Raw genomic sequence first — 264,867 nt, 5'->3', positions numbered from 1 at the left:
TTCTGCCTAACGCCCAACCTCTTGTGATGCGCTAATTTCATATATGGGTTTGACTAGTCGTTTTATAGCACAGAGTTTAAAAATCAGATCTGGGCCAGAATCCTGCCTTCCCCCTTTCCCAAGGCAGTGTGACTGACCTTCCTAAATCAGGGACTAAAATGTCTATAAAGCTTTGGCACGGTGCTTGATTTGGATAGAATAAGTGCCTAGTCCCTGACTACTTGTGTCTCTGTTGTCGGGGAAACTACATGTTTATCCCCTCAGTGTACTGAGAAGAAATTTGTTACATTGGTGGAAAACTTACTGAGCTTGAAATGAAGGGGTCCCAAATACAGAGCTCCATTTTGAAACCCAAAGAAACTCGGTATTTGTATTAGTCTTTCGGAATAAAAATTATTTCGATTTTAAGATATTTATGATATGATTCCACTTAATATCTCCACAGGCATCTGTCCTTTTTAAAGCCTCTATTTTGCCTTGCATCCAACTTTTTTTGGGGGGGGTGGTCTGGCAACTGTAGATGTCTTCCTATCATCTTAGTAGTTTTTGTGCAAAGATACAAAAAATGTATGGCTTGAAAAATCACAGTAAGCTAAGGTTAAAGGTTCTGAAAACTAAGCAGGAGAAAAATGAGCAGAAACAAACTATAGACAAGTCATGCATTCTATTCCCGTTCTCACTTCACCCTTGTTCTCCATCTTCACTCTTAACTGCCTTCTTTTTTTTCCCCTTGAACTTGGCTACTTTTTTTTTTTAATCTGAGTATATTATCTCAAGGCTAAAAGGATTTCTGTTTAGAAAATATGAAGACTTCGTTCAATTAAATAAATACTTAACTGAGTTTTGACTTTTAGGAGAATACATGAAGATATACCTGGAAAGGTAAGTTAAGGTTAGCCTCTAGGAGGTTCTTTAGGTTAGTCTTAGAATAGGGCCTTGCCTTATCCTCTGACCACAGTAAAACCATTAAATATGTTTTGATGGGAATGTGTCATAATGATTACATTGGTTTTGGATACACAATCTGGAAGTTTTCCCAGGATTAGTTGAAAAAGAGACTGGAGGTAAGAAAAGCAGATGACTTTGGGAAGAACCTAGACACTAGGAAATGAAGATATATGTACTTTAGAGTGATGATAATGAAAAAAATGGAAATGGCCTGAGAGACATTACAAAAGAAGAACTGATGGGACTGGATTACTGATAGAGCCAAAGAAGAGGAAGGAGATAATGAACTGAAGTCCTTACTCCAGAACAGTAAAGAAAAGGAATTGAGCTAGACAGCCTCTAACAGTCTTCCTAGTTCTAAAGTCCCATTATTTTCTATCATTCTATTAGCTGAAGATGAAAGGAAGAAATATTTCAAATGAGAGAAGCAGTTACAAGAAGACAATAATGAATTTGATTTTAGGTCTAAAATCTAAAACCTTGAGAAATTATCTAGTTCAGTCTCTTTTTTTAAAATATTTTACTCATCCATTTGAGAGAGAGAGAGAGAGAGAGAGAATGAACAGGGAAGAAGGGCAGAGAGAGAGGGAGAAACAGACTCCCTGCTGAGCAGGGAGCCTGATGTGGGGTTTGATCCTAGGACCCTGGGATTGTGACCTGAGCCAAAGGCAGAAGCTTAACCAACTGAGCCACCCAGGTGCCCCTCAGTCTCATTTTTTGAAGGAATTGTCATCATCCTCTCCATCGGAGGTCCTGGAGATTCAGCAGTTGATCTAAGAACACCCAGCTAGTTGGTGCAAGAGATTGGAAATATAAGTGCTCACTCTCCTGTGAACTAACTGCTCCTGAAGGTATCAGCACATGTAAATAGAGATTTCTGATAGACACCTAGAAAGAAAACAGAAGCTCAAGAGAGAGAAAGAATAGAGCTAAAGATGAGATTGGAGATAGCTGTATGGAGTGGATAAGTTTTCCGAGAAGAGCAGGTTGTGGGGGGAAATTCTAGGAACAAAGTGTATACAGAGATGAAAAGACCTCATTAAAAAGTCATTCTTAGATAATTACTGGTGAATGCCATAAGAAAACCATTTAATTTCACTATCATATCTGCTAAACCAGGCTGTGAGAGGCTGATCTACATATATTATTAACTGAAAAAAGGGAAGAAAAACTAAAAGTTATTCAAACTTATGGAGAAAAACTGTATATTAATCTTAACTTCCACTTGTAAATAAACAGGACCTGTACCTTCATACACACTGATACCCTCATTTCCCTCAACTCCAGCTGGTCAAGATTGACAGGAGGAATAAACCAAATGGTCTGTATGATGGCAAGGGTCATGTAGGGTATATGCTGAGGCAGTGTGGTATGATGTAGATTCCCGGTGAATTGTATTTTTTTTCCAAAATGAAGTAGTTCTAATGTTTGGGTTTTTTCCTGATTATGAAAGTAATAATAATTATAAAATATTCACATAATAGAAAAAGGAATGAAGAAAGTGAAAGTCACACCTACAGATAACTGAGATAACTTCTGTTAACATTTTCCTATGTATGCATCTTTTTTCTATGCATATATAGATTATTTAAGAAAAATAGGATCATATAATACATGACTTTTTTTATATATGGTTTTTAATAACCTTTTAAGTTTTATTTTTTTTAAAGATTTTATTTATTTGTCAGAAAGAGAGCACACGCAGTGGGAGCGGCAGGCGGAGGGAAGAAGCAGACTCCCCACTGAGCAAGGAGCCAGATGTCAGACTCCATCCCAGGATCCTGGGATCATGACCTGAGCCAAAGGCAGATGCTTAACTGACTGAGCCACCCAGGAGTCCCTAACCTTTTAAATTTAATAATGTATAATTGACATTTTATCCATACATCTAGATCTATATAATTTTTAATACCTATTAAGTATTCCCTATTGAAATTCTGAGAATCATCTTCCTTGAAAAAGTAGCACTGTGGGCTATCCAGAGAGTCTAATTGATCAGCAAAGAGGAAGACATATATCTAACATGATTTCTTTAAAAATATTTAGTTTCTTTAAAACTCCCCATCACGTTTCCAACAGCACCAGTTTCTCTTTAGGGATACGTATGATTCCAGAGAAGCTGACATCATTCTGCCTTCAGAGGTAATGAAACCAACCTTGGCTATCCAATAAGTACATTCCATCCCTTTGGACTCAGTGATTGAGTCAGGGTGGGCATTGGCTCTAAGGTAGTTTGAAGCATGACTCTTAGGACTTTTGCTGAGAAAGTTCTCTTGCTTGCTGGACCCGGGAAGATGCTGGCAGCCATCTTGGGACCATGAGAGGAGCCAGTCTTAGAATGATGTAGACGCCAAGGAAGGCACAGCAGAGAGAAGGAAGTAAACTGGTCCTTGATGACATATTGAGTTAGAGAATCAAGCATCATCTGAAGCCATGACTGGCCTGAAGCCTGTAGACTTTTCATTCATGTGTGCCAATCAGTTTTCTTTATTGTTTAAACAAGGTTGAATTGGGTTTTCTGTTGCTTGAAATCAAATGTACAGAAAAAAATTCTAGAAGAAAATGCCAACAGTAAATACCACTGAGTAGTAAAAATACACATGGTTTTTTTTCTTTGTAGAATAGTTCCCAAAATTTCTACCTCCAAAAAGTACATTAATTTTATCAAGAAAAAGCATGAAATAAGTCATAAAGTATATATTTGGTTATGTGGAAATGGTGACTAATATCTAATAACAAGTATTTTTCTAAAACAAATTTGAAAGTCACTACTGAATATTAAACGAGGTAGGTATACAAAATTCACCCATAAAATAGAACAATTTAAGAGCATCAATATCATGAAATATATGAATTTATACAAGGCTAAGGCTAATTCTTTACAAGGTTGATCTTTGTATCCTTAGTTGTTCCATAAATGGTGTTTGAATGATTGGTTAAAACATAATTGCCTACTAGCTATCAGGATGTTTAAACATACTTTTATTCAATGGTAACTATTTGATATAAGCAACTGTGGGATAGCTTTTTTAGAATAGCTGGATTTCTTTTTTTTTTTTAAGATTTTATTTATTTATTTGAGAGACAGAGAGAATGAGAGATAGAGAGCACGAGAGGGAAGAGGGTCAGAGGGAGAAGCAGACTCCCTGCTGAGCAGGGAGCCCGATGTGGGACTCGATCCCCGTACTCCAGGATCATGACCTGAGCCGAAGGCAGTCGCTTAACCAACTGAGCCACCCAGGTGCCCAGAATAGCTGGATTTCTTATTTTTTCCAGCTTTTCACTTGGCCTGGGCTTATAGCCTTATTTAAATATTCTCCGAAATTGTGGGGTTTTTTTTTTTGGTTACTTTAAATGTTATAATTAAATAATTTAATTTCTGGTCTGTCAAGATAAAGCCCTGAAAATTACCTTTTAATATACACATAAAATATATGTGTGTATGTATCTACATATATATGGATGTGTGTTTGTGTTTTTGTAAATACGTAATTACTACCCCCCTTTCAATCCGCTATTAAAATATTCTTTTTTTTTTCACACTGCAATAGTTAATTTTATTTGTTCAAGGGCTCATATTGCAAGCATTAAACCAAGCATGGGCTTTGATTTTGTGAGCCCAGATTCACCTATTTAGGAAGATAAAAGCAAACTGTGATCCATGTATATGGATGAAAAGCTAAAGGCTCACAGTTAATCACATCATAGTTTTAAATGTCTACAGCCTAGAAGCCAGAAGTCACAGATCTTTCAGGTCTTTCTGGATGTCCCACAAGGTATCTGCACTTTTCTTGAGCTGGGCAACCTCCTCATCCTTCAGCTTCTGGTTGATCACACTGGTTAAGCCCCGAGCGTTCAGGATACATGGAAGGCTCAGGAAGACTTCGTTCTCAATGCCATACATCCCCTTCACCATTGTTGACACTGGATGAATCCTGGATAGATTTTTCAACATAGATTCAATGAGATCAGCCACACTTAATCCAATAGCCCAGTTGGTATATCCTTTTAGCTTGATGACTTCGTAGGCACTTTCCACAACCATTTTATGCACTTCCTTCCAATTTTCACTGTCGTTGTCTGTTCCCATTTCTGGATTCAGTTCCTGAAGAGAAACGCCTGCCACATTCACTCCACTCCACACAGCCACACTTGAATCGCCATGTTCTCCCAAAATCCATCCATGGCAGCTGCTGGGATGAATGCCAAGTTTTTCAGCCATGAGATAGCGAAATCTAGCAGAATCCAGATTACACCCACTTCCAATTACACGGTGCTTGGGTAGTCCACTTAGTTTCCAGGTAACATATGTGAGAATATCCACTGGGTTGGAAACCACAATTATGATACAATCAGGACTGTACTTGACTATCTGCAGAATAATGAATTTGAAGACATTAACATTCCTCTGCACCAGATTGAGCCGGCTCTCTCCTTCCTGCTGGCAGACTCCTGCAGTCACCACCACAATCTTAGAATTGGCAGTCACAGAGTAATCTTTATCTGCCACAATTTTAGGTGTTTGAAGAAATAAGCTCCCATGTTGCAGATCCATCATTTCTCCTTTGAGTTTATCTTCTAAAACATCCACAAGGGCAAGTTCATCAGCCAGAGACTTTCCCAGAATGCTGATGGCACACGCCATACCAACTTGTCCAACACCCACTACAGTGATCTTATTGTTTGGGATGGTTGCCTCTTCTTCTGCAACTGGTGCAATCAGTTTTTCCTTAAGAGTTGCCATTGTGCCCAGAGAGAACCCGCGGGGAGAGTCGCGCGAAGAAGACAATGTTAGCTGCGTGTCCGCTATTAAAATATTCTTACAGAGCTTCCAGGTTGGTGAACCCGTGGAGGTGCTACAAGAGCGGTACTCCCAGAGAGGATATGGCAGCTGGGCACCCCTTCCCACATACCTTGTCCTATGCATCTCTTCCATCTGGATGTTCATCTGTATCCTTTATCATATCCTTTTATAATAAACTGGTAAATGTCAAAAAATATACATATGTATATTTTTACAAAAGCAGTGGGGGAAAGTGGAATCTAAACATCTCACCTTGTCATTGATCTTATTGGGTAAGGCTCAAATGTGGTTAAATAGGCAGAGGCTTTTATCTGGGCAAGCATTTAAGAAGTTAAGCAGAAAGCTAAGCAGAAAGCAGAAAGTTCAGCGTTATTTGATTAGGAAACTGAAAGTTAAATGACTTAGGTAAGATAGGGTACAGAAATCACACAGTAGAAGCATGATGGCTTTGGGGGCCCATCCAATTGCTTCAGGACTTAGCTTCTTGATATCTGTGGTTTTGTTTCGACCACATCTTTTTTTTGAAAGGGGTTAAAGATCAGAAACATGAAAATGAAAAACAAAAAAATACTCCTGGTTTTACTGCTAGTTTGCTCACTTAAAATTGTGCTCACAGACAAAATTTATTTTATAGGCTATTATTAAAGAAAGACTCATAAATGTGTAAGCATTTTGTAATTTAAGTAACTTCTAAGATGAAAAACTATAAAACTAGCCAATGCTGTAAAGTTATATAAAGAGGAAGTAGAGAGAACTTCAGATTTAACTTTGACTTTAGAGTAAGAAGTTCTTTGGCTGACTCTAGTTAATACATGAGTAGAACTTTTGAGGAAATAGCCAGCTCAAAAGAAGTCTAACACATCCTCAGCAAACAAGTAAGTACAGACCACAGAAGCATTCTTCCAGTAGAGTATGTATGTCAGGGGTTCTAGTTCCCTTCCCTCTTTGGATGGGCAGGTGCTCTATCTGTGTTGATTTCCATAGTATCCTCAGGGCCTGGAACAGGCCTATGTTTGGCACATAGTAGACACTTGATAAATATTTGTTGACCTACTAACTCTTGAAATGCCAGCTAAGCAAGTTTGTAAAGTCTCTGTATTTAGAGAAGTACTTAGAATGGAAATACCTGCTCTTATAGTACTTCCTTCAACTATCAACCAAAATAACTGACAAAGAGAAGAATCAGAGCTCAAGTCTGTGTGGCAGCAGAAGAGCCAGATCATTTGTGTGGCTGAAACACAATCAGTCATGGGAATATCATCTTTGGTTGTGATATAGACAAAGTATGATAGTGTCCCAGTAGTTAATTCTACAAATCTTTAAATGTCCCCAGAATTCCAGAACTTATTTAGGAACCAAGTTAGAAAGAGGCCTGGGCACTAAATTTGGAGAGGGTTGTTCTTAGAGGATAAGTTGGTAAAAGTAAGCTTCTCAGTGCAGTGTTATTTGCCATCCAGACTTCTATAGCTAATAGCATAATTAACTATATCCTCAAGCCTGGCTTATTTGTTTTAATGGCCTAACTCAAACCCACTTACATGGGTTTATTATGCTCAAATATTTTGGAGACAAGATGTTTATAATAATGTTAAAATTTGATAAAATTCCTAGAAGGTTCTTAGAAATTTCATTTTATATGTTGCCTTAGTAGCTGGTCAAGGACTTTTTTTTCTTTAAACATAATGGTCTTTGTCAAACCAAGAACTAATATTAAGAGTTCAAGCCCAATATTTGCCATAGTGAATGGAATTATTTATTTTAGAGGCAAAAGAAGATTATCCCTTCAATTGATACAGGGCAATTGAAACAGTTTTTAGAAATCTTCAAACCAGAGCAGTGATCCCAGTGAAGAAGCATCTCCCTGAATATCTCTTTTTGACTGCTGTAATCTTGCTTATCCAACCATCTGTGTCAAAAATTAGAGTACAGGGGCGCCTGGGTGGCTCAGTCGTTAAGCGTCTGCCTTCGGCTCAGGTCATGATCCCAGGGTCCTGGGATCGAGCCCCACATCGGGCTCCCTGCTTTGCAGGAAGCCTGCTTCTCGCTCTCCCATTCCCCCTGCTTGTGTTCCCTCTCTCGCTGTCTCTCTCTGTCAAATAAATAAATAAAATCTTTAAAAAAAAATTAGAGTACAATATGTCCAAAATTCCTGTGCTAACTTCAGAAGGTGGTAAGCAGGAAAGGAATGACCTGTTACAGGGTGTTTAGCCTGTGTGGGGAGGTTGAAGAAGAAAAAGCCTTCATGAGAGTAGCTAGACATTTTTTAAAAATGTAGTGCATTAGTGGAAGTAATTACAAAGTAACCTGAGGAAGAGAAATTTGTCCCCTTCACTCCTAGAAAGAGAAATAAGAGAACCTTTGTATCAGTCCCACTGAGATTAAACAACCAATAGGGAAGCTGTTGGGAAGGAGACAGCTGGTGCAGAGATTATGCTATAGGTAATAGTCTATAAAAGGAGAAAGGGAAGAGGGCTAGCCTTTAGACACTTCCTCCCATCCTCTTTTAGGCCTCAATCTTGATGTGCTTTCAAGCACTCTGTCATTTTTTCTCTTTCTCAGCATTTTCTCATCTCAGTCTTCCCATTTCATTATTATAAGCCAGCGAGTTGGTGTTAACAAGCTACCTGCTTGCTGTGTGCATGATTTGTTAATATGATTTGCATGTAAGTATGGGTTACTGATCAAGGACATGGAGAGTCAAGTGAGCAAATAGCTGGAAGAACATAAGGGCGGGGATCAGTCATAAGGATTGAGGTACAGAGTAGTACAAAACAAAATGCTTAGTCATAGTCAGGAGTCCAGAGGTCTGTAGGAGTAGGTCTCCATCAGGACTTCACACCAGAATCACTTGGGGAATATAGATTTTAAAAATGTAGATGCCAGGCCCGCAGCCAGACTTACTAAATCAACGTCACTGCGATCAGGTCCAAGATGTGAATTTTTTTTTCTAGATTCTGCAGATGATTCTAATGCCAATTACTGTTTAAGAGCTACTCATTTAGGGAATAAACTAGAAGCTCTACGTCTGTTTCAAGGGCAGGCAAGAATATTTGTCTTAGAGGAAAACAAAAAATTTTTCTAGAGTCTCAGTGCTCTATCGGGAGAAGTGTGTTCTCATGATAGGAAAAAGGGCACATTGAGTATGGTAGCTTCCTTCAGAAATCCATTTCAATAGCTGTTTTCCTATCAGGATGTCGTTCCTCATGTGAAACCCATTTTTTTTTTGTTTGTCCTTTGCAGAGAAAAGCAAAACAAAGCAAAACTGATCACTGTCTTCGTGTCTTGTGTATACACACTATTTCTTCACTATTGTGCCTTTATCAAATCCCAGTCAGAAAGTCGCTGGTGAAAATGGATGAAGTAATTTCATGGCACGCTCAATAATGAAGCCAGTACATTTACCGTGTTGTGGATTGTGTAGCAACCCCAGTGCAGTCATTTTAGTCTCTGAAAACTTCAGTTTTTGAGAAACAATCATAATTTCTCTTACCTTTCTGCAGAGCTGTTATTTTCTAAAAAATGGCTTTTTACTAATCTTTTCCTTTATAATTTGCACATTTGGTGTCTTATTTAAAAAACCCTCGCTTGCATCAAGGTCATAATATTCACCTACATTTTCTTCTAAAAGTTAAAAGTCTTAAAGTTGTTATTCTTTGTACCATTTTTCTTTTTCTTTTTTTTTTTTTTAAAGATTTTACTTATTTATTAGAGAGAGAGAGTGTGTGAGTGCACACAAGTGGGGGAGGGGCAGATGGAGAGGGAGAAGCAGACTGCCCACTGAGGGCAGAGCCAGATGTGGGCACTGCAGACCCTATGCAGGGCAATGGTGGGGAGGAGAACGATGCAGGGCCCACGCAGGACTCAGGGCCAACACCAGGCAGAGCCCAGGACCCTGTGATCATGACCTGAGCCAAAGTCAGATGCTTAACCCACTGCCACCTAGGCACCCCCTTTGTACCATTTTTCAAATTCTCATGTATTATTAAAGCCCCACTCTAGATTCAAAGTGAAGAAAGTTCCTGCCCAATACAGAGAAGAATACTTCTGTAGCTCCTGCTATAGGGTCTAGATCAAAAAACCCTCAAGGGAGAATAAAATGAAATAGGATGTACAAAGAGATAAAAATCTGTAGATAGAGCAGTATCAGCTCATGGAAATACAAACGATCTTAAGAGTCAATGTATATTTCTCCTAGAGATACAGAAGAGATGAGGCCTTAAGGCTTGAGAAGAGTAAGCATATGCAGGACGTGTGAACTAATGGCTGCTAATCATGCTGTGGATATGCTTACTATATGTTTGTCAAATGTCTAGCAGTGATATACTTATCATCTGTTTGATTTGTCTGGCAGGGCCTTTAGGGTGCCCTTGAGCAAAAGTAACTTTATAGCTCCATGTCGGCTCTGTTTAAAGACCAACTATCTAGAAGAAAGTAATCTTTTGATTAAATTCCTGGAAGGTGTTCCACATCTGAACCCTGCTCTGGTCTCCCATACCCACATACTTCCCCAGGCCCTTGGCTCAACCTCAGAACTGGTTGTTGGAATTTGGGCTCCAACTCTTGTAGTCCTCTATGAACGTCTATTACGTACTGTCTTTTGCAAGATTGCATCAGACACCCAGTTGTGCCCACCTGTGATTGATTTGGCTCACTTGTACACTCTGCTCTTTCTAATTAAAATCATAGGGCTTTCATAGAGGATCCTTAATACCATTTCAACCTGATGAGAATAAGCTTCCAACCATAACTTTCCAACTGTTACCTGTTGGAGACTATTACTTGCACTGGCAAATCCAAACCTTTTGGATACGTTCCATATTCCCAAAGGGTTTAATTGGCAATCTTCCCAGCAAAGGAGGCATTTCTATCAATATAAAATACAGTTGATCCTGGAGCAACATGGATTTGAACTACGGGGGTCCACTTACATGCGGATTTTTTTGGTAAATAGAGTACAGTACTGTAAATGTATTTTATGATTTTCTTAATAACATTTAATTTTCTCTAGCTTACTTTATTATAAGAATACAGTTTATAATACATGTAACGTACAAAATATGCATTATTGACTGTTTCTATTATCAGTCAGGCCTCCAGTCAGCAGTAGGCTACTAATAGTTAACCTTTGAGGGAGTCAAAAGTTATGCACAGATTTTCAACTGTGTGAGGGTTGGCACCCCTAAACACCATGTTATTCAAGAGTCAACTGTAATCTGTTTTCAAAGGTGTGACCTGTGTGTTAGGCTACTGTGGGTTGAAGAGCACCACCCTTTATGAGAACCTGTTTTCCACTCACCAAGTGAATCGGATACTTGGGTGGACTGAAGGATGATTCCACTTCTCACCAGTAGCGGCTTTCCCTACCATCTCTGAGAAGTGTTACTGCTGTCACTGTAACCTTGGCCAGGATAAGATGGACCTATGCATGGGAGGGAGAACATACAGGTTAGGTTCAGCTGCCTTGGCTGGCTAAGCAGATGGCTCTTTACTTTCTCACTACTTTGCGGACCTTTCCCCAACTCTGCCTTCTCAGTAAAAAGGCACAGCCTGACAATTCTTTAATTTCTGCCACTTTCAAATTCTCTCTGCCTGGGTAGCCCCCAAATCTGAGGCCTTGCCATCTGGGATCCCCCCAAGTACCCTTCTCTCCTAAAATCACTGCTTATGGGCTCTCATCTGTGCCATGCCACAGAGCCCCCAGGTGTTAGCATTCTACACAAAAGCAGGGTTTGTGCCTGGGGAGCTCGTAGGCCACAGAGATCTCATCTGTCACCAAAGTCCCTACAGAAGCCAGTTAGCTTAACTTCAAGAATTGTATGCCTGGAGTTCATTTCCACTTTCTCCACAGTCCCAGCTTAGCTATCACCACTCCTCGTGTTCTCTCTCTGCCGGTAAACCTCAACCTGACCAACCCTTGAGTTACAGTTTCTCTGTGAGCCCCCAAAAGTATTATAGTCGCTTAGAGTTTGCAGTTCTGTCCTGGGCGTACAGACCAGATCTCTTAGTAGTGGTACCACCATACCATCGGGACATCCTCAGTAGCTCTCCCCATCCTATGCCAGAAGTCAGGATGTGCCCATGACCCAGGTAAGTCTTAGTGTGAGTGAAACTTCTGCCTCCCCAGAAATTCCCCAGATCTAGGAGAGAGGCATTCATCGAGGCTCCCTAGATGCTGTTCTTCTTGCAAGGAAATTCACCTAGGTGGACTTTTTGGGTCCTGCACTATCAGGGACAATATGCATGTTATTTTAGTTTTCTATTGTTGCTGTAACAAGTCACCACACATTCAGTGGCTTAAAATGATACAGACTTAATTATCTTACAGTACTGGAGATCTGAAGTCCAAAATCCTTCTCCTTTGGCTAAAGTCAAGGTGTCAGCAGGGCCGGTTTCTTCTGGAGGCTCTAGGGCAGAATCTCTCCTTGCCTTTCCAGCTTCTAGAGGCTGCCCACATTCCTTAACTTATGACCCCCTTCCTCCACTTCAAAATCAGCAATGTTGCATCTCCCTGACCTTTCTTCTGTAGTCACATTCTCCTTCTGACCACAGTTTGGGAGGGTTCTTCACTCTTAAGGATTCATATGAGTAGATTGGATCCACCCCTGGGTAATCCGGACTAACCTCCCCATCTCAATATCCTTCACTTAATCACACATTTGCTTTGTGTACTTTTTTCCAAGTTTCTTTGGTCATGTAAGGTAACGTGTTCACAGGTTCTGGGAATAGAGAAAGGACATTTTAGGAAGGTCATTATTTAGTCTACCATACATTTTTTTGTAGGAACACCGACAAACAGATTATTCACAAACTGAATTAATACCATCCTGTAAGAGCATAATTACTCCTAATGTTCTAATCCCAACTAGATTATAAACTCCTATTTTTGGTCCTTAGCATTTAGCTCAGTGCCCTGTATACAATCAGTGTTCAACAGAAGTGTGTTTATAAGAAACCTAGAGAGAGAGAGGGATATATACACAGACACAGAAAGTGTACGTAAAACAACCTACTGTGGGGTGCCTGGGTGGCTCAGTCAGTTAAGCGTCTGCCTTCAGCTCAGGTCATGATCCCAGAGTCCTAGGATCGAGTCCTGCATCAGGCTCCTGGCTCAGCGGGGAGCCTGCTTCTCCCTTTGCCCGCCGTTCCCCCTGCTTGTACTCTCTCTCTCTGACAAATAAATAAATAAAATCTTAAAAAAACACACAAAACAACCTATTGTTTTATTTAGAGAGATTATTTCTGTTTACCTTACTGGTTACTTTTTGTGCCCATAGGGGCCAACCATTTACCAGGGATCACTAGGGTGGGCCTGTCATCTGAGTCTGCAGGGGCTGATCTAGAACTGGGATGGACCAGGAACCTGATTTCATGGAGCCAGACTAGAGGCTGGGGCCACAAGGGCCAGCCTGGTACTAGGGTTGCAGGAGTCATCCTGTCACCTGGGGTCTTGGGGACCAGCCTGGAGGTTAGGTCTACAGGTCCAGACAGGTGCTGGTATGGATCATGAGCCTGGGTCTTTAGAGCCAGCCTTAAGGCTAGGACCCTGGAGGCTAGCCTGGTGATGTGGTGAGCTAGGAGCCTGGGTCTGTGGCAGGCTGTCTAGAGTCTAGATCCACAGGGGCCAGCATGACACTGGGGTTGTCAAGGGGCCTGGGGCCAGAGGAGCTGGCCTGGTGCTGGGGTGGGCTGAAAGCCTGGGACTGTGGTAGTCAGCCTGGTACTGGGCCCAGCCAAGAGTCTGGGTTTCTGGGTGCCCACCTAGAGCCTGTGTTTGTGGGAACTATTGGGGCGCTAGGGGCCATAGGAACTACCTAGGGCCATGGGCAGTGGCTAGTACTGGAATGTGCCAAGAGTCTGTGTTCTCTGTATCCTTCTAGTAGCCTAGGGCCATAGAAGCCCTCTGGGGCCACTGGAGCTGGGTAGCACCCAGATGAGCCAGGGGCCTGGGTTTATAGGATCCCCCCTGGGAGTCTAGAGCCAAGGGAGTCCCCTGGGGCCGCTGGAGCATAAAGGTGCTGGAGTGATCTGGGGACTTGGGTTTGTGGGAGCCTGTAGAGAGCCACCTAAGGCTGCAGGGGTTTGCTGGGCCTGGGCCTAGGTGTCTCTGGGATCCAGAGTGAAATCATGTAGTCATTTCACTCACCTTTTGCTATGGGGAGGGTCTGTCTCTTGGCCTAGGCTGTCCAGGCTTAGAGCATGGGTGATGGGAATAATGTAAATCTATTTTCTGTCATCCTCAATGCATCTTTTCCTACGTCTATGCTTCACCCAGATTCTGTTTTCTATCACCTGGAATCCTCAGCTCTTGCAAAGGTATTTTCATACATGAGTAACTGTCCAGATTGATGCTTTTGGGAGGAAATGAGTGCTGGAAATTCCTATACTGCCATTTTGCTGCCATCACTCCCCTCCTGGGTCATGTTTTTTGATCCACTCTGACAATCTCTGTCTTTTAATTGGTGCATCAGACTGTTGACATTCAAAGTGATTATTGATATAGTTGGATTAATAGCTACCACATTTGTTACTATTTTCTATTTGTTACCCCTTTTCTGCATTTTGTAGCTTTAGCTGTTTTATGATTCCCTTTTCACTCCTTTCTTAGCATATCAGTTATACTTCTATTTTGCTTTCTTTTTCGGTGTTTGCCTTAGAATTTGCAGTATACATTTACAACTAATCCAGGTCTACTTTCAGATAATACTCTACCTTTTCATGGGTAGTGCAATACTTTATCATAACAAAATAATCCTAATTTCTTCCTCCTGTCCCTTGTATCATTCTTGCCATTCATTTTACTTATATATAAGTATACATATATACATATGTATATAAGCATATATAGTCAAATCCAGTGTTGTTATTATTTTTAAAGTATTTATTTATTTGAGAGAGAGAGAGAGAGGACACAAGCAATGGGGAAAGGCAGAGGGAGAAGCAGATACCCCACTGAGCAGGGAGCCCTGTACAGGGCTCAATCCCAGGATCTTGGGATCATGACCTGAGCCAAAGGCAGACACTTAACTGACTGAGCCACCCAGGCGCCCCTCCAGTGTTGTTATTATTGTGAACAAACTGTTATCTGTTACATCAGTAAGAAGAAGAATAAAAAATTTTATTTTGCCTTCACTTCTCCAGTGCTCTTCCTTTCTTTATATAGATAAAGTGTCTGACATATATCATTTTCCTTCTCTCTAAAAAAACCTCTTTTAAATTTTCTTGCAAGGCAGGTCTACTGGCAATGAATTCCTTTAATTTTTGTTTGTCTGAGAAAGTATTTCTTCGTTTGTGAAGGATAATTTTGTAGGCTACGGAATTTTAAGATGGTGGGTTTTTCTGTCAATGCTTTAAACATTTCACTCCATTCTCTTCTTACTTGCATGGTTTCTGAAGAGAAGTCAGATGTCATTCTTATCTTTGCTCCTCTGTAGGTAACATATTTTTATCCTCTGGCTTTTCAGGATTTTCTGTAGTTTGAAAATGATATAACTAGGTGTAGTGTTTGGGGGGAATTTATCCTGTTTGGTAATCTCTGATCATCCTGGATCTGTGAATTGGTATCTGACATTAATTTGGGGCAAATTCTTAGTCATTATGGTTTCAAATATTTCTTCTGTTCATTTCTTCTAGTGTTCCCATTATGCATGTTACATCTTTTGTGCCCAGTTCTTGGATATTTTGTTCTTTTTATTTTTTTTTTCAGTCTTTTTTCCCTTTGCTTTTCAGTTTTGGAGGTTTCTATTGAAATATCTTTAAACTCAGACATTCTCTTTTCAGCTGTGCCCAGGCTACTAATAAGTCCAACAAAGGCATTATTCATTTTTGTTACAATATTTCTTATCTCTAGCATTTCTTTTTGGTGCTTTTCTAGAATTTCCATCTCTCTGATTACATTGCCCATCTGTTCTTGCATGCTCTCTACTTATCAGAGCCCTTAGCATATTAATGATAGCTATTTTAAATTCCTGATCTGATAATTCCAACATCCCTTCTGTATCTGAGCCTGGTTCTGAGACTCTTTCTGTCTCTTCCACTTACGTTTTTTTACTTTTTAGTGTACCTTGTAATTTTTTCTTGGTAGCTGGGGCATGATGTACAAGGTAAAAGGAACTGCTATAAATATTTGTAGACCTTTAGTAATGTGATGATAAGGTGGAGGGGAAGGGAAGTGTTTTATAATCCTGTGATCTGGTCTCTTTTAGTTCGTTTAGTGTCCCTGTGCCTTTGGACTGTGAACTCAAATGTGCTTCTCAGTCCTCCTTCCTCTATACCCTTAAGTGAAACAGGATGGCTAGAGGGGGCTGGAGGTGGGTCTTTCCCTTCCTCCAGGCTATTTAGGCTCTGATAAAACCCCAGCAGGTGAGGCTGTGATTAAATAGTACCTTCTAAAGACAGACCTTGTTAAGAACAGAATGCTCTGGTATATTTTTAAGTGGTTCCTTTTCCCCTTCCTCTGCCAAAAACATGGTGGAGAAGGAGGGGTATTGATTTTTCTCTGATATTCACTGTGAGAATGTGATAGAGATCCAGGAGTTAAAACTCACAAATGTGTGGGAGCCTCCAATGACTGGGTCCCCCTGGAATTTTTAACTCTCAGAGTTATCCACACTGAGTGCCCACCAATTCATAAATTATAGTTCAGGTTTCCCTTTCCTGTTACTGGTTTCCACAGAGTTTGTTGCTCCGGTAAGTTGTGATTCTCTGTATTTGCTGTTGGTCTCTCCAATTTGGGAAGCAACATTTTGCCCTGCGACCTCAGTTCTCTTTTGGATCTGAGAAGAATTGTTGATTTTTCAGTTTGTTCATTTTTTTATTTGTTGTTAACTGGGAGTGACAACTTTCAGCTTCTTTTTTTTAAAGATTTTATTTATTTATTTGAGAAAGAGAGAGTATGGGTGAGCATGGGGGAGAGGCAAACAGAGAGAGAGAAGCAGGCTCCTTGCTGAGCAGGGAGCCAGATGTGGGACTTGATCCCAGAACCCTGAGATCTGACCTGAGCCAAAGGCAGATGCTTAACCAACTGAGCCACCCAGGTGCCCCAACTTTCAACCTCTTACAAGCTGTACTGGAAACCCAGAAGTGTTTTATTTATCTTTTCACTACTAAAATATGAAGATTCAGTGATTCTGTGTGAATTGTTGCTGAGCCTCTTTCTTCCAGCGGTTCTCATCTATTTGCCTTGTTTACTCTATTGGGACTTACAGGAGTTACATGTCAATGCATGTTCTATTGACAGAATGTGCCCTACTATGTATGAAAGGTATGAAAATATGAATAAGTGGAATGGCTTGATCAGTCCTACCCCTTGTAATGAGAGTTTCCAATCTGTCATTCAGTCACCCTATCCTTCTTGCCTTTGGTTCTTAATCTGACCCCTCTTCCATTCCAAGATAGAACCCAAAAGTTCCCATTAATTTATCCTATTTTGCAGATTTTTTTTTCTTTTCACCATACTTATAGTTTTACACACTGTTTTATAGACCCTGATTGTAACTTTTGTGGTGAACACTTTATAGGTTTTAAATACTTGTTGCTTTACATCTTCTGTTTTTAGGATGATACCGTCTTTTGGACTGTGGTTAGGCTGAGGATTCAAATAAATGTCTCTTTAACCTTTAACCTTATCTTTTACATGTCTTTTCTGTGGGTGGGCTCAAACTCCTCACTTCCTATATTCCTCAATTTTTTGCCCTTAGCCTTTTATTCTATATGGGAATTCTGGTCAAATCAATATAGATTAGCCTCACATTTTTTTTTCCACATAAGGAAGCATTTATTTGAGGCTTAACATGAAATCATGTTATACAAATAAATAGTATTTGTCATAACACATTTAGCAAAAGACAAAGTAAAAAAAAAGAAAACTAATTGGTGGCTATATACAGTTGGACACAGTTGTGTCTTGTACACTAGAAAGTCTTTTACAAAATAATCATCTTAGATCAACAAAAGACCAGTCTTCAATGTCATCTTGCAAGATGGCTTACTTTACAATCTCCTCCACAGGACAGCATTTTCTGGTGTATGCCTTGCGCTCTGCCTGCAATGTGCAACCCCCAAACATAGATGTGGTCAAGGTGACACACAGCCTGCAATAAAGTTCCCACTGTTTTCTCCAGCGTCCTCCTATGGCTGGTAATTATTTTGGTGACTGCTACCCCCTCTAGATGCCTTGCCATAAGTGCTCTGTTGGCCACTGTAGTCTGCATATCCCTGTCCACATCCATAGTTCCCATAGTTATACCTACTATAATCATAGCCGCGATAGCCACTATAGTTTTGATCACCACAATAGGCACTATTGCAATTTCCATATCCTTGATCATAATAGTTATTGAATCCTTTGTTCCAGTTTTGGCCCTGATCTCATCCACAACCCCTACTACCACCTGGTCCACCAGCTGCAGAACCTCTTCCTCCTTTTTGTTGTTGCTGTTGCTGCCTGTATACCACTTTGGGTTGTGCAACTTTGGTTTCACACTTCCCAGAACCAATTTGTTGACAATCTGCTCTCTAACAATGTCTTTACTGGCTCTTCGTTTGTTTATGTGATGAAACAAAATCCTCTTCTTTCATTTGTTTTTGTATCCATGGGAAGTTCAATATTTTCAATCTCCCCAAAAGGCTCCCAAATATTCTTTAATTTGTTCTTCAGAAGTATTTGGGCTCAGTCCACCCACAAAAACCTGTTTGGGGGTTCTTTCCCTTTTAAAGCTTTGACCCTTTTGGGGGTCTATCAATTTGCCATCCAGTTTGTGTTCTTTCAGTTCCAAAACCCATCATCCTGCTGATTTTCGCTCACATTGATCTTGGATCCCTCTGCGAATTCCTCTATGTTGCTATACTTGTTTGTGTCCTCCATGGTGGTGGAGTTGTAGGTGGGAGGGTGGGGGTAGGGGGTGGGGGGTGGGGGGCTGCTGGAGTGCAGTCCAGTCCTGGCAGTAGTGGTGGTAGAGCATTGTGTGGATCTGGATTTAAAATGTAAGCAGATGAGCTAGCCTCACATATTAATTCTCTTTTTTCAATGACCTTTTTCTCACTGCCACCTTGTACCTTACCACTTCCTGCTTAGTCTTCCATCTAATCTAACTCCTTTAAGTATCTTCCCATCCCATATTATTTTTCTGTGACAGTGGAATACCTTTTAGGCTCCATGCTGGGCGTGCCCAACATGGGGCTTGAACTCCTGACCCTGAGATCAAGACCAGAGCTAAGATCAAGAGTCAGATGCTTAACCTACTGAGCCACCCAGGCACTCCTGCTTTTAATCTCAAGTAACAGAAAACTCAAGACAGATTTAAGCAATGAAAGTGTTGTATTGGCTAATAAAACTAAAAAGGCCAAGGTAGGAGTCCAACCATGTCATCAAAGACCTGACTTCTTTACCTTTCTCTGTTCTGCCCTCAGTTTTGTCAGCATCGCTCCAAACTTGGCTTCTCTTAAAAAGACAAAAAAACAAAAAACAAACAAACCAAATCCAGAAATCCAAGCTTTATGTCTATATACCACCCTGCCCAGAAAGGAAGAGAGTGTCCTTTTCTTGGCTCTTCCAGAGAAGTCAGAAGGCTGCTTTTCTAGAAGCCCCATTACTATAAAGGATACATTGCATGTTACTGGAAAAATTTAGTTCAGATGTCCTTCCTGAACCACACTCCATGCCCCAGAAATGGCATGCACTATGTGGCTTAGGTGTGGGTTACATGAACTGACCCTTGAGGAATGGGGAACGGGATGACCTGATGAATTTAAACCAATCTGAGACCATTCCTAGAGCTAGAAGTGCAACTGGCTTCTCCCTAAACATGTGAGAGAAGATGACATCTAACTGAAAGTATGGAAACTATGAAGAAGGAGGATGGGGGAAATGGATGCTAAGTGACAAAGAAATGCTCCCTACCCTTTCACATGGTTACTTCAAAAATTCATAAAACAACATTTTTATTTTATTGCTCTGCTGCTGTAATCCAAGGACCAAATCTGGCCTGGCACCTGTTTTTATAAAGAAAGTTTATTGAAAGACAGCCATACTCATTTAAAAAGTATTATCTATGACTGCTTTCAGACTACGGTTGAAGAGTTGAGTAGTTGTAACAGAGACCATATGACCTGCAGAACCTAAAATATTTATTATTTGGCCCTCTCAGAAAAAGTTTGCTGACCCCTGGCCTAGAAGATTAAATCTAAACTCATTCTGGATTTCAAAGCCCTATATTGTCTATCCTCACTTTACTGATATAATTTAACTGGCATAATGCACTGTATACAAACTCTCTAATCCAATCAGGTTAGTTTATTCACCTACTGCAAACAGTGCACATTCAACCTCTACTTTTTTTTATTTGTTCATGCTTTATCCAACCTGGAATGGTCTTCTTCAATCTTAACATATCTTTGAAGGCTCATCTCAAGTTTATGAAGTTTTCCGTGTTACCTCTACCCACTCTGGAGCCTTCTTTCCTATATGTATTATTTCTATCACACTATAATGCATTTTGAGTCTACATATGTTTTACAAATATATGTATATGTCTTATCTGCCCCATTAAATACAAAACTCTTGGCTTTGAGATTCTTGGTAATACAATATATTTTTGTAGCCCTTACAGAATTTCAAGCAATGCTGGACAAGAAGGCACTTAAGTAATACTTAGTAGTCCTGTCAAACTACCTCATAGCCAGAATTAGTCCACTTCTTTGCACCCCCACAATACCACCCTGATCCAAGCTCCACCTACTCCCATCCAGCCTAATGCTATAGTTTCCCAAGTGTCCCTTGCTCCTTCTGGCCCGCTACGATCTTCTCCCCACACAGTGAACACACTGACTTTAAATGTTTAAATCAGGCGATGTTATGCTCCTACTTAAACTCTTCTACCTGCATGACATATCTCGGAATAGAAGTTGTGATCTGCCTGTGCCTAAATCTCCCCATCCCTCCCCTCTCACTTGGCAGTGATCACTCAGCTCCCATTTCTCTCATTTCCTCTGGTTTCTCATAATTCTGCTCTCAGTTCTCTTCTCCTTGCCTGACCACCCAATCTATACTGCCTCCAGCTTCCTGTGTGTCACTTTGGATCACATCATCCAGTTTCACCTTCTTCATAGCTCTGACTCAACAGACTATGTCTTGTTTACTTGTTTAACTGTTTCTCCTCTAAATGTGAGCTCCGTTGAGTTTACCTCATTTGTTCACCACTGTATTTCCAGCCCCTAGAGCAATGCCCAATGCATAAGAGGTATTCAGTAGCTCTTTGTAGAATAAATAAACAAAACCATTCATAGATTTATTTCCTTTTGAAATAGCAAAAGAGAACTTTTATTCATTTCCATAAAAATGCATTTACTAACCACCTTCTTTCATGGTATTACCACTTAGGGTTTTGTACAAAGAAACTGTTCTTAGGGATTATATTAGTTTCCTAGGGCTACCATAACAAATTGCCACAAATTAAATGGCTTAAAACAACAAAAATGTATTCTTTCACTATTTGGGAAATGTAGTCTTTCACTATTTGGGAGACAGAAGTCCAAAATCAAAGTGTTGGCAGGGTTGATTCCTTCTGGAGGCTCTGAAGGAGAAACCATCAATGCCTGTCTCCTAGCTTCTGGTGTTTGCTGGCAATCCTTGACATTCTGTGACTTGTAGATACAGCACTCCAGTCTCTGCTTCCATCTTCGCATCACCTTCTTCTCTCCCATCTTCTCAGTTTTCTTCTGCCTCTTATATGGACACTCTCACTGGATTTAGGAACTACCCTAATCTAGGAAGGGCTCATCTTGATTCTCAACTATTTACATCCACATAAGGTCCTGTTTCCAAATAAGGTCACATTCTGAGGTTCTGCATGGACATGAATTTTGGGGGGACACTATTCATCAGGGATTTACAGTACAATACAGAAACTAAGAGTGTACTTTTGCTGTAGTATAGTGCACATGGGTTGTTTGTTGGTAACCAGCAATCACCTCCCTTACCAGGAACATCCCAGTTTCCTATTGGGGAATTTTTGTCTCTCCCTCTATTGGCAATCTTGGTAAGGATGTAAATTAATATTCCTCACCTCACCGCAACTAAGGAGCCACATGTGACAAACAAAAGGGAAGATAGCTAGACTCCTGGGATGTTTTATTTTTTCAAATTTATATTTCTTTATATTTTAATAACCTTTCAAGATATGCTTTTACTCCATAGTAAATTTCCCTTGATTTTAGCACTAGAAATCTGTGAATGCACAGGGCACATTAGGCAATCTGGACTCTTGGAACCTTTTTTTTTTTAAAGATTTTATTTATTTGAGAGAGAGAGAGAATGAGCGGGGAAGATGGGCAGAAGGAGAGGGAGAAGCAGACCCGCTGCTGAGCAGGGAGCCCGATGTGGGGCTCAATCCTAGGACCCCAGGATCATGACCTGAGCCAAAGGCAGAAGCTTAACCAGGTGAGCCACCAGGTGCCCCTGCACTTTTGGAACTTTTAATCTTGAGTAGAGGTACACAGGGATGGGAAGTAAAGGGAGTGCATACATTGGAATAGCATCACCTTGAAAAGATCTCGAAATAGTTCTTGTTGCCTGGACTCCAGGAGCTGTCGTCATTCCTGTTTTGTGTCCAGGCCTGGCCCGCCAGCCTCCCATCTATCCTGTGAGTTCCTGGCTAGCCAGAATCCATTCCTATCATTCTCAACCAAAGAAACTCAATTGTTAAGCTAAGATCCAAGATCTTTTTGGTACTGGTGCAATTTTGCATATTTAGCTCTGAGTTCTGACATGATGAGTTTACTACTACATGAGATACTACCTTCAAAATGTCAGTTTCATCCCAGCCCTACAAATTAGTGTGATTAAAAGACAGCATATTAGCAGTTTTATTAACTTATTTATAACCCACCTGTTCCAAAAGGACTTTATTGTGTTAAATTATCCCACAAAAGTAAAGCAAGAAAAAAATACATTCAAAATAAGTGAAAATGAGACGGAGGAGAATAAAGGTAGAAAAGTGAGATGGAGCCATGAGTGAACCTAATCCATACAATGGTTACCGTGAAGGCCCAGACAATAGGTAGAGGAAAGATGCAATAATATGACAGGGCCCACAGGCTACGGTTGCCATGGCATTTGGCAATAATATTTTCTACTTGAAATAATACCTTCTCAACCTGCATTTCTGTTAAAAGAGCTTGCAGTCTCTCCATAGTAAAGTGCAGTCATGAGATAATTAAGCAACTTGCCAAATAGGAACTGCCTAACCAAATGCCAGAAAAGAGGATACACTTGCTTAAAGTCATTATGTTTTCACTTTAAAGATGGTAAAAATATACTGAGACATCTGCTTTCCATTTCTTTTTTTGTTGTTGTTAATATTACTGAAAATAATTTAAGCTGTGGTGTCTTTTTAAAAATTAATAATTTATCTTGCTTTATATAATATTGGGCCTTGGAAACCTTTATTTTATAAAATAGATTTATTTTTACAAGTTGAAATGTTTAAGTTTAAAGTTGTTGTTTTTTTTTTTTAAGTAAGGCCTAGACCCAGTGTGGGTCTTGAACTCATAGTAAGATCAAGAATTATATGGTCGGGGTGCTTGGGTAGTTCAGTTGGTTAAGTGTCTGTCTGCCTTCAGCTCAGGTCAGGATCCCGGGGTCCTGGGATCGAGCCCTACATCGGGCTCCCTGCTCAGTGGGGAGTCTGCTTCTCCCTCTTCCACTCCCCTGGCTTGTGTTCCCTCTCTCGCTATCTCTCTGTCAAATAAATAAATCAAATCTTTAAAAAAATTAAAAATTTAAAAAAAATTTAAAAATAAAGACCCTTAAAAAAAGAAAAAAGAATTACACAGTCTACCAACTGAGGCAGCCAGAGACCCCCAAAACTGAAATGTTTTAAATTTTAAATAGAATAGAGGAACTGGCTATTTAAAAGAACACATATAGTCAATCTTTCTGCAAATCAAACATTACTTTTTTATTTATTATTTTAGTGATGTGGTTTTCACATGTTATAGAAATGTTAGTTCCCCTCTTGCAGTTTTTATAAGGAAGTGCAACCTAGATTTTAAATGCAAACACTGCATAAAGATATTGCTCATACATAGTAACATAGTAAACACAATCATAAGATACGGATCTTCATTATTGTAATGAAGATTTTCCCGTTTTAATATTTATTGCATTTTCCCCCCTACCAAACCTTTTCCAAAAAGAATCTGAGGTAACTATTGAATACGTCACAAGTGCCACCTAGTGCTTTCTTTGAAAATAACTTTTTTTTTTTTTAAATTTTCAGAAACAACAAAACAAGTGGTAGAAGGCCTGAACTCTCAGGACAGAGTCTGTTTAAATAGCCCTGCTTTCTGAAAAAGTCCGTTTGTTTTCAATCAAAAAAAGCTTTGAGAGAAGAATTTGGAAATTAGTTTCTTTGCTAGTAATCAGATCACCCAATACTGCTTGGTTTTAATTTTGCATAGGTATAGATGGAATTAAGTAAAAGATGCTAAAGAAGGGGAAAATAAATACATTTCATTAAAGAAGTAGCAGCAATATTTTCAAAAAGTGTTTTTTTCCAATTCCCAATGGGAGCTGACATCCCACCAAAGCTCTAATTCCATTTTATGCCTCAAGTCACTCTTATTTCCAGTGGCCCTTATACTTAAGGCATTGAAACATTATCACTATTGGCATCGTACCATCGTTGCCAGCCACACTTACCATCACAAGCACTAGCTGAGGGATCATCGTTGTAGGCCCCAGTCAGTGCCAGTGTCAAGGAAACAAACACAAGCTTTAAGCTCCACCATCAGGGAGCCTAATATTCACTTGGAGGGAGGAAGAAGAGGAGGCGGAAAAGTGTGAGTGTAATAAAGAAACAGCGGTACTAATGAAAAGCTATCACCCTTTTTCCAGTTCACAGACCATCTCCGCCCTTTGCCCACTCCTGAGTGTCTGAGTCCTGTAGTCCTCTTTTGAAATGCCTTTCTGATGTGTTCTTTTCCTTCTCTATTGTCTGTTTATTCCTTCACTTCATGCCTGGAAAATTACAACAGACTTATCCTTTGGTTTCCTGCCTCTCTTACTGCCAGGCTAACATTACTAAAATGCTGCCTTTAACTTTTCATTCTTTTCCTCAAGAACCAGCTATGTCTGTCTGTGCTCACCAGACCATGGGCTTAAATCTCTGAGCCTAGCTTTGAAGGCCTTCTGAAATTTATATGGACTTTATCGGTTGGATATATACACTCCAGCGCTAGATTTTCATCCCAAAGGGCAGGTCTTCTGTTTACTTTGGAACCAAAAGTCAAGCTGAACTTTCATTTCCTTTTTTTAAAAAACTGTGTGGGTTTTTTTCCTGGTATTTCTATTTGCCTTTTTTCCTTTTTTTCTTTTTTTTGGTCTCTTGTGCCATTTGCCTTTATGATAGTTACCCTATCACTTATGATCATTCCTTTCCTCCACACACCTTTTTTTTCCTGATGGCCTCTCTCATGGCTATAAGCATCACAGTCTCCTCCAGTATCTCCTGGTTGTGCTTTCATCTTTTTTTTTTTTTAAGACTTTATTTATTTGTCAGAGAGAGAGAGAGACATAGAGAGTGTGCACAAGCAGGGGGAGTGGCAGGCTGAGGGAGAAGCAGACTCCCCCGCTGAGCAAGGAGCCTGATGCGGGACTCGATCCCAGACCCTGGGATCATGACCTGAGCCCAAGGCAGATGCTTAACCAGCTAAGCCACCCAGGCATCCCGATGACTGCTTTCATCTTGCTCCACAACAAGTTATATTGGAACTTCCCTTTCTTGCTCTTCGGGCTTATTTCTCTATTTCCTGATCTTCCCCTTTCTTTTGTCCTTGTTTTGCAGAATATTTTCAAGCAACTTTCCAAAAATAAGAACATAACAGGTAATTGTTCCAAGTCCTCGCATGCCTGAAAATGTCTTTTTTCCATCTTCACACTTAATTGTGTTTGGCTAGGTACAATATTCTAGTTTATAACCATGTTACAAAAAATACTTGTGTTTTAGTACCTGGGTTGCTGAAGAGAAGTCTGATGTTAATTTTACTCTTGTTATTTTGTGATGTGGAAGATAAATTGTTCCTATTTCACTGGTATCAAGTCAAATCCTAACAATTCATTTTTCCATAGTGAAACTGAATTCCACAGGTCTGTGCTCTGCTTTTAATGCTTACTAATGAAATTTCAGAGCCTGGCTCTGGAAATACAGTACTTCATAATTTTTTAAAAACTAACAAAGAGATGAAAAGATGTTTCTTCTCTGCTGCAGCAAAGGGAGAGATGACCTTCCTTATGTTAAAACTTGGTCAAAGGAGCCAATGAGTTACGGTGTTAAATGTGAACTCTCACAAGGACATTTGTCTTGTTTCCTATGTGATATGAATCTTGCACAAATATTCACAATTGTTATCAGCTCATTCTGTCCTCTCTAATACAAATCTATTATTGGAATTGTCATTTGAACAAAGGAGTCTTGTAGATGCTAGACATCTTAGAAATTGTTGCCAAGTTATGTAAACATAACTTTTAATGACACTTGTAATTCTGTGTTACTTGCTAAGGCTTGTTAAAATGGTCTTATTTGTTGCCCTCGTGCTAATGTTCTAGTCAACACTTATGTTCCCAAGTGGTATAAACATTGTCAGAGTTATTCTGTCAAATCAGGAGAGGATCCTTGGCTCTCTGCTCTTCCTGTTTGCATAATGGACAAATAAAAGTGTACTGTGCTAGCGTACTTCATGTAACAAAGAGTTTAAGTTTTGTCTCATTTACATTTCCACGTGGATATCCAGTTGCTTCAGCACCATGGACCAAAGTGACAATTTCTCAAACCAATAGTAGTTGATTTTATAAGATATTTCATTTCTAATACCTGAGGGCTATTCAAAACATGTGGCCTTTTCAGTCATTTGCAACATGTATCATTTCAGTGTGCTTCAGGAACTTTGGGAGGGGAAAAGAATATTTGATAACCATATAAAAAGGCAAAGTGGCAGTTCCTTTAATTAAAAAAAAAAATCTTACTTCCCCCTTCAGACATACACCAAGGTCCAGGAGGACAATGTCCCAGAATATTCTTCTAAAGATGGTGAAAATCTTCCTGCCACAACCAAAAGTGTTTCCTGTATTACCATAGTATTAAAATCTTTACTATATCCATTGTTATATAGAGTAATCAGTTCTAGGACATAGATCAATAGAAAAAAATAATACTGTGGAAAGGAAAATTTCCTCAGATCCATATGAACATCCATATCATCATTTAAAGTGATCAAATAGACAATGGATAAATAGAACAGAATAGAGCCCAGAAATAGAGGATCACTTGACTTATCACAAGGATGCCAAAACATGGTACAGGTTCAGAGGAGGTTTGCATTTTAGAATTGGGTAGACATTATCAAATTATGCATCAGAAAACTTACACTAATTTATGCTCTTACTAACATGGTTGAAGAGCACTTCATGGCCTATTCATGTAAATGTTCAAGGACATTTGAAAAGAATGGATATTCTGTTTATTGAGCACAGAGTCCTCTTTCTATGTGTGTATATAATGCAATGCATTCATTATTCAAGCAACAAGTATTTACTGAATGCCTCATATATTTTAGGTACTGCTCGAGGCTCTTGGGATTTGGCTGAAGGCAAAATACCTACTTTCTTGAAGCTTACATTCTTGGGGAGAGGGAGACAGATAATAAATAGAAAAATAATGTAATTTTATATGGTTCTAAATTGCATAAAGGAAAAACCCAGGAAGATACGGGGTCAGAGAGAGACTAAGGATGAGGGCTCTAGTTCACATGGAGAGTCAGGGGAAACCTCTTTGCAGAGGTAACTTGCATGATGAGAAGGAGGAAGCCAAGCAAAATTGGAGGGGAAGGTATGTCCTAGGTAGAAGCTCAGGGAGTGTGAAGGCCTTGGGTCAGGAAAGTGGTTGTTGTGGGAGAGACTCAGAGATGGGCCAGCATGGCTGGAGAGTGTAGGATTGATGCTTAGAGAGGTCGGCAGGGATTAGATCATGCTGGCCTTGTTGCTTATAGCAGGACATCTAGATTTTGTTACATTGTAATGGGAAGCCACAGAAGGGTCTTCAGCACTGATGTGGCATGGTCTGATTCATACTTATAAAAGATAATTTTAATTATTGTGGGGAAATAAATGGGGTGGGTGGGAGAAAGGAAGCAAAAAGACATTTAGTTGTGATCGGAGGGACAGTAGCTTGGGTTAGGTGGTAGGTGGAGAAGTGGCGAATGTGACCAAAATCGGGGTGCATCTGGATGATAGAACAGGACTTGCTGTTGGTTTGGGTGTCCCAGTGGGGTGTGGCTAAGGGGAGGAGAGGATCAAGGATGATTCCTAGTTTTGGTGCCTCAACAACCAGGTAAGTGGTGGTGGCACCAGCTGAGATAAAGATGGCTGGGTAGGGAGACAATGGGGGCAGTGGAAGAAAATGGTGTGTGTAAGTGCAGCAACCCAGTGTCCACCAACAGACAAACAGATAAACAAAATGTAGTATCCCCATTCAGTGAAATAGTATTCAGCTATGAAAAGGAATGACATACTGATACATGCTACAACATGGCTGAACCTTGAAAACATGCTAAGTGAAAGACACGGAAGGTCATATCTTGTAGGATTCCATTTATATGAAATAGCCAGAATAAGCACATCTGTAGGGTCAGGAAGTAGGTTAGCATTTACCAGAGTGGGGAAAGGGAAACAGGGAGTGACTGCTTAATGGAGGTTTGCATTTGGGCTGACAAAATTAAGTTTTGGAGCTAGACAGTTGAGGTGGTTGCACAACATTGAGAATGTACTAAATGCTGTGGAATTGGTCACTTGCAAATGGTTAATGTGGTAAATGTTGTGTGTAGGTTCCATTGATCATTCATTCTACAAAGATTTTAGGGAGTTGAGTTCCTACCATCCAGGCATTATTTTAAGTGCTGAGATTCGGTGGTGAATGAAGTTTGATGCTGGAATTTTATTTTCCAGTAACTCCTAACTTCTGAATGCTCTTGCAGTATGTAGGCAAAATATTCCCAAATATTTCTGAATATACCAAATGAACCACCACCCCCTTTCCCTTTTTTTTTATTATGTTAATCACCATACATTACATCATTAGTTTTTGATGTAGTATTCCATGATTCATTGTTTGCATATAACACCCAGTGCTTCATGCAGAACGTGCCCTCTTTAATACCCATCACCAGGCTAACCCATCCTCCCACGTCCCTCCCCTCTAGAACCCTCGGTTTGTTTCTCAGAGTCCATCGTCTCTCATGGTTCGTCTCCCCCTCTGATTCCCCCCCTTCATTCTTCCCCTCCTGCTATCTTCTTCTCCTCCTCCTCCGCCTTCTTCTTCTTCTTTTTAACATATAATGTATTATTTGTTTCAGAGGTACAGATCTGTGATTCAACAGTCTTAGACAATTCACAGCGCTCACCATAGCACATACCCTCCCCAATGTCTATCACCCAGCCACCCCATCCCTCCCACCCCCCACCACTCCAGCAACCCTCAGTTTGTTTCCTGAGATTAAGAATTCCTCATATCAGTGAGGTCATATGATACATGTCTTTCTCTGATTGACTTAATTTCGCTCCGCATAATACCCTCCAGTTCCATCCACGTCGTTGCAAATGGCAAGATCTCATTCCTTTTGATGGCTGCATAATATTCCATTGTGTATATATACCACAGCTTCTTTATCCATTCATCTGTCGATGGGCATCTTGGCTCTTTCCACAGTTTGGCTATTGTGAACATTGCTGCTATAAACATTGGGGTGCACGTACCCCTTCGGATCCCTACATTTGTATCTTTGGGGTAAATACCCAGTAGTGCAATTGCTGGATCGTATGGTAGCTCTATTTTCACCTTTTTGGGGAACCTCCATACTGTTTTCCAGAGTGGCTGCACCAGCTTGCATTCCCACCAACAGTGTAGGAGGGTTCCCCTTTCTCTGCATCCTCATAAACATCTGTCGTTTCCTGACTTGTTAATTTTAGCCATTCTGACGGGTGTGAGGTGATATGTCATTGAGGTTTTGATTTGGATTTCCCTGATGCCGAGAGATGTTGAGCACTTTTCCCTGTGTCTGTTGGCCATTTGGATGTCTTCTTTGGAAAAAATGTGGAACACTTCGTGAATTTGCGTGTCATCCTTGCACAGGGGCCATGCTAATCTTCTCTGTATCATTCCAATTTTAGTATATGTGCTGCCGAAGCAAGCACACCATCCCCTTTCTCTTAAGATGAAAATTTTATTCTGATCTTGTTTTCTTTCAGGTCAGGTCTGTCTCTTTGTCTCACATGATGTTCGTTTTCCTTCATGTCTGGTGATCCTGTGTTATACTTTTCTTTTACAAATGAAGAACTAGGCCAATTTTTATAAGTAAGTGGCTTAGATTTTATCTGCTTTTGTGTGAGTGTGCTGACAGGCCTTTCCTCTGAATGCAAGATCTGATATAAATTCTACATAGGTATGTAGGGACTGTCCCCAGGAAGTATTTGCTTAAAGATAAATGGGTGTGGAGCAGGCACATAGGATATTTTTTATCAGTCGGAATTCTTTTTTCTTTTTTTTTTAGATTACAAATTTTTATTTTACTTTATTTTTATTATTAAAGTATAATTGATATACAGTATTATATTAGTTTCAGGTGTACAACATAGTGATTTGACAATTTTGTGCATTACTCAGTGCTCATCACGTAAGTGTAGTCACCATCTATCACTATACAACATTATTGCAGTATTATTGACTATATTCCCTGTGCTGTACTTTTCATTTCCGTGATTCATTTGTATCATAATTGGAATTTTGTACCTCTTAATTACCTTTATCTATTTCACCCGTTCCCCCACCCACCTTCCCTCTGGCCACCACCAGTTTATTCTCTGTTTAATGATTTTAACATGAATACCTTTACTGAATCACATCACTTTAAATTTACAAATCTAGGGATGCCTGGGTGGCTCAGTCAGTTAAGTGTCTAACTTCGGCTCAGGTCATGATCTCAGGGTCCTGGGATGGAGCCCGTGTCAGGCTCTGCACTCAGGGGAGAGTCTGCTTGTCTCTCTCCCTCTCCTTCTACCCCTCCCCCCACTTGTGCTCTCTCTCCCTTTCTCTCTCTCTCAACTAAATAAATAAAATCCTTAAAAAATAAATTTACAAATCTAGAAGTCATTATATAGTGTTATGAATAAATGATATTTGTATTATATTTATAGGAAACATTCAGAAAGTTGGTGGGTTTTTGTTTTTATTTTTTTGAGAGAGCAAGCGGGGTGGGGAGGGGTAGAGGGAGAGGGAGAGAGAGAGAATCTTAAGCAGGCTTCACGCTCAGCTGTGTGCCTGACACAGAGCTCCATCTCATGAGCCAGAGATCATGACCTGAGCTGAAGCCAAGAGTCAGATGTTTAATCGACTGAGCCACCCAGGCAGCCCCAGAAAGTAAGTTTTTTAATAACTACTTTGAATTTGTTTCTTCCAAATTTCATGTAGATCTCTAGAAATGTATTATCATTAATCAAATTCTAGCTTCAGAAAAGAACATGTTGCCTTAGCTTATCTTTTCTTTAAGTGAAGTATAATTAACATATAATGTTATATTAATTTTCAGGTATACATCATAGTGATTCAGCAATCCTGTACATTACTCAATGCTTACCACATACAGTAATGTAATCATACAATGTTATTACAGTATTATTGACTATATTCCCTGTGCTGTACTTTTCATCTTAATAACTTATTTATTTCATAACTAAGGAAGTTTGTACCTCTTAATCACCTTCATCTATTTCACCCACCCTCCACCCTCCTCCCCCCTGGCAACCATCAGTTTGTTTTCTGTATTTAGAGTCTGTATCAGTCAGAATTCTTGATTATAAGTAACAGAAACTAGCTCTGGATAATTTATACAGCAAAATAATTTATTGGCTGGTCATTGAGTAGCTTGCAGAACTGACTGGAAGGTTGAACTTCAGGCTTGGAAAACCGGCAGGAACCAAAGGAGCCACAGGCAAGGACACTCAGCTGGAACAGTCTGGTTAGGTCATCGCTGCCAGCCTTTGTGGGTACCCCTCCAGATTCAGGTTCCAGGTGGGACAACCAGTACTCCAATTGCCAAGCCAGAAAGCAGAGTTATCCGCCAGGTGTCCAGTAACCACATGTGGTAGGCTGAAAAACGGCCCCAATGATGCCCATGGCCTAATCCCTGAAACCTGTGAACATGTTCCCTTACATGGCAAAAGCAATTTTGCAGATGTGATTAAGTTAAATAATTTGAGAAAGGGTGGTTATCTTGATTATCCCTTAAAAGTGGGGAAGCTTTTGCAGATGTGATCAGAGGGAGCTGTGACTATGGAAGAAGAGTCAGAGAGATGCCACACTGCTGTCTTTGAGGATAGAGAAGGGGGCATGAGTTAAGGAATGTGGTGGAAAAATGCAAAAAACAAATTCTCCCCTTGTCTCCCAAAAGGACTGCTGACACTGTGATTTTAGCCTGGGACTTCTGACCTACGGAACTGTAAAATAATGAATTTGTGTTGTTTTAAGCCACTAAGCTTGTGGAAATTTGTTACAACAGCAATAGAAAACCAATACACCACACAGTTGTGGTATTTCCCTGCCATGATGCTACTGTAAGGAAGGCTTTACTCTGGTGGCAGGCCGTGCACATTTTCTTCCTTGCAGAGTTACCTTGTCACCTCCCAACACTTCCTCCTGCCTTTCTGTCTCCTCCCCAGGCCAAACACTACTGATGTTTTCTTTCTGCCACATTTTCTGCATAGGAAGGCAACGGACCCCTTGTTCTGGATACAGTTCTTTAGTAAATTATCCTCATGGTTGATACAGAGCCTTTTCTTTACTACTGTAAATGTCCCTCTGATTTTGGAATCTCTCTGGATTTGCTCTTATCTTCCCATTCCCATTTTAATCATTTATTTGGTTCATATTCTGCAACCAGTTTTGGGATGTGATTTTGCTTCATGCTTGTCAATGTTGATTTCATTTAACTTCTATCTTCCAGATAGTTCAAATTTTTCTGATAATAGTATCCTTTCTGGTCTACTAGACTTGTGTGGATTTCTTCTTTAAAAACATTTCCCCCCGTCATTGTAAAAAAAATCGGGGAGGAAGAGAACCTGGTCTTACGAGCTCAGTTCACCGTTTTGATCCAATCGTTGCCTGTTATGTAGGTTTGATTATTCTGTACGTGGGGCTCAGACAGAATCCAAAAGACTAGAAAGTTCCCTGAGGAGTGGGCTATATAGTCCAGTCTCAGCAGCACGTAGTGATAGAAATGCAGATTCATGATGGGCTAGCCCTAAGGAAATCCAAGAGGGAGCAGACGGAGGCACAGGGACCAGGAGGATCTAGGGGGCACTAGAGAAGCTTCTTAATAGAAAAGGAAAAGACAGGGCGCCTGGGTGGCTCAGTTGGTTAAGCAACTGCCTTCAGCTCAGGTCATGATCCTGGAGTCCTGGGATCGAGTCCCGCGTCGGGCTCCCTGCTCGGCGGGGAGTCTGCTTCTCCCTCTGACCCAACCCCCTCTCATGCTCTCTCTCAAATAAATAAATAAAATCCTTAAAAAAAAGAAAAAGAAAAGACAGACCCAGGTTCAAACCCCGATTTGCTCATTGCCAACTGTGTAACCTAGGCAAGTTTAGCCTCTGTGAGCTTCAGTTTCTGCACTTGTAAAATGGGGGACAATGCCATCTATCAGATAGGGTTGCTGTGAGGATTAAACAAAAATAATAATATTGGGTATTTACTGAGTGCTTTTATATGGATTAATCTTGCTTAATCCTCATTATAAAGACTATTATACAGGTCAGGAAACTGAGGAATAGCAAATTTAAGTAAGTTGCTTAAGGCTTTAACCCTTAATTGGCAGAGCAGGGATTTGAACCTGGGCAGTCTGGCTCTGTCCTCTCTGCACCTATACACAATGCTGCCTGGGTGAGGACTGTTGGGCTGAATGCTCTTCTCTGGCTCTTTAAATTCCCTGTGCATTTATAGGGTAGGGAGCCAGATTAATTTTAGGAATTGGGAAGGTATTAAGTCAGTAAGAGGGGACTCAGTGTCCCCAGTAATAGGCAAGCTAGAGCTAGCAGATCTTTGTAAGTTATTGTTTAGTACCTGTGTCTGGTGGCTTATTTGCTTGTATTATTTATTTATTTTGCGGAGATAATATTTACATAACAGTAAAGTGCACATATCTTAAGTGTACAGCTCAATGAATTTTCACATATGTATACACCTGTGTAGTCACCATCCAGATCAGGATATAGAAAGTTTCTAGCTCTCTAAAAGGCTCCCTTGTGCCCACTCCCAGTTAATACCTGGCCAAAGGTAACTGTTGTACTACCCACTATCATTATGGGTGAGTTCAGTCTGTTTCTGAACTTCATGTAAATGGAACGTACAGTTTGTGCTCTCTCATGTCTGGTTTCTTTTACTCATTCTGTTTGGTTTTTATTATGATAAAGAGCCAGGTGCATTGTAGGCCATGAATCTGTGAGCCCATGACCACACTCTGTGGGCAGAGAGCTAAGATCTCCAAATGTGACCCCCAGGGGGCGCGTACACTAGTACAGCGTTCTGTGCATCTCCGTACCAGCTGTGAGGTGTGAGGAAGAAGAGGAAACACATGCCATGGTAGAGCTGCCATGGGCTCAATGCCTCGTGAAGACTCTCAGGACTCCCTGGACCCCTGGGGTAAACCTTCCGGGTACGCTACAGGTGTAAAGTGAATGCTAGTTCCTTTTCTCTTTCTGGGGTTCCCCATGAGCCAAATTTTAAGATGGGACAACTGCCTTAGTTTGGTTGAGGGTGGCACAGTCTTTGCCCTTTTGTAGCAGTGGTGGCATGGCAAACTTTGAATTGCTCTATACCCTTGCATGCAATAAATGTCCACACCTCCCTCCAGCCTCTGGGGAAGCCATCTTCTCAGGGTAGGGCCCTGTCTGTCTTCCCTGGGAAACACTGCATTCCATCTTCTCCCTTTTTAGGATAATTTCAGCTTCTTTTCTTGAAGACCCCAGAACTCTCAAAGTCCTGGTTGGGGCTTTTTCTAGGATAGCTTTTGAAACACAAAGACGTTCTTAAACCTCTGACACCTGAGCATAAGACCATTCTGAGTCTCAGAACAAAAAAGCTAGGTTTCCTTCCAAAGAGGGAAAGAAGGGGGAATATCACCTTTTCTTTCTATCAAATAAGCCTCCAACAGAAATAAGAACAGGGCACAAGTGACTACGTCCATAATCCGTCCTGTCCCAACAGCACGGGGCTCCTCATCTACCCTCTGTGCCTAACCATGGAGAACTTGGCAAAATTACACATCATCTCAGCCCATTTCTTCAACTACAAGATGGTGCTGATGCCAACCTCACAAGGACATTGTCGTTGGTAAATGGAATTAGCTATTTGAGAGCTTGATACTTAGGGCGTTGATAAGTGTGTTTTCTTTTTGTCTGTAGGAGGAATTGCTTATACGGAAGTATGAATATCTTAAATTGGGTGACCCAGATTACAGGGCTCTGAGATTAGGGAAGTGATGCACTTTGCCAGGTAGGTGGGAAGCAGGGTAGGGCTCACAGAGGCTTTCTTCCCCTCCTCTATGGATCTGAGCAGATAAGTGGTATGACTTAGGAGGTACTGGGTGGTACCATGGTGCTCTCAACAGTAGTGTCTGAATCTGACTGATCATTAGAATTATATGCACAGGATGAAAACATTCCTACCCCAGTCCCTTACTTTCTACCACCCTGGCGCAGGATCTGATTCAGTGGAGCAGGGGGAGATGAAAATGTTTATTAAAGGAAAGTCCCCTGATGAGCAGTAAAGTTTGGAGGCTACTGTTCTAAGATATATTTCTGTCTGAAAGTCCAATAGTTTAAAATATTTCTGTATTATCTCAGTGGGGGCATAAAAAGAGGACAGGGAAATTCATGAGTCACCTTGGCTACCCAGAAGGAAAAAAAAACTTTTGTGGAACTGTCTAGATTGAATGAACCTTGTCATGTGCATTGTAGAGCTTGAATTTTTTTTTCATGACAAAATTTTCATCAAGGAGGAAGAACAAAACCTACCAGTACCTTGTTTGAGTAATTGGTATCACCCTCATTCCGAAACACTTTTACTAGGCTACACCTTTAATTGGGAGTTTTTATTACATTCAAGTAAATTAGGATGATCAGGCATGCCTGAAACCTTTTCTCTTCTCTGTATCACCTCCTTAGTTTCTGCTATTGAAGACATTTTAATACCTACCTCTCTAAGATGTACCCTCTGAGCATTCTGATGAGAGAAAATATAAGGGTGATAGACCCTTAGGACTGTGAGCTGGTAACTGAGGATGTCTTTCCCAGCTGCTAGATTAGATCAGCCCATGGACAGTATGGGAATTAGAATTTTGATGGAAGATGGCTTGGGGAGGATGGAACAATCTACCATTCTAGTAATTACCTATTGCTATAATTGAAAGCTTGATTTGGGAATTTGTAATTGAATTTGGGAGCACTGAAAATTTAGAGGGCAGAATGGAGAAACGCTCAGGGAGGCCAGAGGGAGATGAGCATAGTACAAACCCAGGCAGGGGATGAAGAGTGGCAGAGCCAGAAAGTAAGAAGATCATGGAGGTAGAAAAATACCAAAAAGAGACTGTATTTCCTTCAGCCCCTCATGGGACTTGCTGGGCAATTCACATCCCAACTTTTCTCTACCTCTGGTCACTCTTTCATGCCTGTCAAAGTGAGAACCAAACTAATTTTTTGTTTTTTTGTTTTTGTTTCTGTTTTGTTTTGTTTTGAGCTGGTTTCAGTATGACTCCAGGAGAAGTCTAGGAGCTGCTTAGATATAGCTAGGAAAATAGCTAAACGTTCCGCCTGCAGTTTTGTCCTGTATTGTTCAGATGCGTTATTGAGAGCCATGCTTAGGGATCTTTTACAAGCAGTCTGGAGTTTGGACGTGTCTTCGTCACTCATTTTTTTAGGAAGTTTGAATACTGGCCTGTGCTGTTTAGTGTGTATGTGCATGTGTGGGGGGTGTGTTTTGCCTTTGTTTGTTTGTTTGTTTGTTTTTGGAGGGTTGGGATAATGAAGTCCTGTTGGAGCAAAACAGGCTTATAGCTGTTAAGAGGTTTGATTTTTGGTTTTGCTGTCATTTACAGCAAGCAAACGAAGTTTAAAAATATGTTTCTTGGTTCTTAGTGCATTAGATTTATACCTTCTCAAAATGAACAGAGCCTTCACTGAACATGAGTATACAACTGTAAGGCTTTAGATGCCAACTTTAATGTCAATGACACATCACTAGAATTTATTTATGTCCAAAAATATTTTGTTTAGGACCACACGGGCTAGAATTAACACTCTGTGACCTGCTAACACTATTTCAATGGGATTACGTTGCTTTTGGGGGGAGTACTTAGTTTAGAATAGTCAGGAAGGCTTTTCTCCATTTTCTCATAATAATAATGCAGATAGTGGGAGTACTTACTCCCAGACTGCCATTGTGAGCAAGCCCTGAGACATCCTTGGCAAGACCACTCTGAAGAGGCAGATGGTGTATTCCCAGGGGACCTAGTTGCATGTTGCCGTTGGTCAGTTCCCGCTCTAGGCTGTGAAAGTCCAGTAGAGGTTCAATGGTCCAAATTGTTGACTAAGTTAGGAGAATTGTCTACCTGACCCCTCCTTTTTTCTTCCTTTTACTCTTTTCTCATGTCATTTTTTTAAAAAAATGAAATATATAAAAATTGTTATAAAAAAACAGAAAAAAGAGAAATTGTATAATGTATCCCTATGCACACATCACCCAGCTTCCCAGTTATTATTACTCATAACCTGTCTTTTCCCCATTCTCACTCCCTGCTCCCACCAGATTATTTTGAGGCATTGAGGTAAATCTCAGATATCATTATCATTTCTGCTGTAAGTGTGTCAGCATGTGTCTCTAAAAGATATGGACTCTCAAAAAATATAACTATAATACCTTAATCACTCCTAAAAATATTGACAGAAATTCCTTAATCAATATCCAGTCAGGTTTAAATTTCCTCAATCGCTTCTGGATTTTGCTGACTACTCCCCTGTGGTGGTAATTAATAAGTTCCTCTGTTAAGGATACTCCCCGTAAGCTGAATGTTAGCCAAATTTGAGGATTGACACCAGTGCACCTAGGATGATGAGGTGGAAATGTGGAAAGAGTCCAGGTCCTCAGCAAGTCATTGAGCCACTGAACTGGCCAACCAATAGCAAATGCCACACCTCTGGACTTCTTGTCGTGTGAGGTTGTAAATTTAACCCATTTTTAGTTGATCATTTGCCGCTATAAACAACTGATACACCAGTTATAGTCAAATGAATCTTCTATGTTTTGGTTTTCTATTTAAAGTCCTAATGTAGAAAGAAAAAAAAGTGATACACCTGGAACTAAAATGATGATACAGATAGCTCAAAACATTGAATGGTTAAAATAAACTTATGTCATATTCTAAGGAAAATCAGCTTTTGCTAGGATATAAGTTGAAAAAGCACACAACAACTTAAAAGTAGAGATGGAAGCCTAGAAACTTCTATATTGGTAATAGGAATTGGAGTTAAAATATTTTCCAAGGATTATTCTCCAAGTACATGACTAAGAGTTGACTTTGAGAGTTGGCAACAAAGGGAAGCTTTTCTCTTATTACATTATCCGGAACATAACATTCTTATTAAGTAGGAGAATTGGAATTTCTGAATCTCCTCCTTTGCAACAAAACAATTCCCAAGTTTCAAATTGAATGCACAAGATGGGAAGGCAGAGTGATGAGGGTTTAATTAAAAACAATAGTATGATACTTGAATTCCGTTGAAGCAGCAGTTATAGAACTGAGCATGTAAAGGACAGCTCACAGTCTGTCCTGTGCTTGCCCCTAGTTCTTGTACTTTGCATTCCCAGACTGTGTTGTTTGGAAGCAAAGCTTCATTGTTTTTTGGTAAGTAGATTACACCTTTGTCCGTGCAGACAAGGTGCTGACAGCAAGTGGTTCCAGGAAACCCTCCTGTAACAAACGCTCTTTGTTTTGTGTGAGGAAGCTCTGGCTTGTAAATGGATGACATCAGTCGGCTTCCCATCCACTCCTCTGGATCCCTCAATGTACAGAGACTCATTGTTAATGACTTTCACTCTGAACAGCTGCTGGCTTCATTTACTGTGAAGATGGTGATCATACATCCCAGATTTTAAGTAATCTGTTCTGTTTTCAGACCATGTGTCACGCTATCCGCCCTAGTGTTTGATTAAAAAAATATCATCACTTTCAGTATGGCACAACCCCTTCTAACTTCTCTGCCCACTTGGAGATTTTCCCCACATGTCTTATTGTTTTGGCTACCTGTATAGGTGGTGTCCCTTCTCCTTTGCCCAATAAGCAAAATTCCCACATGTGTCTTCAATGGAAATATCCTCTTTTTAGGGACCCTGCCTAGAAGGGATTTCAACTCAGTCCATACTAAAATTAGTAAGGCAGGAGCCTACCTCTCTGTGGAAAGCTGCCTGATCACTAATTCTGAGTTAAATGTTTATCACCAGAATAAAGATTAAAGCCTTTAAAAAATGCACAAGGTAATGCATTTCAGCAGGTGAACATAATTTACCTGGGAAGAGTCACTGAAAGGAAGAAGTCACGGTTAGGGTTCAGTCTTAGAGATTAGATAACAGAAAGAGCAACTTCAGAGCCCACCGGGGCACTGTCTGCAGGTGGGGACCAGGCGATGAACTCACTGTTTACTTTGACAATGTGGCTTGGAGAACACGCTAGAATCTCTGGTGTCTTCTATGACTTTAATGCATGAACCAGGTACACCACAGGTGCTTAGGAGATAGTTGCTGAACTGCATCGACAAGTATAACCTTTACTTGGATTTACTATGTTTGCTATACCAGATAAAAGCATTTGCAACCATCTTTTCTAGTTCAGGGTATCAAAGCATTCCTGAAATGCCACAAAGAATGTTTGTACTTGATAGTTTTTCAGGGAGGTAGAGCTTTGATTTTCCTGATTTTTTTTTTTTTACCTGACTTTGTAGCGAGATTAGAAATAAAATTTAGGAGAGGACAGACAATCCTTGGGTGTAAGGAGATTGGTGATGGCTTGGGACAGCTGAATAAATAACATTTATTTATCTGACTCCCTGGGCCTTACCCAAGCCTTTTTACAACTACCAGGTGTTTTATAGACACATTTTTCCATGAAGTAGTCAAACTGTAAACAGAGTGAATCCTGACATCATGTCTTCAAAAAGACAGAGATGGAGGAGAAGAGAAGCACCACCACAATTTTCCTAATAGAAATATCTTTTGTTTTTGTCTTTGGAAGCACAGGACCAAGGGTGTGAGGTTAGATTTGGGGCTGTGGACTATCATATGGCCATAGCCCTGCTTTCAGCCCACCCTGATTATGGGTTCTGTGTAGGTATGTCCTGTGTGTCAAGGTGGTGCTCTGGGAGGAAACTGCACCCATGCACTCCAAGCACCATCCCACAGCGTTTTGTATGTACGATGGTAGGTGCTCAGTAAATGTTTCTCGGGTAAATAAAGCATCGTGTAGTGTTTAACAATATTTGCGAACAATCTAGCTTCTCCTTCATATTCATAAGTTTCTTGGGTCAAGAATGAAATTTTATGCACCCAACTATCTCTTGGTGCAAAGACGTACGCACTAGTAAGTGTTTGTGTCTGAGCGAGTAGAGGAAGGGCCACATTCATGAATACCTCAGGAGCCTGTGTGTTAACCCCCATGCCACATCAGCAGCATTGCCTCCTTAGCAACAGAAAAGTTCTCCCAATTCCCTTCAAGGTCTCGCAGATTCATGGTAAGAGTTGGAAAAGGACCTGAGAGACTTTTAGGCCAGACTCTTTATTTCATAAATGAAAAAATTAGGTTTGGAGAGATGGAGCAACTTTCCCAAGGTCATATAGCTAGTCTTTGGCAAAGTCAAGAAAAAATTTGAGTCCTCTGAAAGCGCTTTTTCTTTCTGAAGTATTTTATTTTATTTTTAAAAAAATATTTTTTTTTTCTAAGAGAGAGCATGCACATGTACGAGCAAGCAGTGTGGAGGGGCAGAGGGAAAGGGAGAGAATCTTAAGCAGGCTCCACACAGCATGGAGCCCAGCATGGGGCTCGATCTCATGACCCTGAGATCATGACCTGAGCCAAAATCAAGAGCCTGACGTTGGATGTCAGACGCTTAACTGACTGAGACTCCTAGGCTCTACCCTTTCTGAAGTATTTTAAAGTTTTATCTAAAAGATATTCATTTCTGGGCTATATATATATGTCCTCAAATACTTGTTATCATCAATTATTCCTCAAGAAAACTCTAAAAGCTTTTAGCTAGTTATTTCCCATATGACACATTTCAAGATGTTAAATAAGAAGTTCTCACTGAGGCATCAAGATAAAATATATGACAAGCAAAAGAAAGAAGCCATAAAAGGATAGAGATCTTCAGAAGGAGTATCCAGAAAGTGGTAACATGACTCAAATCCTTTGCCTACATTCAAGGTAGAAAGAGAGGCTCAATACATAGCACCTTCTTCCCCACCAGGTTCTGAACAAATTGGGAAACAAAATGAAAGGTAGCAGATCGAGGCCAAAATCTCTCCTTTGTTACTACAAGACACCGAGCTGGAGGCTAGGGCTTAGTGTGGCACCAAGTGCAGCTGCTCACCGAACCCCAGGGTGACCTTCTGGGCAGAACAGATACATGGCTGAGGGGAAGACCAGTGCCAGAGGAAGGGGGGCCAGGCTAAGCTTTCCCAGGGAGTGAATAGCATCAGTAAGTGGCACCGGGGTGTTACTGCTACTGCCCGACTCTTCACACACATGGGGAACAGCTGTTCCCCATAACAAAATATCAGGGGGTTGAGGATTGGGAGGAAGAGGTGTGAAGAGGGTTTTTCTGGAGGGCAGTCTAAAAGCCCCTCTCACCCCAAAGTTGCTTTCTCACTGAAAAGTCTTCATTCAGAGAGCTTTACACACATCTCCTGCAGCTTGGAGTAGACTTGTGACTGAGTGGGCCAGCACTGGGGGATGGGGAAGGGAGGGGGAAGGGGGAAAAAAGGGTAGGGAGAGGGGGAGGGGGAGGTGCTGGGAAGAGAGGGGAGGAGGAGGGAAGGGTAGGGAGGAGGGAGAGGGAGAGAGAAGAAGGGAGGAAAGGGCAAAGAAACTTAGCTCCTGTCCAATAGGGCCACCTAGAGGAGCTCTTGGGCTTCAACAGGGAGCGGCAGGAGTTGTGATGTGGAGCTGGAGTTTCAGCTGATGAAGGAACTTCAGGTGAGAGGTCCCCAGCGTGGGGGATAGTGGGTCTCTGAGGCACTGAGAGAGCACCCCAGACCAAGGAGAGGCAGCTTTCAGTTTCACAGCCTAGCTCAGAAAGAGAGAAGCCACCCTAAGAGGTGATCAGTCAAGGAAGAACTTTTCTCCCTCTTCCCCTGCTTACTTCTCTTCCCTCTGCCTGCCTTGATCCAGGAACAAACCATGGCTAGTGAAATGGCGGCAGACAGCTGGAAACACTAGGTGGAGGTAAGGAACAGATGGACCCTGCCCCCCACTCCAGCTTCTTGGCTGGAGAAGGCCCCAGAGGGGTGAAGGGAAAAGTGTCACCTTTATTTATTTATTTATTTTTAAAATTTTATTTGAGAGAGAGAGAGAAAATGAGCAGGGGAGGGGCAGAGGGAAAAGCAGACTTTCCGCTGAGCAGGGAGCCCAATGCAGGACTCAATCCCAGGACCCCAGGATCATGACCTGAGCCGAAGGCAGATGCTTGACTGAGTCACCCAGGTGTCCTAAAAAGTGTCACCTTTCAATCTGATTCTAGGAGCTGATTATTCTACAAGACTGGATATTCTAACTTCTTAATTGGGGTTGTGTTGGAGACTTAAAGTGGCTGTAGGATTTTTTATTACCAAAGAATGATTAAAAACAAGTCCTGGGATTATGGAGGTTTTCACGCAGGGGCAGGGGACCAACTTGCCCCCACTGAGTAATTCTAAAAGAGACAGTGGGAATCAAAACAAAGTTGTGGTCCAGTTTGAGTAGGTTCGTCTTCAAATTGAATAGCCTGTTGACTTGACTTTGTTGGGTTTTATTTCTCTAGCCCACCAACATGGGCTCGTTTGTAGTATCTCTACATTTATTAAGCATGCTGACTAAACCAGTATTGGGGACATTAAGAACACTGGAAACTCCCAACTGAGCAAAGGCCAAATGCCCCTGATGGCATTGCTACGTCCCCCCCCCCCCCCGGTGGCATGGTGCATGCACAGCAACTCCTGGGCTCCTGCTGCAAGTTAGGATAAATGCATTCTACTCAGTAACGGTTGTCTTCCTGTGAGCTCTCTTCTCAATGCCCTCCCCCAGCAAATGGCACTGTTAATTACATCTGTTGGTGAGTAAACCAAATGAAATCTGTTAAAAGTTCCATCCAGTCCTGCCCAAAGCCAGGCAGAGGAGGCCAACTTGAGTTTCCATCACCATCTCCCGACACCCTTTTGTTATTTGATCAGAATAGTTTCCCTCTGTAAGACATCAGTGACTCCCAAGGCTGCTTTAAGAAGTTTATTTATTATACGTGAAGTGATTGAAAACTGCCAATCACAAATCTGGCAATCCCCTCTCATGAGCTTAAAGACCGTTCTGATTACGATAATTACATTTTTATGAATATCCTACCTAGAGAGTAACAATTTTACTATGTCAGACTCCACCATACAAAGATGCATCAGTTTCATCTGCAATGAAAAATAGAGCCTAATAGCACAGTTATACGATAGTCAAACATCAAGATGCAACATAAGTACTTCAACTGAAAGAATTCTGATCATTATTTAACCTTGAGATGATGATTAAGGGTGAAGGCTTGTCAGCTTTCATGAATTATTTTTTCATGATTTTTGCTGTTTTGATTTGATTTTTAAAATGCCATAATTAACACTTATTAACATTTGGATTCCACCCCCACTCCCCCCCCCATGTTATTGTGGGCAAGGCAACAATGGCAATAACAACAAAAGATTAGTGGATATGATTAATGGTCAGAGAAAGAGTATTGGGAAATCACAAGACATAATTATGTTTCAGGTACCACAGTGCCATGCCAACTGGTTTTCTGCTTAGTTAAGTTTCCTAAACCGTGGTGCAAGTAATGGACATAGTATTTAGATTTGATGCTATATGTGCATTTTAGTTTAATGCAGAGAAATGTGTTCCATTATTACAGATAGTGATCAGGGTCAGTTAAAGCTGTATTTAAAATTGGCAGAAAATAAAAAATAAAATAAATGTGTGGTGCAAGAACCAATACGGTAAAGCATCACAAGAAGCCTGTTAGAGGGGCGCCTGGGTGGCTCAGTTGGTTGGGCGACTGCCCTTGGCTCGGGTCATGATTCCGGAGTCCCGGGATCGAGTCCCGCATTGGGCTCACTGCTCAGCGAGGAGCCTGCTTCTCCCTCTGACCCTCCCCCCTCTCATGTACTCTCTCTCTCTCATTCTCGCTCTCTCAAATAAATAAATCTTTAAAAAAAAAAAGAAGCCTGTTAGAACAGCAGATTCTCAGGCCATCCCATAGTCTTGTTGAAACAGAATACCTAGCAGTGGGGCACAGGACCCTGTCTCCGTATCACCTGGATTCTCTGAGGTTTGAAACCACTGTTCTAGCATGTTGTAACTATTCCCACTGGCTACAGTGAAACACTGGCGTGTTGGAGGCTGCAAGCCCAGCATCAGTGTAGGCATTCCTCCCCTTCACTTCAGGAGTATGTGCTCCAGGGGAGTTTAAGTGAACAGGCTGTTTTGGTCAAGTCCCTGAGTCCAGGGGTTCCTCTTAAGTGGCTTTTACCCTCTCTTTCAATCTCCTGAGGTCACAAGCCATAGTGTCTTCCCATTAGCAGTCATAATTGTTAGTTCATCCTCCCTGATAGAAGAGATGTTTATGATACCTTTTATAATGTCAAAAGATTTCCATCACCCTGAATCCTTGCTGATCTTTCTTCTGTGCTACAGCCATTTCCCTAAAGTCACCTTGAGCTACTTAAAAAAATTTAGCATCCAACATAGTGCTCTTTTGTATATCTTGATGGCATTACCTGTACTATCATCTTTTGATAGCACTCTGGATCAAAATTATGAACCTGAACTCACCAGAAAGTTGCATGGAGAGAGGCCACACATTGCAAGCATATTTAATTCAAGAAAACACAGTAGAACATACATTTAGTAAGGAGTGCTGATGCTCACTGGCCAAGACTATGCAGTGTTGTGGTTAACATAGTTCTTCTGTGGCTGAGGCCATAAAGCTGCTCTTAGGAAGGAAATGTATCACCGAGTTTTGTAATAGACTAGCTAGCTAGCTAATTTTCTAAGAAAAATATTTTATTTTATTAAAGTATTTTAGAGACAAGTAGCATTCTGATGAATCAGTATTCATGGGGTAGTGTAAAAGTGGATGCCATCTTATGATTTCATCTTCATATATATACACACACAACACACACACACACACACACACACACACAGGGAAACCTTAGAACAGAGATTCTGAATCTGGAATGTGCATCAGAATGACCTTGAAGCTTGTTAAAAATACAAATTCTCAAGCTCAGTTCAGTAATACATGTCCTGAAATGTACATGTCCAAAAGTGACACAGAGAAGATTGGCATGGTCCCTGTGCAAGGGTGACATGCGTATTTGTCAAGTGTTCCATATTGAAAAAAATTCCTGGGATCCAAGGAATTTTGGGGAAGGTCTGAGGTGGAGCCCAGGGACCCGTATTTAACAAGCACTCCATAAGTGCTTCAGTGGTCTGGAACTTTCATTTTGGGGAACACTGCAAATCTAACTCAGAAGATGGGAAAACACATGTGAGTGTGAGGCAGTAAAGGCTCAACCACAGGAGTGCTACCTTCTTTGGGTCCTTGTGATGCATGACTTCAGGCTTTTGAGCAGGACGTGTATTCCGCCTAGTTCTAACATCATTTGTATATTTGCCTCCAGCCCCAAAGCACTGTGAGCGCCCTGAAACATGGGAATTAGGTGGAACTGACCTTCGCGTCTTCAGCTGGACTCTCCCCATGCCTTCTCATTCCTGAGAAAGTGCTCAATAATATTGTCAGATGAATGAAGACAAGAAAGGTAAAAATGCAGTTTGAAGAGTGTGACTGAGATAGTCTGGAGGGGTAGTCTTGGCTCCTTCACCCATGGTCAGACCTTGGGGTCACTTCCTCCCTCGGTGTCTCAGCCCCCCATTTGCAACATGGGAGATCAGTCTCTCTCTCCTTCATGGGGCTGCCGCGGGGTACAGTTGAGGGCCTGTCCGTGAAAATGCTTTGAAATTCCAGAGCCACTTATTTCACTTCTTTTGAACATGGCTCCCGTTGTGCTCTAACTTTATTTCTCCTATGAATGAGGGCTAGGTTGTATGACTGAGGCAAAGAACACAATGTTTACTTCTGGCCCTTGTGGGAAAGCAAATTCTATGATTTGTAATTTAAAAGAATCACACAACTCTACCAACTTCAAGAGTAAAAAATAAACTCCATACTAAAAATTTACAATATGAATGGAAGAAATACCCCACAAATAATGAGCAGTAGAAAGGAAGGGAGATACACTGGGAAGCAAATTAACCATTTCCATTGCAGTTTAGGACTTCCAGAAACCTGTGTTTAGTGAAATGATGTCTGAATTTTAGTGACTCCACTGAAATCACCCGAAAAGGTAGCAAGTGTCTGATAAGATGAGCTGGAAAGTACATGTACATCCTTTTAAAAACGTGACCACCCCTCCAGCTGTAAAGAACCAAAGAACCGAAGGAAATTAGATCACTTATAAGCGGCAGTGTGCCCCAGGTGGTAAATAGTGGGCCTGGGACTAGAGCAAGTCCACAGCTCAATGAGGAAAATAAAGGCAGTGTACTAAGTTTTCCATGAAGCTATGTCTATTTAACTGAGCCTACTATCTTTTACTCTAAGATTAGGTCTCCCCTTGTTTTGGCTTATTAAAATGTCCTTGTTTTTATGAAATGTTAGTATTTTTTTTTAAACTGGCAAACGGGAAGTTCACAATATTATGACTTCCCATTCAAATTTATTTACTCAATCTCGAGTTTGAATTCTGGATCCATTCAAGGCAAGTGGCTTGAGGCAAATTTCTAATCCATTCAGGCCTTGATTTCTCCACCTGTAAAGTCACAAAGATTAACAATAACATATGCAATAATATTTGCAAAGACCTTAGCACAATTTGTAGTACATAGTAGATGATTAAGAGTTGGTGGTAGTTACATGAAAAATGAAACAATAATTATGTTGTCATCTAGATAAGTAATTTAGATAACAGGTCTTATGTTTACCCTACTCTATTAGATATGTTTTTCCATTTTTCTTTGGTGGTCCCATTTGGTAACCTATCCATGCCTTTGCCCTAAGAGTAATCTAAAAAGGAAGCACCAAGGGAGAATTTTCCTTTCATACACACAGCCAACCAGCTTGTGTTGGTGGTGAGGAGCATTCTAGAACCAGTGGCAGAGTGGGGTTGTGCCTACTGGCTGAAGTTCTTGTTGGATCTAGAATCCAGACCCTTGGTTCTAGGACTAGTACTTCCTATTATAGAATATGTATCTTTCATATTTCCAAAGCCTAATAAATCGTAGTCACTCAATCAGTGTTTTTTGATTATTTGAAAGAATAAATGTAAAAATGCACCTTTGGGGCTACAATAGCTCCATAAAGCATTAGGGTTTTCCAGTCGTCTGCTGCTATTTGTCTCAGGTACCTATTTTAAATAGATTGTATTTCGACAGGTGACCTTTAACTTGATTGCTTGGAGCCAGAAAACAGGAAAAGGCTGGGAGTTTCTCATGACTAAAACACATTTATGTTGATGGATATGCCAGGTGTTCTGGCAGGCGTCTTCCTGGTCAAGATTTAAGCTAAATTTGAGCTCGATGTCTGATAACGTCCAGACTTGTTTCCCAGGCCCCTCAGGGGGCAAACATGTTATATGGGTGGGTCACACTGTGGGGCCTTTAACTGACTCTAACACAATGTGGGCAAGAGTGACTGAGCTGAACTATTTTAGAACTATCTGTAGGCCCCTCTGGGAGTACAAAGGAGCAAACACTTTTGCTGTCTTATATTGGTCTGGGATTCTCCTGTCACTCTTATGGAAAGCTGGTGACTTAGGAAAGTTTTTAAGATACCTACTTTGGTTGGTTTCTGTATCAGAAGATACATGTAAGCCCCAATAATACAAGGACAGGTTTTATTATTTTTTTAAAAAAGATTTTATTTATTTTTGCATGAGAGGGAGCATGTGCACATGAGCGGGGGCGGGGGGGAGGGGCAGAGGGAGAAGCAGACTCCCCGCTGAGCAGGGAGCCTGACGTGGGACTCAATCCCAGGAGCCTGGGATCATGACCTGAGCCGAAGGCAGATGCTTAACCAACTGAGCCACCCCGGCGCCCTATAAGGGGGCCTGAAGCTTTAGACCATTTAGGTGCTATATTAAGGAAGTTAATATAAAGTCATAAATAATGTAAACTTTGATGTAAAAGTGAGTACTTATTAAAAGGTATCCTTGTAAGTGGAGGTCCCAAAGCTTGAGCTTTATTAGCTTCCTGTAAATGTGCCTCTGGAATAGTAGGAGCAGAATTTTAAGACTAAGGAATTTGTGATAGAATGTTGATGGATTGGGGCATTTTCAAACACTTACCAGTAAGAGAAACATGTAAAGGCATCCCCTGATTTTCAAAAATTTGCATTAGGCCACTTCACTTTTATGAAAGAACTACATTAGGACCTGTTTTTGCTAACCGAAAAAACCTGAGGAAGATTTTCGCTTTTAGGAGAAAAAGGCAAAATGTGAAAATAGCGTTCAGTGTTTGTTTTGCAACAGTCCATCGTAGAAGCAGCACACACACCAAAACAGTCAGAGTTGCCCCACCAAGCTCCTTCTGGAACCACACTCAGCGTCTCAGCGGCAAGCCAGCGTAGCTTTGTACTGTTTGAGAGCATTTGTGTTTTATCTCCATTTATTTTGTGCATCCATTAGCAAGTGTGTTCTAAGGTACCGGAAAAGCCTGAGAGAGGTTATTTTTGGGGGTCTGAGAATGCTTAAATATTTTTCCATGTAAGTTACTGGTAATTGCTTCTTTGCTTTAGGCCATTTCAGCTTAGGAAAGTTTTCGTAGGAATGCTCTACTTTCGGGTAATGGGGGAAACCTGCAGCTGACTGTTAACTCCAGAGATAGACACGGAGGACCCAGTGCTCAGAGTGCAGGGAAGCGAGGCTGTGGGGAAGACAGAAGGAAGGGGCCACTCTAAATTATGCATCCCAAGAAGCCTTCAGTTATGATTGGGATGTCAGAACAGGGGAATCCTTGAGTTTTTTTTTTTACAAATTAAAAAACAAAAATATTATTTATTGGCCATCAAAACTTTTTCTAAATACTCACCCCCTCCCCAATTTTCCTGTAGGTTTAACAAAATTTTTTAAGGTATTTTATTTATGAGAGAGAGAGAGTGCACAAGCAGGGGGAGGGCAGAGGGAGAGAGAGAAGCAGACTCCCCGCTGAGGAGGGAGCCCGATGTGGGACTCGATCCCAGGACCCTGGGATCATGACCTGAGCTGAAGGCAGAGGCTTAACTGACTGAGCCACCCAGGCGCCCCTAGGTTTAAAGTTTTTTTAAAAAAAGCAATTTAATTCGCCCATTGAGATGAAAGAAGAAAAGAAACCAAATAATTCCTTAAGCAGGGGTGGATTATAAAGTATTCCCTTTCCCTTCTTAATAGAAAGCTGTCTCTTGGGAGCCTGTGCCTGGTGGGAGCAGGGGTCTGCCTCCGTACCTGCCACTCAGAGACCATTGGCCAGAGACAGTTGTGGTGGGACACTGGTTTGATTATGGTGAGGCCAGCACACTGTAACCGCTCAATAAAAATTTATTGAATGGGTGAATGAGACAAACGACTGATTCCAGTTTGAACAAATGAGGTCAGTTTTGAAAGCAATTTTTATTCCTAAGACTGTTGTAATTCAGGTTTATCAGACTCTTCTGAATGCACTGAAAATTCCTCCCTGAATACGGCCTGGGTTTGATGGTGAAGGGATTAGGAAATAGAATGGAACGAACTTTCATCGAGCACCTGACCCATACCTGTTATTTTGCTTGATGTTTTGTATATTTATTTAAGGTTTGTAACCATTTTGCAGTTGAGGCAGCTAGAGCCCAGGGAGCTCAAACACCTTGTCGGTGGCAGAGCTAGGATTCAGATCCAGGTGTCCTGGGCTTGTCCTCTGACTCTGGGACATGTCATTTGGCTTTTCTTTCCAGTAGATGGGAAAAACACACGAAGCTGAGACTTGTGCTAGAGGTGGAAAGGATTGTCAGGAAGGGAGCATGGTGAGGTGACCAGCCATGCTGCTTGTTTGTCGGTGCCATGTGATTTGGGGTCTTACATTACTCGTCAGACCAGGAAGTGGGGCTAGATGACCTGTAGGTGGGGTGACCACACAGCCCAGTTTGCTCTGATTTGTACCATTGTGCCAAAGCAACAATTATTAGCTGCCCTATATGGAAGGTTCTTTCCAGGTCTTACTTTCTTTGATTTCAAATGGAATCTAGTAATTTCCCTGATGACTAAAGCAGCATGAATTTTCATTTTCCAGGCCTGCCAGGTATAGGGACTGACATCATGTAAGGTGACCTTTGTGTGGAGGTTGCTTTGTATTTATTTATTTTTATTAACATATATTATTTGTTTTAGGAGTACAGGTCTGTGATTCAACAGTCTTGCACAATTCACAGCGCTCACCATAGCACATACCCTCCCCAATGCCCATCACCCAGCCACCCCATCCCTCCCACCTGCCTCCACTCCAGCTTTGCATTTCTGGTAGGGATAGTCAGCCTGCTGTTGCTTCTTTCCTCTAAAAGTACACTAGGAAATTACCTTCCAGTTTGGCTCCAGTTAATCTGGGGTCATTAGATAAATATTTGTTTCCTATTTTTACTCAGATTGGCTACCACTTACTGAGTGCTAGAGTAAGTCAACGTACTGAGTGCCTGATCTCATTTTTTAAAAATTTAAATTCAGTTAATTAACATATAGTGTATTATTAACTTCAGAGGTAGAAGTCAGTGATGCATCAATCTTATATAACGCCCAGTGCTCCTTATATCACGTGCCCTCCTTAATGCCCATCACCCAGTTACCCCATCCCTCCACCCGCCTCCCCTCCAGCAACCTTCAGTTTGTTTCCTATGATTAAGAGTCTCTTATGGTTTGTCTCCCTCTCTGGTTTGGTCTTATTTTATTTTTCCCTCCCTTCCCCTATGATCATATGAGTGAAAGCATGTGATAATTGTCTTTCTCTGATTGACTTATTTCACTTAGCATAATACCCTCTAGTTCTATCCACATTGTTGCAAATGGCAAGATTTCTTTTTTCTTTTTTTTTGGCTGAGTAATATTCCATTTGTGTGTGTGTGTGTGTGTGTGTGTGTGTGTGTGTGTGTGTGTATACCACGTCTTCTTTATCCATTCATCTGTCAGTGGACATCTGGGCTTTTTCCATAGTTTGGCTATTGTGGACATTGCTGCTAGAAACATTGGGGCGCAGGTGTCCCTTCGGATCACTACATTTGTATCTTTGGGATAAATACCCAGTAGTGCAATTGCTGGGCCATAGGGTAGCTCTATTTTCAACTTCTTGAGGAACCTCCATACTCTTTTCCAAAGTGGCTACACCAGCTTGCATTCCCACCAAGAGTGTAGGAGGGTTCCCCTTTCTCTGCATCCTTGCTAACATCTGTAGTTTCCTGTGTTGTTAACTTTAGCCATTCTGACCGGTGTGAGGTGGTATCTCATTGTGGTTTTGATGTGCATTTCCCTGATGCCAAGTGAAGTTGAGCATTTTTTCATGTGTCTGTTGGCCATATGTTGCATTATCCCATTTAATGCACTTGTTAATGTTGTAAGATAGTTAACTTACCTTGTGGAGGTGGAAGCTTAGGCTCAGAGAAGTTTGCAGCTTGCAAGTAAGAGGTGGAGGCAGGTCTTCCTAATCTCTTAACCATTATGCTTGTATTAAGATATGTACACATGTGCGAGGGCACAGCAGATAATTTAAAAAATTATCAGGTCCCCTAAATTCCCATTGGCCTTTCCTGTGTTTATCAGTGTCAGTGCTAGTCCTGGTAGTTTTCTTGCCCACTGTTTCCACCATCCATCTTTACCTTAGAGTAGAAGCATCTGTCTCAAGTAAACAGACAGCAGTCTCTGAGTTAGGATGCAAGTTCTCAGGAAAAACAAGGGATTAGAAAATGGGTGTGAGGAACCTGTGCTAGGGACTGATGCTACCTCCCCCTCCTGTTTTTCTTTGCTCTGGACTTGTCTTTCTTTATCAGAGTAGAACACAGAAAACAGACACTTGCCTTTTCATTTGCATTTATATAGACAATACTTAAATAAAAACCACCAGTTGACACTCTTATCATTCTGCTTTTATTCATTGTCTGGCTAACTCACAAAGACACAGATGTCTAGGGTAGTCTCTACCCCACCATTTAAACTGTCCTGATGACATAGATTCCAAAATGTGCATGTTTACATAGTGCAGTGGTATGAAAAACATTTGTTTTCCTTTACTGTCCCTGACTACAAACAGGGAAAAATTAATTTCATGCCAAAAAATGTTGGGTGCTTTAACAATCATCCCATTTCTGCTACTAAAATAACAAAATTGGTATTACAAGTTAAAATATAAAGGCCTAACAGTGTTTACAAATATGCAAATAATCTGCTACTTAGACATAAAAAGTCAATTTCTTTCAAATCACAAAGTAAGGCACCATTGGATTAAACATTTCTCTCGGCTTCTACTAAATAAAATGCATAGTGAAATAAATACTGAACACTGAATTTTAATACTGTAATACATTTCAATATAAAATGATATATGAATGTTAAAATACTGTACTGCATCTTGAATACATTTATCTGGAAATATTATGGAAAAAAAACCCAAATGTAAGCCCTGATTTTAGGAAGAAAATATTCATTTTTGTGATTTGCCATAGTTGAAGATTTTAGCATAGAAATTATCCAGTTTTAGACGCAATTAGGTTGCTAACTTTCAAAGAAAGGGTATAGGTGTATTAATGAAACATTGACTTAAATACATTCTAAAACTTCTCTCTCCTAGATGAACAGCAACTTTGAGCTGTGACTGTTTCAGACCTTAGGATGGTACCTACAAAGTTGGGATATACAAGGAAACTGGCCATGATTACTAGCGCTCACAAAATTCAGACCCAAAATTCTTTGGATAAGACTTCTCTGCCATATTTGCTAGTAAGGCCAGATTTCTACTTTTTCTGAAGTGGCTCATTAGGCTTCATCATAGGGATTTGTATCAACTGTTTATATCCGATCAAAGAATCCCAAATAAAATGATGCTGCTATATGACCTGAAAAATTCTTTTTGGAAATACTTAGCCAAGTTTGTTACACTTTTATATTTCTTGAGTCCCTTTGGGCGAAGGGCCCCAAATGACTATATGAAAGACAGATGAATGGTAGAGGAGAGGAGGGAAAAACCAAGTTCTCTAACATACCAAGCCCAGGACTTTGGCAAGGCAAGTTATAAAAATACAATATATTCAAATGGACAACTTCATAATTTATTAGATATCCCATTTATTAGAACTCTAAGTTCTTTTGCTTTTATATAAATGAAACATTTATTCTATAAATAGGAATGCTTCTTTCAAATTTTTCTTTGGATTGATTTCTTGTTAGCATCTCCCAGTAATACATGAACAATACACTGAAACCATGATACAGAGTTTAGGTATACATATACATATGTGGTTGTGTGCTTTTAAAAAATAAGTAATGATAATTTTAAACATAATCAACCATATAAAACATCTAAATGGAAATATTTTTTTCCCCAAATCTATAGCTAGATTTAAAAGTCCCAGTAAAGTTTTGTAAACAAAATAATACAAAAAAAGGGCAAGCCTGGCTCATCCCTATGGTCCTTTCATGGAACTTTATTTGCATAGATCCAAGGCAAGTGATTCTCCCGGATAGAGGCAAGACAAATTCTCTTCAATTTGTAGTAGCTATCTCTCTCAACCCCATACACATCAGATTTAGACTTTTACAGTTTGCCCATCAATTCAAACCTGCTTCCTTCCTCCAAGTTTCCAATTGGCTACCCTTTCCTGACTTTCCCCCACAGCTACAGAGCCTACGAGCCTCCCTGGCATGGAGATGCATGCTGGGCGGCAGAGGAATGAAGTGTAAGGCAGGGGTCCAATGGACAGGTGAACTCAAGGCAGCTGGCTCTGAGTCCCCAAGCCCCAGCTGGCTTTCAGTTTCTTTCTAATGGCTTTATTCCACGTGACTGTAAACCCTGTTAGATCAATTTCTGACCTTGGTATTGTGAAGCAACACTTGGATACATACATTAAGGAAAGACGGGAAATAAGGGAGCAAAATCGAAGGTCAAGCTGTTTGCCAAACAAGGTGTTAGGTCCTAACTTTATTTTTAGTTACTTTTTGAATTGCTCAAGCTCAACTTGCCTTTTTTGTTTTTGAAACAAGAGGTTTTTGCACTAGCCTGCAGCTTCTAGACCTGTGCTGTCCAAAACAGTAGCCACCGGCCACATGGGGCTGTCGAGCACTTGAGATGTGACTAGTCTGAATGGGGATGTGCTCTCAAATGTAGGATACACACTGGATTTTGAATACTTAGTACCAAAACAGAATGTGAAATATCTCATTAATAATTGTTATACTGATTACAGGTTGAAATGATAATAATTTGGGTATTAGGGTTAAATAAAATATATTAAAATTAATTTCACCTATTTTCCTTTTTTAACATAGCTACTAGAAATTCAAAAACTGTATATGTGGCTCACATTGTATTTCTGTTGGACAGCTCTATCCTAGAACTTATCTCAGACTGCCAAAGATTGGACATCCTGTAATTGAAAAATTTTATGTGAGCCCTGAATACAGCAACTTGCTTAGGTGGTTCCTGGAATCAGACAGAAAGCCAAGCATGCAAAAAAGGCATGGAAGCAAATAGCTCTCAGGGACTTTAATATTACAGTCTATAGCAAATTAGCTGTGAATGTTTGAACTTGGTTGGTTGAAAGCTAGGACACAATGCATTTCTGCCACCTTGCCACAAAAGCCTCCTGACCCCTAAGCAGCCAACACTGGCGGGCTGTAGCTGAAGCAAGCAAGAGCTTTGAGAATATACACAATATAAAAAGCTAGGTGCATTTCTTCACTGCATTCCCACCCCCACCCCCAACACACACATATTCCCACGTCACCCCCCCTTCCTCCCTACTGCCAGTATGAAGGGGGCGAGGGGAGACAAGGGCAGGAGGGGGAGCAACAACAGAAGGAGCTCTTGGGCTCGGGTGAAGAAGAGCAGGCAAAGATCACCTTGGGATGGGAGGCAGTGGTGGGGCACCCCTTTCTCTTCTGCTGGATCCACCTTGATGAAAAAATAGACAAAATATAAATTTTGGTTAGAAAGCTTATGATCTTGCTCGACAAACTAAAGGATGGTCGCAAAAGTACCCACCACGTCACCCTCTATGACCAAGGCTGTAAAGAACAGGGTAAGTAAGAAGTGAAGGGAAGCAAGTAAAGATCTGACTGAACATTTTCTAGAGAGGGATGACCCACCATTGGCTCCTGCGTACTTGCACAAAGTTAAGAAAATTAAAAAAAAAATTACTTTTCTTCTTACCACAAACATAGTACATGTTTATTATAGATTTAGAAAATACGGATGAGCTAAAACAAAACAAAAACCCACCCAGGGATAACCAATAACATGATGTAAACACTTTCCTTTTATTTTCTATATATAAACAGCTCCCTTTTTTCTTCCCCAAATAGGATCATATATAGCCGGTCTGAACATTTTTCAGAACCATTACTATTTATACATATAATTATAAAGGACACATTACATTCTGTTATATAGGTATACTATATTTATCTAATCAATTCCCTTTTGTTGGACATTTAAGTATCTTCTGATGTCTAAACAATGCTTTTTTTGATAGTAACCATCCTAATGGCTGTGAAGTTGTATTTCACTGTAGTGCTATGTGTATTCCCTTAATGATTAGTGATATCGAGCACCTTTTCATGTGCTTTTTGGCAATAGGGATATTTTCCTCAGAGAAATGTCTATGCAAGTATTCGACTCATTTTAAAAATTGTTTTTTTGTTGTTGAATCATAGGAATTCTTTATATATTCTGGATTTTACTTTTTGATCAGATACAGGATTTGCAAATATTTTATCCCATTTTGTGGGTTGCCTCTTCACTCTGTTGATAGTGTTCTTTTAAAAACTATGCATATTCATGGGTATGAGTACTGGGTTTAAAATCCATTCAGTTTTTTAAATTCATTTGTCCCACGTACATTTTTTGAGGATCCAACAGGTTTTAGGCATACAGCCGGGTGCTCAGACGCTGTGAGCAGATCTAGCAGGGGAGGAGTTAGAGGAAGACACTGGCAGCCCATTACCTTGCCTCTTCCTTTTGCCACCCCAACCATGTCTTTTCTTGGGCCCACACCTGAGGAAAGACACATCTGGCTGGAAACCAGTCATCTGCTGTGGAGCCTTGACCATCCGCTGACCTACTGTCAGCAGTTGTCACCATGTGGGCTGGCCTGTAGAGCTGCAGTTAGATGGCACAGCTCAGGGCTGCCTGGAGGCCGTGCCAGGCTGGTGCCCCACCTAGAGGCCAAGGCAGCTGTGGGAGCAGAGCAAAACCACACGACAGTACTTTAGTTTTGTTACAGAGATGATCCAGAGATGATCCATTAAGCACACAGAACGCTAGAAATATTTAAAGCAAATCTACAAAAACATTTTGGGGTGCAGTGGACATTAATTCATCAGTTAAAGAAATATTTTTAAGGGCGCCTGGGTGGCTCAGTTGGTTAAGCGACTGCCTTCGGCTCAGGTCATGATCCTGGAGTCCCGGGATCGAGTCCCGCATCGGGCTCCCCGCTCAGCGGGGAGTCTGCTTCTCCCTCTGACCCTCTTCCCTCTCGTGCTCTCTCTCTCTCTCTCTCTCTCTCAAATAAATAAACAAAATTTAAAAAAAAAAAAGAAATATTTTTAAATGCCTACTACATTTCAGTTTGGGGCCACGTGAGGAAGATGCAGTAGTGAGCAGGACAGTTCCAGTCCTCGAGTCACCTCTAGTCTTAGAGACAGCAGGGTGGGGAAGGGAATGTGTTCAGCTATGAAATTAAGAATTTAGAGGAGGGGGGATGGTTCTACTGACTTAAATATACAAAGAGCACTTCAGTGAGATTAAGAATGCTTACAAGAAACCAGGAAAAATATTTAGAGTCTATAGGAACAACTCCTTAAAGTGAATTCATTTGTTAATGCCCCAAAAGAGAAACAGGCTCTTATGAGATAGAAGCCTCTCTTCATCACACACACACACACACCCCCCTCTCAAAGATATCTGTCCCATGTGAAGACTTATTTTTCACTCTTGTATAGTTTTATTATAGTTATACCTTTTTTAAATTAGGCATCATCTAGGAATGGAGTATTCTACATAAATGAGTTTTTCTAGTAATTAAACTTTTCCTTTCAAGCAGCAGTATTCTGTTTACTTCTGGCATTTGTTCATGGACATTTTCTTAAAGCATCTTCTAATGCTTGGAATTCTTCAGCAGTGGCACAGAGCACAATTTGACCTGTTCTTCACAACCCAACAGAAACTCCAGTGTTGTCCTGTGCTGTGATACAAAGCACAATCCTGTCCCTGTCTCTTTGACCTAAGACTACCACCTATCACGACTCCCTGAAGCCACTGATTTTGCTTCTGACAACCTTAACTTAAGCAGCTATGAATCTGTTCTATGGCTGGGAAACATCCAACCAAAAATGATTTAAGAACTGTGTGCTAGAGTCAGCAGGCTCTGGGCGCCTGGGTGGCTCAGATGGTTAAGCGTCTGTCTTCGGCTCAGGTCATGATCCCAGGGTCTTGGGATCGAGTCCCGCATCGGGCTCCCTGCTCCTTGGGAGCCTGCTTCTCCCTCTGCCTCTCTCTCTGCCTCTCTCTCTCTCTCTGTCTCTCATGAATGAATAAATAAATAAAAAGTTTAAAAAAAAAAAAAGAGTCAGCAGGCTCTGCGTATGTGTAAGAAGCTCTGCCTAAGGAGTGAGGACAAGGCTAGGGATGCTGTGGCAGTTACCTGAAATGCTCAAACACTTTTCCTCCACACGTTTCTGTTTGGGAGTTTGGTTCTACATCTAAAGCGGTTACAAGCCTGAGCCTCATCACTGATCTATGTATGTTTCATGATGATTCTTTGTTCTAACCACTTATTGTCGTGAAATTAGAGTTTCTCTATTTCCTCTTCTTGTTCACATTTTTGTTTCAATAGAATAGATTCACCTCTTTATGGTTGCATTATATATTTTAGCAAAACCCAGAAACAATCTAAATGTCCAATAATGGTAAACTAAATTGTTGTATGTCGACTTGATGGGATGCTATAAAATAAAAACCATGGGATAAGATGGGAAAGTATTTTACTAAGCAAAGTTATGTAAACCCCACCACCAAGAAACTGTGCTCTATACTTATAATGATAAATCAATCAGAATAATATGGATTAAAAATGAGCAGAGAACCTGGTAAAATGAAAATATATGTATGTTATGTGGAGATTTTATGGACAGATTATAGGTATATTTAAAATTTTCACATAATGCTCTAAAAGCTATAATCATAATATATTTATTTTATTACTTAATTATTATTATTTTAATATTTTATTTTTTTAAGTAATGTCTACACTCTGCATGGAGCGAGATCCAGAGTCGCATGCTCCACTGACTGACCCAGCCAGGTGCCCCTAATCAAAATATATCTAAAATATCAAGGCAGTTACAGTGAGTTTTTGTTATAATTATTAAGACAATTTGATTAGTCTCAAAACTAGTAGGAATAGAAGATATTTGTTCTATCTTAGGAAGACCAAAATGCGGAAGGCTGTCCAAACAAGCGAAGCAATACAATTTAACCAATTAGCAAACCAAAGTTATGTTGAGCTTGTCATGACACATTAAAATAATCGTTTCTCATATGCATTCTGGATATCTCCATTTTCCCCATCACCTGTGGAAGGGGAGTTTACCAGAATTTAGATGGCTCCATATGGGGTTCTCTGCCCCGCTCCAGGCAGCCCTCAGTTTCAAGCATGAAGCCACCCAAAGCCCTTGCAGAAATACTCACTCCGGGTTTCACTTCTCGCCAGTTTACTGGGATAACTTTTGGCCGTTGGTACATATGGCTCTGGAGGTGGCAAATCAGAAATTGGATGGAAGTAGAATCTGCTTTCCCATTCATCTGAGGGAGAGAAACAAACAGCATCTTCGGTAACATCTGCTACGAAGACTTACATAGTGAAAGGACAGAGAGCTGCAGAGATCACTTCCAGTTTTATGCCTAGAAGTTTAGAGAAAACCCAGAAATGCAACAAATGTCACTGATCGGCACATCAGTGAAATACGCTGGTCTGCAAATCAAAGCAAAGACAGATCCAAGTGACTTTCACTAGCGTGATTAGGATGCAGCTAGTCCCTCCCAGGAGCTGGGGGCTAAAGTTTGAGATCCCTTTCTTCCCACCGGTGGGCCCAGGAATAACTGCAACCCTCTCATAACAAAGGCAGAGGAAAGCCACTTAATACCTGCAGACTGTCGGGCCTCTTGCCCCAGGAGACTGTTAAGAGAGGCAGGTAAGGTAGGTAATAAGAGGACAAATGACAAAAATGGCATTTTTTTTTAGAGTTCTGGGATCTTCTAGAAAGTTAACGAACATGAGACTCCAACAGAGAGAGAGGAAAACGATCAGCCTTTTTGGGAAGGGGAGGAGGGAGGACTACTACTTTTAATTTGAAATCATGGTGGTCTCTAATGGTTAGATACTTAGATCAGAGCAGAGCAGTGTGATAACAATGAGGTTCATAGAAACAAGAAATATTAATGCAAACACACAAACAACGCACACAAATTTACCATTCAGTGTTGCCCTTTGGCCTGTAAATGTTTCCAAGGTCCCTCCCCCAGAGGAGGGACCCCACCTCACCTTCACCTGAAGAGTCTTGGAAGCCATTTCTAATTGATGTTGATGGTGGAGGAGGGGGAGGTGCTCCAGCACTAGGCCTGTCGGGAGGAAGAGGAGGCCTGGGTCCACTCCTGGGATTATCTACTCCACTCCTGGACGGCAACTGGGGGGTGGCAGGCAGGGCCCGAGATGTGCTGCCATTTCTGCTTATTGGAGGGGGTGGTGGGAGAGGGCCTGGGACAAAAAAAAGGACATTTAGTGCAGTATCTTACATCTTGCATTACTATTATCATGTCACTGTCAATGTGCAGTTATTGAGTACCTCCTGGATGCATGCCCTATAATTAGAACTTATGGAGAAATAGTGGAAACTTTCTAGGAGATTTAGCCAAGCAAGGAGTAAGTACATATAAACACAGAACTGCACATATGTACACATGCTGATATTGATAGCTAAATGGCTGTTTTGGCTTTGAGTCAGTACTGAGATTAGAGATGATTCAGTTCTGTTTATACTGACAACTGTATCTTTTAAAAAACATTTTATAATCCTTTTAATTAGCTACTGAACTAATTACTGTGTTATGATACTTATGAAATAAATACCATTAAAAAAAAGAATTGAAAAAAAGAATAAGCTAAAGTTATGAAGTTATTTTAGGTCTTCAGAGGGACTAGGCTCTTTAAATGCACAGTAGTATTGCTAATTACACAAGCATGCTTCTGTGAGGCATACAATCTGCTTCTAGGCAGAATTGGCATCAGGAAACCAAATATCAATCATGCTGAGATTGGCAGGAGTTCCTTCTTGGTTCTTCCTCTCTGGGGAGGCAGATTAGTCAGCGTATGTGGCTGTGCATGCTGGTGCAGAATCCTGACGCTGAGCAAGCTGGTTACCACATGGAACTAAATTCTCTATATACAAAAGAGCACCAGATAGTCATCTCACAACACTCTTGCCAGGAATAAGTAGCCAAAAAGCAAATAAAAAGTACTATTTAAGTCCTTGAAACCATTTTTAAAAAACGCAGTGGTATGGTATAATCAAATTTTTAAGTTCCTAAAAAATAAATTCTTTTTGATAATACAAAAGAAACCTATCTTCCTTGTCCCATCTTCCAAATTCAGAGGCTATTTGGGTTATGATAAATTAAAAAAAAAAAAAGAACTTGAGTGTTCCCATGCAAATCAAAATGGCCTTAGTAATTATTCCTGGTCTTCAGCAGTGTGCTTCTCTTGCAAGATGCTGACATTTTATGTAAATACAACATCTTATGGTACTATAAATATGTCTTTTATTAACTACAGATTCAGAATCCACCTAAAGGAACTTAAACTGAACAACCCACCCATTGCAGATATCCCTGCCTAGAAGTCTTGGCCCAAACACTTGATGGAGGTGAGAGGCATGCCCAGCCCTGGTTGGTCTCTCAAGGAGTCTTCAGTGCTTCTCCTGGTAGGATTTATTTATTGCCCCATCTGTTTGCCATTGCTGGGATCCCAGTCAGGAGGAGCTGATTTACTGGGGGGAAAGTGTCTTACATGCTGTGGGCTAACTTCACTGGTACTACCACCACATAGCTGTCACTAAATGCAAACTAGACTTCCAATATTATGGGGCCTGGTACTCTGTAACTTGATCGACTTGATCTCTCCCTTTTTCTGTCTCTCTTAAACGTTCATGCTCCTAGCTCTCGAAACTTCCAGGACCCCTGCTCCAAACCTAGGCAAGCATAATAGGTAAGAAAGCAGATTACACTTTTTTTTTTTTTTTTTTTGAGAGAGAGAGAGCAAGCAAACAAGGGGTGGGGTGAGGGTGAGGGGCAAAGGGGGAGGGAGAATCTCAAGCAGACTCCCCTGCTAAGCACGGGGCCCAAAGCGGGGCTCAGTCTCACGAGCCTCAGATCATGACCTAAGCTGAAAGCAAGAGTCAGATGCTGAACTGACTGAGCTACCCAGGCACCCTCAATTTCAATTTCTTATAATAATACTAATAAACCATCATTTATTGAATGCTGTTACCTGCTAAGAATTAAGATAACCACTACACATACTTATCTCACTTAATTCTTACAGCAACCCTGAGAGGTGTAGGGACACAGGAGAGGCCTCTGGTGTTGGAAGATTAAAAACCTCAAGTCAGGTTTTGTCAAGACTCCAAATATGTCAAATGCTAAAGCCCACACCCCTAACAATGAAGCCAAGCCACCTCTCAAAATACAGATGGCCCTTGATGACCTCTCATAGGATCCTTGTGGGAATGTTAAGTTGGTAGGAATTTTCTAGAGGTCAATTTGGAAGTACCTTGAAATTTATAGATTACTATGCATACCTGCTCACCAAAATATGCCATTTTGGGGAATTAATCCAAAGGAAATACATAGAAATGTGCAAAAATATTTAGCTACAAGAATATATTCCCTGCATTATCTGTAACAGCAACAATCTAGAGATGGTTCAAATGATTAAATAAAGGTAAATTTGTAGCATCTAATATTATGCAGCCATTTCAAGTCAGGCTATACAAGAATAGTTTAAAATCCTATCAGAAGATGTTAATGAGATTGGTAAATAAAAAGCAAATAACCAAACAGTATGTATACTGTGATACTGATTTTGTAAACATATATATATATATATATACATGTTTACATATATATGTGTATATATAAATATACACACACAAGTTTTACTTATTTTTCTTCTTTTCTTTCTTTTTTTTAAAAGTGAGCTCTATGCCCAGTGTGGGGCTTGACCTCATGACCCCAAGATCAGGAGTGGCATGCTGTACTGACTGAGCACCCTCTCAAAACATACATTTTAAAAAGACTGAAAGGATAATAAAAAATGTTATTAATGATTATTTCTGGGTAGTGGTAGGATTATAGATCATTTTTGTTTTCTTTATACTTTTCTGTATTTCCCATAATAAACAGGCATGATTTATGTAATCGAAAGAAATAATTAATATTACAACTATATGTCACAGTCTATCCTATTTTGGGGAAGATTTAATCTGTTGATTTGTCCATTTGGTAGAGCCATGCAAACAGCTCCTGTCACTTTGGGGGAAAACCCATAGCTGTTGGATAAGAAGAAAACACTGCATTTCATTCATCTATCTGCTCTCGTTTGTTCTTTGAAGAATACTTAATGAGATGCCATGATGTGTAGGGATTGGATTGAAGGGACTAGTACTAGCTTTTTATATTTGTAGCCTACTGTCTGAGGCAGAGTGGTTTGAAGTAGTGGTTCTCAAACTTTGCAGCACATTATAATCACTGGGGAGCCTCCAGATATCTTGATGCCCAGTCTGTAACCCAGAGCAATGAAACCAGACACCCTGGGGAAGGGACCCAGGCACCACGGTTTTTAAAGCTCTCCAGGTGATTCTAGCTCATGGTCACCTTTGAGGACTATTGGTTTAAAGAGTGGTGTTTAGGGGCGCCTGGGTGGCTCAGTGGGTTAAACGTCTTCCTTTGGCGCAGGTCATGATTCCGGGGTCCTGGGATCAAGTCCCACATCGGGCTCCCTGCTCATTGCGGAGCCTGCTTCTCCCTCTCCCTCTGCTCCTCCCCACCTGGCTGGCTCATACTCTCTCTCCAATAAATAAATAAAATCTTAAAAAAAAGAAAAAAAGTTACTCAGTCTCCTCATCTTTAAAACGCAGACAGAAATAGCAATCCCACTTTGCTCAGGGGCTCACACGAGGTCAGGATGAAGTCAAACACGGTGTCACTTAAAAGATTAGAGCAGTCTGAGAGTTCACTTAAGCTTGTGTTGGACCCCCTTCACTCATATGATGATTAGTGACACTCAGGCAGGCTGGGCTGTAGGAAGACAAATCATACCAGGTGGTGACATACCTGATCTGCCTGGTGGGTCCCTCACCGGAGGAGGGGGTCTCTCACTGGGCGGGGGAGGAAGAGGGCCTGTTCGTCCTGGTGAAGTTAAGGGGGTTGTAGACGAAGTAAGGGACAAATTCCTCTGTGGGAGTCTTGGGGTTTCATCAGTGCCACTGGAACCCGGAGGCAGCAGGGGAGGGCCGGGCCTGCTTGGTGGCGGTGGTGGAGGTGGCTGTGAGGAGGAAGGCCTCGGGGTAGAAGGCACTGGGGGCTTGCTGTTCTGAGGGGGAGGCGGTGGGACCGCTTCCCTGTGGATGGAGGGCCTGTTGCCCACTGGAGGAGGCGGAGGGGGTGGTTTGTCATCCAAGGCCCTGCTGGGGGTTGGGGGCAGGGGAGGCCTGTTGGAGAAGGGCGAGGAGGAGCTGGAGGGTGTCTGGCGGACGGAGCCTCCTCCAAAAGCAGCACCTCGGTTTCCAGGGAAGGGGGGAGGGGTCGGCCCAGGGCTGGGCTGCCTGGGGGCCCCAGGCACTGGTGGGGACCCCCGGTTGTGCAGATTTGATTGAATGGGTCTCGGCGTATTAGGCACTGGAGGGGGAACACTATCAGGCTTTGAGCCCACGTCGGGCCTCGGGGGAGGCATTCGGTTCCTCTGAAGCTCTGGGGGACCACTTCTGTGGCCTGGAGAAGGCACAGGAAACCTCCCTGGGCCACTTGGGGGAGAGAAAGGCTTGGCAGATGTGGCTCTTCCTCCTGGTGGCAAAATCGGGGGTCGGCTTCCTCCGGGATCTGAAGAACAGGAAAAAAAAATCCAGTTAGAAAATTTGGACTCCCTCTCAAAGGAAATCAGAGAACTAGAGTGTATTCTCAGCTACTGGAAGTACTTTCCTAGATGCTATAAAGTATAGGCAACTATTATTTATATAAATTGGGTTCTGGGTGGTCCTTCCTGGAGGCAGAAGAATAGATCACACATTCCTGTGTACCTGCTAGTTGCAGATCCTACAACCTGTTGGCTTTCAAAAGGTTTTTGGAGAGCCCTCTTGACATTACGTGTGGGCAAGAACCAGGATTAAGTTGGAAATGGTTCAGGAGAGATCCCCATTCATCACGAGAGGAGAACAGGATGGTGTTGGTACATGGGATTTCTGCTAATGATTTTCTTTCTCCCTGTCACCATCCCTGTCCTCCTATGGCTGTACCTCTCAGGTTTGAAAAAATAATTTAGCCATGTTAGATGAAAAATTAGTTATCCCAACATAAATGTCCATTCGGGAGGGCTTACCTAGTCTCTTTGAATGAAATTCCCAAGAGAAGATGGAAAAATGTAATGGAAGAATTGTAACTGAAATAAGAAAGAACTAACAAAGGAAAAAGAAACAGAGTTTGATTGAAAGACTCGACACCAGTGGTTGGTCTTAATCTGCAAAGAAGCAGGCAACTACACAAGTTTTTTTCCTTACTGAGTCAACTTCCACTTCAACATCGGCAGGACAGAACAACCCTATTACATAATTAATATTAAACTGCTTTGGTTCAAGAAAAGGAACCGAAGTTATGGAAAAATTCAAACCACCACCCCAGAATCTCTTGGAACCTAAGGTAATTCTCCAAAAATGGTAAGCCTGAAAACTTCTACCACTTCAACCATGAGCTAATTAAAATACCAAATATTTACTGTGTACCTGCTACATACCAGCCATTATTCTAGATGCTAAAGATGGAAGAGTAAACAAAACAGAAATGATCCTGCTCTCCTGTGCTTTACATTCTTGTGGGGGAGATAAATAATAAACCAGCAAACATAAATATTTTCAGATAGTTATAAGTACTAAAAAGAAACTAAAATAGGTCAATGAGATGGAGAGATCAGACAGATGGGGTGGCTGGCTGGGGGCGGCTTTTCTGAAGATGTGACATTTGAGCTGAGGCCAGCCATAGAAAGACAGGGAAGAAGGTGCTTTAGGCAGAGGGTCAGCAGGTGCAAAGGCCCTGGGAAGGGAATGAGCTTCAAGCTGAAAAACCAAGGCCTGTGTGCCTGGGGTACAGTGAGCACGGAGAACTTAGCAAGTGGACTCTGAGTGGCCAGCGAGGGCCAGGTCATAAGGAGCCTTGTAAACCAGAGGACTTCAGATTTTTTTTTTAAAGATTTATTTATTTATTTGAGAGAGAGAGAGAGAGAGAGTGAGTGAGAGAGAGAGAACATGAGCAGTGCGAAGAGCAGAGAGAGAGGGAAAAGCAGACTCCCCACTGAGAAGGGAGCCAGATGTGGGGCTCGATCCCGGGACTCTGTGGGGCTCAACCCCGGGACCCTGGGATCCTGACCTGAGCCAAAGGCAGACGTTCAACTGACTGAGCCACCCGGGCACTCTCAGAAGACTTCAGATTTTATCCAAGGCACAATGAGAGACATTTGGATGGATTTATACAGTGGAGCAATATGAACTCTAGAGAGAATTTTTTATTTCAACTGCAGTACTAGAAAACCACTGTACTTCCCTTGACTGTGTGGTGTATTTCTAGGTCACCAACTTGTGATAAATTATATCTTCCAAGTTCGGATTGAAGCTGCAGTTATTAGCCATGTGTACATCACACGGACAGTGTTCACTATATGGATGGTATACTAGGCTGACATATACATCTGGTACACCATTTTGTGCACTAATTTAATTCTATCCTCATTTTATAAATTTCTTTCCAGTTGTCTTTTGCCTTAATTTTTTCACCTATTGTTAAGTACTGAATGTCTGCATTTGTCAGCTGCCTCAATCCTTTTGGCGGGTTTTAAATAAGTAAATTTAAATGTAAATGCGGGTCTGGCAAGACAGAATCTCTCATATTATTGAGTATCTTTCTAGATTTTGACCATCCAACGCTAAACAGTCAGCTAACCCTGAGGATTCAGTGGCTTTATCTTCATGATTGTGAGAATTTCATACTTTCCCAGCAGACATTAAACGATCATAGAATTAGAAATAAAAGTCTTCTAACACAACAAACATTAATACCGAAAGATTTATGGTAAAACTTACTGAGCTTCATGCACTTTGTAAGGTTTTTTATTTGGGCATGACCAGGTTCAATTTTTCTCTCTGCCATTAGGTTCAAAGACAATCCCATAGGACTCATTTCCATGTGTCCCTGCAGAGAATATTTAGAATCACTGGCCCTCAAATGCCAGATGTCTGTCATGCAAAACACCATTTTAGATTCAGTGAGATTTGTAACTATATTCTGTATAACACGCTCCATAGTGTTTTGGAAAGTGGCTCACAAGTATTTACTATACTAGACAGCTGGGTCGGGCTACCTCACAAAGAAAGGTGAATTTGCCAGGTCACCAGGCAGACTTTTCCAGGGGTGGCCAGTTCCATTTGCTCCTTCTTTTTCTTCCCACTCTAGCTCCCCCTTTAGAAAAGTACAAAAAAGTACAAGTTACCCCGAGGACACTGAGCAAATACTTAACAGCTCCATGGAGCTGGCTGATTTTGATTTAAGAAAAAAAAAGATGCTAGAGTCTCTTATAAAATGGTGTTACCATCTCAAGCGATCTAAAATGTTTTAAAGGGCACAGTGCTTTAGAGGGGATGCCAAGCCTCCAAACCACAGAACTCTGCCTCATCTTGTTACTAAGAGAGAAAGAAACTCTCCTTACCACCATCCCTGTTGGCTGTGGATCTCAGCTTCGGCATCCCAGCCTGGAATAGTCCTCCTAAGCCAGGTGGGCCACCCCCTCCAAAACTTCCACCGCCACCGCCACCGCCACCGCCACCGCCCCCGGCACCGGCACCGGCTCCTTTAGGCTCTGCAGAGGGAAGGAAACACACTCTCTTCACCGTGGATGAAAACACCACCAGAGGACAGCCCGAGCCCAAGTACACAATAGACAATGCCTGTCAACCAGGGAGCAGGCTCGAACTGGGCCATGGCGGATTTCTGGGATTTCATGAAAACGCAGGATTTTTTTTTAAATTTAATTTAATTTTATTATGTTATGTTAGTCACCATACAGTACATCGGTAGTGATCCACGATGCATTGTTTGCGTATAACACCCAGTGCTCCATAAACGATTCACCCTCCCCCTAGTCAGAAAAGGACGGGTTTTGTTTTTCACTCCAGGCCAGTCACAGGCCCCAGGGCAGGAGAATCGGTAATAGATGCTGCCTTGCCCCGTGCTCCCTGCTTGGCTAGCTGCTGTAGGAGTTCCTATATGTATCCTAAGATTTGGCTAATAAAAGAATCTTCCAAGAAAGTAAGTCCCAAGGGAGGGGGAGATGGAAATAAAAGGTGAGAAGGAAGGGAATCGTAAAAATAAAGGGAAGAAAATAAAAGACCCTGTAATTTTACTCCTTGGAAATATACACTATTTTCGTGTATTTTTTTCCTGCTCGTACTTTTTCATTTTCTATATTTTTTTCTCAAAATTAAGACCAAATTTACTAAACAGTTTTTAGCCTGCTCTTTTCACTTAGCACTTTATTGTTAGCATTTCCCATGTCATCAAATATTCTTTGAAAGCATGAGTTTAAGGGGCTGCATTGTGTTTTAGAGCATGAATATATTGTAGTTCTTTTGACCATCTACTTATTTGATGGCCTTAGGGTTTGATTTCAATTTTCTAATATCATAAAGCCCAACAGTAGGCTTAGACATTTTTAAAAACTCCCTGCAATTGAAGGTGGTACAAAGATTTTGTTTTATTTTGCATTTATTTCCTCTAAACCGTGGAAGAGTCTGAAATGGGCAGACAAGAATGACCAAAAAAAAAAAAAAAAAAAAAGAAAGGAAAAGAAAAAGATTACTAAGTATCCTCTCTAGCCTTTTGGGTTATTTTCCTTGTCTATGAGATATTTTACAACTCTGTAAGTTGTCGAAAAACTGATAATAATTGTCCATAGAAATGTAAAATTATTGTGTTCAGTGGCATGCAACTGATCACAGACGGGTTTACCTATCTGTAAATTCATTTCAGCTCTGATGTGTGTGGTACTTTGAACTCTCCTTTGCACTGGTAACATTATACTGCTTCCCTCATTCATTAATGACTTAAATAAAATATTTGCCATATGTTCGTTTTATAACTGTATGAGAGCCATGATTATAACCCTCTTTGAAAAAGTATCTTATACAATTTATGACGTATGTATGGTTGTATTTATGAGGTTAAACATTGTTTAAAGTTCTACCCCTTGGAAAACCTTCTAGAGTCTTTGACAAGCAGTACATGAAATCTACAAATCAAGAGGGGAGGACCGACACTTTAATGATATTTAGGTTATATGGAAACATGGTATATTCTCCCATTCTTCTGGTTCATTCAGTCAAGTTTTATAATTTTCCTGATATGGGTCACCTACTCTTCTTGTTAAGGTTACTTTGATACATTTTTGTTGGTTGAAATTGTGAAAGGGATGTTTTTCCCCTTTTGTAATTGGTTATCACTGGTATCAGAAAACTTCATTTGACATCTAATAGACCATTCTGCTATTTTCTAAATTAATATTTATAAAAAATTATCTTGGATTTTCTACTAGACATATGGTCTGCAAATAATAAAGGTTTTGCTTCCTTTTGTCTAATAGTTGTATCTCTAGTTTATATAAGTAATTACTTTGATGACTGAACTTGCATACGATATAAATTATTAATATTGCTACAGGCAACCGTAGTTCGTAGTTCGCTTTTAATGAACACGCCCTTAACTCTGAAATTACTGACACTTTAAGGCAGGTAATTCTTTGTTTGTGGGTGGCTGTCTTGTTCTCTGTAGAATGTTTACAGCATGCCTGGACTCTACCCACTAGATGTCAGTAGGAACCCCTCCTTGGCCAAGTTGTGACAACTAAAAATGCCTCCAGACATTGCCACACGTCCCTTGGGACGCTGATAGATAGCTTTCTTTTTGTGTTTGTGCCACAAGCACAAAGTCTGAGGTTAGGACCACGCGAGTCTTATTACATGTATCCGATAGCTTTCCATCTCTTCCTATGTTTGGGAATGATTTGTATAGCATTTGCATGAGCTGTTTCTTAAAATCTGGAAGAATTTACTGATAAAATCGTCTGGCTCTAAAGCTTTTTAGAGAGAAAGTCGCTTGATAAAGTGTTCAACTTTAGTCTTGCTCATTGAAGTTTCATGAGTGAATTTTGGTAAGTTTATGCTTTTTGTAAAAAATTAATTTCTTTAAGATTTTAACATGTTTTAGCATATAAATTCATCACAGTATCCCTAATTTTGAAAAATCCACTTTGAATCTCTTACTAATCTACATTCTGAGTCCTACTTTTATTCATTTGTGTTTTCTTTTTTTCTTGATTAATTTGATCCTAAGCTTGTGTCAGCTCTGCATTTTTTCTAGGTGTGGAGCCTTCTGGGGTACCTATGCGAGCTCTGCCGATAGAAGAAATAATCTGATAGTGAACTGACAAGGATTACTTCACCTAACAAATCAAATTACAATAACAATTTCCAGAAGTATATGCAAAATGGCTTCCCTATAAAAATTAGGTTTTTTTTTTACTAATTTTAACTATTACCAATAATATTAATAATGCCCTTGACATTCAAATATTACTCCTTAATTAATGATACATTTTGGAATAATGCATTTATTTATTTATTTATTTATTTTTTTTTAAGCATCCTTGGAATAATGCATTTAAACAAGATACCTTTACATGACACCAAACATTCAAAGAGATTGATGCACTATCAGACATCATTCATCAGTTTTCTTAACCTGGACCATTTGTGCATCTTTCAGAGAGAGAAGGTAAAGTAGTTGATGATAGCTAACTGGTTCATGGTCATTTCCTTAGGAATCGCACTGCAGGATAAGGCTGAATTAAGAGCTTTATCATATATAACCATGGTCAACATTTTAACATAGAACCCAGGGAGGCTTCAGCTGCAAACAAGTACAAAACTATGGGTGGACCTTTGCCACTTGCAAAGAGCCTGTGACAACAGTATCGGTGTCCATAAAGTGCATGGACAACAGGGCATGTGCTGGGTTGCATCTTGTGTCCACGAAGCAAAGTATGTTCCTAAACATCACTGAACAGCTGGAAGGGAGAAGAACCAACATTTCTTTCCATTTAATGGCAGGAGAAGTGGACCTTGAAGAATACAATGAGTTTCTAATAGTGGATTCAGGAATAGGCCACAGATTGTCCCGTGTCCTTCAGTATCAGTGGGGAATTCACATCTACTTCTCTCGAGCTCTGGGTTCCTTCTCCTGGGGGGAAGAATGACTGAGCTCTGCCCCAGAGGCCAGCAGTCTGGGGAGCGCCTCTGGCCCCATACCTGGCACTGGGACTCAGACAGCTTTGGACCAAGGCTCCCCAGAGGTAAGTGGTGCTGGGCTCCACTCAGGGAGAATATCATGACGCCAATCAGGAGGACTAAGGGATTATAAAATAACCCGATCAGTTCTGGGGGCATTTTGACTAAGGGAACCGTGTCAAGTCAAGGGTAAAAGACCCCATAGTTCCTTCTGGAGGTGGGTGTACCCTCCTCTGCAACACATAGCATGACACAGCACAGCAACATGTAAAAGCTTTTGTCTTGGTCTTCCTCTTTTCCATTTTCCTCCCACACCAATGTTCTCACCTAACTCTGAGCCTTCTTTCTTCTCCACCCATTAGGCACTTTTCCTAGAAATTCTTCCTGAACACTTGTAATCCTCGACTTGGCTAAAATCCTGCATCACTGTTCACCATCTACAAAGCTCCCTCTGGTGATTTTGGAAAGTCAGTCTGTTTCCTATGGAGTCCAGATGGGATCTGGGTGTAGGATGTATTCTGGCGACATGTAGCCAGTAGTGGAAAGGTCTAGGAATGTGAGGGGACAGTTTCAAGGCCTGGTTATTAACTACCAGTAGATTCTAGTCATGATACATTTTCATTCTGTTGTAAATGTTAATAGGATTTCTGTGTTGTGGGTACCTGTTTGTTTCTACATACCCTGCCTTGTTCTAGAAAGTATCTCAGACTTGCGATGGGCAGATAAGCAAAGTTGTGATCTCATTTCCTCTCTCTCCCACCTCCTGAAAATCCTATCTTACACTTGAATGACACATCCCAGCCCACAGAACACTTTTGCTTGTCTCGTCTGTGGCTCACAGCAAACTGTGAGGGCGGCAGACCTGGCACTATCTCCATTTTACATTTGAAGACAATAAGGCTTGGAGATGGTAAGTGATGGATGTGCCAGAACTCGAACCAACATCCTTTGATTCCAAGGCTGGGGCTCTTTCCATATTTCATGCAGCCTTTTGATCTGTGGTGCAGAGAGTAATGGGTTAACTTCCAGCAAGTGTTGTGAATAATTCAGAGAATTGCTGCTGTGTGTTCCTTGGACAAAGAATTATTATCCTGGCTTCCTGCAGCATTAGAGGGAACCCAAGCCGGAGCTGTGGCTACAATGAGTGATACAGTCTCTTATTTTGCTAGCTTTGCAGCTGTTGTTAACTGAAAAAAAAAAAAAAATCTTTTTGGAAGGGTAGGGTTGATTGTTAGGCCGTAAATCACTTATCTCCATGGAAAACAGCTTTTTTCACTTACTGTCCAATATCGGTGCACTCCTGTCATTGGTGACTGTCTTCTTCAGTTTCTTCCCTTTGCTGATGTCAGAGAGAAGAGCATTTCTCCCAGCCTGTTCTGACTTATTCAATGTAGGTTTTTCCGTATTGGCCTAAAAGGAAACCACGCAGACTTATATTCATCTCTTGAATTAAAATAATCTACTACAACACTCAGTGGGGACAGCTAGAGTCCTGGAAGCTTGTGATCGAGGTTCTTGGCAACAGGTTGTAAATTCTCTGCAAGTTTTAGATCCGATGTCATTCTTTTTAAGACCCAGACATTTGGGAACAGATGCAGCAATAAATTACATTCATTTTTAATGCAGGAAGAGTCAGTCCCTGATAAAAGTCTCTAAAAATTCAGACCACAATCTGGCCGTAACCAACAGAGCCAGGGTTGGATGGCTCAAAACGAGAAGGGAATTTTAAAGTCTGAGAGGATTCTGCTGGATACTACAAGACTTCCTCCCCCAGAATGTGCCCTGAGGAAGAGCTTCTCTCTCCTAACCTTCAGAGCTAACCTGGAGCAAGGGGAAAATTGTCTCTAGTCAAAAGGGTCAGCTGTATGTGTTTTAAATCCAACAAAGTTTTAGAAAATAATTCCCTCTGTCTATATTACCGAAGATTTTTCTTTTTCTTTTGAATTTAGGGCAGATTTGAGGTGTAATTTACATCTAGCCAAACTGCTACTTTAGTGTATAGTTCTACAAGTTTTGAAAAACATACAGTCCTGTGACTACCACCACAATCAAGATCCAGAACACGTCCATAACCCCCCAAAGTTCCTGCATGCCCTTGCCTAAGGTGTTTCTCATATTTAATTCCTTTGAAAGCTTAGCTCACAGAGATTGCAGAGTGGACCAAGGTGCTGCTTTAAAATGCTTAGGTATTTTCTCATTTTCCCAGAATTCCTGGGAAAGATCTGTACTATGAAATTGGGATCTCACTTCCTCAGGGTTATTTTAGGGAGCGGGGACACTGAGAGCCCAGCACACAGGACTCGGAAGTAGTAGGCATGTGCCTGGGTCTGACACATGGGGAAACTGGCTTGGTCTGGCCTGGACCCAGGGAGAGCTGGCTTCCCCAAACCCAGAGGTCCTTCCAGCAGACCTTAGAGGCCTTCCAGGCTGGCCCCAGCCCTTCTGAAATGATCTGATTCCAGAGGAGTAGGTGAAGGGCTCAGGAAGTAAAGCTGGGGCAGTTTAGCTTGATACCTCACCCAGGGATTTATTATCAGAGTTAGAGGCAAAGGAAAAGCTAAGAAAAACCCTGAAGCAGGGTACATAGAAGCTCTGTGTTAAGCTGAAAGAGTCCTGGAATAATGATAAAGTATTACTTGCTCGTAGTAACAGCAGTTAACATTTATATAGCGTTTACTATGGGCCAGGCACTGTTTTTAGCACTTTTATGTGTATTAATTCAATTAATCCTCATCAGCCCTGTGAGTCATTATTTCCATTCTAGAGACAAGGAGGTAGAGGCACAGGGAGGTAAAATCATTTGCCCCCATCACCCAGCTAGTCAGAGGAGGAGCTAGGATCCAAACCCTGGCAGTGTGATTCCAGAGCCTTCCATGTAACTTGACAGAAGGGTAAATGTGGGATCTAAAATGCCCCTTGCCCACGTTGGGGAGCTGCTGTTAAAGGGTACAAACTAATCACCAGAAGATGAGTAAGTCCTGGAGGAGCACAGCATGGTGATTATAGTTAACAATACTGTATTATAAACTCCAAAGTTGCTAAGAGTCTACATCTTCAATATTCTCACCAGAAAAAAGGAATGATAGTTATGTGATGTGAAAGAGGTGTTATTAGCTAAAGCTAAGGTGGTAATTACATTGCAATATAAAAATGTAGCAAATCAACATGTTGTATAACTTAAACTTCCACAATGTTAAATGTCAATTATATCTCAGTTAAAAAAAGTAACAAAATGCCCCTTCCCCACCTGCCCCCAACACTCCCCTGAGCAAGCCTGTTAATATTAGCAGCTTCTCAGCAGTTTCAAAAGTGCTCTTTACGGGTACGGTTCCCGTTTGCTAATGGAGTCATCTTCTACTGCTCTGAAACTTGTTTTTTCAACTTGACGACACATCTTGGACATCTTGGAAAGAGACCTTTTAAAATTACCTACTGTCTTCATTTTAAGGATGAAAAAAGTCTGAGGCCCAGAGAGGTTAAGCAACGTGTCCACCGCAGCTCTCTTAACCTTGGGGTCAGCAATTTTCACTGGCCTCCTGTTATACCTCCAAATTTATTTTGATGCCGGACCTCCTTGGGTGCTAATTCCTCTCACATGGCAGTCCAGAACCCTTAACGGAGCTGTCCCACCAGAGAGTGCCCTATGATGGCCACCAACCCACCGTTCCCTTTACTCATCTCTATATCCTATTTCTCTAGGATCTTGCTTTTAGTCACATAATGGATAGAAATGAGTTGACAGGATAAATTTCAGTCATTCTGGTACTACTTGCATGACTCGTATGTCTTCTCAGCTACCTGTATTATTATTTATTTGTATTTTTCATTAAGTCAGTTCACTATATTTATACTATTTTCAGTGAATATTTTCTTTTAAATTAACTCACTATTAAATCCATAGTTTGATGTGCTAGTTATAAATTTCAGAACACACATTAAAATCAATACATGCACATTAAAATAAAAAAAAATTAAAACACATACTACCCAGCTAGTGGTATAAAACCACACTTTTGGGGAAATATAGATAAATAAATCCTGCTATGTTAGCCAGATCAGAACATTTCTTTCCTTTTTTTTTTTTTTCCAAGATTTTATTTATTTACTTGAGAAAGAGCACAAGTAGGTGAGGGGCAGAGGGAGAGGAAGAAACAGACTCCCCTCTGAGCAGGGAGCCCAATGTGGGGCTCAATCCCAGGACCCTGAGATCATGACCTGAGCCGAAGGCAGACACTTAACCGACTGAGCCACCCAGGCGCCTCTGGATCAGAACTTTTCAAACTTATCTGAGTGAAGGATCAGTTTTTAAATTTTTTTTTCCAATTTATCTTGGACTGATACTTTTGTAAAATAACAATTAATTATTAGAAAAATGAATTATGGGGCACCAGGGTGGCTCAGTCAGTTAAGCATCCGACTCTTGATTTCGGCTCAGGTCATGATCTCAGGGTCGTGAGACCGAGCTCTATGTTGGGCTCCCCACTGGGCAAGGGGTCTACTTAAGATTCTCTCTCTCACCCCTCCCTCTGTCCCTCCCCCTTCCTGCTTGCACGTGTGTGTGCATGCACTCTCTCTAAAAATAAATAAATAAATAAATATTTTAAAAAAGAATAATGAATTACTTAAAAAAGAGACACACAAAATACAATCTTAGAAACAATAAACATAACACTATTGTCAAATTGCTGTGTTTCTTAATGCTTACTCTTAATTTCTGTACCTGTCTCCTTGGGGCCACTAACTAAGAGCTGGAGGACCACACTGAGTAGCAACAAGCTAATTGATTGTTTGTCCTTCTAACTAGGTTCCAACCTCAAATGGGCTATATAAAATGTGTCCCGTGGAAGCCTGTGCAAGAGACTTTTCCTCTCTGAGCCTCAGTTTCCCCAAGTAAAAAGGACCCATCACTGTGAGGCTCCTCAGAAGTAAAGCCTTCACATGCCAAGGGAGGTAAGGGGGCAATGGGGTGCATCTGGGAGCCTTTCTGTATCACCATGTGGAGGGCTGCTGGCTTCCTGTAAGAGGGTGCACTATTTTCTGAGGACAGGTCTATCAAGAGACCAGTGAAGAAATGCCTTTGGAAAGTAGACATCTAAATATAAGGATAGACTTAAAGATTTATTTATTTATTTGAGAGAGAGAGAGAGAAAGAATGAGTAGGAGGGGCAGAGGGAGAGGGAGAGAGAATCTTAAGCAGATTCCACACATGGAATCTGTAGGGCATGGAGCCCTACACGGGGCTCGAACTCATGACCCTGAGATCACGACCTGAGACGAAACCAAGAGTTGAAGGCTTAACCGAGTGAGCCAGGCACCCCTGCAAGGAAAGACTGAAAGAAGGATGTGAGTGTGGGAGGAAGTGGGGATGGGGGGTGGTGGATGATAGTTGCCAAAAAAAAGAGTGGGAAGAAGGGAAAAGTCAGAGAAAAACAAAGAGTGAGTCTGCAGGAAACGTGAATGACTGCATTTCATACACAGACCTGGGTTTCAGGACTGTCCTGTCCAGAAGTTGTGGGAAGGGACAGGATGTTTCCGTGACGGACCTGACAGAGGAAACCCCACAAACGCACATCCCACACGTGTACTCGGCACTGCCTGAGACTTCTGACAACCGGCCCTTCAGGGTCTCAGGCCGGCTTACTTGCAGCAGGGAAACCTGCCGTAAGGTTTTTACGCTAGAATGCAAATACATGCAAAACAAATGCGTGTGCGCCAGGTTCGACTTCATCTGGCCTGCTTCGTGCACCAGCAGCAGGTGGCAAGGGGCCACTCACCAGAGCAAATGTTGGCGGGGGCGGGGGCGCCGGAGGGGGCGGGACAGGCATCTTGGACAGCTATACTTTCAACAGTCTTGCTGGTCAATCTGTAGAAACAAAGCAAAAAGAAACAAAACTTGGTCATGTATTAGACTTTTTAGTAATACTCTATTCTAATCTTCCATCCCTCCTTCCCACCAAAGTGACAGCTATTCACATAGGCCAACTTTGTTTTTTGTTTTTTTTTTTTTAAGATTTTATTTATTTATTTGAGAGAGAGCATGAGAAGGGGGAGGGTCAGAGGGAGAAGCACACTCCCCGCTGAGCAGGGAGCCCGATGCGGGACTCGATCCCGGGACTCCAGGATCATGACCCGAGCCAAAGGCAGTCGCTTAACCAACTGAGCCACCCAGGCGCCCCCCAACTTTGTTTTTTAGATTTATTTTTTTGAGAGAGAGGGGTGGGGGGGCAGAGGGAGAGAATCTTACGCAAACTCCCTGCTGAGTGCAGAGCCCATGGCAGGGCTTGATCTCAGGACCCTGAAATCATGACCCTGAGCCAAAACCAAGAGTCCAACGCTTAACTGACTGATCCACCCCAGTGCCCCCAGGCCAATTCTTATAAGGGGTGTAATCGTCTTTACAACATTTGCTAAGATGTTACTCTTCTGGAAGGATCCTAGCAGGGGAGGTTTCTGAGCCCAAATGCCTTAAGATATTGGAAGCAAAACTGGTGCCTCACACTGCTCAATTCCCTTACCCACCAAAGCAGGTCCGGGGAATGACACCTGGAGGGACCTGCGCCTGGAGCCTGCGTAAGCTGGAAGGTGATCAAAAAACGGCTAGAAATGTATCCTGGCAAATCTGATGTGCCCCTGGCTTCTCAGTTCCACCATGACATCCTTTCTTCCTCTCTACTCCCACCCACTCTGCGCCCACTGGTTTTCTTCTTGCAAATGCTTGGCATTCTCCTGGGTCTGGGCACGCACTGTAGGAATGCAAAGACGAATATTTTTCTGGTCTTGCCCTCAAAGTTCTTACAGTCCTCCAGGGGAAGAAGGAAGGAATAAGGTAAGGCAGGCAGCTAAGATGGGCAAGGGGCCCGGATCCCATCTTTGTGCTGCTTGGCATTTCCTTATAGGATCGAAGTTTTTTAAAAGAGGGGAAAAAAGAGACGAGGTCCAAACCTCTGAGTCTGAGGCTGTTTACTAGAAATACACTTCATTAGAAAAGCTTTCTGCATAGTGTGACAGCTCTGGAAACAAGGGGAAGCCAGACTGTGACTGGCTGGGGGAGTGCAGGGAAAACCGGGCCGAAGGGGGCAGCCTGGCAAACATCAGGGGCTGAAGAACCTACGGGGTGAGTGAGGAAGCTTCCCAGTACTTCCACCAGCCATGACCATGACCCTGCCCCCCGCGAGTTCCGTCCCTGAGACCCAGGTCCCAGCACAGGGCCATGCGCTCTCACCCCCAAGTAATCCTGGCTCCTCCCACTCAGTCCTCGCTACTCAAGTGTGGTCCTGGCTCAGCAGCAAGGGCATCACCCCGAGCTGTTAGAAATATCAAACCTCAGCCCCTCTCTCCACCCACCGAATTTGTTTCCGCACTTTAACAAGATCCGGCGGTGACCTGTGGGCACTAAAATTTGAGCCGCCTGTTGTAGAATCTGAGCCTTAAGCCAGTGCGCAGCCTGGGACACTCCCCACCTGAACCACATGGAACATGTGTCCTGAATTTCAAACAGCACCATTATCTTCCTTTTGTTCTCCATCTCTCTTAATGGAAAAAAAAATTATTTTTTATTTAGAATTTAAAAATTTCAGTTCAACCACGAAGTTAATGTGGAAAACTTACACCTTGAAACACTACTTTCTATTCAAATACTGCTAGATGGCTTGCTTCCTGTGAACAGACAGGGAAGGCAAAATCTAAAAGGACATGGCTGGACTTGTGAAGGCTGCTGGAAGGCAGAATTAATACAGTTTGGAACAGTTCCGTTCCAAGGCGACCACTATGAAATGAAGCTGCAAAAACGCCACGGCAGCCACAGCTGTCCCTCACTGACAGTCCATTGGCACGCAGGCGCCTACCGTGTCTCGAACTCCTGCATCGACGCTGCCGACTAGCATGAGCCCGCTCATCTCCCAGGGCACACCGCGACTCCGAGGACCTGAGCAACTCACTGAAAGACCATCATTCATTCACAGCAAGTCCTCTCAATCCCTGGTCTTTCTTGAGCAGCATTTTTGGGCAGGGAAAGAGCTCACTAGTGTTAAAGCTCAATCCTTTTCAATAAGAGACTGGCTCAGACAAAGCTTCTTTTTTTTTTTTTCCAAAGCTTCTTTTTAAAACGTGTTCCTTCAGTTGGCCTTTTCTGCATGACACCAGTTTATCACCTGTGGGGCCACGTGGGCGGTGTGACCAGTGCTGAGGGCCTGTGCTAGGAAGCCTGTCCTGGGGCAGAAGGCACCCGAGGCCTCACTGTCGCACGTGTCCTAGGACCAGGAGGAAGGATGGGGATCGGAAACTGGATTCAGGTGCAACGAACTGTGAAAGATGCTGCAGCCAAAGCAGTGGTATTAAAGGAGCTGGAGAAAGCAGTTTACCAAGGAAGGGGGTGGCCAAGGCCGCCTGGAGGGCCCCAGGGGTGTGCCCCATGGAACCGATCATCCACGTGCTTGGTGGACGAAACCACCCTCAACCCCCTAATGCACTGTGTCGGACTCCCCCATTCACCAGCTAACCAGTCAATCCCATTATCCTAACACCGAGCAAGGAAGGAGTGGATTCTCTCTGGTCAACGACTAGGAACCTCTTAAGGGCCTTGTTCTCATGAGTCAGTCCCCAGTTGTAAAGATCAGGTTGAACTCCTGGTCCGATACATCTCAGGGGCCAGACTGGGGTATAGGGAGCCTTTCAGGGGATGGCCACCTGTCAGGCCTCTTTAATCTAGTTATACAGCTTTCTGCTGTGGCTGTTATGGTTCAGTCTGTGCATGAACTGACTTATAAATAAACCTGTGGACCACAGAGGCTCGGCCTCCCCCCACCTCCACTTCCCACCCCAGCGGCCCCAGCTCAACCACGGGGGGAGGATCTGCGGCTGAGCGCCCTCACCATTCTCTCCACTGCTGTGGCCACATCCCAGCCCCCATCTCGCCTCCTCCCCCAACTCCTCCTCATCCTCCAGGTAAACTACTCCCACCCGAGTGCTCGAAGGTGCTCGCTTCAGGGGTCTCTCTGCTCCTTCCTGCCCGTTTGGCCTTGTCCAGGGCGGGGCTTTGAGGGGAGCTTTTGAGAAACCCCAGACTCCAATCTTGCCACCTTAACCGCCCGGGTCAAAGAAGACCAACTCCTGTCCCCCATGTGAGGCTCATTCCTGGCTGCCTTCCCACCGGGCTGTGAATTCCACCAGCTCTCCTTCATACCTGGTCCAAAGGAGGGTTCTCACTAAATACGTGTGAAGTGAAAGAGCCGGGTATCGCACAAGCAAGCCATGTGCTGGCCATTGGAACAGCTCCCAGCATCAACCCCGAGGTTTGGGCGAAGAATGAGCCCTATGTCAGAAGGGCTCGCTAGCCTTAAGTCCCAGGACCTGCTTTGCTGGCAGAGTGACTTCACCAGTGAAGCAGCACCCAAAGCCTTGGGAGAGTCAGGGCTTTCCTCCTCTCATGGAGTTAAGAGCCCACATCAGAACCAGAAATGGACCTTCCCGAAGGACCTCACAGCAGCATAGATCCTAATGGACCAGGCATTCCTAACCTGGATCCTTATACCTGCAGGGTCTGTGGACAAAATTCAAGGGTTTGTGTACTTGAATGAAAAAAAAAAGGACCTATTTAGTTCCCCTAAGCTCGAACTAAAATTTAGCATTTCCTTCAATTATAAATGTAGGCTGAAAACCACAGTACCTGAAACTTTTTCACTAACAGTTTTTCACGTGATATTTCCACATCATATTATAATTGTCACAGATCTCTTTTGAAATTATGGTAGTGTTTCAGTCTGTTGCTAGATCTTGTTGTACATACTTCGATATAACTAGTTTCCTTTGTATCCTCTGTATTTTGTTTTATGCATCTAATAAGTCAGAGGAGTTCTTTGGGCTTTATCAGACACTAGTGTGGTCTATGGATGAAAAAGGTTTGCATCCCTATGAGGACATGAGACCAGGGTCAGGCACAGATGATTCTGAATCTTTGCTGCGATGCCTAACAACCTGGGATAAGAGACTACCCTCTCTGGGCCCCCCTTTCCTGCCTGTGGCATGGGGTTGTGGGAGGATGAATGGAATGGTTCACAGTGAGCCCCCAGATGGGTCAACGACCAACAGATGGGTCTAGATCTGTCTTCCTTGAAGGTGAGCATGGGTCCTGCTGGTGTGAGTGCTGCTCGAGCACCTGGCAAAGGAGGCACTGACCCGGCGCCTGAGCCAAGGTCCTGGTTTTGCGCAGAGTCCCCCATGGATAGAGCTGTGCAGAGCGGGATGGAGGTAGCCTGAGACTTGGTCTTGCTGCATTTGGTTCTTCCTTTGGGAAGAGCACGACAGGAAAGACAGCCTTGTCCTGGGGCCAGGAGGGGCTCTAGAACAGGGGAAATATAACCAAGGCAGGGATTCCCAAAATATGGGTTATCTCTTGCATCAGAATCAGCTGTTAACTTTTTGAGAACAACATGTCCTGCTTCCCCCCCTAGTTAGGCTCCATAAAGTTGAAGGATCCCTGACCCACCATTTGCTGATTCTTCTCCTCCCACCCTACCCCCAACCTTGGACATTGAACTTTTAAGGATATACACTTTTGAGAATTAATTTCTTTTAAAGAATCATTTCTGTGTTTAAATAACTTTGACCAGAGGGAGAAAAGCCGACTTGTCTAAAATGTTCACATTGCATGTTGAATTTTATGTGCCTAAGGAAAACCACAGGGATGGAAAAGGCTTTTTTGTTTTCACACACAGTGGTAAGGGTTGAACTGTGTCCCTCCCAAATTCATGCACTGAAGTCTTAACCTAACCCCAGTACCTCAGAAGGTGACTGTATTTAGAGATAGGGCCTTTAAAGAGGTAATTAATTGGAATGAGTCCATTAGAGTGGACCCTAGTCCAATATGACTAGGGTTCTTATAAGAAGAGGAAGAGACACAAGGGATGTGTGAGCACAGAGAAAAGGCCATGTGAGGACACAGGGAAAGGTGGTCGTCAGCAAGCCTGAAAGAGAGGCCTTGGGGGAAACCGAACCTGCCAAGGCTTTGATCTTGGACTTCTAACCTCCAGAATGGTGAGATGATAGAATTCTGCTGTTTGAGTCACCCAATCTGTGTTGTTGTTGTTGTTGTTGTTGTTGTTGTTGTTGTTGTTGTTACAGCAGCCCTAGCAAACTAATAAACACAGATTTCACAATACATGTCCATCTTTTATCCATTGTAGACATTATAAGATGATCACTTTTTTTGAACTCAGGACCCTGAGATCAAAACATGAGCTGAGATCAAGAGTCAGATGCTTAACTGACTGAGCCCCCCAGGTGCCCCAAGATAATGGCTTTTGAATAGAATACCCATCAACTGATTTCTCACCCAAGATATCTCTAGATTCTCATATACTGAAGAAATTAAAAATCAACCTGAACCCTGGGGTATGTGATTGACTGCCAAAGTTTTATTTAATAACTGAATGAATCATTCAAAAATCATGAAATTTTAGTTGGAAAAACCACTGAGGTGAGGGTAGGGATCTACCAATAAACCTTTTATAAGGGAATTGGCACTATGGATTAAGAGAACAGAGCAGAATATTTTGCATAAAGAGCTTTAAGAATTCATTAATTGGGGGTGCCTGGGTGACTCAGTTGGTTAAGCGACTGCCTTCGGCTCAGGTCATGATCCTGGAGTCCTGGGATCGAGTCCCACATTGGGGTCCCCGCTCAGCGGGGAGTCTGCTTCTCCCTCTGACTCCCTCACATGCTCTCTGTCTCTCATTCTCTCTCTCTCAAATAAATAAATAAAATCTTTAAAAAAAAAAAGAATTCATTAATTGGTTCTTCTATGTTGCTTACACACACAGACACACACACACACAGACACAAACACTCTCTCTCTCTCTCTCTATATATATATACACACACACACAAATATTTAGAAATTCTGGAATTTCCTAGTTCTGTGAAAGAAATCGTTGACTTTGTTGGTTTTACTATAATGTTATTAGGTCAACATCATGGTTTAAAACTTACATTAGACAGCGTCACACAATGACCCCAGACCAACCAGGGCATCTTGTGGCTGAAAGCCAATTGCTAAAGATGCAATATTAGTTATGACAGACACCTTGTAAGAAAGAGTGACTTGTTCATTCCACTTCCCATCATACGGGGGACATATTCTCCCCAGTGGCATGGCCAGCTAAAGGCTCAACCACAGCCCACAGTTCAGTCCAGACTTGCCCTAGGAAACTTAGGTTTTTCTCTTCAGTGTGTTCATCCAAGAACACATGATTATCTCTGAATGTAAAATGATTAAGATCAAGAGAATTGGCTAGTCATTTAAGTAAATGGTTTCTTAGTCTCATAATTATAGCCAACTTAAAAGTCATTCTAGAGCATAATGTGTGAGGCCTACATTACAGAATGATATGAGGAGGGGAAAGATTTCCAATGCTGTCTAGTGAAAACATCTGATAATCCTCAGAAGCCTGGCCTCTGATCCTGAGTGGGGAGTGAATCGGCCAAGTTCTATTAAGGGGGGATAAAGGCAGGTTTGTCCAGTTATATTTTATCACCATTTTGGATTATTCAAAAATATAAAGCATTTTGCTATATACATCTTGCCAATGGTCACCCTTAAATACTATCTTACCTAAAATGAATGGAAAAAGTAAACTTTTTTTTTTGCAAAAAATTGGAATCAATAGAAGAGTATTTTATTTGCTGTGTGTGTGAGGGGGTGGTTAACAGAAATAATACAACTGGACAGATCTAAAGGTCCAAATGTTCTCTTCTCCTGTTACTTTCTATTCTGTATCTTATTTTTATTTAGATTCATTTATGTTTTACTTTATATATAATGTTCTTAACTCATTTTAATGTACTTCTCACATACTCTTGGCTTCTTCAGGTTAGATTAAGATTCAAATAGATCCCTCAAAACCTCTCCCCAGAATTAATACCTCATAAATAAAGAAGTCCTTCAAGGTATCAAACTCATAACAGAAGATTCCAAGGCTCAGCACCTCATTATGCCCTACACTAGTCCCTGTAACACCCCTATTTGACCTGCGAGAAAACCCTATCGTTGAAGATGGAGGCTTGTTCAGAGCCTCTGAGCCATAAACAATATTGTTATCCCTTGCGACCCTGTTGTTCCTAATCCTCATACTTTACTGACCTCCATCCCCACTGAACACAAAATTTTCACTGTCATCAATTTATGTAGTGCTACCTTTAGCATCCCTAAAGATAAGGCCTGCCGATATCAGTTTGCCTTCACTTGGGAAGGAAAACAATACACTTGCATGGTAATGCCCCAGGGTTTTACTGAGAGTCCTTCTTGAAAACCTTAAAAGCTGACTTAGATGACAAAGTTTTCTGGAGGCTCTACCTTGTTACCATAGGTAGATGACTTGTTTCTCTGCTCCTTTTGCCAAGCCTCTTCACTGGAGGAAAGCAGCCACCTGTTAAAACTTTTAGCCTTAAAGGGATATAAAGTCTCTAAGGAAAAATTGCAGTTTGTTCAGACTCAGGTTCTGTATTTAGGACACCTGAGTTTGGAAAAGCACTATATTTAGATTCGGATAGGCTGAGTAGTATCTCGAACTTCCCAAAAGCTAAAACTAAGCACCAATTATGAGATTTTCTTAGGCTAGCTGGCTACTGTCAAAATTGGATTCCAGACTTCTCTCTTATGGCCCAACCCCTATATATTTTACTAAAAAACAACAAACCTGACCCTATTATTTGGGAAGATGAAGATAACACAGACTAGGGGGCCTTAAAGAAAAGCTTAATAAAGCTCCCTGACCTTGGGCATCCCAATTACCAGGTTCCTTTCTTTCCTTTTTGTGACAGGGAAGAGATTGCCCTTGGAGCACTCACCAAAAAATATGGAAACTGTCATCGAGCCATAGGGCTCGATATTATAGCCAACAACTGGAACCTGAGGCACAAGGATAGCCCCCTTGTCTCAGAGCCATTCCTGCCGCTACCTTTTTGGTTGAGGCAACTAAAGAAACAATCATGGCTCCCCCCCCAACCGTCTCTGTGTCCTTTGCAATAGAGGCCCTTCTGAATTCTCACCACACTCAACACCTTTCATCCAGTCACTTCACCTCCTGGGAAAATCCCCCACTAACTGTTCATCGTGTAACTCTTTCTTGCTGCAATACCCTTAACCAAGCCATTCTTCTTTCCCCCTTCACTGATGAAGCCTTTCACAACTGCTTGATGCTGACACAGCACCTTTTGACTCCTTGGAATAATTTACAGAAAATTTCTCAAGTCAATGCAGATCTTTCATGGTCTACTGATGGGTCTTATTCAAAGGGTGAAAATGGTAAATATGCTGGGCACACTATTACAACTCTTTTTAAAAGAGTTCTTTTACCTTTAGCCCAACAGGCTGAATTATAGGCTCCTACTCAGTCTTGAACCTTGGCTGAAGGCAGAACCACAGACATCTACACTGACAGTCGGTATGCCTGTGGGGATGTTATGGAAACAGCTGGATGTCTTACCTCTAATGGAAGAAAATTACAAATGGCTCTTATGTCCAAAATTTATTAGATGGCCATACTTTTACCAGCTGCTCCGGCTAGTGTTAAAGTCCCTGGGCATTCTACACCTGACTCCCTGGAGGCCAAAGGAAACCACCTTGCTGATGTTTCTGTTAAAAACACTGCTCTTAAAGGAACCAATAACCAAACCTCAGTCATGGTCCAAAAGGATGTTCCTCCAAAAACTGACAAGAGATACCCAACAACTGGCCCCAGAGAGGAAAAAAACAATATTGGAAATCTAATAATTGCTGGTTCAATAAAACAGAGAGAACTCTGGCTTGAACCAAATAACAATGCAGTCCTGCCAAAGACTCTAAAATTCCCATTGCTAACTGCTGTACATGCATGAAATCCTTGGTCTACTGATAAAATGAGAGACTTTATGAAATAATACTGGTGGGGAAACATCCATAAGGCTGCAAAAGTGCACACCCTGCTTGTCCTACCTGTCTAAGATGCGATTTGGGAGTCACATCCACACTGCTCCCGGGCATTTTTTAAATTCTCCGTTGGACCATGAGAGGTTTGGCAGATAGGTTTTACTCGGCTCCTCCCATCTCATGGATAAAAATATGTTTTAGTCATGGTTTGTACGTTTTCTTGCTGGATTGGAAACTTTCCCTTTAGCCAGGCTACCCCCACTTTTGTGGCTAAAATCCTATTAGAAAAGATTACTCCTTCCTGGGGAACCCTTCTTGAGCTCCACAGTGACCCAGGAACTCACTTACCGAGCAAGTGCATCAACAGGTCTGTGCTGAGTGGCGGGTGCCTCAGCACTTTCACCGTGCTCCCCACCTTAAATCCCCAGGGCTACTCCAATGCACAAATAACATTATTAAGACTCAGCTGGTGAGGTGTCTGGGTGGCTCATTTGGTTAAGCATCCGACTCCTGATTTTGGCTCAGGTCATGATCTCAGGATCATGAGATCGAGCCCTGTGTCTGGCTCTGAGCTTAGCAGGACGTCTGCTTGAGGTTCTCTCTCTCCCTCTTCCAGTGCCCCTCCCCCTCTGCATGTGCGCACGTGTGTGCGCACTCTCTCTCTCAAAATAAATCAATCTTAAGAAAAGAAAAAAAAAGACTCAGTTGGTAAAATTTGTAGAGACCTTTCAAATAACCTGGGCAAAAGTATTGCCGTTGGTCCCTCTAAATCTCTGAATCCAACCCTTTGGAACTCATAAACTGTCATCCTTTGAGAATGTCACAGGGTGCCTGATGCATCTGGCTCCCACCTCTTTTGACAGCTGATGAAAGGAGATACACTTCAATATTGTAAAAGCCTAGTTGCTTCTGTTGAAAAGGGCCCAGCTTTAACAGAACAATATCTTCACAGCTCCCGGGAGATGAAGATCTTAAATATCACATGGCAGTTGCAACCCAGAAATTTCATCTGTTGGAAAAGACACCTCCATAAGAAAAAACACCTCATTGGAAGGGCCCCTCTTGGTACTGTTAGCCAACCCTTGTGCCACACCAAACTTCCGGGAATAGACTCCTAGATTCACACGTCACACCTAAAGAAGGCACCAAACCCTGACTGGACCTGCACACCAATTGGTGGTCTGAAAGTAAAGATTTTGGGGCACGGAAGAGGTGACAACAGAGACAGCCTTCCCAAGATTGCTGCCCCAGGCCTATATATCCTTTTCTCTTTGTTACTTCTTACTATATTTTCTCCCCTTCTGCCTTGGACAGATAATGCTCTTATCCACATTTCCTAATCTATTACAAAAGGAGGAAACGCCTCTGATTGTTACCAGAAACCTTGATCTGTCCAGGACCACAGTGACCCCTTAGCTTATCCTACCAGTAGTTTTGCTGGAATCCCATATGCTACTGCATGCCTAAACTGTTCCTCAGGTCCCTTTCATAAGGCTAGAATACTATATCCACACACCCTTGCTCCCTGCCTCAATTTAACCCAACCTTTGGTTGGAGAAATGAGCTCTCTTGAATATACATATATATAAAAGACATTGTGCACAGCCAGTGTAAGTTAGACCATTGGTAAGCTGGCTGTCATATCTATATGTTTAGGAAGACTTTCCGTATGTGATAACATGGTATTTGAGTCTGGGTTGAATGATGCTAATGCCTCTACATAGACAAATGGGTCCAGAAATGCTCATACTTATGAGGCAGCCCTATGTGCAGCTCTTGGCTACTCTTCTGTATGTGGAGGCTTTGGTAATGGCCCCTATGCTTGGGCAACTCATTGTCCTGACAGCTGGAGGATGAGAGGACGGTGTGCTCTTGCTGTACTCACTGAGCTCTGTTTTCTCCTCAACAAAAGAGCAGTTTACCAACGGTCCACCTCACTAAACTTTCATGGCTGCAATAAATGAGAACTTCTAGGAGGTGCATATGGCTCGGGTTTGCCTCTGTAAAGAGAGCCTTCACCCTTCAGTCTAATGAACGCATGATCAGACATCTCTCCCTGACATTAGGAGAGCTGGCTGATTCCATAGTCAAAGCCGGAGCGGCCCCACAAGGATCATGTAACTCACTGGCTAACGTAGTTCGGGATAGGGGCACCTGGGTGGCTGAGTTGGTTAAGCGACTGCCTTTGGCTCAGGTCATGATCCTGGCATCCTAGGATCGAGTCCCACATCGGGCTCCCTGCTCATCGGGGAGCCTGCTTCTCCCTCTGACCCTCCCCCCTCTCATGCTCTCTCATATAAATAAATTTTAAAAATCTTTAAAAAAAATAAAGTAGTTAGGGATAATCACAGAGCCCTCGATTACCTGCTTGCTGAGCAAGGAAGCATTTGGGTGATAGTAAACACAGGGATAAGCTCCTCTGGGGAAGTAGAAACCCAATGGCACAAATTTAGAGAACAGGCACACTGGCTACAACAGGTTTCATCTAATTCTCCATGTTCCTTTGATTTGTTCGGTTGGCTACCTTCAGGCCCAGGATCACGGTTCAGAACCATCATATAATTTGAAATTGTCATGTTGCTTTTAATTATGTTTTGTATAATTATTTTAAGGTTTTGTATCTGTTGCCTGTCAAAACTTTGTAGGAACGATACCCGATAAGGTGGAAAGGGCCCCTCAAGATGACCTCTAATGTGAACAACCTTGACAAGATACAGACTTTGGATGGGAAATGCCTGTGGGTTCTCCCTCTTAACCTTCCTTGTTACTCAAATGTGGTCTTAAATGGTTTCCAACTGCTATGCACTTACCCTCTGATATACGGGACAGGATGCCCAGTAAAGGTCCTTTCTGGCAGTGAGGGCTAAGGATGAGCCCACTCTTTTTTTTTTTTTTTTTAAGATTATATTTATTTATTTGACAGAGAGATCAAGAGAGGGAGCACAAGCAGGGGGAGCAGCGAAGGGAGAAGGAGAAACAGACTCCCTGCTGAGCAGGGAGCCCTATATGGGGCTCAATCCTAGGACTCCGGGATCATAACCTGAGCCAAAGGCAGACACCCAACCGACTGAGCCACCCAGGTGCTGCCAGATGAGCCAACTCTTGATCACTGATACTTTTAAGGAAAGATCTTTCTTTTAAAGATTTTTATTTATTTATTTGACAGAGAGAGACATAGCGAGAGCAGGAACACAAGCAGGGGGGAGTGGGAGAGGGAGAAGCAGGCTTCCCGCAGAGCAGGGAGCCTGATGTGGGGCTTGATCCCCGGACCCCGGGATCATGACCTGAGCCGAAGGCAGACGCTTAACGACTGAGCCACCCAGGCGCCCTTAAGGAAAGATCTTGACCAAAAGGGGGAAATGTGGAATTAAATAATGGAAACCTCATTTAAAATGAAGTCAGGAGGCCAGAAAAGGGAGCTGTCAGACCCTACTAACTTGTCCTCAATTGCAGACCCCAACAGGAAGAAGCGTACCTTGCATTTTTTAATAGGAAGAGGGCTACTTTACTACCCCAGAAGGAGGAAGGAAGGTTTTTCTCCTTGCCCAGCAATAGCACAGCCAATGAAAAACCATCATAATTCAGCTAATGAGAAACTGTCACCACCTGAACTCTGACTTTCCTTCAATGCGCTTTCATTCAAAGCTGTCCCAACTTCCTCCTTTTTCTCTGTAAAGTAACCTTTCTCTCCTTTGATCTCTGGGTTTGCCTATGATTTTGCCATAGCTTGCATGTCCTGAACTGCAATTCTTCTGCCATTCCCAGATAAACCCTATTTGCCGGTAAAATAACTGGCTGTTGTATTTTAAAGACTGACAACACAGGGGTGCCTGGGTGGCTCAGTTGTTGGGTTTCTGCCTTCAGCTCAGGTCATGATCCCGGAGTCCTGGGATCGAAACCCGCATCGGGCTCCCTGCTCGGCGGGAAGCCTGATTCCCCCTCTCCCACTCCCCCGCTTGTGTTCCCTCTCTCGCTGTGCCTCTCTCTGTCAAATAAAGAAATAAAATCTTAAAAAAAAAATAAAGACTGACAACACAAAGATGAAACTAAAACATGGTGGTTGTATTTAACCACTGAAAGAAGCTTTCAATAATAATTAAATTTTAGGTGAAAAGGGGTTGGGGTTAATAATAGAAATAATTTAGAGATATCCTTGACATTTTCAGGTATGTCCTTCCAGCTTATAAACACACACACACATACCCCTACCCCCCATATATATACACACACATGCACATTTGACCAATAAATATTAATAGAAGGAAAGTTATAATATATATAACTCAACAGTGTTTAATAAGAAAAGGCTCTTAAATTCATATTGAGTTATTACAACCTTAAAAAAATTACTGCAGAAGCATTCATTAGAAAGGCAAGGAATCCACTCCAGGTTACACTGTAAAAATAAAATCATTTAGCAAACTCAAATTGCTGCTAAAATCTTGAATTTTAAAAAAGCCCATTTTGGGATTCCTACTCATAATTCTGATGGATTCTACTCTTTAGAGAGTCCTGCATGATGCAAACTTAGTTGGATGTGTTTAAGATCTGAAAACCATTAGAACTAATTAAGATGAAGTTGACTTTGTTCTTCAACTTCCTGTAAAAATGCTCAACAGGAAAATTGATGCTCACAGCAAACCACAGCCATCCTGTTTCTTCAGCACAATCTTTTCACAGCTGCACTTGCCTGTAGTTTCTATTTTATGATACAAGTCACAGTGCAACATCTCTGCGCCCCGGCCCACCCCCACCCCCACCGTCCCAGCCTGTCACATTTGGCCATCTTGGAAATTTTTAATATCTTTGCGTGAAGTTTGCTTCTATTATTGTTACTCTTCCTCTCCTCTGGCCCAGGCTCAGAGGGCTGCAGGCAATGAGGCAATCAGCAAGAAGAGGAAAAACAAGAGTGCTCAACCCAAGAGGAAGCACAAGGTGGAGAAGAGAAACAAGCTTTCCTCTGCAAGCAAAGCAGCAGCCTCACCAGTTAGTTGTCACTAATTCTCAATCCGAGCTGCAACACACGCTTTCTGTCCACAGAACCCCTCATTTCTCAAAATGTACTTGCTCTTTTCTTGATCATCACTTAAGACAATAACTGATGCGAATCCTGCTCCTAGGTTGTCTTCTCAATGGTAAGGCTTTGTGTCTTGCTATGTTTAGAGCGCCCTTGGCTATTTCAAAAATACCTCTTTTAGAGTTCTTTTAGGTAAACAGTTGGTTAATTTGGAGGAGGGGGAGTGGGAAAGGCATTTTTCAGAGAAGACATTTTGAAACATCTGCCACGTCAGGATTGGTAGCACACAAATGCAAAATTTTACTGTAAGAGTAACTGTTGGGAAATCAAGGTTGTGAAGTAAAATGATTTTTTTAATCTGCTGTCATACATGTTTAATTTAAAAGTTAATGCAATTTATAGCGGCGCCTGGGTGGCTCAGTTGAGCATCTGTCGCTTGATTTCGGCTCAGGCCCTGATCTCAGGATCCTGAGATTGAGCCCCACAAGCTCCTCCCCTCGAGTTGGGCTCCAGACTCTGCAGGGAGTCTCCTGGAGATTCCCTCCCTCTGCTCCTCCCCCTGCTCTCTCTCTCTCTGAAATGAATAAATAAAATATTTTTTAAAAACCTTAATGCAAATTGATACACATCCAAACCCTTTGAAAAGTGAGACAATGAAGGTAAGTCATTGTTTAGCTGTGGCAAAAGGAAATGAGCCCATCTCTACCTTATCCACAGAACTAAAAAGTATCACGTTGCCTCCCACTATTTCCCATCTCTTCTTTTTTTTTTAATTTTATTATGTTACGTTAGTCACCATACAATACATCATTAGGTTTTGATGTGGTGATCCACGATCCACTGTTTTCGTGTAACACCCAGTGCTCCATGCAGCACGTGCCCTCCTTAAGTATTCTATCAAAGGGGATCAAATCTTAAAGCTAGAGGTTTGTTTTTTTTTTTTAAGATTTTATGTAGTCATTTGAGACACAGAGATAGAGACAGGCAGAGAGCATGAGCAGGGGGAGAGGCAGAGGCAGAGGGAGAAGCAGGCTCCTCGCCGAGCCAGGAGGCCGATGTGGGGCTCCATCCCAGGACCCTGGGATCGTGACCCGAGCCGAAGGCAGAGGCTCAACCATCTGAGCCCCCCAGGTGCCCCCAAAAGCTAGAGTTTTCTTAAATCCTCAGCACCACATTTCGTTTTACCAGAAGATTAAGATCTACCCCTGTGTCCACGCTCCCAGCATATATGTCAATACACTCAATATATTTAATCCATTTTATCATTGAAAGTGTAGTCTTGTAATATAAGCAAGTGTGTCACCAAATTTACTTCTGAAAAGGCCAAAAGACTTAGGAAGGAAAATGTCTTCCTTGAGGGTATTTGCTTTAAAGATACTGTTGCTTTGACGTTTAAAACAAAGCATTTGTAATCCCAGAGTCTCAGGACTGGAAGAGGGCAACTAGTTGCCTTCCCACTGCATTTATGAAAGAAGCTCTTGAAAATATAGGAAACTTCTTTATATTTAGTTGTTAAGTGGCCTTGGGCAAATTACATAGCCTAAATCCAGTTCCCACAATAAAATGGGGGTAATGGTACCTACTCCGTAGTGTTATTCAAGAGTTAAATCAGGCAAATGCTTAATAAGTATTAGCCATTTTTTAAAATAAAATAAGGAAAAGAGCCTAGCATGTAGCAAGTCCTCAATAAATGTTATTGTCTTTCCCTGCTATTTAGTCATGAGAAAGAAACCATAAGTTGATTTAAACCCTGGCCCACACGTACACACCCATGCAAACCTCCGTATTACAGATGAATGGTGAAGGGAGATGTGTATAAAGTGCATTTTAAAGCATACTAATTAAGGCATTCTTTATTCTAGTATATTTTTTTCAGTTTAATTTTCAGGAGTGAGGGTTGCAAAATACAGACAGAGGTATTTATGATATTTCAAGGGAAATGCTCTTTTCAACAAGACGTAAATGTATGGCAGTTTGGATAAACAAAAGTGAGTCCAACCTTAAAGCAGAAATGTCCCACAATTTAAACAGTTAGAAACTTACAAAGTAAATGACATGTTCATGAAATGTTAATCAGACTTCAAAAGGGCAGAAAAGCTTGAAAGGTCCAGAAATTAGGGAGCTCGCTTCCTCTTACATTTTAGCACAGGTTGGGCAACTTCTAGCCCACAGGCCAGATCTAGAATCTAATGTCATCAATGAGCAGGGTGAAACTGCTGCTAGACCCCAGGGAATCATTTTTATCATGGGGAGTCCTCTGAATATTGCAGTTTATTTGGCATCTGTATAATCCTTAAAAGTTTAAATATTAGAGCAGTTCAGGAGCTATGAACAATTAAGTCGTGTCTGAACTTTTCAAAGAACAGTGAAAACCTGACTGTGATTCTAAATAAATCATTTAAACCTCTTTAGACTATAAGAGAAAGAGTTTTGACTAGATGAAGTTCCAGTTCAGAAGCAACACAACTCTATGAAGTTAATGGGTAATACTTAAGACCCACAATTCCAATCACGAGGAAGGACATGGCTTCCACACCGACTGACCTCCTGCCTTTCCCAGCCTCTCACCTTCCCCTCGCTATGCACTTACTCTCTCTCTTGCCTCTTCACTCATCTGTCTTTCTCTCTACCAAGCTGTTCTACTTTCCTTAATCAGAATCTTCCTGAAGCCTTTCCTCCATTTTACCACTTCTCCATTTTCTACAGTATACACTACTTATACCATTGAATTATTTAAAAGAACTTATACTTATTGACTAAATTTGTATGTGCCCTCTTAATATTTTAAAGCTGTATTTTATATTTCTCCATGGGGAAAAAGGAATATGTCAAGTCACTTCTTCCTGCCCTGGAGGCAAAAAAAATTTTTTTGATACAAAAAACTTTCCTTAATCCTAATCTGTAGGTCTCAGTACATTGCTTGAAAATTTTAAGTTACAATATTTTATGACAAAATGTTAATCATATTAGCTGTAAATAGTTATAACAAATGCTACAGAATTTGACTAGCAGAAGTAGCTATGCACTGCACTGTTAGGGGGTTGAACAGAAAGATTCTAAAGACAGACTGTCTTCTTCCTAAAATACTCTGTTTAGAAATGGTTTAATTTGGGATTTGATTTTAAGTGACGTATCTGTAGCAACAGAAATGGTACTTTCCTTTGAAGTTTCTAATGACTCCCTTTACTTTAAAAGTATTTACTGCTACTCGCCAAAGCAACAGTTCAAAAGCAGTGCGTGGACAACTGTACCACACATTGAAAGGCTATACTTACAGAAAAAAAAAACATTTTAAATGGGGAAAAAAAAATTCCTGTGGATCCAAACTTGCCCAGTAGTCAGGAAAAATTCTACTGAAAATCTTGCTTACTTTTTGGTACAATACACAAGTTATGAATTGCCCACAATCACCACAGTGTGAAACTAGCATTCTCTACAACAGGAATAGATTACATGGTCTTCTACTGAAAAATCAAACTATCTCAACATACTATGGCCCATTAAAAGCCATTTCAGTCTTCCCTCTAGCTGATAAAGGAAACACATTTAGTTTGAATATAACTTTTCTTACCATTAAAGAACATCGTAGGAAGGCATGACCGGGGACACAGGTAGACAGACAAGCAAGATGTGAGCCCAGAGAGAAAACCGTCCTTGAAAAAGGCATCATCTTCCAACCCAAGTGTGGGGTCGTTTTTGGACAGCCATTTTGGACAAGCTCTGGCCTCTTATTAAATGTGACATACTGAGTCAGAGGCAGACGTCTTTCTGTGGTTATTCACTTCCTGTCTGATTAATTTGTTGTTTGTTCCTTCCTCCTTTGCTGCAGAAAAAGAAACTAGATTGGCTTTACTTAAGAAGCAAGCAAGAGAAAAAAAACCCTAAATTAAAAAAATTAAATGTTTCTCTTTTCCACAAGGTGTAACATATCTGTATGGTACAGTGACAAGAGGCGATCAGGATGTCCATCCAGCTGGCAGGCCAACATTATTCTAGATACCTGCACAGAAATAATTATTCACAGAGCCTGAGATTCCTTCAGGAAAATGCGGCTTGAAAGTATCACTCTCAATATTGACTATACCATTTAGTATTAAGGAAAAGAGTCACCAGGCACTAAAAGCTCTCAGCTACACCAATAATTAGGGTAATGATTCTTCCTCATCTACAGAGCATTCAAGTGTGTAGAGAGAAAGTCACAGATGCAGGTGAAGAGAGTTGGTCAAGTGTATGAAGGCAAATGTTTTGAAATGTGAGCTTGGTGCCCAAGTCAGGAAAAATGATCCACAGCTCAAGTCCTGTGAAGATCCAGAGCTTTCTGTGTCAGAATGTTTTGTTTCTGTCCTCCATACTTAACGAGATAACAATAACTCTCCCAGAAGATGCTTGATAAAAGCACAAGAGATAATGAGTGCAGAAGGAGGAAAGGCAGATTTCTCATTATTAAAAGACCCTAAGAAGTGGAGAGGCAATGTTGACTACATGTACAAAACCTTGAGTGATGCACAAATATTCTGAAAATGCTCATCATTTTCTCTTGAGCCATCTGAAAGGTTCAGACTTGTATTTGCAACGCATAGCATGTAGATCAGAAGAAAAACTCTGAGAACAAAAAAGTTATCAGTCAAAAGAATGAAAAACAGAGGCAAGTTTCAAAAACTAACTTCTTTGTAAAATTAGAACTCTGGGTCCTGACTGTGCTGGGTTCAGAAGGAAAAGGCGTGAAGAGCCCCCAAATTGCCTACTATTCCCCCTTCCCTGTAAAATGACAGGACCGGGTAGACCAGTAGTTCTCAATTCACTGGAAATGCGTGGACTCATTTGTAGTTGGGGTGAGAAGCGGTGGGTTGGATGGGGGGGCTCTGTAGGATGCAGGGGTGGAACCAGGAATGTGGCTTTTCCTAGGATGCTTTGGATAGTCTCACCCAAAATACCAACAGTACTCCTACTGAGGAGTACTGGGATAGTTGATGTCTACGGCTCCTCCAGACTCTAAGTTCTTGAGATATAAATCTAGCTGCATGAGTAGAATTTTATGACGCGGGACCATGGCAAAATTCCTGGAAGTAGAGCACTGAAGGATTAGGAATGGAGAGTCCTGCCATCTGACGTGCAGGTGTGGGGCACCCGACAGAGGTGGAGGCCTGCGGCTAGCATCTCCTTCCCCCTCCACTAACCTCAGGAAAACAGAAAACTTGATCAACTACCAAGTGAATGCCTGAGTGAACCTTTGAGAAGTCTAACTCTAGTTAGGTCTAAAAAGGGAACATGGGCAATAGGATGCATTTTCAGAATTATTTTGAAGCTCTCTCAGTAGGGCACTGCATATACATGCACACACACAAATACACCCTCACCATGCAGTACACATACAGTTCACGTCAGTCCCCTCCATCAGGGATGGCTCAGTTAGGAGGTAGAATCACTTAGTAGGCTGCAGCCCTGAAGACACACAAGGGAGCAGTTGTCTAGAGTTTGGTTCTATTTTCATCTTTAATGAAAAAGTATAAATACAGCCAACTTTGGACACATTTATGAGGTGTCTACTAGCCACCATAGGATATAAGTCAGATAACATTCCTCCCTTGCTTAAAATCCTCCAGTGGTTTCTCATTCCACTTAAAAAGTCCAAACTCGGCCAGGAGCCCGCAAGAACCCATATCTGGCCCCGCCCTAGCCCTCTGACCTCATCTCAAGTAACATCCCTTCTTGTTAATTTACCTTCCAGCTCTTTCTGTTCCTTAAATTCATCCAGCTCATTTGCATCTCGGGGCCTTAGACTTGTAAGACCTCCCCCCAGCACACTCATCTTCTGGTTCCTTCTCATTCCTCAGCTGTCAGCAAAAATGCCCGTCCTCGTGTCCCATCTCTGGGCCTGTTCTCGTTTACACACAGCACGTGTCACCACTTGACATTCTTTTCATCAATTTAATGGTTTGTGTACTTGCATGTCCCCAATAATTCAAGCTCCATGAGGATGGGGACCTTCCTTCCTGCTGTCGTTTCAGCATCTAGAACCGCCTCTGACACTCTCGATAGGTGCTCAAATTTCGTTTTCATTCATGTTGAATGAGAAAAAGAAAATCATACCTCCTAAAACTTCTTCCATAATATAACATCCCCTTAAGACCTTAAGACTGGGGGCGTCTGGGGGGCTCAGTCGTTGGGCATCTGCCTTCGGCTCAGGTCATGATCCCAGGGTCCTGGGATCAAGCCCCACATCAGGCTCCCTGCTTCTCCCTCTCCCACCCCCTTTGCTTGTGTTCCTTCTCTCACTGTCTCTCTCTGTCAAATAAATAAATAAAATCTTAAAAAAAAAAAGACCTTAAGACTGTTTCCTCTTGGGGTGCCTGGGTAGCTCAGTTAGTTAAGCTTCTGGCTCTTGGTATCAGCTCGGGTCCTGATCTCAGGGTCATGAGCTCGAGCCCCATGTTGGGCTCTGCGCTCAGCCAGGAGTCTGCTTGAGATTCTCTCTCTCTCTCCCCTTCTGCCCCTCCTCCTGCTTACATGCCCCCCAAAATAAATAAATAAATAAAATCTTTTTTTTTTTAAGATTTTTTATTTATTTATTTTACAGGCAGAGACACAGCGAGAGAGGGAACACAAGCAGGGGGAGTGGGAGAGGGAGAAGCAGGCTCCCCACCGAGCAGGGAGCCCGATGCGGGGCTTGATCCCAGGACCCTGGGACCATGACCTGAGCCGAAGGCAGACGCCTAACGACTGAGCCACCCAGGCACCCCAATAAATAAAATCTTTAAAAAAAAATTGTTTCCTCTCAAATAGTGAATAAGGAATGCCAAGGCTAGACTTGAAACCTCTTCTCAGGAAAATTTAAGTTAAAAGGAATTTTTCCAGAGGAAGGATGGCACAGATCAGCAGGGAAGCCCATGAGCCCACAGCAGGCTTGGGAGACCAATCTGAGCTTAATGGTAGAGTAAAACAATAATCAGTAAGCTCTTGGACCAATCAGGTGAGGAATCCTCCATATTAATGTACAGAAATACAAAACCAAGAGCAGACAGATTATAAAACAAGAGCACAGTTCTCACCAGTCTGGGAAAAGTGGTAAAGGATCACAGCCTACAACCTTCCTGTGGTGACCCCCAATCAACGTTGACTGAATCAACATGTATAACATAAGAGAAGATTTGTTCACTTATAATTCTGGTTTTCCAAGTTGTGTTTCCATAACTAACTGTAAGAGCATGGTTTTTGCCCTGGTAGTCGAAAGATGTTTTAGAATAGGGTTTTCTCAATTCTGACACACCTTCCTCAATAGCAAAATGCCGCCCTTAAAGCTTTTTAGGGGGAAAGAGAAACCATACCCGATTAAATACATGCATTTATTGTATGAGGAAATCTACTTTCAAAACGTTAAAATATGGGAATTATATGATTTAAAGGAGCAGAAACAAAGTAATGTCCCTCTTCCCCCCAAAATAATCAGTACAGTTACAGAGAGGTTGGGTCATTTAAAAATAATTTCAGAAAGGGGCTCCTGGGTGGCTCAGTCAGTTGGGCGGCCGACTCTTGATTTCAGCTCAGGTCATGGTCTTGGAGTTATGGGATCGAGCCCTGCATCCGGCTATGCACTGGGTGGGAACTGCTTGGAATTCTCTCTCTCCCTCTGCCCCTCTGCTTGTGCACGCCCTCTCTTTTTCTCTCCTCTCTCTCTCAAAAAAAAAAAAAAAAAAATCTCAGCAACACGGAGAAATTGAAAACAAGTCTGTACTATTCAATGCCAGGTTAGTATAAATTGGTATAATCCTACTTGGGGAAAAATCGGCACTATATTTCCATTTGTTTTGGCAGCTCAGCACTAATTCATCCTACTTATAACTATGTCCTTCAATTTCCGTTTGGAGACCCATCTCTCCGTCACTCTCAGACCTGTGGGTCCAGAGGCTTTTGTTCCCACTGCAAATACAGGAAGAGCATGTGATTCAGGGCCAGCTAATCAGAGCCTTGCATTCATTTGGCCCCAAAGACTTTTTGAGCGATGGCCTGTGAACTCATTAGAACCAAGGGAATTTGTGGCCTGAGGCAAGGACATTTCTGCCAGATGGGCTGGACTGGGATCTGTGAGGATATGGGGGCTGAAATGGCCACACTCATCCTTTGACCACATGGGGTCTGAAACTGAAACCAACAAAGTAGGGAATCGGAAGGGGGAGTGATGGAGAAAAACCAGCTACTGATCTTGTTGGCTGAATCCATCTGTACCTGAAGCTAGCCCTATTCCTGGACGTTTATTTTACATTAACAAACAAATTCTCTATTTTGCTTGAACTGGCATAATCAGGTTTTCTATCATTGGCAATACAAACATCCTTGTGACATAGAAATTGGTACCAGAAGTGAGCGTTGGGGCGCCTGAGTGGCTCAGTCGTTAGGCATCTGCTTTCGGCTCAGGTCATGGTCCCAGGGTCCTGGGATCGAGCCCCGCATCGGGTTCCCTGCTCCGCGGGAAGCCTGCTTCTCCCTCTCCCACTCCCCCTGCTTGTGTTCCCTCTCTCGCTGTGTCTCTGTCAAATAAATAAATAAAATCTTAAAAAAAAAAAGAAGTGAGTGTTGAATGTGACTAACCCTAAAATGCAGAAGTGACTGATTTAAAGTCCAGTGAAGGCTAGTGCAGGCTCTGCTGGGCTAGGACACTGGCATCCTTGTTACGTGATGGTCACACTGAGGCTTATGCTGCCACCTACTGAATCCTTGGCCTCCTAAGTCCGTGAGCCTAGGATGGTGTACCATTAAAGGATCTGGAGGAAACAGTCAGAATGTTGGCAAGTGTTGGCTAGTTCTTGCAGCCTTCAGTAAGAACTACAGAAAAGAGGTAATTTAGACTGAAACTGGCTGGAAGCACAGAGAGAAAAAAAATTACAGCTTTCTATTAGAAGCCTTTTCGCCGGTGATCTGCCACCAAGATGGCGGAGAGTCAAATAATCTGGAACCCTGTGGTTTGGAAAAGTCAAAATTTCTATGCTACGCTAACATTAGATAAAGTAGGGCCAAAACGTAAGAACCACATCAGGAAATACGTTTGGAATACAGGAGAAGCCTGATACCCCACTGTCTCTCCAAAGACCCATTCAGTGCATTATAAAATATACTAGAGACTGGCGACTGAAACTCATTCTCTCCTCTAAATGTGAGTTTAATCACAAAATTCCTCTATCGTTCTCCATCTACCGTTGTATGCTGGATGTCAAACTATACAGAAGCCTTGAGTACAGTTCTAGATTTGCTACTAGCTACATTATAAAGAGCTTAAAAAGTGAAATTATAGTACTATATTTTATTTAACACCCTACTTCAAAAATATCATTACACCATGTACTCACAATAAAAAGGTATTCAGGAGGCATTTTGCATTCTTTTCTTCACACTGAGTCTTCAAAAATAAGTATGCATTTTACTACTGGCAACATCTGAAGTGCCCAAGAGCCTCTACCATACCAGACAATACAACTCTGGATGGCGTGGCCTGCTGAGAAGGAGCCCGGCCTAACTCATCCTCTCCCCTGGCAGGATATACAGATGACACTTCACACATAACCGCAGTCCTGGGGGAGTCGCTGGACTACAGCTTCAGGGCTAGGAAGACTTTGTCCTGCTTGGAGCCATCTCTTAAAACAGGGCATCGGCTAGGTAGTTTTGGGTTTGGGGCCAGTAGAATTAAAGAGCCCAAATTGGCTTCTCCTTCCGAGTTGTAATGCTGACAATCCTAGCACCAGACTTGAATCCTCAGCCAAGGTAAATGGTATATAATACCTTCAACCTAGGGGTTCAGAAAGGATTCACAGCCTCAAAAGCTTCGGAGGCTTTCCAGTGTTCAGCGAGTAAAATCTAAAGTCCCTGCAGGGACTAGCAAGGCCCCGTGGGATCTGACAGTCTCCCTCTGATCTACTTCCTGCACCGCTTCTCCTCACGCCTCACCCCGGGCCCCTGGCCCACCCCTTGGTCCTGGCGTGTTTGTGAGGACAGCTTTCTCCTGGTGTTATGGCTCGCTCCCCTCACTCGTTCACATTCCGCGCTCTCTGTGCTTGGTCTACGGGAGGAGCCCGGCAAGGGCAGAGTTTGCCTTGCTCACTGCTGTCCCCCAGCTGCTTCAGAGCAGTGTCTGACATAGCCCCGGGGCTTGAGAAATAGTTGTAAATGGACTTTAAAAGCTTCTAACTCCAAGTTGAGTTTCATCCTTCCTTTAACCTGAGGTTGGGAGTAGGCTGCCACACACCTGGCTCTAGGTGGGGGGGCGGGGGGTGGTGCCAGGGTGGAGGAGGTACATGCTGGGTTCTTCCTCCAAAAGGACCCAGGAAGGCTCTTGTCCTGACAGCTGTTGACACAGGACAGCCATTTAGAATGACAACGTGGGGACCTGCCAACACATGTAACAACTCTTTCTCAAGCAGGCTTCTTAGCCAGTGTCAGGGATATGACACGGCCCCTTAAGTCAGGAAATGATGAGGTGACTTGCTTGGAAAGAGAAAGGGAGACCCACATTCACAGTGGGAAGAAAGCGACCCCATGACTACCCAGCAAGAACAGTCCCATACTGGGTTCACAAATTCATATTCAACCAATTTGTATTTTCTCCCTGAGGACCGGCCGTCCGGTACACTGGGTTCTGAGCACCTGAAGGAGAGCCCTGTTTCTCCATACAGACCGTCTGTATGGAGTTGTATACTCAGCAAACAACAAACAACAACCAATGCTGACATCGGAACATCACTAACTTCATGTCTTCGAGGGACAAATGCTGATTATATGTGGAAAGACCTTTCATGTTTCCTTTGAAACCACTGCCTTGTCTTAGGTAATTTAATTAAAATGCAAAAATTTCCCAGTTGGTCACCAACATCCAATGCAAGTTGCCCCCAGGGGAAAACCCATGTGAAATACAGAGAGAAGTTTCTTTCAACTCAAGGGGAAAACTGGTGGAAACCCCCATTTTCACATCCTGCTGTGTATCCACTTGGGCACACACATAGGGAGAAAGCACTGGCATAAGGATAGCTGTGTGTTTCTTTTCGTTGCTAATCCTTAGGTACAAAGCCCAGGACGGGGCCTTTACAATTATTTCTGGGGTAGGGACAATAGCGATATTGTTCCTCATTCAGACTTCTCTATACGGTTACCCGGGTGTCTCTCACTGGAGGACAGACACCATGAGGACAGGAGAGTCTTTCCACAGAAGAGTCTATATACAGCTCTGCACCTTTGGGCCGGACGTCACCCACCTGAACACTGCAGGAAGGGCTCAGTGACCTGAGACTTCCCCTGGGACCCCTGACTGCACGGAAACCAGACCTGGCTGGTGCAGCTGCTGCTTGGAAGAGGCAGGCCCGACCACTCTGCATGTGGACAGGAAACGGGGGCATTTGTGGGTGTCACAACAGTGGGGGCCCTCCTAGGATTCAGACCCAGGGACCAGAGATGTTAGACAGCCTGCAGTGTACCTGACTGGCCCACTCAGTAAAGATCTGTCCCACGTGATGTTCAAAGGTCCTGTTAGAGATTGATGTAGGGAAAAAAACCGTTGGTAGTTATCTGATCCTAGACCTTGGCTCCATTTTAAATATAAACTCAAAGTAATTATTACACTGTTGTATGAGGCCCTGAATTTTCCAATAATGCAACTGTCCTATAAATGAAATACTATGTTTTGCTCAGATTTCTACTAACAGTTGTTCACCCCTTCCGGAAGATCATGTGCCCAAAGACACCGCCACCCCAGGTATGCAGTACCCTCTTACCAAAGTTGGTGTGAACGTGCACCTGCCCATTCACGGTGCTTATAGGTGGAGATGCAAAGACTCAGCCAATTACTTCATTCTGTTTGCTAATGAGTTGTAGCTAAATCACTTACAAATTGAAGTTTGGTTTTTTTTTTTAAAGATTTTATTTATTTGACAGAGAGAGACACAGCGAGAGAGGAACACAAGCAGGGGGAGTGGGAGAGGGAGAAGCAGGCTTCCCGCGGAGCAGGGAGCCCGATGCGGGGCTCGATCCCAGGACCCTGGGATCATGACCTGAGCCGAAGGCAGACGCTTAACGACTGAGCCACTCAGGCGCCCCTAAATTGAAGTTATTTTATAGTAAATTATGTTCCTTTTATTCCTCTCTCTCTTTTTCTTAGGGGGGAGGGGCAGAGGCCGAGGGCAAGAATTTTAAGCAGGATCCATGCCCAGCAGGGAGCCTTAACTGATGCGGGGCTCGATCCCATGACCCTGAGATTGTGATCTGAGCCAAAACCAAGAGTCACACACTTAACCAACTGAGCCACCCAGGTGCCCTATTTCTTCTTTTAATTACAGACAAAGATTATATAGATTTGGGGGGAAATTACGTGTAAAGTTAGATTACTTCATTGAGGGAGTTTCACTGAAGTTTGTGAAGTGGGCACTGGAAAAGAGTGGGTGCAGGGCCAGACAAGGCTGAGAGCCATCGCTAGATGTCTCTGCTCATCTAGCCCGGGAAAGGGAGAATGGAGCCCTGGGGACCACAGCCACTCACCTACAATCCTGGGAGGGAATCTTGCACTTTCTTTCCAAACAGGTCACAGATTCGCGGTGCTTTCTTTCTCCTGTTCCTTAGCAGACCCTGCTTCTTTCAGCAGCTTGACTGAAACAGAATTTATTCTACTTCAATGACCCCAGATTCCCAGGGGATTCTGCTACTCTCAAGAACTTTCTGCCTCCCATTTGGCTGCTCTGGATTCTCCAAATGCCTGGGAAAAAAGACTGTTGGAAAAACACTTCCAGGTTGTCTCTGATGGGATGGCTACCCTACCAGGACATAGGAAAGACAATGGCAGGTGACTCCTCCTGGACCAAGTGCATGTAGGTAGTTCCCTCAACTCCAGATATGGGTGCAGGGCCATAGGATCCCAGGAAAGGGCATGATCACAAGGTAGGTGTGTGTGTGTGTGTGTGTGTGTGTGTGTATTTCGTTTTTGGTTTTGTTCTGTTTGCTCACTGCTGACTAAATGACTCCTTCCCCTGCTTCATGGAAGCTGCTTAATTCAGCCTTGGACCATTTTATTCTGCTTCAGAACCATTCTGACAGTATGATGAGTTAGTGGCTTATGTAAAAAAGCAACCCCATGACTACATTTAAATATTGACTCGTACACCTGAAATTAATACAATAATGCACGTCAATTATTCTTTAATAATAAAAATAAATACTGACTAGTTTGGGAATACCAAGCCACAAAGATTTGAGGTATAAGAACCACATTTGGTTTAGTTTGTAGGACACCCTCAGGAAGATAAATGGACAGAATTAAAAAAAAAAAAACAAAGCTCAATGGCCTCCCCACCTTTCCCCTGACCACCATTAAAAAAAATAAAAAATAAAAAAATAAAATAAAACTAAACAATTAAACAGATCCCAGGCAGGGCGTTACTCTTGGCTTTTGGGAAGCAGTTGTGTCCTAGACAAGGCAAATAAGTAGTTGTCTGGGGACCGTGGCTAAGGTCAAGAATAAGCTGCTAGCATAACCTCCACGCAGGCCGACAGCACCTGCGGTCCCGAGCACCGCCTCTCCCGGTCTCCATGGTTATCTTCCTCCAGGAAAGCTTCTCCAACTTGACCCTCTGCCATCGATGCCTTGCCTACCCTCGACCTGGCCCACTCAGGCTCTCAGCCAATCTGCTTCAGCCAAAAATAGTGAATTGCTTTCTAGAAATAAAAATATTTTCTATGACCTTTTTATCAGCTTAGCCTATCTGTGTGTCTCTGACTACATGGCTAACTAGTGAGCAGGGCCATGCTAGGCCATCATGTCACAGCAGTCATTCCACCACCACAGACAAAACTCTCCGCTCTCCCGGAGTTTTACACTCCTATCTGAATTGATGATACGATTTATCCTCCGTATTGTGCAGTGTGGGTGTTCATTTTGGCTGACTCCAATGTAAATGCACAGAGGTCCTTGTGGGGCGGGGAGGGGCGGGGAGGCATTTTGATTTGAGAACCATTTCCATACAAACATGAGGGTATGCTGCCAGGCCAGCCCATAAAAGTCTATTTAATTCATAAGGTGACTAAACTGTATCTTCAGGTCCAAGTCTTCAAAGGAAAGGACTCAGAGATGGGGGGGGGTGGCGCGAGGGGCTCATTACTCCGGGGTGCTCCGGCCTCTGCTTCTATTCCCTTCCCCTTGGCGGCCCTGCGACTTCCCTTGACCCCACACAGGACCCTGAGCGGCTCCTATCCCAAGGTCATAATTCCCTTCCCCAGGATAAGATGATCTCACCAACACGGAAGGAGGAAATCAGGTTGTTTTGAAAGAAAGAGTAGTTGTTAACCCAAATGATGTTGAATTAGTGGACTTTGTATTGAGATAAAAGAATACACTGGGCTGGAGGGAGAGACTATAGCAGAGTCCCATTGTCTGGGGATAACTTCCTTAAGTTTCTCCTATGGTTTATAGTTTCCTTCCTTCACTTCAGTATATCTTTTTCCTTATTAAAGTCATACGTGGAAATGTTTAGAAAATATAAATAGTTTTTTAAATGACCCATTAGTACTCAGAGAAAACCAGTTAGCATTTTGGAATTTCCTTCCAGTCTTTTCTTCTTCTCTGTGTAGGTATCTAAAATGGGATCATATGGTATATATGCAGTTTTAGTTCTTTTTTTTTTTACATTTCCTCATATTGTTAAATATTCTCCTAATGCAATTTTAAGAGTTGAATATTTCATTTTATGTGTGGTCTATTACCCACGTAACTATTTTTCATTGTTAAACATTTAAACCGCATCCAATTTCAGTATTACAAATCCTACCACGTTAATAGACTTGTATCTAAAGATCTGTGGTCATTTCAGATTATTTCCTCCGGACACATATACTAGAGTACAATTACTAGGATGGAAGATATGAAGTTTATTCTTCCAGTGATCTTGATACATATTGTTAAAGTATTTCCTCAAAGTGGTAGCATTTCTTCTCTCATTAGTACCTACTTCATTTCTTTTCAACATTTGCTATTATTATCACTTTTCAAAATCTTTGCCAATTTGATAGATGAAAATTGTATGTATGGACAGTTTTGATTTTCATTTCTTTTATTATTAGTGAGCCTGGCTCAGAGTGCTTCATATATTTACTGTCTTCTCCATTATTACTATACCCTTCTTCACTGATTGGCTATTATCTGGATTTTTTTGATCACAAGATTTTAGTCTTCTCCTTATTTCTTCCACTTCTGAACCTAAAGATTACTCAACTCTCCATGACTTTTCATAGACAAAATAAAAATGTGTAATCCTTGGGGGACAGGATGGATAAGCAGTGATTATTTCTGTGCACTGATAAAGCAAATTTCATAAATCAAGGACGGCCTCTGTTCCCGACAGATACACACTTACAAAAGAATTCTTTGAGAAGGCAACAGTGGCTAAGTTTTCACGGCCTGCGAGAATTTTCACCACTTCAAGAAATGTCTCCATCCCACGTCAGAAGGAGTGTGCATGACGTCTGGGCCCATCTTACTGGAGTTCTTCCTGCCTCAAAGGCAGAAGTAGGAATGCCCTGATAGTTATTATACACGTGCACCCATGTGTGAACCTCTAAAGTCTGAGTACAGAAAACAATCCTCATGACCCTGAGTCACCTCATTCCATCTTTCACGAGACTAAAGTTCCTAAGAACTAAGGAGTAATGTAGGCTGACCCAATGAGTCTCTAAGCTTCCTTTATCTTCACTGTTTTCACTAACCATTAAGCAAATATTTTGGAAGAAGTAAAATCTAATATAGAATTTTTTTTCAATGATTAAAAACTTGGTGACAAAAACAACTTCTGAGCAGAGGTCGTTCAAAGTAACTACCGTTCTCGATTTGATGATTCACCTGAGGACCCGGGCTCACCTGACCTCCTCTGGCCTCCTTCCCATTGGGTCTTCCCAAGTCAAAGGCTCTTCCTCACTTCCTACAGTTCCCTCTCCTGGACTTGGAAGATGGTTGATGCATCTAAGTGAGAAAGGCAGCCACTCCGGGGTAACATGCCTGGAGCATACTAACCACTCAACAATGTCAGCTATCATTACTATTACTAAATGAGCTAAACTTGTCCTCTGTTAGTGCTACTTGGTAAAGGAGGAAACAGAGCAGGTAGAGTGGCTTTTTGTTTACAGAGGGATAATTCAATGCAATGTGAGAATGAAGAATTTACCCTGTTTGACAATTGAGAAAAATTGAGAACTAGTAATTTCAGAGTCTCTGTTTTATATCATTGTACAACTCGTTTTCAAATCTACTTAGGACAAATTTCAAAAACCTGGCTTTGGTCCACTCAATTTGTGCTGGTCCCATTCTCATTCACGAGTACCTCTGCATTTTTGTGCAATTCCAAATATCACCAGATTCTATGAACACAAATTCAGAAAAAACGCCCCAGAAACTTCCTAAAAATAGTTTCTCCTAAAGGTTAAGGAGAAATAGAAATTAGTAAATAGATTTTATGCTCACTGCTTTGTTTTCATTCACCCGGAGAGGGTTGTTGTCAATCCGTTGGCTCACTGCCAATGGATATCCCAGGAGGAGGGTGGGAAGCCACTTATCTCAAAATCCTTCACTGCAGAGAGCAGGACTTTTCTTCAGGGCACTAAGAAGATGCCCAAGAGCCCTTTGGGGTGGTCTCACTCAACCGGGGAATGGAAGGCAGAGCTTATTTTCACGGCTGCTTTATTCTAGTGGTTAAGGAGCAAACAGAACAGTAATGGTCTGTGAATGTTTTCAGAGGTGGCACATAATGAACCAAGAGAAAACAGGCCTTGAAGCAAGATCTGATTTCTCTGAGCAAGTGAGAAAGTAAAACCACGATTCCTATCATTATGCCCAAGTTCAGTCACTGCAAGATGATGGCACTCTGATGTGAAAGGTAGTCGTGCCAAGAGCCAAGGTTTCAGCAAAACTGAATACCACACAGAAAACACTCTGAGTATCCAACTCTTGCCGGCAGGGAATTCACGGAAAACCAGTATGAAGATGACTGACGTGAAAGTTCATTAAAATACAAAGGCTTCTGTACACGGAACTTTCTATCCATCCAAGACTACCTGGTGCAAAATGCTCTGTGGAGGCACATCTCTAATATTCTCCACTAGCGGTGTCTACTGAATTCTCTTCAACCTCTGACTGTACAAATGTGGAGATAAGGTTTTCTTCTTTTGCTTTCTCCCCTCTCATATCTTGAAAATATAGATGAGAGTGTCTAAAAAGGCTGAGAGATACAAAAAAGATAAAGTATCTCAAAATCTTTAAAGGCATAAGCTACATGTAAAAGTTTAATCAATGGAGAACAAGAGCGATACGTGCTACTCTGGATTCACTGAAGATTACCATCTGTGACACACGTAGCATCAGTTTTAAAAATTCAGCTTTTCAGGGGTGCCTGGCCAGCTCAGTTGGTGGAACATGTAATTCTTGATCTCAGGGTTGTAGGTTCGAACGTAGAGATTACTTAAAATAAAATCTTGAAAAAAATTAAAAATTAAAATGCTGCTTTTTTTTAAAAAAGATTTTTATTTATTTATTTGAGAGAGAGTGAGAGATAGAGAGCACGAGAGGGAAGAGGGTCAGAGGGAGAAGCAGACTCCCTGCTGAGCAGGGAGCTGGACTCCGGGACTCGATCCCGGGACTCCAGGATCATGACCTGAGCCGAAGGCAGTCGCTTAACCAACTGAGCCACCCAGGCGCCCTAAAATGCAGCTTTAAAAAAAAGTTTTAAATTATAGTATGACTCTATTCTAAAATGCTCAAAGACAGTGTACACTATATTAACTCCGGGAAGTAACTGGTACTCATTACCGCATTGCTAGAATTTGGTCTTTTACCAAAATAAAGTCCATGAAAAAAAAAAAAAGAGGGCGGGGGGGGCGGCGAGCCTGGATGGCTCAGTAGTTAAGCATCTGACTTTTGATTTAATATCAAGCCCGTGGGGCTCTACGCTCAGTGGGAAGTCTGCTTGAGGATTCTCTTTCCCTCTGCCCCTCTCCCCAATTCTGCCCCCCCTTCCCTGCTTGTACTCGCATGCTCTCTCTCAAACAAATAAATCTTAAAAAAAAAAAATCCATGGGGCGCCTGGGTGGCTCAGTTGGTTAAGCAACTGCCTTCAGCTCAGGTCATGATCCTGGAGTCCCGGGATCGTGTCCCGCATGGGGCTCCCTGCTCGGCGGGGAGTCTGCTTCTCCCTCTGACCCTCCCCCCCCTCATGCTCTCTCTCTCTCAAATAAATAAATAAATCTTTAAAAAAAAAATCCATGAAAGACTAAGTCAACTCAGTGGTTATTTTCCTTAAATGTAACTCCTCCTCCTACTCCCCCAAAAGCAAGTGTACTTTTAAAAAACATAAAATCAGAATTTAATAAAGGTCAAACCACTTTTTTAAAGCATAAATCTGGGAATATAAAAATCACTGTAAACTTAGTAAGGTTATTAAAAAGGTTATATATTTTAATTCTCTACTTTTATTTTCTTCAACATAAATATAAAAGTACTTAAAGGTTTAGGATTTACTTTTGAGATACTATAAAATATTACTATCTTCATGATAAAAGAAATTTATGAATTTATGGAAAAGGGAATAATATTTATAAAACATGCTGGTGAAAGCACTGTGTATGTTTGTATATCAACATTCAAAGGTCATTCATTAATAAAAATATTGAAAGTCTAATAAAAGGAAAGTTAAGAATGGCTTTACACAAACTTGCATTTTCCAAAATTTGTCAGGACCACAGAATCTGGAAGTATCAAAGATTAAGTAGAAACCCACATTTAGAAGAGTTCCATGGAATTCTCAGAAAGAGAGAGCAGCCAAAGGGTCATCTGAAGACATTCTTTTAGCCTAAACTTTGAGAATCATTCAAATGGGGGAGCCAGTGGCTGATATTAACAAAGTGAAGCTTCCTACTAGTAAGCTCAGATGCCCGCCCACCCTCTCTGCCAAACTTAGCAGATGAGAAGTCGTTTCATGAAGTCATGCGCAAACATGAAATTCGCTAGTAAAGGTTTGCTGCCATCCCCTCAGTCATTGCTTTGCTTGCTTAGGCTCGTAGCCAGCAGGAATATCTCCCTCTGCAAAACTATTTCAAAGTAATGACTTGGAGGAAGTGGTGTGCTGATACCATGAAAAAAAAAATCCCTCAAACACAAAGATAGTTCAAAAAGCATCTGTATAAGGCTCAGAGGAAACAAACAGCTCAGCTAATTTCAACTCAAAATAAACCCAAGAGACCAGTTTACCTTGGCCATAGCTGCACACACATGCCGGAAAACTGAAGGTTGGCGATTATCTAGTGATTTTGTTTTGTCCCAAAGGGGATGAAAGGGCAGGGTTATCCATCCTGGGGTCAGATGGAATTACAGAAGATACCCCACTCCACAATGCCTCAGACACAGAATGACACGTTTATAAAAGGATTTTGCACCGCTTTCTCAATGAGACAGAGGGACCCTGGACCTCGGCTGGCATGACAAGTCTGATGTCCCTTCCTGAAGCCACCGGTAGATCAGAAGCTAATTCTGGGCCTCTAACATGGGTGTCTTTGCAGAACTAAGAGAGGAGGACATCTTGGGCTACATTGGGCTGAAATTCATCTACAATCTTCAAAAATGACCAATATTGAATTTGCAACTTTTGGGCATTTAAAAATATTCTTCAAATTAAGTGGACACACCATCAACAAAGATCACATTATATTTGGTTTTGAAAACCATTTGGAGTTTTCTGTAAAGGCAGCTGCTTTTCTAAGAGAATAGGTGATGACAGCTACTCAAATCTTAAAAAAATCCTTATTTTATTCTCAAATAACTTTAGTTGAGAAGATCACTAGATGCATCAGAAGTCTTAAATTGTTTTTTCAGTCCTGTTTTGTATTGCTATTTGAACATCTTTATTGCTAATTGGTTTAGGAAGCCCCCAAAAGCCCTTTGGTTTTTGATCACTCGAGGAAATTCGCCTCACAGCAGAACACCTACTTATGTTATTTTATTTCCATTTTTTGTGAGGGGGGGAAGACAGGAAAGGGTGATGATCTTTAATATCAGAACTGTGAGTTGTTGACCTTCAACTGGGTCCTGAGATTTATAGTTCAAAACATTCAGTACCCAGATCACATGTGGTGACAATTAAAATATTTTAAATGATGCTTTTCCGTCTTCAAGTGTTGGCCATCATATTCAAGCTGGGCACAGGAAGCAGAGATCCTGTCTCAGCTCAGAGGCCGGCCCACAAGGGCAGCTCCAAGACCTGCCGTTTTTGCCACTGTCTCTTTAGGTGGTGCCCCAGTCAGCAGTCCTCTGCAGCTCATAAAACCCAACATAACCTTTTGGGCTGCTCTGGAAAAAACACATTGGGTAATGAGGGATAGAATGCTTTCTGTTCCATGTTTCCAGTGTTATTTTCTGGCCCAAAGAAATACCAAATCATAGGCATCTAGAAATGAGAGATGGCCCCGTAAGAACAAGGATCCTACACAGTGTGTGAGCACTGACAGCCCCCCCACCCAAGGGTTCATCTTCCTGTTTCCGGCTGAGTGCTTCACCAGAGCTATATAGGCCTTGGAGCAAACAGCCATTTCTGCCAGACTTGACTCAACTCAAGCGCTAGGGTGGGTCTTAAAGCAAAAGTAAAAGTGCCTAGAACGATCCTTAGCACATAGTAACGGCACAATAAACTTTAGCTATTATTATTGCTCCAGGAAGTGAAATGTCATTGTTCCGATCACCCTGAAGACACGGGCAGGGGTGAAGAGATGCAGATCCGTGGCAGTGACGGTGAAAGAAATATGGTCTCTGAGAACATGCACCATGTGACAGCCATGTCCTCCATATGAGCTCTCCCAAAGGGATCATTCAGCTACAGAAAATAATTAGAAGGCCCACTGGCATTTCTATGTGCAGTTTATATACCATCTTAGGTTTGCTGGTCCGTGGCATGGAAAGGCTCGAATGAGACACCACGAAGTAGACAAGGCGCCACATGAGGTGCTACGGAGGCGGAAGGGTCGTGGCCTAGAAAGACAGAGGTTCCAGTATGGCCTCTAAGGTTTCACCTCATTTTCACATTGCTTAGTCCCATGATGTCCTTTGTGGCTCCGAACAGTAACCAACGGCCCTTAGAAAATGAATCGGATGGCAGGTGGAAAATGCCAAAAGTCATCTTGTCTCTCCAAAAGTGTTACGTTGCTTTTGCTTTTATTTTGCTTTTTTACCCTTTCTTTGTTCTCTGAGTCCTCTTTGCAGAATAATTTAAAATTCCATGATCACAAGAGCTTCCTTTGTGCCTACATTTCCCTTCTGAGATCAGCTGCAGCTGAACCCACCCCAGCCAAGGCCGACTGGACAAGGGCAGGCCCCTGGCCCAGGAGAGGCCAGTCTTCCTGCTGGAGAGCACACTGAGCTGGCCACACACGCCAAAGTCTGTTCAGACGAGGCAGTCAGGTTCCTCGTCATCTCAGAAGTATGAACTGGAAATCGTGGGGACAGGCAGTCATGCAGTCACACCAGAGAAATGAGACGAGACAGGAACAGCTGGGCCGGTTAATTGGGGGACATGAGAGAGGAGATGACCCATCTTCTGGGCCTGAGGGCACATCGTGGTTTTCCAGGTACCTAAGCTGCACTGTAGAGTTCAATAATGCTACGGTACCAGTGCTAACCGTAACAACAAGAACAGCTGACATTTACTGTGCCCTTACTACGTGCTTAGGATTGTTTTAGGCACTTTTACAAGTATTAACTCATTCAATTTTCACAATAACTCTATTACATAGATGCTGATGATGCTGCTGCTGCTGATGAAGATGATGATGATGACACTGAAGCACAGAGAAGTAACTCGACCAAGGCTACACAGCTCGTAAGTGGCAGAGACACAACTGGAACTCAAATGGCTTGGCTCCAGAGCCCAGGCTTCTAACCAGTGTGCGCCTGCATGTGGCGCAGTCCGGGGTTTCCTGTGCTCTTTACTGCCCAACCTTACGATAAAGACCCGCTATTAAGGAGGTCTGACAGGGGGTCTATTTTTTGCTCTCCTACTGTCTCACAGTTAGCATTTTTCTTGGCTCCACTCATTATGAATCTTAGTAACTTAAGTATATATTTATTAATTCAAGAACTATGTAATGCTTACTGTGTGCCAGGAACTACTACAAGCTTTGGAAGCAAAAGAATCAGCCCGATCCTAGCTCTCAGGAACCTTAGTACTTCAGAGAGAAAGACTGGTTCTGCACACAGCCCCGCACCAGAGAGTGCTGCCAGTATTTACACTCTAAGGTCATACTTCCATGACCTCATGCATAATACATACTATTTACCATCTTTTTACACACTGTGTCCTATTTTTGCCTAATAATATATTGTATCCTAATATATTGTATCATCGTTAAAATAATGCCTAAAAAGCACGTTTTAAAAAAATCACCAGAACAATGACAGACATGGTAAAGATGGCTTCTTTGAAGGTCTTCCTTCCTAGGACTCTGCGTCTGAGTCAGCCTAAGGGGTGGCAGCAAGTTGTGCTCACACTGGCTGGAAACAGCTCTGGCCGATTATCTACCTACAGGCGGTACTGCAGGGATCCCCCCAGCCTGAAGGCGTCTCAGAGACATGAACCATGGCCTCTTCCTCCATTCTACCATATTTCACTGTCGGCAACTTGTTCACGGCATGGATCCTCATTCCCGCCACACAGGTATTATTTACGTCTATAGCACTTGCAAGATGGTGCTCCCAGACACCAGGTGTCACATCCTGTCATCTTTCCAAACCTACAGCACCAGCACCCTGCTTTGTGTCTGACAGGCTTTTAATACGTTTTAAATGATTGTTTTATGACTGTATTACAAAAGTACCAGTCTATTGTGGGAAATGGTGAACTCAAGTCTAAAGAAGATAAACTACCTATAATCCTACTAGGTAGAAATACATATTATTAACTTTTTGGAATATTTCCTTCTAGTCGTGATACATATAGAATGTTTTAAAATTAGGAATATGATGTATGTAGTTTTGAATCCAGTTTTGGTGATCCTTTCATGCCACGAAATACTCTTTGAAAACATGGTCTGCATGATAGCCTATACCAAAATTTATTGAACATTCTCCTGTTGCCGGTCATTTAGTTATCCCTCACTTTACTTTTATAAATGTGCTAATATCAGTGTGTTCAACTAGGATTATGCAATAGAAAAATTATAGAAAAAGAAGTACTAGATCAGGGTTTGAACAATTTAAACTCTCTTGATACACAGTGCAAATGGTCCACAGGGAAGGCTTCTACTCCCTTTGGCATCAAGAAAGAAAGCCCCTTTCACCATACTCTTGCCAACAATGAATATTATATTTTAGGAAATCTTTATTTTATTTTTTAAAAGATTTTATGTATGTATTTGACACAGAGAGAGAGAGCAAGCCCAAGTAAGGGGAGCGGGACAGGGAGAAGTAGGCTTCCTGTTCATCGTGGAGCCCGATGCGGGACTCGATCCCGGGACTCCAGGATCATGACCTGAGCCGAAGGCAGACACTTAACCAACTGAGCCACCCAGGCGCCCCGAAGGCATACTCTTAACCGACTGAACCACCCAGGCACCCCTAGTTCTAGAACATCTTTATCGGGGCACCTGGGTAGTGCATTCAGTTAAGCTTCTGACTCTTGGTCTCAGCTCACGTCGTGATCTCAGGGTCATGAGACTGAGCCCCACGTCGGGCTCCGCACTCAGCGTGGAATCTGTTTGAGTTCCTCTCTCCTTCTCCCTCTTCTCCCTCCTGTTCATGCTCTCTCTCTCTCTCAAATAAATAAATACATCTTAAAAAAAAAAAGAAAATCTGTATGTTAATTTGGTTTCTTCAGTGGGTCAGAACAGAGCGTATATTTAAACTGTGTGTTCCTCAGCAAAATTTCACACGGGCCACTTACAAACAAGAGCAAAACAAGCCTATCATCCACAGTCCCCAACTTCAAGCCCTTGAAACCTTAAAATATCTCATAATTTTAGAAATGGAAAGTAGTTTAGAGATCACTGAGCAAACTGTTTCAGTTCATCAATAAGGTAACCAAACCTCAGAGAGGTTAAGTGACCCGGGTAATGTGTTCGACTCTGAACTAGAACTAGTTGTGTTGACCCATAAATCGTTTCTTTAGAATGGGCTGATGGCCTAATGGAAGCAACAAATCATTGTTATCAGAGTGAAAAAACACAGGGAAAAATAGCATAAGAACACATTGGGAAAAGAAACCATTAGTGTTCTAGACTCTGTTTTATCTTCATGACACAAGTGAGAAGAAACTGTTTTATAGACAAAGGCAAAAACTCACATGTGAGTACTGCTCTATTCTTAAGATCCCCGCTCCAATCTAGAACAGATATTTTCTTCTGGAACCATTAAAATACTCAGCGTCGATCGATTACCCTCCCATCCAGCCGGCATTCACTGAGACTATACCGTGGCCGGGCACGGTGCCGGGTGCTGGGGGAGCAGGGGGAAGAGAACCAAGGAGAGAAATGCAGGATTCCTTCTGGGGGTGGGGGGGGGCAGGAAGGCGTGTGAACAAATCCTAATGCACGTGACTGGGTGGGGGAGGGACGCACAAGGTGCGGTGGCAGGGGCAGAGCCATGGACGTGGAGGACTTCACACAGGAGCGGACGCATGACTGTGCCTGAGCTTGAAAGCAGTCGACTGGGCAGAGTGGGGAGGATGGCATCGCAGGCGGTGAGAGAGCAAGGCTGCGCATCAGATGGGGCTGAAACATGGTGGCCGCACGCCTCACGGAAGCCCCGCGCTCCTATAAGCAGACCGATGGTCACTGGATGTTTTTTAGGCTGGCTTTTATTCTGACTGGTTAGCACTTGTGCCCACCAGCTGTTAGATATTTTCAATATCAGCCCTGCCTCTAAGGATGCTATTATCTTCACTTAAATTTTCCAGAGGTTATAGAGCTGATAAGTTTGGGTTTTGAGCTTTTGACTATCAACATCACAAGGCAGACACAACTATAATGCCTAGCATGGGGCCCTCCTAAGAGGTGTTGTATTTCTTGTCAACTGCTTAATTTTCAGTTATGAACTATTTGAAAAGTCTGATGACTTTAAGAACTGGTAGATTGGGATGCATGGCATTAATATGGCTAAAACAGATGTATTATAAATTAATATATGTGCTTGTTTATTAATTCAACAGTAAGATCTAGTGGCCAGTCTAATAACTACTATAATTTTGAAATAATAATGAGGGTAAAGAATATTTGGAGATATCTGATATTAAACTGTATAGAAGTTATTTCTTCTTTTTGAATTGAATGGTATGTGAGGTATAACTGTATAAATTTAAGGTGTACAATATGCTAATTTATATATTGTAATATGACTACTATTATAGCAATAATTAGTACTTCTTTTTTTTTTTTAAAGATTTTATTTATTTATTTGAGAGAGAGAGCAAATGAGAGATAGAGAGCACGAGAGGGAAGAGGGTCAGAGGGAGAAGCAGACTCCCTGCCGAGCAGGGAGCCCGATGCGGGACTCGATCCAGGGACTCCAGGATCATGACCTGAGCCGAAGGCAGTCGCTTAACCAACTGAGCCACCCAGGCGCCCAATAATTAGTACTTCTATCAGATTACATAATCACCCTTTCTTTTTAGTAGTTGGAATAATTAAGTTATAGTCTCTTAGCAAGTTTGATCATTATAATACATTATTGTTGTCTACATTCACCATACAGTGTATTAGATCTCTAGGACTATTTACAAGTCTTAGTGTAAGTTATCTATTCTTATGCAACAAGTTACCCCAGAACTAAGTAATTTAAACCAACAGATATATTATATCACAGTATCTGTGGGTCAGGAATCTGGGCATAGCTTAGCTGAGTATCTCTGGCTCAAGGTCTATCACAAGACTGCAATTAAGGTGGCAACTGGGGCTGTGTTCTCATCTCAAGGTTCAACTAGGGGAGAGTCTGTTTCTAGGCTTACTTATGTGTTGGCAAGTGTAGGTTCCTTCCTGGCTATTGGTCAAAGGCCTCCCTCAGGTCCTTGCCATGTGGGTCCCTCTATAGGGCAGCTCATCACATGGCAGTTAGCTTCCCTCAGAATAAACAAAAGAGTGCCAGAAAGCCCCCAAGATGGACACCAGTCTTTTTATAACTAAATCTCAGAAGGGACATCTTATCCTCTCTGCTGCATCTTGTTCAGTATAAAGGAATCACTAAAACTAGCCCACATTTAAAGGGAGGGATTTAAATATGAGTGTGAATTTCAGGGGGTGGGGATCATTGGGGGCCATCTTGGAAGCAGCCCACCACCTAATGACATAAAGTATCTATGACTTTTATTGGTGATGATACCTCAAGTGCTGCTAATACTATTGCAGTTTGTGGGCTACATTCACAATTGAAGGAAATGCAAAATTTCGGTTAGAGGTTCATGAAAATAAAAATGTGCTATTTTCCCCATCCAACTCACAGACTTTAGGTTAAAAACTCCTGTGATAAAGGATGCAGCATATCTTGCACCATCTAAAAGCCAGTTTGATGCTCTGTAGATGGGCACAAGGATTCCTCACATACCCCTGGAATCCCCCATGTGTGGGCATTTACTGTGTTTACAAAAGATTCCATTTTTGTTTGTTTGTTTTTAAACCATGAGGTACTGTTAGTCCAGCTCAGAAATAAATTGACTTTAAAAACCATTCCCACAGCTGCAAAAGGCAAGTGTTTGGCTTAGTGGAGCCTGGCTTATAATGAACCTTTCACCTCCTCTGGGCAGGTGGTCACCAAATGATCTATGGGAACAAACAAGCCATGTTTTGAAGTGATAACCACTTTTCTAATGATAGGTAGGACTGGAGTGGAAGGTAAGGAGAGGGAGATACTGTGTTCCTGTAAAATTCAATCTTCTTAAACTTGGGCCCTCTGAAAACATGAATCAAAATTATGTTTCCAGGCCTACTTTCTTGACCTCTGCTTATTATTACCTTTCCATCCATAAACCACTTAGGGATTTTCCTTTTAGATAGTGAAGAATAGCCTGGATGCTATCAACAGGTCCATATCAGAGAAGCAATGACCATGGGACACAATCATAGGCTTAAATTTTGCCCTCTTGGACCCCAAATGAAATTTGGCATCACCTACTCAATGAAATGCCTTCAGTGTTCCATTTTATTGGGGGTGGGACATGGGTTATATTCAAAATATCCAACAACCAATAAGACACAGTCATTAACCAATCAGAACGATGTCTCCCAGTCCTGGGGCACCCCATGCTGTGCTAGACACTAACCCTTAGTTGTTGAATTACGAGACACATCTTGCGGGTCCAGGGGTGCACTCAGTTGTCTGAGGTTGGTGATGATTCACCAACTGGTGTTGGAGCTTCTCAGTATTTTAGTAACCAGCATGGTTGTACCAGTGCAAACAGACTGGATATCAACCGCGGAGGTGGGAGCTCCTCCTCCCCAAGTCCCCGTAGAGGGTTACTGGTGTGGGAGCTGACTCTGTCACCCTTCAGTACTCCATGTGGCCTGTACTGTGGGGATAGAGCCCAGCCTCCTTCCTGAGCCTTGAGCTGAGGTATTGGAGGCTCTTGGAATCCTGCACTCAGGTCTCCTCAAGGCTGGCTATAGTCTCCTGGCTCTCAAGCACCTTCCAGGGGCAGCCTGGGGCAGCTGCTGCCAGCGGGCACCAACAGACTTTTATGCAAAACACAGTTGGGTGTTTCCCTGTGGGTTTGATGGAGGAGCATGTTCTCTGTCTATAGGTGTCATACCACCCAAGAAGCCCCACCACTGGATGGGGTATAGGACAAAAGAAGAGACTTTTTTCATGTATCCTCTCATTTCAAGAATAGGTTTAGCAAGTACCTGAAATTCCTGAATGGAGCCCCGTTTTACGTACATCCAAAAGAGGTCATTCTTCATCGTCTCTTGGTCTACATTATTTTACTAAAATGCTCTGGTTGGTTTTACTTAGCTCCATGCTTCTGGAAGGCAGATTAGGAGAGGCTTTGGATACAGTCCTGGGTCTAAATTCCAGCTCTGTGGGCAGCAGACCAGTGACTTCCCTCTCTGAGGCAAAGTGCGCCTCATACAGTGCCTGCCTCATAGGCTGGTCAAGGGACAAACGAGATGAAGACATGTTTGATAGATGCTCTTCTTATACACTGAGCCCAAGATCGAGAAGAAAAACTTTTAGTCTCTGTTTGGGATAGGAACTGCTGGTGTTATTCCAGTTTACCAACTTAGGTATTTCTACAATAGATCCTTTTTGTTCACTCAAGTTGACTAAAAAGCAGACAAAAAGTGAATTTAGAGGTCAAAATATAAGCTCTGCACAGACTTTGAGCCAACTCTTAAGAACTCAGAATTCTCCCTATTGAATGCAGATAACAAACCTCCTTTCCCCAGGGAAATAGCTAGCAGAGATTAATTCATTAATATTTACATTTAAGATGATTTATTTGAGAGAGAGAGAGAGGAGAGGCAGCGAGAGCACAAGCCAGAGGAGGGGTAGAGGGAGAAGCAGGCTCCCCGCTGAGCAGGGAGCCCGATGTAGGGCTCGATCCCAGGACCCTGAGATCATGACCCTAACTGAAGTCAGACACTTAACCAACTGAGCCACTCAGGCTAACTAGCTAATGTCTGTCTCAATTATAATAAATGCAATTTCAATTATCAAGATAATATTTACATCAACATTAAAAGATGAAAACAACCATAATATTTTCTCCAATTGCCTTGACATATATGCAAAGAAGAACTAGATACTGAGCATTTGAAAAAAATAAACATCGCTTTTGCCCACTTTGCTAACTTTTTTTTCTTTAAAATAATTATGGAATCACTGGGGCTAAAGCAGTGAAAGGCAAGACCTAAAACAAAAATCCTGACCCTTCCACTCTTGTTTACGCAAGAAATCAATCAAGGAATAAGTCCTGAGGCAGAGTCCCATTCTGCATTTTCAATAGGAGTTTTAGAAGCTACAGATTCTGTGAGTACTGTGGAACCATTAAGACCATTAAGAAAGATGAATTCTTCTAGGATTCTAACTCTTATGTTTAGACATGTATATCCAACTGCCTACTTAACATCTCCATGTGATGTCTGTTACCGGACAGCTCAGACCCAACAAATCCCAAACTAAACTCTGTACCTCTCCCCTACCTCCACCTGCTCTACTTACAGCCTTCCAGTTGGATGCCATTTCCGTTCTTCCTTTGCTTCTTTGGAGTCTTCCTTGACTCCTCTCTAATGCTTATTATTGTTCAATCCAATAGTTCTCCTGCGTTTCTACCTCCTAAAGAACCAGACTCTAATTACTCCTCACCACAGCCTAGGCCGCCACCCCCTGGTCCAAGGCGCCATCGGCTCTCACGGGGGGATGGCAACAGTCTCCGAACTGGTCTTACCTTCTACTCTTGCTCTCCCACAGTTTATCCTCAATATAGTAGCCTGGCTGTAAAGCCAGATCATCGCCTCCCTGCTGAAGTTCTCCCAAAGCTCCCTCCTACAAAGGCTACCAGGCCCTCAGGAACCTCACCTTCTCCTTGTCTCCTCCTCACCACACTGGCTCCTGTTTTTCCTTGAATATGTCAGGCATGCTCCTGCCTCAAGGCCCTTGTGCTTTCCCCCAGGTATCTATCTGCAAGGCCAATTCTCTCACCTTGGCCAAGTCTTCACTCAAGGACCACCTTCTCCTTGACAGCCACCCTAACCACCACACCCAGATCCACACGCTCCACTGCATTCCTGCTCCCGCCCACCCCGCTGTACTTCTTTTCCTACAGAACTCAGTACTTTCTAACCTTGTAGTCCACCACATTACATGCTATTTATTAAATTTATTGTTATTGCCCACATCCCCAACTAGAATGAAAGATCCACAGGGAAGATGCTCAATAATATTTCTGAATTAAAGGAAAATGCCCTCCCCACAAAAAGGGCAGCCCCCCCTCCCCGGAAACACCATAAAACAACCAGTATCCAAAAAGGGCCTTATAATGTCCAATAGGACCCACATATTATATATCATTTTCTTCTTTTTATAGTGATTATGGCTTTAGGAGGAGTGACAAAGAAGTAGGACCAACACTGAGGAGAGGCTGCTGTTTGCCGAGGAATGACCCTGAAGAGTGGCATCACAGGGGAGAGGGAGAGCACCACACTCTGAGCACAGGGACTTTGTCATAGAAGTCCTAAAACCTCCCTTTTATCTGGGAGCCACAGAGATCAGACTCAAAATGACTGGCCCACATTACAAATTCACAAGAGGCTTCTGGGCACACCAGAATTCACAAATACTGTCCTTTCTTTCCAGTGGCCATGTCCACTCTCCAGAATATACCCTTCTGAAGTAGTAGTACTCAGGAAGCTGAATTAGTGTGCAGAAAGTGGTACAGGGATCTTGGAATCAGGGCTAAGGATGGGTAAGCCTCTTGAGGGCTCCTTAATTTGGGCCATGGTAAGCCCTGGTCTTCATCCAAACTTCACAACAGACAACCCCTCTCAATCCATATTCATGTCCACACAGTACAGGGACCCTCTTCCTGGCCAATCCTGGGAAACCATTGGGAAGTTTTCCTTTCTATATTTTGCTCTATGGTTCACTGCACACAAACTTTCTGCAGGTGGGATGGATTAGGTGCCCACTCATCTATACTCCCCGTGCTATAATACCTACATTATACTTACCTATATACTAGCTGTATTCTGTGCTGTTTTCCAGGAATTACACAAAGGCCATGTAGCTGGAGTTTGGGGAGTTCATAAGCCCCTTCGTTTCTTGATCTACTCTCACTTAGCATGAGTCTAGCCCTGTAGATGGTGTCCCAGATTCCCAGTCCTTGAGCCTCTCATCATTGCAGCTGGTGACCCACGCTGGAGTCAGGAGCCTTGGTCTGTGCTCACTGTGCACACTAATTAGCTATTTTAACAAAGACAAGTCACCTCTAACCTTTCTGAGCCTCAGCTTCCAAATCTAAAAATGAGAAGACTGGACTCTTGAAGGTCCCTTCTATTTGGAAAAACCTAGGATTCCATTCCTTACCTACCTGTTTAAGTTTTTAAATAATGACAACAGCATCTGAAAGCCCCTTTTCCTAAACTTTTCCCAAGGCCAGATGTTCCTGGCACCGAATTAAGAGAAAAAAATAGTTTTTGAATAACTCAGCATTTTTGTCTTTCAGAGCAAATTATCCTCTGGCCTTTTCAATTCCTTTTCCCCTACTGCTACCTCCTTATGAATCCTTAAACGAAGTTTTTAAAAAGTAAACTATCGACTCTTCCTGATTTGTCAGGATTTATCTTGTAACAACATTCTTTTTTTTTTCCAAGTTATTATTGCCGTATACAACCTCTCCAACATTTTTATTCTGATGATTTATTGGGAACAAACCATCAGCCTTGATTTGTCCCTGCTTTGCAGGAGGGTTATTGACTGCTCTGGGGAAGAGGCACGGAAAGCTGAGACGGGACCGGAGGAGGCAGCATGCTGTCCAGGCGAGCGGCGGCCTGACCTTTCACAGGGCGATGGGCAAGGACTGGCAGGAGACGGAAGAGCAGAAGGGAGAGGAAATGCAGAGGGAAGGAGAGAAAGAGTGAAGGCACACGTTGGCTTTGAAAAGGTTTTAGGCGAAGCCCTGGTGGCAGTTCATCAAGAATGTTCATTTAGCGAAATGACTTCTGTTCGCTAAGGAGCCACACCGCAGTGAGAAGGCAGAGTGGGAACATGAGTCCCCTCCTTGAACAGCACCCTGTGCAGCCTTCTGCGCAGCAAGCTGGCCAGGGACTGTGCCTCCCCTCTACTGCTCCCACGCCCAGTGTTCAGGACTCAGGAGGCTCATGCTCCAGGTCTTTAAAGCCTTTGAGGAAGACCAAATCTTCCTACAGCTGGCCTGGGAATCAAAGAAATCACTATTTAATAAATCAGTGATTTACAAACCATTAGCAAACTGTCCAAATGAATCTATATGCACAACCTCCTAGCTAGAGTTAGCTGCATATTCCAAAGAATTGTAGGTTCCAAGATATCATCTAATGACTTTTAGTTGAGAAAATATATGCCCTCAAGAATTTTTACCCTATTAAAAATATATATATATATATTTGTATGTGTACATGCACATGTGTGTGCAAACATGTATACTACTACTACAAAAAAAAACCTCTTTATTTTTAAGCCACACTAGGATTACAAAACAATACAATGAGTGAGCTTAAAATATGACATATTATTAAAATCCAGACACAAACAAAAGTAGAAAGGAAACCTAATTCATACCAGAAAATATCAAAACAGACCAGACTCTGGTAAGTATCTAGCTAGTTACTGTCAAAGCAGTAACTTTTATTTAGTATTGAGAAATTACAGTGTTAGTGATGTATGAATACCTCCTAGTGGAATTGGCATAGGCACGTAAGCCAGGAATAGGGGCCTCTCTCCAATTGTGCACCATATAAGGTTCCATTCAAGGACTCAACCTTGCCCAGTTTACTATTTTTGAGGAAAAGCCTTCTTTGTCCTTTCATAAACAAACAAATGCAACCATTCTTGTCATTTTCTTGTCTAAATGCCGTTTTGGTGGGGGCGCCTGGGTGGCTCAGTTGGTTAAGTGACTGCCTTCGGCTCGGGTCATGATCCTGGAGTCCCGGGATCGAGTCCCGCATCGGGCTCCCTGCTCAGCAGAGGGTCTGCTTCTCCCTCTGACCCTCTCCCCTCTCATGTGCTCTCTCTCTCTCTCATTCTCTCTCTCTCAAATAAATAAAGTCTTAAAAAAAAATAAATGCCTTTTTGGTGGGGAGGGAGACCGTAAGAGGCTTTTTTGGGGGAAAATAGCAAGAACTTTCTAACTAATGAAGAAAATGGAAGGAAATTGAAAGGGCAGAATAAGGGGCGCCTGGGTGGCTCAGTCGGTTGAGTGACCGACTCTTGGTTTTGGCTCAGGTCCTGACCTCCGGGTATTGAGATCGCGTCCCTCCCCCCCAACCCCTACGTCCCCACCCCCCCACCCCCAGGGCTCTGCACTTAGGGTGGATTATGCTTGAGATTCTCTCTCCCCTCTCTGCTCCTCCCCCTGCAGGCATGTGCGCACTCTCTCAAATAAATAAATGAATAAATAAAATCCTTAAAAAAAAAAAAAAAGAAAGAAAGGCAGAGTGAAAAATCCACCAAACATACAGGGCAATCCCTTCCTCGGAAATGTCAGAGGACACACGAGCACTAATGATATTTTATTTAGAAGACAGCAGCTCCAGCCAAAGAAGAACCACAGAGCACTGTGTCAGGCTGTCCATCACATCTTCCCAAGCATTTCCTTACAAAAAATCTGTAATCTAAACAAATAGCATGGCCATGCCTCCAGAACAGTCTTACTGCTCTTGTTCCTTTTCCAGCACAACAGCTCAAGTCCTCTTTGGGTCCTTAGTACTCAGAAGAAAAATATAACATTTTGTTTGAAGCATTCATGAAGGAAAATGATAACCAACTTGTAACCTGAGGTATCTTCAAGTCTGTCGGTTTGGAAGGAGGGTGGTATAAGAAGACATAATTACTGGATGATTCTCAGAAAGTGTGTTTATTCCCGCATGAAGTCTGGTGTTAGTCATCAGAATCGAGGAGAAGGCTTTTTCCTGAAGATTACGTAGCCAAAAAGTATCAATCCTGGAAGGAATAAACAGCACTCCCCCCTCTATCTCTTCTCTTCCCTTTCATTTCCTTCCTTCATCCTTGTCAGCTCTTAAAAACTGAACTGCTTATCAGCTGAAAATGACTGAGATTTTGTGAAGCATTTCAGAGTCAAGATAAAAATCATATTGTTGAAAAAAAAATCATATTATTGAAACTCATGGTCTTTTCCAAGGGTGTATATACCACAGGAGGTGACTGGCTCATAGAAGATGATGTGGACATTAGAACCTGCACATACAATACTTTAAAAATCTATGGTTCCCTGATAGCTATAATAGATAAAGAACTCCCACAACTCAACAACAAAAACCAAATAACCTCATTAAGAAAATGGACAAGGGGGGTGCCTGGGTGGCTCAGTCGTTAAGCCTCTGCCTTTGGCTCAGGTCATGGTCCCAGGGTCCTGGGATCGAGCCCCGCATCAGGCTCCCTGCTCAGCGGGGAGTCTGCTTCTCCCTCTCCCACTCCCCCTGCTTGTGTTCCCTCTCCCACTGTGTCTCTCTCTCTCTTAAATAAATAAATAAAATCTTAAAAAAAAAAAGAAAATGGACAAGAGACTTGAACAAACATTTCTCCAAAGAAGATATAAAAATAGTCAACAAGCATAAAAAGATGCTCAACATCACTAATTATTAGGGGAATGCGAATCAAAACTATGGGATACGGGGCCCCTGGGTGGCTCAGTCAGGCAAGCGTCTGCCTTTGGCTCAGGGGCTCAGGTCATGATCCCAGCCAGAGTCCTGGGATTGAGTCCTGCATCAGGCTCCAGGCTTAGCAGGGAGTCTACTTCTCCCTCTGACCCTTCCCCCTCTCATACTCTCTCTCTCAAATAAAGAAATGTTAAAAAAATAAACTATGAGATATCATCTTACACCCACTAGGATGGCTGCTATGAAAAAACAAACCAGAAAATAACAAGTACCAACTAGGATGTGGAGAAAGTGGAACCCTCGTGCACTGCTGGTGGGAATGTAAAATGGTGTAGCTGCTATGGAAAATGGGATGGCAATTGCATCAAAAAATTTAAAACACAATTACCATATGATCCCTCCATATCCCTTTTGGGTTATGTATACAAAAAAACTGAAAGCAGGGTCTCAAAGACATATTTCCACATCTAATTCACAGCAGCATAATTCACAACAGCCAGAGGTGGAAGCAGCCCGAATGCCATCTACAGTTGAATGGATAAAGAAAATGTGGTCTATCCATGTAATAGAATATCAGTCTCCGGAGGGAAGGACATTCTGACACCTGCTACAACACAGGGGAACCTTGACGGCATGACACTAAGTGAAATAAAGCAGTCACAAGAAGACAGATACTCTATGACTCCACTTATCCGAGGTACTCAGAGCAGTCAAACTCAGAAACAGAGGAGAAGGGTGATTGCCAGGGGCTGGGGTGGGGTAGGCAAAGAGGGCGGAGTTGCCTAATGGGTACAGAGTTCCCATCTACTGAACTACAGACACATTCAGTGGCTAAGATGGCAAATTTTATGTTATGTCTATTTCAACGCAATTAAAACAACAACTTGCAGCTCCCAGTATTTCCCAGTAGGACGGTGATGACGACTGTTAAGACTTCCTACGCATCCAGAAACATCTCTCTGAGAAGCCCAGAGAGCTGGGCCTCCAGACTTGGTGATGACGACTCAACATGACCAATGATGAATCCAACTGTAAAAGCCGCACTCATCAAAGTTTCATGTTTTATTTTCTTTTTCCCTACTAGCATGCATGTGTTGTGTATCTCCCCGCTGCATGCTTGTGAAGCTCCGACAACCCCCTGATTTGTGGAGGCCGCCTCTGAAGTGTCGCTCCGCTACCTGGGATTCCGGGCACGGCTCCACGTCCGGGTCCAGGAGAAGAGGACTCTGCAGAGTCAGCCTCCTTCCTCTTCCTTAGAGAATTCAGTAGCATGCCCACACAGTCCTCCTTCCCCCTAAAATTCACTAAGTTCTCTCCAGAGAAGAGGTGACCGCTTACCTCTTTCTGCTCTTGGCCTTCAAACTGAACTCAGTGCAACTTGGCAGTGATTCCTGTCTAAAAATTACAAGCTAGATTAATATTCAAGGTGCCCTCCACCATCCATCATGACTGACCACCCTGTGCCATCCCATGTCCTTTGTTTTCCAGATATACTTCCAGGTTTAGAACCCAGAGGCGCCACAAAATAACAATCTACTTTATAAACCTTCTCTTGTATCTCAAACACAAAGGACCACAGTGAAGGTGGAAAGTTGGAGAAGGGGGTGAGAAATGGCCAGGGAGAGAACAGATGCCCCCAGAATAAATGGAAACAGTTTTTGGAAGGATGCATTAACAAAAGAGACATCAGATCCATCTGGAAAGTATTCTAACAAAATAAAAAAGCCCTTCTCTACTATGTGCAGCAGATTACAAAACTCCCTGAACAACAAAGCTCTATGACCAACTGAAAAAGCAAAACAGAACCGAAAGAAGAGCTCCTTCTAGGGATGGCCAGTCACCACGAACTTGGGAGCCTCTTTCTGGTGTCAGGGGCATGCCTGGTGCCACGTGCAAGAGCCCTTCCTGCTGCAGTGCCCCGCTGTGTACGTGCATGCGTGCGTGCGTGTCCTCCAGGTGGTGATCGGTGCGAAGGGCCCCAAACACCAATGAAGTCCAACCTCTCCTCCACCACGCCCCCCTCCCCCATGGAAATGCCGCTGCCTCTCTCGGGGCCAGTGCAGGGCTTCTGAAACCCCTGGGGCTGAGATCTCCAACTTGGAAGCCACCCTTACTCTGTCAGCTTCCCCTCCATTTTCTTGCACAACATGGTCATAAAAAATGGAAAAAATGTGGCCATCTGAGGACCTAATCAACAATGATTCTTCTCTTTCGTCACTGCCCTGGTTATTTTGCATTGCTGGGATATAAACAACACATGAGCCCACTAACCCCTCGCCCCTTCGTCGTTTGTTCAGTGCAGACACTTCAAAGGATGCTGGGCGGGCATGATGAGAGGGCACAAGAAGGCCCCAATCCCAACCTGTCTTAATTACTCCCCCCACCACGTCTATCAACACTGGGACACCGGAACACAGCCACAGAAGAAATCTAGTGTGTTTTCAAAAACATCCAGAAAGAGATTCAGCCACCTCTCTGGCTGCCTGTTCCAGGGCTCGGTAACGGTCCAAGAATGTAGTAACCCTCTAACTCCCTCTAAATCAGATTTGAGACCTTCTCCTTTTTCATACAGGTCTGAAAGTAGCAGGCCATTGTGTAAAAACCTTTTATTGACTTGAAGTTCTTCATCAGACTGTCCCTCGCTGGCCCGAGGATGAATAACCCTGGAGCATTTAGCTCTTTCTGGGCTCTAATTTCCAACACTTTAACCATCCCTCTGGTTCTGCTCTAGACTCTTGAAATCTTCCTTCACACAGGAGGCACCGGCTGACGACCCAAGCTTTGAGTGATGGTCCCACCGCACGGCATCTTCAGGCCATGTGCCGCTGGAACCCCGGCCCCCACCCCACGCTTGGCCTACACCAGGGTGCAGGCGGGGGACTTCCTCATCTCACAATCAAGCTGCCCCCCACCCCTTCTTCTCTACTCCTGCTTTATGTTAGCAGAAGAAGGGAAGGGAAAAAAGGGAAGGAAGAAAGGAAGAGGGCAGAAAAAATACAAATGGGAACTAAGAATTTATAAAAATATGAGAAATTATTTTAACAGGAAATACAAGCCAAAAGATTCGTTTTACCAGATGAAAAGTATATAAGAACAACAAACTTTTGCGTCTAGACCTGCAGCATATTTTCACACACAATGTTTCAGTGTTTTCTACCGCCCTTTGAATGCCCGGCGAACGCCCGTGAACACAAGCTGATTTGTCCTGTTTCAGGTTTGTGCTAATAGGTAAACATGAGGGGAGGCTTAGCTGAATTCCAAGACATAAGTTATTTCATAAACATCTGAAGGTTTGTTTTCTAAAGGCAAAGAGGGAAGCAAGAGATTATGAGAATTTCATTTTCACAATAATGGCTCCGTGTTTGTTCCTCTAACAAAGTGTAGTTCCCAGCCATGCCCCGGCTCTCACATCCAAAGCCAGAGCCAATTTCTTCACATTAGAAAAAGAGACAGCTTCAGGAAAGAGAACCAGTTAGGTCTTTTAGAGCGGCTCTGAGAGATTTTTCAGGGGGGATAGAAAGCACTAACCTGTGTTGTTTTAATCCGCCGAAAACGACAAGTTCTCAAGTTCCCCTGCAATCTTCTAGCGGGTTTCCTGTAAATGTCGCATGTGCATTATACTTCCTCACTGCACCGTCTCTGATGGCCTCCCTCAGCGGTCGGAGGCATGTGATAAGATCGTCTCGTTGCCTGCTTCACACTGGGGTAACCCTGCTTCTAAAGGAATCTTTGTCACCCCGAAGGGGTCCCCCAGCTTGTTTTAGGCATCCCTGGGACACAGGTAAAGAGACGACTGGCCTGGGAGAAAGGCAGGGAAGAATGAGGTCTGGACTCCTGGCACCTGGAACCCCGCAGGGGTCGGGGGGTAAGGGAGAGACAGGGACTCTGGAGCCCCAGGGTCCCCCGTCATGGGGCTGGGGCAGCAGCTGAGAAGGGGCAGATTGCTCCCAGCACAGCCCCGGGTGCTCTGCTGTCATCTGGACAGGCCCCGGCACTGCCGCTCTCAGTCCTGCCCAGGAGAGACCGGCCCTGGGCCATGGCGCTGCACCTAGGAGGTCCCCAGGCTCCTCTCTGGAGGGCACCACCACGGAGAAGCACACCCAGGACTCAGCTCACATTTCTGGATCCTGCAGTGACAAGAGCTACTCACTCTAAATTTCCCTGGCCAGTCTCAAGTTCACATCCAGTCTATTCAGTCCTGGTATCAGACCGTGTGTCCTCATTCTTGGTTCAGCAAACAAAGCCACGTACTCTCTGCCTTATTTAATCTGCCAGGTTAAATAACTGGCAGACATTTTTACTCCCCCCCCCCCGCCGCCGCAATGGTCTCCAAAATATGCCAGGTTTTGGTTTCCCTGCGGGATGGTGGTGGTTTCTTGGAGGCATGCAAGCCCTGGCAGTGGGTGGCCTTGATGCTGGCCTGGCCAGAGCCCCGGTATGCCGCTCTGTGCCCGCCGCAGCAGGGAGACAAGAGCTGAGGCAGGGTGCTGTTCCTAGCTTTCTTGTTCCTGCAGTCAGTGCCTTCCTCTCTCCTTTCACGATTCCGCTAGCTCTCTGGAGGTCCACACATAAGGAGTTTGCGGATGTAGGAAGCGGTGTGTGGGAGTAAAACCATGTCCTGGACCGAGGGGAATAGTCTGCAATTTGTACAACCTGACTCAGTGCAGAAACCCCAAAGTTGTTTCTGTTTGGCTACCCTAGCCTAATTCTTTTCTTAAAAATGCTTTTAAAGGGATTTTCTTTTTTGGTTGTTTTTTAGAAAGGTAATTGTAGACAATCTCACTGTTCCAAGTCTTGAAAATATTACCCTATAATTCCCCCATGAAGTTTTCCATGTGAGAACACCGAGTAAGGAAAGGAGTCTTGAGATCAGGACTCTGGACCACAGTGGCGCTCTGGAGTCTCAGCACATGGTTACATTTCTGGCTCTGAAAACATGCATAACTGTTTCACCAGCCTGACAGCTGATGGCTGGTTTTCTGATTGAACTGTACAGTTAGCCAGTTGAGTCAAGATGGCTAGAAGCATGACATTAGCTTTAAAATAGGAATAACGGTAAAATTTTGTTATCTTGGAAAAACAAAATACTACACAGACGCTAAATAATAATGACTCCATTTGAATGTATTTAGAAGGGCCACAATTTGGGTTAAACTACCAGTTCCAGTTTTCAACTACGTGGTGATGTATGTCCTACTCAAGCCACGTTCCATGTGGAATTTTTAACGGTCTTAACAAAACGCTTTATAATTTTCCTTTAAAATCCCTAACCTGGCCTGTGAAATTTTTTTTTCTGTTTTGGTATTTAAAAAATTTTAACAGACTTTATTTTTTAGAACAGGTGTGGATTTACAGACAAATCCAGAAGAGAGCAGAGTTCCTACCCATCCGCACCCAGTCTCCCCATTATTGAAATTTTATATTTAGAGTGATATGTAAGTAACAATTAATAAGCCAATATTGATACAGTGTTATAAACTGAAGCCCACAGTTTATTTAGATTTCCTTAGTTTTTTCTCTAATGTCCTTTTTCTGTTCCAGGATCTCAGCCAGGACATCACACAACATTTACTCATCATGTCTCCTTAGGCTCCTCTTGGTGGAGACAGTTTCTTAGACTTTCTTTATTTTTGATGACCTTGACAGTTTTGAGGAGTACTGGTTTTATGCAGAATGTCCCACAATTGGGATTTCTCTGACGTTTTTCTCACAATAAGACTGGAGTTACGGCTTACTTGTCAGGTTTCACCTCCTTCCTTACTGTATCTTCTGGAAGGAAAATCTTGAGGGTGGAGTTATCTATACAAATTATTTGGAGTTCTTCTGCATGGAAGATTTGTCTCTTCTCCTCATTTATTAATTTATTCAATCATTCATTTGTATCGGTATGACCTCATAGATATTTAGTGTATACTTTGGGTTACAATTCAACACTACTTGATTTATTTTGTTGTTGGAAGTGCTCCACCTTTGACTATTGGTCTTTCAGTTGGTTCCTGTGCTCCTCTGACACACTCCTCTTAATATTTTTTGAATTTTGTTTTTGAGCCCGTCTTTAGTTCCTGGCATTACAAGATGCTCTGGGCTCATCATGTATCATACCTCTCCAATTGTCCATGATTGTTTTTTTCTGTCTTGACAAGAAGGAAAGAAGATAAACCTACGGACCTGAAAAACACTTTTTGCCTTCAATTTTCATTAGTTCTGCCCCATGTGTTCGTAAAAATCTTTTTTTTTAAATTGCTTTCATAAAATTAGTCTTAGCCTCTACCAGCAAGAAAACACCAAATCGCCAACTGAGTGAAATTACATTTCCTTAATTCGAAAATGCATATTTGTGTTGGTTGTGTTTTTCTCCTTCATATTTTAACATTCCTGGAATCGGGGTGTACATTTAGTACTATGTCTTTTTCCGCCCCCTCCTTTCCTGTCATTGAGTTGATGGAGACCTTACAGTTGACGGTGTCTTGGGAATGGAGCAAGTACAGCCATCAGTTAAATTCTTGTTTGGACCACAGGCATCATTTAACGACTTTCACTGATTTTCCCCCCACTGAACAAGTATTTTGATTAAAGTGCTTTGATATGTAACATCTACAGACATTTTAAAAACCCCAAGATTTTTACCTACTCCTGGATACGTTCTAACTTTACCTCAAACCACGAATTCTCATCAAGCCCTAAATATAGACAAAAGGTGGGGGGCGGGGATTGTTCAATTCTTTCCACTTTGTTCTGGGTTTACTTTGACTCCTTTGATGTTTACCATGTCACTGTTTCAAGATCTCCCGAATCCACCATCATCCCTGAGGAGCCCAGTGCTGTTGCTGAAGGGTGGTGAGGATGAGGTTTCACTCGTGTTGATGAGGAGTCATGGTGCTTACCTAGCAGAGGCAGGTCAGGAAGGACTCTGTGATTCTGCCTTTCCTACTCCAGGAAGCCAACCGATTGCAGCATGGCAGAACTGAGCATTCCTCTCTCTGTGGCCAGGATCTTCTCTCCAGCTCATGAACCACTCCTGCTTCAGCAGCATTGTGCTTTACAGATTTTTTTTCTTTTAATGGATGGAGACTTGTTCAACCATTCACTACGGGCATATTTCACAAAGTCACAGATGAAATGCCCAATCTTTTCATCCGGGTAGGCACAACTTGGCTATTCTAAACACCCTTTTCCGGCCCACTCCTGTGTAAGATGTACTAAGATACTGAATGTGCCCTAATGATCTCAGCAGCCTCCAGAAGAGACTGGAAGAGATGCTACCCTGACTTTTTTAGGCAGCCACTGACAAAGGCCTTCCCACCTGCCACTTTACAGATCCCCACTCTACAGACAAGCTAACCAAGTAGAAGAGGCTAAATAATCTGTCCAGAGACCTCTGATAAGTCTGAGGCCAACATGGAAATTCAGCTCTGCCTGATGCCAGAGACTCAGGGAGTAAGGCTACTCGTGATGCAGACAGGTGTACCATCTATACCTCAGAAACGGGCACTTAGCTGAACATAATTCTGTTCCCTAATTATTTTCTGCACATGATTTTCACCTTGACCAAACCTAAGTGGCAATGAGGGCAGGGGCAGTGTCTCCTATCCCATTAACTCAGCTTTCCAGGCTCACCCCAGCAGTTTTCCTGTTAACACTGTACTTCTGCCTACTGCCAACCTGATTTATTTCTTTTTTTTTAAAGATTTTATTTATTTATTCATGAGAGACAGAGGGGGAGAGAAAGGGAGAGAGAGAGAGAGAGAGAAGCAGAGGGAGAAGCAGGCTCCCAAGGAGCAGGGAGCCTGATGCGGGACTCGATCCCAGGACCCTGGGATCATAACCTGAGCCGAAGGCAGACGCTTAACCATGTGAGCCACCCAGGCGCCCAACCTGATTTATTTCTAATTTATTAGAAAATTCAGGCTTTTTTTTTTTTTTACAAAGATTTATTTGAGAGAGAGAGATCGAGAGAGAGCACGAGTGGGGTGAGGGGCAGAGGGAGAGGGAGAATCCCAAGCAGACTCTCTGCTTAGCGAGGAGCCCAACACAGGGCTCAATCTCACGACCCTGAGATCACGACCTGAGCCGAAATCAAGAGTCGGATGCTTAACCAACTAAGCCACCCAGGTGCCCCAGAAAATTCAGACTTTTTCTAATAAAGGTAAATAATTTCCCTTAACTATTTCCCTCCTGCTACTTTGTTTTATTTTTTCATTCATTAGCTTCCTAAAATACAAGCTTGATTTCCAGTCCTTTGAAATAAACCCTTAACTTTTAATTTAAGTATACTTTTCATCTTATCTCACACATTTAAATGCATCATATTTTTTTTTTTTTTTAGTAGGCTCCATGCCCAGCATAGAGCCCAACATGGGGCTTGAACTCACGATCCTGAGATCAAAACCTGAGCTGAGATCAAGAACTGGACACTTAACCAGCTGAGCTACCGGGGAGCCCCTGATGCATCATATTCTTTATGATGACTATTTAGAATAGTCTATCGTTTCAGTAGTAATATCCTTTTTCACTCAAAAATTAGTTAAAAGGATCATATTTTAGTTTCTAAGTGCTTGGATGGAGGTGGGGGGCAGGAACCATCTTGTGTTAATTTTCAATGCTATGTTATTTTTATATGTGGCTAGTATGTCTACTTCTTGGTTAATTAAAAAGTTTCTTTGTGGTGTGGTATTTCATCAATTTTTGTAAATGGTTCATGTTCTCTAAAAAATTTGTGTGTATTTAAACAAAAAAGAGCAGGAAATAACCCCACTGGATGTGGAAATTCGAAAAAAAATTGGGTGTATTTCCTATTTGTTGGGTTAGGGAAATAATGATAACGATGTTATTAAAAACTTCTGTTCCTGGGGTGCCTGAATGGCTCAGTCAGTTAAGTGTCTAACTCTTGATTTTGGCTCAGGTCATGATCTCAGGGTTATGAGATCCAGCCTCATGTCTGGCTTTGTGCTGGGTATGGAGCCTGCTTCAGATTTTCTCTCCCGGGTGGCTCAGTCGGTTAAGCACCTTCCTTTGGCTCGGGTCATGATCCCAGGACTCTGGGATCAAGTCCCGTGTTGGGCTCCTTGCTGGGCAGGGAGCTTGCTTCTCCCTCTGCCTGCTGCTCCCCACTGCTTCCTCTCTGACAAATAAATAAATAAAATCTTAAAAAAAAAAAAAAGATTCTCTCTCCCTCTCCCTTTGCCCCTCCCTCACTCCACCTGTGCAAAAAAAAAGTCTTTAGTTCCTCTGTATTTTTGCCTACATGATTAAATTCTGAAAGCATTTTATTAAAGTCTCCCACTATGATTATGAAAAACTTTGTGTGTTTTGAAATTTTTATCTATTTATATTTTTATTTGTATTATTTTATTTGTATTTTTTAACAGATTTTATCTAACTCAGTGCTAAAACGGTCAGTGCGTAAAGGGTCATTATTATTGACTCTTTTTTGATTTATATCTCTTATTTTTCTATGTCTTGTTTAATAGTTTTACTATTTAATCCTACATTTTTTAAGAAAAGATTATTTACTTTAGAAAGAGTGTGTGTGAGCAGGGGGAGGGGAAGGGGGGGAGGGAAAGGAGAGAAGCAGACGAACACAGGGCCACTGAGCTCAAGAGCCCGATGCGGGGCCCAGTCCCGTGACCCCAAGATCACAACCTGAGCTGAAACCAAGAGTCAGAGCCCAACTGACTGAGCCACCCAGGCAATCCTACACTTTTTAATATTAATATTATCATCCCTACTTTTGTTTTGTTAGTCAGCATTCACCAGCCTGTCTCTTTAATTTTGGTATACATATGACTCCTGGAGATGGCATATAGCTTGATTATCCTTTTAATCAATCTGTGAGTCACTGACAAAGGAATTTCAGCTAGGCACACTTATTATTATATGTTTGTCTTACTATTGCCATCTTATCATTTATCTTGTTATACTGTTTTCTTCTCATTTTTCCCCTTTTCTTGACTTTTGCTGTTTCACCATGCTTTTTATTTTTGTAGTACCCTCTACCCTGGCTACATGTGTGTGTTTTCATATGTAATGGTTTAGAAATCCTACTTATACTTTGTTCTAAAAATCAAGTACATGTGACCTTTCCTGATAAACATCAGAGAACCTCATAGAAGAACCCTGTTATTGGTAAGGTCAGTCCAGTGTTCTGGGAAATTTCATGGTAGGATCATGTTAATAATAATAAATTGTGTCTATGTGGGGAGGCTAATAATATTACACAGAAATCAGAAACCCTTCTAAGAGAGTATGCTGCCAGGTCTCCATTCACTTCCCTCCCACCCTTCTTATAAGAAGGACTATGGCTCACAAATCATGTGGGTAAATGTGGGGTAGAAGGACAGCCTAGAGTGTCTGGGAGACAGCTAGGGCCATCCCAGGGAATGCTTCTGCAATCAGGCCTCTGAGACACGCAGGCACTTTGGAGATCTGTAGAAGTATCTGCCGAAGGGCGGCTGTAAGGGCAGGTTTCCAGCTACCTCACTTCCAGTCACTGGACTTCATCATTCTATTCAATCTATTTTATCTTCATCATTCGGGCTATTCTAGAATTAGGAATTAGGTAAGAGCTCAACAGTAGATCGCAAGAATGTAAACATATCCTCTGAAGAGTTGAGAAATTCAAATGAGAAAATGTTACTAGACGCACTTAGAGGCTAGAATTCTCAGTTTCCTTCTCAGTCTAGTTAAAAAGCACAGTAACTGACAAGAATCTACTTTTTACCTCAAAAATTAGGTGGTTTCCACTTTTTTAAAGCTTTGATATCAGTGCAGGGCTGATGGGGAAATTCTGGCCAAAGAATATCTAAGCAGGTACTGTTTGTGTGTATTTGTATATGTGTATGTGTTTGAATGAAGGTTAACATTAAAATTCCACATTTAGTTTTTCATGGAGACTCTTAGGACCGTGTGAAGGAGGGAATAGGGACAAAACGGTTAGCAACTGTTTGAAAACCTGCTGGTAACTCTCAATTAACTGGACTAAGATCCCGGTTTGGCCACAAAAAAGTGATAAAATATCTTAAAAAATGTTTCTGTTCTAACATAACACATTCTTAAAAATTAATTTAGCTTCATAAACATTGTATGAGTTAAATACTATTTTTAATTGTTTTCATAACACAAAAGGGGAGACCAAGTTTCCAAGAGTTATAAGGATTTATTCAAACCAGTAAATAAGGGATAGAACCAGGATTTAAACCCAAAGCTTATGACTGAGAGTCCAGTGTCATTTCCAGTATCCACCAAAACTGTCTCCTTGTTGTTCTGTCTCCGAGAGAAACCCAAACCCATGCACACCACATGTGCGTTGTTGAGGGATAAACTGCGGTGAGGCACGCCCTTGGCAGTCAGTGCTTCACAATGTAGGTCAGTTCAGCCAGACCCCAGAGCAATTGTTTCTACACTGACCCTGGGGGGTTTGGGGAGCATTATGTCATGCCAAAGGCTTTCCTCATTCACAATCATGCAAAAAGACACCATGCATCACGTTTCTGAGCCATTGGAGCAGCTAAAAGAAGATGGAAAGGTCAAGAAAGTTCTCTTGCTTATGCACTGCACTTTGGTATATTTGTTTATGCCACTGTAATGTAATCTAAGCCAGAATGGTCAAGACCCCTGGCCAGAGCCCTTCAAAGCCAGAGCCCTACCTAGCATAGTGATTCTTCTTTGGCACAACTTGAGGGTCTGATGCCAACAACGAAACTGGCCTTTTGCAACATCATGCAGTTGAATTCCAAATATCCCCTCACTCATCTTTGTTGCTGATCAAAACACTGAAAGGATCTGGCAAATTCCCTTGTTCATAAAAAGACTGGCTAGGGACACATAGAAAGCCTTGCCATTCACCCAGGATGAGTTTTAAGAAGCCTCTAGATACAGAACTCCAGAGGTAATAGACAGAACCCAGATACTCTCACACATTTGTGGCTCTTTTCTTTCAGGCTGAATAGAAACTAGAAGAATACAAGTCAGTATAAAGAATTCAAAAGCGTACCAAGGGTGTTGGGAGAGATCATGAATGGGTATTATGCAGATTTGTAGCTCTGATTCAGGACCTGTGTTTTCCTCACGTATACACATAACATGGGACCAAGAGAATACCTAATTAATTGCCCATTTGCACAATCTTCCTATTCAGAGGCATCCCTCCCTTCTACAGTTAAGAGCACATAGAATAGGGCAGAATTGGTAAACAAGCTCACGTCACTCCTAAAAGGAGGGATTCTGGAATCAAACTACCTGGGTTCAAATCCCAGATCCATTACTTACTAGCTGCAGTGATTATGCTTTTGGGTCCCAGTTTCCTCATCTGTAACATGGGGATAATTTAATGCGTGTTGAATGCAATGCCACATTCAAAGAGCTTAGCCAGTGCAGTGCATAAATGGTGGCTACTATTACTGTTGGCAGGTGGAAATTTTACTATTAGGAAATTCTATGTTAGAATTTCTCATAAGGAATGCAGCTGGAGTCAAACGAGTTTTATTTCTGACGGTGCTATGAGGCAGGAAATAAACTTCAGGATTCAGGGGCAGTGGAGCTACAGATCATCCAGTCATCCTAGAGAGGCCCAGTCTATACAGGAAGTAGAACAGAAAATCTCTAATGATTACTTTGAGCCTGGACTCATGATGTAGCATTTATGCTTCTAAATTTGAAAGAGTTGGATGTATTTGTGTCTGATAAAAAATAAGAAGGAAACTAGAATGTGAATTTTATCTCCACAATTTAAAAAAAAAATGAGGCAAGTTTCATGGCCAGTGAAAAACTATGTGGATGAGAGAGACAAAGAGAGGTTTCACAGCAGCCATGAGTGCAGGTGAAGGAACAGATGTCTACGTGGAATGTTGGAGAGGCTATTTATATGGTGTGAAGTATAAAACCTTTAAGTCGTGGGGCGCCTGGGTAGCTCGGTCGTTAAGCATCTGCCTTCGGCTCAGGTCATGATCTCAGGGTCCTGGGATCGAGTTCTGCATCGGGCTCCCTGCTCAGCGGGGAGCCTGCTTCTCCCTCTCCCACTCCCCCTGCTTGTGTTCTCTCTCTCGCTGTGTCTCTCTCTGTCAAATAAATAAATAAAATCTTTAAAAAAAATAAAAAATAAAAATAAAACCTTTAAGTCGTGCCTTTTAGAAAAACTTCAGTTAAAGAGATATGTTATTCTTCAAGGCTTTCTGACTTTCTGATGTTTTCTTTGAATGAGACTCCAAGCAGAATCTGGACCAAGCAGGGTCTTGAGATTAATTCAGCTGAGCAACATCAAACTCAACCACATGTGTTTATCCTCTATTTTCTGGATTATGATTTGGATTCTGAAGTGCCTGCAGACAGGGCTGAATTACATGATTCTGTAAAGGAGGTAAACTTTCAAAAGATAAACATCTCCCAAGATTTTATTGATTACTTCACTCACAGTCATTTTGAACAGCTAACACTACATTTTGTCTTTCAGTATCTATTATTTTCTTTGCCTTTGAGCAACTTCTAGAAGTAAAGTTGGTGCTCTGGGAAGTACCTAATATAAAGTAAGATGCTATTTACTAAATTACCATTGCATATCTCCCAATGATATACTTACTCATCGTGCTAAAAACATAATATCCACCGATTAACTTCCAAGACACATTTATGTACAAAAACGATCAGATCTCTTTGTATTTAATAACAGAAGTGTGTTTATTTTGAAACATATTTCCTTAACATTTTATATAAACTGCATTTTAACCTTGGGGCACTGTGGATCATTAATAATGGATAAGAACTAATGGAAGTGTAGGCAAAATAGGAGTAAATGGTATATTACAATGAGCTGATTTTCTAAAAACAAATTTTATTTCCCTTTTAATTGAAGAATTATCACAACTCTAATATTCATTAAAGCATGCTGAAATTCTTAGTAACTAGACTTTATAGGTATGAAGTCTTCCTAAGCAAGACGGATTCTGCAGGGAGAAGAGAAGTTGTGACAAGTAGTGTGCCACTTAATGTACAACTTCCGCTTTAAAAAAAATTCATCTAGCTTGATTAAAGACAAGGATTTAAGGTTACCAAAACACAAACAAACAAGCAAAGCAAAGCAACACCACCACTGCCCTGCACTGTCATTAATGATAAATTGCCTGATGCTACCCAAATTGTAAAAAAAAAAAAGAAAAAAACTCTAGGAACTCCCAACCAAACGGTGCAAACTGTGGACTGACACACCTTGGCATTACGTTTCTCATTTGCGCAGTTGTAGAGCAGCATATTTTACTTACCTAAAGCCAACTCTTTACTCTTGAAGGAGAAACACGCAGAAAATAACGTACACAGTGACAGCCCTTTCATCCACTATCCGCATGAGCACGGCAAGCCCCCCCCCCCCCCGCCACCCGGCCCGGGGATCTGGAGATGAGAGACCTGAATCTGTGGTTGTCACCAGCATGTCACAGTGGGTGTGATTCCAGGCTTTAAAAACACATATTTTTCACATGCCAGGGCCCATAAATGGCAGCCAGCCACTTCATCTGAAGGTCAACCAAGGAAACCGTGATCAAGAGTAATTCCAGGGGCGCCTGGGTGGCTCAGTTGGTTAAGTGACTGCCTTCGGCTCAGGTCATGATCCTGGAGTCCTGGGATCGAGTCCCGCATCGGGCTCCCTGCTCGGCGGGGAGTCTGCTTCTCCCTCTGACCCTCTTCCCTCTCGTGCTTTCTATCTCTCATTCTCTCTCTCTCAAATAAATAAATAAAATCTTTAAAAAAAAAAAAAAGAGTAATTCCAAACAGACGCCATTTCTCCCTTAGCCACCACTGTAAACCCTGACTTCTCCCAACGGCACTGTGCCAGAAAAGTCAATCTCCACATGGTTTCTCCAGTTCTGACAACGGTCGCGCAGAGTTGCTGCTGTTTCAGTGACTTTTAAGGCTCCGTTATGGACACAACTCCTTCTGGGCAGTCCCTCCCCCGTGTTCTCCTTCTGCCAAGTTGATGAAGTCAAGATTTGAGACAGACTTTTTTCTTTTTTGGGGGAACAAACCCCTTTTTGTGGTTGTCCAGCACCTATGAGAGTTTCGTGTCTCTCTCTGAAGGAGACAGGAAGTTTGGGGCATACTAGCACAGAGTTTGGCAGCATTATTGTGCTACCCCAACAACCAGTCCCATGCTTGACACACTCCCTGCCACAGTCCGCTTTATCATCTCTTTTAAAAAGTAGGGAATATGTAGCAAAATAAATAAATTACGCTCCCCCTCTCAGGACATAGCTGATTGACACTTAGGGCACTGTCTCCCGTGATGCCAATCTTGGCCTTGGGTCAGGGGTCAGCCTCTTCCTTCCAGACCCTCCCAGGTAGAGCCACGCCCCCTCACTCCACAGTACGGGTCACCTACTACACACTCCTTTCACACCCTACATCCTCCTGGGAGGGAGAAAGGGGCGTTGCACCTTGTAGGTGTTTACTGAATGAATGAGAGATTACTGCCTCCCAACAATAAAGAGCAGAGGAGTCCCTCTGTCTTAACAGTCCAGCTCACCAGCTTTATAAAGGCTTCACTCTGTGTATGCACAAAGAAGAGATTCAAAAGAAAAAAATGCTAATTCAGACTCTAAGTTAACTAGTCCAGTAATTTATAGACCTTAAGGCTGAATCTGGATATAAAACTCTGGTTGTCCCTCCTTCCTCAATCTCCTGTATATGGAGGTATTTCCTGGCCCTTCCACTTCCACTGAATCATAACGCCATCTGATCGCTCTTCTCAAAAAGGATGGACTCTCTTTAGCATTTTTTGTTTTCTTTTTAGGATTGAACATAAACAGTACACCTCCTGACAATATTTTTAACAGAGAGACAGGTATCCAAACAAGAGAGAAAGTTTGACACATAGAAAGCACCCAATCTGTCTTCAGGCATACCTGTGCTGGGGACTTCTGTTCTGGTTCAACATGCCCATGGGCTCTCTTCAGAAGGATGGGTCAGTGAGAAATGCCCAAGCAGGTGCCTGCCACACAGCTTAGAAGAACCCAAAACTTTGGTGAACTTATGTGTACAGAGACAAGCTAATTAATTGGTGTCACGTGTGCTGTGGATTTGTCACCTTAACCTAGGAACTTTACTTCTGACCACAGGGAGCTGGCTTTCTATGTTGCTGGCTGGGCTGAAAAGGCAGCAATTGGAAAGAATAAAGATTTCTCCACACAGCCTATTAGAAGGGGTCTGCCTTGTGAACTGCCACACCTTGATTTTTCAAAATTCAGACTGAACTGTTCATTAAAAGACCACTGAACTGATTCCAGATGGAAGTATGAAGACTACTGTTACAGTTCAGTTGCTTCTAAAGTACTAGCTACCTCAGGCCCTAATAATCCAATCTTCCTGTATTTGCTCAGATTGCTTTATAAATATTCTTAATAGCACAAACTATTAGTGTTACCCATTAACCTAAAGTAATTACTATATTAAGTGTTTATGTGTATCAACAGTGTAATCTTAAAAAAAAAAACCTAAGTGCTTTTTAATGCATTGTCTAATTTATCATCATTGAGGAAAGCTGTTATTTCTACTTTAGAGGTGGTGACACGGAGTTACTGCTAAATGAAAAACAACAGGAATACACTCTTCCAAGCAAATATAAAATCACAGAAGAGCTTGGTTTGTCACCTTTCACCTTGAGTCAATAAATATCCGTTAAACAATTAGCTAACTTTCCCATGTTTACCTTGTATGGAAAAAAAAAAAACCTAGCAGTAATATGGCACATTTGATGGGAACCAGGTGGTTCTTACAGTCAAGATCCTACAAACACCATGATGTGTTATATGGCAACTACCCAAGATAGAAAGCCAGGTGACCCTGTTAGGTGAGTACCATAGTTATCCATTGCTGTGTAACAAATGACTCTAATTTCATTATCCTCATGGATTCTGTAGGTCAAGAATTCAGAAATGTCAGGATGGAGACAACCCTTCCCTGTTCTCTAACATCTGTGGTTTTAGCTGGGATCATTGATAAACTACAGGCGAGAACACTGGGACTGGAGAATCTACTTCCAAGATGGTTTCTTCATTTATTTCTGATACAAGGCTGGGAAGGCTAAAGGAAAGGCTCAACCAAGACAGTCAACCAGAGCACTTACATGTGGCCTCTCCAGCATCTAGCTGGACTTCTTACTTGGTGGCTCAATCCTCCAAAAGCAAGCGTTGCCAGTGAACAAGGCAGAGGTATGGCCTTTCAGGACCTAGCCTTGGAAGTTAAATGGGGCCACTTCTGTCACTGTCTCTTGGTCAGATTAGTCACAACCCTCTACTCCCACCAGATTCAAAGGAAAAGGACATAGACTCACCTCTCATGAGGAGAAATGTCAATGTATTTGTAGCCATGTTTTCAAACACCTACAGTGAGTCTTCAGTTTCCCACTGTCTGGCGCACCAATATTTTGAACTTGAACTATTATTGATAAGCATGTGTATTTATAGACTGTCAACCATAAATGGCTGCAATTATATCTGTAGATAATCATCTTCTGAATTGGGAGAGGTCATAGTCCCAGGGCAATATAATGCCTACATGGGTGTTAGGTAAATATTAATTTGGAATAACAACAAAGTAAACAACTGTTGGAAGATCTGTTGGCATGTGGGGCCCTTAATCTTATGAAAATTATTCGATGGTATAAAAAAAAGATTTTTTCCCCATCCCCACTAAGGCTACATAGCAATCAGATGCTTTAGTTAAATTAAACATTTAAGGAGCTAGGAAACTTAGGGGGAAACAATTTAACTTTATAGAACTAACTATTCAGCTTGAGGTGATAAACTCCTATCAGAGCAGGTAGAGAAGAAAAAGCAGGCTGGTATAAGCCAATGGAAATATTGGGCACTGGGGTTAACTACTGCACACATGCCCTTGCCTTAAGGTAGCTGAATTCAATTTTTAAAAAAATACTTAACTTTCCAGAATCAGCACTTAGACCACAGCTTATGATCTGTGATTTAGATTCGGTGGTGACTATTTCCCAGGTTTATGGGTTTTTGCTCTGGTCCTACTGGTTGATTTTGTACTCCTCTGAGACTGGAAGATAAACACTCAATATATAATTCTGTGGTTAATAATAAACATTTATTGAGCATTTACTATGTTCCAAATACTGAACTAAGCTATTGTATCTTATTTAATGCTTAACAGTTCTTTGGGGTATTACCGAACACATTTCACCAATAAGGAAACTGAGCTTCAGGCACAAAGGTGATAAAGCTAGTGAATGGTAGAAAGTGGGTTCATACCTATATAGGTTTGACCCCAACACCTATGCTCTTAGCCACTGCATGTTATAATATGCTGCTTTTGATGAATGTGGCTCCCCTCAACTATAGGGTGGTGGCCCACAAGAAGGAGGTGTGCCTTTGCAGGTGCCTCTTTGGTTGTAACCCATCCAGTTACTCTAATTTTGGGACAGAAAGAGAAGTTTACTGGAGGCAGTGGATGTGCAGAGACAGTACTTCTCACCCAGGAATCCGGGAAGTTTAAGACTATATAGAAGCAGAGATCACTGTACCCCTGCACCCTGACTAAGTTTCTCTGGATACCTAAAAAGAAATCTCGAGTCTCAGCCTTCTAGATGGGCACTACCTCCACCATTGATGGTCTGATAGGATATCATCTCCCAGCAAGGCACTTATGCACGCATTTACCAGAGAAGCACAAGATACAGGATCACGGAAGTCAGCATTTCTGTGCTCAACAGCCTCTCCTGGCAGACCACCACATGATTTTCTCCTTCAAAATCTGTTTTAATGGGCGCCTGGGTGGCACAGTCAGTTAAGCATCTGACTCTTGGTTTTGGCTTGGGTCATGATCTTGGGGTCCTGGGATCAAACCCTACATCAGTCTCCACACTCAGTGGGGAGTCTGCTTGGGGTTCTCTCTCCCTCTCCCTATCCCCCATGCTCACTTGCATGCTCTCTCTCTCTAAAATAAATAAATCTTAAAAAAATAGTTGGTTGAATGAACCACTAAAGGAGTAGGTGAAAAATAAAATCTTTAAAAAAAAATTTGTTTTGAAAAATTCCCTTTAAAAAATCCTCCATTTCCTTGAAGAGAAAATTCAAATAGAGTTTTCATACATCAAACATATGACAGAGGCAGTTTTTAATCATTTAAATTATTTATCCTTCATTGTTTAATGCTTTATACAATTCCTCCATGCATAATTTATTATACCATTTATGTTTATTAAACATTGATCATGGGGACATGCTCTCTCTCCATTCTCTTAGGCTATAGATATTTCTCTGTCAGATCATTTGGGAATAGACAATTTTTTTTAAAAATTCACTTTAACAGTCTGTATATGTCCCTTCCTTTTCTTAGGATTCTTCCACAGAAGGACTACAGTTTACCTTAATGTGTTAACTGATCATTTCCTTTTTTATATAACAATAAGGCTTATCTGAAGGTCCACTGAGGCTTTCATAAAAAAGGCTTACTTTACTTTTCTAACTTATAGAATGCAGATGTAAAAAGGAGGCATGAAAAAAAAAAGATTCTAGAGTTTTCCATGATGGAGATCACAGCCTGTGGAGCCATCTCTCTCTTCGCCGTTTTTTTTTTTTTTTTTGCCTTTTTTACTCCTCAGGTGACTCATTTTCCTTGCCCTTATTGTGTCGTTAGTCACTTCTTAACTTTCTTTTACTGGCCTGAGTCTTTCTTCTACTTTTCCCAGTTTCTTCTCAAATCCCCTTGCCTTTGCACTTCTCAACCCTATAACCCGAATTGCTCTCTGCAAGCCCACAACCCCAAATCCTATAACTTTCCACCACCAGTGTCTACCACCCACCACCCTCAAAGTAAAAAAAAGGTTCAAGAAGGTGCCCTCCCTGGACACTCCTGCCTCAGACCAGGTCCGTGGGAGGCAGGAGAGAAATAAAAAGGAACAAAGCATGTCTGAAAGGTGTGGATGTTGAGTAGAAATTAAGAAGCACCTAGGATAACATAATATTTTAGTCTGAGAAAGGTTTGCAGTAGACTAGGACCCAAAGGAATCAAACTTGGTACATTCCAGTTGGTACTACCTGCCCACTCCAATTGGATCCACCCCTGCCCCTCTTCCAGGGTTCCCTACTGGAGTGGAAGAAACCATCACCAGCTGCCCAAGCCAGAATCCTGAGGGTCATCCTTGCCTCTTTCCTTTCACTCACTCCAATAACCAATCCATCACCAAGATGTGGAGATTCTTCCTTCTAGCATCTCTGGAATCCATGCCCCGGGCTCTATCCCCTTGCCTACCCACCATTCTCACTTGCCTGGCCCCAAAACAGTTTCCTGGGGGTCTCCAGCCCACGTACCTCTATTCTCAGCCTGCTGTAGCTGTGATCTCTCTGAAAGGCAGATATGCTTAAAATCCTCTTCCCATGATGACTGAGATCAAGTCTAATCATCTTAACATGGCCTACCAGGCTTTCAATATGTGATGAGGTTCCTGCTTAATTCCTTTTATTTTGTAAACCCTAGGTGTGACTCCTCCTCCCCCCTACCAAACACACCCACGCAGCTCTACTGTCCACACTGACTCTCTAGCCACACAGAACTTCTTTCAGTTCCACAGAAGAACCATGTTTGCACCTGTCTCTTGGCCTGGGAGCATGCTGTTCTTTTGCCAACAATTCTCTTCACCCATCTCCAGGATGATTCCTCTATCTTTCAAGCCATGCTCCCAAGGCGCCCAGCACTCCTCCAATTCCAGCACTCATGACTCTGCATGGTATTTTTCTGATGCTTGCTTTCCTCTGCTCCCCATAGACTATAAGCTCCATAAGGGCAAGCACCATGCTTTGCTTGTTCACCACTATATACTCACTGCCTGGTGCATGACATGCACTTGATAAGTATCATTTGACTGAAGAATGGTGTAGTCTGTACCACTGGTGGCCTCCAGTGAAGCATGCTTCCTGGTATTCACACTTTGTATGGTCTCCTCTCCTTGAGTTGGGCTGTTGTTTTAACAACAACAAAGCCATGGAAGTGACACCCTGCTAGTTCTGGGCCTCAGCCTTAAGAAGGCCTGGAAGCTTCTACCTCTGTGATCTTAACCACCCTATAAAAAGTCCAGCGACCCTGCTGAAGAGACCATGTGGAAAGAGGCCACCTGGAGAGTGAGTGAGAGGTCTTAATACTACATGAAGAAAAAGAGACGCCCAGCGATCCCTGCTTTCCAGCTAAGCCCTGACCCAGCTAACCTGCCATCTGAATGCAGCCCCCATCTGACTACAGCCAAGAGCAGCAGAAAAGCTGCCCAGCTGAGCTCAGCCCACATTGCAGTCTTGTAAGCAATTAAATGGTTATTGTTTTAAGCCACTATGTTTGGGGCGGTTTATTACATAACAGCATGTAATTGCAATAAACTAAATATATAAGTAAAAGGGAATAAGGATTTATTTCACAAATACATTTCATGTGAAGACAAGTCAATGTTTCTAACGAGCAGACCTAAGAAAACAGCAATAGAATTTAAAGGACATAGAGGAACTCATACCACCAGATCCATTTACAGCACATCACAATTTTCCTCTGACCTTTTCTTTGGTTTTAAGATATTTTCCAATGACAAGACTTTCCTTTTTTTTTTTTTTTAAGGATTCCTGGTCTGACATGAAAGTTAAGGAGTCCAACCAAGGATGCAATGTGAACATTACCACATGAATGGAAACTAGCCCATGGCCAACCCACCCTGCTGTTCCATTTCCTCTTACTCACCAGCAGTGCAGATCCACAGCTGTGGATGAGTACAGGGGGTTGCTGTGTTTAGGGGGGACTGGAATGTTGTGGGGGCTCCTGGCTTAGTTGGACTGGGCATCAAATGCTCAGTGTGAAGAATCACCCAAAGAACAGAATGGCCAATTTTGACTAGTAGGCCAATAGAATTAGTAGAAATAAATAGCTACTCACTCATGCCTTTAGCCGAGGCATCTAATCAATTACACACACACACACACACACACAAAATATTGATGCCCCATGGAGACAGCTGACGCACACTGTTATATAATCCAGGATATGGCTAGATTATTAAAAAAAAAAAACAACAAAAATCGTACATTTGCAGAATGAGGAAAAAGACTGATAAATGTATAATGGCTCGGCAGAGTTTTGGATTGCTACTTCTAATAACTGTGGCTCTTTCAGAAAGAAAAAGGATTATTACATAAGAACTATGGCCTAAGCAGAGTATGTCTCTTGTAAAAATTAAAAAAAAACAAAAAACAAAAAAACAACCAGAATGCCAGGAATATTTCCTAACAGTTTATACTGCACTACTACTTTGAATTTTCTGAGTGATGTCTGGTATAAAACTGTCAATATATTTTTGGGGGAATGTATCACATCTTTTAAAACTCTAATTAATAATTCTTACGTGATGGAGTTTAAAGAAGGGGGATTTGGAAAATCGGGCAGTGTGAATGTTGTATGTTTAGAAAGAGAAGGATCAGTTGCCAGTGTTTGCAGAACTCCACAGACACTAAGCGAGAGAAACAGAACCCGAAGCATAAACGTCAATGTCCTGTCAGCCGGTGAGATTGACCATGAACCCCTATCAAACACTGCTGAGAGGGAACAAAATCAAGAACTAAAAAATGGGAAATATTTCCCATTCTTTTTTTTTTTCTTCCCTAGCTAAGAGAGCTCTTCAAATAGATGCTGCTCCACGGCTCGCTGGGACCCAGCGCCCCAGGAGAACAGAAAATCTTGTTCTCTAACTTTTCCTTGTCCACGGAGTAACTTCTGGGGGAGGCACTGGACTGTGCTTTGGTTGTGGGAGAGAGGACAGGCTACACAGGCAATGAAAATGAGCCGGGCAACCCATTTTTACCTTCTAGGGAAGAGAAAACTCTGGCATACGAGCAATAGGATTTTGCAGCAGAAGGAACCCGGGAGATGATCTTGGTGAAGCCAATCATCTCAGACACAAGGAAGCGAAGGGGCACTGTGCTTTGTAGAAAAGATGGGGACTCCTCAGTCGCTAGGCCGGCCCGTTCCCATGATTTTCTTCAATAGGTATTTAGTAATTATTGGGTAGTAGGGTGAATGGTGAACGAGGAGGGCAGCCAAGGAACATCCAGGAAGGACATGCGATTCTGTCAGTGGTCCAGATGGGACTGGGACGCAGCAGGGCAAGAGAAGACAGGGTGGGGAGGGTCCTGAGGCTCAGAGGTTAAGGGAGAGAAGGGAGGAGGGAGACACGCAGCTAGCAAGGACGGTGTTCCTGCAACTGACACGAGACGCGCGGCTGCTGGGCCAAGGAACTCAGAATCACAACGACGTTCACTAAATACAACAAGCTCATACGGAATGACACTGTGCAGAATCCTACGAGCATCCTGTACCCTTGAAATGAGCAAAGCAGTGTAAGGCACCTTGGAAAGGTGCACGCTTGTTCAAAACATGTTCTGGGGGAGGTTCGCAGAGCCCCTCACCGAGCACCACGTGAGTTGGCACACTCCACCTCACCTAGAAAAGCCCCGCTTCTGTTTGGGAAAAAAAAAAAAAAAAAGAGGCCTATGCTTAAAAAACACAAACAAACTGAAAACTACTGGTGCAGCACAAAGATGCTTGGATAGGACCCTGTAGACACGAGTCGGAGCTGCAGTCCCACGGCTAACTAGCTGTGTGTCCTCAGACAAGGCCGTTCGTCTCCTGGAGCCTCTGTTTCAGTATCTGGAAGATGAAGGTAATACCCGCCTTACACGGCCATTTTGAGGATTTGAGATAAATTATGTGAAAATATTTTGAAATTATTTACAGACACAGGTTTTAGGAAACATAAAAGGTAAATTTTTTTATAAAAAGGAATTTCTCCCTAAGTCAACAGGTACTTTGAATGGAGACCACTTTCTTTCTTTTCTTTTTTTTTTTTAGATTTTATTTATTTATTTGACAGAGAGAGACACAGCGAGAGAGGGAACACAAGCAGGGGGAATGTGAGAGGGAGAAGCAGGCTCCCCCCGGAGCAGGGAGCCTGATGCGGGGCTTGATCCCAGGACCCTGGGGTCATGACCTGAGCCGAAGGGAGACGCTTAACGACTGAGCCACCCAGGTGCCCCAATGGAGGCCATTTTCTGTTTCCTGTGTTTGTACTGACAGAATCCAGGGCTGTCTCAGGAAGAAAAGCATTATTTAAAGAAGATTCTTAGTATGTGGCACGATTTCACTGACACTCCAAAAGTAGGCTAGATAAGGGGATCCTGCTGGCACTCTAAAAATCTACCTCTAGGGTTTGGCAACTAACGCTGGTAGAAGAGCAGCTAAACTGACAGAGAAGGGATGAAAAACCTCATCGTCCACATTCGTGGCTTTAAAGCGAGGATGGAGACCATTGCTTGGATCAGGAAGGCTGACACAGGATCAGAGACTCGGAACTGGAAGGGACCTCCAGATGATCAACCTCTATTTACAGACGTGAAAACTGAGAACATTAGCAGTTATGGGACTCAACCTGACATCCAGCACTTTTCCACTGCTGGAAGTCTGACTAACGGCCGACTCCTGAAACCTCATCTCTCATTGATAGTATGTCTGTGTGCAGTTAGCTCAACTTTCCCAAAATCCACTTGGACAGGCTTCAGAAGGCATTCCAAGTGGTGGCATCCCTGCCATGGCCCGGGGGTAGGGTGAACCACATCCTGGTCTGCCCAGACAGTCCCCATTGATGCCTGTTGTCCCGGCATCATTATTAATAGTGCTCCCTTGCCTGTCACAAGTGTCTGGATTTGATGGACAATTATAAAGCACTCTTTGTGCTTTTCTGGGAGGAAGAGGGAGACCCAGGCTAGAACTCCCTGAGAGCTTCGTGTGGTGCTTTACAACCAAGAAAGATGTGATAACTGTCTTCAAATATTACAGCTCTGTCCTATGTTAATAAAATTAGGTCATTCTGTGGCTACAGGGATTAGAACATGAACCACCATGTGGAAGCCACAAGGGCAGAATTCTTCTTCAGTATAAAGACGTATACTCTAGGGGCGCCTGCGTGGCTCAGTTGGTTAAGTGTCTGCCTTCGGCTCAGGTCATGATCCCAGGGTCCTGGGATGGAGCCCTGCATCGGGCTCCCTGCTCAGCGGGGAGTCTGCTGCTCCTTCTCCCTCTGACCCCCCCCACACTTGTGTTCTTGCTTGCTCTGCTCTCTTTCTCTCTCAAATAAACAAATAAATAATCTTAAAAAAAGAAGAGGAAGTATACTCTCAACAGTCTCCACAGTCAGACTGCCTGAGTTCAAATCCTGGCTCTGTGATGTTAGGGTTGTCTAATCTTTTGTGCTTTTGTTTCTTCATTGGTAAAATAAGAATAATAAAAAGAGAGCCAGGTACACAGTAAATGCTGCATAAACATTTGCTCCTACTATTATTACTGTTATTTGGCAGGTAGTGGATGTTCCCAGAGTGGAGGTTTTCACGTTTGGACAGGTTGCAGGGGAGTGAGATTTGGGGGCAATTGCCCTGGAGGGGTGGGTTCAACCCTCCCGGTCAGGGGGAGCCTGGTGTCTGGGTGGGGGTGGGGGTGACACAAATGGTCTTCATCTTCTCAGCAGCGCCGGGAGCTGTATCGCCCTGGCTGGTGCAGAGCACCCAACCTGGCCCCAGGTTGATACTGTACATGCCAGTGGCAGGAACAGGCCCGCCTTCAGGGACTCGTCTCCCGGACTGGTGGTTCAGACTGTTAGCATCTAGCCAACAGGAGGCAGGTCAGTTGAACCTTCTTTGACCAGCACTGAAGAAAATCTAGCACACAATCCTACAGAGATGGGGCTGCAACATTCTCGATTATGGTTCTACAGAGTTGAGTTACTTTAAATCAGGCAGGGAACCCATGGGGGGAAATCTATGTATGGAATTGCAACCATAATTGTAGCCAAGCAGAGCTAATCTGAGTGTCCTGAAATAGGGCAGGCAGATATGCAAGGTTCCGATAAGTGTTTCTATCTTCGTGTCATGTTTGACGTCTAGCCCTCCATACCGGCAACGCTCCGTGAGGCAAACCAGTCGTAAACACGCGAAGGGAATGAGAGGGCTGCTTTAACCAGAAGGCTCTGCACCAGAGACCCAGCAACAAAACAAAAAGAAAATGGGGTCCCTGCTAAGAGTCTTTTGGCATTCCTCAGCCTGTCTTGATTCTGAGAGATCTTTCCGGCAAGTGTGGGGAAGGGATACCTCGGATCTTTATAAGAACACTGACACAAAAGCTTTAACAAGTGTGGGTGTTTACATTCATAGATTCCTGATCAGTCAGACCCCATTTCTAGGAAGAGTATCTCTGCTTTACAAATTAATTTTTAAATGTTCACATCAGTCGGGGGTTAGGCCGTAGAGAAGTTAGGGACAGACTGAAAGGGAAACAAAAAGCATTTCTCTATAAACATGTCCTTTCAATAATCTCCTTCCCCAAGAATTAAGGTCAGGAGTGAAAAGCAGGAGGGAGGAAACGGGCCACAGACGAGGCTTTGTGAGTAAGGTCATGCTCCAGGAAAAGTCACTTTCCCGACCTGAATTTAGGAGTCAATGCCCCAGGGCCTCCAGTTTACAAGAGTTACTACTCAACTGCTACCAAAAGCCCCAGGAGTTCAGAAGAGGAACTTTAGTTAGTAAAGGGTTCGTTTAGGCCGAGGAGGAACTAATAAAACATTCTCCCCTTCAAAGCACTTGGCTAATGTTTCCCAATTCAACTTTACAAAGAACCTTGAAGGCAGCCATTAATAGTCTTCATTTTAACAGACCAGAGAGAAAGATCACAATAAATGTGGGAACAAAATTCAGGAATTCCTGCTCCTCCCCAGCCCCCAGCCTTAAAGCTTCCCCTGGAGAAAGACAGAGCGGCCTTTGGCCTCTGAGGAGAAGCCATGAGCTCGGCACTCATTTTGTTTCCATCAGGATTTTATCGGTGAAATTCCCCAAGCCCCCTGGCACAGCCCTGAGATAGCAGGGGAAGGCAGACGGCACGGACCGCTGCAGATAGGAAAGCCCACAGTGGTATGAAAACAGGGGCAGGTTTTTTCTTTTTTCCACTTTCCACCGCCGAGCTCTTCTGTTTCGGTTGAGCTCAGCAGCACAAGTGCCTTGGATAATCTAGAAATTGCTTCCATATGTGGGCACAGGAAAGAATGTACTCACTGGCTGCCTGAGAAGGAAGCTCTGGGCAGCCTCTCTTTCCTGCCAGAAAATGTTTCTCAGGCTGAAGAGAGTCACAGGGTGTTTGAGCTGAAGGAGGTCAGAGGGAGCATCTCCAACCTCCCCCAAATTATGGAAGAGGAAACCAAGGCCCAAGGTCATAGAGACAAAGATGGAAATGAAACCAGAACCTGGGGCTCCCTGCCTACCCTTTTATTCTGAATGCTCTTTTGCATTTAGACTTGCCCTTATCCATGAGCGTTCTTTACCTTAAAATAGGTGTAAAGAGCAATGTATTAAAAACAGAGTCTGCTAGGTGGGCCCACCATCCTGTGAAGCCCCTTACACATCCAAGGTCCCAATGCCCATGTGTACGCCCCAGAAGCAAAGAGCTACCTGCTCTTTATGGCAGAATCCCAGGGGATCTTCTGAAGAGTGCAAATTATCCTCAGTTCCCAGTCATTCCTACCTGTTTTCTCTGGGGTTGGGCCCTGTGAAACTTGAACTCATGTATAAAACTGACAACAATCGAGGGCGTCTGGGTGGCTCAGTGGGTTGAGGGTCTGACTCTTGATTTCGGCTCAGGTCATGATCTCAAGAGTCATGGGATCGAGCCCCGTGTCGGGCTCCGTGCTCAGTGTGGAATCTGCTTGTCCCTCCCCCCTGCTCCTTCCCCTGCTCGTGCTCTCTCTCCCTCTCAAATAAATAAAATCTTTAAAAAAATAAAATAAAATAAATAAATAAAATTTACAGCACTCATCTTGAGATATTTAGTGTATTTGTTCACTTTTAGGAGGGAAGCCAATCTACTGGAATATCTTTTGTCAAATCACATAACGTCTTTGCCTCTCCTCTCTTCGCTGCCTACTCCAGCCCTCTCCTCCCACAGCTGCTTGAAAGAAGGACCTGTAGCTGATTTCGGTGGTCAGTGGGGATCCGGACCGCCAGGCTCAGGTACTGGGCTGACGCTTATAGGAAAGCCAGCTCAGGGACCCGCACCAGCAGCGTTTCCATGGCCCCACACCACCTGGCAGCCCAGTGCTCCATCAGTGCTGGGGGTCCAGAACTGAGAACGCAGACTGGTCCCCAAGCCCCCTCCTCTCCACAGAGACTTGGGTGACTTAGGCCTAAGTCACATCGTCTTGAACTGCTCGAGCCAAGTGGGTAAACCAAGTGCAGGTGCAGATTCACGGCAGTGGAAACTCTGAATGTTCTCTCTTGTGCTCCCTGATAAGCTAGGGTCCACTTGCCTCAAACCACCTGGACCTCCTTCCAAGCAAAGGGCCAGAGCAACTTGCCCTGAGGCCTACCTCAAAGTCAAACCAAACAAACCTCAACTGTTTAAAGGCATGCTGTGTGGAGGACCTAAAACTCCGATGGGCTTCAGCAGTTCCTCTATATAACCCAAACTTTCCTGGGCCTTTCTTCTCTTTCCTGTCCCACTTACATGACATTATGAATCAAGTGTGCTAAAGTGCCTTTCAAATAATGCTTTTTTAATACCACCATGTATAATTAGGATTCTTACTAGTCTAGTTGCAAGTACTAACTACATAACATGGCCTTTCAATAAACATTTCTTGACTACTTAATATAAATGAGACACAGAACTTAGGGGTGGCACACTGAACCCAGTCCTGTACCATGGTTCCCTCATTTAGGGAATGCAGAATGAAGGGGGCTCAAGCTCCCTGCATCCCCTTTCACTACAAACCGCTGTGGATGGAGTCCTTACATGCTCACTCGACTATGAGTACCCTTGCCCAGTGAGCAGAGACTGTCTTCTCTGTGCCAGGACGTCACGGGCACGCAAGTGTTTCCGTATGAACAGGGCATAACTCAGCCTCCCCCTCCCTCCCTCAGCCACGGCCTCCTCCCCCTTCCTTGATCCTCCATCGCCATCACCCCTCCACCAGCTTCTAGTGATTAGAGGAATGAAGAGAACCTCTTCTGGGACCATGAAGCCTGGGTACGGGATCTCCTTCTGCAGAATCTGCCCGAGCTACAGTGAGACTACATGTCTGACACGTCTCTGTTCTAGTTAGTCTTTGTAAAACAGCAAGCTGTTGCCTATTCTCTGACCGTCGAGTCAATTTAGTGGGTCGAACCAGCTTTTTATTTTTTTAAAAAGATTTTACTTATTTATTTGACAGAGAGAGACACAGACAGAGGGAATACAAGCAGGGGGAGTGGGAGAGGGAGAAGCAGGCCTCCTGAGGAGCAGGGAGCCCAACGCAGGGCTCGATCCCAGGACCCTGGGATCATGACCCTAGCTGAAGGCAGACGCTTAACGACTGAGCCGCCCAGGCACCCCCGACCCAGCTTTTTAAAAGATATATAGATATAATGTACTGCATTTGGTAAGAGTGGGAGTTGTTTTATAAAACTTCTGTTTCTATTATCTATCTAACGATCCATCCACCCTAGATTGCAATAAAAAATATATTTCTTACTGTGAGTCATGGTCAAGAAAGGTTTCAAAACACTGGTTTAGACAACGCTTCTTTATGTGGTGTACTCACTGTTCACAGGGAGATTCCTTTTCAAATACTGCCCAGATACCGTGTCCCCTTCTCATCTGTGATTCAAAGAGAGGAACAGGGCTACCCTCTGAGCATGCTGCTTCTTGCTGTTTTTTAAACTCAATACCACTTGTTGCTTCTTCAATTTTATCTCTTAAAAATATTTTGAGTCTGGGAAGAAGGGACCCACCACGCTCGGTCTTCCCAGCCCCCAGAATCTATACAGGCCAAGCTTCCTTGCCTGTGGCTTCTATATTGAAACCGAGTGTATTTGTGCAGTTCTTCTGCTTTGGGCCCTTCTGCTATACCTTGTGGGGTCAAAAGGAGGAACTCCCTGGGCTGACTTATGCAATGGGACTAGTTATAGTACACTCTGCCCCCTAGTTCCTCCAAGCAAGCAGGCCATTACTGGTCTCAGTATCGGTCTATCAGTCTACACTGGAGCTGGGGTAGTAAGCGCAGGAGAAAGGGGCCTGTTGTGCATCTGGCCTGGCACTTGCCCACAGCAGCCCTCTCCATACTCCTTGACCACTCAGAGGGAGACCTGGAAGCTACTTTCTGCAACAGCTAGGCTTAAGGAGGGGGAGGAGCAGCAACAGGGCAGGAGTAGCCCAAGGGATCTGGCATCACAGGAGGCTGGCCAACTCTGGCAAAGCACAGAAGCAGGACATGTCACCAAAACTGTCACTCTAATCAAGCACAAGGCAGGGAGACTCCAGGCATGGGAGTCAGAAATGTCTAACTTTGAATCCTATCTCTGCCTCTGGTTGCTTGCTCAATTCTAGCCAGGTCATACCAGATAAGCAAAAAGATCCTGATGCCCTCTGACCAAGAACCGTGACCTATAGACTTGAGGCTGGAAAGGCCCCATGGGACTGGTGAGCAGTGCACCTCCCTGAAAACCTTCCAGATTAGATCTCACTTAAGAATGAACTTGGTTTTGTTTTACCTTCTGTTCCCAGGACAGCTTTTTCTTTATTTTATATTTTCCTGGGCTTGAAAAGATGGCCAGATAAATTGCCAGAGAAATCCCCAAGGGGGCTGACAGAGCTGCAATGCTTGAAGGGAGGGAAGGACTAAATCACCCCTCGCCCGTTGGCAGTCCACCAAGAGGGTGCTTTGGGGGACTACTGGTCAAGGTCTCTGCAGGGGTTATAGTGAATGCTCCTCAAAGCTTCTTTTCCACCCTTAGTTTTAATTCCCCCCCCGCCCCCCGCCAAGTGCTTTTGCTGGGGTGGCATCGCACAAGACCAGGGTTGAAATCAGCCCCAGACAAAGTTATCTTACAGCCCCCCCCAGGCCCATTTTGAGGCAGTAGAGCCCAGAAGCGGGGAACATAGCTCTGGATGCCCTCCCAGTCTTAGATTTCTGTCTCTTCTTGATGCAGAACCGACTTCCTCTCTACTCTTGCCTGCAGAAATTCCCAGGCCATGGTTCTGCAGGTACAAACGTGACCTGTAGCTGTCCTTGTCAGCAAAAACGTCTGTTGGGCTCCGGTGGTTCTGACCCCAGACGCCAGCAGTCCTGCCAGGTTGCTGGTGATGCAGAGGTCCCCAGGGAGGCCTCCACAGGCTGCTGAAGCCTTTACCAGGAAGGGCTTAAAATTCTCCATCCCGGCAATCTAGCAAGAACTCTGCAGCCTGCAGGGTTGACCAAAGGCTGGCTGCCTGGCAGTTACTGTCAGGAGCAGGGTTTTGAGATACAGTTTTCTTTATGGTAGAGAAGTGACCACTTCCCCCTCACTGAACTTGGCTATAAACTGAGCCAGCTTAATTTCTTCACCTTCAAAACAACAGACTTAGAGCAAGGGTGCCGGGGACGGATCACTGCTCTCTGGCCAGGACCGTCTAGAAGGCAGAGGCTTGGCCCTGCCAACTCCCCAGGAGTAGCTGCATCTGACCACTGCCTTGCCTTTTCCTCCCATGGGCTTACCACGGTCTGTACCCGAGGGAGGTTTCCAGCTGAGCTCCTCACATCTTTAGGGCAATGCTGGCCTCAGTAAAGAAACAGACCATTCTATGCTTCACCCGCAGTTTAATAAGAAAATCATTTATGGACTATTTTATGCAATCTTGGGCAGGGAAGAGAGCTGGACTGGAGCTCAGCCAGGCTGGGTTCTTGTGTCAACTCTGCTACCAGCTAGATTGGCCTTGGGAAAGTCACTTAACTTCTCTGGGGTTCTGTTTCTTCACCTGTCAAACGGGAGGATGGGCAAAAGAATCTTCCTCTTCACTCTGCTTCCCAGCTCCGTCATTCTAAGAGTCTACAAGAGGTTCTATGTTTTATAGTTGAGTATTACACTCCTTACCCACCTGCTAAATATAACTTATGTTATTCATTTACTCTTGAGAATATCATGTGACACCAATCAATGACACCAGTCTCAGGCAGCACTTGTGACCCTCTAGGAAGATTTTCTTCCTCATCAGAGACACTAAAACCTTAGAGGGTCACTTAGAATGAGGTCTGTGGTGGGTGGTGGGTGTTAAAAGTGGATGATTCAGAGCAAAGCTCATGCTGGACCCAAAACACCACCAAAGAGCAGGCTGGTCTTCACTGTCTCAGGCTGTCCTTTGCCAGTCGGTTGGTGACCCTAACCCAGACGCATCAGGAAAAACAGAGGAACAGAAAGCCCGGGTTATTTCCACAGAACACTGTGCTAGTGACTAGTCATCTGCTTGAAAAAAGCTGGGGCCACTTAGGTCCTTTCCAGTTTTATGCCCCTCACTGAGGAGCCGGCAGGGAGGTAGGGGGCATCATGGTTCAGGGTGAACTCTGAAACCACACAGCTTGGGCTGAATCTCAACCCTGCCAAGTTAACCATGTGAACTTGGACAAGTTTATTAACCTCAAATTCCTCATCTACAAAATGAAGATAATAGTGCCTGCCTCATAGGATCATTCTATGGATTCAGGGAGTTAATTTGGAGCATTTAGAACATTACCTGGTACACAGTATCTATGTTAGATGCTATTAGGATTATTATTTGTCCAAAAATGACTACTGAAAATCTGGAGGAATAATTCATTCTTGACTTCTGTAAGCGTTACAAGAGCGGGCATCCTCTTATTTCTGTCTCCTAATGAGTTCTTTCTAAGGGCAGACCACAGTGTAGGCCAGCTCGACAAGGTTCCCTGCACTTCCAGCCCCCTGCACAGCAACCTCATGAGCACAGGGGCTTCCTGGGAGCAGGGGAGGCTAAGGATCTCACTCCCTTCACTGCCTGCCTCCCTATCCCCCTGCTGGGGCTTCTCCCTGCAGCTCTGAACCACCAGATTCTTTTCCCTCTGTCACTGCTGACTTCTGCACTCTCTCCACCCCCAGAAACCTCCTCCCTTTTCCTCTCCCCCTCCATGGTGCTGGGGCCAGAGCTGAAGGGGAGCCCAGGGGAAAGTTCTACCAGGGCTTCATCCTTTCTTGGGCATCTGGGTTGGAATTCAAAAGCATTTTCTCCTTGTCACAGCCTTATCTAATGGTGGTTGGGCTCCCTTGGGCACCAATCCTAAGGTTCTGCTTCCCAGGTAGACAAGTTTGTGTAACCTCCCTGTAAAGCAGAAAGTCCACAGGGATACCATTTACCAGCCTGTTGGCCCACGATCTCTCCATTGCATAACTGGAGGTCCTGTAATGTTAGCACCAATCTCAAGAAGCAAAAGCAGTGCACAGTTTCTTGGAAGACATCCAAGAGGGTCTGCCTCTGAGCCAAAATAGCAACATGTTGTTCCTTAGACCTCGAGTAAGAAATACAAACAAGAAACTCAACCAGCAGTGGTCACAGCCACTGACCAATGATCATGGCAGAACTCTGGAGGTGAAGCCCCATGTGGGTATTTTTATCCATTCCCAGGAATCACCACTATCACAGAGAACACCCTCCAAAGCATACACTTATAGACACCCTCAACTGGTGTTTTGTCTAAGACTGCACAAAAAGCATGTTAGTAGGCAACAGTCTCTGCCTTCCAAAAATCCCTGAAGGCTGATGCATAGAAAACTCCAGCAATGGACTTTCCCAGTAAAGTCTGGAATTGGTGCTCCTGGTTACAGCTGAAGTACTCCTTAAAAAGAGTAAGCAAATGATGCATGTGCACGTGTATGTGTGTGTGCAAGCACTCATGTGTAGTAGATGGCGAGGACAGGTGGTTTCAGGGTTATGACCGTGTGTGTACTAATAGAGAAGCGTCAATATAATGGATGTGCGTATGCATCTAGGGAGGTAGTGTGATTTTCAGTGAATATAAATAAAACAAGATCTGCCAGGCACACCTGGACAGCATCCAGCTAAATCCCATCTCCACAAATAACAGTACAAAGAAAACCTCAGGGGAATAGTGAATGCTCTTTCTTCAGCAAGCATCCAGTGAGATTCAAGGACAAAGAACTCAGTGAGTTTGCTGAGGCAGAATTTGATTTTATATACTATGTGCACACACGTATGCTATTTTAGCTAAATGAGAGATGTGACAGACATACACTTCTCTCATTTATCAAATACTTAGTCAAAAACAGGCAAGGTGAAATTTCAGAGTCATCAGATCTCTGACTGATAGGTTAAAATGTTAACAACTGCACTATTTAGACAGGGCCCGATTTGGAGACACCATGTGCCCCATCCCAGGCATCACAAACACCCTCCTAGCCGCAAGCTCCCCATTCCTGCAGATTTCTCCACTCTCCTTCCACACAGTGTTTTATTGTTGTCAAGGTCACATGACTACTGGCAGCAAAGCCGGAACTGGAATACACGTGTGGCGCTCCTACCCTTCTGCTCTCTCCACTTTTCCACTCTACTTTTTGTAGAGGATCCAACGCAAAAGGCATTAAATAAATGTGCTGATTGATACCAGGACTGAACCTGAAAGCGACTTAATTTTCAAGAGTCCACACTGTCTCTGAGGATTGACGGCATCTAAATGCAGGGGCAGCATGAAAGGGAAGGTAGAGCAGAGGGGCCATGTGCCCCTATGCTGATACTGAGAGGCTCCAGTAAGACTCCAGCCTCTCAGTATCAGCACAGGGGGGCCCCAAGAAGATGGGAACGTTTGCAAATCCCAGTGCTGAGGCTATGGTATAAAGCAAGAGAAAAAAAAGCTGCCAATTCCCCGGGGGGACTATTCTCCCTCACTATTCACCACTCACTGGCTAAAAACTAATGCAGCTGCCTACCAAGGTTAGCCCTACGGAAGGCCAACCATGCACTAGGAACCCAATCCCACCTTAGGATTCTGGCACTTTGGGGCCAGTGGGCTTCTGGCCTTGAGAATGACTCGGATTTTTAAGTGATGGAGAGTTCAGGGTCCCTCAGGGCTGGGCCACACATGGAAACTCGGGATCTAGAGATTTCCCCGTTCTTATCAGACCTCCTGAGTCTCCAATAAGGCTGACCTCAAGAGCCAGATGAACTGGGCTGTGTTCTGTGAACCTGCTCAACTCCTGTGGGCCTCCAGAGCTCTGCACAAGGACACACCACCCCGAGGAACTACTCTGGCTATGTCAGATCAGGACTCCAGCCTCGGTCTCTCTTGGGAACTCATGTCCTCTGCCCAATTTAGCTTCCTCTAGTCAGACATGTCCGTTCGCCTCTCTGGTCCATGGCATTTTCCCAGCATGAGGCCCTTGCCTTGCTGCAGCTGTGGCAGTTTGGCAGAACATACAAACTTATCTTTCAGGAGACTCTGATCTGGACAATTCAGCCTCATTCAGGAGACTCCGTCCTTTGAAGGTATGACTCTGATGTGTTCTTTTTTTAAACAGGACATTCCTTTCTGAAGCATCTGAGCTTTTAAAACACAAACATTAAAAACAGAGTAAAACTTAATTAAGGCAGCTATTAAGGACTCAGAGGATTTATTCGGTTTCACTTCCAACGTATGCTGCCCAGACACAATCTTTTTGCCATCTGTGTCAGGTTAGCTACAAAGCACTGTTATTATTCTGGACTACACAATGTTGGCCCGACCTACCCGAATACAAGAAATTCTGCTGATTGATTTAGTTATTCTGTTCGTATAAACGAATCCAGTTGTACAGATGTTTCTGATTAACCAATGTACTGCTGGAGTTATATACAAATAATTTTATAATGAACTCAGCAACTATAAGAACAGGAGAAGTGGAAGCTTGTCCCACCTCCCAGAAAAACAAGCAGGAGCGACAGGGAAGGGGCTTTCAACAACGCTCCAGGTTTAAATTCCTATCTGCTGTGATTCACTTTTTCCTCTTGATGTAATCCAGGAGAACTTATAACTAACGCTCTCAAAGAAACTTTGTCTTCAGACTTCTGGACTCTAGAGGGAAACCCAGTTAGCTGTGCAAGCTTAAAGTTCCTTTAAAATTTCACATCTTTGTATTTTATAAATTTCTGTTTTTATTAAAACATTTATATCTCGAGACATTTTTTTAAGGTTCTTAACTGTTTTTAAATTTTTTATTCCTGAGACAATTTCTTAAATGATATACTTTTAGAAGGAGAAAATTGGGACTGAGAAGTCTATATTTACTTTATTATAAAGAGAAACCAAGTGTTTTGTTTCATTTCAATACAGAACGATTAAGTTCAGCGAGCTTAGGCTCAAGTTTTTCTCCTCCAGCTCTAGAAGACAAATTATATGCACTTTGGAAAATGAAGGAAAAGACAAGACATGAATAATTCAAATGAATGTGTGTCTTTTTTTTTTAAAGTAAAGATAGTGACAAGTGCTCCCTAATGAAATTATTTGAAACAAAACAGGAAAAAGAGATTAGAAAGTTTATACTTGTAAAATAAATTATGGTGGCAAGGATATGGGGAAACAGATATTTTCAAATAGTGTTAGTGAAACTGTGAATTATTACAACTTTTGGAAAGTAATACCACTTTGGGGACTCTGAAAGACAAAAATAAAAGCTTCTGTAGGTTAGCATGTTCAGATTAATGCACATGGATGTTCAGAGAAAAACTGTTGCTGTAGCACAAAACTTGAAACAAACTGAACGTGTAAATTATGGAATATTAAGCAGCCATGATATAAATGAGTTTATTTTTTACTTTTTTTAATTAATTTTTTTTCAATGAGTTTTTTAATTTGGAGAGAATGTCTATGATGTTTTGTTCTGTTGAAAAAATCTGTGGATCTTGAAAAGATATCTGCACCCCCATGTTCACTGCAACATTATTCACAATTGCCAAGCTATGGAAACAAGCTAAGGGTCCATTGGTAGGTGAGTGGATAGTGATGTGGTATATATACACAATGGAGTATTTATTATTCAGCCAAGAGAAAGAAGGCCATCCTACCATTTGTGACAAGATGGACGGACCTTGAGGGTATTATGCTAAGTGAAATAATTAAGACCGAGAAAGACACATGCCGTTATGATCTTGCTTATATGTGGAATCTAAAAAAGCCAAACTTGTAGAAACAGAGAGTAGAGTGGTGGTTACCAGGAGCTGGGGGTGGGGGTAATGGGGAGATGTTGGTTAAAGGGTACAAATTTGCAATTAGATGAATAAGTTCTAGGAATCTAATGCACAGCATTGTGATTACAGTTAATAGTGGACTTATAATACCTGAAATTATGTACTTGAAGTCTTAAATGTTCTCGCCATAAAAGAGAAATGATAATAATGTAACTGTGTTGGAGGTGTTAAGCTATGGTGGTAATCATATAACAACGTACAACTGTATCAAATCAGCACATTGTACAGCTTTACACTTACACAATGTTGTATGTCAACTGCATCTCAAAAAAAATCTTGTGGCCTAATGTGTATGTTTCTCTTTTTAATAGAAAAAAATATGGGCATTTGTATTTGTATATAGTTATATAAACAAAGAGAAAGTTGAGGAAGGGCGCATCCTGAACTGAGAATATTGATTACCTTGAGGAGCTGGAATTTGAGAGCAAGAGAAAAATTAATGTTTTCTTTACACACTTCTTCCTTTTTTGTCTTCTTTATAGTAACCACATAATATTTTCGTAATCTGAACAAAGTGAAAACTACAATTTAATTTTTAAAAAGTGATAGAATCACATTTTTGTTCTTTCAAACAAAGAAGCAAAGACTGAATTACAAAGACTGAACATTTGGTTTGGTGGTTCGTCTTAGCTCTATGAGACATTCTTTCATCACAGCAAAGTAGAGATGACACATACAGAACTTCCATATGGAAAGGAATGTTATGGTTAAAATAATACCATAAAAACCATCACACAGTCCTTTAACCGACTGAGAATTTTTTCCCTTTACTTCTCCCAATGCCTCATCAAAAAAGAGAAATTAAGGGGAAGGGATGTTTAATTAATGAGGTTCTAGCTCCAACAGCTTATAAAATGTCACTCAAGATTTGCCTTAATTTTAACCACAATCTAATTTCTGAATTTATCTCAAATAAAATGTGTGGCTTTTTTTTTTTTTTAAACAGTGCTAGAACTCTAGGGAAAAGAACAGTGTGAAGTTTTACTCACAAAACCTGATTTTTAAACTGATCTTTGGGTTATTTCTTAACCCATGCATGGTAAATTCTGGCTCTAATACATAAGAATAGGAACTGCTTACAGTAAATTGCTATACTATTTTTTTAAAGGGTTTGAAAAGGCCTTCAACTACTTTGCCTTTTTCTAGGCCCTCAAAAACTGAATTAGAAATTTCAGTACCATCTGAAATCTTGTTTTAGGGTCCCTCAGCCTGCCTTCTGGGATCTAGGAAAGCAAAGGGCTTAGTCTTCTCTCTCATCTCCCTCCCCACCCCTTTCTCTCTCATCTCCCTCCCCACCCCTTTCTCTCTCAAATGCATCACCAGGGTCCTTCCTGAAAGTCCCTCCCTCAGCACATCCTTGTGCTGCTTATGACAGGGGCTGTTCAGGAACAGCCCAGTTTACTCTCTTATATTTCAGGCCGATCTGACTGTCTCCATTATCTAAATATCCATCCCCATTAACACAAGACTACTGTGGTTAAGACACTGATCTCACTGTTGACATTTTCAGAGAAAAAATGGCTAGGGTACATGTTTTCTTAAGATCTTCTCTAAGGTCTGAAGGTTCTCTACTTTCAAAATCTATTCTGCTGGGGGAGGGGAGGGGTTTCCTGAAATATTACTTGGTTAACATGTTCAACATTTCAACATTGCATCACTCTAAGATGTGGCCAGATTTCTCTCTTGATCCTTCTCAGGCCTAAATTCTTCAGTCAACAGACATAATCTCCTGCATATGTCTACAGAAAAATGCATGGAAGGTTTCAGAAATGGGCTGGGGAGACACAAGTGGTTGAAAAGCAAGAAATTCAAACAACTGCCCATTTGGTCTGTGTATGCCAGCTAAATGACTATATTTACTCTGTCAGTAATGACTGGTTGTTTGGCTTGACTCAATGGATTAATTGTTTGGGCATCATTAGCAAGAGCCAACAGGTGAGCCGACGGTCATTGAACTGGCAGTACAAACTCTAATGGGTGACTGTGGACAACCAATAATGCACCGGTCATGTTATATATACATCTTGCTACAGCAGAATACTATGCAGCTGTTAAGAATATAGTAGTAGTGGGGTGCTTGGCTGGCTCAGTCTGAAGAGTGTGTGATTCTTGATCTCAGGGTTCTGAGTTTGAGCCCCACCTGAGTGTAGAGATTATGTAAAAATATAAAAAAAAGAGAGACTATAGTAATAGTATGTCCAAGAAATACCAAAAGGGTAAAACAAGCAAAATGCAAACAATATCCATGCAACACAGTCTTAAATATGCAAGTAGATGGTGGGGGGTAGAAGAAGGAGAATTGGAGAAACGTAACCAACTGTGTTTAGCTGTTATAATGAGGTAAGGTGTACATATTTCATAAACTTAAAGGAATCAAGTATTGCTTATGAAAGAAAAAATATATTTAAATAATGTAAACCTATACAGATACATATATTAAATGGAGTATGTATTGCCTATGTAAGAAAATAGAAAATAAATAAAAATAAACTTCTAAGTTGTAATGGATTCCACTTCCCAGGAAACTAGCTGCCTCTAAATTATCCCTTTTATTCACCATTTCCTTTCTCTTGCAGACACCCCTTATCTGAGAGAACTATCTCCCAAATACGAAGAAATCTGTGGTAGTTTACAGGGAGGTTGGTATCCTGCAATTTTGCTTAAACTTCTTTATCAGGTTGCGTAGCACCTCTTAGTCCAAAGACAAAGATAGAAAATCCATGAGTGGGAGAATCCCAACCCTCATTGATGTCAAAGTGACCCAGATACAGGTATTAGACCAGCAAATATCACTTCTTAGGTTTTACAGTAATTCCCACCTTCCCCATAAGAATTCAAAATTCCAGGGGTGCCTGGGTGGTTCAGTCGTTAAGTGTCTGCCTTAGGCTCAGGTCATGATCCCAGGGTCCTGGGATCGAGCCCCGCTTCGGGCTCCCTGCTCCTCGGGAAGCCTGCTTCTCCCTCTCCCACTCTCCCTGCTTGTGTTCCCTCTCTCGCTGTGTCTCTCTCTGTCAGATAAATAAATAAAATAAAAAAAAAAGGAATTCAAAATTCCATTCCTTTATTATTGGATTATTACTATTCAATTTAGAAGACAAAAGTATACAGCATTTAAAGGTAATTATGTATATGAATAAAAAATAACATCATAGGATACATACCAATCATGGTGAAGGACTACGCTTAAGATGAAACTTGTTTCTTAGCATCTTCAGAAACCACAGAATCTTCAGTAAAACATCAAGATCTACTTTGCCTTTATGAAAAATTTACTCATCTCAAATCTTACAACCAGAGTGGCAGAAATAAACCACCATTCAACAAACATTATTGAAAGCCTACTATTCAAGAACCTACTATTTCTGAGGGAATATAAAATGATTTTTTTAAAGAGTTATTGTCCTGAAAGAGTTTACAATCTAGTGGGGGAAGAGAGACACACGTGTGACTGCAATACAAGATAGAGTGGATTCCAAGCCACAGGTGAGGCCCAAACAGCTACAGGAATTTACTAGAAGAGGCAGGAATCAGCTCATTGTTCTTGTTAAGAAGCCTGTTTTCACAATGTGAACCATGTTTATCGAAGCTACTAAACTAGGGAAATTCGTAGGTGATTGGGTCTCTTCATTATTTTAGGACAGTCTCCTTTTATTGACTATTAGCAAAGTCTATCATTTTTCTTCTTAACAAGTATTTGAGGCCAAGGTGAGGCATCTATAGGATTCAACATCAGGTGAAGAGAAGGGGCAGCGTGGAGAAGAAATGGCAATGCAAAAGCATACAGCTGGGAATGGAAAAGAATAGTTAAGCTGGAGCCCACCAAATGCAAAGTAGTATATAATTAATGAAGGTGAAACGAAGGGTCATAAGTGCAGAGTTTGGAATCTGAATGGCGCAGGTTTGAATACACACTGTCACTAGCTGTGTGACCTTGGGCAAGTTACTTAACTTCTCTCGGCTTCCGGTTCCACATATCTAAGCAGAACCTAGCTCACAGGGTTTTGTAGCTACTGATTCAATTAAATGACACATAGTAAGTGGTAACAGTAAAGAAAGCGAGTGAAAGAGGGAGGGAGAGTGGAAAGAAGACAAGAAGGAAGAACGAAGGAAGGAAAGATTTTTTTTTTTTTAAAGCCTGGGCTAGATCATAGAAAGCTTTGAAGAATTTGATTCCCTTAATATAACTAAGAGATAAAAGAAAATTAAAAAGCAGAAAATGTGTTATGCTGGAAAGAAGACTTACTAGAAAAAAATATATCCATAGTAAGTAATGCTAAAATGTTCTGTAACACCACAGCAACATGTTTTTACAATACAAACTATGTTTACCGAAGCTTCTAAACTAATGAAAACTGTGGGTAATTGTGTCTCCTATTTTAGCTACATTCCTCTTTTACTGAGTATTAGCAAAACCTATGTTTGACTTCTCAGCAAGTGTTTACGATGGACTTGAAGACTGTAATGCTGAGCATGCTTCCCAGGAATCACATTTCCTAATCCTGGGCCAAAGGAAAACACAAAAGCAGGGGCACTCCCACCCCATGGGCTTAGGTGCTATACCTGTGAGCAAAGCAGCCCAGCCTGGGCAGGCAGTCTAATCTACTGGTCAGCCCCACATTGGTAATGGCCCCCATCACTGTCATGTGCTACTTCCTGGTGCCACAGGGCCATGGTGGAAGGTATAGCATGTCTTGCCTTTGCTTTTCCACCCTTTATCTGCCCTGATAATCTCAGCAGAGTAGGCCTGATTGTGTAAGCAGATCACAGGCTGGTCGCCCCCAAATACTGAGCTTCCTCTCTCTGAGATTCCTCCTTCTCCAGCTGGTAAGAGAATACACGTGGTGTTTGGGGTGAAACACTCAACTACAGACCACCAAGGGATTATCAAATGTTACTGTATATAAAAGGCTGTTCCTCAATGTAGGCTCTTCTTGAATTTCCATTTGAAAAGACGAATACCAACAATGTTTGGTATATACTAATACTGATAAGAGTAATCGTAATGGCCCACAAATACCAAGCAGCAGCACTGTCCTGGATAATGGGCTAAGCAATCCACACCCATGACTTCATCAGACCCTCACAACAACCCTGTAGGAAGAGGCAGTTACTCTTCATTTTAAAGGCCAAGAAACAGGTTAAAGAACTTGCAAAAGACAGAAATGGGACGGGAAGCAAGATCTGCCCAATTCCATGCTTTCACCTTTAGGGGACACTGCACCTAGTAGCATATCAGTATTACGGGGGTGGGGGGGCAGTGTTCTCAAATAATAGATTTCTGGGCCTCACACAGAATCAAGCCTTTTATAAGCTTCTAGTCACACCCATGGCCAAGGACCAGCATACCTCAATACTAGTCAAAGTGAACAGAAAGAGAACAGCATTACTCAACTAACTGAAGGTATTCAGGGGGCTTTGGTGTGACCAGAGTTTTTAACTATTCCAAAGTATTCAAGGGCCAGAATTATTCTGACCTGACAGTAATCCCTGCAGGGTGAGGAACAATCGACACATATTGGGCTGGGTGATACAATGAGGCTGAGGGAGGAAGTAGTCATTTGTGACAGGGAGCTGGGACTGGAACTGTTCCTCACTGGGGCAGTGAAGGTGGAACGCAGTGTGAACGGCCCTACTCCTCCTGCTATGCCTGGCCCCTAGTAGACACCTCATAAATATTTGTTAAATGGACAAATGAGTGAAGGACTGACTCCCTCCAGGTGGAAGTAATTTCACTCTTCTCTAAATTCCTTGCATTTGATCTGTTTCTTTTTTACCTTCTTTACGACATTCTACTTTGCATTCCACTGTTTGAAACCTGTCTACCAGAAGGTAAGCGTTCAGAGGCAAACTCCCATCTCTCTTTTTTTTTTTTTTAAAGATTTTATTTATTTATTTGACAGAGACAGAGACAGCGAGAGCAGGAACACAAGCAGGTGGAGTGGGAGAGGGAGAGCAGGCTTCCCGCCGAGGAGGAAGCCTGACATGGGACTCGATCCCAGGACCCCGGGATCATGACCTGAGACGAAGGCAGCCACCCAATGACTGAGCCACCCAGGCGCCCCAACTCCCATCTCTTTCTGAGCAATGCCTCCCACTCTGCCACACACAGCACGCACAGGCCAGAGCAGCGACCCCTAGCAGGGACCCTCCATGCCAAACGAGTATCTGGCTGGAGTCCAACTGAGACCTGCCTCACAGATGTGGGTCCTGGCTATGCTCAAGGCCATGCCTACCACCCTTCCAACACTTGGCCTCATGGTGGACTGCTGGGACACAGTGGCAGAGAGACCTCTGTATGGAAATCATAATGGAATTTAGTAGACCTTGTTGGAGGGCAGGTTTCAGGAAGACCATGGCTCTGGGAGATAGAATCCTGAATATGAAATACTTAAAAAACAAACCAGGTTACAGCAACAAAGAAAAGGTGCTTTTCTTTAGTTTTGTTCTCCTGGTGTACTCTGCAGAAACTCTTTCCTAAAATTACAACCAGAGTTAGCAACACCCTGAAATATCAGACAGTGACACAGACTCAGGAATGAACTCTTCTCACTCAGCCCTGGCCAGAGCACCTGAGACAGTCAATCTGAAAGGTAAGAACAAACCGACTTCTCTTCACTCACTACCTCCTCCCCTCACCACTTCAGCTCTTTATCGCACTTTTATCCAGATGCTACACCTTGCATGGTGTCTGGGTGGCCCTCTGATGCCTTGTGCTGTGCTGCTTTTGCTGTTCTGAACTCCATCACCCCACCTGATCCTCACATCATGTTATGGGCAAAAAGCAAACGTTGTCAACCCCATTTCTTGGATGAGATAAATGAGTTTCAAGTTCTATGATATGCCTAACAGCACAAGCAAGTGGTTGAGCGCCCACTAGAGACTTGTCTTAATTGAAGTGAACAAGCAAATGGAGGAATATGAATCTCTCTAGTTGGAAGTAATCTCATTGTAAATGTCCCAGAATTTGATCTTACTTTGCTTACAAATCCCTTTGCTCTGCATCACACAAACCCAAAACTACTGTTTTGTTTTTTTAAGTAGACTCCATGCCCAGTGTGGAGCCCCACACAGGGCTCGAACTCAGGACCTCAGGATGGTGAGATCAGGACCTGAGCCGATATCGAGAGTTGGACACTGAACTGAAGGAGCCACCCAGGTGCCCCACAAACCCTAAAGAGTTTATGTGCTTCCTAGGGAGTCAAAGTGATGGCATGGTTGGGTAGGTCCCAAGAAGAAGATGATGGGACTAAAATGTTTAATAACATCTGCAGAGTCTAGTCTGCACACTTCCTTACTAGGTAATGGGCTCCTACGGATAGATGAATGGGGGTTTGGTTCCTGAGAAACTCAACCTTATGGGGATGACAGCCAGGTAAAGGTACACAGCAAGAGCGGAAGGCAGAAGCACTGTTAAGGAGGGGTTAAGATGCAACATGCTGATGGCGTACGGGGCTCTCTCATCTCAAAAAGTCAAAAGGTAATTTATACCAACTAAAACAAAAAGCAAAAAAGTCCTTGTGATTATTTTATCCATTATAAAAAAGGCATTTTTGAGGAGGAAAAATAGGCCAATGACTCAAAGTGAAGCTACAGTATTGTTTTGAAATTGCCTTGGGAAACTGGCAAAAAAAAACTCACCCAGGGCGGGACTGTGTCCAGGGGCTCCGCAGCTGCATCGCCTGGAGTCTGGGGCTGTATAGGGCCAGCGATTGGGGGTGGGGTCCAGTGACTATCCAGGGAACAGCAGTGACACGTAATTTTCAGAAAAAGGGACTAAGTCCACCCAGTCACTGCTAACAACTTCATAGGCTTCCCGGAGAAATGAGATAAAGCCAGGAGCCCGTGGCGCAGGAGCGATTACTCCTCTGGGATAACGCAGGACCAGAAGACCTGGCTGACACAGACACACCCTTTGTTAATCTCAAAGAGTTGAAAAGTCTAACTAAACACCCGTTGAAGATTTGGGTCGCCTTGACTGGGTCAGCTGATTTCTTTTACGCTTGCAACTTTCTTCAACAGTTCTTTTTTGGAAAAAATGCGTTAGTAGAAAAAGGCAGGGGGAATGAGACTGAAGTGAGGCTGCCCGGAAAGTTCGGGAAAGGCCCCGGGGTGGGGGGAAAAGCGCTGACGGGGACTGGAAGCGCCTCTAAGGTCAACGCGCACTTCTAACGCGCGCATCTACACCGACCAGAGAGCGAGCAGCAGTCTGCAGGCGGGAGCCTAGTTTGGGAAGCCGAGCTGCGGGATGGGCTCGATTCCCCCAGCGAAGGCGAGGCGGTTCCTGGGCAAGAACTGGCCCGGGGATGCCGCAAAGTCCCCAACCGCCTGAGCAGGGGGGTGTAGATGCGGCTCCAGCGCATACCCGCGATGCCCCTGCCTCGGGGAACTACGGCGGCAGCAGGTCCCGAGTCCGGCGGGCGGCCCCGGGGTCGGCTGAGCCCAGCGGCGAGGCGCCCGCGTCCGGAGCCCCGCGGTCCGCGGCCCCTTCCCCCCGCCGCCCTCCGAGCCCGCGCGCCCGCGCCCACTGCCCGTCGCCGACGCAGCCCCGACGTTCCCGGGCGCGCCCGCCCGCTGCCGCGCGGCGCTCCCCACCCCGTCGTCGAACCCTGCCCCTCCCCGGCGTCCCCGGCGGCCGCGGGGGTCTCCCCCGGCGCCGCCCTGAGCCCCCCCGGGCTCCGGTCGTGCCCGAGGCGGCGGCGGCGGCGGCGGCGCGTCCCTTACCGCGCAGCGGCTCCGGGCGGCTCCAGGGCCCCGCGGCGCGCCGGGCATTTTTTTCTGGGAAACTTCTCCCGGGTCTGTAGGGCTGAGCCGGCCGGGCAGGAAAAACGCTCAGCGCCGGGAGGCTGCGACCATCCGGGAACTTCGCGGAGATGTAAACCCTCCCCCTCAGCTCCCCGTCCCCCCCTCCCCCCTGCGGCCCCGCCACATGTGGACGCGCCGCGAGGCCGCCGCCGGCCCTTCGCGCTCTCCTCTGGGCGCCGCGCCCGCCCCGCCTGCCTCCGAGGCTCTGCGCCCCGCCGCTTCGGGTCCCCCAGAGGAGCGTGGCGAGAGTGGAGTGCTAGGAGGCTGGGGCTCGTGGGTTCCTCCGTCCCCTCCCCTGCGCGGTGAAGGCATGCGGCCGTGGGGTCCAGGACGAGCGTCTGCAGAGGAGCGGGACCTGGAAGGTGTGTACACCCAAGAGCCCTTTCCCCAAACACTGCATCCTCTGCAGCTTCCCGCCTCCTGTCCCACCCAAGGGAAAGCCTTTTCCCATCGCCCTCTCCTCTGTTCTCAAAAGAGGGGGCCCAGCTTTGAGACACCTTAAAATTCAAATTCATTTTTAAAATGAACTTCAAAATGGAGTGGAACCCACAGAAGCCCACGTGCGTGTGCATCTGTCTCCCCGTCCACTGTGTGGGGACAACAGTGCCGCCCTTCCCGTGGGGAGATGCCATTCCTCCCCACAAAACGGGCGGGGTTCTTTGAGTAGTTTTGCCTCTAAGTAGGCATGGATATGTCAGCCACCCACGTCCTCAGAAGCCGCATGATCACAGCAAACATTTGGAGAAAGGGAAGGTTCAGTAGAACCATTGCCAAAGCTAACTCTTTTTACCAGGCTCGGACCAGCTCTGAAAGCCCCAGGACCTAAAGAAAAGTTAATACTCCCACAACGACACAGCTACTAGAACGTGTGCGTTTGAAAACAACAACAAGGTATGATTAATATAATAACCGCTTAATCATATGCAAAAATTCCAAGGCTGTCTATGCCTTTGAATAAAAGCAGAAAAGGTGGGAATCTGTGCACTAGAGTATTGACGTCCTAGGCTGAGATGGTTCATCCATGACTTGAAGCTGTCTCTTCTATACCATTACCATGTGCACATTTGTATCCTGACCTACTCTTAACAGGGACAACAGCCCTTCTGGAAAAAGGTTTGGTAAGCTCTAAACCCTTCCAACTGACAAACTTTTGTTCCTAAATGTACCCATCTTTTTAAGGTTTATTATATAGTTGCTTTTCTTTCTAAGCCATTTCTATGGTAGTATGCTCATGTTATATTTTATATAAAAGTAGGGCAGGTGATTTCATATATCAACATACTGTTCCAGACTTGAAAACATCAGTAGCACTCATCACAGCATGGCGTGGAAGTTAAGCAGAGAAGCTGTCTGGTCTCCTTGCTAGGTCTCTGAGCCTTATTTTTGGCTTCAGTCAAACAGGTATAACAGGGGAGCCTGGGTGGCTCAGTCGGTTAAGCGTCTGCCTTCGGCTCAGGTCATGATCCCAGGGTTCTGGGATCGAGTCCCGCATCCGGCTCCCTGCTCAGCGGGAAGCTTGCTTCTCCCTCTCCTACTCCCCCTGCTTGTGTTCCTGCTCTCGCTGTCTCTCTCTCTGTCAAATAAATAAATAAAATCTTAAAAAACAAAACAGAACAAAACAAAACAAACAAAAAAAAAAAACAGGCATAACAGCAGTTCTTACCTCCTAGGGATTGTTGTAAAGATTAAATGTGATTATCCCTCCAAAGATGAATGGAGTAGTGGCATCCAAGCAGAACAGGAATCTGATCTTTGATTCCCCAAAGTTCAGCAGAGTTCCTGGGACCTTATAGGGAATCGATTAAATACTTGCTGGGAAAAGAACTCTCTTGAGTTTATGTCTTTCAAAAATCCACATAAATTTTAGCATTAGTATACACAAAAGGAAATTAGGAAGGTCGTATACATGCCTCCTCCCATCATTCCATCATTGGAAGCCCAAAATAAATGGAAAGCTGAGTTGTCCGCTGTTTTAAATCACCCATGAAGCCAGTGATCAGTTGTACATAGTACCTCTGACTCTCTCCTCAGACCCCAGCGCTTTTCTCAGTAAAGTCAAAACCTGAATAATATTTTATCAATGGTAATTTTCTATTTTCAGTAAGTGGGCTGTAGTTATGTAAAATGGTAACATTTGGGGAAGATGAGTAAAGTATCTGCAAACATTTTTTACTGCTTTTTGCTACTTAATTATAAATTTGAAATAATCTGAAGCTGAAAAAGTTTTTACAATGTTTTCAATTAAAAAAATGAAAACCTAAAATTTTATCACAGTTATACTCTTCCTTTGGGGAATGCCAAATTGTAGCTTAAAATGAAGATACTGAAGTTAGTAGCAGGCAGAGGTACTATGCTAAAGCTTTGCTGTCATGTACACTTGATATAAATGAGTTAATAAAAAAATGGCTCATTGAATGCTGTTTGAAGATGAAAGTAGGCTAGAAATGTTGTCATGATACTGGGAAATGAGAAGGGGGAGAGAGAGAGAGAGAGAGACAGAAGGACATTGAGATTGACAAAGACAAGTTTATCAGAGCAGAATATTATTAATATATATATTTGCTTACCATTTCATAAGCTTCCATTTTTTTGGAACTCTAAACTAGACTATGGTGACTTGAACTTCTCCTCTTATAGCAATTATTTGTGTATTGTAAGTACTTGTTTAATGCTTGTCTTCCCCCAGACAGTATCCCCAATCTGGAGGGAGAGGCATGTGGAGGGAGCTGTCTGTCCGGTTCACCACAGTGTTGCCGGCACCTGGCACATTCTTAGTACTTATTGCCACTTAATAAATCAATGCCATGAAAAGATTAGGCCCTTGTACATATAGAGTCCCATTTAATTCTCATAGCAACTTTGTGAAATAGCTATTTTTCCCCATCTTACAGATGAGGGAACTGTGACTTGGAGAGCTTAGGAAACCTGCTGAAGATCACTCAGTTTGTGTACCCAGATTATTTTGACACCTACACCCTTGCTCCAACATTATGCATACTGTCTCTTGACTTGATTTCCTGTGTTTGTTCCACCTCTGAGCTTCTGCTGGTGTGAATGGCTTGAATTGACTAGCATCCTTGGTGCCAGATATCAAAAGAAGAAAATATTATATTTTTGTAGAGAATTATTGAGGTTCAGGTAGATCTGGTTAAAGGCTCTATATTACCTTGGATGTTTAGGGTTCTCTCTTCTGAATTAATGCAGGGAGGAAATGGAATGCTATGTGGAACAAAATCTCCATGATCGACCAGGGGATGGTACTGAGAATTAGGGTGTGCGTGGGGAGGGAAAAAGCCTTGCCCACTGCTTTGCATCCAGTGCAAAGTCAGTACATATCTAATGGAGTTAGTAGTCTCCAGAACTGAAAAGACTCAGCTCTTAAAAGCTGAATATTTTGCTTATTTGTACTGTACCTTATTTCAAAAAAACTTAAAAAAGAGTTGAATATGATGAAATTTAAATCTTAGTCTGGGACAGGACATTTACTAATTATTTTTGATCTTATTTATTAATTTTTATTTTTTAAAGATTTTATTTATTTGAGAGAGAGTCCAAGTGGGCGGGTGGTGGGAAGGAGGAGAGGGGTAAGGAGAGGGACAAACAGACTCCATGCTGAGCACTGAGGCCCACACAGGGCTCGCTTGATCCCAGGACCCTGAGAGCATGACCTGAGCTGAAGCCAGACTCTTAACTGCCCGAGCCACCCAGGCACCCCTTTATTTTATTTTTAATTGAAGTATAGTTGACATAGAATATTATATTAGCTTCAGGTGTACAACATAGTGATTTGACATACACATTATAAAATGATTACGGTAAGTTTAGTTAATATCTGTCAGCATATGAAGTTATTACAATATTATCAACTACATTCCCTGTGTTGTACTTGACATCCCTGAGACTGACTTGTTTTAAAACTGAAGTGTGTACCTCTTAATCCACTTCACCTATTTTGCTTGTCCCTCTACCTCTCTACCCTCTGGCAACCACCAACTTGTTTCCTGTATTTATGAATCTGCTTCTGTTTTGTTTGTTTTGCTTTTTAGAATCCACATATAAGTGAAATTATATGGTATTTGTCTTTCTCCATTTGACTTATTTTACTTGCCATAATTCTTTCTAGGTCCATCCATGTTGTCACAAAGAGCAAGATCCATTCTTTTTTATGGCTGAATAATATTCCTGTGTGTGTGTGTGTGTGTGTGTGTGTGTGTGTGTGTGTGTGTATACACATACCACATCTTTATCTGTTCATCTCTCAATGGACATTTAGGTTGCTACCATATCTTAGCTATTGTAAATAAGGCTACAATGAACATAGGGATGCATATATCTTTTTGAATTAGTGTTTTGTTTTCATTGGATAAATATCCAGAAGTGGAATTGGTGGATCATACCATAGTTCTTGGTTTTTATTAAGATTTTATTTTTAAGTAATCTCTACATGGAGCTTGAACTTAGAACCCTGAGATCAGGAGTTACAGGCTCTACTGACTGAGCCCACCAGGAGCCCCCATAGTTCTATTTTTAATTTTTTGAGGGACCCCCATCCTGTTTTCCACAGTGGCTGTACTAATTTATAGTCTCACCAATAGCGCACAAGGGTTCCCTTTTCTCTACATCCTTGTCAACACGTATTATTTCTTATCTTTTTGATAATAGCCATTCTGATGGGTGTGAAGTGATACTTCATTGTGGTTCTGATGTGCATTTCGCTGATGATTAGTGATGTGGAGCAACTTTTCATGTGTCTGTTGGCCATCTCTGTGTCTTCTTGGAAAAATGTCTATTCAGGTCCTCTGCCCGTTTTTTTCATTGAATTGTTTGTTTTTTCAGTGTTGAGTTGTGTAAATTCTTCACATACTAATCCCTTATCAGATATATCATTTGCAAATATCTTCTTCCATTCAGTAGGGGGCCTTTTTGTTTTGTTGATGGTTTCCTTTTGTTGATGGTTTCCTTTGCTATGCAAAAGCATTTTAGTTTGGTATAGTCCCATTTGTTATTTTTGCTGTTGTTGCCCTTGCCTGGAGAGACAGATCCAAAAAAAATATCGCTAATACTGATGTCTAAGAGTTTACTGCCATGTTTTCTTTTCAGAGTTTTATGGTTTCAGGTCCCGCATTTAGCTCTTTAATCCATTTTGAGTTCATTTTTGTGAATGGTATGAGAAAGGGGCCCAGTTTTCCCAGCACCATTTATTGATGATACTGTCTTTTCCCCATTGTATATTCTTGCCTCCTTTGTTGTAGAGTAATTGACCATATAAGCGTGGATTTATCTCTGGTCTCTCTGTATTGTTGTATTGATCTATGCGTGTGTTTTGGGTTAGTACCATACTGTTATGATTACTGTAGCTTAGTAATATAGTTTAAAATCTGGGATTGTGGTGTGCCTGGGTGGCTCAGTCAGTTGAGCATCCAACTCTTATTTTTGGCTCAGGTCCTGATCTCAGGGTCATGGGACCCAGCTGGCACAAGGCTCAGCGCAGAGTCTACTTGTCCCCCCCCCAACTCCGATTTGTGATACCTCAGCTCTGTTCTTCTTTCTCAATTTGCCTTGGCTATTTGGAATTATTTATGGCTCCATATAAATTTTGGTATTATTTGTGCTAGTTCTTGGTGAAGTCTTTACGGTTTTCTATATATAGTGTTATATCATTTGCAGATATTGACAGTTTTACTTCTTCCTTAGCAATTGGATGCCTTTTTCTTTTTCTCCTCTGATTGCTGGGCTAGGACTTTCAGTACCGTGTTGAATAAAAGTGACCAGGGTGGGCATCCTTATCTTGTTCCCGATTTTAGAGGAAAAGCTTCTAACTTTTCACCATTGAGTATGATGTTAGCTTCGGGTTTGTCATATATGACCCTTATGATGTTAAGGTGATATGCCATCACTTTGCCATATTCTTATCATTAGCAGCAAGTCGCTAAATCCAGTCCACACTTAGTGCGAGGGTGTTAACAGGGTGTTAATATCAGTAGGCAATGGCCACTGGGATCATCTTCACCTACCAGTCTCCTCGTGAAGGTGTTGTAGGTTAAAGTGAACTGACTTGTGTAAAGTAACACACATGGTATCGGACTCTTAGCATGCAAGAGAAGCTGATTATCATTATTGTTAGCAACAGCATCCATTACTCACATCCATTTTTCTCTTTGACTTAGTATCACATCAAGAACCAAAGAATGTCATTTACACCACAGCTATTGTCTGGCCAGTAGAGCAGGCAGTTGCCATCAGGAATTAGGTATCTTCTCAAATGAGATAATATAGGAAAGCCTAATAAAGGAATTATTTACAGAGATGTTTAGGAAGAGGAACAAGGGATGTTGCTATGTTCCAAGACTGAAAGAGCAGGGAGCCATTACTACTCCTAAGCCTGAAGGGGTTGGCGGGGGGCAGGGGGGGGATATTAACCAGAACCAGGAGAGGAAAGCTTCAGTTCCAGGGGAGAGCTCCTGGCAGGAGTTGTGACCTTCAGGAGAACAAGGTGCCAAGCCACGGTGACCCAGTGGGGTGAGACTAGAGGAATAAATACCCTGACTTTACTCCTCTCCTGCCGGTGCCTCCCATCATCTGAGCCCAGCCAGGAGCCGTAGGACAAGGAAACCCACCATCTTGCCCGTAGAGGTCAGCCCCACAGGGCTGGAGGGGTGAGTGGAAAATATCCAGCATGGGCAGGCACAGCTATTCCTGGGAACATGACACTATGGTCTCTTCACATAAAAAAGGAACTGAAAGGCAGTTACTTGGCACGCCTGGGTGGCTCAGTCAGTTAAGCGTCTGCCTTCAACTCAGGTCATGATCCCAGGGTCCTGGGATGGAGCCCCACATCGGGCTCCTTGCTCAGTGGGGAGCCTGCTTCTCCCTCTCCCTCTGCCTGCCACTCCCCCTGCTGTGCGTATCTCTCTCTCTCTCTCCCTCTCTCTGACAAATGAATAAATAAAATCTTAAAAAAAAAAAAGGCAGTTACTTAATCCTGAGTTTCCAGAAAAGGAGTCAGGGAGGGGTAGTGGCAGGGAGCACGGTTCCAGAGGAATTTGATTCGATTTTTGGTTTATGGTGCCCCTGAGGAGCTTTCATTTCGGCCAGTGAGGAAGGTACAGGGATTTAAATTCGTAGCTGGCAAGTGGGCCCAGAGTGTCTCAGGAAGCTCATGCAGGCTGTAGGTTTTATTTATTCAGGGAATGAACTTAATGACATGGAAGGTGTTTGTTTTGCTCACACTGGTGACTCTGATGATTAAACCTTGCATTATTGGTCAGGTACCAGCTCAGTTACCAATGAAGACCTTAGGTGCGTCCAAAGGCAAATGGTTTTCCAAACATCCTCCTCCTCCCATAATGAGGATCCAGGAATTTCCCTTCAGGGAGACAAGGCAGTGCAGCTGAAGAAGTGGAACCTTAATGCCATAACCAGGAAATGGGGTGAACCTAAAGACTTAGGGTGGGCCTGTCTCTGCATTCACAAGGAGCCCCTGTGGGAGTCTGGGCCACGGTGAATGGTTGTTCTCATGCTTTCAGCCTGCTGAAGCAGGGGGCACGGGAAGAGGACAGGAAAGGCTAAATTTATTTGATTAATTGCTTTATTTTTTAAAAAAGTGCTTTATGAAGATGCTCTTAAAATATGATGTGGAAGACAACTCTTTGTGACAGGAGTGCTTGCTAAAATAGCCCAAGAGTGTTTTTTTTTTTTTAATCTTTTTTTTAAGATATTTATTAAAGAGACGGGGTGCCTGGGTGCCTGGGTGGCTCAGTCGTTAAGCGTCTGCCTTCGGCTCAGGTCATGATCCCAGGGTCCTGGGATCGAGCCCCGCATCGGGCTCCCTGCTCCGCAGGAAGCCTGCTTCTCCCTCTCCCACTCCCCTGCTTGTGTTCCTTCTCTCGCTGTGTCTCTCTCTGTCAAATAAATAAATCTTAAAAAAAAAAAGTTATTAAAAAAAGATATTTATTAGAGAGAGAGAGTAGGGGGAGGGGCAGAAGGAGGGGGGACGATCTCCAGCAGACTCCCCACTGAGCATGGAGCCTGACACGGAGTTCAGTCCCAGGACCCTGAGATCATGGCCTGAGCCAAAATCAAGAGTTGGACGTTTAACCGACTGAGCCTGTCTAAAACTGACAGCTATTTAGAAATGTTTCCATCATCCAATGGTTTAGTTTTAAAGAAAATAAACGGGGCGCCTGGGTGGCTCAGTTGGTTAAGCGACTGCCTTGGGCTCAGGTCATGATCCTGGAGTCCCAGGATCGAGTCCCACATCGGGCTCCCTGCTCCATAGGGAGTCTGCTTCTCCCTCTGACCCTCCCCCCTCTCATGTGCTCGCTCTCATTCTCTCTCTCAAATAAATAAAATCTTAAAAAAAAAAGAAAAACAAGTTTACTACCTATAAAAACTCTTATATCTATATATTTTAAAAACTTTGAGAGGAATTTTGAATCTGCTTGAAATCTTCCAAAGTATTATAGAAGAAAGGGGGCATCTGGGCCCTTTATTAAAATTATAAAACATATGAGCTTCTAATAAGCTTGTATGAATAAATTATTGACTTCAGGAGGAGAGAAATTTACCAGCCAAATTTCATAAAGATCTTTACATAACAGATGAATGGGACTGAAAAACTAATTGTGATTTCCTAAATGCACCCCTTCCCCACCGGTAGCCACTAACCTTTGTGAGGCCTCATCTTCTACAATGCCAGTTAGGTGCTTCGAAAGCAAGGCATGGACTTACAACTGGATCCTCAAATCCACTTTTTCCACAAAGGGTTAACCAAAGTTTTAAAAAATAATAGAGCAGATGAAAGATCATGGCTGCCAGGGGTTGAGGGGAGGGGCGAGCAATGAATAGGTGGAGCACAGGGGATTTTTAAGGCAATGAAATTATTCTGTATGATACTGTAATTGTGGATACATGTTATACATTATGAAAGCCCATGGAATGTGCACCACTAAGTGAACCCTAATGTAAACTATGGACTTTAGTTAATAATAACGTATCAACAGTGACTCATAATTTTATAGAAAATGCAACACACTAATATGAGATGTTATTAATAGGGGCCACTGAGGAGGGAAAAGTGTTGAGCAGGTACATTGGAATTCTTTGTACTTTTTGCCCAATTTTTCTGTAAACCTAAAACTGCTCCCCAAACTAAAGTCTATTAATTTTTTTAAGCAAGGCATATTTAATTCTAGCCCTCCTAAAACATCTCCATTTTTTAGTGAGAGCAAAAATGTACCATTAATAAAACATGAAAAAATATTGTTTAACTCATTTGCTTTAATTTGCACTTGTATATATTTAATAATGTCCATAAAAGATTATTACAGTAATACATAATTATAATCTATAAGTAAATCAATCTCAGTCTGTTGGGGGGTTGCATCCTCTGACATTTTTATTGATACTGTGCACATTCAGAAGGTTTGTTGCTGTCTGGACAGGTGCTCTCCCACGGAGAAAGTAAGCTTCAGCTGGCTCAGACAATCCTTGGGGGTGCTGGGGGATGATTTACTGAGGCTGCCTTCCTGGGGGCCCAGGCAGGACCAGCCAGGCGGCCTGGAGGCCGGGGGGTGGGGAGGGGTGTCTGGCTGAGCCGCAGCCATGATTAGGGGCTGAGGGACTTATGTGGTGAGTTTAAAGAACTGGAATAATCATGACCTGCCCAAGGGATGGGGCGTTGGTGAGGGGTGGGGGATGCAGGGGCGGGCCTGGAGCCGGGAAGAGCCAGGTCCTCTGGCAGCAGGGGAAGATGAGACTGGCTTAACTGCTGTCAGTCAGTGAGGTAAGCAATGGCCGACACCAGGAGGCCCAGAAAAGCTTTAGAGTGGATAGATCTTTTTTTTTTTTTTTAATCTTATTTATTTGACAGACAGACAGAGACAGCAATAGAGGGAACACAAGCAGGGGGAGTGGGAGAAGGAGAAGCAGACTCCCCGCTGAGCAGGGAGCCCGATGCGGGGCTCGATCCCAGGAAGCTGGGATCATGACCTGAGCCGAAGGCAGTCACTTAACTACTGAGCCACCCAGGTACCCCTAGAATGGATAGATCTTGTCAGCAAGGTCAGCAGCACTGTGGGGCCTACCAATTCCTGTAATCACCAGTGTCGTATCCAGGGTCACTGGAGCGCCAAGACCCTGCAGGCTGCAGGCTGGGCTGGAGAGAATGGGCGTGGGGGGCCGCTGGGGACTGTGGGGCCCAGGGAGGAAGGAAGGGAGCAGTTCCTGCTTAACTCATCACAGAATCGAACCAGAAAAGGAAACAGCCACGTCCTGGCCTGCGGAAAGAGGGTGTTTCCGGGGCGCCCTCCAATTAGACGAAACTCCCCAAGGGCCTCCTCTTCCTCATCCCTGAAGTGGTGATTTCCTCCAAGACCGTATGCCATCAGGTACAGAAGTGGTTGCACGTGCCTTTGGGCAATAGGACGTTTTCTTCACTCTGTATCGGGCCGAGCAGTGAGGGCGGGTGCCGTGGTGGCAGTGGGGATTGCAGGGTGGGAGCTCCCATGCCTGTCCGCGCTCAGCCCTCCAAAATGGACCCTCGGGTAGGATTTGAGCACGACTGCCTGGAGAAGCGAGTCCGAGCTCCTTGATGTGGCATTCAGGGACCGCCTTGACATTACCCCTCTTTTGTTCTCCTGTCTTGTTTTTGGCCACTCCTTGCTTTCTATTTTTTGCCCCAAAGTATAAGATACCTGAGTTGCCTGTGCTTCTGTGCCTTTGCTCATGCTGTTGCTTCTGCTTGGAATTCCTTTGCACTGGCTGCCTTTGACCCGGTCTTCAGAATTCACCTGTGATGGTATCTCCTCTGATGCCTCTGGGCCCCCACAGTGCCCTTGATGTGCCTACATCTGAGAAGTTCCCTCTCTCTACTGAAATTCCTCCTATATCTGTTACCCCCACTAAGCTGTAAACGTCCCAAGTGCAGGAATCTGTGGGATCTCTGAGACCTCTGTCCCCATCCCCCCCACCCCCACCCCCACCACGCACCTGACTTAACTGATGCAATTGAACATTATCTGGCATCAGTTTAGAATTCAAAGGATCCTTTCTGGAAAGCCAGTTTGAGAAAAGAAGGGAGGTGTGCTTAATAAAGAACCGAGGACCTTGATACTGATACCGGAGAGGAGAGGGGAGAGTAGCTGGGGACCAAGGGGTCGGGGCAGGAAAAGCACGGAATCACTGGAAATTCACATCAGGTCTTGGGCTTGAGTAGCTGGCCCCACTGCTGCTGAATTGAATTAGTGATACGAGTAACTGGGAAGACGTACTCTGGTCTACAAGGACAGGGGCTCCCCAGGGGCCTCCCAGAGCTCTGGAAGCCTCTGATTACCTCCCCTGATGCTACAGGCCTCCAGGAATTCTAACCAGCATAATGGACTTTGAAAAGGGAGACAGCTGAGCAAGGCAAGCTAGTTCAAGTCCCTGAGGGATGATGCTGGCTTGGTTAAGGACTCCTTCAGCTCTGTCTGAGGGAAGACATCTCTTACCAGAATCACTCATTTGAGGTTAAGGAAGGGGCAGGTGGAAGGGGCAGTGGACTTTTTTGTTAGGAGAACCAGACGGATTCTAGGCCTTGCTTTACAACACTGAACACTCTCCACCTGGGTGTTGTCCACAGACAACAGGAGCTAACAATGCTTCCACTTCTCTGCTTTGCAGGCACCTTGCAAGAACAAGTGGGGCCAGCTCTGTGACTGTGAGCAAGTTCTTTAAACTTTCTGGGCCTCAGTTTCCTCGTGTGTAAGATGGGGACACTTATTGTATCCTACTTCATTTAATGGAAAGTTCTTAATGCAGATCCTGGTACAGAATAAGCTCAATGGAAATTGGCTAAAATGGTAACTGCTAACACATGGAGTCATTTGGAAATGCTTAGTTGAGGATAAACCAGCTGAACTACCAGGAGGGGAGATAGCATAAGGCCTTGTTACTTAAAGGATGACCCTTGGACCAGCAGTGTCAGCATCCCATGGGACCCCAGCAGAGTTTGGGGCCCAGTCCCAGATGTACTGAGTCTGAACCCGCAGTTTAACAAGACTCCCCAGGTGATTCATAACGCATGTTAAAAGTCAGGAAGTGCTGACATAGAAGCACTGACCTATCTGCCACTTGCTCATTATGTCACTTGGACAAGTTCTCTAGCTTCCCCGTGTTTGTCATCTGTGAAACCCTAGCACATGGGGTTGTGGTGGTACTTAACTGACTCTATATGCTGGGAACCTAGGATGGCTCCTGCCCATGGTAAATACCCTTCACTGTTTGCTGTCTCTGCTCTCCAGCCCCAGGAGCGTGCCGCCTTGGCGCCTCACAGAGCCTCCCTCCTGGGCCTGGGTTCCGCGCGAGCCAGACCACCAGGTTCACATCCCAGCTCTCACACCTGGGGCAAGGTCTGCCTGTGCCACACAGACGGTCACTTCAGTGTCCCAGGGCTCAGTTTCCATGTGTTAAAATTGTCACAAAGACTGTGCCCAGCTCTTGCGGATGCTGAAGCATAGAGTGAGGTGTGCAGCAAGAGGCCAGGCTGAGGCTGCTGCTCCAGGCACACTTCAGCTTGATCGGTGGGCATGTACTGATTAGAGGCCACACTTCAGGCTCAAGTGTGTCCCTGCCCCACGGGAGCTCTCTGCCTCTTGCTGCCCACCCAGGCAGTGCAGGGCCTCCCTGGGCTAGAACTCCAGTCCTGAGGAGGCCAGGACACACGTCATTATAGGCAAAGAAGGGAGCAAAGGCAGGCTGGGCCAGGTGAGTAAACTGGCCTGCCCCCTCCCCAGGCAACTCGCCTGATTCCCCAGTAGACCCTACGTCCAGGGAGGGTAGAGCCACCTCTGTCTAGCTCGCCATCAAGTTTAGGGAATGTCTAGTGTTTTACCTGCCGCATAACAAGTGCATATTCTAGGGGCGCCTTGGTGGCTCAGTTGGTTAAGCGGCTGCCTTTGGCTCAGGTCATGATCCCAGGGTCCTGGGATCGAGTCCCACGTCAGGCTCCCTGATCAGTGGAGAGCCTGCTTCTCCCTCTCCCTCTGCCTGCTGCTCTGCCTACTTGTGCTCTTTCTCTATCTCTCTGTCAAATAAATAAATAAAATTGAAAAAAACTTTCTGGGCCTCAGTTTCCTCGTGTGTAAGATGGGGACACTTATTGTATCCTACTTCATTTAATGGAAAGTTCTTAATGCAGATCCTGGTACAGAATAAGCTCAATGGAAATTGGCTAAAATGGTAAGTGCAAGTGCATATTCTAGTTGTGCCGTGTGAATAAGAATGCTGTAGTTACAAGCATGATGGCCGGAGGCGGACCCTTCCCTGTCCTCTTTTTTGAGCAGCCGAACTGCCATGTTAGGACTGAAGGACAGACAACTGTTCTCCCTGTCTCATTGTTGCCTCTAACACCCTCTCTCACCGTTCTTGGTACCTCTGTGTCACCACAGAAAGTATGTCCTTTTTAAAAAATTTGTATTTAAATTCCAGTTAGTTAACAGACGGTGTAACCGTTTCAAGTGTAGAATTTAGTGATTCAGCACTTCCGTACGACGCCCGGTGCGCATCGCAACAAGTGCCCTCCGTAAGCCCCATCACCCAGTTAGAGAAGCGTGTTCTTTTAAGGTATGAACAGTCTTCCCAGACCCCAGCTGGGTTCTCCCTGGGAGGTTAGCAGAAATCCTTCATCTCTTTCAGCTAAATTTGAGTGGTGAGTGGGCAGAATCCATTGCTTGGAGAAGCGGTTTGTGCATAGTTTTGATTCCAAGTCCTGAAGGGACCATGACGAGTCAAGGGAGTGAGCCCCTCTGGAAGTTGGGGACCTCCGTTTGTACTAGTTCCCCAGCCTCCCTCTTAAAGGGGAGCTCTGTGCCGAGAAGGGCTTTCAGTTGGCCAGACCTGCCCGTGAATCCTGGTGCTGCTGGTTCCTTGCTTCCTTATTAGGAATTAGGTTACTTATTTATTTCTTCTGAAAATTTTGTCTGCACAATGAAGATAATAAAATCTCCTTGCATAAGGCTATCATGGGAATTGAAATTAAAGTGGAAGAGGCATTATAAGTTTGTGAGGTCGGATACCTGAGTGCTGTTAGTCCTCCCACCGGGACCGCCAGCGCTCCCACGCTGTCTCGGACAAAGCAGCACATACGGTCTCTCTAATTTACCTGGCAACTCTTGTTTAAGAGCACTGGGTCACAGGAAGTTAAATGAAAAATGTTACAACTCAGGCCACGAAGGGTTTATTTCCTGGAAATTGTTGCACGGGTGGTTTTCTCCCCTCTAGTCCCTGGTGCTGTTTTGAGGCTGGTCTTTGGAGAATGGGAAGAGGACCAGCATGAGGGGGAGGGAGGTGGTGGAAGGGATGGAAGGGTCTGGGGAAATAGGAGGGAAAGGGGCCTAAGAGGTCTTGCTGAGGAACAAATGAGGACCCCCCTCCATTTCAGGGCCTGGAGGTTTGCTTAAGAGATTAAGAACCATTCCTCTGGGGGGAAGAATGAAGAAGAGATTGGAAAGCTAAGGGTCAAGGTGATGAGTTGCATTTTCAATGCCGTGGAGGTGGGAGGTTGGTGGCTGGTACCTGAGACCAAGGTCTGGCTGTTGTCCATCTGGAACCCGACGTTCTCGGCACAAGGTCCTCAGCCGGAGTGCTCAGAGAAGACTAGCAGTTCTTTTTCTTCACCTTCTCTTGTTTCCAGCCCAATGGTGACTGAAGAGCTTTCTCCCTGCTGTTGTGTGAGGAAAGATGGTGAGAAAGGAGGGAGATGAGCCACGGCCCCACTAGGTCGTACATGTTTGCAAAGCCTCAGGCTGTGGGAAGGAGTGGACACTGTGGAGGGGCTTCTGTGGGCCACTCAGGACGGGCACCTGCTCCGGGGCCTTAGTCCTGAGTCAGAGGGACACCTGCACTTTGTGGCGGGGCTCTCCCCAGACACTGCAAGGCATGACTAATGTGAGCACCTAGGCTGTCATTTTTTTCAGGAGCAGGGCCCTGGGAGGGCTGGCCTCTCAGTCTCGGTGGGGCGTGGGGCTGTCAGCCCCTCTGATACTCTCACAGAGGGACCATCTCTCTTGGGGAGAGGGTGGTGTGTGTAGGGTGATTGAAGGAGTGCCGGGAGCGATGCAAGCTATTTAAGGTTTTTTAGCACTTCCCAATGGGTTTCTTTCCTACTGCTGCCCCCAGGCCTTCAGTGTGGGCTCAGGTCCTGTACACACACACACACACGTGCGTGTGCAAGCATCCCTTTAGGCTCTGTCTGAGAGCAGCCACTGAGCACCTTTCCTTCTCTAATCTGAGTCCTGGAGTGGGAAGGAGAGAAGGCCAACTTCAGCCCCTTCCTGAAATCAGCCGGCTTGGCTGTGTGGTGGTGATCTGGGAAAAGCTATCTGAAAGGCTTTTGAGAAAGCAAAGCATGAGGCAGCTGCAAGCTCTTACTCTGCTGTTTGCCTCGTGGTCAGGAGAGAAATGCCACTCCCCAGGGTGGAGCCAACTCCTTTATCTCTCTTTCCCTGTCCTCCCCTTCACCTGTACAAGGCTCTCCCACGAACTCCCCTGCTGCCCGCCAACCAGACCACACACTTGGACGTGGAGAGAAAGTAGGGGTGCACAGAAGGGCGCACACCTAACACCCATCTTCCGCCCACCTTTGCCCTGGGGTTTTGGCATCACCTGCTTTCCATTCTAGCTCCTGTTCCCCAGGAGGCGATTTCTTGATCATTCTCACATACAAGGCAACCCCCAGTGAGAGAATTAGCAAATGAAAAGAAACTCTTGAATCCAGTAGAGGAAAAGGGGGGGGCAGAGGATGGGTGTCAGGTGTGTGCCTTCGGGCACACTCCACTTTCTCCAGTTCCTTGATCCAAGGGTGTGGTCCAGATCTAGAGTTAAATGTAGTCAGTAGAGAAAGAATTCTGGGCCTGGCTGGCTCAGTCAGTAGAGTGTGTGATGCTTGATCTTGGGGTTGTGAGTTCGAGCCCCACGTTCGGTACAGAGATTGCTTTAAAAATCTTTAAAAAAAGTTCTTCAGAGATTATGACTTTTTTACTTCTTGGTATTAAAATTCATTTTTTTCGGGCGCCTGGGTGGCTCAGTTGGTTAAGCGACTGCCTTCGGCTCAGGTCATGATCCTGGAGTCCCGGGATCCAGTCCCACGTCGGGCTCCCTGCTCAGCGGGGAGTCTGCTTCTCCCTCTCCCACTCCCCGTGCTTGTGTTCCGTCTCTCACTGTGTCTCTCTCTGTCAAATAAATAAATAAAATCTTTAAAAAAAAAAAACTATTCATAGGGGCACCTGGGTGGCTCAGTGGGTTAAGCATCGATCGGCCTTGTCTCAGGTCAGAATCCCAGGGTCCTGGGATTGAGCCCTGCGTCAGGCTTCCTGCTCAGCGGGGAGTCTGTTTCTCCCTCTCCTCTGTACTCTTTCTCTCTCTCTCTTTTTTTTTCCCTCTCTCTCTGAAATAAATCTTCAAAAAATAAAATTAAAAATTAATAAAAAATAAACTATTCACAGTAAAATATGATATTGGCAACCGCATGTCAGTCCCTGAAAAAATATTTTAAAAATATGTTTTATGTGTAATCCCAAAGTCTGGGAACCACTGGTTTAGAACATTGTCCGCCCCAGGTGGCTTGGCCAGAGCAGGCATTCAGGGACCTGACATGGTGCCCACAAGGAACACCTGTGCAATCCAGCATCCTGTCATGACGACGGGAAGGTATGGAGCACCCTTGCTGACATCACGGATTCTAGAATAAAATAAGTCTTATTTTCCCTTTGCATCCTTATAGCACAGAAAAATGATTAGAAGAATTCAACCTGCATTTTGGCAGCAACCAAACAATGAACTACATCTCCATTTTTGAGAGTTATGTATACAGAGCAGCCAAAATACAGTTCTCCATTGGAACCTGCTTTTCATTAGCTGTGGAGCTTTATTGCTTTCTGATTTGGTTGAATTACATTCAGTTGAACAAATATGTGTTTGGACACCAACTGGACAAATGCAGAATGGGGGGCTGTGGGAAAACTGAGTGGATCAGATGTGTCTGCTGCCCTCAGAGCTGTTCCAATCCAGTAGGGTGATGAGACAAGAAGCTGCCTGATAACCGGAGAAGAGGGGAGAGGCATGAGAAGACCCAATCTTAGGGTGCCAGGGAGAAGTTCAGAGGAGACAGAGGGCATAGTTGACACGGAAGCAGAAAAAGCGTTATGAGAAAGGTGGCATTTCAGTGGACAAGCGCTTGTGAGCATTTTGGGAGCAGCAACTGTGTGATCAGCCTAGCGTCCCTAGTAACTGCTACACAGTAAGTGCTCAGTAAATGTCTGAAGAATTAATTAAATCTTATTGGCAGTGGGTGTTCTGGTTAAATTGAGTTACTAAGCACTATGCTTTTCTTAGACTTAAAATATTTGGGAGCAGCTCTTCGTTTAAGCAAGTTTTATGTGTATTAAGGGATGCTTTTTCCCTCTTTTAATTCAGTGGCTGTGATACTTACCTTTCAGCACAAGAGGGAGCTGCTGCCTAGTTTATTTAACTAAAATGGTATAGGTTTGCCCCTCTCTTCTCAAATTACAGTGCAGTATATCATGCCATTTAACCATCCTCCCCCAGAATGGCCCACCAACAAAAAAATCCTATCACTGTACGATAGAATTATCAGTGGTGCATTGTTTTCCTAAAGGTATTTCTCCTAAATTACATGATCACCAGGGAAAAAAGGCAACATTTAAAATGTATTATAAACAGATACCTTAGGGGCAACTGGGTGGCTCAGTCAGTTAAGCATGTCTTCAGCTCTGGTCACGATCCCAGGCTCCTGGTGCATCGGGCTCCCTGCTCAGCAGGGAGCCTGCCTCTCCCTCTCCCTCTGCTGCTCCCCCTGCTTGTGCGTGCTCTCTCTCTCTCTCTCTGTCAAATAAAATCTAAAACAAAACAAAAAAGGTATTTACCTCACACCAGGCTGGGGGGTGGTCTTCAGAGCCTTAAATCCAACAAACGTTTCCCAGTATCGGACCCTCTGCTTATAAAAATGCCTCAGGGCCTCATACGGAAGCCACAAATCTGAGGTAACAGCCATTTCCAAATCTCAAGTTTTCATGAGGGTCAAAGTCTAGCTGAGATTTTGGCTGAGTCCAGGCCTTCAAACTTGGGATGTGCAATTTCTTTTGCCAGGAGCTGCAAACAATAAACTATGAAATAGCCAAAATCCAGGTATGTACCTTGAATAAGAACACACAGTATGTATAGTAATCAGAACCTAGGGCTGTGCCTGGGTGGCTCACTTCATTGAGCTGCTCACTGTAGATTTTGGCTCAGGTCATGATCTCCGGGTGCTGGGATGGAGACCCACCTCCAGCTCTCTGCTCAGTGGGGAGTCTGCTTCTCCCTCTCCCTCTGCTCCAAACCCGCCCCATTCATGCTTGTTCACTGTCTCCCAAATAAGTAAATAAAATCTTAAAAAAAAAACAAAAAAGATTTATTTGGGGGGGGGGGCAGAGGAAAGGGAGAGAATCTCAAGCAGACTTTGCGCTGAGTGTGGAGCCTGGCATGGAACTTGATCCCACGGCCCTGAGATCATGACCTGAGCCGAAATCAAGAGTCAGCCACTCAACCGACTGAACCACCCAGGCGCGCCAGGGCCAGGCCGTCTTGATTTTTGTGTCCCCTACAGAGCCTAGTCCAAGGTCAGGGGGCAATTCATTTGTGTTTAGAAAAAAATCACAGCCAAGGGTGACTGATAAATTTAAAAAGGAGGAAGAAATGGGGTCTTAATACCTAAAAATTGTATTTGTTCCTTGTTTTTGGTTGGTTGGTTGGTAAATCTTAATGCTCTAGTCAAGAGGTAGCAGGCATGGTGAGGAACATGGACTCAGGCGTCTTGGGTTCAAATTGCAGCTTGGCTGCGTCTAGCTCTGTCATCTTGGGCAGGATTCCTGTTCTTTCTATGTCTCAGCTTCTTCATGAGTAACGTAGTATGATGCCGCTGCTGAAAACTTACCACGCTGGATTTATTATTTGTAAAGTCCTCAAAACAGTGCCTGGTACATAGTAAATACTATTAGTAATTATAAAGTAAAATAATTATATTTAGTGAGATATAGTCAAAATATACTTTGACTCATTAAAAGCCAAATAAAACTTTAAAGCAATGTATCAGAGATGGGTTGATAAATGTTCTAGAATTGTATACCTGGAATTAATGGTTGCACAGCCTCATGAATATACTAAAAACCACTGAATTAATACACTTTCAAATAGTGAGTTTTATGGTAAATGAATTATATCTCAATAAAAAATGTTATAAAGAAAAATTCAATTCAATAAATATTTGTTCTCAACCCTCTCCTGGGCTTGGGGGAGGAGATACCACATTTTAAGACACACAGCCTTTGCCCTGGAGATTTGATTTCGACCCAGGTCACCATCTCAGGGTTGTGAGATTGAGCTCCATGGAGGCTGCTTGTCCCTCTGCCTCTGCTCCTCCTGTCATGTGCTTTCTCTCTCTCTCAAATAAATAAAAATCTTAAAAAAAAAATAAATGGAATCCCACAATACTTGTTCATTTGTATCTGGCTTATTTCACTTAGCATCATGTTTTCAAGGTTCATGTATGTTGTAGCGTGTGTCAGAATTTCATTCCTTTTCAAGGCTGAGTAATATTCCACTGTGTGTATGTACCACATTTTGATTATCCATTCGTTCATTGGTGGGTACATGGGTTGTTTCTACTTTTTGGTAATTGTGAATAATGCTGCTGTGGACATTGGTGTACCAGTATCTGTTCAAGTCCCTGCTTGAAATTCCTTTGGGCTCATACCTACAAGTGTAATTGCTGGGTCATATGGTAATTCTGTTTAGCTTCTTAAGGAAATACCAAACTGTTTTCCATAACAGCTACACCATTTTACATTATCAATAATAACACACAAGGGTTTCAATTTCTTCATGTCCTTGTCAACAGCCACTATAGAAGGTTGTGGAAAGGTTCCTGAACTTCAGTTGAAAAAAGTCAAGTACCATTTCTGGTTTTTTCTTTTTACTCCACTCCCTTCCCAGCTTCACTTTTTAATAAAATTTTTATTTTGGAACAACTTTAGATTTACAGAAAAGTTGCAAATATAGTTGTCTTAGTCTGTTCAAACTGCTATAACAAAATACCACAGACTGGGAGACTGGGTGGCTTATAAACAACAGAAACTTATTTCTCACAGTTCTGGAGGTGGAGAGTCCCAAGATCAGGGTGCTGATATGACATCACCAGGTTCCGGTGAGGACCTTTTCTAGAGCTGCAGGCTGCAGCCTTCCTGCTCTGTTCTCACGTGGTGCAAGAGGTGAGCTAGCTCCCGGGGGCCTCTTTAACAAGGTCATTCGTGTCATTCATGAGAGCTCTACCCTCATGACCAGTCACCTCCCAAAGGCCCCACCTCCTTATACCATCACATTGAGCACAAGTTTTCAACTTGAGTTTTGGGGGGACACAAACATTCAGGCCATAGCAATAGAACTGAGAGTTCCCAACTGCCCTTCACCCAGCATCCTTCAGTGTTCACACAGCCATGGTACATTTGTCAAAATTAAGCAGTTAAGATTGGTACAATACTAACTAACTAAATAATAGACTTTATTCAGGTTTCACCTCATTTCCACCAAGGTCCTTTTCCTGTTCCAGAGTCCAATCCAGAATACCACACAGCAGGTAGCAGCTCTGCTTTGTATTCGCTGAAGACACTTCCGCCACTTTCCTCTCTAATCCTCAGCTGTCGCTCGTGTCCAGAGGGAACTTGAGTGCAACCTCACGGGGTGCAGTGAGGATTGAAGGGGTGGAAGAGGGGAGAGCGTTTTGTGAGCTGTAAAGCTTCAGGCCAATGTAAAGGATTGTTCCTGAAGCCCACGGTGGCCTCTCTTCACCACTGGCCACTAGGGGGCCTCTTGCTGACTTGGCTGTCATGGGCTTTGGAAGGAGGCCTTCCTACCAGGCCTCCCCTGGCCGGGCGATTCCTGGTGCTCCAGGCCCTGTAGGGTCTTTGCAGTTGTAACTAAGTTAAGGATCTTATGATGAGATCATCCTGGATTTAGGGTAGGCCCTAAATCCAATGACAAGTGTTCTTCTAAAGGACAGAAAAGGAGAAGACACCAAGAAGAAGGCACACGAAGATGGAGGTAGAGGGTGGAGTCCTGCTGCCACAAACCAATTGACACCAAGGGCTGCCAGTAGCCAACAGAACCTACAAGTGAGGCATGGGGCTGATTCCCCCTCAGAGCCTCCAGAAGGAATCAGCCTGTTAACACCGTAATTTTGGACTTTGGCCTTGTCTTAGCTCATGCTGCCATAACCAGATACCACAGAGTGGGTGGCTGAACCGACAGAAATGTATTTTCCCACAGTCCTGGAGGCTGGAAATATGCAGTCAGGATGCCAGCGTGGGCGGGCTTTGGTGAGGGCCCTCTTCCTGACTTGCGGACAGCCGCCTTCGCTCTGGGGCCCTCGCGGGGCAGCAAGCGGGAGAAAGGGTTTTCTTCTTCAAAAGCACTAATCCCGTTGCGAGGATCCTACTCTCACGACCTCATCTAAGCCTAAATTTCCCAAAGCCCTATCTTCAAATACCATCACATGGAGGTGGGGGGCCGGGGGAGGTAGGGCTTCACTGTACAAATTTTGGGGGGATGCAGTTCAGTCCACAGCAGGCCTCCAGGGCTGGGAGAGAAGGAATTGCTGTTGTTTTAAGCCACCCAGCTTGTGGCACTTGGTTACGCAGCCTTGGGACACTGAGACAGTGTCCCACTTCTCTAGGCTTCCTCCTCCTGGGGGGGGGGGCAAATGCAAAAGAAGACTTAGGGGCTGCGGTTGGGGGGGTCACGGCCAGGGCACCGGCTTGGGGAGGCTGTAGGTGTGCATGAATGGCGTGACAGTGACCTGGGCTCACGGGGTCCAGACCCAGTGACCCTGGGAGGACCAGCACTGGGCAGAGGTGGGCCGGGGCTGTTGTGGGCACCCCTCATCTTCGGCTACCACCCCTGAAGATGGGCCCCCGGCACTACACTTGGAAGTGATTCATCAGCACGAGCCCTTCCTGGATCTGCTGCTAGGCTTTGCGGCTGGCACTGAGCACCTGGGCCCACAGAACGAGCTGGGCCAGACAGCCCCGCAGCTAGCAGCCAGCCTGTGGAGGGGTCCACGCCGCATAAGTGTGTGGTGCACACTGGGTTGTTGTTCCTGGCCTGCTGCAGGCACGGCTCCAGTCCCCACTGGGTGCCCCAAGGAGCCCCTGACCCCTGCCTAGCTCAGGGCCCAAATACATCCCCAACATCGACCCAAGAACCGGTTTAGAGAAGTTGGAGGAAAGTGAGGAGGACCCAAAGCTGTAGTTGCAGGCTGAAAATGACAAGGACCACGGCCCACTCCATGTGGCCGCCATCCTCTTAAGAGGCAGACATGATCTGGTTCCTCCAGGAGGCCCAAGCTGACCTCAACAGACTGGAGCCCACAGGCAGCTTGCACTTGACAATGGAGGCCCACCCAGCTGACTTGCTAGAGTTTCTCCTGGGGGGCAGGCTCGGACCCTGCTGGCCCCTCTCTGTGGCTGCACCCCACCAGGCATCCCCAGGCTCCAGCCCCACCCCATCCCTGCCTACCTCTGCATACGCAGAGCCCCTGAGTCCAAGGATGAGGACGACAGCCTGGCTCCTGCAGCGGCAGTGGTGACGGTGACAATGAGGACAAGGGCATGAGTCAGGGGAAAGACCGAGCAGCCCGGCTTGGGGGTAAGGGTAAATCAGCAGGCAGCAAAGGGGAGAAGAGTGTTGAGACCCCCCCTTGGGCTGCAGTCAGGACAGACCCAGGCAAGGGCGGTGGGAATAAATTTAAGGCACTGGCAGAGGTCGGACTCAGACAGAGGTGCAGAAGAGACCATGGCTGGGGTAACTAGTAAACCCAGGCAGCAGTGGGTGGCAGCATGGAGCGAGTTGGGGGGGAAGAGTTGGAGAACTCGGGCTGTAGGAGCATAAGCTCGGGCAGCAGTGATTGGAACATGGGTGGTATTGGGGAAAGCCCTTAACCAGTAGCAAAGAGGCTTACTTGGAAAACCCAACGGCGTTGTGGGGTAGGGCTTGGGGGATTTGGGTAGAGGCAGAGGGAGGGTGTGGTGGGAGAGACCTCAAGTGGCTACGGTGGCTCAAGAACCAGTGTGGAGCTAGAACTCAAGCAGCTATGGGAGAGCACTCTATGGGAGAGATGACCTTGAACATGGTGGTTTGAGAACCAGGAGCGGGGAACTCAGGCTTGAAGACAGGACCCGGTTCTTAGGGTGGGGTGAAATCAGTTGGGCAGCAGGCAAGGAGGCTGCTGCCTGAGCCCCTCTGCCTGACCCTCTACCCCTCAGGAGGAATACAACAGCACTGTGGTCCCTAGTGATGGGGGCCAACACTGCTACCTCCCACCCAGCCTCAAAATCTCTCCCTGAAGACCCCATCTGATCTGTTTAAATGTTAATATAATTTCTGATTTAAAAAAAAACTCCCAGTTCTGACAACCAAGAGTAGAAAAAGAGAAGACTTAGCTGAGCTCTGAACAGTTTCTGCTTCTGGTTTCAGTCTGTAAATGCACATACCTGCCTGTGTCCCAGTTGCAGGATGCTCCTTATTTGCCAGGAAGTCCTCCTGCTGTGCAGACACGCTCATCCACAGAGCTACACGGGCACAGGCAGGCCGGGACCTCAGCAAAGGCCTCCCCAGGGGGAGACAGATCCCAGCACCCTCTGCCTCCCCTCCCATTACGTCAGTGGTCTTCTGGAGACCAGCCCAAACTAAGGGTGGGGAGTCCAAAGATGAAAGCCTTTGATGTGGTGACAGACTGATGGGACAGATATTTAGGGGCTGATGGAACTACACGCCATAGCACTGTGGTATCCACTCAGGCTGGCTCTGCTGGCCAGGAGGGAATGTGCCCAAGGGCCTTGCTTTGCGGGGAGAGGGGTTATTTGGTGTGATGGACATAGCACAGGAGCGGAGTGAGAAGGTCTGGTGTGTCACCAAATCGCTCTGTGACCTGAGGGAGGTTACTTCTGTAAGCCTCTGTTTCCTGAGAATGGAAGTGACTTTTCAGTTCCTTCTCTGAATCAACAGTCAGTCCTGGGAAACTAGGCCAGATTAGGCAAGTAGCAGATTGTTTTTTGTTCATCTAATTGTGGTAAAATATATATAACATGACAGTTACAGTTTTACCATTGTTTTCATTCTTTATTTTAATTGTGGTAAAATATGCATAAAATTTACCATCGTGACCATTTTTAAGTGTACAATTCAGTGGCATTAAGTACATTCACAATGTTGTACAACCATCACCACCGTCCATTCCAGAACTTTCCCATCCTCCCAATCTGAAATTCTACCCATTGAGCAATAACTCACCCCTCCCTCTAAACCCTGGCAATCTCTATTTCTACTTTCTCTATGAATTTGCCTCTTCTAGGTACCTCATATAAGTGGAATCACAAGATTTGTCCTTTTGTGTCTAGCTTATTTCACCAAGTATGTTTTCAAGGTGGATCTGTATTGTAACATACATCAGAATTCCTCTTTAAGGCTGAATAATATTCCATTGTATGTATATACTGTTTTTCCACTGCTGGACACTTTAGCTGTTTTTACCTTTTGGGATTGTGATTTAACGCTCTGTGAACATTGGCATACACGTGTCTGTTCATGTTCCTGCTTTCACTTTTGGGTATATACCTAGGAGTAGAATTACCAGATCCTATGATAATTCTATGTTTAGTTTTTTGAGGAGCCACCAAACTGCTTTCCCTTGAGTTTACTCTAAAATGAAAGCACTCTGTCCTGCCATGGGTGTGTGCTTGAGAATTCCATGGAGAGGTAGCTCGAAACCACCTGGGATCGGAGAGGCCACCCAGAGCCCAGGGCTGCCCACTTTCTACTTCTGGAGTGAATTACATTGTGGCTGGTAAGTGGCTATGAAGAAACATCCTTTTCTCTGCTGTGCACTTGTCTGGAATTTTAAGAATGGTGGTGGTATGTGCATACATGTCTGATTTCATTGATAGAACAAAAACCCTAAGCAGGACTGAATGAGGACTAGGGGAAAGGGCAGGAGGTTTAATTGGGAAGGGCAGAAAGGTGGTTGACACTAAGACTGAAGCTCTCCAAACCCTGAGCAGAGTTACAGGATGGCCTAGATCAGGTGAGCAGGGGCGGGGGGAGCCAGTGACCAGATGAACTGACCTAGCCCTGCGCTGCTTTGAATCCACATTTGGTCTGGGTTCAACTCTCAGTTCTTCTCCTTGCTAGTTTGGGCAGTGAACTTAAGCTTCTCAAGTTCGGCTTTCTCATTTGTAAAATAGGGACATTATGAAAGTCAGGAGGATGGAATAAAACCACATTCCTGAGACAGTTCCCACAGTGCCTGGCCCTCACACTTGGTATAGCTCAGGAAGCTAGCTGGCTGTGTTCCTCAAGCCTTAAGCAGCATACTCAGGTGCTGTGTTAGACTGGGAAGCCCCTCCCTCACATCCCAGCTCTAGAAATCTGCTTTACAGCATGCGTTTTTGATGCAATTTGCATTTTGGTGGCTGTTTTAGAACTTAGCGGTTGCCTTTCTACAGTTTCCTTTTCTCTCTGAATCAAATGCTTTATCTTTTGGGGACTGGCAGATGGGCTTACTTGCATGTACAAAACTGACTTTTAAGCAAAGGACACATTCTTTGCTTAAAAAAAAAAACAATAGAAAACCTGTTATTCTGGGCAAAACTCTTCCAGATGCCTTTGGAAACAAATACGTCTTGTTAGTGATCCCATTTCATGTACTACAAAGGGCTCACTCTACAGGCAGATAAAGCGGATTGAAGAAGTACTGTGAAAATACTTGAGGCTATCACCTTATGTAAATAAAAATCATTATCATTAATCATAAATACAGAAAATTTGATGTCTGTTAAGTGAGCTTGTATCAAAGCAGACAGATATTTCTGTCTTCCCCGCCTTTCTCTGCTCTGCCTAGTGCTCAGCGCTGCTCATCCTTGCTGATTTAATTCAATGAGCCGACCTGCAAACACGGCCAGGGTTCCAATGATACAGACGAGCATGAAGACTCCAAGGAGAATGTGGTCCATCACCATTGCAACATACTTCCATTCCTCGGCCGCCTGGGAGAGAGAAAAGTGTTAGAATTTCCTTCAGGTGGTCATTAGACTCACAGTGTTCACGTTATGCATCGTCTATGGTCCACACAATTTGCAGATCTCAAAGCCCTCGACATCCCTTGGGTGGCATGGTGATCTTTATCGTTCCAATAGATTATTCACAATGGGATGGCTCATGAAGGCGGCTTAGAGGTGGTCACCAAGGCACATCGGAGGTCAGCAGCTGCCTCGTGAATGCCAGCCTACCCATCAAGACAAACCCATCCATGTCCATCTGTGCTCAAGTATTTGATAATTTAAGCCTGGAGGTGTGGGTTTCAAGGCACAGAACTTACGTTATTGGACTCCTGGTCTGACTTCATGGTCTCTGCGATGTATTTGACTCCTTCAATGGCACTTTTTACCTCAGGGTGTTTGATCAGGGGAGAGTGGAAACCCATGGGTGGAGGCCCTGGCTTCCCAGAAATGTCAGAAATATCAATGTCTTCCGTAAAAATCTTTTTGTCTTGTTTTTCTCTGGATGGTCTTTTCATTGTGGAGAAGAACATGATATTTGGGATAGTGTCGATAAAAACCTAACATAAAGAAGAAATCCATGCATGAGAATTATTGCCAACAGGGTAAGTATCAAACTCTGACTTTGAATTAGCAGCGTGACTTTAGGCAAGTCATTTGGCTTCTCTGGGCCTTAGCCCCTTTGTCCTTAAAACAAAAGGACTCTACTAAATTTTCTTAAAGATTTCTTCAGGCATATCTTGTGGCCTGTCAAATTACTACGGTGAGTAGAGATGATTCTGTAATGTGAGGAGTTCGCCACTGGAGGGAGCCTGTGTGCAGCTATTGGACTCAATGAGAAGCCAGTGCTGCTTAAGCTTCCAGCCCTGCTATAGGTAACCAGCTTCTTTCAAAGCCATGTGTTAGCAGGATAATATGGTTAAAGAAAAGGTCTTTCTGGCTAAAAGAATATATAAGTCTCCAAAACAGCTACTCTGTTTTCTTCCATTTCTTGTTCCTGAAGAAATGCAACATAAGTGTTGCCAGGAGTCATATGAGTCTTTATAGATATAGGGACTGATTGTCTTCCCAAAAGAATACATTGCAAGCAGTATGGTTTCTGTCAATTCATGACAAATCTTTTGCATGCTGCAAAAAGACCCTGGACGCTAGTGTCTCTGTGAAGTTTTATTTAAAAACTGACATATTGGAAATGTTAACACACTTTAAATTTCAATAATGGAAATATTTGAGACCAAGTTCCTCAGTGAAACTCACTTTTTGACAATTTCTTGTCAAGCACCCCCTCCATCTCTAGTCCTTATTCTAGTCTCAGCAGATAATTTCTCCCAGCAAAAAATAAGCAGACTGTTCAGAGATTGGAAGACATACAAACAGAAATCTCAAGAATTTCACAGCATTTGACTAAAAAGAAAGTGACTTATTCACCTTCTCTAATCAAAGGGATTGTTTAAGCTTGATTTTGGAGGGGGCTTTGTTAATTCTGTTCTTCTGTGCTTGGGGAGGCTACATGAGTTATTTATTTCTAGAAAGAGGCTAAAGAAAGTTCCTTCCAGAAATCCCCTCAAAATCCCCAGAAAGGACTTTCAGTTCCTAAGTACCCACAGTTGTTAACCAGAATTCCACACTGGCCACGTGGAAGGAGAGACGTTCTTACGGGCAAGAGTTTGCAGGGCCTTGCTCACTCACCTTGCGTACCCAGTCGGGCATGACGTGGGTGCTGGGGGAGCGGTGGTGTGTATTGATGACAATGACGGTGATGATGATGGACGCGATGACAAACACCATGGTGAACAGCATATATTTCCCAATCAAGGGCACGGCACTGGAGGTGGAAGGGATCAGCTCCACGATGACCAGGAGGAACACGGTTAAGGACAGCAGGACTGAGATGCTTAGAGTCATCTTCTCTCCTGGACAAAATGAAGAAGAAATACAGCCACTCATGTGTTATGGGCTGAATTGTCGTACCCTTCAATTTTATACGTGGAAGTCCTAAGCCTTGACACCCCCATGACTATATTTGGAGATGAGGCCTTAAGTCAAAATGAGTTGATTAGGGAGGGCCCTCATCCAGGATGACTGGTGTCCTTCTAGGAGGAGGAGATTAGGACAGAGACACCCACAGAGAGGAAGGACCAGGTGAAGACACAGGGAAGACAGCCATGTGCAAGCCAAGGAGAGAAGCCTCGTAGGAAACCAAACCTACTGACACCTTGGCCTCCAGAACCATGTGGAAACAAATTCCTGTCGTTTAACTGCCCAGCCTGGGGTACTTTGTTATGGCAGCCCCAGCCAGCTCATATACCACAGACCCCAAGGGGGAGAGCAATGTGACTTGCGTGACGCTGGGGAAATTTCCTGGGCAGAATTCGGTCCTTTGAGACCTTACGCACCTTAGCTCTGCTGACAGTGGCAAGTGGCAGGCATTTCCATGAGAGGCTGCTGAGCAACCAGTGGCTACTCGATCTCATGTCCCAGAATTCTGAGGCTTAGAATTCAGGGAACCAAGTACACCCAGCTGTGTGACGGGCTAGACTCCGGGTGGCAGTTTTCTGTCTGCAGCAGAATGTCATCAACCTCCCAAAATGGAACCTGACCTACTTGTTACCCAGCAGATGGATGGGCAAACCAGAAGTACACGTGTAGTTTTCTCGTTATGGGAGGAAGCTGCAGGACCAAAACCAAGAAAAGGACAAAACCAATGAACTACTTACTTTTTCACATTCATCTAAGAGGATAATTTTTTTTTTCTTGTTCTGTTTTTCATATTAAGGGATCAGCGATTTCCCTTCCCCACCCTCTTTTCACCAGGCCCTATAATTTCAGGGTGCACAATTCCCTGTTAGAGTCTTGGTATGGCAAGTGAGGAGGGAGGGGCCGAATGGGAATATTTTTGTGGGGACTAACCACCTGAGATGCAGTTAGCCTTTGGAAGGGACTTTCCTTGGGCCCGTCCTGCTGTTTGTCTTAGGAAACCCTTGTGTTACCCTGTTCTACTCCCATACTGGATGCTTCCAGATGCTATGAGTATCTACAGGATACAGAGTGGATGCAAACAAGAAATGAGCAATTCTACCTAGTTAGGAGAAGTCTACCTAGTGGGTAGGAAAGTCTTTAAAAGTGAAAAAGGGGACAGAAGTATAAATACGAAATACTGATCAAGTTACATCAAATTTCTCGATTAATAATAATGAGAATAAGAGCTAGCATATATCATGCATTCTCACTGTTCTAAATGCTCTTCAAGTGCAATGTAATGTATGGTGATTAACATAACAATAAAAATTATTAAAAAAAAATAAATGCTCTTCAAGTGTAAACCATTTCACATTTACAGAAACTCTGATTCATTTCCCTATTGCCCTGACTGGCATTTTCTCTCTTCACTTTAAGAAGCTTCATTTGATTAGAAAGTTGAAAAAAAAATTGTGTTTGGGATCATTTATTTAAAAATAAATACAGTTATAAATACAATGTGCATTCTGTGGGGCAAATTTTTTTTTAAGATTTTTTTTTTTTAAGTAATCTCTACACTCAGTGTGGGACTTGAACTCACAACCCCGAGATCAAGAGTAACATGCTTTACTGAGTGAGCCAATCAGGTGCCCCTGTGGGGCGAATTCTGCCTTATTCTCTACTGTGGCCTTGCCACATAACAACTGTTCAACAAATATGTTGAATGAGTGAGTGTATATGAATCTTTTTTTTCCTTGTTGGAAAGTTGGGCTTAGACTTGTGTGTGTGTTTATCATTTTGATATAATTGTTACCTGTCATAAGTTTGAGGACTGTCTGTACCACCTTTCTTTTTCCCCTACTTGTTTGCCCTAAATTGTTTATGAGCAGTGACTTCAAGCAGGTACTCCTGTACCCTTTTCCCCTTTTCTGCAGATTGTTGGTATTTGGTGAAATTATGTCACAGATGTGATTACCCAGTAGGAGGTAAGGAAGTTGCCCAGGCTGATATGAGAAGGAATTGCCACTTGGGAAATATGGTCTTGTGTATAAAGATACTGCCATCTGGAAAACAGACACACAAAAGCTATTTTCAAGTGGCAAGCAGTGAGCAAAAGAGGCAAGACTTGGTTTAATCAGTATATAGTCAGTGGCTTCATAGGGGAAGTGACTTGAGGAGTGTCTGTGACCCAAACCTTACCCAGCACATTTCTGGGCACACAGTAGATAGGTATTCAGCAAGCAAGTATTGGTGGTTATTCACATTAACTAGACTGAGCTGTGTATGTGTGCCTCTGGGGTCATGTTCAACTCTGCCTGCCCTGTAGTCTGCTTCAGCTGTGAGCTCTAGCCACAGTGACTCACCACTGAACATGGCCACTCAGTAAAATGTGTCCTCCCAGGGATGATGATTTGGGCGTGTCTGCCTGTATTTGTTTATTAGCCCATGATTATTTCTGCTTTCCCCCCAAATAGCAGCACGAGGTATGTCCGCGTCAGCAGCAGCGGCCATGGCAGCGGCACCCACCTGAGTCTGTGGGCAGGTAGAACACCAGGCCAGTTAAGAAGGAGAAGAGCAGGCAGGGAATGATGACATTAACGATGAAGTAGAGGGGTAGGCGCTGCATGACAAAGTGGTAGGTGATGTCCAGGTAGGGGGTGGAGGGGCAACAGGCATAGAACACCCAGTGCTTCCAGCCCCGGGACTCCTTGATCACCCATTCTCCACTTTCCATGAAGTTGCTTAGGTCTGGTTGGTCACTTTCCTGAGAAGATAAAATGAAACTTTGAAACCCCAGCTGTGTCCCCCTTGAGGAGGGGTGGGTTTCAAACTCAGCTGTAATAAAGCAACAGATTCCAGTGCTGTTGGGACTGGAATGGGACCCAGGAGGGTCACTTCCAATTTGGGGTCTTTCCTATAAAATAAGGGGGGTTTGGACCATTGGGACCCTCCATGTTGAACACACCTTCAAGTCCCTTGGGAACTCGACAACATATTGGTGCCTTAGTCCCACCCCAGACTGATTCAGCCAAAATTCCTGGGACTGAGTTCGGGCAGAGGAATGTATGTAAGCTCCCAGGTGGTTCTCATGTGCACACACCAAACCGTTGAATTCGATGATCCCCAAAGGTATAACTGGTGCTGAGAGACTGGGATTCTGGAGGGGCAGAGCTGGACACCTGGATGACACTCCTCCTGCATCCAGCCCCATCCTGCGAGGTCAGCACCTACCGGGTTGATGGCCACCACCGAGCCGTCATAGGTCCAGGTACCCAACTTCATGCTGCAGTTCTGTTCGTCAAAGGGAAAGTGGGTGACGATGATCTCACAGTAGCTTTTGAAGATGGCCGGGGGTGTCCATGTGATGTGGCCAGTGTAGTCCAGGAGCACTTTGGTTAACTTGACAATGGCAAAGTCGCCATCTGCGCTGCAGTTGGGATCAAAAAGGAACATGACTCCAAGTGACGGATGAGCCGTCAGTTCTGCATGGGGATGTTAGCAGGAGACAGCTGTTAATTATCCAGGTGCTAATTATAGATGCTTTCATTCAGGGAGTGTCACTTTTTATTCATGGCAACGTTTCCCAAATTTATCTGATAATCACTGGGGTGCTAGTTTAAAATACAGATTTCTCAGCACCATCTAAGCACTAAATCAGAATATCTGGGGAAGAACCTAGGAATCTACGGCTTTAAAGAAATAATAGGTGATACTATATACCAGATGTTTTCTTCCCAGGCCTCAGTAGTATTTGTAATGTTAATCTCCATCTATCCCTTCCGTAATATACTTTGAAAGTTAACTGGGGGGAAAAAAAAAAAACAAAAAACGGGAATTTTAAATAAAAACAAGTCCAGTGGCTCATGACTGTGGTAAGCACGTTTAAAGAAGGGCTCTGTTATGTTTCAGAACTATCTAGAACTCAGTAGGGTAGAGTCAAAAACTCAGAGTGCTCCCGGGCCAGGCCGGTGAGGAAGGGGTGAGGGCTGCGAGGAGAGCCTTCTCTCCTCTGAGGAAGGTGCCACTCAGCTTTGCTGTGCAGCCCTCTTGTGGGGGAAGGATGATGCTTCCAGATACTGGGATTCTTCCTTGGAACCGGGAAATCTGGATTTTTTTAATCCAAAGTTTCCATGCTTTTGAATAAGGGATTTTTCTACAGAGACTAGAACTCCAGAGTTTAATGTGATACTGTTCAATTTTCAAATGTTGGCACTAATTTCTCATTTTAAAAATCCACCATGGTAGAGGGGCGCCTGGGTGGCTCAGTCGGTTAAGCATCTGCCTTCAGCTCAGGTCATGATCCCAGGGTCTTGGGATCAAGCCCCAAGTCAGGCTCTCTGCTCGGCGGGGAGTCAGCTTCTCCCTCTGCCCCTCCCTGCCCCGCTTGTGCTCTCTCTCTCACTCTCTCAAATAAATGAGTAAAATCTTTTTAAAAAATAACAAATAAATAATCCACCATGGTAGATAATAAAAAATAACAGGCCACTTCTGCGGGCCTTATTCAGTGGGCAGTCCACTTGACCCCAAACAGCCTGTGAGTTGGGGCCTCCGCCAAAGGCATTAGAATAGGTGTTGAAGAGGTGGGTGGGGTCTGCCCTGGGGGACTTTCAGGGACCTATGGCATATATTGGTGCCTCACTTCATAAATCACTGGTTTTTCCCTGGGGTGGAGTTGAGGCACTCTCCAGAAAACTGTGCGGTTCTGGACCTTCCCAAAAGAGCCCCAAAGAGCAGAGGGCCACAGGGTCATCTACATCTGTCTCTATAAGCTAGTAAAACTGGGTTCTCTCCCCACCAGGGTGTTCCCCGGGCGCGCTTGTCAAGAGGACCTGAGGACTTTAATTGCTTCTCTTAGATTCTTACTGAAAGAGAAACTTACTGACACCAGACACTCTGCTCTATCAGCATATTTGTCCGAAAAGTTTACACGAACGATTGGCTAATCAGGCTCAAGTTTGAGTCTCAGGTATCACTGGGAAATATGTAGTAGAAAATCAAAGTAGGAGGGTCGGCCGTAAAGGGTGTCCTTTCCATTCACAAGCCCTTGCTGCCCTCCCTGGTCAGTGTGCGAGAAGGCACAGCCCGCTTGCATAGACACGCGCTGTGTGTAGACTGTCAGACTGCACATCCTCCTGGCCGATGGCGGATGCTCCCACCCGGGAAGGATGCTCCTTGAAATGAACATTCTCTGACAAATGAAGGGCGTATGATAATGAACCTGTCATTAGACCAGAGTGTCTTGCATCACATTATAATTTCACAACATGCAGTCTGTCACGGAGCCCAGCGGATGGGCGACGCAGGCCTCCCCGGCCATCGGCAGCACGCGATGTCTCGGGATGCTGTGAGGATGTGATGGATAACCACCCCAGGAGGTTCAGACCTATTGGTAGGACGGGTGTTTAATTCCAAGGAACTCAATTATATGAATTTGGGTTCCTTGGATAGTTGCCATGCACCCTTCAGGAGCTCTCAGGGATTAAATGTCCCCCACCCCACAGCCCCGATTCAATTTGGCTCTGATAATTGTTTCTATTCATAACATGAGACACCATATGGCACCCCTAGCATGTCAACTTGGCTCTTGGTTTTTAAGGGTTATTTAATGTGAACAGTGGTGAGAAGCATACTGAGTGGCAGCCCTTCCGATAGGGCACTTGGGCTCCACCTGCCCCAGGAATGTCCCCTTCCCCAGCCTGTCTGTTTTGCTTACTTGTTATAGAGAACGAGGTCTGGGCGCCAGATCTTTTCTGAGGGAATGTGGATTTTTTTCACGCCGCCATACTCCTCTGGATTCCATTTTAGGTTGTAATCCACCCATTGCTAGAAATGAAGACATTTCACTAATAAAAAGAGCTAAAAACATTTTTTAAAAAATCTGAGTTTATCAAGCGGCATCTGGGCGGCTAAGTCGGTTAAGCAGCCGACTCTTGATTTTGGTTCAGGGTCAGGGTCATGGGATTGAGCCCTGAGTCAGCACAGAGTCTGCTTGAGACTCTTTCTCCTTCTTGCTCTGCCCCTCCTCCCTGCTCTCTCTCTCTCTCTCTAAGATAAAGAAATAAAATCTTTACAAATATCTAAAGTTATCAAGAGTTCTGATGGTATATGATAGTTTGGATATTGACAGAAATTGTGCTCCAGTAAAAAAGATTTGATTCAGAATTCATGTTTCACTTTAGTAAATGATAAAAGCAAACACTTCTATAGTACCGACTCCATGCACGCACCATTCTGAGCATTTTACATAAACCCATGATTTAGTCTTCACAATAATCCTATGAAGGAAGACTGATTATTGACCCCATTTTACAAATGAGGAAACAAAGATACCCCAAGTCATGCCACTGGGTGGTGGCACATCTACCATGCCACACTGCCCACCCCAGGAAAAGAGAATGACCCTATTGTGAACATTTCCCTCAAGCAGACATCATCTTTTAAAAGTATTATATTTTTTCCTACATTATAAAAGTAATACATGCCCGGTGTAGCCTATTCAGATGACACAATGTTATGAATTGAACTGTGTCTCCCCAAAACTCATATGTTGAAGTCCTAATCCCCAGTACCTCAGAATATAACTTTAGTTGGAGACAGGATCTTTATAGAGGTAATTAGGTTAAAATTAGGTCATTGAGGTAAGCCCTAAGCCAAGAGGAGTTGTGTCTTAAAGAAGGGGACTTTTTGGGTGCCTGGGTGGCTCAGTTGGTTAAGCGACTGCCTTCGGCTCAGGTCATGATCCTGGAGTCCCGGGATCGAGTCCCACATCGGGCTCCCTGCTCAGCGGGGAGTCTGCTTCTCCCTCTGACCTTCTTCCCTCTTGTGCTCTCTATCCCTCATCTCTCTTTCTCTGAAATAAATAAATAAAATCTTTAAAAAAAAAAAAGAAGGGGACTTTTTTTTTAAGATTTTATTTATTCATTTGACACAGAGAGAGCAAGCACAAGCAGGGGGAATGGCCGGCAGGGGAGAAGCAGGCTTCCCGCTGAGCGTGGAGCCCAATGTGAGGCTCAATCCCAGAACCATGGGACCATGACCCGAGCTGAAGGCAGCCGCCCAACCGACTGAGCCACCCAGGTGCCCCAGAAGGGGACATTTAAAGACAGAAACATATTCGAGAAGAATGCCATGGGGACATGATGTTGGCCAACTATTTGCAAAGAAGAAAGGCCTGGAAGCAGAGTCCCCCTCACAGCCCTCAGAAGGAGCCAGTCCTGTGGATACCTTGATTTTGGACTTTTGGCCTCAAGAACTGCAAGAGAATACATTTCATTGTCTGTGGCTTTGTTTATGGTAGCCTAACAAAGCACAAAGTAAAACACACACACACACACACACCAACAAATATCCATCATCCCACGACACCAAAATATTTACTTGTATCATGTTGGTATGCATCCCTGTTACCCAAATTGATTCCCCCTGGGCCCAGGTTCAATTCCAGGGTGAATACAAAGGACATCAATGCACTTATCGAGCTGCATACCTGTTTCAGTCGCACGTTGGTTGTCACAATCTGATTTACTTCATCCTGAAAAAAGATAAGACCGCATCTTCAGAGGTAAGGAGGGGAGGCCAGGGTGAGTGCGGGATCCCGAGTGCTACTGTCTCACCACGTTGATGAGCTGAATCAGCTGCAGGCCCACGGTGACCTCCACAGCCTGGCGGTGGTCTTCCACTGGCCGCACCACACTGTTGTAATCTTCAAATAGCTTTGCCACCAGGCGGGTCTCATGTTCGGAGCCCAGGACGAGGCCAGCTGGGACAGCAAATGACACACACGCTCAGATTCTGCTCCCTACCCTCCACCAACACTAACAGGAGTCACTGAGGCGTGACCAGCAAATGGAAGGCACACGGACCCCCTTGTTCAAGGGCTCCCAGTGCAGCTTTTATGGTCCTAAGTTCCTTTCCAGTCACAGCTGCTGGTGTGGTCCCTTCCCAGTGGGGTGTGCCAGATTATTGTGACACTTGTGCTCTAAACAGATGACATTCCTTAATACAGCCGCTGGCTGGAATCAGGTTTGCCGGATGCACACACGCAAGAAGAAAAGTCCACACAAAAACCCATCTCCATATTTCAGGGTCTTGGCATGGGGTAGTGAAATCTCAAGTTGGCCGGCCTCGGATCTCAAAATGCTGTGAACAGCCAAAAATTGATGCCGGTTCCTACCCACTGGGATGGCGAGAATTCACAAAATTGAAAGCAGTGAATATCGGTGAGATTATGGAGCCCCCATATGTTGCTGGTGAGAATGTGAACGGTGCAGCCACTCGGGGGGACACTTTGGCACACAAGTTACATGCAGAGTGACCATATGACCTAGTGATTCCACCCCTAGGCATATCCCCCAAAGGACTGTCCACATAGAACCTTGTACACCAGTGTTCGTGGAAGCACTATACATAATAGCTGAAAGATGGAAACATCTCGAATGCCCATCAACAGATAGATGGATGAACAAAATGTGGCATATCCATGCAGTGGAATATTATTCACCCATAAAAAGGAAGTGTTGATTTATGCTACAACATGGGTGAACCCTGAAAATATTATGCTAAGTGAAAGAAATCAGACACAAAGGAGCACATAGTGTAGGATTCCACTTATGTGAAATATTCAAAATAGTTAAATCTGCAGAGAGAGCAGATTAGTGGTTAGCAGGGACTGAGGAGATGGGAGAAAGGGGAGTAACTGCTAATGGGTATATGGGGATGGGGTTTCCTATTGTGATGAAAATGTTCTGGAACTAGATATCAGTGATGGTTGTATAACATTGTGAATGTACTTAATGCCACTGAATCATACACTTTAAAATGGCAATTTTAGGTATTGTGTATTTTACCAGGACAAATTCTATGAATGTGTATTTTCCTGTAATTAAAAAAAAAAAAATCACTGCTGGTGAGTACACATCCCTGTTGTTACATAGAGTAGAAATCATGTGCTTTTCTGATCTGGATTTGGGGCTACTATGGAGCATGAGTGACTCCTGAGAATCTTTACTACATTTTCCTTCAGGATGCTGAGCAATATTATCTACTACTCTTGGACCCCACAGCCCTTTTGTGTCTAGTGTTACATGGGGCTCACCAGCCTCCAGTGAGGCAAGCAGACCGGTATTCTCACCTGAGATCCGAGAGGCTGGAAGACTTGTCCAAGGTTCTGTGGCTTGGGCAGAACTTGGAGGGAGCCTTACCATTTTGCGCTCTGCTCTCGTACTAACTCGAGATACCATGAGTGTGTCGTGGACTGTCCTGGAAATTGCACCACTGTCCTAGCATTATTCCAATGAGAAAAAGCATTCCCAATTCCAACAAGTGCCTTATGAAGGATCTTCATAACTTTGTAACTTAAGCCTTACGTGGATTGAGGATTGCCTGTTCAGGGTTAGGAGAGGAAGCAGACACATGATCCACTTGCTCTAATGCACGTAACCAGATCCCTCCTTTCCGCAGGTTATTGCTGAAGCCACCATACCTTCTCCTTTGGCCAAGACAACTTTAAAAACTGAATGAGTGAGATGCTTTCCTTTATTCCCCAGTACTGCTAATCTATTGCGTCTAAGACAGGTTATTATTTTTCTCCTTGAATCTTCAGTTTGAAAGAGTTTGTCAACAAAATAAGTAAACAGTAATTACTTTTTCTATTTTTATTAACTAATAAAAATAATAGCATATCCAACTGTTATGTGGCAGACAATCTTCTGTGTGCTTTATACGTACTAACTCTTTCAATCCTACAACTGGGTGGGGTAGGGGGTAGGTACTGTTCTTTTCCTCGCTTTATAGAGGGGGAAATTGAACCTTAGAGAGGTTGAGTGAGTTGTCCAGATTCCATAAATGGTGGAGTCAAGTTTCAAGCCCACAGCCCATGCTCTCAACCACTAGTTCACATCCAGAACTTTGGATCATCTTGAAATAACCAGTGTTAATGCAATGAGTTGAAACATTTTCATCCTCACAAAAAATGTGTATTTTGTTGGTAGAGCTTCACTGATGGCCCTTTATTTGTATTATTTTATTGAATCCTTATAATAATCCTAGGAGATAAGTCTTTACTCCTGGTTTACAAGTGAGAAAACTGACATTTGGACAGTTTTGGCATGTGTTCATGGTTCCCAGCCAGTTGGAAGTAGGACTAAAAATGCAGGCAGTCTGACCCCAGGGTCTGTGCTCTTTACTACCTCCCTAAAGATAAATGTATCATTTCCATTTGGATTTTTGAAGCTTTCAGTATAGCCTAAATGTCTGCATTATGACCTTCCTGGACTCTAGGCATGGAACCTCTGACCTCACCTACCTCATTTCTAGTTTCCCAAACTTTCTGAGCCCAAAAGAATCCATTCAGCGCTTACACATAACATCTTGCCCAAACCACCTGCCACCTGCATTCAGCGCCCTTCAAGTTTGCATGTTGGCCAAAGACCCAGTTTTTGCTGTCACCCCACTGAGCCCCTGGGACATGGCAATCCTCTGTCCTCCACACCTGTCCACCCTGGACCCCTCCTGGCCCACGGTGGGGCGGAGGGGAGGGCAGGACCCTGGCATGGGCCACCGAGTGCCTTGGCCACTGAGTTTGAAGCTATTGCTTTGGCACTGCCTGGGCTGCTTATTTTTAAGTGACTGTTTATTCCCCTTTGACAGGAAGAACATACTAGAAAGCATCAGATAGAGCAGATGGTCCACATTATGAAGCAGGAAATCAATGCAGGCCAACTCTCTGGTCCACTGGGGAGAAGGGGAAGACCAGGGAGACAGGCCTCGTCAGATATCCAGTGACATTCGCTTCCTCCTCTCTATCTCACAAATAACAAGGGACTCTGTTCCTTCCATAATGCATTTTTTTAAAGATTTTATTTATTTATTTCACAGAGAGACACAGTGAGAGAGGGAACACAAGCAGGGGGAGTGGAAGAGGGAGAAGCAGGCCTCCCGCAGAGCAGGGAGCCTGATGCAGGGCTTGATCCCAGGACCCCGGGATCGTGACCTGAGCCGAAAGCAGACGCTTAACGACGGAGCCACCCAGGCGCCCCTCCATGATGCATTTCTAAGGAATTTCTGTGGAGGTCTCCATGTCTCAGATTGGGTTCATTGGTGGTGGTGGTGTGGTTGTTTTCCTTTTCCTCCCCAAAGCAGGGCAGAGTGAGAGAAAACACATAGGGCTTGAAGTCAGAATTCTGTGATTCTGTTCCCAGTTCTGAAATGTTACTAATTACTTTGGGTAATTCTTATCTCAACCTGGTGCTGTATCTCTTGCTACCTCTGGCAATTTCAGGCTGGGTTTTCTGACCAGGCACAGCATAAACAGTCTCTAACGGATCACATTCCAACATTTGTAAACTAAGTGACCCCGGGCAGGTCAGTTCATGTCTTTCAGCCTCGGTTTCCCTGTAATAACAAATTAAAGTTGTGGGACTGCCTCAGCTAGCTCTAAATTTCTATGAGCCCCTATGTGATTTGATACCAGGAGACTCTAGATTTGATCTAAATATACATCACATACCTTTTTAGATAGGTAAACATGCATTTTCCTGTGGTCTTTGGTGTCCAGAGAGATCCCTTAAGGATTTTTATGTGTAAGCATATCGCTTAAGAATTTTCATCGGGGGCGCCTGGGTGGCTCAGATGGTTAAGCGTCTGCCTTCAGCTCAGGTCATGATCCCAGAGTCCTGGGATCGGGTCCTGCATCGGGGTCCCAGCTCCTTGGGAGCCTGCTTCTCCCTCTGCCAATCTCTCTCTCTCTCTCTGTCTCTCATGAATAAATAAATAAAATCTTTTTAAAAAAAGAATTTTCATCGGTTGTAATGTCTGTAGGCGCGTGTGCACACACGTACATGCACACACACACCACACCAACAAAGGCCAGTTTTAGTTGGATCAAGTCCAAATCCCACAGGCTGTAATTTATCCGAGTTTAGGCTATTTCCCTGAACTCTGCTCTTGAAAAATATTAATAATAAAGCTGTTTACCTTTTTTTGCCCAGAAGGTCTGTGTGTGTGTGTGTCAGAGCAATATTAGAGAAGAGAAATCACAGAATGTCAGCCGTCTTGTTTCTCAGGTGAGATATCACCAGTAAACTTTTATATGAAGCAATCAGCAAACATCTTCTACTTCCCTCTACCGGAAGTTTGGGATTAAGGGTAGTGTTTCAGCTGCTGTGTGGTGACACATTCCAGAGGGGAATGCAGGTCAAGGGCTGTGCAAGGTTTTATAGTTTCAATTCTAACCCAAACCTACATATAGTAAAACTGTAGGGCAGAAGTGCATTCATACGAGCTTTTTCTTTAACTGCAGAAGTTAAAAAAATTACCAAATATCTGATCTCTTATGGAAAGAGTTTAGTTACAATTATTAATAGGTTTCTCTCTCCAGCACATGCAGCTGTCAGTCAGTCCTCTTCATTACCAGAATTCTCCCAGAGCAGTAAAAGGACTTGTTACCCAAACTGTCTGCAATTATAAGATGCCACTCTGAGTCCCTATAGTTGCTCCAAGATGAAAGTCGCTCCTGGATGGTAGCAGGGGTGCGGAGTCTGATCAGACGGCTGAGGCGACCCTGGGCACTGATGGCGGGCGGGGCCGCATGTCTACTCTGTAGCCTCTGACCAGGCAGCTCCCATTTTCACTGGACAACACAAACTAGAAATCTTTATCCACAAGCTGAATCAAGCCAACAAGAGTGAGAAACTGACAGAGGAGCCTCAGGCTGATGAAGCCCTGCCATTCTGTGTCCCCAGAAGCAAGACACTGGTCCGGGGACGTCTCATGCTTCAGCCTCACAGGAGAGCCCCGCGACCCCGGCACTCACCTGAGCAGAACCCAAGGAGCAGGAGGAGCAGCTGTGTCTCCATGGGCCGTGGGCGCTGGTGTGGACTGGAGGCGAGTGGTGGCCTGCCTGTGCTGCTTGCAAGCCCTCTCTGGCTGGAAGCTTGGCTGCTAGAGGGTTTGGAAAGTGAGTCGGCTCAGTGGAGCTATTGTCTTACACCACCTGTTTGTGGCAGTGACAGCTGGGCTGCCCAGAGCCCTGGAGCCCAGGGACTTGCTGAGGGCCTAACAGTATTACGGGGTGCCTCACTTTACATAATTGCTATACACTCGATAAGTTGAGGGTGAACTGCATTGTATTTTAAATGCACCATGAGTTAGGTTTAATAATAAAGAAACAACTTAGAGTAGACAATGAATTATTTTGAATGCTGAGCAACCCCCTCCTTTTTGTATAAACCAGACCCTCATCTATGTGGATTGATTTGGATCAGTGTCCCTAGGGCTGAGTAGATCGTCAGCTGTTTGTGTAAGACGCTGATCATCCTAAATCACGGAAGTCCACATTCCACACATAGGACAGTTTGTTTGCTCTGGTTCATTCTAGACTGAGAGTGCATGGGGCTTTTGTGCTGAATAAACTTGGGAAGAGCGGGGTTGGTGCCAAATCTGCTGTTGGAGAATTCCATGTTTGGTTGGGTTTGGTTTTTAACAAAGATGGCTTCTTCCATAAAACTGGTTTTATTGGCCCCTGGAGTGGCTGTTCCAGCCTCTGTCTCTGTATCAGGCAGTACCTGTCCCATGGTGCGCCATTAGCTGGAGCTAACTGCCCACCTCCCACGTACTGTCATTCAAGTGAAGCATAATTAGCAACAAAGTGTCCCACTGCATCAACATTTGTTCCAGGCTCCTACTCTTCTTCCATCCATTCTCTGCCTACTCTCACTCAGGGAAGCAAAGAGTAGAGTGGTTCAGCTTTTCAATTTCTTTGTTAAAAAACAACCACCACCCTAAAAGCCAGCAGTTAGTAATTGCTCAGTCTGAAGAGTATTTTTACCAAAACAGGGAAGGAAGCAGTTATTTAAAGAGACCCTGCCTGTTCCTTCCTTTTTCCCCAAACTGAATCAGGTGAGGAAGGTCCCTCCTCTCAAGTCCAAGGACAGCTTCCTGACAAATCTGCCCATTCTGGTGAGTCCAAACACAGCATTAGAGAAAAGGCTTGGAAGGTACAGGAGAGAGCCACACATTGACATTATTTATATTTTTTCTGTTTAAGTTGTGGAATATCAGCTCACTGTCCACTAAAAAATTGGTTCTCTCCTTTCCAGGGTATTGCATTCTCACTGCCTACGAGAAAATACATCCTTCCACCGGTTCTTGCATCTAGATGGAACCATGTGACTGGAATCTAGAAAATGAAATGTGAGGAGAAATTTTGAGACTCACAAACCTCTCAGCAGAGAGCATCCATGCTCTTCTAGTCTTTTCTTTTTAAACTTTAAAGTATCCAGTATCGGGCATCTGGGTAACTCAGTTAGGTAAGCATCAGTCTTCGGCTCAGGTTATGATCTCAGGGTCCTGGAATCGAGTCCCACATCAGGCTCCCTGCTCAGCAGAGAGTCTGCTTCTCCCTCTCCCTCTGCCCCTGCGCCCCCTGCTTGTGCTCTCTCTCTCTCTCAAAAATAAATAAAATCTTTATAAAAAAAATAAAGTATCCAGTATCATTAATAGAGTGTTACATTAGTTTCAGGTGTACAATATAGTGATTCAACAACTCTATGCTTTACTCAGTGCTCATCGCAAGTGTACTCTTTTCTTCACCTTTTCCACCCAACCCCCCACTTAGTCCCCCCAGGTGACCACCTGTTCTCTACAGTTAAGAGCCTGTTTTTTGGATTTGTCTCTTTTTCCTCCCTTTTGTTCATTTGTTTTGTTTCTTAATTACAGAAGTGAAATTGTATGTTATTTATCTTTCTCTGACTTATTTCACATAGCATTATGCCCTCTAGATCCATCCATGTTATTGCAAATGGCAAGATGTCATTCTTTCGTATGACTAATATTCCATGTGTGTATATACCACATCTTTTCTATCCGTTCACCAGTCAGTGGACATTTGGGCTGCTTCCATAATTTGGCTATTGTAAAAAATGCTGCAGTAATCGTAGGGGTGCATGTATCTTTTTGAATTAGTGTTTCTGTATTCTTTGGGTAAATACCCAGTAGTGGAATTATTGGATCATAGGGTAGTTCCATTTTTAACTTTTTGGGGAACCTCCATGCTGTTTTCCAGAGTGGCTGCACCAGCTGGCATTCCCACCTACAGTGTAAGAGGCTTTCCCTTTCTCCGCATCCTCACCAACATCTGTTGTTTCCTGTGTTGTTTGTGGTTCTGTTTTTTGTTTTTTAATTTATTTCATTTTAATATTTTATTTATGTATTTGCCAGAGAGAGAGAGAGGGAGAGAGAGAGAGAGAGCTCGCACGTACAAGCAGGGGGAGCTGCAGGCAGAGGGAGAAGCAGGCTCCCCGCTGAGCAAGGAGCCTGATGTGGGACTTGATCCCAGGACCCTGGGATGATGACCTGAGCCCAAAGCAGACATTTAACTGACTGAGCCACCCAGGTGCCCCCTCGTGGTTTTGGTTTGCATTTACCTGATGACCAGTGATGTTGAGCATCTTTTCATGTATCTGATGGCCATCTAAATGTCTTCTTTGGAGAAATGTCTCTTCATGTCTTCTGCCCATTTTTTGGTTGGATTACTTGGTTTTTTTGGTGTTGAGTTGTATAAGTTCTTTATATATTCTGGATACTAACTCTTTATTGGATATGTCATCTGCAAATATCTTCCCCCATTCAGTGGGTTGTCTTTTAGTTTTGTTGATTGTTTCCTTTACTGTGCAGAAACTTTTTATTTTGATGTAGTCCCAATAGTTTATTTTTGCTTTTGTTTCCCTTGCCTCGGGAGACATATCCAGAAAAATGTTGCTAAGGCCAATGTCAAAACCCTGTGCTCTCTGCTAGGATTTTTATGGTTTCAGGTCTCACATTTAGGTCTTTATTCATTTTGAGTTTGTTTTTGTGTATGGTGTAAGAAAGTGGCCCAGTTTCATTCTTTGCAAGTAGCAGTTTTCCTAACATCAGTTGTTGAAGAGACTTTTTCCCATTGCATATTCTTGCCTCCTTTGTCAAAGATTAGTTGTCCGTATGATCATGGTTTTTTTTCTGGGCTCTCTATTCCGTTCTGTTGCTCTATGTGTCTCTTTTTGGGCCAGTACCATACTGTTTTGATTACTATAGCTTTGTAGTATATCTTGATACCTGGGATTGTGATACCTCCAGTTTTGTTCTTCTTTTTCAAGATTGCCTTGGGTATTCAGGATCTTTTGTGGTTCCTACAAATTTTAGTGTTGTTTGTTCTGTGAACAATGCTGTTAGTATCTTGATAGGATTGCACTGAATTTGTAGATTGCTTTGGGTAGTATGGACATTTTAATAATATTTGTTCTTCCAATCCATCAGCATGCAATATCTTTTCCTTTGTTTGTGTTGTCTTCAATTTCTTTCATCAATGTTTTATAGTTTTCAGAGTATAGGTCTTTTACCTCCTTGATTAACTTTATTCCTAGATATTTTATTATTTTGGTGCAATTGTAAATGGGATTGTTTTCTTAATTTCTCTTTCTGCTACTTCATTATTAGTGTATGGAAATGCAACGGATTTCTGTATATTGATTTTGTATCCTGTGATCTTACAGTTCTAGTAGTTTTTTGGTGGAGTCTTTAGGGTTTTCTATGCATAATATCATGTCATCTGCAAATAGTGAAAATTTTACCTCTTCCTTACCAATTTGGATGTCTTTTACTTCTTTTTTTTTTTTTTTGGTCTCATTGTTGTGGCTAGGACTTCTGGTACAATGTTGAATAGAAGAGGTAGAGTGGGGGCACCTGGGTGGCTCAGGCAATTAAGCGTCTGACTCTCAATTGCAACTCAGGTCTTGATCCCAGGGTTGTGAGTTCAAGCCCCATGCTGGGCTCCAGGATGGGCATGGAGCCCATTAAAAAAAAAAAAAAAGTGGTGAGTGGATGTCCTTGTCTTATTCCTGATCTCAGGGGAAAAGCTCTCAGTTTTTCACCATTAAGTATGATGTTAGCTGTGGGTTTTTCATAAATGGCCTTTATTCTGTTGAGGTATGTTCCCTCTAAACCTACTTTGTTAAGGATTTTTATCAGGAATGGATATTGTACTTGTCAAATGCTTTTTCTGCATCTATTGAAATGGTCATATTGTTTTAATCCTTTCTCTTGTTTTTTTTTTGTGTTTTTTGGTTTTTTTTTAGATTTTATTTTTAAGTGATCTCTACACCCAACACAGGGCTTGAACTTACAATCCTGAGATCAAGAGTCACATGCTCTACCAACTGAGCCAGCCAGGTGCCCCTATTCTTTCTCTTGTTGATGTGATATATCACATTGATTGATTTGCAAATATTGAACCACCCTTGTATACTGAGAATAAATCCCACCCGATGGTAATGAATGATTTTTTTAATGTATTGTTGGATTCAATTTGCTAATATTTTGCGAGGATTTTTGCACCTATGTTCATCAGAGATATTGGCCTGTATTTCTCTTTTTCTGTAGTGTCTTTATCTGGTTTTGGTATCAGGGTAATACTGTCCTCATGGAATGATTTTGGAAGCTTTCCTTTCTCTTCAGTTTTTTCGAATAGTTTGAGAAGAATAGAATTCTTTCATTTTCTTTAAAGAATAAAATTATTTAAATGTTTGGTAGAAGGGCTCCTGAGTGCCTCAGTAGGTTAAGCGTCCGACTCTTGATTTCAGCTCAAGTCATGATCTCAGGGTTGTGAGATCAAGCCCTGCCTCAGGCTCTGTACTGGGGGTAGAGCCTGCTTAAGATTCTCTGTCTCTGTCTCTCTCTCTCTGCCCCAACCCTCCCCCGCAATAAATAAATAAATACATGTTTGGTAGAATTCACCAGTGAAGCTATCTGGTCCTGGACTTTTGTTTCTTGGGAGCTTTTTGATTGCTGATTCAATTTCATGGCTAGTAATCTGTTCAAATTTTCTATTTATTCCTGATTCAGTTTTGGCAGGTTATATGTTTCTAGGAATTTATTCATTTCTTCTAGGTTGTCCAATTTGTTGATATGTAATTTTTCATAGTATTTTCTTATAATCCTTTTCTATCTCTGTGGTATCAGTTGTTATTTCTCCTCTCTCATTTCTGATTTTGTTTACTTGGGTGGCCTTCCTTCCTTCCTTCCTTCCTCCCTTCCTGGTGAGTCTGTTTACAGGTTTGTCAACTTTGTTGATCTTTTCAAAGAACCAGCTCCTGGGGGCGCCTGGGTGGCTCAGTCGTTAAGCGTCTGCCTTCAGCTCAGGTCATGATCCCAGGGACCTGGGATTCAGCCCCACATCGGGCTCCCCGCTTGGCAGGAAGCCTGCTTCTCCCTCTCCCACTCCCCCTGCTTGTGTTCCCTCTCTCGCTGTGTCTCTCTCTGTCAAATAAACAAAATCTTTAAAAAAAAAAAAAAAAAGAACCAGCTCCTGGTTTCATCAATCTTCTCTCTCTCTCTCTTTCTTTTTTAGTTTCTATTTCATTTATTTCTGCTCTGATCTTATTTCCTTCCTTCTACTGGTTTGGGGTTTTGTTTCTTCTTCTTTCTCTAGCTCCTTTAGGTGTAAGGTTTGGTTGTTTATTTGAGATTTTTCTTGCTTCTTGAGGTTGGTTTGGATTGCTGTAAACTTCCCTCTTGGAATAGCTTTTATTGCATCCCAAAGATTTTGGACTGTTGTGTTTTCATTTTTATTTGTCTCCACATATTTTTTGATTTCCTCTCTTATTTCTTGGTTGACCCATTCATTGTTTAGTAGCATGTTATTTAACCTCCATGTATTTGTGTCCTTTGCAGATGTTTTTCTTGTGGTTGATTTCTAGTTTCATAGTGTGGTGGTCAGAAAAGATGCATGGTATGACTTCAATCTTTTTGAACTTATTGATACTGGTTTTGTGGCCCAAGATCTGATTCTATTTTGGAGAATATGCCATGTACACTTGAAAAGAATGTGTGTCCCACTGTTTTATAATGGAATGTTCTGAATATATGTGTTAAATCCACCTGGTCCGAAGCTACTGTTTTTTTATTTTTATTTTATTTTTTAAAGATTTTATTTATTTATTTGACAGGGAGAGACACAGTGAGAGAGGGAACACAAACAAGGGGAGTGGGAGAGGGAGAAGTAGGCTTCCCGCCGAGCAAGGACCCCGATGTGGGACTTGATCCCAGGACCTGGGATCATGACATGAGCTGAAGGCAGACGCTCAATGACTAAGCCACCCAGGCGCCCCAAAGCTACTGTTTTTTTAATTGATTTTCTGTCTGGATAATTGATTGATGTAAGTGGGGTGTTAAAGTCCTGTACTATTATTCTGTTATTGTCAATTACTTCCTTTTTGTTTGTTTTTAGCTGCTTTATGTATTTGGGTGCTCCCATGTTAGGTGCATAAATATTTACAATTGTTACACCTTCTTATTGGGTTGTTCCTTTTATGATTATGTAGTGTCCCTCTTTGTCTCTTGTTACAGTCCTTGTTTCAAAGTCTATTTTGTCCAATGTAAGTATTCCTACCCTGGCTTCCTTTTCACTTCCATTTGCATGATAAATGCTATTTTACACTCCTTCACTTTTTTCTCCTTCCTTTTTACTTATTTATTTACTTATTTATTTATTGTTCCAAATTTTTATTTAAATTCTAGTTAGTTGACATATAGTGTAATATTGCTTTTGGGAGTAGAACTTAGTGATTCATCACTTACGTATAACACCCAGTGCTCAACACAACAAGTGCCCTCCTTCATACCCATCACCCATTTAGCCCATTTCTTCACTTTCAATCTGTATGTATCTTTAGGTCTGAAATGAGTCTCTTGTAGGCAGCATAAAGATGGGTTTTGCTTTTTTATCCATTTGTATGTCTTTTGATTGGCAGTTAGTCCATTTACATTTAAAGTAATGATTGATAGGTATGTATTTATTGCCACTGTGTTACTTGTTTTATGGTTGTTTTTGTAGGTCTTCTCTGCTCCTTCTCTTGTTCTCTTTTCTCATAGTTTCCTGGCTTTCATTAGTGATATACTTGGTTTCCTTTCTATTTTTTGCATATCTATTACTGGTTTTTGATTTGTGGTTACCATTAGGTTTATATGTAACATCTTATGGCTATAGCAGTCTATAGTACGTTGATGGTTGCTTAAATTTGAACCCATTCTAAAAGCACTAAGTTTTTATTCCTCTCCCCACCATGTTTTAGGTATATGGTGTCATACTTTCCATTCTTTTATTTTGTGAATCCCTTGACTGATTTTTACAGATATACTTAATTTTATAGATATACTTTTGTGCTTCCTACTTTTCTTACTCCTGCTTATGGTCTTTCCTTTCTTCTCACAGAGTCCTCTTTAACATTTCTTGTAAGGCTGATATAGTGCTCATGAATTCCTTTAACTTTTGTTTATCTGGGAAACTCTTTATCTCTACCTTTATCCTGAATGATAGCCTTGCTGGATAGAATATTCTTGGCTGCAGGGTTTTTTGGTGGTTTGTTTGTTTGTTTAGCATTTTGAATATATCATGCTACTCTCTTCTGGCCTGCAAAATTTCTGCTGAAAAATCAGCTGATAACATTATTGGGTTTTCCCTTATGTAACTGTTTTCTTTTCTCTTATTGCTTTTAAAATTCTCTCTTTATTAGTACTTCTTGCCATTTTAATTACTATTTGTTTTGGTGTGGACCTCCTTGGGTTGATTTTGTTGGGGGCTCTCTCTGCCTCCTGGCTCTGGATTTCTTTTTCCTTCCCCAGATTTGAGAAGTTTTCAACTATTATTTCTTCAAATAAATTTTCTGCCCCCTTTTCTCTGTCTTCTTCTGGGATCCCTGTAATGTGAATGTTATTATGCTTGATGGTGTCACCAAGTTCTCTTAATCTATTTTTATTTTTATTATTCATTTTTCTCTCTCCTGTTCAGCTTAATTGCTTTCCATTACTCTGTCCTCCAGGTCCCTGGTCTGTTCTTCTGCTTCTTCTAGTCTGCTGTTCCCTCCATGTATTTTTAATTTCAGTTATTGAGTTATTCACCTCTGATTGGTTCTTTTTTTATGTTTTCTGTCTCTTTGTTGAAGGTCTCACTGAGGTCCTCCAGTCTTTTCTCAGGTCCAGTGAGTATCTTTATGACCAATAATTTAAATTATCTATCTGGAGCACCTGCCTGGATCAGTTGGAAAAGCATGCAACTCTTGATCTTAGGGTTGTGAGTTCGAGCCCCACATTGGGTGTAGAGATTACTTAAAAATAAAATCTTAAAAAAAATTATCAGGACTATTACTTGTCTCCATTTCATTTAGCTCTCTTGCTGTGATTTTTCCTGTTCTTTCATTTCGGACATATTCCTCTGTTTCCTCAATTTGTCTAACTCTCTGTGTCTGTTTTTGTGTTAGGAAAGTCAGTTGTGTCTCCTGCTCTTGAAAGTAGTGGTCTTATGAAGAAGAGGTCCTGTAGTGCCCTGCAGTGCAATGTCCTCTGTTTCCCAGAACCTGGAACTTCAGGGATTTCTCCCATGTGTGTTGTGTGCACCTTACCGCGTGGCTGAGTTGTATTTGCCTTCAGTCCAGTCATCTGTGATGACTCTCTGTCTATTGTGGATAGGGGTTTGGTCCCTATGTTGTTAGTGGGCCAGTCTGGGGCCATCTTGGGCTTGAGTCAAGTCAGACCAGGTGTTTGCCAGAGATGCAGTAGCCCCAAAATGCAAGAAACTCTCCCTGTGTTGTCCTCTGAGAGGCTTTTGTGGGTGGGCCAGGCCTGCAATCAGACGAACTCTCGGCTCCCAACCTATTGCTGGGGCTGAAGTCTGACTGGTGTGTGTGGTTATCTTCCCCTCTGCCCAGGGTAGAAGTCACTTTGGAGTGGTGCTGACCCCTGCTGGGGCTGCTTGCACACTGCCAGCCTTGTGGCACCGCTTCAGATAGGCTTTGACCAAAGGCATGTTGGAGAATGCAGGTCTGCAGGAGAACTCGGGGGCAAGGCGTGCAGTGCCAGAAGGTCCACACTGATCCCCTGTGGGAGGGGAGCTGCATCTGCCTGGGAAAACTGCCCAGGCTGGGGTGGAGGGGACAAGTCTGCAGGAGAGCACAGGGGCAGGGTGTGCTATTAGCGAGCTAGGTGGAAAGTGTTGGCACTCTATTGCTGCCGAAGGTGTCTGTGTATCTAGGCTGGGGTGTGGGGAGGGAAATGGTGCCCATCAGCTCTTTTATTCTTGGCGAAGTCTCCCAAACTTCCCTGCCCTTCCAGCACATGCTCTGAGATTAGTAAACAAATCTCCCCCTGTATACCCCAGGCATTTTCCAACTGCTGCTTCTATGCTGTGTTTCCACAGGGCTGTTTGTTTTGCTGCCTCTTTAAGGGTGGGGACTCAGTTTCCTATCACTTTCCTGGCTCTGCCAGAACCAAGCCCACTGATTTTTTTCAAGTTCCAGGTGTTAAGTCCCACTGATTATAAAAAACTCATGAAGCCAGGCTCCTTGGGCTTTCAAAGCCAAATGTTATGGGGATTCGTCTTCCACATGCCATGCCTGGGGTGCCTGGGGTGCCTGGGGTGAGGGTCTGTTTCTTCTCTCCATGCCAGCAGCATCTCTCCCTCCTGTGGCCAATTACAAGCGTCCTTTTGGCTCCCAAGACCTCTTTGCCCTTCCTATCCTCTTCGATGTGGCCTCTTCTCTACATTTAGCTGTGGAGAGTCTGTTTTGCCAGTCATTTTCTGGCTTATTTACACCGATGTGGGTGTTATCTAGTTGTATCCATGGGGTGAGATGAGCTCAGACTCCTCCTGCTCTGCCATCTTTAAGCGTCGTGCTCCTTAGTCTTCTGACTAGCTGGAATGGACATGAGACCATTGGAAACCACACGTTGGAGGTGACTTTGCTTTCAATATCCCGGATCCTTGAATGACTTCATGGAGAAGGGTACCCATTGACTTGTCACCACCCAGCTCTATTTCATGAGTGAGAACAAAACTCTCATCGGGTTAAGCCATTGAAATTCTTGGGTTTATTTATCCAGTAGCTAGTGTTATTAGTATTACTACAAAATTTACTCCCTTTCACTGGGGTTCTGAGGTTAAGAATAAACCCTAAAAAATAGCATTGCAGAGGGAAGCAAGAAGATTTGTATTGGAGGCTGACAAGATGAAAACACGTGTTATATAATAGCAAATTATTTAATAAAACTGTTGTCCTCAATTACTTGGTGAGCAAAATGTCTACTGAGCCATGGCTTTAAAAGAGGTTGGGGAAAACCCAAAGATAGTGCACAATGGTTCTTATTTGCTTTGCTTAGTGTGTCAGCATAAGGGTCAAGCTCAGGCAAGAATCGGCTGCTTTAAGAGGAGAGATGAAAGGGAATAGAATGAGTCCAGAAATTGAAGCCTTCTGCTTTGAAACCCAAAATATAAGTGATAACATAGAAAAAAAGGCTTTGAGCAACAAAAGCCCATTAAAACTTCTTTTTAAGCAGATAGTTTCACCACTGCAGTTTAAGGATGCTTTCTTCACACTCAAGACTGTTTTTTTCCAGATAGCTTCAAGATGGTTGCCATTAAGTTGAAGGAGAGAGGCATGGGGGTTAGGATGCAAAGAAGCAAATCAGGCTTGAGAGTTAGGTCTAAGTGAAGAACCCTATGTGTGCATACTGGCACATGGAAATGACTGAAAACAAATATTTCAGAAGCTTACTAAGTGTTGGAAGGAATTGTATTGCCAAAGAGTTCTTGAACCCAGACTAGAAAAACTTAGGTTGTTCAGGCCTTAAAACAGTCCTTGGGCACCCAAACATGCTACAACAGTTGTACAGACTCCAGGGAGGGCACTTTCCCCGCTGCCCACTTCGGATGTGGCCATGGAGATGCATGGGCAAGCAAGACCTGCAGGGGAGCGAGGAGCCACAGAGAACAACAGACAAGGGAGCTCCTCCCACAGAGCAAAGTCAGGGTCTAATCAAGGAACCATAGCAGACCCTCTCAGGGCCCTCCCTCCCCTGCCCCATATGCCCTTGTCTTTCACCTCTACTCTGCAAACTCTGCCTACTGCCAACACTGCCCAAGGGATTTTTTCTGGCTACAGGAATACACAGGACAAGCTGGAAATGCAAGAGCATTAATGGCTCCAGAAACGGCCCTCAACTGCTGTAGGTGGACAAATACCCCAGTTTCCTCACCCATCAGATGGGGAAACTGAGGCACACTCTATGCTGTGACTCAGAGTTCATCCATGGATGGAGTCCCCACTGCCCATGGTGGAAATGGCTGGACAGCCCTCCCTTTATTGGCTTCCTTCACTTCCCTGTCCACTTTGTTCACGCTGTACCTCCCAGATAGACCCCTTACAGTGTCTGCTTCTGGGGGAATCCAAATCAAGACAGAATTTCTCCCACTGTCTGGGCAGGAGCTTCATAACGGCTTCACAATAATGTAAATGGGTGCCTTTCCCACATTTCTACCATCTTACCAATTCTCTTCTGTAGATGAACATTTGAAACTGTAGACTAAAAAATAATTAAACTGTTGTTATCCTCAGTAGTAAACTTATTTTTTCAAAATGTCTAAGTAATTCAAGTTTATTGTAGAAAAATTAAAAACAGATGAACAACAAGAAAAAATGTTTATTATCCTTCTAACTAGAAATTTTCATGGTTAGTGGGTTAGTTTTTATCTGTTCCGACCCTTTCCATGCATTCATTTATTCACTCATTTTTCACTATCCCAAATCTTTTATGTTACTTAAATTAAGAGTTTACTTAATTTATAGGCTTTCATGGATTAACTACTGTTAAGGAAATGCTACTTTCAGGAGAATATTAATCTTTTTTTCAGCTTTATTGAGGTATAATTGACAAAATTGTAAGATATTTTAAGTATACAGTGTAATGACTTTGATATCCATATGCTTTGTGAAATTCACTGTATTTAGGGGTGCCTGGGTGGCTCAGTTGGTTAAGCGTCTGTTTTCGGCCCAGGTCATGGTCTCAGGGGCCTGAGATCGAGCCCCATGTTGGGCTCCATGCTCAGCAGGGAGTCTGCTTCTCCCTCTCCCTCTGCCGCTCCTCCCGCTTGTGCTCTCTCTGTCTCTCTCTTAAATAAATAAATAAAATCTTTTTTAAAAAAGTGAACATTTTTTTCTTGGGCATTGCTATGTACCAAGCATAGTTCTAGGCATTTGAGATACATCAGTAAACAGATGAAAATTTTTGTTCCTCAATAAAAATGCATTCTAGTTAGAGAAAATAAACTATCCATCTATCTATCTATATAAATTTAAACATAAATTGTTTAGTATCTTATCATGAAAATGTTATGGAAAAAAGGAAGGTAGAGCAGGGTGAGGGGAATCAGGATGGCTAGAGAGGGGATTGCAGCATGGAAGCACAAGTGTTAAAACACCCTCAAGCAGGGGTGAGGCATTTGAGCGAAGACTTGAAGGAGGTGCAGCTATCCATGGGTTGAACACTCCAGGCAGAGTGAACAGCAGTAGACGTCCCTAAGGGGAGTGGACCTGGTGTGCTCCTGACATCGCAACGAGGCCGGCCAGGCTAGAGCAGAGTGGGCAACAGGGAGATGGCTAGATGATGTCGGAGAGCAGCCAGGAAAGAGAGGACACAGCGTGTCTTGTAGACTTTTACTGTGTGCAAGACTGGGAGCCTCTGCAGGGTTTTGACCAGGAGGGGCATGGTCTGACGTACGTCATAAAGGATCACTCTGGCTCCTGTGGTAGCAAGAGACTGTAGGGAAGACAAGGGAGGTGCTCCTGCAGTAATCCAGGTGGTAGGTGTGGGCAGACGGGACCACAGTGGTTGCAGGGAGGGTGATGAGAAGTAGCTGGATTGGGGAAATATATTTTGACACAAGGCTAAGAGGATTTCCTGAAGGTTTGGATCTGGATACAAAACAAAGAGAGGATGATGACTGCAGATGATTTGCAGGGCTCTGGCTTGAGCATTGGGAAGGATTTAGGTGCCAACAAGCGGATTAAGGAAGGCTGTGGCTGGAGCAGGTTAAATGGGGAGGAGGCTCATAAGTTCTGTTAGGGACACGCTGAGTTTGAAACGTCTATGAGAAACCTGAGTAGACAGTTGGACTTATGAGTCAAGAGTCTAGGGGAGAGGTCTAGGCGGGGGCAGATGGTGCTGAAAGCCATGACTGGATACGGTCAAAGGAGTGAGGGAAGAGAAGAGAACTAACATTAAAAACCTGGGAAGAGAGGCGCCTGGGTGGCTCATTTGGTTAAGCGTCTGCCTTCGGCTCAAGTCATGATCTCAGAGTCCTGGGATTGAGCCCCACGTCAGACTCCCTGCTCAACCGGGAGTGTGCTTCTGCCTCTGCCCCTCCCCTCTAGTTATGCGCTCTCTCTCTCAAATAAATCAATAAAATCTTAAAAAAAAAAAAAACAAACAAAAACTGGGAAGAAGAGGAAGAATGCAGAAAAGCCTGAGAAAGCAGAAGCAATGAGGGGCAGGAGATCCCAGAGAATGGTGTCCTGGAAGCCAGAGGAAGAACTCATACAAGGAGGAGGCAGCAGCCGCTGTGTTAAATGCTGCTCAGGGAGCCCATGACAGGAGGACAGAAATGCCTCTGGAGTTAGCAGTATGGAGGCCACTGGGGACCTTGGCACATACAAAACCTGACTGGAGTAGGTTTAAGAGGGGAGCAATTAGAGTGGCCTTACTGAAAGGATAACAAAGAAATGAGGTGGTGAGGAAATAGAGCCAACACAAGTTTTTCCATTGTATGCCCTTTTGGGGGGGATGGGAAAAATAACAGCATATTTGTATGATAATCATAATGATCCAACAGGAACAATCAAATAAATTGATTATGTAGTAGGGAGCTCAAAGAAAACACCCATAAAAATGTTTTCAAAAATGGGGTTTACTATACATGCCTTTCTATAACTTACAAAGTATATAATAAATATGTTCCTAGTCAAGTAGTGTGGCTCTACATTTTTTTTTAAAGATTTTATTTATTTATTTGCCAGAGAGAGAGAGAGCACAAGCAGGGGGAGCCTCCGGCAGGCAGAGGGAGAGGGAGAAGCAGACTCCCCGCTGGGCAGGCAGCCAGACGTGGGGCTCAATCCCACGATCCTGAGATCATGACCTGAGCTGAAGGCAGACGCTTAACCAACTGAGCCACCCAGGCATCCCGAATGAAACATTTTAAATAATTTTAATGCATATCAAATAGCCCAAATTTCCATTTTAGAATCGATCAAAGTCATTTAGACTAATCCTTTGTCACAGTTGTATTTTTATATTATACCTATTGCATACTGTTACGTTTATTTGTGTGATGATCTGATTAATGTCTGTCCCTTCTACTAGACGGCAGACCAGTGAGTGGGGAGTCAGTACATGTTTTTCTCACCGCTGTGTGTTCAGCTTCTGGCCCTGAGCCTGCCATTATAGTAGGCCTTCAGTCAATACGGGTTCGTGAGTGAATGACGAAATATAAAGCCTAATTCAATGATTAGGGTAGAAGATCCACTGGATAATGTCATGTGGGGGTAGAATGAGATGTGAGTATCAATCACCCCGAGTGCCTTGCAGGGTACCTGGTTTATAGCAATAAACGTGTTTGTCATTGACTAAATCAGGCACGAATGAGATTATCACTTTTGTAAAAGTCCACCTTCTTGGGTGGCTTAATGAGTGGAATGGTAATAGATCCTCCCCAGGTCACGTCTTTGGAGAAAACACTGAGTCTGCGTCTATATTTTGGCGCAGCTCTCAGGGGCCTGGCCACCCCACCGCCAAACAACAAATCCTCCCTTTTCCGGTGCCGAGCACCTCCTTCCAGTGGCCAGCAGGTGGCAACAGTCGGCTGGTGAAGTGGCCGCGGAGCGCGCGAGGCCCTCTGGCTGGACCCTGTCTGGGCTGGAGAACTGCCTGCCGTCCCCGGGCTCTGTCGCGTCTCCCGTCACCCGGAAATGCCCTGCAGGCCAGCCTGGCAGGCTCCTTCCCGGGAGGCAGGCTGCTCAGGTGCATTCCCGGGGACCCTGGAGCAGTGGTCTCCCCTTAGCAGGGTCAGTTCTCCACCCCTAAGAGAGTCCAACTCTGCGCTTCCATGTTACAGGGTTTACATTCCCAAGGAACTCTGTACTGGATGGCTCCGGAGCCAGGGCACGGCATTTGAAAATCCGGACTTCTTCGAGCTCTGAGATTTTATCCAGTTCACATCAAGTGACCTGCCTCTTGAGCTTCTTGTCTCCCACCCTTGCTTCATCTAGAGCAACTGCACTTTGACTTAAAAGAAAAAAAAAATACACGTGTGTGTGTGTGTGTGTGTGTGTGTGTGTGTGTGTCTGGTCTCCTGAAAGAAAAGCATAGGGGCGCCTGGGTGGCTCAGTCGTTAAGCTTCTGCCTTCGGCTCAGGTCATGATCCCAGGGTCCTGGGATCGAGCCCTGCATCGGGCTCCCTGCTCGGTGGGGAGTCTGCTTCTCCCTCTCCCGCTCCCCCTGCTTGTGTTCCCTCTCTCGCTGTCTCTCTGTCACGTGCATAAATAAGATCTTTAAAAATAAATAAATAAAAGCTAAAAAAATAAAAAGAAAGCTTAAGTGGAAGATTTTATAAATATGTAAAGTATAAGAAGAAAAAAACATCTGAAAATCCTCTCGCAGCATATGTCGTCGTCTTGGGACATTCTGACACCGCGGAGTCACGGTCAAGTGTGAGCTGTGGATGTAAGACAAAGCAAAGCTCGTGGGGACTGAAGCAGGGCCTTGGCCCCTGCAGCTCCAGGGTCTAACCACTTGACTCATTCAGGAAATGCTTTGGTGGCAAAATTCCTCTGCAGCAGACGCAAGAACAAAGGGCGGGATACAAAATCTAACGTGTACCCCTGCCCCCTGCCTGGAACGAGGGGCGTGTTTTGAAGTTTGTCACACAGATCCTGGGTAATAGCAATCGGATGGAAAACTAAAGCCCAGGAGACCAGGCTGAATGACAGATGAAAAACAGAGGCAGAGAAAAGAGGGAGTGGGAGAGAAGCCTCAGGCTGGGTCTCCGATCACAGAACCAGAGATCGAGAGACAGGTGCAAACAGTATCTTTAAGGAGTTTGCTGGATATTTAAAACACACTCCCACCTTTGACATTTTCTCAAGAGACAGAAAGATTTGAATTGTTTTCAATTATATTTTTCTGCAGGTCTGAACCAGTGCCAAGACTAGACCCATGTAGGATCCTGGGTTTACATCGGTTATATAAGCAAACCAGTTTTTGCTGTGATCTGGAAGAGTCAAACCATGAGTGTTTTTCAGCTTCCATTTTGTCAGCTGCTGGAGTTTCTATTCTGAGAGGTGCTAACTGTTAAACATTGTTATTCACTTGTATTCCCTAAATAACTTTTAATTAGTTTTAATTTGGACCAAGAATGTTCTACTGTTGATACAGTGACAGGAATTATCAAAAATAAAACTAATAAAGAACTCACTTCAAAAAAAAACTTGCACTAATATTACAGTATTTTTTAATGTCTATCTCAGCAGACACACAGCTAATTTACATTTTTAAATTTCATTTTTTGATGATTTTCCTCAAAGCCATAATCGTATTGGTTAAAGGGTTACCTAAACATTATTTTTCACCTGCAGGCATTTTTCACAATGAATTTTTCTTTTATTTTTCAGTGGAATGAATGCACTGGTGCAAGAAATGTAATCAAATTAATAACTGTATGTAGCCTTTGAAACCTTGTGTTTTGCTGGATAGTGACTATATTTATTACTCAGTGAAAAATGAGGAGCAGTAAATCCTTTCACCTTAAAAATTGTCAAAGAAGGGGCACCTGAGTGGCACAGTCGATTAAGTGTCCGACTCTTGGTTTTGGCTCGGGTTGTGATCTAGGGATCTTGAGATTGAGCCCTGTGTCAGGCTCCACACTCAGCAGGGAGTCTGCTTGAGATTCTCTCTGTCTCCCCCTCTGCCCATCCCCCTGCTCGTGCACTCTCTCTCTCTCAAATAAATAAATCTTTTAAATAAAATAAAATAAAAATCACCAAAGAAAATTTTGTCATGCCTTTCAGAATATCATAAAGCAGACAGACAATACAAGGAATTCAAAAATAGTGTTGGAGTTTTTCAATCAAATGCCCTCTCTTCGCTCAGTTGTCCCCTAATCCTTAGGTCATGATTCCATCAAAGACTAAAACATCCCTTTGTCTAAAAAGTGACCCACTATCAAAGAGCCAGTAATCTTGGGGTCAGCCCTTTGTCTTTTCCAAAATGAGTAAAACCTTCTGAATCCTACAGGGTAAAAATCCGGCAAAAGTCAAAGAGAATTTCTGATACATCAAGGAAATACGCCATGAGGATCCTGCACATGACACTAATCCAAGCATGCTCTAGTTTAGTTCAAAAACCGGTAAAGATATAAATGTATGAGCAGGTTTCTTTAGTGAAAGCAGACCTGTGATATGTAAGCTGAATCTCCAAGTGTAGTGACCAACGGTGATCTTGTTTCCAGACTCATTTTCATCATCTTAAATACTTCTTAATTTGGTTTCGGGACCACTTAGCTAATTACAGATGAGCAGGATGGGCCTTGTGTGTTACGCACAACTGACAGAATCATTTAGTATTCTGTAGTTCAGTGACAGAGAGTCTGGATGTGCTTGAATATTTAGGGAGTTTTACCTTCTCTTTTTGTTATAGAGGCCTTACGACAAATTAAAACATTGGTCAGCTTCATTGTTAGCTAGCTAGACTTTTAGTTATTTTTTATTTTTATTGTTATGTTAATCACCATACATTGCATCATTAGTTTTTGATGTAGTGTTCCTTGATTCATTGTTTGTGCATAACACCCAGTGCTCCATGCAGAACGTGCCTTCTTTAATACCCATCACCAGGCTAACCCATCCCCCACCCCCCTCCCCTCTAGAACCCTCAGTTTGTTTTTCAGAGTCCATCATCTCTCATGGTTCGTCTCCCCCTCTGACTTACTCCCCTTCATTCTTCCCCTCCTGCTATCTTCTTCTTTTTCTTTTTTCTTAACATATATTGCATTATTTGTTTCAGAAGTACAGATCTGTGATTCAACAGTCTTGCACAATTCACAGCGCTCACCGTAGCACATACCCTCCCCAGTGTCTATCACCCAGCCACCCCATCCCTCCCACCCCCCACCACTCCAGCAACCCTCAGTTTGTTTCCTGAGATTAAGAATTCCTCATATCAGTGAGGTCATATGATACATGTCTTTCTCTGATTGACTTATTTCACTCAGCATAACACCCTCCAGTTCCATCCACGTCGTTGCAAATGGCAAGATCTCATTCCTTTTGATGGCTGCATAATATTCCATTGTGTATATATACCACATCTTCTTTATCCATTCATCTGTCGATGGGCATCTTGGCTCTTTCCGCAGTTTGGCTATTGTGGACATTACCTAGCTAGACTTTTAAAGATCGGCTAGCCAAGACTGAATTTTATTCAAGCACTATTTTAAGGACATTAGCCTGTTCTATGGCCATGATTGGTACTATTTAAATTTCCAGCATCTCTGTGTTCTTTCTGTGTGCTGACCTAATGTGTTAGTGGTACCACCTAATTTGTCACATTCTGGACACATTGGCGGGCCTCAGGGGTATCTGGAATTCCTGGATAGATATGTGCATCTGTCTGGAACTCCAGTTTTACTTGAAAACTTGGAGGGAAAAAAATTAATCAGTTTAACCATTTATTTAATGTGCTGCCAATTCTTTAATTTGCTGTGAAGCAAACAAAATTATGCATTAGCTATGTTATGACTAAAACCCAAATGCTGACTAATACTTACAGTGATAGAATAACAACTTGTAAACCAAGAAGTGTGTTTGTTTAGCTGTCAAAATTCCAGCCAGAAGCCAGCTCGTGATGCTGAGGAAAAAATAGGATGACATTGGTCCTGGGAGGGTGATGGGACCTGACCCCACCGGGCCACCAGGTGAGGCAGAACAAAGCTTACTGCTCCCATCTCCTATGTCCTCTGTGGTTGGACAGGAACTCTAAGGACTATTGGAAGAAGGAACAGGGAATAGGACTGATTCTGTTAGGTGAGATCCTGAAAAGCCTGGACCAGCTGAATGTGGGTGGCGCCATTAAGGAAGTTTCCTCCTATCTCAGCAAAGACTGCACTGGGCAGGAGCTCTCTGAGGTACAAAGACATCCTCCAGGAACTGTCCCCATGACTCTCCCTGACCTGGCCATGGCACCTCCCAACTCCCAGTGCCTGAGTCTCTACCTTTAATGAAGACCACCCTTGAACACCCCATCAGTGGACCTCCTGCTTCTCCCCAGCCTGCCTACTGTGGACAATGCAGCCTTGCTCAGGTCCAGCCTGTGAGCGAACTCCTGCCCTTGACCCTGGTCCAGGCTTCCAGTTCCTGTCTTCATGTGGCCCGCTCCCAGGACTGCAGACTGGGTCCAACCAATGAAGAATTTAAAGCCAGATTTTTTTTATAAAGATTTTTATTTATTTATTTGACAGAGAGATAGAGAGTGAGCACAAGTAGGCAGAGTGGCAGGCAGAGGGAGAGGAAGAAGCAGGCTCTCCGCTGAGCAGGGAGCCGGATGTGGGGCTCGATCCCAGGACCCTGGGATCATGACCTGAGCCGAAGGCAGCCGCTTAACCGACTGGGCCACCCAGGCGCCCTTAAAGCCAGATTTTTCTGTGAAAATAAATATAAGTGCAAAATTCACATGGGTGTCTGAGATACAAGACCTCAGATATGATGGGTGCTATTCACGGTGCCTTTGAACAGTTCCTCAGCCCCTTGGGGATGCATTCATCCTTCCCTGCCATTAGAGTATCTCCAACAGACAGGTTTGAGAAGCCCCGCTCTGAGAAACGTCACTATGAGGTGAAGGAGCCCACATGTGAAGTCCTCCCTCAGAATCCGAGACAGTGCTCTTCAGAGGGCATGTGGAAATTCCATACGGTTCCAGATACCTGGCCTCCTAATTGAGCATGAGGTCATGCCTTTATGCCCCCTTCCTAATCTGTGCAAAATGTCAGAGAATAAAACCAGTTTTGTTTCTTAATGGGCTCATAAAATGTGCCAATTTTGTACAGACTGCTTTTTTCTATTTTTCTGTAAAGTTGTTTTCAGAAGCATTTAAAATTGTTTGTAGAATTCAACTTTATGTTGCCTGTTTTTCATTTCCAGAAAGATAGAGGCAACTCTGGCTGATGCTGGGGAACCTGAGCTCAGAGGACACGAGGTAGGGTCCAGGGACCTCCCGCTTCGACAAGATGCTTGTACCGCAGCCCCCACGCCCTCAGCTCCATCCCCCTCCTTGCCCGTGCAGACACAGGAGAGCCTTTCTGAGCATGGGGCCGTCACTCTGGAAGTGTCCAAGGAGGACAGGGAGGGGGCCGCCTTGTCCTAGACAAACAACAGCTGTCCCATTACCTGGCCTTTTCCTCTCTTCTCCTGCCCTGAGGGCTCAGGGTACATCTTGAGTGAGAAGAAATGCACCACAAGGGGTCCCTAATTTGAGATCTGATTGCAATAGTCTGGTTCCAGCCAGACCGGTTGTAGGTCTAATTCAGTGAATTCTGGATTAAGTTCGAAGGATCTGACCCTTCCTAGACAGCCCCTCAAACATAAAATTTCCCAGAGACCCATCTTGGCGTGTGTTTCCCGGAGAAGAATGACTGGCACATTTGGAGGATTGTACTTCTGTATCTGTTTCTACTCTGGCAGCTAAGTAGTGTGTTGGTTAGGAGGCTCTTGTGTATTGATTAGAACTGTCACCTTAGGAGCATGTTTGCAGGGTCCTGGCTCTGAGGTAAATACCCCCGCCACCTCCCTCCCCCGCCCCGGCTCAGTTGCACAGGGCATACGTGTCCCTTTTGCCCTAAACCAGAGCCGTCTCTCACACTGTATGCATGAGCCCTGACACCTTGCAGATGGAAATTCATCCCTGAGATGAAGAGAGATCATCTGCCACCTCCCAGATGGTTTAGGAAGGGCAAAGAAAGATTCAGAGGAACTAAGCTAAGAAAGTGAGAACAAGGGAATCCAGTTGGGTTAATTCTAAGGGACACACCAGGGAGCTTCCTGGTATGGCCTGAATCACTGTATGGGACTTGGTATCAGGGAAGATAACCCATGCCTTCCAGGAGGGGAGGCTGAAGGAAAAAGCTGTATGCCTGGGGGGGAGGGGGGCGGTGATGTGGGGTGAAGGTGGGGTGCTGGAGGGACCAAGCAGACTGGGGTTAAGGAGAAAACTGAGCAAGTCAGGCTGTGCTGACTCTTCAAGGACCTGTGACCGTCCCGTGGTTATCGTGTCCTGCATTTTCTCCCATTTCAATCAAGGAACTCCTCCACCTGGAGGAGAGCAGGGCGCATGCATGCCCTTTCGCTCTCCTGGCCACCCCTAGGGAGAGGAGGCGAGGACAACTTGTTTGCAGGCATAAATTCTCATGTTTGAGTTTTAAAACTCTGTTTCCTCACCCCCAAATTACGTGTGGTGTGTTCATGGTGCATGCCTTTGTGCTCTCTGAATTTGTGCTTTGTGCTCTCTGCCTTTCCAAAGCCAGGCTCTTCTCCAAAAATCCACTCTGGCAGGAGATCAAGGGAGGGCCCAATGCTCCCCAGCTAATGACAAAATTCCGAAGTGCAGCTTTCCCAGCATCACCCAGAAAGAACCCAGAATTGGCAATCTGGCTCTGACAACTGCAGCATATGTCCCCACACAGGCCGTGCACCTTGTCTGAGCAACAGCTCCGTCCCCGGCCGGCAGAAGGACTCACTTGGCCTGGTGTGGGCAGATGGTGCCTGGTCCGACATGCCACCCAGGCCCTTCTCTATTGTCGCGGGCAGGCTGCTCGGCGCAGCCCACCCCCAGCCCTCCCCGTGGCCCTGGAGCCACAGCCTTGCCCCTTGCCCCGGAGATGGGGTTGCGGTTTGCTTCATCTGACAGATTCCTCCCCGACAGGCAAGATGAAAGGCAGGAAATGTGCAGTTCCAGTTCCGACAGCAGGAGTGGTTTGGCCACACTGTATGGCATTTACGGTCCCGTCACAGGCTCCTGGAGGCCGACCTCAGGCCAGGGGCCGGTCTGGCGTTGCACCCACGGGGTGCTGCTCGCCCTGCCTGGATCCCCCCTTCACCACCGACTGACCACCGCCTTGCCCACTCTCCCCACAGCCTGCGACTGAAGCCATCTCCTCAGAAGGTCCCTCCCCCAGGGACCCCTACTGCCCAGAGGGCCCTGCCCCAGAGAGAGCCCACTTCCTCCCGGGCCACTCCCAGGCCCTGGTGGCCTGTTTCTGAGCCATTAAGTAGAGCTTTCCCATCTCCCTGTGAACAGGTCTTCCAGAAAGAGGACTGGAAACACCCAGTATTAAAAAAAAAAAAAAAAAAAAAAGTGGCAGAAATAGACCCACTAAGACTCAAAGCAAAAGGAAAAAAAAAAAAAAGGCAAGGCCTTGCTGTGTTCTCTGAGTGACCACTGGCCCTTCCTGCAATCACCGCGGTCGGCCAGATGAGTCTTCTATAAACACACCATCTTTCCCACAAGACATAAGTAAGCATCGCTTCCACCCACACTCAGGATGTTAGAGCATTGGAAGAATGATTTGTTCTCGACCAGAAAAAGAACCTGCAGGAAGAATTCCATTTCTCTTCCTCCAGGTGTGTACCACGTGGCTGTGTTCTGGGGGTGGTGGGGACCGTAAGTGTCCGTTTCCTGGCTTTGGTGCAGTTAAACCAAACCCTCCATCATTCGGCTGCAGGCAGAGCGTGTGCGCATTTTATTTCCTCGGGTATGATTTTTTTAAAGTGGCTAGAACGCACCTGATCACATTCAGATGTGTTCCACGGAAAACAGGCAATTGGAAAGTGCAGTAAAGCCCGCTCTCTTGTTCAACAGAAGCCCCTAAAGACAGGTACTCAGGGACAATAATGTCCTTTGGTGCCTTTGTCTGGGGCAGCTCATTAAGGTAGAGACCACCTGAGCGTTGACAAGACAACCCCTGCCTGTGTGTTCCAGGAGAACATAATTGACTCCAAAACCTTTCTTCGATGTCACCAGTGCCAGATACAAACCCAATTAGCAGCAGTGAACTCAGATGAATCCTGGGAACAAGGAAACCGCACGTTCTACAGCTAATCAGACCCTGGAATGATGACACCTCGGGAGGCTGCTGGGAAGACGGGATCCTGGGGACCCCAGGGGGACTGGACTCTCGCAGAGCGCACATGTTCACGGACGGCCCGGCCTCCCGTGCTCGATGGAGTCCGCAGCCTTCGGGGACGGACAGTCAGAGCCTGGCTTCTGTCTGCGCAAGGTCCCTGGGTGTGGGAGCATCCCGCTTTTATTCTGAGGCCAGAGATACTCACAAGAAGCCACCCAGGTCTTAATTCAAGTACGGCCCACGACCCCCTCCACATCTCTGGATGGATTTAAAAAACCTTTTGTTTCTCGTTATTTGAAACTTCTCCCAAGGGCTAAGGGATCATACATTCTGACTCTACTGAGTAAAAGCAAACAAGTCATTTCAAGGCACAAAGGGATGCTCTGGCCCACCCCTGCCTCGGTTTAAATACGTAGCATTGCCAGTCAGGTGCCAGGCTTTGGAAAGCCCGTGGGTAGAGGCAGCCCGGCTCAGTGTTGGATGGCAGGACTCGTGCTTGATTTGAAGGTTTTCTCCTCCCCCTTTGCCATGTGCTGTGCTCGGTCGGTCTAGCAGAAGGGGTCTGCTCTGGCCTGGGGCAGGCAGAAAGCATTTGGAGAGGAGTTCGATGGAAGTCTCTGGACTCAGAGCTCCAGAGGCCGGGGGAATCAGCCCGAGCTCTCACCTGCAAGCAGCAGAAGCCAACTCTGGCTGAGTTAAGCAGAAGCGGGTGTGTTGAATGGCGATGGGAGGGCTCAGACTTTCAGGGAGGACTACAGAGCGAACCGAGGAAAGCAGAGGCATGAGGTTCTGCCCAGCCAGGCCCCCAGGCGGCCCCAGAAGCCCCGTCCTCCGGGGACTGGGCAACCGCACTGGGGACTGCTGGACATCACAGACCCTGCAGGGACCGCTGGGGCTGGGGCTGGCCACGGGGCCTGGAACAGTTGCCTTTGAGCCCGTGCAGGCCCAGGACCCCCCTCCCACGGCGCCCCTTCCTCGCCCCCATGGTCCTGCCCCTCACAGCTCTGCCTCCTCACTCAAGCCCGTGGGTAATACACAGCCACTTGCCTGAGTTCGATGCAGATTCTTCCGGTTTTCAAAAGGGAAACCACTGACTGCTTTTTTTTTTTTTTTTTTATCGTCCATGGGCTATAACGAAGATGAAAGGAGACAATGCCCCGGCCTCAGAGGTTTTCCCCTCCTGTCCTATACCCCGTTGGCTTTGGTCCAGACTTGCCATTCTACTTGGTGGATATCCAGACTGTTGCCATTTCTGTATTTCTCCTCACGGAGGAGTGCAGGGAGGTGTGAGGCAACACCAAATGTGCCATTCCTCTGGAGGAAGGGGGGGCAGGGTAGGACTCGCCGTTAACTAAGTGGCCAAGGCCAAGGTGAGAATTGGTTAGAAAATGCCAAGCACCCGTCAAAACTCCCAGGCCCAGCAGGTGAAACAGCTTCAGCTGGGGTCTGAGGCCCCCACGAGGAGCAGGAGGACCTCCCCAGCCAAGGAGACAGTCTCAGATGCAGGGCGGGGCGGTGGAAGCCAGGCCGAGGTCCCCCTCCAACAAGGTAGGAGGGAAACGGAGCGGGCTGGGGGACGCTGGGAGGTGTTGAAAGATTGGGACCAGATTTGTCTGTTTATCTTCTCCCCAGCCCTGCAGCCGGTCTGCAGTTAGGATAAATGCAGCGCAGAGAGGAAAAGACAGCCTTTCCTCCTCCTCTCTCCTCCCGTTTTAGGTGAGAGGAGGAGGTGGTATGGGGGGTAGAGAAAGATCTGGCAAGCTCACCAGCTGGTGCTGCGGCTGGGCTGGACAGAGTGAGCTTACTCTGCGCCCCCACAGAGAGGGGCCCCCTCTCTTTCATCCTTGTCCCCCAACGCCTTGAAAATGGGATGGTCTCAGGCATGGGGGGAATAGGTAGCCCCCTACACGGTATGATCCAAGGGTCCCCGCAGCCAGGACGCCCCGAGCAGAGCCCCATGAACCCAGCTCAGGGCATGCAGCCCCTCGTGGGGGCCGCGTTTCTGGAGGATGGTTTTGCTTTCAGAAGGGCCCAGGTGAAATGCAGGCATGTTGCCTGAGAACAGTAACGTATAAACAGTTCGATCCCCTCCATAGGGCTGGTCATCAGATTACTGAGGGCTGGGCTGTCGGGCAGTTCTAAGGGTGGGAGCCGGAGAGACTGATGCTAGTGAGGGGGTGTGCAGAGGGCATGCAGGGGTGGGTGCTCCGCACATGGAGGGGTCACACGAGGCTCCTGGGGGACAAGGGGCACCAGAAAATTAGAATGAGTGGGGAGTGAGGGACTGGCCACTGGGAGAATCAACAGCAGGCCGCCTGATCCCACCTCTCTGTAACACGGGGAAGAAGCTGGAAAGCTTTGGATCCAGCTTTCCAAAGCCCTGTTAAATCTCTCACAAGAGCCTGGGTCTGGACAACAGGCCCAGACGCCTCCTGGGCTGTGTGTTGGCCACGGAGATGAAGCAGGTGGGAGACGGAGGCCAACTTACTTTGTAGGCTGGCTCCAGGGACAGTTAAGCAGAACCACATTGATCGTTTCCATTACCAATGGTTTGTTGTAACATTTGGTTCAAGGCCTTGTAGCTATGGAGACAAGATGCTCTGTCTCGACTTGGGTTTTGTCCTGTGCTTTTTAGGAACCATACCAGGGGGCGCCTGGGTGGCTCAGTCGTTAAGCGTCAGCCTTCGGCTCAGGTCATGATCCCAGCCAGGGTCCTGGGATCGAGCCCTGCATCGGGCTCCCCGCTCAGCAGGAAGCCTGCTTCTCCAACTCCCCCCTGCTTGTGTTCCCTCTCTCACTGTGTCTCTCTCTGTCAAATAAATAAATAAAATCTTTAAAAAAAAAAAACAAAAACCATATCAGGGGCTGTCACATCTGGCCTGGGTGGACAGTCACCGGGCTTGCTTGGGAGATGGTCGCTTTGAGCTGCAGGGTCTGCACTCTGAGAGAATTAATGCAGTTTATTGCCCCGATGGTAAAATTCTAGTTACAGTGTCCATTACTGTTAAAAAATGGCTGCCATTGGTCTTTTCTCTGGATTGGGCCATACTGCTTATCACCGTAAAGGTCAGGGTTGGCTTTGTTTCACTTCCTATGCATCCTTCCTTTTGTGGCTGTATAGTAGGATTTTTTTCCTAGAATTATATGTATAAACTTATGTGCCCATCTACCTGTCCACCCCTCCGCTCACCCACCCACCCCCCCATCCTTCCATCTGTATATTTGTACAGAAAAATATGTAGAATGATGTTGGCTGAATGTTTGTGATACTTATTTCTGGTTGGTGAGATCTCAAAAGACTTTGTTTGTATTTTTCTTTGTACTTACCTCTATTGCTTGAAACAGGTAGGGGCGCCTGGGTGGCTCAGTCGTTAAGCGTCTGCCTTCGGCTCAGGTCATGATCCCAGGCTTGTGTTCCCTCTCTCGCTGTGTCTCTCTCTGTCAGATAAATAAATAAAATCTTAAAAAAAAAAAAAAAAAAGAAAGAAAGAAACGAAACCGGTAACAATGAGGTGCTTTTTAAAAAGAGTAGTGCAGCATCTCTGCTTCATTCCTGGGGTAAGCCCCAGTCACGGAGCTCAAGTGAGCGCTCCCAGCTGGTAAGGCCAAGCGAGATCCTGACCTTCCGCCCTGGCTCCCCTGGTCCCATGGAGCCCGCCGGTGGCAGTCCTGGTCAGGGCAGGTGCACAGCTCAGCGGGGAGCAAAGAGGGAGCTTGCAGGTGACACCTGGGCTCTGTTTAAACCCACAGGCAGTGGCATCCTGAGCCTTTGATGTATGTTTTATGACTGGCTGACTGGGTCTGTAGCTGGCTAGGGCTCTGTGGTTCACAGCTCCAGGGGAACAGCAACAAGCCCCTGGGGCCCGCCCCCCCCCGCCCCTGAGATTCTTACTCTTGTGCCGCGTCTTTCCTACCCCTAACACCCCCAAACTGGGGTAGGGGCTCCTGTGGAAGCATCTCCAAGGGCCCCCTGGTTTGGAGGTTGCTACGTTCCGGGGTGCCTGTTGGACAGTCTTAGCCCTGGTAGAAGAGGACAGGCAGGCCCTCCTTGCCCATGAACTGGCCGAGCGTTTGTGGAGTGCCGGAGAGCTGGGGTGCGGGGGCCACTTGCTCACTGGGGGTGAGAGTGAGGACGACACGGCCACTTGGGAAGATAGGTCGTCGTCCGCTGGCAGAGGTGGAGGTCTACAGGCGCCGTGACCTAGCAGTGACCTAGCAGTCCTGCTCCCCACGCGCGTGCTCTGCCTTGGGGGGCGTAGAACAATGAGCATAGCTACCCTCATCCTAATAGGCCCCAAACTGGAAACCACACACCGTCCCTCGCCATCTGTAGCGCACGTGCTCTAAATGAACCGAGCCGAGCTGTACGATGGCATGCTCTAGTCTGTAAAGATGAACCAACCCCAGCTTGGTACAAGGACGTGGCTGCAGCTCACACACACAGTCCAGTGAAGCAAATCCTAAAAGAATGTGTACAGCGTTATTCCACTCGTGCAAAGTTCAAAGACAAGAAAAACTGAATCATGTTTCTTAGGGATGTATATAAAAGCGGGAAACATATGAAAAAAAAATCAAGAAAAACACGATTATAAAATTCAGGATAGGGTTGCCCCGGGGGGAAGGAGAGGAGTCAGAACTGGCCCGGGTTCCAGAGTACAAGGGGCTCCTGGGGTGTCTTTCAGCGTTCTCCCTCCTAGGTGGTGGTGACGAGGATGTTTGCTTTATAATTATTGATTAAACTGCTTACATTTCATGTGCTTCTCTGAGCATGTTATAGTTCACAATAACAGTGTTAAGAAGACAAAAAGCAAAATGTAGTAGAGGGATCTTCCAGGCTCCACGTCGAGAAAGGGCCTCTTCTGTTACCCGTAGGCTTCCTTTATTTCAGGGACCCGAGGCAGCGTCTTTGTCCAAGTCTCTGACCAGGGTCATAAATCAATAGGCCCTTATTTACCAAGCTCTACTATGAGCTTAGTCTTGTACCAGATCCTGGCGAGGGTCAGGGTGGGATGTGTGCTGCTCCTGAGAGGACAAATCATTGGAAATAACGGTGGAAAACACTAGAGCAGGCTATAGACTTGCAGTGCCAGGGAAGTCCACAGGAGAAGGAGCTCTGCGAGGGTGGGGGTGGAGGTAGCAGTGGGCGTGGGAAGCCGGGGAGGGTGTCAGGATGAAGGAAAGGATGTTGTGAAAGTGCCAAGAAATTATGGAGTGTCAAGAAGGCCAAAGAGGCCTGCCTGCTGGCCCAGATGCCCAGGTCCCCATGGGTGAATACTGGAAACCAAGTATTGTGGGATTGACAGGGTGGCTCAGGAGGGTTTGGAAGACCAGGAAGTTGAGGCTTCGCCCCACCCCACCCTGTTGCTAGTCTGTCAGTGAATAGATCATCAGTCTGCTGCCCCCAGACACATTAAAGTCTAAACAGACAATAAAAGAGAATTGAACTAAGGAAGACCTGCAGAAAGCCTTGGAGAAACATAGATGAGTGAGTGTAAGAGAATTAACAAAGACCGTGATGCTCATGGCCAAACTCCCTTGGAAAACAGTCCTCAGCTGCCCCAGGAAAGCTACTGATCCTAAGTCCACAAAGGCTCACTGTGGAAAATAGCATGACACTCCTCCAAAGAGTTAGACACAGGATTGTCGTATGCTCCCGCAAGTCCTACTTCTGGGTATATACCCACAAAACTGAAACTAGGGACCCAAGCAGATATCTGTACACCCGTGTTCACAGCAGCATTATTCACAGTAGTCAAAGGTGGGAAAAAGCCAAGTGTCCATTGGCAGATGAACGGATAAATAAAACATGATATGTACATAAAAGCAATATTATCCAGCCTTAAAGAGGAACAAGAGTTGATACAGGCTACGGCATGCATGACCCTTGAGGACATTCTAGTAAATGAGATCAGCCAGTCATGAAGTGACAACTACTGCATGAGTCCACTTATCTGAAGTACCTCGAATTGGCAAATTCCTAGAGACAGGAAGTGGAAGAGTGGTTGCCTGGGACTGGGGGAAGAGGGGTAATGGGGAGTCATTGTTTAACAGGTGGGTTTTTGTTTGGCATGATGAAAAAGTTGTGGAAATAGTGGTGATGGTTGCGCAACCTTGTGAATGTACTTAATACCACGAAATTGTACATTTAAGATAGTGAAAATGATGCATTTTATGTGTACTTTACCACCCACCGGAAAAAAAGTTCACAGGGGTTATTACGGACGGAGTGTGTCCCCAAATTCATATGTTGCAATCCTAACCCCTACTGTAATGGTATTATGAGGTAAGACCTGTGGAAGAAAATGAGGTCATGAGAATGGAGCCTTTCTGAATGGGATTAGTGCTCTAATCAGATAAGACAAGAGAACTGGCTGCTTCTTTCTTCCATGTGAGGATCCAAGAAGACCGTCATCTGTAAACCAGGAAGCAGGTGCTGACCAGATACCACCGGATCTGCTGGCACCTCGATCCTGGACTCCCAGCCTCCAGGAGGGTGAGAAATTCATGTTGTGTAAGCCGCCCCCGTCTATGGCACTTTGTTTTAGGGGTCCAAACTGGCTAAGACTGGCTCAAAAAATTGTTCCTGCACGTTGACCTAATGGAGAGAGCGAGGGCTGTGGAGTCATTTACCAAACAGCAGGGAAGGTGGAAAATACTGTGAAGCTTCCTCATTGAAGATCACAGGAGAGGAAAAGTGCTGTCCTTGGCCTACCTCTAGAGCTCCTCCCACTCTCGGCCATGCAACCTTGGAGATGCCCCCAGGAACCCCCAGGAATCCAGGCAGATCTTGCTGCTTCCTGAAAAGGAGCCCCATGCTCTCCTTTCCGCCTTCAGGCCTAAACAAAAGCTGAACCCAGAATACCCTCCAAGGAGCTGTCCCCTGGAAAAGTACCTTCCGTAATTCTTGGGATGTGTGAGCCCACCCTGGATGCAATTTGGAAAAGAAAACGAGTTTAAAAACTAAAGATGCTACAGTATGTTTACACATACACAATGGAAAATTTGCTCTCACACGGCTTGAGCAGAAAACCTCCTATCCCCATGGCAACCAGATTCCACCGTGAGCACGCATCTCTGCCAGGTCACCCACCCATTTGCAAGCCTCAGCTCCTCAGCTGCTCCGGGAAACACATGGGCCCCAGATGGTCCCAAGCCCTGTGGTCATCCTGTGGCCCCGGGACTTCGGGCTGAGGGTAGGGGCCTTCCCAGAGACCCATCTAACCTGGGGCAGCAGGGGGCTCTGGGGCAATGTGAGCCTGTGGCCTACGCCAGGGTTCAGAGCACTGGGGTGAGTGGATGGAATTCAAAACAGTTCTGTGCTGCTGACCAGAAGATCTGCCCCTGGGTAATCACAAGAACTGCAGGTCCTGCATTCAGTAAAAACTCAGGTGACAACTAGATCCTTAACGCTTTATTCCCTTGAACACAGAGTTTCCATCATCTTCCCTTTGATCTTTCAGAACCAGAACTTCCTTCGGTGTATTTTTCTCAGTGCCATTTTCAGAGAGTGGTTTTGGAATGGCTGGCCCGCAATAAAGCCACCGTCCACTCCCTTAGGGACCGGCTGAGGTCTCTCTCCCCTGTAGTCGCCCTCCCCCTGCTGACACAAGGAAAGCCTTGTGGGGGTGGGGGGTCAGGAGGCTTGGGTAGAAAAGAAAGCCTGCAATTTTGATGTTTCAGGGCCCCCAGCCCCTGGCTGACCACATTCTCTTCTCTCCTGTAATACAGTTTTTATAATCAGCAGGTTTTGTTTGTAAATTCCAGACCTGAAGTCTTTTTTCCCCCACAGCATTGTAGAAAAATGTGGGCACTCCAAGAGCCGATTTAGTATGTTTGTCCTTTGGATTATATTTGATTGGGGGCCAGGCTTTTGGTACAAGGAAAACATACGCGAAAGAAAGCAACTAGCCGTGTTGTTAGTGGACCATATGGGTTTTCTGCCTTTCACCACTTTTCCTTGCCTTTGAGCTGCTTTACAGAGTGGGCGTGGGAGGACATGCTTCCTGACTGAGGAAGCTTCCTGCATCTTAGGCTAAAGTTGGCCTGGGCCAGTTCTCTGCTGGACCGTCCCCCAGGCTTCTCAAAGCCCCACTGTCCAGCAATGCAGGGCCCTTGGGCACTTATTCCTTGTGAGAAATCCCCAGCTCCCCCTCAGAATGATTTTCCACTGAGCCCTTTGTCTCCCCCCATCATAAAGTTGGAAAACGAAGAAAGAACAGTGGTTCACGGGGGTGTAGGCAAGGAAAAAAAAAAAAAACTTTGGCATAATCCAAATTCAGCTCAGTAGACTTGGAGTGGGATGGACATTGTGGGATGAAAACCTCTGACTTCCCTCTGCAGAGAGACAGCTATGTGATCCGAGAAGTGAGCTGTGATACAGGGGAGATCACATGGGGGTTGGGGGGGAGCAGTGTCCCAGGAGCCCAGACCCTAGCCCAAGCCTTGTTAGGTAAGGTCTGGCTTGTCTTTCCCTTTCTTTCTTTCTTTCTTTCTTTATTTATTTATTTTACTTTTTTTTTAAAGATTTATTTATTTATTTTGAGAGAGTGAGAATGAGAGAGAGAGAGAGAGAGCACATGAGAAGGGGGAGGGCCAGAGGGAGAAGCAGGTTCCTCGCTGAGCAGGGAGCCTGATGCAGGACTCGATCCCGGGACTCCAGGATCATGACCTGAGCCGAGCGCAGTCGCTTAACCAACTGAGCCACCCAGGCGCCCTCTTTCTTTCTTTTTTTAAAAGATTTTATTTATTTATTTGACAGAGAGAGACAGCGAGAGAGGGAACACAAGCAGGGGGAGTGGGAGAGGGAGAAGCAGGCTCCCAAGGAGCAGGGAGCCCGATGTGGGACTCGATCCCAGGACCCTGGGATCATGACCTGAGCCGAAGGCAGACCCGTAAGGACTGAGCCACTTCTTCCCTTTGGCAGCTCTGTGTTATCTTGCTTCACCCAGCTTAGAGCTATAAGGATTCAAGTCTGTCTTCAGATGTTTCCTCTTAATCACTATAATTAATATTAATGGTGATTAATTTTTAATGAGGACATATCAAGGAGCACACTGGCACAATGTCCACTGGTAGTCTGAATAACCTTGATTTTGTGAGGCCAGTGGCCCTCTTTTCTTGGCCACCTGTTTCACAGACAATGCACTGGATCCTGGAATTCTCTGATCGTTTCTTAGTTTCTTCTCCTCGATCTGGGGCAAAAGCAGGGTTTTTCCAGAGAGGAAATAGCAGGGAAGTTAGGCTTCCCGACTGATGTCTCCTCCCTGCTCTGAGAGGGCTGTGAAGGGGGCAGCCGGGGATTTCCTGGGATCTTCTAGTGGCCCCACCAGGAGCAGGAACTGTTCTCGGGCAAGCAGGCACCAAGGCTCAAGCCCGGCCGAGTGCACCGGCTTCAGTGGCTTCGGGAATGCAAGGCAGGCGGGTTCAGTGGACACCCTCCACACAGACCGGTGGATTCCAATAAGCCTTCTTCATCGATCATGTAGAAACCATTCATGACGTGGAAACTCCCCTCGCCAGGGCAGCCGGTTCAGTACGGAGGCTCTGATGGGCGGGTGAGGACACTTGCAGGAGGGGGAAGCCAGGGTGCCTCTCACTCACCATTAGCTTCTGGGTTATACTTTATATACTTAGAACTTCTTAATTTCTCTTAAACCATTCATGCCCAAATCAATGTTTTACAGGCCGATGTTGAGGGGGTGGGGAAATGTTCTTAGAGGAGTAAGTTTGCAGAAAAACCAAGGCTTCCTATGCACAAGCTGCTCGTTTGCTTAATATTCTAAAGTTTTATTTTTTTAATGCAGAATTATCAGAAACATTATCATTCTCACATGATTGCAATCGTCATGAAGGTAGAACTGGTATATAGGATTTCCCAAACTTGACTACAATAGAGCCCTTGGCTCTTGAAATCACTGTTGAGCTTCCTGATAAATTATCTGACTGCCTGCAACTAAAGCAAAACCAAGCTTGTTGGAAGCCAGGGTGCTAGTGGAGCAGGTCAGTTTTTATGGGGTTTGGGGGTTCTGGGTTCAATGGTTACGATGTGTCTTTCAAGGTGGGGGGGATATGGTAGTATAAGGCTGGTGAACACAGCAGGGGTCTTGTAGGGGGTCTTAATGGGTAAACTGCTCTTCGATTAGCCATCTGTTTGCCCAGGTGAGCAGCCCTTTGTCTCAGGTAGATAGATCTGCAGGAACTTCTGAAGCAAGCAGTCTCAGCTTCCCTGGGCAAAGGTCTCCTGGAACAAACAGCTGAGCCGTGTTCACACAAGAGGTCCCAACTCTCAGACCTTCTGGCTGGGTTAGGCTGAGGCGGGTTGTGTCCAAGTCCTCAGAACAATTTCCATTTCTTACATTTTGTGCAAGGCTAGTCTCATCAACTGCAGGCCAAGAAATCGAAATCCTTGATCTGATTCATGTTAGAGCCCATCTCCTTTTTCTGACTTGACCTTTTATTTAGGTTAAGCTGTGTAGTCTAGAATAAACTTTAGTAAAAGGAAGTATTGAGGACACAGGCTTAGGTCATAAACTAGGAGGGGGAGATCCTGAAGGGAAGCAGAGGTAGCCAACTACTGACAATATTTTCTTATTTTTTGTATTCTTGATGCTCTGGTATTTGGGGTGTTGAACCTGGGAAGACTGCCCCTCTCAGGGGTAGCTAATTCCTAGAGGCAAAGGACTCCCGTGCAAGTGCACCTGTGATATACTAACCAACCACCCGAAGAGCCCACATCCCCGACAGTCTCCTTTATCAAACTCACACACCAAACCAGAATCCCCCTGCTTATGTCACCCCAGGGCCAGGTTCCAGACAACTAGGGATCACCCCGAGAGTCCAGAGCCTGCTGAAATTCTTCAAACTATCCAATACTAAACCGACTCAGGGACCCTACCTTATCTCCCCGTTCCTTCCCAAGAGAACCCCAGGAGAGTTTCTGGGCCTTGCTCTGCCTTCCCCCGTCTGCCTGACTGGCCCATCCCTATGTGGCCCTGTCTCCTGTTTCTGGAGATCTGTGAGTATAACCTTTCTACTTCCTGACAATCCTGTCCATGTCTGCGAGTCGCACCATACCTGATTAAAACAAACCCCGCGTGCATTTTAACACGCTAACAGAAAATGGAGCTGAGTTCCTTTAGCACAGCAGGGCCACGTGAGAATCACCTGGGGAGCCGCCTTCCCAGGCCTTGCCCGCAGAGCATTTGGTTTAACTGGCTTGCCGTGGGGCCCCCGGTGAGCCTCATGGGGAGCCAGGGCTAAGACTGAGCCAGTGGTTCCCCAAGCGTGACCCCAGGTGGCAGCAACAACATCACCTGGGAGCTTGTTAGAAATGCAAATGTTGGGGTCCCACCCCAGACCTGCTAATTCAGAAAGTGCGGGCGGGGCCCTTATCAAGTTCTCCAGGTGATCCGTGAAAGAGGCTCAGGTTTGAAAACTGCTGCCCTGGGTAAGGCAGGGTAGCGAGAGAAGCGGGCCCGCCGCGGACGGAGGGGCCGGGGCTCTACGCTTAGGGCTTACACCTTCCATGCCGGCTCAGTAGCATCCGTTCCTAGAATCTTGCTGCATCCCACAGATTTTGGTAAGTCGTATCTCCGTTTTCACTTGTCCTGAGGTATTTTTTGATTTTCTTCTTTTTTTTATTTTTTATTTCTTCATTGACCCGCTGGTTGTGCAGTAGCATGCTATTTAATCTCTACATATTTGTGAATTTTCTAATTTTCTCAAGGTTGATTTCTAGTTTTATACCATCGTGGTCCGAAAAAATGCTTGATATGATTTCAGTCTTCTTAAGTTTATTAAGAGTTGTTTTGTGGCCTGACATATAGTCCATCCTGGAGAAGGTTCCATCTGTGCTCGAGAAGAAGGTGTATGATGCTATTGCTTTTGGGTCGGGTGTTTTATGTATCTGTTCAGTCCCTCTGGTTATATATTGTGTAAGGCTAATGTTTCCTTATTGATTTTGGGTCTGGATGATGTATCCATTGGTGAAAGTGGGGTATTAAAGTCCCCCAGGACTATTGTGTTGCTCTTTCTCCCTTTAGCTTTGTTAATATTTGCTTTATACATTTAGGTGTTCCTATGCTGGGTGCAAAAATATTTACAGATGTTATATCCTCTTGTTGGATTAACCCCTTTATCATTATGTAATGCCCTTCTTTGTCTCTTATCACAGTCTGCTTGAAAGTCTATTTTGTTTGATGTAAATATAGCAGCTCCAGCTTTCTCTGTGCTTCCATCTGCACAGAGTATCTTTTTCCATCGCTTCATTTCCAGCCTGTGTGTCCTGACGTCTTAGGGGAGCCTCTTGTAGGCAGCATAGAGATGGCTCTTGTCTTTTTACCCATTCAGCCACTCTGTGTCTTTTGATTGGCGCATGTAGTCTATTTACATTTAAAGTAATTGTTGATAGGTGTGTACTTAGTGCCATTTTGTTAATTGGCTTCTGACTGTTTTGTAATTCCTCTCTGTTCCTTTCTTTTGCTCTCTTTATGATTTGATGACTTTCTTTGTAGTCTGCTTAGACTCCTTCATCTTTATCTTTTTGTATCTACTATAGGTTTTTGCTTTGTGGTGACCCTGGGGCTTCCATAAAACAACTTATATTTATAATAGCCTGTTTTAAGATGGTAACCACTTGAATGCATTCCAAAGCTCTACATTTTTACTCCCCCTTCCTCCACATTTTGATGTCACAGTGTTCCTAGACTCTGGGGATGGAGAGCTGATGTACTTGAACTTAACCTTTGTATGCCTGGATCATCTCCTTTCTCACATAGTTTGGATACAATTTTTTAAAAAGAAACAATAAGGTATTGCTCAATATTATGAATTTTCGTTGGCAAAAATAAAAACTGTCTTAGGAAAAAGTCCACTCATAGGAAGAGGCATCCAACGATCAGCCCAGGCCTTGATACTTTTTTTTTTTTTTTTGCACGGACAAGACTTGGCTTGTGCTCAACTTGTACTTATAGGCAATATCAAAAAGGAAACTCACTGGTCTAAGATTGACCCAGTGCAAACCAAAAGATTTTATGGTTTTAGAACATTCCAAGTTTACAACATTTTACCTCTAAAAGATCCTTTTTGCTGATTTCCTTCAGTGAATCATTTTAATCTTTAAAACATCCCCTCTGCTTTTTGTGTTACCATAGTGACACAGGCAGCTAAGTAGTTTTTTCAGAACTAGAAAAACCACTCCTAGGATTTGTAGCCTCACCTGCTGATGTTAATAACTGTGACTGTGTGAACAACAGTAAAACCCCAACACTTGCAAGTGTTCACGAGAGCACCAAAAACTAGGTCAGCAGCATGGCGTTTGTACTGCTTGTGCTGTTTTGTGCTATCGGGTGCAATAAACAAAAAAGGAAAATCTTGCCATTGTGAAATATGTTACGACTGAAAGATTATTAAAATATATCTTCAGCGGAGAAACAACATGACTCATAAATCCGGGTTTTCCTTCCAATTTGGTGATGAATGAATCCTAATTTTTAGCTTAACTTTTCCTTGATTTTTGGTTCCAGTATGTGAAATATCAATTGATGTGAGATCCTTGTGTGAGATGCAGGACTAGTGAAATAATTTTACTTTAAAAAAATTTTAAGTATTTGCTGAGAGGTCCTGATGACTTTAATAAGGTAGGAGAATGTGTTGAAACAAATGTTTGGAACTATGATAAAATATTAATATAACCTTTATTAATAAAGTTGCTAGTTGGTCTTAAGTGGGACTTGGTATGTGTGTTATGACCTAACTCCTTGACTGGACAGAACCAAGAGAAAAGAACAACTTTGGTTTTTTCCTTTCACTACTATTCAGTAAATATGAAAGATTGTCAGTCTGTTTTAGATGAATGGTGACTCTGAGCTGTCAGGTTGAGACCATCTCTTATTCCCGAAGGACCACCAACTAGGCACAGAATTGGCCAAAATCAATGCAAAGGACCACTAGCAGCGCTGCCTAGACTCGAGCGATGCGGGGACATCAGGGGCGAGTGGACCTACGGCAGAGGATGGCATGGGGCTCCTTCGTGCTCCGCCGTCCCATTCCAGAAAACACACTCGCCCACAGGGACCGGCAGCTAGGACCTTAGGCTCTTGATGCTTCCAAGTAAGCTCATACTGAGTATGTGTGAAGTCATTTTCATATTTTCTTTGCTTATTGGTCAAATGAATGTTTACAGTCAACTTGAAAGTATCAGTGGTACTGTAAGAGTGTGGCTTGTGAACCCACGCTTTCCCCCAAGAAAGGCAAATAAATCCATGCTGTCTTTTTTTTTTTTTTTTTTGAAGATTTTATTTATTTATTTGACACAGAGAGAGACACAGCGAGAGAGGGGACACAAGCAGGGGGAGTGGGAGAGGGAGAAGCAGGCCTCCCGCTGAGCAGGGAGCCCGATGCAGGGCTCGATCCCAGGACCCTAGGACCATGACCTGAGCCGAAGGCAGACGCTTAACGACTGAGCCACCCAGGCGCCCCAGCCATGCTGTCTTGTTTCAGCTTTCTGTTGACGTCTAATGCTGAGGCCCATAAGAAATAAGATACTCGGTGAGAAAAAGGACAAAATCCAAGTCTGACGAGGCCACGTTGACCTGTTAAGTTCCCTGAGAACTGGAACTGACCTTGTTCCCAGGCCTAGCACAGTGTCTGGCCCACCGGGAGCAGGCAGGAAATGGGAGTGGAATGAGGAGCGTAGATACACCAGGGGACGCAGGACTGGGCTGCGTTTGGACAGAGCGTGCAAGTAAAAACTAGATCTCTAAAACTTAGAGAAGCTGACAGATCCCTGGCAATGCTGTCTTCTTAGGTGTCTTGTACATTCCACCACAGTGTGAGCCAATCAAGGGTCAAAACGGCCCAGACGCTCAGTGGGAGCGTGAGGTGGGATGATGAGGTATGTGAAGATCACTATTACTTCAGCTCCTACAAGGACGTGCCATTCACTTAACACTAATAGACAACTGTGAGTACCACATAGTTGTTACAGGCAAATCAGGTTATAAAGGTCCTGAAAGTTCTATATAGAAGTTGCCCTCCCAATGAGTAAGATGTGCAGTTGGGAGAATTTTGGGTATCCTGCTTTTCCAATGTGCATTAAAAAAAAAAACAAAAACAAAACTTTTTCTCTTTAAATGGAATTACCAATAATACCTAATCAGCTCTGGGGCTATAAACTCTAAAATATTTTGTTAAATGAATAGTGTTGGAACCCTGAACCTAATTTATTCAGAGGCACTCCATTTGAGCTCATCAAGTAACCAGAAACATTTTGATAAACATCCATTCTTCCACTTAGCAAACATTTTAAATATCAGTTCAGTGAAGAACGACTTCCTTTGGCCGGCCGGTATAACTGGCATTAAAAACTAACAAAATGTAAAGAAGAGAGATTGATTTCTCAATAATTTCTTTAAAACTATATATAGCAAATTCGGAAGAAATGGACCTGACATTCAGGGCAGAGTAGATAGAGTGCTGCCAGGTTGGTGGATGATCACAGGGAGGTTTATGTGCCCTCCTTCACTCCTGCCGTGGAAATCAATAGAAACTTTTGCCTCATCCTAAAAGGTCATGATTTAAGAACTCTCCCATTAGTCACAGCTATGTGTAAAATCTTCTGGTAATTATTAAGAGCCTCCTGAGCCAACAGGGAATTGTTTCTTCATTTTAAGGAGTGCCACCCCACGGTCCAAGAATGCTCACAGATGATGTAGCTGTAATTTGAATCTGCATGTCCTGAGGGGATGAACTACACATCCGGGTCTCTAAAAACATACCAACTGTGCTTGTTCACAGACCTGGTAAACAAGGACCCTGTCTGAAGACTTGGAAGTTTACCTAAACATCTGCTGAGCATTTACTATGATCAGGCATTGCTTCTGCTCCAGGTATATCTCTCATTCTGGTAAGGGCCTCCTTGATTCCCCTGGCACCTACCTGTCCCCTGCACACACACGGAAGCTGTTTCCTTCAGGTGTGTGTCTCACTGCCTTTGGTCTGACATTGAAATGGGACTGATTCATCAGGTGACTCGGAACCTCCCGGTAATATTCACACTTAACCCTGAACATCTACTCAGTCCTGCTGGGGGAAGTCTACAGTGTTACCTCAGCACCCCAGAACTTACGTCTATACCTGTGGAAGACAGAAGTGATTTAAGTGGCATAGTGTGTGTGTGTGTGTGTGTGTGTGTGTGTGTGTGTGTGTGCGCACACGCGCGCGCGCGTACGCGTATCATTCTATGGCCTTTTTTAAAATGTATCTGAGACCTCTTGAAGGAAGGCACAGTGTTAAATATTTCTGCTACCTGGATTTTCCTGGGTAATTTTATGGAATATTTTAAGTTTCAGTAAATCAGGACAATAAACGAATTTTCCCCTAGAAAAGAAAAAGTGCCCACTCGAAAGTCACCCATATCTGTTCCTTTTAGGAAAAGGACAGAGTGATTACATTCTAATAAAGCATAGTTCTTTACAACTGGATTTCTCCTTTAAAAGGACTTTGTACAAAATGAACATTAGCCGTGAACACATAGTTCAGTAGCCTTACCTGACCTGGGACAGATTTATGTGATCAGATTTCTCTGGCAAATGTATTTCATGAGTCAAGAGCATTGACTTAAGTGTATAGTGCCTTTTAGTGGCCTCCATTTTAAAGAAAGTTTTTATGTTATACAAATTTCTGTAGCCTCTGAATCTATGCATCCAATGTTCAGTGTGATGACATTTTCCGTGGGAGACTGGGGTTGAGAAGGCAGCAGTGAGGGACTAACCTTTGAACAACCGCACTTTTCTGAACACATACATTGCTAGTTAAACTATCCACTTCCTATTAGAGTCCAGGGGCAAAACTAGGAAAGACTCATTTCTGTCGGTTACTATTATCTTTGAGATAGTCTTCGTAGTATCAAGGATTGAAGTGGCAAAAACACAAAAATGTGCCTTGCATTATTATTTTTTTACTCTTAAAAGCAGGATAGAACTTGAGTTCTGGAAGGATGCTCATTCGACAGGCAAGGAAACGGACCTGGAGGGTCCTTAGTGCAAAGGCACATGGGTGGCTAGTAACAGTAGCAGGCCCACCGCACGCACCCTGGCATCTAGATGTACGTGGACCGACTCCTCCCCAGCAGCCTCGTCAGCCCCACTGCGGCTGAACGCCAGCATTTCTGACAAACCAAACGTGGAAGAAGTCACTCTTTTTTTAGTCTTTCTTCTTCTGGTGGCTTGAGAAGGAACTCCTTCCCCCCACCCCCCACCGAAAGTTGAGAAGATAGTCTAGCAAGAAGAAAAATCCAATGAATGGGGATTTTAATCCTAAGCAGTTTTAAATTATTTGAGGAACTGAGCACAAAACCTTACTCGGTATTAAATAAATGGCCAAACACATTTTCCCAGACATGCTCAATCATGGGGAAAAAAGTAAGCTATCAATATTTTTTGATTTCTGAAAGCCAAATTTAATAAATTAGTAAATGCATGCCAGATAAAAACACAAAACTGCAACTAAAAAACCAGTAATAACAGAAAATGTTCCGCATTGTACTTTTTTATTGGTGGATAATTGACTAAAGTAACAAATCTGAAAACACACTTTGCTTTTGCTGGAAAGAAAGGACTCTGTTAGAGAAGAACTAAGAGAAAGCAGGAGTGAAGCATTTGCGAGGAGCCGGCCTACGTTCTAGTCTATGGGAAGGCGGCACAGCCAGAGGTGCCATGTCCTCCATTGGTGTGCACGTTCATAGAAGCGTCAGAAACCAAGGACCTAGAACCCAAAAGCGAAGTCACGACAGATTTACTCTGCGAAACATGCTGAATTACGACCACAGACTACCCGGGACAAAGAGGCGGTGCAGGCTTGTTGTCTCCTTTGTGTGGGGTTCCCTTGCCAAAGAGGGGGCTAATCATGCAGTAGCTTGAGTTTCTCTTAACATGATAAACACCCAGGGTTACTCGAACTGGAGTGCGTGTGTTCACTGTTTTACAAGGACAGCTGAGCGGTGCTACGGAAGCAGTGGGAAGTTCCTTCATTTTAATCTGGCTATCTGCCCAAACTTCTAACCAAGAAATAATTCAGCTATAAGAGCCAATTAAATTACTATAAAACATTCCTTCATCTGTAAAACATTTTTTCCCCTGCGAACTAAAATTTAAAATAAAATGTCTTCATTTTTGATAAGCAGCTCCACCACCAGTCTCTGGTATCGTATATCGTTCAAGGCGGCCATGGCGTCTAGTTCTGGAGACCTCATCAGGGTCGGGCCGAACACAATGCCAAGGTTCTCGGCGTTCATAAGGTTCTCCTTCTCGTGGAGGGTCACTCTGGAAAATAAAAGCAAAGGAGCGCACCTTCGTGTGAGTGCTGGCACTCTGCACGGTGCTCAAGCACTAGAACAAAAACCAGGTTCACAGTCAAGGTTCCTGCCCACTTAACTCTTCGGCTACATTCTTTCTCTGTCCCCCTCTTCACTTCAAAGTAAATCCTATCGATAAATTAAACTTCTGGTGGTCACTGAAGCTCCTGCCCGAGCTCACTGCTGGACTGGGGGCGGTGCTTGCACATAGCAGACCAGGCGCTGGGTCGCCTCGAGGATTCCATCAGCCCTCCTTCCACATTGGCTGCCCTGTTCCCTGGATTTTTACTGAGTATCTGGGGAGGGTGGTGGCGGTGGCACGGAGAGATGGCTGAGGGCAAGCGACCTGGTCGGGGAGCTGAGTGTTCGTGTTTGCTCTCCTGCTATACAGCAAAGGCCCAGACTAGGATTTGAGAGCCGTTCCTTTGCTTTAGTGTGAAGGATTTAATTGCATCCGTATATGAAGCAAACTTGAATTTGCAAGTGAAGTTGTAAGCATATTGAACACAAGTTTTAGCTCATGCTGCTTTTAAGGGAGAAAATCATGTAAATGTTAAATGCACCATCAGTTAAATATTCATTTCTGGGTGGCTCTTGCTGAGAGGCATACAAAATAGATGTCAAGTTCTGTCTTTTTTGTTTCTAATTGGCTTTATATTTTGAAACTCTAAAACCACTAAAACTTGATCACATAATTTAAAACAGTTTCCTTCAACTGGTAGAGAGTGAGAGTGACCGAGCAGGGAAATGAAGTCATACCACCATCAGTCTACTTAAGACATCAAACCAGAAGTAACTGAAATATTTTATTTTCTATTCCTCCCTCTACCTCTTATTTTACTCCATTTTTTTTATAGCAGTTTTCAGTGTGGGAGACATTAATGCAATAATCTAAAATCCTGTCACCAAGTGTCAAGTGCCTATTTTGGAGCAAGAAGTAAGAAAAGTGAGCCTTCTGGCGAGTTGCTTTGCTCTTTATTATGCTAATGCTCATGTCCTTAACAGCTACAACCTTTTCTCTTTCCACAAAAATTCAGTTTATGTCCTTGGCAGAACATCAGTATCTCACATATTTGCAAACAGACTGGAACTGCAAATACGTTTACGTCAGAATCCAGTCTGTATTCGGCACTGTAGCGCAGAATATTTTTAGCATTCCTTCAATAATCTGTCCTTTCTTTCACCTTTGGTTTCATCTGATTCTTAAAATTCGGTTGCAGTACAAGGAGAAGCTTCCGAGTCTGTTAACTTGCCTCTTGAGATGCGCCATGAGGTACCGCAGGGTTTCGCAGTGCGCGGGGGGCAGCAGCTTCAGTGCCTCGTGGAGGGTTTCTAATTGCTCGTCGGGATCCATAATTTCTGAGACAGCAAGGTGAATACCAAGGAGAAGAGCTTTAACAGACAACTTGTATAAATGCTTCACTGAATTCTATTCTTGTGGTGATCATCTAGGACCGGTAAGAAATGCTTTCTCACAGATCCTTGCCCACAGCTTTGGAAGACATTTTTAAGGTTCAAGTCTCAGATTGCCAGAAGGTTTAGTTTCAGTGTGGCAATACCACTTGGACTTTTGGGGATGGCACCCACTTGATTCACTTGAGTGCCTTAGAGTCTGGTCACCGTGGACCTTGGACACTGGATAGGTAGGATGTAACCACAAAGCGTTCAGACACATGTATCCACGGGCTAAAAACTTAGACATTCAAATGAGGTCATCTTACAACATTACAGACCTACTTAAGGGATGTTAATTCGTTCAAGATATTTTGAACATCCCAGTTCAGTGACGGTATACAAGCCCTGCCAAAGTCTTAATGGGTATTCATGCTCTTTTCTTTTTAAACCAAGAAAGGCATCACCCAGTATTTACTTCCTTGGTTTTAATTTACTTTTTGTTATATAAAAAAAGTCAAACCTACCCTCAGAGCACAAAAATATTCTACTACTTAGGACATTCAGGAGAAAGCAATAACCCTGTGGAGGCAATTCTAAATGTTGGGAGTGACCGCAGGTAAATGTGGCTCTTCCGAAGTGTAAACTTCAAAGGGAACCATCCTCATTTGGACATTTTAGTTCTGCTGTATTGGCCAAAACCCCAGCACGTTCCTTTGAGGTCACAGATTGCATTCAGTTCATCAGTTATTCCCATAATCAGAAACAGCAGACGTCTTTGAAATTCTGGGCTCTCAAAAAGAGCACCCTAGCACATTCCTGCTTCTCCGACGGCAGGAAGATAGGGGGCCTTTCAATGTCGGGTTGCAGGGCAATTGCAAGGAGACCCCAGAGTGCTGAGTCTCAGTCAGGGGAGCAGCCTTGAAATGCTGGAAGGCCACAGCAGACCACAATATATCACTGAAGACACAAGACTGAGAATCCTAGTTTTCTAATGTCTAAGACAAAACGATTCAATGGCAATGCATCAGAGTCTGGTTAAAACTGATAGAAAAATGAATGTGAGAGTTCCTAGCATTGGCAGTGCAGATGTGATAAATGTCAGAATGGGAAGAGTGAAGCTTTTTAATTCAAAGAAACTTTGGCCATTTTAGAATTTCAGCCCAAAGCTTACCCAGGGTTCCTGGTTCGTTTCTCAGTAATAAAGGATGTATTATTTGCCATGATAATTGATGCATGGTCTTTGAAACTTCGGGTCTTTAAAGAATGTCAGTTCATAACAGCAATACCATCTCGGATACTGAAATTCAATCATTTAATTTCTAGAATTAAGAAAATTCCATTTACTATAGAAACCATTACTTAGTATTTACTTATATTTTTTACCATAGGACTAATTAATTTGAAACTGTTGTTTTGGAAATTGAAAAAAGTAACATAGTTTCCTTTTAATTTTCACATTTAATCTTTGCAGGGAGAATCTTGAGATGGGGTGAAATTAGGGATAGTGTTGGTGTGCTAGCAAATAAAATTCTCTGCTCAAAGAGAGCTTATTTTCTCTCTTGGAGGGTGACTGACAATAATGAACACATACCTTCCGGTTTGTACTATATTAGAATGAGGCCAGTGCTATGGAAAAAAACAGCAGGGTAAGAAACACTGCAAGTGTGATGGGGTGCAATTTAAAATGGGGATCAGGGGCACCTGGGTGGCTCAGTTGTTAAGCGTCTGCCTTCGGCTCGGGTCATGGTCCCAGGGTCCTGGGCTCGAGCCCCACATCGGGCTCCCCGCTCAGCAGAAGCCTGCTTCTCCCTCTCCCACTCCCCCTGCTTGTGTTCTCTCTCGCACTGTGTCTCTCTCTGTCAAATAAATAAATAAAATCTTTAAAAAATAAATGGGGATCAGCATAGACCTCAATGAGAAAGTAGGTCTTGAGTAAAGACTCTGAGGGTGTGGGGGAACGCACCACACGGAGATCTAGGGGAGGGGGTTGCAGGCTGAGGAGTAGCCGTGAGAGGGTCCTGAGAAGCCGGTATGCCTGTGATGTTTGAGGACACGTGAGGAGCCAAATGCGGCTGCGAGAGGGAACCAAATGTGGCTGTGCTAGAGGGAGCGCGAGGGAAATGGAGGGGAGTGACGTCAGAACAGCAAGAGGGCCCCGTCGTGTCCCGGGCCGTCAGGCTGTTGCGGAGACTTAGCGTTTACTGAGAGAAATGGGAAGGTGCTGAACAAGGGCATGATCTGACAGACATCGCTCACAGTATCTCTCCTCTGTCTGCCATGTGGGAAACAGACTATGGAAGGGCCAGAGTAAAAACCATTCTAGTAACTATTTACAAAAATCCAGGTGAGCGGGGAGCCTGGGCTGGCTCAGTTGGTTAAGCATCTGACTCTTGGTTTCAGCTCGGGTCATGATCTCAGGGTCATGGGACTGAGCCTCCCAAAGGGCTCCTGTGCTCAGTGGGGAGTCTGCTGAAGATTCTCTCCCTCTGCCCCTCCCTCCATGCTCGTACATGCTTTCTTGCTCTCTCTCAAATAATAAATCTTAAAAACAAAAACAAAAACAAAAACAAAAACCCAACCCAGGTGAGGAATGACTGACTTTAGCTTAGACCAGGTGGTGGCAGTGAAGGTGATAAGAAGTTGCTGGATTCTGGAGATAGTTTAAAGGTGGAGTCCATGGGATTTCCTGATGAGGGAGGTAGGAGAAGAAGAATCAAGAATGAGCTAAGTTTTGGGCTTAGGCAACTGGGAGGATGGAGCCTCCATTAAGATTATGGGTGGAAGAGATTTCATGGGGAAGATCCAGGGTTCTACTCGAGATGTCACTGAGACGTCCAAATGATCGTGCTGATGGTGGATTAATCTGGTGCTCAGGGAGAGGTCCAGACTGGAGATATAAATTGGAGGACCTATAATAAACTGCATTTGAATATTCTGACATCAAATTGACAGAGATTCTTCCCTGGAATTAATTTTTCTCTATTTTTTTCCTACTTAAAGGACTATTACCCATAATGTTTTCAGAGAACACAAATCTTTTGCCCTAAGAAGACCACAGCATAATTTAAGAGAGAGAAAGACAAAATGGAATATTTTTAGAGATGAACAACCACCATCGGTTGTTTTAAGTATGTGAAAGGCTTGCATGCGGAAGAGGATGGTATTAGGACCATTGCCAACGGGAGGGAGTTGAAAGCAGGCAGATCTCTGTTGCGCACAAGTAGGGTGACTGTTGCATCTGTCCACCAGCAGCTGCCTGCCGAGAGAAGCGGTGATCCTACAGTTACTGTGTATTTAAAAAAATGTGCTGTAGGAGGAAGTCTTGTTAACATGACCCTTTAGAAGATCTAGAAACTCTTAAGATTCTATGGTTCTCGATATAAAATTATGTTTACTCATTCAACAAGTATTTACTGAGCACCTATTTTGTAAGTGCGAGACTCTCGCAGGTGCTGTGAGAAAATAAACACGAGGGCGAGAACTCCCCGTCGTAAAGGGGTTAGTCTAGTAAGGAGGACGAGACATAAGTGCAACCTTCCAGCATGAAGGAAGGAGGCTGTAGACGAGGTCCTGGGGAAGTGTGATGGGGAGATGGAGGAGAAAGATGGCCTGGGGGCTGAGTGGAACAGAGGGGAGGAAGAGAGGGCATCGGAGGAAGGTCTGGAAGGATGTGGCAATGTGGACATGGTGCGGGCAGGAAATACGCACCTGAACCTGTATCAGTATCTAGTTAAAAGTTCTTTTTAAAGTATGTGCTGTCAATTCTTTTAGAGAAAAATTCAAATAGAAGAAGGAAAAAGACTTAGCCAAGCATAAGGGGTGACTCAGTGGCAGAGGTGAGGGAAAAACTGCAAATTCTCATCCCAGGCTTCCCTTCAGGACATTTTAAGTTGCTTGGGACAAAGAACCCTGGGTTTTATTTCTGAGTTTATCTGACTCACTCAGGGTTACACTCTGAGTCATATTTTCTAAGATCTTCTGGGAACAGAGCTTGTAGAGTCCTCGGCCAGAGAAAGATTCCCGCACACGTTCCTGGCAGCGCCGTTTTCACCGTGGTCAGGGAAAAGCCGAGCGCTGGCTTACTGAGCAGGCCTGTGAGAGGCACCTGTCTTCCAGCCTTTGCACCGGGGGGATGGGGTGGGGTGGGGTGGGGGGGGCAGCAATGTCTTCACTGGGGGGGGAGGGGGAGAGGAAGCGAGGAAAAAGGGCTCGGTAGTCTGACACTTCCAGGTGGTTCAAGGGCAGTTTCCAGGGGATTATGAGGACCTTCGGGCCCTGAGATGAGATGCCCTGGCCTCCACCACCCATGTGTCCCTTTTTCATTTCCCGTAGTCACTCCCCTCCAGCTTCCAAGCGGCAGCATGTCCGAGGGAGGCTGCAACAGCAGAGCTCAGACAGCTTTTGCAGGAGAAAGCTTTAATGTGAACTCCGAGTTTCTGTTGGCAAGAAATGCTAATAAATGCCAGAGAAACCCGAGCCCTAGAGAACAGGGCCCCTGTCTCCTAGGGACTGAGTGATAAAAAGGTTCAAGAACACCTGCATCAGGAAGGGTCAACTAGCCCTGACCATCCTTTGGGAAGACTTCCTGCCCTCCTGCCTTCCTCCTGTGGGTAAGTCTTCTGTTCCACCAGGGAAGCCAGGCACTGGGCCGAGCGGAGAGAGTGGGGGCTGGGGCTAATTAGACAAAAGTGAGTTGGAATGCCAGGGCCACCTCCTCCAGCGATAGGACCTTGGGCAATTTACTTAAACCGTGTAACATCTTCCTAAAATGATATCCTGGCAGAGTGCCCGGCTGGCTCAGCTGGAAGAGCAGGCAACTCTTGATCTCAGGGTCATGGTTTGAGCCCCACGTTGGGTGTAGAGATTACGAAACTAAACTAAAACTAAACTAGAATGAAAAAAAAAAACAAAAAACCCTAAAACGACACCGTGACTGTAAAGCGCCTAACATGACTCCCGGGACCTAGTATATGCTCTGTAAATCTTAGCTTCTCTCGTCTCCCTTATGTGCCCATAAAGGTAAGAGAAAGGCTGTATCTATGTGTCTAAAGAATGAAACAGACTCTACTGCTACAAGAGACGCAGACAAGGACACAATGTTCCATAAACAATTAGATCAAAAGCAAACACGTACAATAAACATTGATATTGTATATAAGTATTAGGCCATGGTTTTGGTGTCATGGCAATCACACATCAAAACAGTTGAAATTATAAGAAAGAATCTATCTTGATTTAGGGAAGTTTCTATCCTATGATGTGCTTTGAAGAGCTCTTGGAGGTAGGACAGGGGCTTTGCTGATGTGAGACAGGACGCCTGTTTCAGATACAAACCCCAGAACCCTGACAAATGGTTTGGAAGGTTAACCGAGGCAGCTGAGGTGGGTGTGGGGAATGAAGGTGAAACAATGTGCGGGTGTGGGGGGCAAGAGGCCTTGAACCCCAATAAGGAAGGCTTGGGTTTTTCTTCTACATAGATGAGGCGGTTGTGTAGAGTTCAGAACCTGGGTTTGAAGGACTGCTTTGTCCTCTGCAAATGGGGTGCCCTTGGCTTTGGCACAGAAGCCAAGTTTCAGTTTTACTCCAAAGTGACACTGGGCACAGGAACACTGTCCACTTGGCCCTCAGTGTTGTCCTGGGGATCGGGGCAAACTGTGGACTGAGCACCCCTTTTGTGATGTAAGTGTGTGTCAAGTGCTGTCCATGTTCACAGCCATCAGACTTCTCTCTCTGGGGCAGAAACGTCTGGCCCACAAAACAACCACCATAAGCTCCCGCAGACAATTTTCATGATCAGCACTGAATCCATCCCAAAATAAGAGGACTTAAATTCCGATGGAAGAGATCTAGAGTCTTTCAGGCTCCTAACATGGACATTTGTACAAATCAGTGTAATTCTCCTGGCTGTTCTCTACATGAGAGCTGGGCTGACCCGCAAGAAATCAGGGCTCCAGGGAACTAACCACAGAAATTCTCAACAAAAGCACTGAAGGGGAAACTAAAAATTAGAACAAAGCAAGTCTGTACTTCACGAAATTTCCAAGTCAAAAAGCAAATCAGTGTTACTAAGAAAGTGATGTTATTATTTAAAGATCAAGACAACATATGGTTTTTAAGAGAGAAAAGCGAATGATAGAAATAGCCTATCTTTTCTAAAAAAGGGCAATGCTAACACTTAAAATCTGTTAAAAATTCCCTTCTTTAAAAAAAATGAAGTGTGAATTACAGGTATGAGTTTTGCACCATAAATAAAATTTGGCATATGAGCCTTTGCTTTTTTTCTCATTTGCATCTCAACTAGAACTTAAAAAACCACTTCTTGATCTAAAACAGTGCTCCTTAAAGTATGATCTACGGACCAGTGCCAGTTCACAAATTGCTTGCTAATGGTCTGTCACAGGGTAAGGACAGAAATTGAAAGCAAGAATTTAGAAACTTTTATGGGATCTGATAGAGCAACTTTTATGACTAGCTGAATCTAGTAACAAAATAGTTTGGTCCTGTTTTTCAATTTTATTTTTCTAGTTATTCATTTTTATTTTGTAGAAGTGTTGGTCCTTATCTAAGGAGCACTGGGAAAAGCCTTATTTTGGAAAATGAGGGTTAGCACATTACAAAGAGGCTTCTGATGGCAGAAGTCACAAATAACTGACATTAGAGAGGAGTTCAAAACTCTTGAGTATATTAGCCGTGCAGAGAGGTGAGGGGAGATATTTAGTACGCGTTCAAGACACGCAGAAAAACTGGAGAAGTGAGTACCAGGAGGAGGCATTCTGTGAGGTTATTCGGAATTCGCGCCTTCATACTTACTGGCGGACTCGATAAACTTCGGGTAGGCATCATACGTGATGAGTGGGATTGGGAGATCCCTGAAGTATAGTTTCAGCGCGCCGGTGATGATGTTGATGTCTTCATACATGTTCACAGAAATATCTGCCTTCTCACCATCTTGGAAGGATGTTAAAAACAGTAAGAGTTAAGTACCTGGATGCAGAGCACTGTTTTCATAACATCTCTTTGTATACAGTCTTTAGAGATTGGCAATGCGTCAGTTTTTAATATCAAATTCAGTGTGCTGATGTATATAAATGATCAATTTTCTGTGGAAAGCAAAACCTTTTTTTAATTTTCTATTCTGAAGTTATTTTTCCAGGTTTAACTGGGGGGGGAGGTACAAGAGGACAGAGGTCAACAGCAATATTTGTAAATTCCAGCAGTACTTGAGAATTCCTAGGGGAATGATGTGGGATTGCTTTTTCTTTCTTTTTTAAATAAACCTAGAGGTTTGAAAAATAACAAGAAAGGCACTCCTAACTTAAAAAAGGCCACCTCTGACTCACCCCCGGCTCTGACACATGACCATGACGTAGGGATGTTGTCTAAGCCCTGGGGGTAGGCAGATAGTGAGAAGTACGAGAATGAAATGAAACAAAACTTCAGAGTGCTGAAGTAACAAGAGAAGTTATAAAAGAGAAGAGTATTTTAGAGGTGCTGCGCCTTCAGACTCGAGTTAAGCTGGCCTTCCTTTACTACCCTGCATTTAGTCACTGGTTAAAATACCTGAATTTTCATCTACAAAAGATTTAATTAGCGCCTACTCTGAGCTGATCTTATACTAGATTTCTTTTATTCCGTTTGGCTTATGAACGATTTCTAGCAATTAAAAAGCAGCCTCTTCCCTACACAGATATTAGAATGGCGAAAATCCAGAACCCTGATGACAAATGTTGGGAGAGGATGTGGAGCCACAGTACTGTAAAGTGCTGGGAACGCAAAATGGTACAGTCACTTTGTGGGGTGGACGGTTTCTTACAAAGCTAAACATACTCTTACCATATAATCCAGCAATCACACTCCTGGGTATTTACCCAGAAGAGCTGAAAACTACTTATGTCTACACAAAAATGTGGTCACAAATATGTAACGCCACTTTCATTCATAATTGCCAAAAAATTTGGAAGCAATTGAGATGCCCTTCAATAGGCGAATAAACTGTGATGTATCTAGACAAAGGAATGTTACTGAGCAGCAGCAAGAGAAGAGCTATCAAGCTATGAAAAGGCATGGGAGAACTTTAAATGCATATTGCTAAGTAAAGGAAATCAGCCGAAAAAGGCTACATACTCTATGATTCCAACTATATGACGTTCTGGGAAAGGCAAAACTATGGAGTCAGTAGAAAGAACAGTGGTTGCCAGGGGCTCAGGGGGAGAAAGGGAAGGAAGAACAGGTAAAGCACAAATGATTTTTATGGTAGTGAAAATTCTGTGTGCCACTGTAATGTGGATATATGACATTATGCATTTGCCAAACCCACAGAACTGTACAACATAAAGAGTGAACTTCAGTGTAACCTACCGACTTTAGTTATTAATAACGTATCAGTGTTGGTTCATCAGTTCTAACAAACATAACTAAACTAATGCAAGATATTAATAACAGGAAACTGGGCTAGGGGGGCATGAGAGGAGAGCTTATATGGGAAATCTCTGTACTGTCTGTGAAATTTTGTAAGCTAAGACTACTGTTAACCTAAAACTGTAACCCCAAAACTACTCTAATGAAGTCTGTTTTTCTTTAAAGAAGTCTCTTTTAAATGCAAAATACCATGGCCTATCAGACACTCGCATTCAAGTGTGAATTAGATCACCGGTATCTGTCTTTCATACTTGGGTTGAAATCACGGGCAGTGGCAGTACAAATTGGGATAGACCACTTTCTGGGAAGAAAAGGCAATGAAAAATGCTTCAGTGGGGGACCTTAGGCAAGTGTGTAGGTCCTAGGGGCCCAAAGACCTGGAGAAGAGGATGGGAGAGCACAAAGGGAAGGTAGAAGAATTAAGAAGGCAAGTATCACCTCTCTCAAAATTTTTATTCAGGAAAAAAGAAAGAATACTGGTATTCTCTCCTGCCACACGGTTCCTGTTTCCATTATCTATTATTTTTCTATGAGAATCCAAATTTCAAATATCCTGTCTCATTATAGGGTACACATCCAATTTTTGGTTTGGAAAATAAAGTCGCCAACCTTATAGTTCAGTCATATGACAGGTTAAACCGAGTTTGGAGGGTGATCTGAGAACCCTTCTACCATTCAGCTAGTTCTTTCTATAGTAAGATATTATATTCATCGTATCTTAGTCCACTTTCCTTTCACTTCTTACGTTCTACGCCACGGCACTTTTCAGGGCCTTGACAAGGACAGCCTCAGGGTTTTTGCACACTCTTTTCTTGCCGAAGTCTTTACATATCCTGTTTCTTTGCTACTCAACCATTATCTGGTCAACCTCTAGTCTCTGGAAAAGCCTCTTTGATCTCCAGCATCCCCCCAACCCCAACAAGCTAGGTTATGTTCCACAGTTACAATTTTCCTTTATGGCACTGATTAAAATAAAATCAGTGATGATTCTGTGGTGGGGGAATCTAAGTCATTAGATTCTGGCAGACAGCATTGTTGTCCTAAGTTAATGAACATGCTGAAGAACATACCCCTGTCAAAAGCCATCTTGACATCTTCAATTAAGTCACTAAATCCTGATACTCGATACAGTCCTTCAGAATTAAGACCTGTAAAAATAAAGCAAGGGAGCTAATTAGTTTCTTTGGAATTACGCCTTTTCTCCAGAGTTTAACTTCTTCCCATACTTCAGGCTGGGGAAGTAATGTGCCTGAAAGAATGATTAAATATACTTGTTTAGAAAATAAAACCACTGCACTCAGTTTTTAAACT

General features: G+C 43.7%; 5 protein-coding genes, 1 non-coding gene and 2 pseudogenes across 15 annotated transcripts in view; 2 read left to right on the top strand and 6 right to left on the bottom strand.

Moving 5' to 3' along the window:
* Positions 1 to 4,672: 4,672 nt before the first annotated feature.
* Positions 4,673 to 5,747, bottom strand: LOC112807250 (L-lactate dehydrogenase B chain-like). The gene has a single exon (XM_025850017.2). The coding sequence runs from the start codon at positions 5,690 to 5,692 to the stop codon at positions 4,688 to 4,690; it is 1,005 nt and encodes a 334-aa protein (XP_025705802.1). The 5' UTR covers positions 5,693 to 5,747; the 3' UTR covers positions 4,673 to 4,687.
* A 12,131-nt stretch (positions 5,748 to 17,878) lies between these two features.
* On the bottom strand, positions 17,879 to 18,635 carry LOC112836068 (heterogeneous nuclear ribonucleoprotein D-like pseudogene; annotated as a pseudogene).
* Positions 18,636 to 29,886: 11,251 nt separating this feature from the next.
* LOC112808203 (U6 spliceosomal RNA) lies at positions 29,887 to 29,993 on the bottom strand. Its single transcript, XR_003204299.1, has one exon. It is a non-coding gene; the product is annotated as a U6 spliceosomal RNA (small nuclear RNA).
* A 15,430-nt stretch (positions 29,994 to 45,423) lies between these two features.
* LOC112807958 (U6 spliceosomal RNA) lies at positions 45,424 to 45,523 on the top strand (annotated as a pseudogene).
* Positions 45,524 to 52,294: 6,771 nt separating this feature from the next.
* On the bottom strand, positions 52,295 to 171,325 carry WIPF1 (WAS/WASL interacting protein family member 1). 8 transcript variants are annotated; one of them, XM_025849967.2, is made up of 10 exons: positions 128,889 to 128,974; positions 126,699 to 126,755; positions 103,527 to 103,634; positions 76,869 to 76,957; positions 72,375 to 72,504; positions 67,464 to 67,613; positions 63,830 to 64,594; positions 59,985 to 60,197; positions 59,132 to 59,245; positions 52,295 to 55,336 (listed from the first exon to the last, which is right to left on the bottom strand). In XM_025849967.2, the coding sequence occupies exons 4-10, from the start codon at positions 76,917 to 76,919 to the stop codon at positions 55,281 to 55,283; spliced, it is 1,479 nt and encodes a 492-aa protein (XP_025705752.1). In that variant the 5' UTR covers positions 76,920 to 76,957; positions 103,527 to 103,634; positions 126,699 to 126,755; positions 128,889 to 128,974; the 3' UTR covers positions 52,295 to 55,280. The 8 variants fall into 8 exon arrangements, with proteins under 8 accessions (XP_025705752.1, XP_073738340.1, XP_073738337.1 ...); XM_073882239.1 differs by having other exon boundaries at positions 126,699 to 126,751; positions 128,889 to 128,942; XM_073882236.1 differs by lacking the exon at positions 126,699 to 126,755 and having other exon boundaries at positions 128,889 to 129,000.
* LOC141374940 (uncharacterized) lies at positions 170,771 to 228,685 on the top strand. Its single transcript, XM_073905562.1, has 4 exons — positions 170,771 to 171,107; positions 171,158 to 171,631; positions 172,063 to 172,160; positions 228,410 to 228,685. The coding sequence occupies exons 1-3, from the start codon at positions 170,771 to 170,773 to the stop codon at positions 172,077 to 172,079; spliced, it is 828 nt and encodes a 275-aa protein (XP_073761663.1). The 3' UTR covers positions 172,080 to 172,160; positions 228,410 to 228,685.
* CHRNA1 (cholinergic receptor nicotinic alpha 1 subunit) lies at positions 195,403 to 212,274 on the bottom strand. The gene is made up of 9 exons (XM_025887738.2): positions 212,181 to 212,274; positions 206,983 to 207,128; positions 206,856 to 206,900; positions 205,083 to 205,192; positions 202,601 to 202,796; positions 201,896 to 202,133; positions 199,100 to 199,323; positions 197,731 to 197,970; positions 195,403 to 197,398 (listed from the first exon to the last, which is right to left on the bottom strand). The coding sequence occupies exons 1-9, from the start codon at positions 212,221 to 212,223 to the stop codon at positions 197,267 to 197,269; spliced, it is 1,374 nt and encodes a 457-aa protein (XP_025743523.1). The 5' UTR covers positions 212,224 to 212,274; the 3' UTR covers positions 195,403 to 197,266.
* Positions 228,686 to 252,920: 24,235 nt separating the features above from the next.
* CHN1 (chimerin 1) overlaps positions 252,921 to 264,867 on the bottom strand; it is a 195,002-nt gene continuing 183,055 nt past the window's right edge. For all 3 annotated transcript variants that reach the window (XM_025849933.2, XM_073882258.1, XM_073882261.1), the window contains 4 exons: positions 264,627 to 264,704; positions 261,949 to 262,086; positions 254,997 to 255,102; positions 252,921 to 253,711 (listed from right to left, as the gene is read on the bottom strand). In XM_025849933.2, coding sequence (XP_025705718.1) covers positions 253,540 to 253,711; positions 254,997 to 255,102; positions 261,949 to 262,086; positions 264,627 to 264,704 — 494 coding nt within the window. In that variant the 3' untranslated portion in view covers positions 252,921 to 253,539. The remainder of the gene's footprint in view (positions 253,712 to 254,996; positions 255,103 to 261,948; positions 262,087 to 264,626; positions 264,705 to 264,867) is intronic.

The sequence above is a fragment of the Callorhinus ursinus genome, unplaced genomic scaffold (assembly GCF_003265705.2).
Source record: "Callorhinus ursinus isolate GAN/ISIS: 27379988/994484 unplaced genomic scaffold, GSC_fseal_2.0 scaffold2, whole genome shotgun sequence".
Lineage (NCBI taxonomy): Eukaryota > Metazoa > Chordata > Mammalia > Carnivora > Otariidae > Callorhinus > Callorhinus ursinus.
This window is presented reverse-complemented; position numbering and strand designations above follow the sequence as displayed.

What these genes read in the sequence shown, in the direction of transcription:
- LOC141374940 (XM_073905562.1), top strand. Translation starts at nt 170,771, where the DNA reads ATGCCGCAAAGTCCCCAACCGCCTGAGCAGGGGGGTGTAGATGCGGCT. An exon ending in CGTCCCCGGCGGCCGCGGGG is followed by an intron (nt 171,108 to 171,157) that starts GTCTCCCCCGGC and finishes GTCGTGCCCGAG; the next exon opens with GCGGCGGCGGCGGCGGCGGC.
- CHRNA1 (XM_025887738.2), bottom strand. Translation starts at nt 212,223, where the DNA reads ATGGAGACACAGCTGCTCCTCCTGCTCCTTGGGTTCTGCTCAG. An exon ending in TGCCCGACTGGGTACGCAAG is followed by an intron (nt 197,971 to 199,099) that starts GTGAGTGAGCAA and finishes TCTTTATGTTAG; the next exon opens with GTTTTTATCGACACTATCCC. An exon ending in CAGACCAGGAGTCCAATAAC is followed by an intron (nt 197,399 to 197,730) that starts GTAAGTTCTGTG and finishes TCTCTCTCCCAG; the next exon opens with GCGGCCGAGGAATGGAAGTA.
- LOC112807250 (XM_025850017.2), bottom strand. Translation starts at nt 5,692, where the DNA reads ATGGCAACTCTTAAGGAAAAACTGATTGCACCAGTTGCAGAAGAAGAG.
- WIPF1 (XM_073882244.1), bottom strand. Translation starts at nt 76,919, where the DNA reads ATGCCTGTCCCGCCCCCTCCGGCGCCCCCGCCCCCGCCAACATTTGCT. An exon ending in GAGTGCACCGATATTGGACA is followed by an intron (nt 67,614 to 72,374) that starts GTAAGTGAAAAA and finishes TTCCCTCTGCAG; the next exon opens with AGCCTAAAGGAGCCGGTGCC. An exon ending in CCAAGACTCTTCAGGTGAAG is followed by an intron (nt 59,246 to 59,984) that starts GTGAGGTGGGGT and finishes TCTCTCCCTCAG; the next exon opens with ATGAATGGGAAAGCAGATTC.